Source organism: Camelus ferus, chromosome 13, assembly GCF_009834535.1.
Source record: "Camelus ferus isolate YT-003-E chromosome 13, BCGSAC_Cfer_1.0, whole genome shotgun sequence".
NCBI lineage: Eukaryota > Metazoa > Chordata > Mammalia > Artiodactyla > Camelidae > Camelus > Camelus ferus.
The window spans coordinates 7489315-7774688 of record NC_045708.1 but is presented as its reverse complement, the minus strand read 5'-3'; the positions used below and the strand labels follow the sequence as shown (position 1 = coordinate 7774688).

General features: G+C 48.0%; 4 protein-coding genes and 1 non-coding gene across 8 annotated transcripts; 3 read left to right on the top strand and 2 right to left on the bottom strand.

Moving 5' to 3' along the window:
• Positions 1-124084: 124084 nt before the first annotated feature.
• UBIAD1 (UbiA prenyltransferase domain containing 1) lies at positions 124085-133620 on the bottom strand. The gene is made up of 2 exons (XM_006179913.3): positions 132770-133620; positions 124085-126549 (listed from the first exon to the last, which is right to left on the bottom strand). Exons 1-2 carry the CDS (start codon positions 133296-133298, stop codon positions 126062-126064), a joined length of 1017 nt encoding a protein of 338 aa, XP_006179975.1. The 5' UTR covers positions 133299-133620; the 3' UTR covers positions 124085-126061.
• A 4043-nt stretch (positions 133621-137663) lies between these two features.
• Positions 137664-253359, top strand: MTOR (mechanistic target of rapamycin kinase). Of its 4 annotated transcripts, none has more exons than XM_006179912.3 (58): positions 137664-137802; positions 139714-139889; positions 140492-140600; positions 141283-141515; positions 142830-143030; positions 143789-143923; positions 147369-147644; positions 147731-147839; positions 150595-150781; positions 151714-151842; positions 152487-152731; positions 153808-154023; positions 154367-154572; positions 157312-157434; positions 158086-158175; positions 158276-158368; positions 159069-159203; positions 159447-159576; positions 160936-161186; positions 170725-170811; positions 173368-173535; positions 174061-174173; positions 174486-174648; positions 175753-175845; positions 176540-176686; positions 180603-180745; positions 183993-184155; positions 184292-184437; positions 211216-211291; positions 214323-214462; positions 220901-221001; positions 223628-223743; positions 224938-225015; positions 225203-225310; positions 227955-228080; positions 228172-228303; positions 231921-232036; positions 232785-232902; positions 235328-235579; positions 236237-236337; positions 236966-237062; positions 237677-237775; positions 238096-238218; positions 238413-238595; positions 238990-239124; positions 239345-239519; positions 240806-240941; positions 241560-241707; positions 242334-242456; positions 244134-244216; positions 245219-245291; positions 245621-245695; positions 246084-246219; positions 246886-246951; positions 248872-248952; positions 249230-249310; positions 251594-251699; positions 252390-253352. In XM_006179912.3, exons 2-58 carry the CDS (start codon positions 139728-139730, stop codon positions 252403-252405), a joined length of 7653 nt encoding a protein of 2550 aa, XP_006179974.1. In that variant the 5' UTR covers positions 137664-137802; positions 139714-139727; the 3' UTR covers positions 252406-253352. The 4 variants fall into 4 exon arrangements, with proteins under 4 accessions (XP_006179974.1, XP_032351070.1, XP_014410735.1 ...); XM_014555249.2 differs by having other exon boundaries at positions 137688-137802; positions 139722-139889; positions 252390-253359; XM_032495179.1 differs by lacking the exon at positions 249230-249310 and having other exon boundaries at positions 252390-253359.
• ANGPTL7 (angiopoietin like 7) lies at positions 188954-195220 on the bottom strand. Its single transcript, XM_014555250.2, has 5 exons — positions 194428-195220; positions 191902-192002; positions 191144-191338; positions 190269-190467; positions 188954-190045 (listed from the first exon to the last, which is right to left on the bottom strand). Exons 1-5 carry the CDS (start codon positions 194795-194797, stop codon positions 189876-189878), a joined length of 1035 nt encoding a protein of 344 aa, XP_014410736.1. The 5' UTR covers positions 194798-195220; the 3' UTR covers positions 188954-189875.
• On the top strand, positions 234515-234586 carry TRNAA-GGC. Its single transcript has one exon. It is a non-coding gene; the product is annotated as a tRNA-Ala (tRNA).
• A 2734-nt stretch (positions 253360-256093) lies between the features above and the next one.
• EXOSC10 (exosome component 10) lies at positions 256094-276244 on the top strand. Its single transcript, XM_032495176.1, has 25 exons — positions 256094-256251; positions 258490-258626; positions 259321-259444; positions 260708-260812; positions 261126-261291; positions 261439-261553; positions 262612-262687; positions 263133-263243; positions 263469-263612; positions 264117-264307; positions 265265-265421; positions 265581-265729; positions 265902-265952; positions 266604-266715; positions 268107-268157; positions 268322-268400; positions 268494-268603; positions 270301-270396; positions 270743-270817; positions 271972-272059; positions 273202-273275; positions 273752-273920; positions 274713-274774; positions 275437-275513; positions 276107-276244. Exons 1-25 carry the CDS (start codon positions 256135-256137, stop codon positions 276135-276137), a joined length of 2667 nt encoding a protein of 888 aa, XP_032351067.1. The 5' UTR covers positions 256094-256134; the 3' UTR covers positions 276138-276244.
• Positions 276245-285374: the final 9130 nt, after the last annotated feature.

The window sequence follows — 285374 nt, the reverse complement described above, 5'->3', positions numbered from 1 at the left end:
TACAGCAGCTGTAGAAACTAATGCAGGAGCCAAACGACGTAGGGCCCCCAGGGTGGAGGGGGTTCACACCACAGTGCCTGGCCATCGCTACTTCTCTGCGCCCCGCTTGGTGCCTGGTGCTCAGCAGCACCTCACAGGGACCTGGGGCTCTGCTGTCTGCCCGATGCGCCCACATCACCCTTGCCTTCACTCCCAGTGCCACTTCCTGTTCGGTCCCCGCCTCTGTGCCCGCAACCAGCCAGGGCTGGAGCCACAGCAACTCATCACTGAGATATACAGCTGGCCTTGGGCAGGGTGACGGGGCCTGGCTGGGCTGGCATGAATCATGTTTATCGCCAACAGGAAACAAAGGGAAAAAGAAAACAAAGCCCTGCAAGGGGAAGATGGGCAGGAGGGGGGGAGGCACCCAGCCGGGGGGCAGGGGGCCTGGCCGAGAGGCGATGGCCACAGAAAGACCCATTAATTTCCTGATGTTTTCTCCAGGCTCCTTACCAAACAGCCCGGCTCTCTGTTGAGGTTTATCTGTGCGCCTCAGCTGTGAAGCGTGCTGTGTGCCAGCTTCTCGGGTGCTTCAGAGATTTGCCAGGCCTGAGAGGGGGCGGGAGGCATCAGTAGCAGCTTCCGGCCCCTCCATTACCCCAGCAAAGGCCCGGCTTTCAGCGCTGTCCATGGGTGAAATTGCGTTACATTCTGTCTGATAATGAGGTGTTGCCGGCCTCGGCGTGGGGCCAGGAGCCGCTCTGGACGCCTGCCCTGGCCTGAGTCTCCCCCAGCCCAGAATGGCCTGGCCTGAGAAGCGGGAGAGGGAGGGTGTGGGGGATGCCAGGAGAGGAGGGGTAGACGGTAAAAGCAGAGGGTCAGCGCCAAGGAGGCCCAAGGGGGCCGGAGTTACGGAGAACCACTGTGTAACCAGACCCACGTTGAGTTTTACTGCATCATGATAATAGAGTTTCCGTCCCCTATTGCTGCTGTAACAGATCAACTGGGTGCCTTAAGGCAACAGAAATTCATTCTCTGACCAATTTGGAGGCCAGAAGTCCCAAATCAAGATTTTAGAAGAAATGGGTCCTGCTGGAGGCTCTGAGGGAGATTCTGTTCCACGCCTCTCTCCTAGCTCCTGGCGATGGCCGGCCATCCTTGGTGTTCCCTGGCTTGTAGATGCCTTGCTCCCCAAATGGCCCCACTTACACAAACAGGGAGGACAGAAGGGAGGGACAGGCTCAGGGCAGGAACAGGCGGAAGACAAGGACCTTGGAGCTGACTTCAGAGGAAGGAACTGAGAATAGGCCCCTCCCTCTCAATGACACCCATCATTTGGCTTCCCAGTTGCACTCCCCCCAGCCCCTGCCAGTATCCCCAGTCCTGCTTCCACTCTGCCCCAGGTCCTCCTTCAGACGTGCGGCCATCTGCAGGAGCCTGTTTGGCTCATTTTCCAGGACTCATCTTGGTCACTCCTCTACTACGAGAACTCCCTGGCCTTTCTCCTTCCCCCCAATCCTGCTTCATCCAAGACTCTGTGCGTCTCCTTTCACTGGCCAGCCTCCAGGATACGAGCTCCTGCAAAGCAGCACTGGACTTTTCTTTCTGATCCCCAGGCCCAGAATGGGAAACATTTCTTAATGATCTCAATTAATGACATGAGTCAATGAATGAACGTGTGGGAAAGAAGACAAATGACAGTCACCATCCCTGGTAGCCCCAGCATGAGGCCCCTCACCCTCTCTCTCTGGCCACTCCTGCTTCCTGTTTCCCCCAGCCCACACCCTACAGGCGAGGGAGCCCCACAGGGGTGAATTCAGTAGCCACTCTCCCCAACACCCCTGGGGAGAGAGACCGTGGTCCAGAGTGCCAGCTCCAGCAGGCACCAAGAGTCACCAGAACACTGCCATCTGCATCCCACCTCTTCTTGCAGCCTCAGCCGTAGGGAGACCTGACAGTTGAGGGGAAGACGGAGGAGCCATGTGCATGGTTGGTGATGGGGAGAGGTGGTCCTAACCTGGGGAAGGAGCAGCAGTATCCCCACCCCAGATTCTCCGGTGTCCTCCCCCACTGGGCGGGCTCTCCATCTGCCAGGGTCCCTGATATTTAAGGAAATTAAGGTCAGGTCTAGATGCTAAATATGCGTCTAAGCTGAATAGAAAATGATACCAGAGAAGAAGGCCTTCAATTTTATGAGCAAATAAATCATAGGAGGGATGGTGGGCTGGGGAGAGGGAGGTGGGGCAGCACACTCAATTATTCACAGCAGAAAGTGCTTCCCAGAGTCGGGGAGGGGGCTGGCCACATCCCCCCTTTTTCAAAGTATGGCTTCTTCATCCGGCTCTACGGACCAAGACATGGGGCCAGATGTCTTGGAGGATCTTGTACTCCTTGCCTAGACCCACAGCAGGTGATTCCAGGGTACCCCTCCCCGGATGGTGGCACATCGTGACCCCCTGCAGCAGAGCAGGGGAGAGTTTGACCTTCATGAAGTGAGGCACAGAATGTAAAATCCGTGGTGCCTGGTCCATGAGGATGTGCCTGTGGTTGGCAGAATAATGGCCTCCAAAGCTGTCCATGTTCTAACCCCCACAACCTGTGAATGTGGTACCTCATGTGGCCAGAGGGGGTCAAGTTTGCAGATGAAGTGAAGGTTGCCAAACAGTTGACTTTGAGATGGGGAGATTAAGCTGGATTATCCAGGTGGGCCTGAGGTCCTCACAAGAGTCCTTAGAAGTGAAGAGGGAGGCAGGCGAGTCAAGGTCAAAGTGATGCTGCATGAGGATGATTCAGTTAACCATTGCTGGCTTTGAACATGGAAGGCCAAGGAATGCAGGCAGCCTCTAGAAGCCAGAAAAGACACAAAGAAGGATGTTCCCCTAGAGCCTCCATGATGGAACCCAGCCTGGCCGACTGACACCTTGGTTTTAGCCCATGAGACCCATTTCAGACTTCTGACCTCCAGAACCGCAGGGTAATAAATCTGTGTTGTTTTCAGCCACTAAGCTGTAGTGATTTGTTACAGCAGTCCTAGGAACCCAGTGCAGGGCCCACTGGACAGTCAGTACTACCACCACTTCTTGGCCCCCAAGGAAAGTATGTCAAGTCAATGAATGAGAAGAACCCTGGCCTGGGCATCGGGAGTCTTGGATTCTAGTTCCGGTCCTGCCTCTGACTGGCTGTACGATTTGAGGCAACTCCCCTCTGCTCTCAGGACCCAGTTCTTTATCCATAAACTGAAGGATCTGGATTACAAATGGCCTTCAAGTTCCCTGCCTTTCACTTCTAAGCATTTTCTTGGTGTAATTGTCCCTTAAAAGGTTCTGGTGCCCCTGTCCCTCCTTTCCACCTGCAATCTGCTCCCTGCTCCAGGGCAGGGTCCAGGCTGGGCCTGGCAGAGTCAGCGGGCCCTGGAGGAGACAGTTAATAAAGGCGGGCGGAGGGGAAAAATGTGCCCCGACATCCCTATGACAGATCGGCGAGAGCGACAGATTTAATATCCTGCGGTTTTCCTTCCTCAGCCCAGGGCTGGAATTGATTAAATAAATTAAAGCCGGCAGCCCCGGATGCTCTGGGTAAGGTCGTCTGGTCCTTCCGCCTGGCTGCACGGCTCACCCCTTGCTGGAGCTTGTACCACCGGGCGGTCCTGGGTCACCGGCCAGGGATGGAGTCCTGCAAAGCGCGGCACTTCATCCTCTGCTTGGACTACACAGGGATGCACACGGACCCTGGTTCAGGTGGGAAGTGAGGGATAGGATGGGATGGGGGGGGGAGGAGAGAGGGAGCACCAGAAGCAGAGGTGGACTGGGACCCGACTGAGAGCTGGGCGCAGGAGTTGCAGCAGTGAGCAAGTTGGGTGCATGCAGGCTCCGGCTGGGTACGTGCCCAGGTTGGGCGGAGCAGGGGGAGCAGGCTCAGGACAGCAGACAGGGGACGGGGCTTGCCCGAGGGAAGGTGGGGCCAAACGAGCTGAGCCCACATCCCTCCTTCCCGGCCCACTGAGCCCCCTCCCAGTGCCCCGCGTCAGCCGGTATTGAGCTCCGCAGCCTGCTTTGTTTCCGGTTCTTCCCCTGACTGCTCGGGGAAGGCAGCCTCATCTGAACAGCCTCCTGAGCCTGCAGGATTAGGGGGTAACTCAAGTGTTAACAATGACAGAGGAATGCATCCTCTGGTTCAGCCAGAATGATGGGCTGTCTGGGGACAGTTGGTCCGTGTGCCAGCTCCCATCCCTGGCTGTGGAGTAAGAGCTACCTGTAAGGCCACAGAGTCTTCCTCCCCTCCCCTCCCACAACCCACAACCTCTGCTTTGAGTCTCTCGGCTCCTTATGATGGTGGTCAGTTTCCTTCCTGAATTGCTGAGTTCAGTCCACCCAGTTGAGTCAAGGGCAGATCCCATTTCACAGATGAGGAAACTGAGGCCAAAAAAAAGGAAGCAGCTTACCCAAGGTCACAGCTGCAGCCTGGACTGAAGACTGGGATGCCTGGCTGTGTTCCAGGGGCCAGAGGGGCCAGAGGGGCCAGAGGCCAGTCAGAGGCTGGGACAAGGCAGGGGTGACAGTTGGGCAAGGGCATGCTGGGGACAATGAATTTGGCTCTAGACTCAAGAGCAGGATCTCTGAAATGGGACACAGGAATCCACCCCCTCTTTCTGTGCTCTGCCAAAGATGTCAGCAGCTTCCTTTAGACCACATTGACCAGGCAGTGCGTGGGTGAACGGAACAGCCTCTGGAGTCAGATCAATGAGGGTTCAAGTCTCAGCTTTCCTGCTGACCATGGGCCCTCGGACAAGCCATCAACTTCTCGGAGCCTCAGTTTCCCTGTCTGTAAAATGGCGATGAGCAGAGCACCAACTCCATGAGAAGTGACCTGCTCAGGGTAAATGACAGAGTTGATGTTTGAACTCAGGTCTGCCCAGAGCTTGCCGGAGTCTGCCGCGCCCCCTAGGCTCAGGGAAGGTTATTCTCACGGAACTGCCCCCCTCCCCGGGTGGGTGAGACCCACAGCACGTGCTCAGAATGGTTCATCACGTACAAACCTGAGCATGAGGATGACACACCGTCCCCCCAGCTATTTTCTGAGATTCAATTCAATTCATGAATTCATTTAGCAGAGTTTGAGGTGTTCATGGTGCCAGCAGTTCACAGCTCAATGCTTTTCTTTTTCAAGAGAAGTTTGGTTGGCGTCCCTCAAAACACACAGTCCCCAACCACCGAGATCAGATCTCCAAGGGAGGGACTCGTGGTTAAGGGTTTGGGCCTCGTGCCAGAGTTTGCATCCTTCCTTCACCCCACACGACTGTGGTTCTGTCTCTCGGCCTTGAGCCAGTCCTCCGGTCTCTTGAGACCCCGGTTTTCGCTCTCTTGTGGTGGAGGTGGGATACACAGAGGTGAAAGGACTCACGGAGTCCCAAGCACAACGTCCACTCTCAGCCGTCAGCCTGTCTGCTGGCTCCATCCATCTCTAACTGCAGCCCACGGGGCACCATCTCTCTCTCAAAATTAATTCCTGCTCCAATTTGAATCCCTCCTGGGGAATGTTGAGCAGGTGCCCTGCAAATGGATGGATCCCGGGAAGGAGGGCAAATTGGAACATGCAGAAAGCAGGGCAGGGGGCTGGGAAGACCAAGGGAGGGCACCCAAGGAGGATGCGGGTCCTTGTGTCCCATTTCTCAGATTCTGCTCGAGTCCAGAGTCAGATCCCCCATCCTCCTCCCAGCCCACCCTTGCCCTGCCATCACCCTTACCTTGTTCCTTCCCCTTCTTAGCTTTTCCCACCTGGGCTTCCCTTTTCTCCAAGTGCACCTCCAAAAGGCAGCCTTCCAGGTGCTCAGGCTGAAACCACCCGCCGTCTCAGGTAACAATAACGACAACAGTAATCATAACAGCTCCCACCCCCAAGCCCCCCGGTGATGAGCAGGCTCCATCCCAGGTGCTTTACACGATCATCCTGGTTCATTTTCATAGCCCCCTAGGTGATGGGTGTGAGTTTATAGCCAGTTTACAGAGGAGGAGACCGAGGCCCAGATGGGAGTGGCGACTTTGAGGCAGAGCTGGGATTCGCACCCAGGCCCACCAGGCCCCAGAGCTGGCCCCTCACCACCTCGGTGGGCGCTTTTCTTGGTGCCTCCAACTCTCACCTCCTCCCTAGTCTAGGTGATGAGTCTTTCCCATCTTCCTTCCCCCACAACCCCCTTCCCCCTCCCCATTCCAGGCCCAGGGTCTCGGCTTCTCCTGGGAGAAAGGCCATGACTGCCCTGTCATCGAGCTTCCTCACTCTCCCCATTCAATCACCGCTCAGCAGAATCGGGCCCTGCGGGAGTGGAAGCCAGCTTTCCCAGGGGCTGAGAGCCCAGACCCTGATCAGTGCCACAGAGCTGGGCCACCCAGGACAGACGGTTCCATCTCTGAGCCGTAGTTGCCCCATCTACACAGGGAGACAAACTCACACCCCAGCAACACCTGGTCCGTGGAAAGGTCATCTGTCTCTATTTCACTGAAATTGCTGTGTGTGCTGGTGGTGGCCTTGCCCTGCCCTGAGGAGCCAATGGAAGGCTAGAAATGGAGGTTGGAAGGCAGAGGGCTCATTTCCTCTTTTGCAGGGGCAGGGGACAGGTGGAGCTTGGCACTTAGATGGACGGCTCTCAGATGGAAGGCAACAGCCAGCTCACTGTGATGAAGCCATCTCCACCAGGTGCTTTGGTCCATCTCCTCCTGCTCAGAGCATCCACCCGAGGGCCACCACCAGCCTCAACATGCAAGGGCAGCTCATCCAGCGCTGCCAAGGATGCTCTTCCTGGCCAAGCTGCCTGGGTTCAGCCTCCTCTTTGCACAGATGAGGCCCAGAGAGGCCCAGAGATTCCCTCGGTCTCCTCTAGCTCACACAGCAAGTGTTGCCCAAGCTGGAATCGTTAGCCTTGTGCCAAACCCACCACTGCAAAGCTGACCTCTACTATCCACAGCCCTGGGTGGAGGGTGCTGAGTGTGGCCAGTGTGGGCAGAAGAGGGATCTTTGTGGAATAACTGTTTTTTTCAGTAATACATTTTGTAATACCTGTATGCAATTTTTTAAGAGTCAAGCAGCGTGAAAGAGTACAGACAGTGAAAAGTAAGACCCCCTCAACCGTACCCTGCTTCCTGGATTCCTCCTTTTTCTTTTTAATGGTGAACTGTCTATAAACATACAATTTACCATTTCAACTATTTTTAAGTGTACATTTCAGTGGCATTAAGTGCATTCACATTGTTGTGGAGCCATGACCACCATCCATCTCCAGAACTTCTTCATCTTCCCAAACTGAAACTCTGTCCCCACTGAACACTAACTCCCCATGCCCCCTCCCCCCAGGCCCCAGAACCCAGCATTCTACTTTGTCTCCATGGATTTGATTCCTCTAGGAGCCTCAGATAAGTGGGATCATACAGTCTTTGTCCTTTGGTGACTCTGTCTCGCCTCTTAGGCACCCGCTCTTCTGAGCTCCTTGTGTCTCCATCCTCAGTACATCAGCACAAGGTCTTGGCAACAATCCCCAACCCACACCTTAGCCCTGCCTCCCTCCTTGGCGACAATCCCCAACCCGCACCTTAGCTCTGCCTCCCTCCTTCTCAAACTTCACTTGGATGCTGTGTGAGGCACCATTTCTCCATTCAGCCCCTTATTAATGGCCATGGTGTGGTTTCCCGTCCCTCTGCTCTTTGAAGACACGGTGACTCCTTCTGTAGGGTGCATTTCTTGGACTAGAATTGCTGGATCAAAGGATTTGTGCATTTTTAATCCTGAGGGATGCCTCTAATCACCCTCCAAAGAGGTGGCTTCCCCACGGCGGATGCCGCTTTGAGGGCAGGTTGGTGCCACCTTTCGGGGTAAGGGACGACGGCTAAGGGATGGAGACAGGCTCAGCTTCTCCCCAGACTCCTGCACCTTCTCCACGACTCTGAGAGGAACGAGTGGTGACTCCCCCTCCACTGTCCTTGCTGACACAGATGCCTCCAGAAGATCTCTGACTCTTGTCCCCAAGCCGGAAAACCAGACTTAGGGGGAGGCTCAGCCCCCTTCTCTAGTTAACCCCTGGGCTTCTCAGCCTCCACCACCCTTGGCCGACAGTGGGGCCACGTCCTCCCCGTGCCAGGGAGGCCTTGGCTGAGTTACAGCCCCATTTGTTCCTTGCGCACATTCATCCAAAGGTATTTATCTTGGGCTTTTCTTTCCCCCAAATAAACTGAGAAAATTCACAGCCTTCCATTGTCTGGAGCAAGCTAGGAGGAGGGAGGCATGGAGAGGCCACCAAGGCAATGTCAGGAGCAGCTGTGGGTTCGGGCCTGGGTGGGGGTGTCCCATGATGAGGCCCAGGGACCAACAGGAAGGGACCCTGATCCATTTGCTCTGCTCCCAGGAAAGTGTCCTCAGCAGAGCATGTGGGACCCTCGGGAGTGACCACAATCAATGAAATAAGATTAGCAGCTGCTGCTCATCAAACCCTCCCAGCCTACCCCTATCTGTAATCATACTGTCCCTCCCTCAAGCCACACCCTATGATCCCATTTTATAGAGGGGAAAACCAAGTCTAGCAAGGCTAACTGACCAGAATGACATAGTAGTTGGGCCAAGGGGACTGTTGTGAACTTCCCAGAGTATGGGGCTTAGATGCCCCAGTCCTCGTGGGGGAAGGATTAGGGGCAAGCTCCCTAGTGATAGTCAGGGGATAGTCAGGAGGACACAGGAGCCACTTACCTGCTCCTAGGCCTCTCTGACAGCCCACACGACCAGTGGGCATCATGCCTGGCCCTCAGGCCACCCCCCATCCATATACTTCAGCCCCATAATCCGCAGGCCCCAGGGGTCTGCCTAACTCCTCTTCCCCAGCCCTAATCCTACAGTCTTACAGGATTCATTGCTGACAATAATTAGGTCTCACAAGGATAAAACTTAAGCAAGTCCAAAGCCTTTGGGGATGGTATTAGCGCACTAACTCTGTTTGTGGTTTAAATATTAATGTCAGAGTGTAATTACTACCCCTGCTGTCGAAGGCAGCGATTTGGAAACAGTTTCAGCTCAGCAAATGGGATCCATCCATCCTGGATGTCAGTGTGCATCCGGGTGAGTTTAACATTCTGGAGCATTTAGAACTCAGGGCATTTAGAACAGTAGTTACAAATTGACAGCCTTGGAGCCACATCAGGTCTGTATACCTCTTTTAAAATGTTGGCCTGCACCAGGTGTAAACAAAAAGAATAATCCAGATTTATAATTTCTCTTGAAACTTGCAGAAATGTGGCTGTGCTGGACCACAATCCCACAAGGTAACAGTGGGTTGGACTGAGTGACAGAAGTCCCCTGGAGACATGCATTCACCTCTGGTTAACCACAGTCCCCACCACTCCCTATTGTACCATGCCCATTTGCTTCACTTTGTCTGAGCCTTGTAGGCATTGAGTTTGCAGCTCCTGATTTAGAATTTGGAAAGTTTAGGGATGAAGAAGGTTGGAATTGCAAAGCTAAGAATGAGGAGCCAGAAGCCCAGAAGGGGACTAGCTCTTGATCTAGGAGAAGGGGATGCCTGAGTAAGGGGTACCTCTTACCTTCCCCTGTCCTGCCCACATACAGACCTCTTTGGTGGGGAAGACCCAACCCTTCACGCTTTAGCTGACTCCAAAAGCACACTTGTTCCAGAAATTAAGCCATAGCACCAGAAGCTTCCATGAGCAGGGGTGGGGGAGTCTTGGGTCTTGCTAGACATTTTCACAGGTAATTCAGCTCCTGACTGGCCACCACCACCATCATCCCCAGCCGTCCCACCTCCAGCCTGGAGTGAGAGCCAGGAGCCATGGCCCCTGGATGGAGCAGCTGCTGGGTGACCTTGGACACGTCCTGAACATCTGCCCATCTGGACAGATGCACCCCCTCGGCCCCATGCCCCTCCCTCCACCCAGGGCTGAGGCAGCTGCGTGAGGTAGCTCAGATCAGGTGGAGGGGGGTCACCTACTGCTCTCCTAATAAAAGGGCCCTGCGGCGCCCAGCACGGTGAGCCATCTATAGTAGGGACTTGAGTACAGGGAGAAGCGCTGGAGATGGAGTGAGAAAACGAAGCAAACCCGCTTCTCTTACCAGCTGCCTGCGCTTGGGCAAGTTACATAACCTTTCTGAACCCGTTTTCCTATTCTGCAAATGAGACACATGATGCCAACTTCACAGGGATGATGGAAGGAATAAATTAAGCCCCAGGCCTAGCATACTCTGCACAGTCCAGATGCTCACTAAGTGCTGGACCAGACCTGTTGAAATGAATTGAGAAGAATAGAGGTTTTGCATGAACCCGAGAGTTCCCGGGGAGGAGGGGGAGACGGCTGAGGCTGCGGTGGGGGTGGGGGAGGCAGGAGTGAGAGGAGGGGCTACAGAGGGGCAGCGGGACCGAAGGCAGCCGCCCAGGGGCCCTGGGAGCAAGAGCTTTGCTGTGTTCCCCGTACCAGCCCGAAGGAATCAAGTTCACATCAAGACCTCTACTCATGCCGACCTGTGCCAGAGGGAGGATTTATTGTACAGGCTTAAAGGTGCCTCCGGGTGTCCAAGGGCAGGAGGTTTGGGGGTGGAGGCTGAATGGTAGGATTCGAGGGGGCAGCCCCCGTATTCTCTCTGGTTCCCACCTTTCCTCCCCTCCCTGACATCCTGCCTGGGAAGGGAGGTGCCTGGCCGTCTCCAGGAGCCCCCAGGAGCCCCATTTTCCCCCTTAGAGTAACGCAGGAAGGGGGATAGGTTACACTCGTTCTAGCTCTGAGGGCCTCATCCCATCTGGGTATATATTGACCTGTCTCTCTTGGTCCCTTTTACTGTCCTTCATTGCTCTGTCTTTCAGTCTCTATGTCTGTCTGTCTTTGCTCCTGTCTGTCTTTTTTCCTCTGTGTGTGTGTGTCTCTCTGCTCCCTGGACTCTTTCTCCCAAATGCCACTCTGTCTCTGTCCCTCTCTGTTTTCTTCTGTCTGTCTGTCTGTCTCGTGCTTTCCTGGCCCGCCATCAGCTTGCAGGACAAGGTCTTGCAGGTCCCCTCGGTTCTTCTCCTGCTCTCTGCAGACCAGCTCTCTCTTTGTCCCATGCAGAGGCTCAGATGTGGCCACCAAGGCCACACCATATCCAGTGCAAGTGTCTGCCCATCAGAGACTGAGCATGATCACCTGGGGCCCAACTCCAAACCTCTGCAAGGGGGTTACTTGGGGCCCAGCCTGGGCCAGTATCCACACCCCAGATCTGCCCCAAAACCCTGGGTAGCTGGGTGGCATGTGACACAAGGGTGAGCTCTCATGTGTCAGTGCATTTCTCAAATAGGGGCTGGGCTGGACTGATCCCAAGACATATCCACTCCAAGGCCTTGTGAGGCTGTGGATGGGGTCAGAGATAGCCCCTAACAGAGGGGTTAGCACTGGAAGTGACCCTGATACTTGGGGGTCAATGACCTTGACACTTAAGGGGTGCCCTAGAGCCAGCTGTCCAGCCACGACCACCTGAGCTGGATGGGAGGAGGCAGTCAGAGCTAGAAAGAGTGCAGCCTACCCCGCTCCCAGGTTACTCCAAGGGAGTAGACAGGGCGTAAAATCCCGAGGGCTCCTGGAGACGGCCGGGCACCTCGCCGCCCAGGCAGGACAGCAGGGAGGAAAGGAAGGTGCGGGAGGGGAGTACAGGGCACATTGTCTGGCATGTAGCCGGTGCTCAATGAATGTCTGCACAAATGAGTGGGTAAGAGGGGGCTAGAGCCACAGATTTTAACAGCAGGAAGAGAGAGAAAGCAAGTAACCAGGAAGCAGAGCTTCAGACAGCATGAGCAGAAGAGAAAACTGGACAGGAGAGATGGCGGGGAGGCCGAGGGGCTGGTGGGGAAATGGTGAGGAGGAAAAGGTGGGAGGGGGCAGAGAGACAGGGAGGGAGAGACTGTAATTCATTTCACTTCATCTCTGTTCATTTTGGACAAATAGAGCAGAAACTGCAGACCAAGGAAGGAGGAAACAGGGCATGAAATTGTGCTGTGCCTTGTAATAGCTCTGCCAGCCGGCCGCCAGGGGCTCATACCCCACAGGGTCAGCAGCCCTGAACCGCCCAGGCGCTGTGGGGCGGGCAGCCCCGGCCCCGCACCGCCCGGCGGGACCCTGCGCAGGAGTGCTGCGTGAGGGGTGGCCACGGCTGCCTGGTTCCTGCCTGAGAAGCTTCTCTCAAGTTCACCTACCTCCTGTGCCCTGAGGGGCCCCAGGATGCTCCAAGGCGCTGGGGAAGGGACCTCCATTAGACATCAGAGAAAATCCCTGCGAGTTTAAGGGATACGATAAATTAACACAACCTGGATTTGGATGATTAAAAGCATTTCTGGAGGCAGCCATAGAGAAGACATTGGAAGCGTCTGGATGGAAGCAGGCTGCAGGAAGACTTCCTTTACCTCTGCAGGAGCCTGGTGGGATGGAGGGTGGACATGGGGTTGGGCCAGTTCAGGGCTCCAGGGGGCAGAAAGATCTACAGACCTGGAGCCTGCTTCCTGCTCCCCTGCCTGGGCCAGCTTGTGGGGGCTGTGCCCGTGAGCAAAAGGTTCAAACACGAGGGCTAAGAATAGGAACAGGTTCCCTGCTGACAAATTCTGGGGTGCCCAGCTTCCCGAATGGGTCCTCCTCTGAGGCAGGACGGAGGGATGGGATTGCGGGAGGGTCTCCAAGCTTCCATCGGAAGACCCGGCTACCAGATCTGGGTCTGGACAAATGGCCAACTGAGTGCCCAGCTCCAGATTCTGCCTCCTCTGATCCCACTTATATCTCCCTGCAGGTTAACCTTTCTGCAGCTCAGCTCGACCCCAACGCTCCCCTGCCTAGTGGGGAGGCGTTAACATCAACCTAAGGACTAACTGCCGCCATGTACAGAAGGCTTGTTAAATCCCAGCGCTGGGCCAAGCCTTTGATGTGCCTTTGCCCAAGGTGATATCAACTCTTCACAACGACCCACATAAAATCTTTGAAAGAACCCTGGCCATCTGCTCCAGAGTTTATGATCTTTGCCTGGGCTGCTAGGTTGGGTAGTGGGTGCGTAACTTGGTTCATGATAGTAAAATGGATTGAACTGTGGGTTGGGAGGGTGGGTGATGAGTTGATGGATTTGGGGTGGGGTAGATTGGTGGCTTGGATGAGTCGATTAGTCTGGTGGATGGAGTGGTGTGTGGAGAGGTGGTTGATGATGGGCTGCGTGTTGCTTTGGTAGGCTGGATGGGTGGGTTAGGGCTCAACAGTTGGGTGGTTAGATAGGATGGATGGCAGACTCACTGACCCTAGAGCACGGCATGAATTTTCCGATCTCCAAATCTTGGCTTTGCCATTCTTCCCACGAAGAACTCCCTCCCTCCCCTTCTCCCCTCCTTTTATTCCTTCCGCCTTCAAGGCTCGGTCACCCCAGCAAAAAGCAAGTTCATCTCCGCAGACAGCCTAGGATGCTCCCATTGCTGCCACTCACCTTACACCTCACTGTCTGCTGTCTCTGGCCTCGGTTACTTCCACCTGCCAAATGAGACCAGAAGCTCTTTGAGGGCAGACACTGTGCCACGTCCATCTCAGTATGAGTGACAGTAACTCCACGGTGCCAGGTACACCGGGAGCTGGACGTGAATATCTGGCCAAGAGAGGGACATGCCAGAGGCTCCTAGCCAATGACTCTCAGCCATCTGCCTGACCTTCAGAGATCAATCCCTAAGACACAGTAGTGCCCGCACTCTGGGGCCACAGCCTCAAAACCACCCTGATGGCTCATTGTAGATCCCTCCTCTGCAGGGCATCATCAGCTGTGTGGCTCTGAGCCACAGAAAATGAGTTTTTGATGGTGTGAGGATACCCAGGCTGCAAAGATTGCACAGGTCAGTCCACAGCCCAGACATACGTGGGACAGAGACCAGCTGCCCCAGGGGACTGGTTCAAGAAGCTCCTAGCAGACGCTGAGGCCCCTGAACAAGGTGGAGGCTGGTGCAGGGAGGTGTGGCCAGAGTTCCTGGCAGTCTCTCACAAACTCAGCAGTCACCTGTGGCTCCCTTCTTCTCTCCTGGTGACTTTCAAGTGCTGCCCTCCTCCAGGCAGCCAGCCTCTGTGCCCCTCCTGTTTGTTTACCCTCTGCTGGAAGCGGTGGGGGCGAGTGGAGGGGGAAGTCATTGGAAGGAGAACCAGCCTCCCCCTATCAAGGCAAATACTTTCTCTGCTAATTGGTATTTGCATGGCAAATCCCGGGTAAAGATGGGATCATTTGCATGTTCTAGGGGTAATGATATTTGATGTTGTCAACTTATTACAACCTTAATCACCACTCAATTTCCTGCTTTTCAAGCTCCCAATCATGCTGCCACCCAAAATAACCACCTTTTTGAGACTCCAGCAGGGCCCCACTGGGAGGGAGCCATGTGGGGATCCCCTAGCTGAGGGGGGCTGAGCGACATTCTGACCCAGCAATGGAGCCCCTCCTCCTCCCTCCCCTCCCCTTCCTTCTCCTCCCTCCTTTCACTTCTTTCCCCTTCTTCTCTTCTTCCTCCCCTTCCTCCTTTCCGCCTCCTCCTTGCTGCCCTCTCCTGCCCAAGGGCAGCCCAGCTCAGGGGGCCCTCATGTTGCTAAATCCACTGGTTCCCTGTGGGTTGTGGGAAGCCAGACAAAGGAGCAGGTCTCCATTGTAGAGACAGGAACAGAAGCTGCCTTGCAATGGAGCGAGTGTCTAATTAGGTTGTTTCCAGGAACAAGGGAAAGCTCATCTCCAAGGCTGCACTAGGACCCTACTCAGACCCATTGCCAAAAAAGATAATTATTTTAAAGGAGTAACAAAGAATAACTTCTGTTTAGCAAGTACCGCCTGTGCCAAGCCCTATACTCAGTGTTTCACCTAGGTTTCTCACTGGCCTCCCACGCCACTCAGAGGAAAGCCAGCATCCTTCCAAAGACCCCTGTGATGCCACCTGGTCTGCCCTCTTCCCCCATGACGCCCACCCCCACCACTGCCTCTGCTCCCTCAACGCTGACCTCTTCGCCCTTCCTCCATCACCAAGCATGCTCCTTCCCACATTGTGCTTCCCGCGCCTTCTGGCCCCAGCACTCCTTCCCTGGACATCTGTTTGGCCCACTTTGCTCCATCCCCATATCCATGCATCCTGCCCTGATCCCTCAGCCCCATTTAATCCCTCAGCCTGCTGCTCCGGGGTGCTCAAAGCTTGTGCTTGCACGTGTGCCTGCATGCATACACACATATGCACACACACACACGCCCTGCCTCCCACCCTCAGGAGGCGTCTTGTCCTGCTCATTTTTCTCTTGTCCCTTAAACATACCATAGCATTAACTCACTCGGTACGTGTGTTGTCTGTCTCCCATCAAGGCAGGAATCATATTAGGTTCTCCGTGAATATTTGTTGTCTCAGTAAAGGAATTTTCACAATAACCTGTTATTATCTCAACTTCACCGACAAGGAAACTGAGGCAGAAGGAGGTTCTGGGGGAGGGTACAGCTCAGTGGTAGAGCGCGTGCTCAGCATGCATGAGGTCCTGGGCTCAATCTCCAGTACTTACTCTAAATGTAAATAAATAAACCTAATTGCCTCTCCCCCCTCCACACCAAACAAAAAGAAAACAGGGGAGGAAAATTTAATATAAATTTTAAAAAAGAGAAGAAGGAGGTTCAATATCTCACCCAGGGCCACATCGGCATTAGGTGACCCTGGAGCTGAGCTCTTATGCAGCCCATTGCCCAGGAATGACAAGCCTGGGTCCCACCCTGTGTGGCTGGAGTTGATGCAAAGCTGTCCTGCGGGGTCTGATGGAGCAATCCCCATTAGCGTTGTGGGTAGGGCACCAGACAGGCCCGGTGCAAACCCAGACTTACTTCCTAATGCTGAGTCAGTGTGAGCGGTTACATGTTCTCAACTTGTCTTGGTCTAGTCATCCATGAAATGGCACCTACTTCCTAGAGCCGGGTGAGGATTCAGTGAGTTAGTGCTTCTAGCCGATACAACGCCTGTGTGTGCCAAGTCTTCAGTAAGTGATCCCTTCTAAGAAGTCTAATAAACATTCCCTGTGTTCTGAAGGTGGCAGGGCCACCCTGCTAGGCTATCTGCTGGGTGGACTAGCCAGCCAGTGGGTAGATCTGACTGGGGAGCCCATGTGTGACCATGGGGCCATGTGCCAACTCCCCTGATTCAGTGGGTCCCAGCCCCAGGTGGAAGCCCCTGTTGTGTCTTGGTCCTTGGCGAGGTGTGGCCAGGGGAGTCTGCTCCCGGTACCCTAAAGTTTCCAGGTTTGCCCAACATCTGCTTCTTGTTATAAATTTGGTTGGCATTCTGACGTTCCCACATTCTGTTGTGCTTCCCTGGGTGGAAGAGAAAGACAAATTGGACAGAACCCTGGGACACAACCGTGGAAGGGGTAGTGCTTGGGGGCCCCCCTCCCACCATGACCCCAGGGGGCTTGGGGAGGGGACAAAGGAGGAGAGGACTGAACCAGGCCACACACATCTGTCCCCTTCTCAAGCCTAACAGGCAGGAAGAAAAGGGGCTCACTTCTCCCAGGCCTGGGAGGGTTCGTATACATCCAACCACCAAGCTTAAAGGGGATCTTGCAAGTGCTCAGAAAATTGGGGTGGGGTGGGGGCATCAACACAGGTGCAGATGAGCAGGCAAGCCCATCTCTGGGGACTGGAGAGAGCTGGTGAGTTGGAAGTTCCCACCTAACATAGTCACCCCTACACGGGTCCCATGCGGCCCAGGTGGAGGTGAGCCAGCAGTCAGACCCTGGGCGACAGGGCTCTTCTGTCCTACCGACCATGGCCATGAAGAGGATAATTGTCCCTCAGATGCTGCTTCCCAAGTCCCTCGCGGAGACAGCCTCGTGCCAGCAGCACCTCCCCGACACACATACACCTTGAGGAACCACGGCCTCTAGTCAGCATCCACTGAGTAATCAATATCCTCACTTTTTGCCTCTAAACGGCCAAGGAAGATGACCATTACATACTCATAATTCAACAAATCACAGCCTTTAAACCATTTCAAAGAGGAGAACCTGGGCTCGCACCCAGCCTCGATCACTCCTTACGGATTTCTTGAGCTGAATAACAAATCTCCTTCAGCAGGCGGAGGAGCGCAGTGGAAAAGGCGGCGTGGTGGTGGCAGCGGTGGAGGCTCCATCTCTGCGGAGAAGCAGGGAAGCAGCCCTCGTGCCAGGAGGTTTCCCAGGAAAGCGCTTTGAAGGAAGGAGGTGTTGGGGGAAACGGGGTGGGGGACAAGCTCTGAATCTATGCATTAAACATTTGCTGAGCTCTTTCTAAGCAGCTGCTACCAAAGAGGGGAAATGCTTTAATTAATAAAGCACAGTGAGGGAGAGGGGGCTGTTTTCTGACACTGCGCCCCAGGGCTCCAAAGGCGAGATAAACAAAGCAGAAGCCAGCCAGCCACCTGGTGCTGACGCCGGGAGGCGCGACGCTCCTCTCTCAGGGTCTGGGCCAGGCTGGCTGCTCAGGGGTCCATTCTGCCCCACAGAGGTGGGGAATGAATGTCTTTTCCTGGCCTCAAGGCCAGCCCAGAGCCAAGGGCACCTGCCCCAAGGGAGAACCTGGAGATGTAGCAGAAAGAGCACTGAACTGGGAGTCCTCAGACCGGTCCTCCATTGTTGGCTCTAAGTTGCTGTGTGGCCTTGGGTAAGTCACTTCCTCTCTCCGGACCTTGGTTTTCTCATCCAGGGTTCTCAGACTGGGTTCTGGGGAACCATTAGGTTCTTGAAAATTGCCTCAGGGCTGCCTCTGGTAGTAGAGGTGCAGGTAGGTGGGGCTCTGAGTCCCAAACCCAGCTTCAGCCAGAGCAGCTTGGCTTTTGTCTGCTAACATATTAACAGGCTTCATGTAAGATGTCCTTTGAAGAGAACACTGCAGGTTTAAAAAAAAAAAAAAAGAAAAGAAAACCATTGGCTTAGATGTTTTCGCCTATCTCTTCGGGAGCCTGCGCCTCAAAGCTGAACAATTCCCAGTTGGCTGGCCGGCCAACATCAGTCATGACCAAGCACCTAGCATGTGCCAGGTGCTGGGAGGGCTGCAAAAGAGAATAAGGAGGCCCTACATTCTTCCAAGGGGGATTCTAGTCAAACCCAGATGTGGCTGATACGTGGCACACCTACCACTACTTCTGCCATTAGGCCCGTGGCAGACATTACTAATCAATCACAGCTCTCTCTCTCCCACAGAGGTCAAATGTGACCTCAAACTTTTTCTCAACCCAGTGCTTTAGGCAGCTGCTACCAATCAGTTGGCCCCAGTACATGAAATGAGACCGTTCCTGACCCTCTCTGGTCAGTTCTAACAAACAGAAGTTTTCCAAGATGTAATGGGCTGCTTTGCTGAGGAGTAAGAATCCCATTCCTGTGTGTTCATTCAGTCAACAGGTATTCACTGAGCTCCTACTATATGCCAGGCCACAGTTTTAAGGAGAGAGCAGTCCTTGCAGCTCTTGTGGTAGGAAGAGGGGATAGATGGTAAAGATATAAACAAATTAAAAAGGAAAAATATCTCACATAGTGAAAAGTGATGTAGACAATTAAAGTAGAGTGGTGGGAGAGAAAGGGATTGGCTGGCTACTCTACTTTGGGTGGACAGAGCAGGCTTCTTTGAGGTGGTGACATGTAAGGAGAAATATAAATAATGGGAAGTAGACAGTCAAGCAAAGGTCTGGGGGGAAGTGCATCCTCCGCAGAGGGAACAGTCAGTGCAAAGGCCCTGAGGCAGGATAGAGACTGGTGTGTTGGAGGAACAACAGGAGGCCCCTGGAGCTAGGGCCTAGGGGAGGAGAAAGAGATATAGGATGAAGGCAGATGGGGGCCAGATCTCGTGGGTCTTTCTGGATCATTGTCAGGAATTTATCTGAGTCTAAGAGCAGTAGAAGGGAAGTGACAGGGTCTGATTTATGTTTTAGAAAGATCTTTCAGCAGCAGCTGAACAATTCACTGTTGAGGCTGTGAAAGAAGGTTTTTTTCCTAGGAACATGTTGATATTGGTGAGCCCAGCTTTATAATTCAGTGTTCTTGCTGGTTCCTGGTCAAATATTGAAGAAGGCTGGATCTGGGTGTCTTTACACCTCTACTTCTGGAGACTTCCACCTGGGGAGCCTCCTCCTTTCGCTTCAAAGCTTCTCCCACTGTAGTGCCCTCTCTGAGCCCCATCCCAGCTGACACTCCTCAGTTTCTGTGCCCCACCTCCTTTCCAACACTCTCACTCATCAAAACTGGCATTTCCTGCGTGCCGCCTCCTCAATATCCAGCCAACGAATTCAGCAATTCATCTCTGCTGATGTTGAAGTGGGTGGATTTCAAGTGGGTTTGTGGGTTCCCTGCCCGGGTCATTCATGGGATGGGGAGAGTGGGGGTGGAGGGAGGTCCAGAGACACCACCTTAACCTAAGGAAGTGAATATACCTAAGGGGAGAGGAGATTTAAAAGCAAATACAGTAAATTTCAAATTATATCTTAAGTGGCTCAGTCTACGTGTGGGACGTGCCATAGGTCCAAACCCATCCCTCTGTGGAACTCCAGTACAGGGCACTCTCACTGGCTCCTCCCAACCCAAGCCAGCCACAGACCCTAAGGGCCACAGATTGATTACAAGAGTCCCCGACACACACACACATTCACAAATTGCCAGCAGATTAAATAATATAGTTTCACCCATCTATGCAAGAGCGTTTTCAAGGGTATGAAGATGTTGTTCTGATTCATTAAGGGTAAATTCATGTATGTGTCTTGACGGGATTCATAGTCACTTACTGTCACATGGAACGTTCTCAGTCAGCGAGTGGGAATGCAGAGCCAGTGTCGATGGGGACCCTGTGACTGGACAGACGTTGAATCAAGGGGCGTCACAGAATGTGTTCATGATATTCTATTAGGTTGGGGTCGGTGGGGCGCAGTTCACAAAGAAACATGTACAGTAGGAGACCCTGTTCGTAAACACAAACAGAGACAGGACCAGAAAGCCACAGCACACATAAAGACTGATAGGATTTATAGGCTATTTTAATTTTTCTCTTTGTGCTCATCTTTTTTCTCAATATTCTACCATGAAGATGCGTCACTTAAACCAAATTATATAAAAGGAAAGGGAGCTCAAGGTGGAGAAGAGTCAGAACCACAGGATACCAGTGGAGAATTCCACCCCCACCCTCCTCCCTTATATCCTGATTGGGGTGGGGGCAGCAGGAAGCGGCGGGGGGGCCTGGGTCTGCCTGGCCCCTCCCCGCTAGTTCTGGAGCTGGGTGGGAGGGGTGGACAAAAGGTACAGCCCAGGCAGTGGGGGGAATGGGAGGCCCTGGGCCACAGGATGGCTCTGAGGGGGACTGGAGGAAGCTCTCCCCAACATCAATCTCTCTTGCCCCCAAATTGGCCTTCTTGGGGCAAAAAGGCTTTGGCTCAGATGAAAAAAACAAAATCCTATATTCTCATTCTGATCTGGGGAATGAAAGTCTATATAAAACAGCTTCTTATAGGCAGCTCCGACTTTATACTTTCGAGGCTCTTTATTTCACTCTGCTGGCAAATTTCTCCCGACAATTACTGTCTTTGAGGAGCCCGCCAGGCTGTGGCGGCGGGTAGCTTCACATCCTGCCTGTAGGAGACACAGAGCCAGGTCCCCTTCGAGGGCAGGACAGATGGTGGGCGATGGCAGTGGGAGAGCTGCGGGTGATGCCCAGGCCCCTCCTTGCTGCCGGGAGCAAGGCCACCTGCTGCTGAGAAGCCAGGTGGGGACAGGGACTCTGCGTGTGAGACAGACTCTGAGCCTGAGGGTGTGTGGGAAGAAAGCACGGCCGGGAGCCCCTGCCCAGTTGTCCCTACAGAGTGGGGCTGAGGTCTGGCTCAGGACTTCCAGGCCCAGTGCTTCAGGTCACTTCAGGGGCTGCCTCGGTCTTCTCCGGCATCAGTGTTGGAGGTGGGCTTGGGCAAGGATGGAGGCAGCAGCCGGAAGCACCATGGCACTGTCCCAGCCATCTCCTCTGTTCCCCACTGGGGTCTGAAACAGGCTCCCAACGCCTGCCTCCCTGAGCTGCAGGAGAAAGTCCCTGGGGAGCAGGTGCAGCCGGCAGCTGCAGGTGGTAGAGGCAGTGGCAGCTGACGCTGGTGAATTTGTGTGTTCCTGGGTGAGAGATTGGGCCCTTACTGGATGCCCATGCCCTCCAGTCTGCTGCTTCTGGCCCAGCGGCCAGGCAGTTATTAGCGGAGCATCCTCCCCTGCGCAGAGGTGTTCCAAAGCTGCCAGGTGGGCCTCTTGGCAGGGGCAGTCCAGGCCAGCCAGCCATTGCAATGTGGACAGCCACCTCCATGGTGGCATAGGCAAGTGGCCCAGGGGTCAGTGAAAGTTGAGGACCTGGGCTGGTCAAGGGCCAGCCCCACCCCCCGTGGGAACATCAGCTGGGTCTCAGGGGGATTCGCTGCTGAGACACATCAGCTGAGTCTCTGTATATATCCCACTGTCCATCCTCCACCTCGGGCAGAGGGCTTGCCGGGGACCCAGGACCCACTGCCCTGGGACCCATTCCCTGGGCACACCGGTTTTACAGACAAAGGGCTTCGGTTCTGGGCTAATCCGCAACCCCCTCTTGATTAGCTCCATCAAATTGTCTCAGGTCAGGGCAGAAATGAGTCATCCATCCACTTAGCAAGTCTCTGCTAAGAACCTACGAGGTTCTGGGCACGAGGACACAGCCGGGAGCAAGACAGGGCAGCTGCCCTCCTGGGTCACGTCTTATTACCTGTGAAGACCTGGCTCCAGCTCCAGGGCCTGGCGATAGGAGGTTCCCCCGACACTCCTGCTAAAGAAAACGAAAACCTTCTCTACAACCCTGGCCCGTGTATCGCCTTCACAGTCTTTCTCCTGGGGAGAGTGGAGCAGAGCAAACATCAATGGAGAGGATGCCCCTCCCCAGATGGCGAGCTCCCAGGGCAGGGGGCGGGGGGTGCTCATTCCTGTCCCCTGGCGTTCCCAGCCCAGCGCCTCACACTGTCATTCATTCACTCCCCTAAATGGCCTCTGAACACCTATGCTGTGTTCGGTACTGTTTTAGACACTGAAAATACATCAACAAACAAAACAAAGTCCCTGCCCTCGTGGAGGTCCGTTCTCCTGGGGTGGGGGGGGGGGGAAGCAATGATAAACAACTAAATAAGTAAAACACTGCATGCTAAAGGCAATAAGTGCTCTGGGGCAAAATAAAGCCTGAAAGCAGGCGGGAGTTGCAATAGGACTTAAATAGGGTGGCCAGGGCCGTCCTCCAGGAAAGGGAGACATCCAAGCAAAGACTAGAAAGAAATGAGGGTGTGAGCTGTGAGGATGTATGAAAGCAAAGTTACCCTGAGGCAGGAATGTCACAGGGGCAGCACACTGCAGGCGTGGCCGGAGCAAGTGAGGGACGGGGAGGGGAGGAAGGGAGGGGGGGAGTCTCTATCAGGCTGTAGTGGGTTCAGAGGTGGCCCCCCAAAGACATGCCTATATCCTAATCCCCAGAACCTGACCTTACTAGGAAAAAGGGTCTTCACACATAATTAAATCAAGGATCTTGAAATAAGGAGATCATTCTGGATGATCTGGGTGGGCTCTAAATCCAATGACAAGTGTCCTTATGCAAGACAGGCAGACAGAACTGGAGAGGACACAGAGACAGAAGAAGAAGGTAAAGTGAAGGCGGAGGGAGAGGCTGCCACGAGCCAAGGAATGTCAACGGCCACCAGGAGCCGGAAGAGGTGAGGAAGGACTCCCCCCATGGAGAGAGTGTGGCCCTGTTGACACCTTGATTTTGGGCCCCTGGGCTCCAAACTTATGAGAGAATACATCTCTGTTGTTCAAAGCCACCGCGTGTGTGATCATTTGTAACTGTAGCCACAGGAAACACATACGGAGACCACAATAAGGGCTCCAGCCGTTGCTACGGAGAGGGAACCCATGGAGAGCTGTGAACAGCAGGGAGATGTGTGTAGTGTCTAGTTCACTGAACACAGGTGATGGGAGGCCACAGCAGTAATCCAAGAGGGCCCTTGGGAAACAAGCGTTGAGTGTTGAGGGTGGGGCACAGGGGTAAGGGGTTGTGGGGGACCCAAGATGCCCCCAGGACTTGGCGCCTGCCCTCTCAGGGCTCATCACCCATGACCCAGTAGGGAGAGCGAACTAGAGACCAGTCACCTGTGTGGAGGACTCACACATGGTCAAACTAATACAAGAGGGACAAATAGCATAATGATGCATTTACTGAACACTTGCCACGAGCCAGGCCCCTTGCTAAGCTCTTTTCATATGTGGTCTCGTTTCAGCCTCATAAGACTTAGAGAAGGCAGGTACTGTTGTCCCCATTTCACAGATGAAGAAACTGAGGCTTGCTCAAACGCATAGAGCTGGTGAGGGTCAGAGCTAGAATCTGAACCAGCTCGGTCTGGGGTCAAAGCTGAGATCCTCTTGTGTCTGGAGCAGTGGAGGGAGAATCACGGGAAAGGAAGGAAAGGAACTTAGCCAAGGTCATGCAGGAAATAGGGGCAGAGTCAGGACTCGAACTCAGGACCTCCATGGTTCACAAAATATGATTCGTGTGTATATGAGGTGCTGGAACAGCAGATACCCGTCAGAGCAGCAGGAACTATGAGGAATTCAGAAGCAGGGAAACTGGCCAAGGGAGAGTGGAGGATGTCTTCTCCAAGCACATGGGACTCAGCCCTTGGGGAGCCAAGAGGGCATCGGGCGTGTGGACCCAGATGGGAGAGGTGAGCCCTCCAGTCCTGCCTGCCCTGCGCTGACCACCAGGGTCCCTGACAGCTGGCCCAGGCCATCCCTACCTCCACCAAGCCCGGGCCCCAGGCCAGTGAGACGACGAGAGGCCCTCGGATAGAGACCAGCAGCCAAAGCCAGGAGCCACCTGGGTCCTGATGATTTACATTGGCTCCGCCTCCCACCTTCTCCCCTTCCTCTGGATTAATATTATCCTCACGGCCTGAGCAAAATTAGCCACATGCTGACAGCTTATTTTTAATTGTTTCCAAATACGCATCCTAATTATTATGCAGTTCTAAATAGGCAGTGATGGCTGGAGCGGAGAGTTTGTGTCGGTGACACGAGGAATGAGGGATGACACGTTCCCAGCAGCTGCCGCCAGGACCCTGGGCCCCGCCTTCTCGCCTGGCGTTTTGTCTCTTCTTGTAGCTGTTACTAATAACTACATCAGGCCAGAAAGTGGAGCCGGGAGCTGACACCTTCCATAAAACAACCGTGGAGATCGGGCCCTGGGGAGGCCTGGCTGATGGGCAGAAGAGAAATGGATCATGGCGTGGAAGTGGCGCTGAGGGCAGCCCTGGCCCAGGGAGCACATGCGTGTGCCTAGCCGGGCCCTGCGCTGTCCACGGGCTGCTGACATGGGAGGGCGTGTTAACAGGGAACCTGGGGGGCAGGACAGGAAAATGCAGAGAGCAGGTGCCTGGCCCCGCCCCTCCATCTCAGCTCTCTCTCTCTCACACACACACACACACACACACACACACCCCTCCTTACTTCACGAAGCTCACCTCCACCCCCGTCCTCATGAATAACCATCCAATTAATGTCACATAGAACAGTGAGTCTTAGTTTGTAGGGTCAGGGCAAAGTTTAGGCTCTTTTAAGAATCTGATAAAAAAAAAAACCAACCATAGACTCCCTCCCCTGAAACACATGCATGCAATTTCAGAGGGGCCCAGCCCCCCGAAGCCCATCCGGGTCCCCCTGAGGAACTTTGAATCCCTGAGATGATGCCATGGTGAGGAGCACGGGTTTGAGGGTGATTCACCCAGGCTGGAAGGTTGATCCATCGCTTTCTGACTATGAAGGATCTGAAGGCCAGTTCGGTAGCTTCTCCAGGCCTCAGGTAGTGCACCTGTAAGTGGGGACGAGATGATCAAATTAATACTTTTCTTAAAGGGCTTGTCAACAGGCTAGACGAGAGCAGGTGTCCCAGTGCTTAGTACAGGGCCAGACAGATAAAAATGTACAGGGAAGATTGTGTATCATCAAAATGAGAGGAAGGGACTCTAAAGAGAAGCATTTCAGTCCTGCTTCTGCCGCTAACCTGCTGTGTGACCTCAGGCAAATTCCTGCCCCTCTCTGACCTTCAGTCTGTCCCTCCATCTAGGACATTCTTTGCTTTTCCAATTTGTTGAAGTCAGAGGACTTGGGCTGCTGCTTCTGGGGAGAAAGGGAACAAGTGACCTGGGTTCCACCCTCCAGGAACCGTCCCCCCTGCCGTCTCTAGCCCATTGCCCAACAGTGTGGTAGAGACACCAGGAGGGAGAATTGTGAGCTGGCCAGTCAAAGAGAATTTCTGGAGGATGGGGGATTTGAAACACAGGAAGAGTTTGAGTCCAGAGAGACAAGGAGAGACCGTGGAAACAGGATCAGGTCCAGTGGGTCCTAATGCCCCTCCCAGCTCACACAGCCCTGCTTTCTGCCAGGGATGAGTGTGGGAGAAGGAGGGCCGTGCCTGGATTACTGCTGCATTCTCGGCATCCTGCCTTGTGTGTGCACATCGTGTACATGGTAGGTGTTCAAAAAATGTTTGCAAACACCCCTGCGTTGCCAAGACCCCAGCCTAGCCTCCCCCAGGTGGCTGGGGCAGGCTCTCCACTCCCAGCTCCTCCCAAGCAAAAGGGAGTCAACCAGCTGTGAGTGTAAAGGGTTAAGCTGAGAGTTCTGACTTAAGGGTCCGTTAAGGTAACTGGGGCTGATTTAATTAATTCTGTATTATACTCAGCACAAATGCTGCGGGGTTGTGGGGCCAGGGACCTGGAAGCTGAATGAAAAAACATTTGTTCCACCCGGTCCCCAGCTCGTGCTTCTGGAAGATGAGGCCTCCCTCAGATACTAAGTCCCCAGGACAAAAGGTCTGAAGTTAGGTCGTGGGCCCCGGGCACCAGGAATGGGGGCCAAATACCTGGAAAAACATTATCTTTGTTCCAGCTGGAGGGTAAATCTGGACAAGCTCTGAGTCACCCACACAGTGGCCGGGCAGGGTGGCACAGGGCAGGGAGAGTCTCTTACATGAGTTCCACACCAGAGGTACAGAGTAGGGAGGGAACTAGTCGCTTGGCCTTCGACCAAGTCTCAGAGCCTCAATGTTCCCATCTCTAAAATGGAGATGTCATTATGAGGACTAGAGAGCATGTTTGGAGCCTGGCAGATAATAGCTGGTATTCTTGTCTCCTATGGGAGAGCCTGGGGGCAGTGAGTGATTTATTCTAAATCCCGCTGGATGGGTGAGGGCGGGGCACTATTGAAGCCTCACAACAACCCTAAGAAGGCCTGGCTGTAGGCTTGTATTAAGAGTCCTAACAGCCTCTTAGTTCTTTATCTCGGACCACGTAGCACTTTAGGAAAAGCACATGAGTCCCAATCAAAGCTAGCTTGAGATGCTTACGGGGTCTCCTGGTGGATCAGCTTATAAAAAGCAGGAAGAGGGGGAGGGTACAGCTCAGTGGCAGAGCATGTGCTTAGCATGCAGGAGGTCCTGGGTTCAGTCCCCAGTACTGCCATTTAAAAAAACAAAACAAAACCAGGGGGGTAAGTTGATCCAAATGGATTCACTGTTCCTGAGTGTGTGACCTCTTAAAGGCTGTGAACTAGCCCTTGATCAGTGGGGTGACCAACTCGGGCTGGTTTTCCCAGGACTGAAAGGCCCAAGCAAGCCAGGACAGTCAGTCATCTTACTTACGGACCACCGGCTATGGTCACCCAGTGGTTACAGGAGGACAAAACCACCTTTCTTATTCTGAAATGAACAGGCACCTGTAACTTGGGCTGAAATTTCAGTGACAACAACACACAAAGATTCCAAAGGTGCCAAATCCCAGACTCCCCAGATGGAAGCAAAGTCTGTATTCTGAAACCCCTGGAATCGGAGCTCTGGTAGCTCCCTAGTCCTGACGGGGAGGGTGGGCGGCCCTGGCGAGGATCTGGAGTGAACTAATTTTATGAAATGCCCTGAGTGGAAAAATCCACACTTCTGAATTAGCACACCTTATTTTAGATACGTGCTTCTAAATGATGTTTTAATTAAACCTTAGAAGTAGATATTTAATCACTTCTTCCAATGGCATAGGAGAATGTAAATTCAAGTTGGCCCCACAAACTTTTAATGTTCTCCTCGAGAAAGTGGACAATCTTCTTATACTCAGGGCCCATTTGCTGTCTTGGGCTACTTCTCAGCAGATCCCACCCCACCACCCCGGGTGACACGGACACTGTGGGTAATTGGATCTATTCCTACTGGACAAGAGAGGGGAATTCATTCACTCATTCATTAAATATTTATCAAGCACTCTGTGCCAGAGACTTGGGGATACAGCATTGTTTTTAAAAAGCACCAAAGTCCCTGTGTAGCTGACATCCAGTGGGAGATACAATCAACACACAAAATGCGTATCGGGTTAGTGATGAGAGCTAAGGAGAAAAAGTAGAACATGGAAAAGGGATGAGAGTGAATGATGGGGGCTGACATTTCAAGAGACCAGGGAAGGCTTCACCCAAGAAGATCATTTAGTAAAAACACTGAAGGGAGAAAACAAGACTTTTGGATTTCTGGGAAAGAGAACAGCAGGCATGGGAGTGGCAAGTGCAAAGGCCCTGGGGCAGGAATCTGCCTCGGGTGTTTGAGGAACAGAAGGAAGCAAGCGGGTGTTGAGCAAACAAGGGTCAAGTGGGAGGAGACATGGTCAGAGAAGAAAGAGAGGGTCAGATCATGTGAAGCTTCACAGGTCATAATAAAGCTTTGGCTTTTATTCTGGGTTTTAGAAGTTACATGATTTGATTTAAGTTTTAACAGGATCCCTCTGGCTGTTGGGTGGAGAAGACCGTGGAGGGGACCAAGGCAGGAGCAGAGAGACCAGTCAGGAAGCTACCGCAAACTAGGAGAAAGATTATGGTTGCTCAGAGGGTTGTAGCTGTGGAGGTAGTTAAAAGGGACCAGATCCTGGACATATTTTGGAAGTAGACATGATTTGCTGATGGATTGGATATAGAGGGTGAAGGAAAAAGAAGGAGTTAAGAGTGACTCCAAAACTTTTGGCCTGGGTAACTGCAAGGATGCCTGTCCGTTGACATCACCCGGGGTGGAGAAGGAGGTGCAGCAGGTCTGGGGGAAAGAGCAGAAGCTCAGTTTTGTATATGTTAACATTTCAGGTGTCTTTTAGCCACCAGGTGAAGATACTATGTGGGCAGCTGGATATATGAATGTGGAGTTCAGGGGACATATTGGGGCTGAAAATAGGCATCTGGGCATCATCAGCACTTACATTGATGCTAGGAGCTTGGATGAGAACATCTAGGCCGTGCGTGTAAACAGAGAAATCTGCAGACTGAATGCTGGGGCATTCAGGTCAGGCTAATGAGGAGGGACCAGCAAAAGAGCCAAGAGGGAGCAACCAGGGGTAAATAGGAGGAGAGCTGCTGGGACAGGAGGTGTCCCAGAAGCCAAGAGAACAGGTTCACAGAGGAGGGAACGGCTGGGCTCAAAGGCAGGGGCTAGCACAAGTACAAAGAGAATTAAGAAGTGACCATTGAATTTAGCAATGAGGAGGTCATTGGTGACCTTGAGTAGAGTAGTTTTGATGGTGTGATGGGGGTGACAGCCTGATGGATTAGGTTCAGGAGGCACTGGAGGAAAGTAATTGGAGACAGCCAGACAACTCTTACAAGGAGTTCTGCTATAAAGGGAAAGAGAAATAGGGAGGCAGGGTAGAGAAAAGCGTGGGGTAGAGAAGATTCTTTTCTTAAGATGGGAAAAATAACAGCATGCTTTATGGTGTTGGGAATGACCCAAAAGAGAGGGGAAATAGATGCAGGAGAGAGCCGGAGGTGAGAGTCACAGGAGCGCTGTCCTTGAGCGGGGAGAGAGGATGGGACACCAGGGCATTGTGTAAATAGCTACCTTCCCCCAGGAATGAAGGGAAACATGGAGCTACTGGGCTTGGCCCCTCAGCCTGTCTTCTATTTTTTTAATTGAAGTATAGACGATTTACAATGTTGTGTTAATTTCTGGTATACGGCATAGTGATTCAGTTGTACCGATCCACCTGTCTGCTGATGTTCCTGAGCACCCGGCACAATGCCCAGCTTCCACTCGGTGGGTGAATAAATGGTTACCAGTCGGGCTCAACGTACATCTTGCAAGAATTTTTAAAAAGCAAGTTCTGGATTCGGACAAACCTAGGTTTAAATCCTTGCTCCGCCACCCAGCTGAGTGACCTTGAGCATGTTTCTCAACTTCTCCGAGCTTCAGTTTTCCTTTCTAAAATAAGGAGAATAATAGAACCTACTTTATAGGCTTGAGGGAGGATTAAGAAGATAATAATGCACGTAGAGTTCTGAACGCAGGATCTGGGACATGGGAAAGTGCTCCGGAGGGGTTAACTACCCTCATTATAAGCAGTCCAATAATTCCCCCGTCCGAGCTCATCCAGAGTTTAATGGAATCCAGCATGTAAAAGAAAATGGATGTAGCTATAAAATCACAATGCACACGCCTCGCGACCACTCACAATTGCCCTGACCATTTATGACCCTCAGGCTGCCACGCTGATGAGACAGCCCTGGGGGACACGTTGCTCCCAGATATAATGCCTCTGCTCTCTTCCCTGCAAGGTAGCACATGGGATGACTGACAGCAACCTTATTAGAGAGGTAACATTCAATCTACTCTGATTTTTTTTTAAAGCAAATTACTCACAGGGGTTGGTACTTCAGTGGTTGTTAGTGACACGTGGCTTGAGTGTACTCAGAACCGATCTGCATACCAGCGTGGTGAACTGACTGTGGTGCTAGTTAGGGAAAACAAATCCAAACCAAAAAAACCTGAGATGAGCTTGGGCAGTCAAGGAGGGCTTCCTGGAGGAGGCAGCCCCTCAGGTGACCCTTGAAGACAGGAAGGCTCTGGAGAGGTAAAGAGGAAGGACCATGTGATTCTGCTTGTTTCTTAGCAAATACCAGAGCAGATGGATTTGATTGAATTTGTCCTGCTTTATCACCTGCTAAGCGAGCCAGAACCACCTTCTTCCTCCCCAGGAACATAGCTGCTTCATGACCTCACACTGCCAGCAGTTCCAGAGAGTTCTGACCTTCACCCTCCCACCAAACCATCACAGACTCTGTCACTGTCCCCTGCCCTATTGAGCCACCCAGAGGAAGGGACTTGGGGCAGAGAAAGAATTCATTTAATCCACAGCTACCACTTTGGAAACATTTAATAAGTCGGCTCCAGCAACCTGCTCAAAGCTCTCTTCAGGTAACCTATGGGGCACCCACCAGAAGGGGAAAAGGGCATAAAAGAGGTACCAGTGGTGGTTGTAGGAACAGCAGCGACATATAGTGAGTCTTGCACGTGTGCAGGCTCTGGGCTGGCTCTGATGGGAGTGCTTTGCATTACCTAATCTCATGTAACCCTCACAACAACATCTTCTGGGGGGTACGATGATTGCCATTTCACAGATCAGAATATTGAGATCAGAGAGGTTAGGTGACTTGTTCAATGTCACGATAAAAAGAGGCAGAGCCAGCCAGGCTTGAACTCTGGCTGTGCCGTACTTAATATCTAAGTCCAAGAGCTGGGTGTGGGCAGGGGTAGAGAGAGCCAAGGAGCCTGGAAGGAGCAGAGAGTCTTTGTTCTTTTGCATAAGATGAACTAAAAGTAAGGTTCCACCTCCTTTTAGGGTGGGTTTCTGAACTGTAGAAGCCATTCAACCTAAATTGTATTTTCAGACTCCCTTGCAGCTAGGGGTCTGGGTACAAATTAGGTTCTGCCCATCACATGACTGATACTCAGACCATGTGACCCACCGACAAGGCCCTCATTGGGCCAGCTCACCAGTCTCCAGAAGCAGGGGGGAGGGTCACACCTGTTTCCCAGGGGGCAGTTAACAGACCTGAGAAGATAGTTTCAGCCTGGTGGGTCTCAGAGAGTAAGGGAGAAAGCAGGGACATTTAGGGGTGGAGCCAGAGGGAGGTTACGTGGTCAACACAGAGTAGGCCAGTGAAGATTACACACACAGACTGGGTAGACACACAACCTGGACTTTAATCCTGGCTCCGCCACTCCCTACTTGTGTGACCTTGGGTAAATTACTTAACGGCTCTGTGATTCAGTCTTATTATCTGTAAAATGAGGATAAGAATATCCACTTTGGTGGGGGTGTATAGCTCAGTGGTAGAGCTTAGCATTAGCATGCATGAGGTCCTGGGCTCAATCCCCAGGACCTCCGTTTAAAAAATAAGTATGTGAGAACGAGTATATGTACATATATTCATGACTAGGACATTGCTATATACCAGAAATTGACACAAAGTAATTGGCTGTACTTCAGTTAAAAAGTTAATTTTTTAAAAAGTAAAATTTAAAATAAATAAACCTAATTCCCCCCCCAAAAAAAAACCAAAAAAATTTTTTAAATATCTACTTTACTGTATCCTCATAAGAATGGAATGAAATAATGGATGCCAAACAGAACACAGCCTGGCACAAGTAAGCACTTAATAAATGTGAGAAATTATCATCATCACATCATAACATCTGTTGGTTAAGCTCCGACTCTGCACAGGGTACCCCAGGCACATCATATATCATCCTTACAGCCTTCCTGCAAGGTAGGTGGTGTCACTTCTCCCCTGTACAAAGTGAAGCTCCAAGGGGTGCAGCTGGCAAGTGTTGCGGGCATAGGAGAGGGTCCCAGAGTCCATGGTCCCACGTTGCCTCTCCGTGGGGCACATGGGGATCTCGGAGAGCCTGTGCAGAGGCAAGGGCCCCTCAGGCACCGGAGGCCCCGTGGCCCCGCCTGTGCCCAAGGCAACAGCCAAGGGGGTTGGTTCCCTGTCCTCTCTGCCTCCCTCTCCACAAATCCCCAGCTTAGAGTCAGGGCCTTGCCCCCCAGGAGCTGGGTGAGCGTGGGCGGGTTATTTCACTTCTCCCAGTCCAGTCCAGCCTCCCTCCAGTGCACTGAGCAGGCCCTGCCGTCTTGCGTCTCCTCAGTCTGGGAGCCAGGCTGCCCTCCTCCTGGGCCCTGCCCACGAGACCTCAGGAAACCAATTACATTTGCATCTCATTTGGAGTTGAGACTGCTGCCGGGGGCTAACGACACACCAATTGATTACAAAAAACATATGTGTGGAAGAGAAATCCTTCATTAGGCAGGAGCTGCAGCTCTGTTCATCTAACTCAGATATCCAAGCAGCTGTCGGCAGTTCCGCCCCCATTCCTGGCCTGCTGGAGTTGGGGAAGCTACCAGGACATCTTTTCTTGGGAAAACGAGTCTCTAGGGTGACTGTGTCCCTGGCTCTCCCTCTCTCCTCAACCTCACTTTCCTCTTCTGTAAATGAGGAGAATAGAACATATCTCACAGGACCAGAAAAGGTCACAGTCAGTTGACAAACACTCAGTGAGCACCCACTCTGGGCAAGACACTGTATCTGAAGATACAGAAAGGAATGACACAGCCCTCCCAGCCATCTCAGGGCCTTCTGCAGACCTGGGTGAGCGCTACAGATGCCGTGGGTCCAGGGAGCCACGGGAGCTCAGAGGAGGAGACTGCATAGGGGGTTGGGGAGGGTCTGAGGTCTGAGAAGGCTTCCAGGAGGAGGTGACATTTGAGCTGACTCCTAAAGAGTCAGAAGGAGTTGTCCAGGAGATGAAGGGCATCCCAAGTAGCGAGGCCAGCATGGACAAAGGCTTAGAGGCAGAACAGCTCTGGGACATTTGGGAAATGGAAAGTGACTCACTGGGGATAGAGCATGGGAAGCAAGTGAGTTACCGAAACTGAGGGGTCAGCAGGGACCAGACCGTGAAGAGTGTCATGGACCAAGCTGGAGCTCTGTCCCGTGGACTGCCGCAGACTACTGGGTCTCTCAGGAGATGCACCTGCCAGGCAGTGAGGACGGCAGGACTGGACAGAGAGAAAAGCTGACCTGTGGTGCAGTTGGCAGCTGACACCTGGGCTCACCCTGTGGGGAGATCTGGGCCTGATCTAGTCCTTAGAGTGGTCCCAAATGCAGGCAAGGGGACAGACTTCTGTATCTCCACATCAGAACGTCACTGGCAGGGAGTGTCACCCTGATCGAGGCAGTTCCCTGTGGCCAAGGGCAATGCCCTGTCAGGGACACAGGTGTGAGCCGTCAGAGCTCATAATCCTGTCACTTCGGGGTGAGTACCTGCCCCGGAAAAGGGGGTCTGGCCAGACAGTACCCACTGCACCTGTGTCATCTTGGAGAATTGTCCTCTCCTCTCTGGATCTCAGGGTTTCCCGTCTGGAAAATAAAGTCTGGGACCTGAGATAGGCAGAATCATGGTCCCCCAAAGATGTCATGTCCTAGTTCCCGGCACCTGTGAATATATTACCTTATATGGGAAAACGGTCTTTGTAAATGCGATTAAGTTAAGAATCTTGAGACAAAGAGATTATCACGGGCTATCTGGGTGGGCCCAAGGTAATCACACAAGTCCTTAAAAAAGAAGAACCTTTCCTAGCAGGGATGAGAGAGAGACATGTTGTTGGCTTTGAAGATGCAAGATGGAAAGGAGGGTACCATCCACCAAGGAAGGCGGGCAGCCTCTAAAAGCTGGAAAAGGAAAAAAAAAAGATCCCCATCACCACCACCTCCCCAGCTCCCCGAGCCTCCACAAAAGTACACAGTCATGTCAACACCTTGATTTCAGCCCAGTGAGATCCACATCAGACTCCTGGCCCCTAGAACCATAAGATAAAAATATGTGCTGTTTAAAGCCACTAAGTTTGTAGTCATCTGTTAGAGCAGCAAATAGAACCTAATAAAGGGCCAAATCAGAGATATTCAACACCAAGTCTCGGGGCAGCTTGTGATATTTGATGGGGTTCTAGCACGCGTGAGGACCCCAGCCCTGCCCCATTCAGTAGAACTTTCTACAATGATGTAAAAGTGTTATCTGTGTTGTCCATTATGCCCGCCACCTGCCATGTGGGGTGGTTGAGCCCTGGAAATGTGGCTGATGCAGCTGAGGAACTGAATTGTTAATTTTCTATTATTTGAATTAATTTAAATTTAAATAGCCTCATATGGCTGGTGGCTACTGTCTTGGATGATGTGAGACAGGACATTTCCATCGTTACAGAAAGTTCTGTTAACAGCAGCTGCTTAGAGACTTTGAACTACAGCTCAGGGGGCAGTGGACCAGCAGCAGAGGGTCGTGGGGTCCTCGTCATCTGTTCCACTTTGAAGAAACCAGATAGGTCTCTGTGAAAAGGTTTCCCTCAACCCCCTCCAGGTCTGGCTGATTCCATGTGGACGGCCCTGTGTCCTTGTGGCCCCCAAAGGCCAGGACAGGGCCCCACTGCCCTCTGCTGTGTAAGCACAGGCACTCTGCCCTCTTCAAGAGCGGACGCAAGTCTGGGCTGCAGGGAGGCTGTGCTGGTCAGAGGAGCTGTTGGCCGCAAACATCTCAAAGATGAGACCCCGGCAGTGCTGCCCAGGACCAGGGCTCTCTGTGGTCTGGAAAAATCCAGGTGATCGCTTCTCTTGGAGACGAGCTTCAGAGGGCAACCAGCGCCCAGCAGAGCCTCTTGACTTCTCAGAGACAAAGAAGGTGCCAAGTAACTGACGAAGCAGCAGCCTTGTCTGAGTAATCTGGGGCTCGGGGGAGGCAGGGTAGCTGCAGGAAGGGAAGAATCTCAGGACCTAACACCCTGCATTGTCAGTAAGATGCTCTAGGGATATTTTCAGTGGCTTTCATCAGATTTTCAAAGGGGTCTGTGACCCACCCCCCCATAAAAAGGTTAAGAAATTACTCTGCTTTCTCATGGACTTGAGACCTCTCTCTCCTCCCCTCTCCCAGCCTCTTATAAATATCAACCCAGACCTGTGCCCCACTGGGACCATCTTTCTGTTCCTCCCCTCTCCTCCCCCCTCCTCCTCCCCCTGGACGTTGTGCTCCGCACCCCCGCCCCCAGGAGTCATCAATTCCGAAGGAAAAAGCCAGGCATCTGATGTACTTCTTGGGGGAGACAAAGCGGGGTAAGAGGGGGGAGCGTGTACAAACAGACTGATCTCCAGAAGAGAGGAATTACGCGAATTACAATTGATTTTCCACCGTTAATGAAGCATGAACCCGTGTGATTGCATCTTGAAAAGATTTATAATTATTCATTGAATCTTGGAAGATAATTAAACTTCATTAAATGCAGACATGACAAGCCTTCGGAGCAAGCCGAGACCTCCACGCAGGGTTCCAGATCAGAGCAGGTGATGCGAGGCTGAGACTCTGTTGGGGTGAAGGGTGGGCGGGCTGATGAGGAGAAGGGGAAGGGGGAAGAGGGGAGATTTCAGGGGAGAGGTTTCCGTTGAAAATGCAGGCACGCTTAAATCTTCTGATTTCTGTCCCTCCCCTTTGGGGACCCCTCCAGGGGGCCCCTCCCACACTTCGCAGCCTCTCCTGCCCGCTTCCCCTTCCTCTTGGCAGAAGAGGAATGCTGGGAATAGGACCAGCACCTGCCGTCCTGCTTAGAGTCCCTGCTGAGCCCAGGGCTTGGAGGGGTTTGGGGGCAGATGATCTAGTGACAGGAGGAGGCATGAATGGGGGTTCCTTCCAGATTTTGGGGTGCCTAAGCAAAGGTGGAGGGTGGACAGGACACTAGTCAGTGTGTGTGTGTGTGTGTGTGAGAGAGAGAGAGAGAGAGAGCAGAAATTCATGCATTCTGGAAAAGCACCTGGCAGGAGACACCAAATTGCTACCAGCAGTTACCTCTGTGAGGAGAAGGGAAGGGGGTGAGATAGATAAAGGAGGGATTTCACTTTTTCTCCACATCCTGCTTCTTTAGTGCTTGAATCACGCAGTGAGCATTATTCATATATAATACATGTAATTTTCAAGAATTTTTAAATGCCGATCACCATGATCCGTTCAGCAGTTATTTATAGTTGGGAGCCAGGCTATTAGCTAAGTGTGCTGGGGACAAAGCCGTGACTCAGGAAGCTGGGTCCTCCCTTAGGGTGCACACGGTTGTGTGTGTGTGTGACATGCGCACGTAGAGCACAGGACTGGGCAGGCTGGTCAACCAGAACATTTCCCACCTCACTTCCATGAGCCCAAAGGAGTCAGCCCCGGCTGGGAGGAGGCTCTGTTTCTGACCTGGGGGTGAGTGCTCAGTCCCCCTACCCTTCATCTATTCCAGGCCATCCCTCCCCATCCTTTGGAGACCCCTTCCTGAGGAACTTTCCCATCCCTCCACCCAGCCTGACCCCTCTGCTAGGATAAATAAGCCCAAAGACCCTTCTTGTTGCCAGGTTCACAGGCCCCCTCCCCCAGTATCTCACTGCTCCCTGCCAAAGTGACAGAAGGAAAGAATATTCATGAGGCTGCCCTCACCGCATCCTTTTTGGAGAGCTGCTTCTTGGCGAGGAGAAGGTCTTTCTAAGGACTGCCTGGGAGGGAGTCACGCCCCAGCACATATCTGGCCCAGATTTCATGGCAGGGCTAGGAAGTCACTGATGGGCCAGGTGGTTGAGGCTGGGAGGTAAGGATTGGGGAAGAGGGTGTCTAGAAGGCAGGAGGGTAGAAAGATAGGGACCATCCCTTAGCACAAAGGTTAAGATCCACTTCCTAATCCAGACAACCTGATTGCCGAAGTATGGCTCTGCTATCTTGCAGCTATGTGACCTCAGGAAAGTTAATTAACCTCTCTGAGCCTCAGTTTTCCCCATCAGCGGGTTAATAATACTACCTTCCCTATGGGGTTGTCAAGAGCAGTCAATGAAATGATACATGTGGAGTACTTGGCAACGTGCCTGGCCAGCCAAGGGGCTCAATAAATAGCAGGAGTTGTTATTTGTATAATTTGAATTATTTCTCCAAACACCATCCATTTACCTTTTCAAGGGCCTTTACTTCATGCTGAGCTCCCAAGAGCAGGAAATGTGTCTCATTGATCTCTGTATCTCCTTTGCCTAACCCAGGACCTGGTCCCTAGTAGGTGTTCAAGGAAATGTTTGTTGCATGAAGAAGTGAATAAATGAAGAATAAATAAAACTGGGCCATGTGGCTGACTTCTAATCTCAAGAAATCTTCCCAATACAGGACACCGAAAGTTACTGGATGAACTACCTAAAATATTTTTAATGCATGGATGGACTTATGTGAAAGTAAAAAAAACTTTCAGGGTTCAGATAGGACAAGAAACACAATTCCAGAGAAGTGTGTTTTCCTAGGGGCATCTGGTCAACCCAAAGCCTGGCCATTGATGCACCACGTGCAGAAGGGGGACAGAAAACAAAGTCTGAGCCTGGAGCAAGGTGGGAATTCAAGCTTTCCACCCCTGCATAAAGTGGAATCTTCCCGATATGAACTAAGAAAAGCTTGCCTTGGCTCTGTGGGAATAAGAAAACAGAGGGGAACAAATCTCCCTCTGTGATAATTCTTACCCACAGGCTCACCCTCATTTGGGCTTGGGTCCAGAGTTCATTCTACTCATGAAGCCAAAAAAAAACATAAGCAGAAAATTGAGCCACCGTTGGTAGTGCCACCCTAGCAGAAGCATACACAAATCTTCTCTGAAGAAATACCCTCTAAACCCAGGCCTCTAAGAATTCCTATAAAAAACAAGTTCCAAGAAATGTGGGTACATAATTTTTTTTAAGGTCAAAATACAAAAGGAGGCAGGCCACCATGACGAAGAGTCAACAAAAACAGCTACAGATCAGACCTGCAAAGACTGCAGATGTTGAAGTGATCAGATATACAATACAAAATAAATGTGCAATCTGTTTAAAATCTAGACGGAAATGCTGAAAGTATGACAAAGGAAAATGAGATTATGAAAACTACTAGGCAGATCTGAAAAAGAATCGAGTGAAATATCTAGAAATGAGAAGTATCATAATTGAAATTAGAAACTTGATCAATGGGCAAAACAGAAGATGAGACACAGCTGAAAAGAGAATTGGTAAACTGGAAAAATGAGACTACCTTTCCCAGAAGGCAACAGACAGAGACAAAGAACTGGGAAGTATTCGTTTGAAAGAAGAGATTAAGAAACGTGGGGGATAAAACAAGAAGATCTAACACATGTCTAATCAGAGTTCCAGAAGGAGATGTTAGAGAGAGCAACAGAGAGTCAAATTCAGGAAGAACTAGCTCAGAGTTCTCCAGAACCGCGAAAGACTCCAATTCTCAGATTCAGACAGCTCAGTGAACCCGGAGCAGGATAAATAAAAAGATATCTTCACCTAAACACACCATAGAGAAACTACAGAATATCATAGACTAAGAGAAAAAATCTTAAAAGCAGCCAGAGATGAAAGAGATTACCTAAAAAGGAACATCAAATAGACTGATGGCGAGGTTCTCAAAGAATCTCTGGAAGCCGGAAGACAGGAGAGTAGCACCTTCCAAAAGCAGAGAGAAGATAACTGTCATCGGAGAATTCTATAACCTCGGAAACTATTCTTCAAGACTGAGAACAAAATAAAGACATTTTCAGACAAACAAAAACTGTCAGAGTTTGCAACCGAGGCCCTCACTAAGGGAAGTTCTAAAGAATAAAATTCAGGAACAAAGAGAAATGAGCCCAGCAGGAAGCTCTGAGATGCCAGAAAGAAGAGGGGGCCGAAAAAGAACGGCAAACATCTCGGGAAATGTAAACGAACGAACATCGACGACTTCAGAGGTTTAATTTGTGGGGTTAAGACAAACAAACAAGAGAGAATCAAAATACAGGGCAACCAGGGTTAAAGCGTTTTAAGGTCCTGGAATTGTGTGGGAGGAGGGTGCAGACGGAAAGTCATGGGTGACAATTCAAACTGAAATACGCATTTAAACTTTTCTAAGGTAATTCTAAGAGAATAGAATTAGCAATGTATTATAGCTTCCAAATTCATCGGGGAAAAATGGAATGGGGGGGTTGGAAATAAATCAATTTAACTGAAAGAAGGCAGAAGGAGGAGGAAGGAAGGGGGAGGTAAATTTTGGGACCAGAGAATGAGTGACCTGCTCCAGGTCACACAGCAAGTTAGCAGTAAAGGGACGACTAGGGTGCTGTTTCCCCAAATCTGCAGCCGCTCTCAGTCTACATGCAGATAATCAGAGCGGGAATCTAAACCCTACCTTCCTTCCCAACTACAATGGAACCACACTGCCACTGTGCTGGAAAAGTGGGACAAGGAACGCTTTGATCACAGACACAAAGACTAATCATGATGATCTCTGTGACAAAAATCACTAACATATGCACAGTGACTTACATATCAGCCCCCTCTGTGTGTGATTTAGTTGATGCTTACAATAACCCTGTGCGGTGGATGATAGTAATACGCTCATTCTGCAGATGCGGCAGCCCAGGCCAAGGAAACTGAAGCAACTTTCCAAGGTCACACATCTGGGAAGCAATGTTGCAGGGACTTAAACCCAGACAGTGCGGCCACCCAGGCTCAGGCCCCACGGCTGGACCCTAGGCCAGGCCTACAAACATCGGTGTGCAGGGATTGGACTGTGGGAGTGGGCAGTATAGTGAGATGATCTTAATTAGATCCTGGATCTAAAACAATAAATAAAATAGCTATAAAGGAGATTTGGGGTGATTGGGGAAATCTGAATACGGGCTGTGTGTTAGATGATCTTATTGTAGCACGATTAAGTGCCTCGGTGTGATCGTGGGTGGATGGTTATGCAGGAGGGTGGCCTTGTTCTTGGGACACAGATGCTAAAGTACGTAGGGTGAAAGTGTCATGATGTCTGCAACTTTCAAATGTTTCCAGGAAAGAAGTATAGAAAGAGCAATAAGGCAAATATAGCAAAATGCTAATAATAGGTAAATCTAGGTAAAGGAGAAATGTTGATGTTTGTATATGTGGTTTGTGTTAACAGACCATCCACAAACTTAAAACGTTAGCTATTTCTGATTTCTCGCAAGCCCACGGGTCATTGACCAGGCAACTCCACAGACCCGGCTGGGCGTGCTGGGGAGTCTCGTCGGCTGGTGTGTGGCCTGCAGCCTGGCTGGTCTGCAGTTTGCACAACTCGGCTCTCCTCCACAAGTCTCTTATATCCTGCAGGCAGGCTGGCCCAGGGAGGTCCTCATGGCAGTGGCAGGAGTCCAAGAGAGGATGAGGAAAAGACACACACGCTTCCAAGCTATTGCTCACATCAGTGGTACTGCTGGCCCATTGGTCAAAGAAAGAGACATGGCCAAACCCAGAGTCAGCACTGGAAGACCATTCCAAAGGGGGTGACATGGGGAGGCAAGCGTTGTTAATGCAATCAATTTACCACAACTGTATTACCATTGTAACTTTTCAATAAATATGAAATCTTTCAAAATGAAAAGGTAGAGGGATGTATTAGGGCACTCTGGGGCAATAGAACCTATATATAGAATATAAGGAAGTGGCTCTCATGATTAGAGAGGCTTGAGAAGTCCCAAGATCTGTAGTCAGTACCTGGATACCCAGGAAAGCAAATGGTATTGTTTCAGTCGAGAAGCTGGAAGCCTGCAGACCCAGGAGGAGCTAATGATTCAGTTCGAATCCAAAGGCAGGAAAGAACCAATGTCCCAACTCAAGGGAGTCAGGTAGGAGGAGTTTCGCTTACTCACAGGAGGCTTAGTGGTTTTTCTTCTATTCAGGCCTTCACCTGATTGGATGAGGCCCACCACACTGGAAAGAGCAATCTACTTTATTCAGTCTTCTGACTCAAATGTTCATTTCACCCAAAACACCCTCACAGACATACTCAGAATTGTATTTAACCAAATATCTGGGCACCCTGTGATCCAGTCACATAAAATTAACCATCACAAGGGCAAAACAAAAAAGAAGCCAATCTAGTCATGTCACCCTTCTGCCCCGAACTCTCCCCTACATCCTCTGAAAGGCCTGTACAAGAATGTTCACTGCAGCTTTACTAGTCAAAGCCCCAAACCTGAAACAACCATGATGTCCATCAAGATCACCACTAGGAATAACTTGTGATATATTCCTAATACGGAATGATAAATAGTGTTTTTAAAAAATGAGCAGCCTACATGCAATAACATGGATGAATCTCACTGGTGAGTGAAAGAGGGAAAACTCAAAAGCATGCCTGCTATATGTCTCCAATTATATGACATTCAAGAAAAGAGGAAACTCATATACAGTGGTTATCTTGGGGAGCATTTACTGGGCAGAGGCATGAGGGAACCTCCTGGAGTGCTATGAACATTCTCCATCTTGATCTGGGTGGTGATTGCATGAATATGTCCGTGTGAAAAAAAATTATTAAATTCTACACTCAAGACGAGCGCTTTATAAATTAGATGTCCGAAAAGTGTAAAAAAACACACACGAACTCTTAAAACTTGGTTTCTCAGTGCCCCCTGTGTAAGATCCAAATTCCTTAACTGTCAATTCAATTGAATTTAATTGAGTCCATGTTTATTTTTCTCTCTCCAAAGTGCTGGGTACAGCAAGCAGAGTGACTTTCTTACCTCACGCTGCCCAGCAGACGCTTGATGAATGTGCGCTGAACCCACATGGATCCTCAAGGGATGGGGACCTCGAGGGCACTCAGGCGCCAGGCGGGCAATGAGTGGCTTCCTTGGTCCCCGGGGCCCTTCCAGACCCGTTCTGGTGACTAGACAATTGCTCCATCTTGCAGGGGTGACTCCCGCCCCCTCCTCCCCCCAGGCTCCTGGCTGCCGATCCCACCTCTCCCCAGCTGATGCGCACTTTACAGCCATTGTCAAACATAATGATTCTTACCCTGGAGAGAAATTGGGTTCCATTTTCTGTTTTACTGCCTCAAAAAGGACATTTTTTTACCTTCCCAGAGTCCGCAGCCAGCAGGAACAGGACGATAAATCTCAGCAAAGGTTTCTACTGAGATAGATGGTCCGGTAAGGAGACCACTGTGTTCAGGCAGAGGGAATAAACAAGTAGTTGTATGGTTTCACCACCCTACACTGGTGCCCTGTCTCCAACACCACCTGACAGCCTTGGAGCTGAACACGGAATGGGGGAGGGGCTGACGCTCCAGACCCCAAAGGGAGAGCCATGCGGCAGGGAAGAAAGGCCTGAGCACCGAACTTGTCTATCGTCCAGCCTCCCCATCTTCACACAGAGAAAGCCTTCTTGCCCTGAGAGAGACGCAGATGGTGTGTCAGGCTACTGTGTGTTGGTCACATGCTTTGCTGCATTGCATTTTCAGCTTCCCCCTGTTGTACATGTGTGTTATTCCCATTTCACAGAGGAGGCAACTGAGGTTCGTGGAGGTCAGGCATGCAGCTGCTAAGGAGGGAGCTGGAATTTGAACATGGGTCTATTTCAGGTGCCTCAGGTAAGTGGGATCAGACAGTATTTGTCTTTTTTGTGACTGCCATTTCATTTAGCATAACGTCCTCAAAGTTTATCCCCATTATAACATAGGTCAGAATGTCCTTCCTTTGTCAGGCCAAATAATATTCCATTGCATGCACAGACCACATTTTTTTGTGTCTCCATCCATCCGTCGAAGGACACGTGGGTTGCTTCCATGTTTTAGCTCTAGTGAGTAATGCTGCTGTGAACGTGGGTGTACAAATATCTCTTCAAGACCCTGTGTCTTTCTTTTCTTATCCATCATTCTACCTCACTGATGGTCTCCCAAATATTTGCTATCATTCCTCTCAAATACATTTGAAAACGTGTTCAACCATTGGTTATTTAATCATAAGATCCTGGAGTTGTAAAATCTAGCACACACAAAATAAACCAGTCACACAATACCACGTATTACATGATTCTGTTTATATGAAACGTCCAGAAAGGCAAACCCAGAGACACAGAAAGCAGATTAATTGTTGCATGGGCAGTGGCTGCTAAAGGATGCTTTTTTTTTTTTTGGAGTTGGGGGGCGGGGGATGAAAATATTCTAAAATTGATCAAGGTGTGGATTGCTCAATCTGAGAATATACTAAAAAAAATTGATAGTGATCACTTTAAATGTGAAGAATTTATGTTACATGAATTATATCCCAATAAAGCTTTTAAAAATTCTGTCAGCTTCTCTTAGCCCATTCCTCACCTATAAACTAGTGATTGTGGGAACGACTTCATGTGACTACTGATGAACTTGAGTTAATATTTGAAAACCTTGCAGCCAAATGCCCAGCACATAGGAGAAACCCCCCGCTCTCCTTCAAGGATGAGGTTCATAATGCACCATTTACTCATGAATTCATTCAACAAACATTCACTAAGCGTCTATTGTGTTCTAAGCCAGCACTGCCCAATAGAACTTTCTATGACCCAGGAAATGTTCTACCTCTGTACTATCCAACATGTAGCCACGAGCCCCCGTGTGGTTACTGAGCACTTGGAATGTAGCTAGTGTGATTGGGAAACTGAATTTTTTATTTGATTTAATTTATATTTAATTAGCCACATGTGGTTAACAGCTACCATGGTTGGACTATGTATTTCTAAGTAATGGAAATGAAGCAACAAACAAAACAATGTCCCTGTTGTCATGAAGCTGGCATTATGACAGACAACAGGCGTTTCTAAGATACAAGGCTGGACAGAGCTGTGTGGACACCTACGTCAGAGTGAGAGGGTTGAAAGGGATGGGGTGGGGACTACTTACACAGGGTAGTGGAGAAAATCCTGTCTGAAGAGGGAGTGTTGGAGCAGAGACCTGAAGGAAGGTGTTAGCCCCACATCCATCTAGAGGAAGAGCATTCCAGGCTGAGGGTGCAGCAAGAGCAAAGGACCCTGAGGCAGGAGTGTGTTTGTGGTATTCCAAGACAAGCCAAGAGGCCAATGTGATAGAGGGTGAAGGCATGGGATGAGGGGAGAAGATGAGTTTAGAGAGAAGGAGGGAGCAGATCGTGTGGGGCCATGGGCGAGGATAAGGGACTTGGCAGGGCTGTGAGCAGGGCCTGGCTATAACCAACTAAGGTTTTACAGGATCGCTGGCTGCTGGGTAAACAATGGACCCAAGAGGGAAAAGGTGGCATCAGGGAGACCAGTTGGGAGGCCATGGCCAGTCCTCTGGGCAAGACTCGACCCACCAGGGCAGGGCAGTGGTGATGGAAAGAAGGTGCCCGATTCTGGTTATTCTTTGAAGGTAGAGCCGACAGGATGTCTCGAGCAGTGGCATGTGCAGGGGGAGACAGGCATCAAGGACAAGTCCAAGGCTTTGGAGCTGAGCACCTGAGCAGCTGGGGCATCATTCACTAAGGCAGGTGAGAGTAGGGTGAGGTGATGGAGCATGGTTTGGATCTGTTCAGTTTGGGAAGCCTGTTGGGAGCTTTCAGCGTGGGCACAGGAAGTTGCAAAGTGCCAGGGTCCCTGGCCCACACTCCCAGGATGTTGGAGGGCCTGGGCCTGACCAGCAAAAACACTCCCTGAAGATGGAAAATGGACCACGGCAAACAGAGGAACCATCTGTCCTTCCCCCGATGGGGAGGAAGCCGCGTGGCCTTGCTCGGAGGGAAGGTTCGGATGACTGTGATTAGGGGGCCTGAGCAAGGCCTGGTCATACCCAACCCGGCTGCTGGGCCTCTCCGGAGAACTTCTGAGAGACTCCAGAAAGGCAGTGAGGCTGGGACAGAGACCCCTGCTGGGCAGATGAACTCAGACAAAGGCTTCACAGGAGCAGCACCTGGAGCTGGCGCTGACATCTAGTCTACCCGGGGGGGGGGGGGGTGCCCAGCACACACCCCTCCCAGGATGCCCTACCTGCCAAGCCAAGAAAAAGATCTCAGGAGGCTGCTTGCTTGGTCCCAGGTGGGGCTGGAGGGAGCAGAGGCCAGTCTGTGTCCGTCCAGGGTGGCATCTGTGGGTGGATGGCATCCTGTGCAGCTGCTTGTTTCCTTCAACGTCCTCCAGCTTCTCTCTTCCAAACAGCCACCCGGCCTCAGTACCGCAGGCTGAACCTTAAAAATGCCAAATTCTACATTTTATATACAAGATGGGAGAGGTGGTCTTGGCTGACATCCTTCACACTTCCCGCCTGGACACAGCGCCCAAGCTGAGGCTGATGGTTTAGTGAGGAGTTCCCACTTCCCCAGGGAGCCGTCACAGGCTGACATCTGGTCACTCCAGGCTGACCTGCCCCAGGCCATGCTCACTCCCAAGGGGAATGAACAGGCTGAGAGGAAAGCCTGAAAGTTTCCTTCTGCCTTTCTGGAGGACAGACAGGATTTTCACTCATCAGGAAACCTTGCAGCCCCCAGCCAGCGCACCTGGCCAGGTCCCACCCAGTGGCCATCATTAACTCATCCAGGCAGGGGCAAAGTCACTCACAGGAGCTCCGAAGCCCCCAAGCCTCCCTGAAGCTCTCTGCCAAGTACAAAGGTCTGGTTTGATGTGGCTGCTGCCCTGGGGTCTCCAGAGGCCCCACTGCCCCTAGTAGGGTCCCTACCTCCACACCCTACGTGCACAACCCAGCACTTCCCCAGGCAGAAAGCAGGGAGCTGATGGAGAAGGGCGGGGGACTGGGGGCAATTTCAACTATCAGACACCTTAATGCACTGGGGTGCTCCTGTGATCGGGTCCCTGTGGCCTGGGGAGAGGCCAGGGAGCAGACTCAGGGGGACCAGGAAGAGAGGAGACTCAGAGAGGGGCCCAGGCTGCTGGCTCCTCTGATGTTTCCACCACCTGCACAAGCTCTGGTCAGCTGGAGGACTTCGCGTGGGCGGTGTGCTGGGCCCTGGGAGGTGAGCTGTGTCCCTGGGGAACTGGAAACAAAGAGCATCGTGGCAACCGCATTCCTGCTGTTGGAGAGGAGAGGCCTGGAGGAGGCACTCACATCACTACGCTGAGTCTGAGCAGGAGGCCCAGGGGCTGGAGGGAGATGGAGAGGGCGGTGGACAGGTCATCTGCAGCAAAGGAGAGCCTGTCCTCTAAGGCAACAGGGACACACGAGGGAGACAGGACATTGCCCTCCCCCAAAGCGTGACAGCCTGGTGGATCTTCTCTGCCCCATTTTCTATTAAATGCGGGTAATAGTAAACCCTTCCCAGAGTTTGTAAGGATTCAACTAGTTTATGTATGTGAAGTTCATAGAACGGTGCCTGGCAGTGTAAATGCCCAATTAACATCAGCTATTATCATGGTTAATATAACAAAGTTCTGGATGTATTGCCAGGATGCGCTGGTGGTGTGACACTGTCTATGGGGGGGGGTGCCTTGTACTTGGGTTGCACATCGTGTCTGTCTGTATGTATGCTGCATAGTGCGGGCGGCAGGGCTGTGGCGTGCTTGGGTTTAGTGAATGTAGAGTACGGGGTTGACTATGGTGTGGTTTGCTATAGTGTGGGTTGGGAGGTTGTGGGTTGTGTAGGGTGCCTCCACGCTCTGCCCTTTTACTAGTTCAGGTTACAGGAAACCAGCCTCCAGGGCCCCCTCTGCTCAGGACATGGGTCAGACCCAACATCTGGGTAAGTTCTGAGCATGTCCGCCCTTTTCTGCAGGGGCTCCTTGTCAGTTCAAACGGCCAATTCAGTGGGGCCAACCCGGGGGACCAAGGACTTCCAGTGGCCAGTGTCCCAAGGGAGTTGTCCCCCTACCCCTCAGGGAAAAGCAGCAGGAAAAGGAGAGGAGGGAGCTGAGGGACTCTGGCTGCACCCAGCCTGCCTGGTAGAGCTGCTCCTGCACCCCCCACACTCCTTCCAGCCCTCCTGGACCTCCCGACCCGGGGCAGGCCACTCCCAGGCCTTCAGGACTGGAGCCCGCCCCAGAGACCTGAGAGAAAACATCACTGTCTTCACTGGAGGGATAATAAACAGGGAAGGAGGCTGACTGTGATGGCCAGAATGAGCAGAGCAGCCCTGCCGGCTTCGTCAAAGGCCGGGGCCTGAGCAGGTTAGGAGTGGAGAGGAGGGGTGAGCTGAGTTATGGGCAGGGGAGCCGCATGTGCCCCTGCTGCTTCTTCCTGCGGGACAGGCCAGGAGGAGGGTGCTCTACGACTTTTGGGTAGTTTGAGGGATAAGCGAGGCCTGGAGCCAAGATGGGGCCAGCGGCCAGAAATCTCCCGGAGAAGGGCTATGGATAAGCCTCTCACCTCCTCTCCGCCTCCCTGGGCAAATCAAAAGCACATGAGACTCGGCAGAGGGACGGTGCCATGAGCATCTTAGATAGATCAGACCCCGCCCACCTCTCCCTCATGGCTTCCCGTGCCCTCCTGCACCTTCTCCACCCCACCAACCACACCGACCACACAAAGAACACTCTGTGCTCTGGCCTCGGGCCCTGGCGCATGTGTCCCGCCCCTCCTCCTACCCCCACCACCAGCTCCGGCTCATCCTTCAGGTCTCAGCTGAAAACAACAGCCTGGGTTGGAAGTTTTTCAAGACCCCCCGGCGCCCAGCTTGGGTAGCTGCCCCTCCTGCGCGCCCCCGGACCCCTGTCTTTTCTCCTCTTCTAGCAATTATAACCGCATGTTGTAATTGCCCGGGTAACCCTGGGCTCCTTGAGAAAAGGAGCCATCTCTTATTTATTTCTTTATCTCCAATGCCTGGCAGGGTGCCCGGAACATGGAGCCCTCGATATGTGTTGGCTCAGTGAATGGATGGGGTTTTGGTGCACAGAAGGCTGGGTGAGTAGGTAAAGTCCTGAGTGATTGCAGGGTGGAAAGTACACTTTCAACTTGCACTGACGGCCTCTCTTTGGCTGCTTATATCATTCCAAAGGTGATGTTACCAAAATATAACACTGAAGCCCTCTTCCCCACACGCACCAGAGAAAGCGAGAGTCAAAAAGGCAGAGGGGGGGACTGGCACTTCGGAGCTGGGAGATTTGCAAGTCACAACTCAATGCCTTGAGCTTTGGGGAGGAGAAGTCAGAGTAGAAAAGGGTGCCGTGCCATGAAGCCTAAACCAGCCAGTCCACCCTGACAGGGCCCAATGAGCGGGAGATTCCACCAGGGAGCGGCCTACCCGGCCCACCCCAACCTGCAGACCTGGGATCTAAGACCAGGACATGTTACTCTTCAAAGTCAGCAGGATTAACATCTAACAGCTGAGAACTTCAGAGGTGGTGGGGCAGTGGTGCAGGAAAGAAAGGAGGCCAGGTGACTCCTGCATCTAATTGGAATTCAGAGTAGCTCTTAAGCAAAGGGACACATCTGAAATTTTCTCTGCGAGTTTGCTGAGTCAAGTCTAACCAGCCGTGCTATGTCCTGCCTGTCCTATGCAGACTGTCCATCTGTGCTGTCCGGGAGAGAAGGAGGGACACTGCCTGACAGCATGAGCGTCCTGGTTGCTTGGGAGAGAGGTGGGCCCCACAATGGGCAGGGAGTGTACCCCAGGCTCATCCTTGCCCAGAATCAGACACCCCCCAGGACATGACTCTGCTAGCTCAGCCAAAACCTCTGGGGAACACTCATTCCAGGTGACCTAGATGGTGGGTGGACAGGAGTCAGGGTCATTAGAAGGGCTGTTATTCTCTGTAAATTGACCACTTGGTGTATCAGGTAGAAATAACATTCAGCTACAAGTACCAGATCACTACAAACTAGTGGCTCAAATGCACGAAGGTTTAAACTCTCATGCACAGAAATTCAGATGTAGGCAGTACAAGGCTGGTGGGATCTTTCCATGAAGTCATCAGAGACCCAGGCTCTTTCTCTGTTTATTCAAGGCCACCTCTTAGTTCAAGATGGCTGCTGGTGCTCCATCAACCACAACTACATTCCAGGCAACAGGAAGAAGGAAGGGAGAAGAGAGACCAAAGGGACAGCCCCTGTCTTTTAAAGAGACTTCCTAGAAGTCTGATATATCACTTATGCTTAGTTTTCATTGTCTAGAACTTAGTATATGAACACATCCATCTCTGGGACTTTGGTTGGTGGAAGTTCCCTTGAGAACCTTAGGTGAACTGAGAACATGGCACTCTTGAACTTGCAAGTCTAATAGCAGATTCTAGGCCCCAGGGAGTCCTGGCTTCAGCCATCAGTGAGCCTCCATCTTTGCCATAATTACCCAGCTAATAAATGAAAAAGTCAAGATTTAAAACCAGCACCTCCTGTCTTTACAGCTCATGCCCTGAGATGCTCTCCCACACTGTTTCCTTGAGTTCCACTTCTGGTTTCACCTCCTTGCTAGCCATGTGACCCTAAGCAAGTCCTCTGAGCCTCAATTCCCATACCTATAAAATAGGCGTAATAATAACACCCACTCAAGTGGCTGATTTGTGGAGCCAGACCAGATAGTGTATGCAAATAAAAGATCGAGATCATGCATTGTACAATGGAATACTACTCAGCCATAAAAAAGATGAAATAATGCCATTGCAGCCACAGGGATGGACTTAGAGATTATCATACTAAGTGAACTAAGTCAGGCAGAGAAAGACATATATCATATGATATCACTTATATGTAGAATCTAAAAAGAAATGACACAAATGAACTCATTTACAAAACAGAAACAGACTCAGACATAGAAAACAAACTTATGGTTACCAAGGGGAAAAGACAGGGTGGGGGATAAATTAGGAGCTTAGGATTTGCAGATACTAACTACTATATATAACATAGATAAACAACAAGGTCCTACTGTATATCACAGGGAACTATATTCAGCATCTTATAACTACCTATAATGATACAGAGTATGAAAAGACTACATATATTTATGTACAACTGAATCAATATGCTATACACTGGAAACTAAATCAATGATACTTCAATTTAAAAAAATCAAGAAATTGTAGCAGATCAAGAAATCAAAGATCTCTATCTGTTTAATCAAGGATCTGCTTGAGTTGAATTCACTAGGAAGGTGTCAGACCCTTTCTGATAGAATAGTCCATTCTGCAGCAAGTGGGGAGAGAGTGCCAGGGGCCCCTGGAAAAGTCCATTCTGTAGGACAGTGAGGGCAGTGTTGCCCAAAGTTCTCGTCTCCAAGATATCCATGGAGGGTCTGATGCTTCTCTCCTCCAAGATATCCGTAGAGGGTCTGATGGAGCACCCCTCCCGTCCTCCGTCTCTGGCCCAAAGCCCTCGGCCTTATGACTGTCAGCTGGCCCAGAGAAAAGAGGCCTGCAGAAGGAGGTTGCCCATTGCCATGGAAACCAAGGCCAGAGCCCAGCACTCTGCAGCGGATGTGCTGCCTCTGGGTTCCAAGTCCCCAGACACCCCTCCCACCCAGCACACATGCACACACACTTGCACAAACACACACACAGACATTCCCAGCAACTGGCTGGCTGACCCAGTGGACTAGCAGACCCTGGGCTGTCCCTGGGGACCAAGTTTCTCTAACTGATGGAAGACGAGCTCTCTGGTCAGAGAAGCTAGTCTCTGTGGGCAAGGACAGCGAAAAACAAGGCTCATGAAAAGGGGCTGAGACAGGCCAGTGAGGACAATCTTGGGCTGTCACACTCAGAAAGACACCACCAGGGCCAGGGCATGAATGTAGCTCACGTGACCATGCGTATAAGCCACATGCCAGCAGGAGCTTTGGCCCTTTAAGAAGCAAATGAATCTTACAACTCCAGGGTCTTTTCCAGGCAAGGATCACCAGTGGATGCAGTAGTATATTCATTCACGCAGTCTCCCAATATCTCCATATATTATTTATTCATCATAAAGGAAAAAGATATGTTTTCAGTGGAAAATCTATCAGATACCACCTTAATCAAGTGATCAAATGTTGCACCAAAAATGGAAAAAAACTGACATTAAGTGCCTTTTTTAATGATGCAGTAATAGGTGTCTCCTATGTGGGATTCTCACCAAAAATGTTTGAACTGAATCAAATCAGAAGGGGAAAAAAAAACAAGCATATTCAGATCATGGGACATTTTACAAGACATCTGATACGAAACTGTTCAAAAATGTCAATTACAAGAAAGACCAAAAGACTTGATTAAAGGAGCTGAAAGGGATGTGACAATTAAATGCAACGCATGATCCTTAGTGAATCCTGAATGAGGGGGAAAACAGCTATAACAGACATTTTTGGAACAACTGGGGAACCTGAGTATGAACAGCATATGAGATAACATTATTGGATCGGTGTGAAAAGTCCTTGGGTAAGATGACTACATCACTGTGATTTTGCAGGAGAAGGTCCTTGTTCAAAGAAGATATGCACTGATGTATTTAGGCATAAAGAGTTGTGATGGCTGTAATTTACTCTCAAATGATCAGAGGGAACTAGAGACAGTAAAAGCAGCCAGCGCTAGGAGCTGGTGAGCCCACGTGAAGGGTGTATAGACTTCCGATGGATTGCTCTTTCAACGTTTCTGTGGGTCTGAAATTCTCAAAATCTTAAAAATAAACACTTAAAAGGAAAGACTCTTTAAAAAGGAATCAAATGATTCCAGATCCTTCTCAATTTTTCTGGGCATTTCTGTGACAGGGGGATGGGAGCTTTTTCCATTTGGTTATAATCACCTTGGCCTCCGAGCTCCGTCTTCGCGCAAATTAGTTCAATTTGTAGACCATCTGGCCATCCTACATGGCTTTTCCTGTTTTGTGCTGGGTCCCCTGCCTGGATTTCAATAGGGCAAAGTGAAACTCTCCCATGGTACCTTATGGGGAACTTTAGTGAGGTCTTGGCGGGTAGAGGAGGTGGACATGGCAGGAAATTTAGTATTTGGCATCCTTTTCTTAGAAACCTCTCTGGTTCTCATACTCACTCATGCGCTGTCCTCCACTATGCAGCCTGTCTCCTTGATTCCCTCCCCATCGCCTCTCCTCTCATCCCTTCTCCTTTTCTCCTGTCACTTTCTTCTGTTCTGTGGTTTCACGATCTCTTTGAAGTCTCCTCTGGCCTGTGTTCCGAGGACCAGCCCAAACAAGGTTAAACAAAGAATCCTCCTTCATAACTTTGGTACCTGAATTCCTCTTTGTGAAGCCAGGTGTAGTCTTCCGTACTCTGAACTCGGCTCTCTAAGGAAAGTCAAAGCGCCCACTCCAACGTTAGTGATAATAATAACAGCTAGCACTCTGAGCACAGACCGCGTGCCGGACCCTGAACCAGGCGCTTTGAATACATCATCTTGAACCTTCCCGAGAGCCCCATGAGGAGGGCACTAAGGAATATGAGATTCAGGAAAGTAGATGAACCAGCTCCCACGTGGAGATGCTGCCCAGTCTGGGCCTTTTAAGATGCCCTCCAACCCAGTCAAAGAGCATTTCATAAGCAGAGGCCATGTGACTTGTCAAAGGTCACACAACTACTCAGATTCACAGAGTGGGGCTGAGGACTCATTCCTACTCCCAGGCCTATGTTCTCCTTCACTGGCCCAAACTGGACACCATCCCTCCTGGAGAAGGAGTTCCCACTGTGGCCGATCATAGCTAGAGAGAAGGTCATGTGGGAGAAATCAAGGCAGGCTCAAGTCTGGGGAGTCAGGAGTGGGGACTGACAGATGGTCACCCCATTTCCTCCACTGATCTCAGCATGGGGTGAGGGAGACTGTCCAGGGTGAGCTGGACGGGCCCAGCCTTATGCGGCAAGATGTGTTTTTCGGTACCAGGACTGAGGTAGAACAAGTAGGTGAAGTTGGAAAAGGAACTAACAGGTTGGGATAGTTGGGCGCAGGCAGAAGTTGGAGAAGGAAGGTTCACGATGATGTCAGCACAGTGCCCCCACCCCGGGTGGATACCAGGCATCAGAAAGGTACAGGGTACTTCCCCCCAAAGTGGGAATGGCTGCTCTCCCCGGCCTCCCCTATCATCTCCTGACTCTCCAGCCATCTCCAGAGAGTCAGCCACCTCTGCTCCCCACTGGCAAGCCAGGACTCCCAGGGAAAATGAACTTAAAAAGAGACTGGAAGTTTAATCAAAAGTAGCAACAATGGACTGTGTGCTGGAAACCAGGAGGCAACTGAGTTGCAGGCAACTGGCAAACAGCAGCAGAGGGTTGAGGCCTGGGAGATGGAAGGAGAGCAGGGGACGGGCAGAGGGGAGGCCAGGAAGGGGAGAGGGGCTGGCGCGAGGCATTTCTTCTGAAATGCGAATGAAGATCCCTTCAGTCTGGGGACATCGGAGGAATGTGCTGGAGAACCAGGGAGGCAGGAATACAGGGAGAAGACAGAGATGGCGGCAGAACCAACATTTTTCGAACACTCATGATTTCACGTGACCTCTAATTTCATCCAGGCATCTCCAGAGGAAGATATTATAGTGTCCATTTTGCAGGTAAGAAAACCGAGCTCAAAGCGGCGGCATTATCTGCCAAAGGCACGTAGGGAACTGAGCCACCGACCCCAAGCCCCTGGGGCCGGGCCGACGTGGGCGCCCATTTTGAACTTCTTATCGGGTTGGGATCTCGTCAAGCTCTTGCCACCAAGGCAGGGGCAGCTGAAGTGGCCGACAGGGGGCTTCCTGAGACCATATCCTGAGTCCAACAGACAGGGCAGAGCGAGTGCAAGCGCCGGGCGGTGGGGGGCAGGTAGACCCAGAGGCAGGGCAGCAGGACCGGGGAGGCAGAAGGAAGCAGGGGGACCAGGGCCTCATCGGGAGGTCTAGTTCGTGGCCCTTCCACCAGCGCCATGATCTAGACTTTGGGCAGGACCAGCGCACGCCTGGAAGATGACATGAGATGGATACGGCAGTAAAGGGGGCTCAGAAAGGCCACGCCCTCCTGTGTGAGGTCCCCGACACAGCAGGGCTCCCTCACTACCGCTGCACCTTCCGCTGGCGGCAGCAGACTTGAGTTTGACACCCGATTTTACCGCTGAGTGTATGATTGTGATCCTTCACTCAACCTCTCCGAGCCTCAGTTTCCCCTCGTATAAGGTGGAGACTGTGATAGGTCCATCCTCATAGGCTTCCTGGGGGCCTTCATCAAGAGAATGGTGCCTGAAAACTATACCATCCATTAACCCACAACTATTATTTTATTATTCAAATGTGTATTGAATGCACATGAAGCATCTTCTGTGAGTGAGTCCTGGGTTGATTCCTTTTCTAAACAAAATGAGCCTCCCCAGGTACCTGCTTTGTGAGCTTGCGTGCTCATATTTGGGTGTAAGTCTGTGTGCTACGACCTCGTCATCCTTAACCTTCCCACCGGCCCCTTTGTGCGGCACTTTTCATCTTTGGCTCTTCTGCCTCCTCCCTCTTCGTGCCACAGAATTCTGTGACTGTTTCCGAATCCGCGAAGGGAACACAGGTGGTGGGAAACCCCAGAGCTGCCTGTTGGCCTCTCTGGGCCTGGTGTGGAGGAGGGAGCAGCACCATGGCTTAGCTCAGCACTGGGTGGCTTCCCTGGTGCTCAACTACTGGGCCAGGAGCAAAAGCAACCCCGGACCTCATCACTGCCATGTCTGAAGCAAACTCGGAGGCAGAGACTTGCATGCAGGAGCTTTGCTGGGGAGAACCCTCTATAACAGTGATTCTGAGAGGGTGAGGGAAGCAGGATTTGGCAGAGGGAGACCTTGGAGTGCGATGTGGCAGCAAAGGCCTCAGCCGAGCCCACAGGGAGATCCGGTGTCAGGCTGGCCTTTAGAAGCTGTCCCACATCAAAGCAAGGGGGCCAAAAGTATGCACCTCTGAACTGATCAGCATGGAATCGAGCTGCTCTTGGAGAAGGGACATAAAAAGGGGGAGACAACTCCCTTTGGCAGAGGGCAATTCTGAGGAAAGGACCATCGCCTGCCAACATTCCCAGCTCAGGGATGAGTGCTTTGGTTCTCAGTGGGAGGTCTGTGTGGGTCACTACAGCAGCCACTACAGTCCGCTCCTCGTTCTGGGGGACCACTTGCCCCATACAGGGAGTCTGCGCACCCAAGGACAGTTCTTTAAGATTCCCTGTAAAAAATTAAGAGAAGTTAGTGGGTTGAACTACAGCTTCTGTGGCACTGCAGCTGGTCCTGATGCTGTAGCTGATACCCAGCCTCTTCCTCCTCTACTGCCCACTTTGGATTCCCCTCAAACTCAGCTAGCGCTTCTGCTGGTCTCGAGAGTTCGTCTGGTGGAACGACTCAGGTTTGTCTCTAACCAGCCTGAGTCCCTGACCCCCACACCATTCTCAGTTCGTGATTCCTGAACTTGTCCTTTTACTGTCAAAAATGGACCAGGGAGTACCAAGAGACAGCCTCGTGGATCACTTGGGTACCAGAATTGATCCTCTCCCTGCCCTCCCTGCATCTCAGCAGTCCGACCTTCTGCCAGGCGATCGGGGTCAGTTATTCCTGCCAGCTTGGTGGCTCCTTTCCTTGCCTGTTGGCCTTTCAGAACAAAGAATATGAAGTGACCAGGTGGTACACACGGGCTGGAGTTTAATAGAAGGCTTACCCTGCACCTGGGTGAATGTGTTCCCCGTCTGGCAACCAGAACAGACCTTTAGACCCACAGAGCTTAACGCTGTAGGGACAGGACGCAGAAGTTTCCAGAGTGTCGGTATGTGAAGCCACTCCTGCTTTCACTCCTTAGACTCCAGACTCGTGTATTCTACCTACTGGGGACATCATTAAACAGTCATTGATTTGGGATGTGGACTGTGTTCTGGAGGATGAGTCTCCATGCTCCTAGGGGGTCATCTAAGCGGTCTCCATCAGGCTTTTCAGATGCTCCAGCTCTACTGGCCCAGAAGCACACTGAAGCTCTTTTTCGAACAGTGGATGACTTTCCACTGCAGATGGCGTGGCCTGATTCCAGAACGCTAGGGACCTGTGTTGCTATTCTCCTGCTGGGGCTTGCCATCGTGCCTTTCCCCGCCACGGACAGATACGTCTGTTACCAGATTCTGCCGGGCCACACGACGAGTGGGGCTGCTTTTATGATGGCCTGGAGCTGCTGCAGACCCTCCCCTGCCTTGAGACCTCCCAGAGCTGGCCACCTTCCATGCCACTTGGTGACATGGGTTGGAGCAATACTTGCCAAGCGCGGAATGTGCTGCTCAAAGAACCTAAAAAGGCCTGTCAGGTGTTGTGTTTCCTTCTGATGTGTGGGAGGTGCAAGAGACAATCGTTTGTCCTCTCCTTTGGCGGGGATGTCCTGGCACCAAAACCACGGTCCCCCTGAAAAGTTCACAGATACACAGTCCCCACCTTCTGAAGTGCGTCTGTCTAATCAAGGCCTCCAAAGGACTTGCCACTTCTTGTTCATGTGGTCCAATTAACATGATGTCACTGATACAATGAACAGTGTCATAGTCTATGGTATGATGGGGTGGACCAGATCTCTTTAGTCCAAGCTTTCTCAGCCTTGGCACTATTCGCATTTTGGACCCAATAATTCTTTTTTATATATAATTATTTATTATTATTATGACTGCCTTGGGGAGGAAGTAATTAGCCTTGTTTGTTTGTTTGTTTACTTATAATGGCGGTACTGGGGATTGAACCCAGGACCTTGTGCATGCTAAGCACACGCTCCACTACTGAGCTATACCCTCCCCGCCCTGATGTTTCTTTGTTGTGGGGGCTGTCCTGTGCACTGTAGGATGTTTAGCAGCATCCCTGACGTCTACTCACTAGATACTAGTAGTGTCCCTCACCTCTACCCTCCCCACCTCCAGTTTTGACAACCAGAAACACCTCCAGGCATTGCCAAATGTCTCAGCTGAGACCCCCTGTTTTACACTGTATTCTGATGGTGGGGAGGCGGAGTTAGCATATGCCCAAGGCAGAACTGTCCGTGTATACTGTTGTCCATCCCCCATAAATGCAAACTGCTTCTGATCGCCCTTCCCAATAGAAATGGAAAAAGAATGCATTTGCCAGATCGGTGGCTGCAGACCACGTCGCCGAGGCCATGTCGATCTGCCCTCGCAGAGACGCGACATGCAGCACAGCAGCTGCCATCAAGGCCACTGCTTGGTTGCATTTATGGAAGCCCAGTGTCATCTTCTAGAATTCATCTGTTGTTTTGGGGGGGTTTGTTTTTGCAGGGGCCAAACTATTGAATTGAATAAAGTTAAGAGGAGGACTACCACCCAGACATCTTAGGTCTTTAAAGACAACCCTCATCTCTGCCATTCCCCCTGGGGGTGTGATATTAGGTTGGTTGTTCTGTTTTATTTTTCTCTTGGCCAGGATGGGGGGGCTCCTTTGGAGGCTTTCATCTGGTCTTGGCCACTACAGTAGCTTTCAGCCTTCAGGCCAAGGAACAAATGGAAATCTGTCAACTATGTGTGTCCGTTTGAAATATACATTCAGGAAGCAGGGAACTAGTGGGTTCAGGGACGCAGTGGCTCCACTAAGGCCAAAGCTCGAACTAGGATTCTGTTTATTTCCTGGCTCCCATCTGCCCTTATTCTAATAGGAGATTGTGATGTTGCCTCAGATCCCTGTGTGTCAACGTCATCTTGGACCCTGTATCCTATAGTCTTAGAAATATCTGGTGAGTCCCTTTTTCCCCAAGCATATGGCTGTCCGTCCCTTTGCAGAAGGACTAGGGTAGTTGTTCACATGTACACGTGCCATGTGTTACAGGCTCCTTCTCAGGGGTCCAGCCTCTCCTTCACAGAATGGGTTCCAGGTCTGAGCAAGGGATCATGGCCTTCTATTGCGGCAGCTGCTTCAGCCTTCTGGTTTTCCGTCCTTGAATTCTTTCGGCTGTATGGAAATTACATAACCCTCTTTTTAGCTGCCACCTATCTTGCCCCTGGGACACCGTGTCATGTTATTAACCATCTTCCTAGCTCCCCACGGGCCAGGCTCCCTGCTTGCCACTCTGACCCTGATGCTCATCACAGTCATTTTACCCCCCATTACTTATGGCATTCAAGTTCCACCTGTGTTATTTCAGGATTCAAACATCCCCCTTGCTATCATGGAGCCCAGTTTCATTACAGCATCCCCTACTCTCAGCCTTGGCTTATAGAGGACAGCCACCATTGGGGCTTTTCACTGTGGCACCAGCCCTCTCACCAGTTCATCCCTTATCATTCTGGTACATGGACTGTCCTCTGGGCCTTTCCGCAGAACACAATTAGCAGGTGGACTTTCTGGCTTCATGTCATAGATCTACTCCAGCTTGCTCACTTCTCTGAGCCTTTTGACACTTTTCCTTCACCATCTGCCACAGCAGTTCAGGTATTTCCAGTCCACTTAGTGAGAGCCTTTGCTTTTTCCAAGAGCCATCCTAACATCGGGTTAGCAGTATCTCCTGGGGTCCTTGCCAGGCTGTTAGATCCTGTATCCTGGGAGTGTTCCCACATTGATGAAGTCTCCCCATCCATCTCCATATTCCATTGCCCCCCATCCTAGCTCCTCCTGATCTAACCCATAGATACTCTCCTGATTTCTGCCAGTACCTGTTGGCTGGATCCTGCAGGCGCTTTGACATACGGTCCCTTTCTTCCCTTAGCATCGCTGGATTATATTTGTAATTTGACTCTTGTTATGAAGGTTTAGCGGCCAGAATGGGAGGTAGAGGTACTTATTGCTTTGCAAAGTCAGAGGTCTCTGTATCATCTCAAGCAAGCAGGGAGTGCCTGCCTTTGACAAAGATGATCGGGCAGGTTCTGCATCCTAGAGGGTTTAGAATTTACACATGTCATATATCAGCGTCCTACTCTTTGCAGTCAGAACTCTGACCTTGGAGTGGCAGGCTTGCCAGAGTTGAGAATTCAGTCTTCTCTGTAGCTCCCCTTATGATTAAGTGAGCCTGATCCTTAGCTTTTGCTGTCCCCAAGCTGCAGGAGATGAGAGTCTCTTGATATATGCTGCCAAGGAGGCTCTCTGGATTTCACACTTCACTTAGATTTGTGATTAATCACCCTCAGCCTTTCATAGACTTTTCCCAAAGCATTGGTGGCACCCCTAGCAGCAGTTATCTGACTCCATACTCCTTATAATTATTACTTCCTCCAAACCTCTCAAATTCCTGAGGTATTGTCCCTTCCACAGATTCTCCATCCCGGTTCCCCACTGGTGACCATTTCAGCAACCACACTGCTGCAGCTGACAGACACCATCAGTCCCCCACCTACCGCCAGAGATGGGGTTCTCATCACCAGCTGGCCGGCAAGTAATGCAGCTCAGAGCTCCTACTTTAGAGCCTGCGTCCTATGACCTCTTCCAACACTGCCTTCAGCCGGGTCTCAGAGGAAGGGATTTCAGTCAAGGAGAACAGAACTGGGCGCAGAGAGCAGTCGAGCTGTGATGCAGTGACACAGAGGCCCCCACCAGTACTGCAGGGGGCCCTGGTGCCCGCACGGCCCTTCAGAGTTGTCTCAGATCAAAGACTCTCCTTCAAGCTTACAAGAGAAGCACCATCATTATCGCCTATTTATAGATGTCGAAACTGAGCTCAGAGAGGTAAGTACCTTGCCCAAGATCACACAGCTTTCAGTGCAGGGCTGGGATTTCTACTCAGAAAAATCTCAGTTTGACAGCTCCTTCCAGCACGTTCCCCACCATCTCCTAGGGCCTTGGATTGCTCTATTGGATTGTCCACATCTCATCATCAGAAGAGAAGAGAGAGAAAGGAATTGTATGGGAGGTTCACAGGCCAGGTCTGGGGGTGGCATCACCACTGCTACCCATATTCCAGTGGCCAGAACTCTGTTACGTGGCCCAGCCCCCCCCACCCCCTCCCCAATCACACAGGAGGCTGGGGAATGTGGTCTAGCTGTGTGCTGGGAGCAAAGAAGAAATTGTTTAGGACCATTTCGGCCACAGTGAGGAAGCTGGGTCCCTGCTCTCAATAGGGAGCCTTGCTGAGGGCCTGCAGCAGACAGAGCAGAGCCAGTTTCCTTTATTTGCTGTTTGTTCTCAGGGTGGGAGGCTGAGGGGTGCCCGCAAATGAAGTCCAGGAGTTCTCTTGAATGGCAGCAATGGGGAGTGAGCTGGGTGGTTTCAGAGAGTTCTGGTCCATCCGGCCCTGCCCCAGAGCATCTAAGGAGCAGCTGCCTCAGAGGAAACCATGTCTGGAATCCAGGTGTGCAGGTGTACAGAGAGACCTACAAGGTGGAGTTCCCTCCAGCACAAAGTGAGAAGTGAGGCCAAGGGGGTGGGTCAGTGTGATTCACCTGCACCTATGTGAGCCACAGAGCCCTCAAACAGCTCAGGAAAGGCAGACGCTCACTGGTATCAGCCTGCCATGTTGCAAGGGGTTCCTCAACCCCTCACCTCACTGTGGGCTGCATTCAGGTTGGGGACGGAGTCTTGGAGAGCAAGCCAGCCCATGCTCCCCTGGTGGTCTGGAGTCTTCCATGTGCTGAAGTGGGGACAAGGTACTAATTTTCTTCCAGCCAGAGCCTCCAGGGCTCCATGAAGGGATAAGATGCTGTTGGTTAAAGGCTATGAAAAGTCCTGCAGACAAGACACTGGTTTCTCTGAGTTTAACTAGCATTTCCCAGCCTCATTTCAAGTTTCCAAAATTGGAAAATATTGTTACAGTTAAAAGGAAAAACCAAGCTATGAGTCTAAATGCTAACCCAAATACTTGCAAGCTATGGCCCCTTTGCCAATGTGAGCCTCCAGGAAATGGAGATGCTGTTGAGAAACTTCCTGGCACAGGGGACAAGTTGATGAATTACACAGGATGTCTGTGTCTGCTGCTTAGCTGCTGGTTAGCAAATGTAGCTCCTCTGCCTCCTCCCCAAGGCTCCACACCTCCCAGGGAAGGTCCCCAGCTCACACCCACGTGATGTCATTAAGGACTTTGCAACCTGCTCCCTTTTCTGGATCAGGAGGTTCAACCTGGCCATTTTTGCTGACAGCGAGAACCACCCAGAGCTCAGGGTCAAAGCTGGAGCGTCTCTTGTCCCTCATTATCCAGAAGCCAGAAGCACAGCTGTCACTCGGCCCCCAGCCCCAAGCCCTGTTAACCTGTTCCCATTTCTGGTCTCTCACCCACCACCAATGGTGCGGGCAGGAAAGCTTGGTTTCCATGGGTGATCTGGCTCCTGCGCCCTGAAGATGGCCTGCTGACAGTTTGATTACCAGCGACCTTCGGAGCCAGCTTGGTTAGAACTATGATTTACAATCAAATTACAGAGAATTCTACTGCAGGAAGCCTGGAGGGCAGCAGCAGCCACCCTCCTCCAAGACCATCCCCAGCCCATCCTTAGCTGGCTTCCCCAGCAGGGAGAGGGGAAAATTGAGGGAATTGAAAGAGTCCAGGCTGCCTAGGCTTAAATCTGAGCTCTGGCTCTTACTGGCTGTGTGATCTTGGACAAAGGCCCTAACTCCTCTGGGCTCAGCTTACCCATCTATAAAATGGGAAGAATAACAATAGTACTGCCTCAGAGGCTTGCGTGGGGATTAAATGAAATAGTACATATACAAGGCTTGGCACAGTGACTGGCACAGAGCAAAGTGGCACTGATTTACTCAATCAATGGGAGTCATTACTATTAGTAAGAGAAGCAGAGTTCAGCTGCCCCGGGGCCAGAGTTCCCCGGGGCTCAGGCCTGCTCCCCCTTGTTCTTCTGCAGGTCATTATTTATGGGCCCCTGGGTGGTAGTTGGGGGGGACATAAAAGGTGGGCTATTCATCAAGCATGGAACCCATTCTGAGTGGTCAGTACCAGGCCAAATTGTTTGTAAAGTCTTTTCAATATCAGCGCTGTCCTGACCCTGGGGGACAATGAGGTTTGCAAACCCTGCAGGTAGTCCAGCCGCCTGTGGGGAAGGTCTCTCCACCCTTCACAGAGCGGGACTTGTGCCCCTCATCCTGGGCAGGTCTGGAGTTCAAGCTTCTGTCCAGGGTTAACAGGGAACACACCTGGGCAGGTGCTGAAACGGGCAGGAGCACCGTGACCCCAAGTACTTCCTAGACAGGGATAAAAAGTCTTCTTGAGGAAGGGCAGTGGCAGCCCCAGGAGCTGAACAGGAAGGTGATCTCACCTGGTCCTGAGAGCACCCTCATGAATGGAACCCAATTAGGGGCCTTAAGGGCACCCCATCTGGGAATAGGCTGGGGTAGCAGAGGAGGCAGAGAACACGAGAGGAGGAGATGCAATGCATCGGGGCAGCTGCTGGGGCATCTTACGGCAGCCAAGGTGCTGCCTGGAGCAGCCCAAGCTGTTTGCTGGGAAGGCAGGTGGGGTGGGGGTGCCAGGCACTCACAGAAACACACAGATACACACACACACACACACACACACACACACACACACACACAAACAGGAGAGGCACTGATTGGCCAACGATATGTTAAAAATGTAATCAAGTCATTTTGGATTGGTTTGAGGATCAATTGAAATAACACTGGTCAGTTGCAGCTCAATAAATAATATTTACTATTAAACATTAACTAAAGGGCCTTATCACATTCTACCTCCTTACAGTCTTTTCCCAGATCCAAAAAGTGTGCTGTTCATTATCTAATACCCAAATCTGTCCTCTTTAAATTTTATACAGAACCAGGTAGTTTCTATATGTAGAAATAAAGTAATACACACATTCATCACAAATGTCGCTTTCCCTTGGAAGTATCATTTCTGGGCTATGAGTTCAATGGTGAAAGGCTGGCTTTGCAGTCCTTGTAAATCTCCAACTTGACCCTGGTACACCCAACAGCTGTTGCAGCCTCCTTGCCAGCCCCAAGCCTGCCCTCACAGGCAGTCAGTGACCTCCATTCCTGCCGCACGATTCCTGCTTCCCGAAGGATGAGACCTCTGGCTCTGGCCCCAAATTTTATGCTGAGCCCAACCTCATCTCATCAAATCAAATTAACAACCTCGTTATGAACATTCCTTTGGGTCAGGCTATTATTTCCCTCTCTACCATCCTCTTCCTAGCCTTCCTCCTGATCCCAGAGAAGATGTTCTTCCTCCTTCCACCGCTCTCCTCGCCTGTTTCCTTTGCTAGCTCTTCTTTTGTCACCAATCCTCCCCCCGTAACTGGAGGCTTCCCACCAAGGCTGACCATGTGGTCCTCCACACACACTCTTCTTTTTTATCTTTCAGTGAGTCAGACATCCCCATGGCTTTTTAAGCTTTGCAAAAAATATTTTACAACCCTACATTTTAAAGATATCAGGAAATAAATAATTTCAAAGAGTGGAAGTGACTTAACCAAAGGCACGGCAAAGTGTACAACAATTCCACTCCCAGGTATAGACCCAAAAGAAAACAGGGACTCAAAGAGATACTTGGATAGTCACAGCTGCATTATTCACAATAGCTGAAAGGGGGAAACAATCCAGTGTCTATCAACAGACAAACAGATAAACAAAATGTGGCATCATCATACAACGGAATATTATTTGGCCATGAAAAAGAATGATGTTCTGATACCTGCTACACAATGAATAAACCTTGAAAACGTGAAGGCAAGTGAAATAAGCCAGACACCTAGGCACAAAATAACAGATATAGTGCTATTCCACTTATCTGAATTATCTAGACTAGGCAAATCCATAGAGACAAAGTAGAATAGAGGTCACCAGGGTCTGGGGAAAGAATGAATGAGTAGTTACAGCTTAATGGGTACAGAGTTTCTGTTGGGGGGGATGAAAAAGTTCTGGAAATGAACAGTGATGATGGTTGCACAACAATAGGAATGCACTTAATGCTACTAAATTGTCCCCTTAAGAATGATTACAATGCTAAATTTTATGTTATGTATATTTTACCATAATAAAGTTAAAAAATATATATAGACAACCTGGATGCAGTTACTGCTCTGCCATTAATTAGATCACAGGTCATCTGCTTCCCTGTCTGAAGTGCGTAAGAACTGCCAGTCACTGGCTATTGATTCTTGTATCCTCATGTCCAGACCTCAGCAGCCACATTGCCCTTGAATCACCAGTAACTCCCAGGCTCAGCTCAAAGGGTATTATGTTTAATCCTCGTTCCTCTTGGAACTCAACTTCCCTTCTGCTCTTTCAGTAGGTTCATGTCACCATTCTTTTAAATACTTGTCCTATTGGCCCCTTTCCTCTCATTGTTGCCTCCCCCTACCCCAGCTCACATAACTTCTGCTACGGCCACCCAGCTGTTTCTCCACCCCCGTCTACCCCTGCTGTGGGCACCACGGTCAGCCCAATCAGCAAATCTCAGAGTTGGATAGAATCTTTTCTTTGTTAACCTAAAACAATAAAATAACCAGTAACTTTATCAGCAAAATGGGTTTATCCAGGAGAGCAAAGAATTGCAATTTGGGGCAAGTAGCTGTGATGAGGCACATGCAAATCCATTGGTGGTAATTGGGAGTTCGAAGTATAGTGCCTTTTCATTGGTTGAGTTGTGGCAGTCTCTCATTGGCTAGCTGTTGCCAGGCAAGGGGAAATTTTTTTCTTCCTTCTGCTGGTAGTAGTAGAGTCACTTCCTGCTGGAGGTGCAAAGTACTTCTCTTCCTGTTGGGATCTGTATTGACATTGAATGCTACCTGCGTGAGAGCTCCCCCTGCTGGCCTCCTGACTGCATTTTAGTGAGACCTCCCTTCATTAATTTTCGTATTTCCCCCTTTTGATCAAGATATTTCTCCAAAAGCGTTGATGATCAAGAGCCGGAGTTTTTGTTTTGTTTTGTTACTAGAAGTCAGTGGTCTTTGTCCCTTGATGACAGGAAAGACCTTTCCTAGGTGTTAAGTCACACACTGGAGGGAAAGTGGGATTAAAAACCTATTATGGTCACGTCTGAGTAACAAGGAGGGGTAGGAAGGAGATCGCTCAGGCATTTCCCATCTAAAGTCTGTATCTTAGACTAGTGAATACAGCAAGGGCACACTCAAAACTGAAGGAATTAAACAGTATTGTTATCACAAAAAACTGTTTAGAACCAAATTTTGTATTAATATTTGCAAATTCAGAGACGGTGAATTTGGAAAGAAATCCAGAGTTAGATTATAGTCTAGATGAAATAGAAAGACTTCTATAAATTCTAAACACTCTGACCGGCCTGGTCTAGACATCTTGGGAAACTATCTCATCAGATATTGTTTGCTTCAATTCCTGGAATCCTTTACCTTCAGGTCGCCAGATGGTGTACAGGTCCAGTCAGGGTTTTCTTTAGATGTGTCACATGAATCCAAGCATCTATTCCTCGTAGTTTGGTGGCACAAGAGTAGGTTAGTAGTATCTGATGGGACCATCCCTGCAAGCTTAAAGAGATCCCTTCTGGAGATGTCTTTTCCAATAGATGAATTCTCCAGTTTGCAAGGTATGATGCTTAAGGTCCTTCTCTCTTGAGAGCACACTCTGAAAAGATTGCTTCATCAGAGCATGGTTATTTTTAATAGAAGCAAATAAGCCTTTACAATATTAAAGTATATCTCCTCTTATCCACTGCAGATCAAAAGCGGCAGGGGCCAGGAGCATTGGGTGTCCTGTGACTATCTCAAAAGGTGAGTTTATGAGTTCCAAAGGGGGTGGATCTGAGACTGCGAAGGAATGACAGCAACACTTTGGGCCAGGGTGTTTGAAGGATCTCTGCAATTTTGCCAATTGGGTCTTAACAGTGTCATTACTATGCTTGGCTAACTCTGAATATTGAGAATAGTAAGCACAATGAAAATGTCAGACCGACCAAACAGCGCAGACTTGCCAAAGCACCTGACCAGTAAAATGGGTTCCTTGATCACTATCAAGTTCAAGAGGGTTTTCCCAGGCAGGGATAATCTTTCTAACAAAATTGTAGCCACAGAAGCAGCAGTGGCCTGTCTGCAAGGGAAGGCTTCAGTCCAGCGAGAAAACATATAGACCATGACTAAAGTATATTTATATCCATGAGATGGGGGCAGCTATATGAAATCCATCTGCCAAACCTCGAATGGCCCATTAAGCAATTCTAAATGTCTGGGAGGAGTACAAATAGGTTTTCCTGGATTATATTTTGGACAGGTGGGAAAAGAAGGTAGGCACTCTTTGCAGGCTTATTAACGCTTCCCCATCGATACTGCCATCATTTGCATCATTTCATGAATACCATCATTTTGTCAGTGTCAGGCAGTCATGAGGGGTTTCATGAGTGAAGGAGGGGAGAAGAGCAGCAGGGTGGAGGTTAGTAACTGTGAAAGAGTTTTGGGAAGAGCAGTTAGCAAAAGGCTTTCATAAGAGGTGTAGCAACTGAAAAGTATTGCGTGGATGAGAATTTAGGAGGGCTTCCACTGTGTGGGAGACTCGGATGGTTAAAGGCGATCCCATGATTATCTATTAGGTGGCTTTAATCAGAAGGGCAGTGGCAGGGATGGCTCTGTGCCACAGGGCCCAGCTATTGGCTACAATACCTACGGGTCCATGATGGTCCCCATGTTTTGGGGTGACTACTCCAAGGGCATTCCCTTCCTTCTCACATACAAAGAGGGAAAAGGGAAGCTGGTAATTAGGCTATCCAAGGGCAGGTGGTCTCATGAAGTTTTTCTTTAAATCTTCATAGACTATATCATCTTCATCCCCCCCGTTAATTGGGTCAAGTTTGCTAGGTTTTAATGAGGCATATGGGGGTGACAATAAGAGTAAAATTTGGAATCTGATTTCAATAGTAGCCAGATAGCCCAAGAAGAACTTTGTGATTGGCTCTTAGTTTTAGATTTTGGGACGCTCAGGATGCATGACGCCTATCAGAATCCAAATGTCATCCCTGTTCTGACACCAGGCATTCTAAATATTGAACCTGAGTTTGAGCACATTGCAATTTTTCTTTGGAGAGTTTATGTCCCTTTAAGAGCGAAAGTTTTAGCAGATGGATGCTGTCTTCCTGTGAGGAAGTTTGAGAAGGAGAGCATGGGAGCAAGTCATCTATATATTGTAATAAAGTAGACCCTGCAGAAAACTTCATATCATCCAAATTAGCTTTCAAGATTTGTGAAAAGTAAGAAGGACTTTCGGTGAAATCCTGGGGCATGACTGTCCAGTTGTACTGCTGTCCTTCTCAGGTAAAGGCAAAAAGATATTGGCTAGTCTTATCAACTGGAATACTGAAAAACGCACTGCATAGATCAACCAGAGTGAAAAATCTGCTTCCAGGGGGAACAGATGTCAGTAGCGTGTGGAGGTTAGGAACAACAGGGTGTCGAGGGATATCAATGTTGTTTATTGCTCAGAGGTCCTGGACAAACCTCCATCCTCAGCCCTTGGGTTTTCTCACAGGTAAAATAGGGGTATTACAGGGACTAGGGCAAGGCATACTGTGGCCCTGAGCCTTGAAATCTTCTATTATGGGCTTTATACCTTGAAGGGCTTCTTTACTTACAGGGAATTGATTAATTCTGGGGAGAAGTTTGAAAGATCTATTTGAATCTTGATGGGAGGTGCACTGTGGATTTTGCCAATGTCAGTTGGAGATTTTGCCCATAAGGAGGGTAGCAGCTGATTCCATACTGACAAATAATGAGTGTTTCTAGGATCAGCTCCAGTAATATTGGAAACAGAACAAATGAAAGATGTTGAAGGATTATTTAATTTATTTGGTTGGCTATTTTGATGGCTATTGTCAAAATCTAGAGTTATATTTCCCTCTTTGGGAGAAAGAAATCTGGACTTGATATTCTTCCAAGAAGTCTTGGCCTAGCAAATGAATAGAGGTGGAGGACCTAAGGAGAAAATGTGTGTATCTCTCAAAGGGTCTAAACGAAAGGGAAAATGTTCAAGACATAACAAGACTATCTCAATTCATTGGTTATTAGTCAGTTATGGCTGCATAACAAACAATCTCAAAGTGTCAGTGGCTTGCAACCTCTAAATTCATATTCTTTCTCATATTCATATTCTCTCTTTTTTGAGTCAGCCGAGGTTGTGCTGAGTTTGGTCGTGATCAGCAGGTCTTAGATCCAGGCCATGGTTTGGGTTCAGGTCGGCTTGTGTATTTTCCTCATTCTCCATGGGCCAGCAGCTTCCAGGTCTGTCTCTCTTACAGAGAATCACATAGGAGAATAAGCCAACCCCACCAAGCACAATAAAAACACACTAAGAGGCACACTGCTAACATATCATTGGCCAAGGCCAGTCACATGGTCAAGCCCACTCTCAGTAAGGCGGTGTATGAGTCTGCTTGGGCTGCGATAACAAAACACCACAGAATGGATGGCTTAAACAGCAGAAACATTCTGGAGGCTGGAAGTCCAAGATCAAGGTGCTGGCAGGGTTGGTTTCTGATGATTCTCCTTAAAGGCCCTCTCTCCAAGCCCAGTCACATCGGAGGTCAGGGCTTCAACATATGGATTCAGACAGACACAATTCAGTCCATAACAGGTGGGAAATATACTCCCCTTATTCTAGAAGGAGTTCCTGCCACATCACACGGCCAACAATGTAGGGGCCTAATTCTATACCAGAGAATGAAGAAACGGCAGCTGTAATCCAGTCTTAATTTAATAATTTAACCCCAAATTATTACAAGGGTTAAATGTGTTCGTTCATGTAAAGTGTTTAAGACAATATTTGGCATTTAATAATCTCTAAATAAGTTTGGCTATTTGTTACTTTATGATACAGCTAAAATACCTACCATGGTTTCAGAGTGTACACATACATCAGGCTTGTCAAAGAGCGTATTCCACATGCATGCAATTCACTGCATGTCAATTATGCCTCAATAAAGCTCGTTTATTAATAGATAGATGTATTTATTTATTAAAAATCAAGGATTTTATCTTGGAACAGAAAACAGACACTAGTGGAAAAAAAAAAAACAGAAGAAATCTGAATAAAGTCTGAAGATTAGTTAACAGATTGTACCAAGGTTCATTTGTTACTTTTAATAAATGTCCTGTAATTACATAAGATTACTATTACAGGAAACTGGGTGAAGTGTGTACAGGAACTCTCTGTTTCATCTTTGTAATTTTTCTGCAAATCTAAAATTACTTCCCCCTGAAAAGTTAAAAACAAACATCACCCCCCCAAGAACTCCCTTCTGCCTACAGAGGGGGGAGGAATTTCTGGCTTTGGGACCTTGCCTTCACTTTTTTGGGCCCGTGAGTTAACTGCCAAGATCTGATCACAGATCCAAAGTAGGGAACACTGATAGCATTTTAGTGCAAATGAGAAGCTGAGCTGAAATGAAAAGATCAAAATCACCCAGACCTATGCAGGCAGCAGGCTGCTTCCCTGCGCCAGTTGGGGACCTTGAGCTGCACTGCCCAGCACCGAGGCCACCAGCTACACATGACTGCCGAGCACCTGAAATGTGGCCGGTCCAGGCAGATGTGTCCTATAGGAGGAAAAGACTTGGTACAAAATTAGAATGTAAAATATCCCATTAATAATTTTCACATCAATTACTTGTTGAAATAATATTTTGGATATATTGGATTAAATAAAATATATTTAAATTAATCCATTTCCTTTTACATTTTTTTTTAATACGACTGTTAGAAAATTTGAAGTTGCCTATGTGGCTTATATTACGTTGCTACTGGCCAGCCCTGGTCTAGAGGGAGGGAGGTGCTGTAAGGCCAGAGGAGGGTCGTGCTGTGAAGTCTGGAGAGCAGGGCAGGGTTCAGGCTCAGGACCAAGGGAGGAGAGGAGTCCAGGCAGCTGGACACCCTGTGTTTCAAACAGGCTCCAACTTGTGACATCAGAGGCGAGGAATGGTAGCAGAAAGGCAGTAGGATTTACACAGGCCTCTTCATGCAAATCTAACCTTTGTACCTGCAAAGCAGTCAGACTTTGTTTGTGATGGCCAGGCTGCCTAAATTAGAACAGGCAGCCAATCGCAATGCGTATTGAAAAGGCCAGAGGAGGCTGCCCCAATGGGGTCTCCCCACAGGAGGTCAGGGCCCCACTGTGGTTCATCCAGAAATGACGAACCACCAGACACCAGGGGCTTGTTCCCCCATTCACCCTCAATCTGGGTGGCTACCTCATCTGGGAAGAGCAACCACTGAACCTCAGGAATCCCCCTTCCATTCCAAAATCTTCTCTTTCTCCAAGTGTCCACGTGTACAGTCCCAGGGAAGGATTCTGATTGGCTCAACTGGAGTCATATGTCCATTCCTGACCCAATCACTGGGGCTGGGGCTGGATCACATGGTCATAGGATAACATGATTGGCAGCCCCTCAGAGTGAGGAAGGAGGGAGGAGGGAGCAATTCTCCAAAAAGAGGGGGGCATTGTCAGAATAAGGGGAGAAGCAGGACAGAAAAGAAAAAATGCAGTCAACTCCCCTACACTTTCAGTGGCGCCTAGGCCCTTACAACCCCAACTCAGCTTCGGCTGCATTATCCCTGTGGGTCAAGGTAAACTGAGCATTAGCCCTTCAAGAGATCATTATCCCAGAGCCAGAGGTGGGATCCAGGAGCCACAGCCCCAGGGGTCTTTCTGGGCATCCCTGTACTTGCCCTTGTAGATGAGCAGGGAAGAACTATTCTAGATCAAGGCACTGCACACATCCTGACCCCTGCCCCACCAATGATTTGGTTTTCTCCACAACATATACTTCCTGAACACCATCCTGGGCTCTGGGCAGGACGCTGGGAACCTATAAATGTAAAGTCATGTTTCCTGTTCTCGGGAGCTCACTGATTATGGGAGTAGAGTAGGCAGAGGAGAAAGGTGTCAGTGAGACTGTCAGTGAGACTCCCTGGCATCAATCCAGGGAGTCCTGGACCCCAGGCCTCCAAGGCTGCCCTCCTAGCACCACTTGAGAAGCAGGGCACAGCACTGTGTATGCCACGTGTCTCCGGTACCCAGGGCTGCATCCCCAGAGCCCACCTCTGCTGGTAGCTGCAGCCGCAACGAATGGTTCCGTGAGGACTCAGATGACTTGGGCTGGCAGCCTCCCAGCTCGATGCGCTGCAGATGGAAGACCTTCTCAGGCAAATGCTGCCCGGAATTCAGGGGAGTTGACACCCCCAGGGCAGCCCTCAGCCAATGGGGAAGGGAGCCAGTGGATGAATGCTGGGACATCCTGTCCCTCCGGTGGGCGTTCTGGGAGAACTTCTGCCCTCCCCTGACATCCTGTGGAATCCGCATCTGTTACCCACAGCAGCAACCTCCACACGGCACCTCATGTGGCTCATCCTCCCTCCCTGACTCTCTCTCCTCGCCCCACACACCTGCTCTCCAATTAAACTACCTGCACCCCAATTCTTGTCTCAGGCTCTGCTTCCAGTGGGGGCCTACCCCAGCTAAGACATCCAGGTACTCACCGGCACCGTGGGGAAGCAGAGATGAAATGGGCCATCAGCCCTGCTCTTGGACACAGCTCAGTGTGATAACCTACAGAAGACCCCCATGGCACGGGCAGCCAAGACCACTTCAGGGGGCTTCCACAGAGAGGCCAGGAACAGCCCTCAGCCCCCCAAGCCCTAAGCCCCCGCACTAGAGTGACTCCCTAGCCAGGGCCACACCACCTGGACCCCAGCACAAACCTGCTGAAGCCCTGGGGACTGGCAGCATCTCAGTGGCCAAAGCCAAACACACAGAGAGAAAGTAATTTCGCGTTCTCAGCTAATTGCTTTTCTCAGTCTGGTCCATCCCTCCCTCGGCCCCTCCTCCTCCTCCTCCCCTTCTCCTTTCTCCACCACCCAAGGACAAGGACACAGAGATACAGCCCTCCTGGGCCCAGCTTGTTTCTTTCAAAATGAGTTTCTGAAATGTAATCCCAGAGGTGGCAGGTAGACACTGGCGGGGGAGGGATGGCTCTGTGCGGCTGCCAGGGACCTGGGGACTGTGGCCTGGCCTGGCCTGAGAGGGCTCCTTGGCTGGGGAACAAGTGCTCACGCACGCCCTCCTCTCACCCTTTTGTTCCTTCACTGCCCACTTCATTCACTTCTTCACTCAGATGTTCTTTCCCTCCCTCCCTCCCCTCAGTCACTGTGGCAGATGTGTTTGTAGGGCCCACCAAAAACGCACCTTCTCTTCCACATTTTCCACCCCTCTTGTAGTCAGGAAGGGCCATGTGACTTGTTCTGGCCAAAAGGCTGTAAAAGAAAGTAACATGATTTCCTTCTAGGCTGAAACATTGAGGAGTCCATGTGTGAACTTCACTTCTCTCAACTACCACTGTGGCAAACATGGACACCCCATTTCCAGATGTTGCAACCCCAAGATGATGGCACCTCCATCAGCCTGAGTCCTTGAGTGACTATGCTGGACAGAGCATTCCCCAATCCCCTCTAAACCACACTGGACATATAATCTTTAAGCCTAAAGTTGGGGGGTTGATTTGTTATGCAGCATAACCCATACTACACTGACTGATACACTCATTTACTCACACATTCTCCTGTTCTTCTCTCTCCTCTCTATTCCTTCCCCCTGTACAAACCAGGGAGTGAAAGCCAAAAGTCCATCCCCTAAATGTTCTGGGTGGCCACAGTGGGCTGATTGATGCAAATTGTTTCTGGAATACCTACCAGATATGCAGAGACTGAGGGCAGTAGCTGGACCACAAGTGCAAACAGGGTAGCCTTCCTGCAGGTAGATGAATTTATTAAAAGAAACTGTTGCTGATCCAGTGGTTGTTTCCAAGTAAAAATTTCCGAGGATATCGTTGGTGGCCAGGGAATAAAATCAGGACAAGTCTAGCAGATAAGCTGACATTATATGGGGGTGGAGGGGACTGCCACAGAGGGTCCTATTTCAAAGAGACTCAGGAGTCACGAAATGCCCCACCCGGTCTCACAGGTGAGGAAACTCTGGCTCAGAGAGGTCTGTGGACTTAGCCAAGCTCCCATGGTTAGGACCCAGAGCTCCTGATTCCCAAAAGAACACTTGTTTCCCGGGGCATCCTGAGGACGTTTTTGAGAAGTGTGAACACCAAAGACACACTTTCTGGAAACCCAAGTAGAGCTCTCCCCACCCCCACCATCGCAACCAAAGTCACATTTATTAAGCTCTTCCTATGTGCAGAGTCTGAATAAACTGTTTTCATAAAAATAGAAGGAATAGAAGGCCCAGACACTGCTCAACCAGCCAGCTGGAGGGAACTGAGGATAAATACCTCTAAATAAGGGACAGAGATAAAATAGCCACTTTTTGTCATAACAGGTGTAGAGGGTCAAATCTAGCACATGGTACAAAGTAGGTGCCTTGTGGTGGCGTTTCCTTTCCTTGCCTCCTCCTGGCCTTGTCACCTCCTTGCTGAAGCCCAGGGAAGTTGCCCCACCCGCTTTATGTGACACAGGGCTCTGGGCTCCCCATCCACCCTCCTGCCTTCACTTCCGCCTGCTCTCAGGAGCATTTCCATGATACTCACACCCCAGAGTGGCAGCTGAGAAAACCATGTGCCATGGACACCTTACTGCCCCTTTACCCCGGCTTCCCTTGGACTGAAACACCCTCTGTCACCCACCCCCTCTGCTAAGCTGGCTCCTACTCAAGCTTCAACACCCAGCTGAGGGGACACCTCCTTCAGGAAGCCTGCCTTGGCTTCCCCTCTCCTCAAGGCTGGCCCCCAACAGTGCCTGGTGGCTGTCAACAATGTTCTAGCGCAGGTCTCCCTCAGGCCCTGCCGTGTTTTGTTTGCCTGTTTGTGAGTCTTCTTTCTCCAGCCAGGAGTGAGCTTTGTGATGCTGAGCTGGGACTGGGTTTTGTTCATTTCTAATCCCCTGTGCCTGGCCCAGGGCTTGGCACTTTCGAGGCGCTCAGTGGGTGTTGGCTGGAAGCATTCCTGTACACGAATGGGGGTTTAAGTGTGTGACAAAGGAATGAGTCTCTGATGGAGAAATTCCAGGTTTCAGGGGATAAGTGGGGAGTGTGTGTGTTGTAGCTGTTGCCGCTTCTGGGGACCATGTCCTTCAGTCCCTGGAGCCGCACCACACATGTACAGCCCTCCACCTGCGTGTTTACCATTTGCATAGCAATTCCGATATTCCGTCTTATTGCCAAATCACACGCTAGACCACGTGTTCTGGTTTGGGGTTCATGAACTCCAGTCCCGGCTCTTGTAGGTAATTGAGCCTGCTCGTGGCAATGGACCAAAGCGTTCAAAGCCTTTCAGAAGCCAGGACATAATGCAAGTAGTGGAGAGAAGAGAGCAGTCTTTGGGAGACCCCTGACTCTCCTCATCAATCTTGAACTAAGAAGGCACCAGGAGGCTTCTGGTGCTCTGCCGCATGCCCACTGCCGCCGTGCGAGGCCACACCGCCCTGCAGACGGCGGCAGAAGGGGACATCAGCTGTTTGCATAATAACCTTTGTTTTCCAAGGGTCTTCTTGGAACAGGTGGAGTAGGAACGCCGAGGAGGCAAAGGGGCTTGGCCACACACTTCCAAGAAGGGAAGGCTTCCCAGCTCAGAGGAACTGCCCAGCCCTCACTTTTGAGATCAGCTCTCCAGCCCCTGACCCTCCTCTGTAAATAGAATTGGCTCTTCCCTCCTTGGGCCACCCCTCCCTTGTCGCAGGCTCTGCTCAAACCTCACTCCCAGTCCGGCACGTTGGATCATGGATCTGTGTGTCTGTTGCCCTCACTAGCTTGCAAAGCTCCTTGTTGCAGGAACCATTCCTTAATCACTAGTGTAGCAGGTGTTTGCCAATCAAATTTTGATGGATTGATGGATGGGTGGATGGATGGTTGGAAAGAGATCTGCCCAGGAGACACTCTAGGACAACAGCTACCCTTTGTGAGCTCTTACTTTGTGTCAACTGCTGTGCTAAGTCCCTTGGACATGCATTTTTCCCATTTAATTCTCACAGCAATCATAAGTTCATTACTTACAAGAAGACAAGAAGGCTGAGGTCGGGACTGTGAGCTCAATGCCAGAAAGTATCACACTAAGCAGAGTAAATGACTCTGGGTTCCATCCTCTTAACCACTCTGGCTTACAACCTCCTCGTCGATACACTGTTCTTTCCTCGGAGCCTTGGTTTATCCATCCATAAAATGGGGGTGACAGTACCCACCTGGCAGGCTGCACACGGAAGGGCCAGGCTGGGTCCATTGTAGCTTCCAGGTTCCTGGGGATTTGGGGTTCCAGGATACTCTTGCTTATGCCCTTGGGGACCCCTGTCCAAAAAGTCACTTTCCTTGTCACTCCCCTCCCCCACAGTGGCTTCTTCACTTTGTCCCCCATCGCCCCAGTCTTCTGCAATGACGCAGATTAAGTGTATATTGTATTTTGTTTTCTTTTGCTGGGGGGGGGGGGGCGCCATCCCCTCACCTCCCTGGGATGAAACCTTCCTGTATTTTCAGGGAACTGGTCAAAATGTTGTGTTAAATCCTGCTCACCAAGCTTGCCAGGGACAGCTGGGGTCCCTTTCAGCATCCCCTCTCCGACTGCCTTTTCTCTGCTCCCCACTTGTCTCCCTTTAATTCAACAGGTCATAAATGTGGGACATACCAGTCTCACTTTCCTGTGAGCAGCAGTAGACACTTCTCACCCACCATGGAAGCGTCCCAATGGCTCCACTCAGCCACTTGGGTGCTCACAGGATCTGTAAGAGATCCAGGTTCAATGCAAACCCCAAAGCCACCAGCACTGAAGCCCTAATTCTGCATGTCTGAAGATTTTGGGTGGATAGGTGAATTCTTCCAGCTTTTCTGGATAACAAACATTGAGGAAGTTGCTTCCTAGACACTGGGTTGACCCAAAAACAAGTGAAAATTCTTAGCTGGCTTAACTCAGTGCTATCAGGGTGGGCTTCCCGGAAGAGGAGGGATTCAAACTAACACAGAAATGAGGGTGAGGCCAGTGAAGTCGAGGTGGGAGAGAAGTGGAGAAAATGAGCAATTCTATTGGAAGTGAAAGAAGATGGTTAAGAAAGCAGGAGAGAAACCAGGTGTATCTGGTCTGCTGTGGAAAGGGGAGGGGCCTGCAGGGGTGGCCTGGATACCAATGAGGCACAACAGGGACCAAAGGCAGGGATGGTAGGAGCCAGGGTGCGGGTGGGGGAAGGAACCTCAGGCAGCTGAAGGTGGGGTCAGCCTCAGGCCTGGAATGGCACTCTCCAAAACCAAACTGCCAAGACCTGGGGAATGAATGGCCTTGCTAATTGGCCATTTTGTTTTTTATGCGTTTTCATTAGCAAGATAAAATAACAACTAATCATGTAACTGCCTCCTCGTCTGGGAAATAAATGCTCATTAACCACCTGAGTGTTCTCACTGCTGAAGGAGCCACAACTCCTCAGCCCAGGGCTCAGTGGGTGACAGGGGAGCAGGGGGCAAGAAGGTCACCGGCCAATTTCCTGACTCGTACCCAAGACAAATGCCTCGAGTGACACTTCTAGAAGAACCAAGATGTGAACAGTCACCATAGGTCCACCTTCTTTGGCCAGAAGAGTGTCTGTTATTTCTCTCCTTACCTAGTAGACCCCTCAATCCCAGCTGAAGGAGGATCTTACCCAGAGACCCCCCCTCCCAACAGCCATCTTGAGACAGGTGCTTTGGAAAGAGGGCAGACAGAGGAAAGCCAGGTCTCCATGGTGACCCTGTCCACTCATCCTCCCATCACCAATTGTGGTGAGGGCTGAGGAGGCTTGGTTGGTGGGGAAGTGGGGGCCAGGAGTTTGGTTACCCAGGCAACTCCCTGGCGGTCCCAGCCAAGGGCTCCACTCCCACAGGTGGGGGCTGGCGTTGTCATGGAGACTCCCTGGCTGCATTGCCAAGGCTAGGGGCCTGGTTCCCCTCACAGTCTTGGGGGCACAGGGCACAGGAGGTGAAGGAATCAGGAAACTCTTAGAATAATATGACTGTCAGAGTGTCAGATTGCCAGAGAAAAAGTTCCAGAAGACAGTGTGCTCTCCTCTTTGCCTCTCCCTACCAGAATTTCACACACACACACATACACACACACATGCACACACACGCTGCCCCTGTTCTCGACCTGCCTCTAGAAATCTGCTGGCACCCAGCTCTCACCCTGTATTTAGCGTGTTGTCCTGTCTCTCCATCTCTCGGCCCTTCTTTTTCAGTGATGCTGATCATTTCAGGCAGATAGCCTACCCAAGGGTCGCCATGACGACTAACCAAGACTTTAGTCTCCATGGTGACAAGCCCTCAAAGTTATTTTTATTTATTTTGGGGGAATTTCAAAGGATTTTCCACTCCCTTGCCCAGGCCTGGAATTTGGGAGACTAGAGTGGACCATCATTCTCCCCTGGACCTAGAAAAGGAGAATAAGATCGAGGAATGTTGGGATTGACTGCTGAAAGGTGGCCAAAAAACGCCTCCTTGAAGCTGTAGAGGAAGAAGCCTCGTGGGCTCTGCCTCAGTCTGCCAGATGCCTGGGGAGGCTCTCAAGAGCCGCTTAGCAGCCACTATCCTCAGGGAGGTTCCAAGTGCAGCTTCAGGGGATTGACGGCTGCTTGAGACACATCCTGCTTCACACTAAAGAACAACTGAAGGGATTTACAGAAATATACAGAGCCCAACAGAATCAAAACAGATGGATGAGTAACTGTAAGTTTGTTTTGTATGTCTGAGCCTGTTTCTGATGGCCATAGCAAAGAGGAAAGTGAAATTTAGAGCAGGAAAGATAAGGGTTCCAGAGGAGTGCTGGATACTGGGAGAATAATATGGGGATATATCCCCAGACCACCCGACATCCTCCCCATTAGCATCTGACCCCATGCCTTCCCTCTTCCTGCTTACTGACCTGGCCATGCTAGTCTTCTCTTTTTTCAATACAGCCTATTCCTTAACCACGCCAGGTGATGTTGTGTAGTTTATCACAAACCTGGCGCGCGACCAGGAAACCCAGATGGGACCCACCTACAGGATACTTAGAGACCAGGAAGGGCTCCCCCTTGCACAGCAGCTTATCACCATCTAATATCATAGCCATTGGGATGGTTTTGGTTGCAAATAACAGCAGACCTCACGCAAAATGTCTTCACCAAATCGGGGATTTATCATTTCAAAGAACATTCTGAGGTGGGGTGTCTCCACTGGTGAATTCTGAGCTTTGACGGCATCGTCCAGGACCCTGATGCCTTTCACCTATGAGCGGGGCCATCTTCAGGGTGTCTGTCAGCCTCCTCCGTGTGGCCACCAGGGATCCAGCCGTTGACCAATAGGGGAGGTGAATTCTCTTCTGCGTCTCATTTTAAGAAAATCATTTCTAAATATTTGCAAGTGATGCGACTGACAAGGATTTAATTTCCAGGATATACAAATAGCTCATACAACTTAATAACAAAAAAAACTCAAACAACCCAATCCAAAAATGGGCAGAAGACCTAAACAAGCAACTCTCTAGTGAAGGCATACAAATGGCCAATAGGCACATGAAAAAAAGCTCAATATCACTAATTATCAGAGAAATGCAAATCAAAACTATAAGGAGGTATCACCTCACACCAGTCAGAAGGGCCATCATTAAAAAGTCCACAAACAATAGATGCTGGAGAGGGTGTGGAGAAAAGGGAACCCTCCTACACTGTTGGTGGGAATGTAGTTTGGTGCAGCCATTATGGAAAACAGTATGGAGATTCCTCAAAAACCTAAAAATAGACTTACCATATGATGCAGCAATCCCACTCCTGGGTACATATCTGGAGGGAATTCTGCAAGATACATGCACCCCAGTGTTCATAGCAGCACTATATACAATAGCTACGACGTGGAAGCAATCTAAATGTCCATCGACAGATGACTGGATAAAGAAGTTGTGGTATACTTATACAATGAAATATTACTCAGCTATAAAAAATAATAAAATAATGCCATTTGCAGCAACATGGATGGACCCACAAACATAGAAAACAAACTTACGGTTACCAGGGGGGAAAGGAGGTAAGAAGGGATAAACTGGGAGTTCGAGGTTTGCAGATACTAACTATTACATATAAAATAGATAAACAGGAATTATCTTCTGTATAGCATGGGGAACTATACTCAGTATCTTGTAGTAACCTTCAATGAAAAAGAATATGAAAACAAATATATGTATGCATATGGAAGACTGAAACATTATGCTATACACCAGAAATTGACACATTATAAACTGACTATACTCCAAATTTTTTTTTAAGTGGGAAAGAAAAGAAAACCATTTCTAGAAGCCCCCAAGGGATAGTCCATTGTGCTTCCTTGACCATATCTGGGTCACCTGCTCCCTGTTAACCCAGCCCAGAGCAAGGGAGAAAAAGTGAGCCCTCCTGGTCAGACTAACCAGTATTCATACTGACTCACGCGGAGGGAGTAAAAGACCCAGAAACAAAACTGAGGACCGGCTCCACTGAGGAAGGAAGGGTTACGGGCAGGTGTCTTAAGTGAGGCCCCAGAAGCAAGCCTTGAGGTGAAGCTTTGTGTGCTGGTGATTTAAGGAAGTGTTCCTAGAAGAAGCTGATTGGAGATCTGGAGAGCAGGACAGAGAAGCTCTTCGGGGAGCCTGGAGCAGAAATTACATCTCAAGGGTTGAACCAACTCATGACAAGGGAGCAGGACTTTCATTCTCCAACTCTCATCAGTTGATGGCTAAGGGCTGCCTCTGGGGAAACTGTGGGTTCTCTGCACACGCAGGCACACCAGCTCAGGTAGCCCAGGGGCAGACTTCTGCAGAGAGTCTCAGGGGGAGGTCAGCATCAGAGGCAAACCATGCAGAAGCTGAGGGATGTGCTCGCACAAGCGGTAGCAGGGATTCCCAGGACATCTGGTCAACCAACGGTGTCCACCACAGAAATGACCTCTTCCCTAGAGGGAAGGCCAGCACCATGAGGACAGAGAGCTGGTCTGTCTTGTTTGCTATTTCCTCAGCCTCAGCACAATGCTTGCAGATGCTGCACTCTGTAAATAGGTCTTAAGTAAATGAATGGATGCCCCAAGGTCTGGGGCTTAGAGGGAGCTGCAGCTGGTCCTTGGGGCCTTACCAGCTGATGAGCCACTAGGAGAGCTCCGTGCTCACCCTCCTCATGCCTCTTTCCAGCCCAAAGCCCCTCCTGCCAGGAGGCAGCCCCCACCCCCTCCCCACACTGGCATTTTCTGGGGTAATGGTTCTGTCTTCACAGAGCTGGGGGCAGCCCCTTGGAGAGCTCCCAGCAAGCCAAGCCCATTAAGTTGAGCCTTGATCCAGCAGCGCAGACGGTAGGGGCCCACACTCAGGAACAGAATGTACCCGTCAGAAACAACTCTGATGAGTTGTTATTATTTTTTTTAAGTGTAAATGAATTCATAGCAAAGGCTTCTACAGACATTACCTCATGCATCTCTCACAAACACCCTGTGTGTCGGCTTTATTGTACCACCATCATCACCCACCCCGCAAAGAAAGGAGGAAGAAACTGAGACTCAGAGAAAGGAATTACCTTGTCCACAATCAAAAAGTCTCAAAGTGTCACCCCTTGATGTCAGACCCAACATCACGCTGTCTCCTGTGAGTTCCAAGAAGACGTCTTTCCTGGCACTGAGCCCCCTGCGTCACCACTGACTGTGCGTCAGCCTCTTCCCCCTGCCTCTTGCACTGGACCATGAGTTCATGAAGAAAAAAGACCATATTCCTTTCTTGGTTACCTTCCAGGCCTGATGCAGCCCCTGTGAGACAGTCATCAGGTGTGTTTGCAAATATTCCTTGTCTGTCCCCTGCAGGGCACGTGGCAAAGTGGCACTTTCCTTCCACTTGAGGTTCGAAGAGCCTATGTGACTTACTTTGGCCCATGAAACAGGAGGAGAAGCCACATGTGTTATTTCTGAGTGGAAGCTTTAAGAGGAGGTATGTGTGTCAGCAATGTTCAGGAGGATGGCTGCTCCACCATCCTGATTCCCAAAATGAGGGTCCCATTTAGCAGAACCCAGGGATGGCCTATGACAACAAGTAACCTGAGAGAGAAATACGCTCAGTGCTCTTACGCCACTGAAATTAGGGGGATGTCTGTTACTGCACTATAACCTACGATATCCTGACTGATAGGGCACATATTAGTAGAGACTTAATAAATGTTTCTAGAAAGAAACAAGGGAGGGAGGGAGTGAGAGGGGGAAGGAAGAAAGGAAGGTAGGAGGGATGTGAACAAGGACCTGTGGTCCCCTCTGAGCAGTGAGAAAGATGGACACTTCCAGACTGCAGCAGTGTCCTCCAGGAGCAGATCAGGTAGGTGGGGTCCTGCAGCTCAGACACCCCCCCCCCGCCCCACCTCCACTCACCCCACGCTCCAGGGTTCTGAAGTCCAGAGGTTGCCAAGGGGAACCTGGATCTTCCAGGCCCAGGATTCCCTCCCGAGTTATGGGGAGGATATCCCAAAGCCAGAGGGTAGGGGGGCTATTTCCCCCTCCAGCTAAAGACTTCTTCAGTCAAATGAATAATTCACTGTAAATGACTTTGAGATGAGTAGTCTCCAAGTTGCCACCTGATTATATGTACCATAAAAGGCAATGACAGTAATTTATCTCCTCTCTCTCGAGGGGTGGGCCATGAAGATGGGGAGGAAATACTCGGCGCCTGTGTGGGGTTATGAATCATTTCTCTAGCAGTTAAGCTGCAAGCTGCTGACGGCTTTACTGATTTGGCATTAAATAATTCCAGCCTTGGTCCAGAAACAGAGAGAGGGTCCGACTTCCCTTCCTGAGGGGGAGTCTAGGGGAGTGAGAGAAGTAGGGAAAGGGGCCATCATGTGGGGAGGAGGGGAGGGGCAGAGGGAGGAGGTGGTGTGCAGTTTGGCCTCATTAGTCCACCCTGAAGTTGTCTTTTCTCCATGATACAGGGACACAGGCTGGGGCCTGGGCTGCCCATGACAAGCGCACATCAGAACAGTTTCCACTGTGTGGGTTACAGAGTGGCCAGACAGCGGGGACCAGCTGCCCCCGGACTCTCCCAGCCTTTCCAACTCACAGGCAGCTAAGAGCCAAAAGCTCATCACCCTCCTTCAGGTGAACCCAAGTCTCTGTGCTGAAGGAATCCCAAGAATTTCATAGCCACAATTGCTTTTTTCTATCTTAGGTAGATACAGGAGTGAAATACGGCTCCCATTTTGCAGATGCAGAAACTGAGTCCACAGGGAGGCCATAATGAGAGAAAAAGTATAGTAGGAAGAGAGAGTGTAGGACACACATCCTCCAAAATCCAGACCAGAACATTCTCCCCAAACCCAAATTCCCTATTCTATTCATACGCAAAAGAAGCGAGAAGTAATCCCAGAGAAATATGGAGGTGCACTTATAGTGTATATAATCTTTATTTGGACAAAAATACTTTTGTTTCACACGTTAGGGGCATGGTGAAGAGCCTATGAAAACCAAACTCTATTCCCATAGCAATACATTCATGCCCCGCATCAGTGACGGCACAGTTTCACACAATCCCAGGCCCTACCCTAGACCAACCCTCATCTGAGTCAGAACCTCCAAGAGAGGGATCTGCTTGGCTGAGTTTTTTTTTTTTTAAGCTCCCCAATAGCACCTTTATTTGTAATATTCTCAAACTGGAAACCACCCAGACATCTTCAGTGGTTGAATAGTTTAAAAAAAAACAAAAACAAAAACAAAAACCTGTGGTCCATCCATACCATGAAACATTGCCCAGCAAGAAAAAGAAATAAACTAGTGACACAGGAAACAAGTTGGATGAATTTTCAGGAACTCATGCTAAGTGAAAAAGGTATATCCCAAAAGATTACACACTGTACGATTTGTTTATATAGCATTCTCAAATTTAACATTTATTCAAAATTATAGAGCTGGAGAAGAGATTGGTAGTGGCCAGGGGTCAGAGATGGGGTTGGGGTGTGGAGGGAACGGGGTTAGGGTGGATGTGGTTATAAACGGGCAACACGAGGGATCGTTGTGCTGATGGACCTGTTCTGTACCTGGAGGTAGACATGCAAACCTGCACATGTGATAAAACTGCATAAATACACACGCACAAACTAGTATGTATAAAACTGATGAAATCTGATTAAGATTGGTGGATTATACTAATGTCAATTTCCTGGTATGCTATACTACAGTTTTGAAAGATGTTAACACTTTAGGAAAAACTGAACGAGGGATACACAAGGATGTCAAAATTATGTCAAAATCTACAATTATGTCAAAAGCTTAATTTAAAAATTTTTTGAAAACTCCCCCTAGTGATTGATTGTTTTTAACTGAGGATGAGAACACTTGTCCTATTTAGCTTTTTTTATTTGATTTTTATTTTATATGAATAATTCAATGTCCCAATCAATATAATCCACACACTGCTGCCTTTCAGCAGCCAGGGAGAAAGCATGCACCCCTTGAAGATGTGCCTGTCCACGCCGGGCCCAGCACTAGGCAGACAACAGATAATTCTTTATTTAAGAAGCAGTGGAAGCAGCACTATGTACAATAGCCAAGACATGGAAACAACCTAAATGTCCATCAAAAGATGACTGGTTAAAGAAGTTGTGGTATATTTATACAATGGAATACTACTCAGCCATAAAAAAGAATAAAATCATGCCATTTGCAGCAACATGGATGGAACCAGATATTGCCATTCTAAGTGAAATAAGACAAAAGAAAAAAAAATACCATATGATATCACTCATATGTGGAATCTATAAAAAAAAAAAAAGACACTATGAACTCATCTACAAAGCAGACTCACAGACATAGTATACAATCTTATGGTTACCGGAGAAAGAGGGTGAGAGGGGATAAATTTGGGACTTTGAGATTCATAAACGTTAGCCACTATATACAAAAATAGATTTTTTAAAAAATTTCTTTTGTATAGCACAGGGAACTCTGTTCAATATCTTGTAATAACCTTTAATGAAAAAAATATGAAAACCAATATATTCATGACTGGGACATTGTGCTGTGCACCAGAAATTGACACATTGTAACTGACTGTACTTCAGGAAAAAAATTAATAAATACTTTTTTTGAAAAAAGAAGCAATGGAAAGAGGGGAACTTTGGAGGACCAGGCTCTCCTCACAGCTCTGCAACTTTGGGCAAATTATTTAACCTCATGAAGCATCTCTACAAAGTGGCACACTAATGACACCTGCTTTAAAAGGTGGCTAGAAGGTTGGAGATAGGGCAGTAAAAAGTCTGGAAAACAGAAGACGGTTGGTGATAGACGCTGTTGGCAAATGTTTGGTGAGCGGTGAGGAACTGGGTACGGGTCTTTGCTTCAACCCCGGGGCCTCCCCTCGGCGCGGGCGCACCTGCCACACCTCCACCCCCAAAGACTTGGAAGCAGCCTGCATGGTACGGAACTTAGGGGCCAAGGCTGCTGGGAGGATTTCTCGGTCTCTGTAAGAGCTGCTGTGTATCGAGGAGTAAGTCAGAGAAGAACTTCATAAAACGGCTTCCCCTCCTGAATCAGACACTGGTACACTGGCCCGACAGCCCCACAGGTGAGGCTGGAGCTGCATTTAACCAGGCTATGTCTGATGTTCTCCCAGCTCATGTTTAATATAGTACAAGGTTTTTCTCTCTGTCTGCTGGAGACTTCCTGTAGAGTCTGCAGTGTAAACAACCCCAGCTGCCCAGCCCTGTGTGTGCAGATCCCTCCCGGGGTGCCCAGGTGAGTACACACATACACACATGTCCACACGCACGCCTCCTTTCTATGAAGGACTTGGATTCTGATGTGGGATGGGGAGTTTGGGAACACCGAGGCCACCACTCCCCACGTGAATGCCAGTATCTTGCAGAGCCCACCCCTCACCTGGCCAGGCGGAGGGAAGTGGAGGATGCAGCTGGGATGCAGGCACTTTTATTATTTATGAAGCTTTCGTTGTTTCACGTATAAATAATCGATGACTGCAAAGTGCGGCAGGCACCAACGTGGAATATTCATGAGCCTCGTTTGCCTGGATTTCAGCTGCTGCCGCCTCGGCCCCAGATGTGCACACACTCACACACACACGCACACGAACCCCCAAATAAAAATCATCATAATAAAGATTTCATCTGTCAGGTTGGGGTCTCGCCTCTGGGAGAGAGGCAGCCTGTGCTTTCTGGCACTCGGAGGGTTTGCCTGCCTGGCATGGCTGGAGCCAAGCGCAGAGGAAGGAGGTGTCGCCTGGCCACCTGGGAATCCTAACACTCCACGGACTGATCCACTTCTGACCCCAGCCATGCATAATGAGGACTCCTACTCAAAGATCGATCATTTTCTCTTTGTGAGTCTGCTGAGACCCCTGCCTGCCGACCCTCAAAGGCGCTAGCGCAGCAGACTCGGAACCCTGTGCAACAGGGAGCAGTCCCATCCGTGAGTTTCCTCTCTGCGTGGTCCTGAGAGCAGGAAGATCTGACCTCCCATCCTGGGACTCAACCAAGGGGGCGGGACTGGATGAGCCAGAGAAACATAATGGCCCCCAGGCCCTCAGAGGCTGGCCCTTACTCACGTCTCTGGCCCCACTGTGCTTCCCATTCCAGGCTGCAACTCTTTCCTGTCTTCCTGACTTTTAATGCTCTCTCTGTCCTCCAGGCCTTTGCACCTGCTATTTATGCTGTTGCCTTTGCTTGAGATGCTTTCCCCCTCCCCACCAACAACTGGCTAGTGCCTACTCACCCATCAAGTCTCCAGTAGATGCCACCTCCTCTGAGTCACCTTCTTCAAACCCCTTAGCTGTGTTAGGCCCTTCCTCTGGGCTTCGGGGCTCTCATTTCACCCATTATAATCATCTCTTTGTGAATGTCCCCTCCCCCATGCACACACACTAGACAGTAAACCACGTGAGGGTGGCAGGCTCTGGCACCCAACAGACCTCAGTCTGAATCCAAGCTCTGCCACTTACTAGCTGTGTGTTCTTAGGCAAGTTATTCAACCTCTCTGTGCCTGGATTTCTTCTTCTGTAAAGTTGAAATAATAAAAATAGAACCAACCTCATAGGACTCTTATGAGGATTTAATATATTAATTGAGTGAAAGCCTTTGGCCCAATGCCTGTGCAGAGCTCAGTAAATGGACAGTACCCCATCCCAGCTCCACAATTCCAACCTCCCCAGGGCTCTGAGAAGCAAAAAGCTTTTTAAAACTCATTTGGCAGCAAAACCTGAACTGAACTGACCTTAGAGGTACTTACGGTCTTTATTTATCCCACTTGCCGGAACTATTCATATGTATTTTGCTACAGAAATTTGAATATATTTGAATGTTCCATAACTTACAGAACATTCCATTTCTGAAATCTGGAAAAAATTTCAGACTCGGACATACATCTAGCCCCGAAGGTTTCTATGAAGAACCATGAGTCAACAGCATCCTGTTACTTTTTATGATCAATAGTATAGTAACAGTAAGCACCCGACTGCCAGCGCCATGCCCGTCTCATCCAGCACCGTGCCTGGCACCGAGCAGCCCTGCGGAAACACTGAGTGGTGGCCGGGAAAGGGACTGGAGTTAGCCCTGCTTCCCTGACCCGCTGGGAGACTGTGTCCTGCCACTCATGCCCTCAGAGCCCCCAAGCCCGCACCCTGACTTCCCCGAAGTCACTTCTTGCTATTGGTGACAGAAGCCGGATTAAATTAAAAACATCCCCTGGCCTCTCGGAGCATTGGTTTTGCACAGGGAGTGAATTGCTTGTTCCAAATCATAGCCGAGGAGCAGGGAGCTGCCCCATCGTGATACATGGCCCCATTCTTCCAGGAAGGCAGAGGAGTGTCCCCAGCCCCTCCCCAGCCGCTCCCCACAAGGGCACCAGAGGGAGAGCCTGGAAGGGAAGGACCCATCAAATGAAAACTGACTGAGTTCCAACCTGTGCTGGGTCCTAAGGTATACAGATGGTACAGATGCCAGGGGTAAAGACGGCGGTAGAGGATGTGGATGTAAATGTAGATACAGACGCAGACAGCTATAGACCATACCATCACTTCCTCCATCCTCACACCAAGCTCATGGAGTGGCTACTATTAAGGTTTAATGGATCCTAATAAATAGACTTACTGTCTTGCCACCCAAGGTCAGATCCAACTGAGACAGAGACACTGGAACTCCGCAAACAAAGGTTAAATGCCAGGTTTAGCATTTGCCAAAAGCTCAGTTGCAGAATGTGACAGGGTAGGGAAAGCCTGAGAGCATTACATCTCGCCTCATGAAAATATGAAGCCCACTTTTCAGATGAGGAAACTGAGGCAAGTAAGTGGAGGACAAGGATTTGAACCCAAGTGTCTATCTCCCCACATTATTCTGCTTGGCTTGTTGCTCTCAATGCCAGAAACAAGGGCTCAGGACCCCCAAGAGTATATGATAAAATAAATCCAAGACCTTAGGGGTTGGAGAGGCTGCAGCAGAGCACTGAGATCTGGCCAAAGGCTGCTCCACAATTTCTCTTCTGCTCCCCTCCCCTCCCCTCCCCTCCTCCCTCCACTCTCCCCTCATCCTCATTCTTCTCTGTCAGATCACCATCGCTCATTTCCCTCTGGTTACCATGTTTGGTGAGACAGCTCTCTTGGTTTCGTATCTGATCCGCACCTGAACCAAGGAAAGGACTTGATTTCAGAAGCTACTTCCATCTCCAGCTCATGTAGCAGCAGGTGTACTTGTCTGGGTTCACCAGTCACAAGCCTGATCCATTGCTGGCAGCTGGAACAAATCCCATGAAGAATTTAAACAACCCCAGTCACTCTGAACACCTGTAGGGAGGGTAGGGGACTCAGCGGTTGGAAAGCCAGATATCAGGGCAGCACCCTCTGAGGCTGCCCCGGTTCTGTCTCATATACTAGAGTTGTGGTCAGTTTATAAATCAGGCAGAGAAAGTGCCCAAGACCAGAGATTAACTCATGCTGTTCCCCACCCCATAGGACAGACTGCATCCTACAGCAGAAATGGCAAAATATGTTTCCTTTTATGAACCAACCCCTTGCGGGCTTTCCAGAATTCAGAGGCTGCATCTGAGCTCAGCATGAAGGAGCCCTGTGATTGATTAGGGATGTCTGCCTTGGTGGCAGCCTGGGAGATGGTGGTACTCAGGCCATGTGTTCACTTTCTCAGAATTTATGATACTTTCGGCAATAGATGGCCTTTGAGGAAGGATCCTGTGATCGTGTCACTCTGGGCTTGGGGGCTCTCTGTGTGTATGCGTGTCTGTAATTTTGAAAGATATACATTTACAAAGCTGCTCATAAGTCAGTGGTCAATGAAATCCCTTTCTTCCACACCACATGGCCTGTATGACCTCTGGCAAGCACAGAACCTTCTGGAGCCTCATTGCCACATTTACAAAACAAAGATGAAGCTGCCAGTTGGGACAAGACTGAATGCATTGAAGTCCTTCCACCACTTACTGCAATAAAGGGTTTGGAGTTTTTTTAATCGTTATTAAAAAGCCATACATTCTACAGACCAATAACAGAAATGTAAGCAAGGGATGGGGCCTCAGACTTGCTGGTCTCCAGGTCCTGAAAAGGCAGGAGCAGCAGGAAGTTCAGCTCCTCTGGGACATTGAAACCAAAGGACCTCCCGGTAAGGGTGAATTCCACTATCAAAATCCTGTAAGAGCATCGCTTTTCCTCGGGGCAATAGATGAAACTATATTTCCTCCTCAACAGCCTCTCCTATGCATTCTCCCCTTCTTCCCTCCACTCCTTCCATACTCACCTCCTGCCTGTTCCTCCAACTCAAGTGTACTCCTGCCCCAGGAACTTTGCACTTGCTAGTCCCACTGCCTACGTGCTCCTACCCCAGATATCTTTGCAGCTCCCTCTCTCGCTTCCAGCAGGTCTCTGTTTCAAATGTTACCTTATCAGAGCCGCCTGTCCCGATCAATCACCTTATATAAAATAGCCTCTCCCACCCCATCACTCTCTATCACCCTTATCCTTTCATTTTCTCATAGTACATATATTTATTTCTTGTCTGTTGCCCCTGCCCCCAATTAGAATGTGAGCTCCATGAGGTTAGGAAGCCTGTCTGTTGTGTGACCTGCTGTATTTCCACTGCTGAGAACAGGGCCTGGCACACAGCAGGGTGCTGAATGGGTGAGTAAGGGCTCAGCATTTGATTTTACAGATGAAGAAACTGAGGCTTAGAAATGTGGAGTGACTTGCCCGATAATTATAGCTGTGCTTCCTGGAGAGGACTCTGTGCCAAGCATTGTGGACACCCATCATCCTTTAAACCTCACGGCAACTCTATGAAGTGGGACTATCCCCACGTTACAGATGGAGGCTGGCTGGGTCGAGAGACTTGCTCAAGTGCACGGCGGGTCAGAGGGGCAGTTGGACCTGATGCCAAGTTGCCTGACTCCTGGGTCCCCACTGGTTACTTCTTGGCTGCGTGGCCTCCCAGAGCCTGGAATCAAGGTCTTCTGACCTTCAGTGTCCCTTCAAACAAAGCGCAAGCTCTGTGTTGAGTGGATCATTTAGGCCATTCCTCTGTCACCCGGCAGCACTAAATCTAAACCACCAGACAGAATCTATCCAGATTTTATAAACTCCTTGCCAGGGGATTTCACCACCTCCCAAGCCTTCCCTTTCTAATGATAATCCTCATCACAGTAAGTTCTTCCCTCAGTCTAACCTAAATCCGCCTTGCTTTATATTCGACCTATTTCTTCTCGTCCCATCTTCCATGGAGCTGATTCAAGGCCCAGCTTCCAATACAGGCACCAAATGGCTTCGTTGAACTGAAAAAAGAGAGAAGCCATGGACCCTGCACCCCAGCAGTTCACAGTAAACCTGAGAACCCCAACTCCCAAGGCTGGTGCTGTGTCAGCACTTTGCCGCATGCTCCCCTCCCTGGCCCCACCTGCCACGGTGATTTATGGGCCCTGTCAGCTTGCAGGCTGAGCCTTGGAGACAGTGGAAGAAGCAGGGATCAGGAACAGCCATCCAGCAGGCCCAGGAGGGGATGGGGCGGGGATGGGGCGGGAAGGGGGGCGCAGAGAGGGGCTGAGTTCCATCAGGAGCGTGAGGGTGGGGCTGGAGGTGAGAGGGCAAGGAGGTGAGAGAGAGAACAAAACACTCCAGATGACAGTGCGACAAAGATCTGGGCGGAGACCCCAGCACGCCCAGCTCAGAGGGGCCAATGCCCAGGCCAGGAGCTGGGGACAAAGACAGAGCAAGAATGAAGAAGAAAGAGGGCAGGAGAGAGGGAGAGCGAGCAAGAAGTCAGCTGCGTGGAAACCCACCTCAGGAGTTTCTAATTCTCTTTATTCTGAAGACAAAAGCGAAATGAAGATGACAGACAGTAAGAGATGTTTAGCAAGGGTTTGTTTTTCTGCAGGTCTGGGGGACCTGGTTGAAACCACAAACACCCACGCCTCCCACAAGCTCCAGGCAGAAGCCCCAGGCAGGGACCAGCATCACCCGACCCGCCCAGCCAAGCTGGAGGCAGCCCTGTCCCCCTCTCAGCCTTCTCAGCCCGGTTTATACCTCTTCGTCCCTGCAGCGTTTCTGGCCTCTTGCTTGTGACCAGCCCATCTCTGCCGGTCTTACTCCCCCAGAGTCACTCTCAGCCAGCCTCTCTGCTCCTCTGTCCCATCTGCCGGCGACGCCCAGCACCTTCCACCCCTGCACGACGTCTCTCCCTACTTGCCTCCCGCCTGGTGTGTCCTCCTGGATCTCCCTTTCATGCTGTCCTTGGTCCCCCATCTTTCAACTGCCAACTGGCCTCAGTTTCTAGTGTCCATCGGCCGCAGGTGCCCCTGCCCCGCCCTGGGCTGTGGGTCCAGGTGAGCTGCAGAGTGCGAAAGCGGGGTCTCTCGGGCAGGAGTTGCTGTGGGGGGAGGGAGCCCCAACACCCCTCCTAGCTGCAGGCAGCTTGGCACAAAGGCACAGTAGCAGCCAGCTGCTCCCTTTTATCAGGAGTGAATTTGATATTCCAGGCCAGGGCCTGCTGAATGCCAGGCACCCGCGCGAGCACGCGCGCACACACACACACAGCACAGTAGACATGCACTGAGCAGCCTCAGATGGCCTCACAACCACTCCTGAAAATTCAGTCCCTCCACCAGCGTCCAGGAACCAGAGACCCCCAACTCTAACGCCAAACCACCCCAGCACAGAGAAGTCCCCCAGCCCCCAGTGCACCAGGAACCGGTGGGGGCAGGGCGGAGTGGGTGTTGGGGAAGGTACTTCTAGGCACATTCACTGCCCATGGGAGGACAGGCAGCCCCTAGACCTAAATCCACCTGCACCAGAGGATGCCAGTTTCTCCCCCAGCAATGAGGGCAGCAGTTGGAAGAAGGAAAAGAAGGTCCGTTCCCAGCACACCGCGTCGGCCCGGCTGCCCCTCCTCTGGGGCAGGAGCTCAGGGCCGCGCAAGCCCAACTGTTTGCCTGCTTCCCCATCCCTTTGTTCCCTCTTTCTTTGTATCCCCCTTGATTTATGAAACTAGGGGAGATGATCCCTTCTTATTTAACTTCCTTTGAAGCTGATTCAAGTTTCAATAACAAATGAGCCTACATAAAAAGCAAAGTTTCCACCTGCTTCCGTGGGGTCGGTTGGTGGGTGGTTGAGCCCCTGATGGTGCCTGCAGGGAGGGCGGTGCGCCCCCTGGGGGCCAGTGTGGAGATGGCAGTGTCTTTCCCAGGGAAACCAAGCCCGGGGAGCATACCCACTGAGCTCTACGTGTGCACGAATAGTGTATACACACTGCGTATGCACTACATGCACACTGTGTACAGTATAGATGCCCTATTTATACACTAGGTACTACATACTCACAATACACGCACTATCTATACACTGTACACTGTATGCTATAGACTGAAAGTGTCCCTCTAAAGTTCTGATGTTGAAACTAACCCTCAACGTGACAGTGCTAGGAGGTGGGGCCTTTGGGAGGTGATCAGGTTGTGAGGGAGGAGAGTCTGGCCCCACAGGCTGCTCCAGATGCAGCTTCTCTGTCTGCACCCCTCACCCAGGCTCTGCTACCTAGAATTGCCCACACAGGGTCAGATGGGGGCAACTTGAGCCCCAGGGACCTAGGCCAGAGCCACCCAGAGCTACATCCCAATCACATCTCTGCCAGTGTTTAGCCCTCTGACCTTAGGCAAGTGTCTTGACAGCTCTAAATCTTTGTTTCCCACAAAGTGGGATCTACCATTATCCCCTTCAACGGCCCAGGATGATAACAATGTCAGTTCCCACCCAGTGAGTCACAAGGATTCTTCCAGGGTTGAGTGGAGGCATGAGAGCTAGTGGAGGGGCTCCGAGCAGAAATCTCAACTAATGGGAGGGGCCTGAGAACTAAAAATGATACTCAAGGCCACGCAGGGACGCCCCCCAGACATATGCACCCCAACCCAGCAGAGGGAGGTGACAGAGAGAGGTGGTGGGAAGGAGCTGGAGGGCTGGGACATTTCACAGGTACGTGTGGGGTCCAGGTGCCACCCCCAGGAGCGAGGTGTAAGGAGTGTGACATTTCTCTGGTGCGGGGCACAGGCTGTGCCCGCAGCTGGGGAAGCGTGGCCCAGTTAGGAACCTGCTAATGACGTTCTCTGTCAGCTCAGGACTGAGTGAGCCTTCAGGCCTCCCTGCCAACTTCAGGCTGCACCCAAGTGTGGGAGGTCATGGCAACTGGTGGGGGGGTGGTGCTTATCTGGGCCACAGGACTCAAGATGGGGGATCAGGGCTCAGAGAGGGGTCAGGGTTGGGCGACACTGGGGCCCAGTGAGAGGGAGGTGCTGGGTGTGAAGACAGAGACCAAGCTAGGGTGGCCCACTGAGGAGGGAAGTGGGTGGGCAAGAGAGGCATTGGGCGGGGGGGCTCCAGAGAGGCCATGGACAGGGAAACCAGGACAGCCACAGAGCTGGCCCCTGAGGGTCCTGTTGAGTCATCTGGGTCAGGGGGAGAGGCTGGAGCCTCCACGTGGAGGCAGAGCCATCCGCAGCATCTCCACTTGGCAGCTACTGAGAGCCACTGTCTGCTGGGGACAGAAGATCTTTCAGGAGGGGACAGGGTGCTGTGTTTCCCCTAAAAATAACAGTGACAGGGATTCTTCTCTTGTCGGGAGAGAGAACAGCTCAACTCTGTTTCTGTCAGCAGCTCTGCTGGCTGCTCGAAGCCCCCCACCCACTCCAGCGCTGGGGCTGAGCTGGGTGTCAGGTGGGGTCTGACTCAGGCCTTCCTGCCCCCGGCCCTACTGCAGCCTGCACCCTTTCTGTCTCTCCCTCTCCTTCTTCTCCCTCCCACTCAGCTTTATTTTTGTCCCTCAATTCCCACCTCCCACCAAGGCAGAAGTCCAAAGGAGTTTGGGCAAAATTGACCCTCCCCCATTCTGGGGACCAGACTCTTCCCCCCTCACCCGTGCCCTCTGTAGGGGCAGAGCCAGCCAAGGGCAGAGATGGGACAGGGACAGCCCTCCGCCTCTCCCTGGCTGGCTTGCAGGGTCCACCCAGCTAGGGCAGAACTCTCCATGGGAGGGCCGTCCCCAGGGAGCGCCCAGGATCAGCCACAAACCCACTTAAAAGCCAGTCCTAGTAAAAAGCAATACTCTTGTCTTCTAGAAAATATAGTGCCATTTCCCCATTTGTATCTGGCTTATCTTGGTGGGAAAGAGGGGGTGTGAAGCAGAGTTTTCCATCCCCGGTACAGCCACCTCCCGCCCCACCACATCGAGGCACGTGCTACTGCCGTTATGAAGAAGGAGTTGCTTCTCCAGGCAGCCGTCCACTGCAGGAGCATCCAGCTCACGCTCACTCAGAGCGCTCAGCACCCACAGGGGCATCACTCAGGCTCCAAGCCCACCCCCACTTCCCTTCCTCGCCTCCCCTACTTCCCAGTATTGGCATAGCAAGGCCTGGGGGCAGGAGGGTGCTGAGTTACCCCGCAGGAATGCCCCCAGGGAGCCTCCCTCCAGAGGTGAGAGGTTCATTCATTCATTCAACAAACATGGAGCATCACTGGTCCAGGCCCCAGTTTCAGAGCAGCTGACATGGAGCGAGGGAGGGGCAGACAGGCATGAAATGAATAAGCTACAAATGAACGAGGCAATGTTAGATTTTAGACTCGCCCTGTTAAACAAGCTGCAGCGATGAAGCAGGAAGAGCAGCTAGGGGAGGCCTGGGATCAGGAGAGACCTTTCCGGGGAGGTGACATTTGTGCTGAGACCTGCATGATGAGGCAGGTCTGCCTGGAGAAGATCTGAGGAAGGAGCGAGCCGGGCAAAGAGAATGGCGAGGGCAAATGTGCGGAGCGGGACCGAGCTCCGATCTCCGGCAGGCCAGGGGCAGAAGGGCCAGCATGGTGGGTGGGTGAGGGTGGGGTCACGGGAGTGAGGAAGCTGGACAAGGAAGAAGGGGCTAGACCAGGTGCAGGGCACAAAGAGGACCTGGGATTTTCATGTAAGTTGCACGGAAGCCATTGGAAGTTTCAAGCCCGTGTGTCTTCTAAGATCACTCTGGCTCCTGAGTGGAGAGCAGCCTGCAGGGGTCAGGCAGGAGGAGGAGGCTCGTTGGGTTGTCCGGGGGGAGTGATGGGGAACTGAACAGCGGGGAGGGGGAACAGAAGCCCATCAGATGCAGGTTGATTTTACAGGTTGAGCTGCAGCACTGGCCGATGTGCTTGGCCTCCCCTCTCCTGCTGCCTCTGCTCCCTGCAGGGGTGAGGACTGTGGCCTTCATTTCCATAGCCACCCATCTGGGAGCTGTGTCCTTTGCTGTCCCTCCTCCTCCCAGCCTGAGGTTTGTTCTGACCCCCAGCCAGGTTGTAAATTTGTGTCTTCTGTTACTGTTACCTGGAGGGAAGAAGAGAGAGAACTCGGACCAGAAAGATCGCCCAGCAGCCAGGCTCCAGCTGTAGGGAGAATCTGACTCTGCTCCTGGGACCCCTGAGAAGCTCGTTTTGCAGGGCGGAATGTGACAGCACTAAGGTTCAGGTTATTCTTAGCTTCTCTGTTGGGCCCAGGACTCAGCCCTCCCAGCAGCTACGGGGGAGCAGGTAAGGGCAGGTAAGAGAGAACAGACTGTGTCATCTGCAACCTGGGTGAGAATTCCAGATCCACCAGATCCAGCTGTGTGACCCTGGGGAAAATGACTGACCTCTCTGAGCCTATTCACTTGATTAAGTCCTTCCTTTATTCCACAAATATTTCATAAGCACTACTATGTTCCAGGCCTTATCATGGATGTTGAGGTTGCTACAACAAATGAGAGGAGTTCACAGCCTCAGAGGGAAGACAGACGACAAGCGAACAATTAATACTATGACTTGCTATCATTGCCAGGAAGCGGGGACCAGGGATGCGAAGGGAGATGATAATTAGAAGAAGGAGGCCTATTTAGACAGAGTGGTTGTGAGGATGAAGTGAGATCACACGTGCGAATCCCTCAACACAGAGCCAGGCTCACAGTAAGTGCCAGTGTCCAGGAGCCACTGTTGCTAGGGACACGGCTTGTGGGGGCGGGGCAGGGATGGGCTAGAGCATCAGAACTGGCCTTCAACTCCAAGCCCAGGTCGGCCAAGGGGGAGGCAGGGGCAGCCGGGGCCTACTTTCTCCCCTCCCACAGGTTGGAACTCAGACCTGGATCCTCTCCTGAGGAGGCAGGAAAAGCCCAATAGGTGACTCCGGAGTGGAGGAGGGTGGTACTCCCTGGCCCCTCCTCCGGTGACCTGCTCCCCGGGCCCACATGGTGGGACACCAGCGACAGCAGGTCCTCACAGTGCTGCCCGTTGGGGATCTATCTTTCTAGGCTCCAGATAGAATTTTCAAAACCTCTGCTGCCCCGGTCTGGGGCACTGGCTGGAAACCCTCTGAGACCCTCCCCGGGCACAGCTGGAGGAAGACACAGGCCCCTCCCACAGGGGGCTTCAGCCCTGCCTCCCGCCCCTCTCCCCTGCCTCCAGCTGTGCTCCTGCTGCAGTCATTAAAGATGGTTTATACCCATCCTGGTGGGGAGAAAGTTCACAGAGATCCCGAGCCGGCTGCTCTGACCTTCTCTCAGACCAGAAGGCGGGAGCTGGCATCTTCCAGGGGTTCAAAGTTGGTGCAAAAAGGGACAGCTGGTTATCAGTCTGAAATGGTTCTCTCTGTGGGCATCTCTGCCCACAGCCCAAGGAACAGACCAAAGAGATGGGTCTAGAATCCCTTGAGAAATCCCCTCCTGTTCCCCAGGGACTACCAGCCCCAGCCCCACTCCTACCCTCGTCAGCTCTCCCTCCCCTCTCCCTCCTGGGGCAGGAGAGAGGCACACCGGCCCCTTTAAGGTTATCCCAGACTTCCAGGGGGACCCATGATCTTTTCTAAGCATCTCTATTTCCTGAGATCTCCTTTGACTTTTTTTTTTAAAAAAATAGTGGGCTGGGTATAGCTCAAGTGGTAGAGCACATGCTGAGCATGCACAAGGTCCTGGGTTCAGTCCCCAGCACCTCCTCTAAAAATAAATAAGTAAATCTAATTACCTCCCCCCCAAATTTTTTTTTTAAATAATAGACTTTATTTTGGAGAGCAGTTTGGGGTTTATGGAAACACTGAGGAGAAAGTACAGAGAGTTCCCATATACTCCCTTCCCCCTGAACAGTTTTCCCTGTTATGAACAACTTGCATTAACCCCAACTTTGAGCACCAGTGTCCTGCTCTGGCTCTGCTTCTCCCTCCCTGCTGTCATATCTAGGGCTCACCATATGACTGACACATCCGTTAACCAATGCGCCAAGTGACCAATGTACTAGTTAACTAATGTACTAGGCAACAGACGTGCCAGGTGACTGATGTGGGTGCTGTCCCTCCTGGCACTTGCCCCTGCTCCCCGTCCCCTCCCCGAACCGCCCCCCCACCCCCACCCCCGTGCCCAGCTCACATCACTGGGTCTCCCAGGCTCTACCCACCTAGAAAGATTGACAGATGAGAGGGAGGGAGGGGCACTGGGTTGGGACAACATTCTTGATCTCCAAGGCCCCCAGCCAGGACCTCAGCCAGGGGAGAGACAGTGCTGGGACTGGGTGGGACAGAACACAGGGAAGCCCTGGCCTCCCTCTGGTCCCTCTGACTTCTCGTCAGAAGTTAATAAAATCGCAAGCAAGGATGACCCAGAGGACATGATTTACTCAAGCTGGGGAAAAGCTTTCAATAAGGTCCCTCCATAAAAGGCCATTAAGGGAGTGGAATAACCACAGACTAAGGGGCAAGTGTTTTGGATTCCAGAGTGGTTTAAGCAAAGGAATTAAAGAGGCGTTCGGAGCCGAGGGATGTTATTAATAACCGCACTGGGCACTTGCAAAGGCTTTCCATCTCAGCGAGCTCTGCGGGCACTAGCTCCCAGTGCCCAGGTCTCTGGCGGAGACGGGAGGAACAAGCACATGAGGGGACAGTCTTATCCCACTTTTAAACTGGAGTTGTGGATGGGGTGGGTTGGGGTCTTAGAGCTCATGGGTCCCTGGAAGAGCCTGGGTGACACAATTTCTGGTGCAGACAGACTAGCCTGTAAGGAAAGGCCTGCTCTGCAGGGGAGGGCCGTTCCAGCCTCCAATCTGACGGCTGGGGAGGGCTGCGGGGGCGTGACATTCGCAGCACATGGGAGCAGAGAATCCACGTTTCCCCTCCAGAGGCTCCAGGAGAGGGACTGCTCCCCAAGGAAGAAGTGGTTACTCCCCAGCCTCCTTCGAGCAGCTCATGAGGACCCTTCTGGAGCCTGGACATGGGCCTGAGGAAGCCTGGGTCTCACCTCACATGTGGGCATCCCATCCCCCCTGGATCTCCTGCATCAGAAGTCCAGCATCCATAAGGTTCCACCCCTTCCTCCCAACCCACCTTTCAAGACTCAGTCCAAGTGGCATCTCCTCCATGAAGCCCTCTCAGCCTCACCCTGACTTTGCCCCACTGAGCTGCACCCCTTCCACTCCCTAGTCTCCATAGTACAGACAAGGACCCCCACTTCCACAAGGCTCCAGCCCAGCCAGGCTCCACCCTCGGCCCAGGGTCACTCCATCCACCCATTCTCTGCTTTGGGTGTCCCTGGAGGCCTGTGCTCCCGGAGACAGGTGAGCCCAGAGAGGCCCTCAGAGAACCTCCCTGTGGGGCTGAATTTCGAGCAGGCCCCCCGGCATCTCCACCCCAGCCCTACCGCAGCTCAGTCCTTCTCTGAAAGTTCTCCTTCCCGGAATTTATCTCTCCTGCTAAAATTAGCATTCCTTTGAAATATTTTTGCACTCCCAAATCATTCCTTAAATGTGCATATTAACTGGGAAAATGACTCTCCGAAGCCACTTCACCTGGCTTCACATTAATCTCCACACAACCCCATCACACGTAACACACCTGGTCCCCTCAGCTCAGCCGCATAAACTCAGGGCAACTCCAGGCCAGTCCCCTGTGCCCAGGGCTTGAAGCTGCAGGGGGCCAGATACCACCTGGAGGGCACAGCCCTGGTGACCTTGAGGCCGTGATGTGCAGGCAGACACCCCGTTCCCTTCTGGGTTCCCTGCAGCATCAGCAGCCTCACCGGGGGAGGCGACTTCCGCATTTTACAGGACAGGGAGCGGAGTGTGTGAGAAGTCAAGTCACTTGCCCCAGGTGAAGAAGGCTTTGAACTCTGGGTACCTGGGCTCCAACCCTTGGCTGCTACACAGCACTCCCCAGGAAGTGGCTTTCGGAAAGAAGGTGATGGGCAGGGAGTGGTCATGTGACATGGCTTTGGCCACCTACTGACTGAGGTCAGGGCAATTAGGAGATAAGAGGAGGTTTTGATTTATAGCTCTTCATGTGTAATAATACATTTAATCCTATCACAATCCTATGAGGTAGATACTATTACAACTCTTATCACCGTTAGATAAGAATTTTGATGCACAGAGAGGTTAAGTAACTTGCCAAAGGACAAACAGCTAATACATAGCAGAGCCAGGACTCAAAGCTGAGGAGTCTAGCTCCTTAACCTCCATGTTGTATTGCCCCCTAGTAATGGTAGGGGAAGCCCACATTTACTCCACTCTTCCAGGTGGCCTCCCAACCATTAACAACTAGAAACTTCTTGTCCTGAGTCCAGTGTAACTTTCAGATCAGACTGCATCTTTGGAGGTGGTACAACCTCTCATTTGGCCCAAGTAAAGATGTCAGAGGTCAGGGCCCCTACCCCACCCACCCAGCTAGCTACTACTTGGTGACAGCCCCACAGGGTGATGGCCATCTAGCACCTGAGTGTATGTGACATCATCCTGATAATTCCTCACTAGAATTCTTTGGGCTTTTCCACCAAGACTGGAACTCCCCATTGGCAAGTTAGGCCATCCTCTCTGATTCAGCCTATGTCTAGAAGGGTCAAGCATGTCCCAGTGCCCTGGGACACCGTCTCTACTGGGAAGATGCCAACAGGACAGGTGAGCCAGAAATACCCCTTCCCCTGGGCACTTCTGCTGCTGGGCAAATGTTCTGAAGACCCCACCATCAGGCTAGACTGTGAGAGTGCCCAGGACAGAGATGCATCCTCCAGAATCTGTAGACTATTCCACCCTCTGCCCCTAAAGAGTGTCCTCAGACCAGTTTCAGATAGCAGGGACATCAGATTCCCAAGTTTGCTTCAGCCTCGGAGGGCAGGAGAGAGGTGGGCCGGCCAGTGTATTACCAGGTCAGGAACAGGGTCCTTGCCCCCTCGCTGGGACCCCGCAGTCCCGGAGCCCTCCCTGATGTGATTTACCAGACAATGACAACCTTTAATGTCCGCTCTGCTATAATCTCCTTTATCTTAATACAATCTTTTCCTGTTGAACTCTCCAGAGCCCCAACCGCTATTTTCAATGGAGGGATTTTTTTTTTATTACGCCTTGATACTGTGATTACTGTTGAACTCTCAGTCTTTGTGGAGGGAAAATTAATAAGTTTTTCTTAAGCACTCTGCACGGGCCCTGCATACTGATTAGGCCGGCTGGCTTCCCCACGGCTGGAGTCAATTATCAAGCTGGCCTCTCGCCTGCTGAGACCTGGCAGCTCTCAGGTCTGCAGGGGCCTGGTCATTAGGTGCCAGCATCTCCAGGAAGGGCCGGACACCCCACGAGGGGTCAGGGGTCCACCCTGCCCCGTTCCTGGATGTGTCTTGGGGCAGGAATTATAGATGGGGGATCCCAGAACTACAAGCAACCTCACTTTTCAGCTCACACAGGCCTCCCCCTGCTACCTTACAGATGGAGGAAGCGGGGCCAAGCGAGATATGACCTGCTCTGACCTGTCACAGACAGCTAGCAGTTAGGTGGAGCTGTCCCTCCCAGGATGACATCCTGGTTCTCTCTCCCACTTCCCTTCCAGGAGGATAGATGTGTTTTCTCCCTTCTTTCAGTCTGGCTGCAGTCCCTCCTGCTGCATCGTTGCCTTTGTCATGTTCTAATTGGGATGAAGGATTGACAGGTGAGGCTTCTTGTCCCTGCCGGGAGGCGAAATGGAAACCCAGCCCTATGCGCACTGAACCCCCTCTCCTCCTAGCACCAGTCATGCTTGGCTTGGTCAAGGGAAGGGCTCCCTCAGGTGTCCTGCCAGCCAGCTGCTTACTCAGGCAAGTGTGGCAGTGAACGAACAAAACAAACAGCACCCCCTTCTCCTCTGACTGAGGCCATCCACTCAGCCATGCTTGTCACAGCTGCTCTGGGGTGGTGGCGGGGAGGGGAGGGACCAGGCTGATGCCACGGCTCAAGACTAGGGCAGGCTTGGCAACAAGACATTCCCAGTGTCGGGAGGAACCAGGGGACCCTCCTGGTCTTAGGATTGGCCTGGGAAGTGGAAGAAAGCTCTTAGATTGCCCCCAAGAAGACAACCCGACCCTAGCCCCCCTACCCAACTATGCTGACAAAGAGTCGTATTGGGTGCATAGGGTGGGAGTCAGGTTAGACAGCGGGAGAAGACTGCCCATCACAAGGAGGTTTTGCCCCTCCCTGGGAGCAACAGAAAACTGATCGCAGTCAAAGGAAACTCTGGTTGGAGGCTTAAGCCCATCCCGCAGAAATGGAGACGCTGGTCTTGGTGTCATTGCTCCAATCAGATCATCAGGCCTTGGCTTCTGTTCGGTCTCTGTGCTCCGTGATCTTGCATTTCTCAGGTTGCAGAATGGAGACATGGGACCACCTGTCACCTACAGACATCATCTGGGAGGAGAGTTGAGAAGGGATTTGGGAAGAAAAGGATGACTTTGGACCAGATCCAAAGACATTTTGTAATAAGGACTGAGACAAGCAGTGGGAGTGAGACTCATTCATTCATTCATTCATTCAACAAACAGAGCACCTGAGAAGGTCCCTGTCCTCAAGGGTGCTCGTGCTCTGGATCTGGAAGGTGATCATGAAACAGGAAACCACATAAAATGACCTGAGCTAGGGTGACTGCTACACAGGGACAAGGTAGAGCTGGGGGAGCTGGGAACAACTAGAGATCAGGGGGCTCTCTCTGCCCTGTGCAGAGGTGACGTGGAGGGATGGGAAGATCCCCCTTCCCCAACTAGCTATGGCCCCTCAGCCCTCTACAGAGGCAACAGGGAAGAATTCTCCACCCCTTGCCACCACGGGGTCAGCAGACAGGTCCCAAGCAGACATGGTGATGGGCAGGCAGGTGCCTGGACTCAAGCGAGCCTGGACCACCAGCGGAGAGGCTGCAAGAACCCAGGTGGGCACCTCTTGAGGGAGAGAGGAGGGAGCGGACCCTGGGGCTGAGCTCTGACAACAGAGTGACAGCACATGACACTTACTAGGTAAATTAAACCCATTAATCACTGTAATTAGCAGAACTGCTTGGCCTGGCTATTAATACATTGGCACAGGCTGCCCCTGCGGACTGAGTGACCTCCCCACGGCTGACTGGTGCAGGAGGGCTTGGGGGCTGGCTGCCAGGCTTGGCAGGAGAGGAATGGAGAACGGGGGCCAGGGGACTCTGAGCAGGGGAGAGGCGACTGTCCCTTCCACATGTCTCCCTGTGTCATCAAGATTTCTTTGGATTAAGTGAATGGCCACGTTCCACTAGCATGAAAGTGCCATGAGGTAGGGATACTGTTTGCCTGGCTCACTGCTGCAGCCAGCCCCAGCATCTAAAAGTCAGCTAGGCACATAGTAGATGCTGGAAAACTATTTGTTGAATGAATGGATGAATTAATTAATTAATTAATTAATTAATTAATGCTCTCTCACTTCTGGGCATTTGTGCAAACCAATCACTCTGCTTGGAACACTTTTCATCTTACCAAGGTAGCTCCTCAGATCCTTCAGGTCTCAGCTAAGGTGTCCTCCCGCCCCTGAGAAGACTCCCAGGTAGGAGTGACGTACCTCCTTTTGTACCTCGATTCTCCTGCACTTACCCCTGGGGTGGAACTTAACCCCCAGCCTGACAGTTCCTTGCTTACGCATCGCTCTCTCCCTACAAGACTGAACACTCCAGGACAGCGGGGGTCGTCATGGTATCTCCAGGACTTCGCCCAGAGCTTGTACATAGTACGTACTCACTAAATAGTTGTTGAATGAAGGAGTCAGTGAATCAATGAAAGAGGAATGGAAAACCAGCTGGTGGGCTGCTCTGAGTCGCACCCACTCTTCTCTGATTTTGAGTGGGTGTGAGCGGCAGGCGTGGACAGGGGTGGGAAGGCAGAGCCTGAGCCCACATGCCTGGATGCTGGGGCTCCTCTTCCAGCCACTGGCATCTTCCCAGACCTGCACTTTAATAATAGAGATGCTCAGCCATAAGAAAAGAATGAAATCATGCCATTTGCAGCAACATGGATGGACCTAGAGGTTATCAACTAAGTGAAGTCAGTCAGTCAGCCAGAGACAAACAAATATCATATGATATCACTTATACATGAAATCTAAAAAAAAGAAAAAATGACACAAATGAGCTGATTTACAAAACAGAGACAGACTCACAGACATGGAAAACAAACTTCTGGTTACCAGTGGCAGGTGAGGGATAAATTAGGAGCATAGGATTGACAGAGACACACTACCACGTATGAGATGGATAGACAACAAGGATTTGCCATGCAGCACAGAGAACTATGTTCGGTATCTTGTAATAACCTATAATGAAAAAGAATCAGAAAAAAGTATATGTGTGTATATGTATATGTATAACTATATATATATAAAACCAAATCACTTTGCTATACACCTGAAGCTAACACAATATTATAGGACAGCTATATTTCAATAAAAAAATAAATAAGTAAATAAAATAATAATGGAAATGCTGATCTCACAGACCAGAGCCTCCTGGGCTCCAGGGGGGGTCATCCTGTCAGGACATCCTTGTCTCCAGAAGACACTTGGCAAGGCATCCCCAGGGCAGTCAGCTCTACCCGGGCCCCGTCCCTCAGCATCCTGTTATGGCAGAAGGCCACGCTGAGAGCTTCCTCCTAGTGGCAGACAGGCCCCTTGGCTCAGCTGGAGCTTAACCTTCCTCCTGGGATGGGCAGGCAGGTGTCCTGGGACGATGAGGTGGCCTCAGGAAACAGATTCATCCTTTGATGGTGAGAACATAGGAAAGTGCTCAGGAACTCAGAAGATGCCACCCCAGTGTGAGTGGGAGCGAGGGAAATAGTGCGAAGTGAGGCTGCAGGAGGGTTTCCTGGGTCTCTAGGGGTGGGTGGGCTGGAAAAGGGGGCGGGATGGGATGGGGAGAGGAAATAGGGTCCACACGAGGTTCCTCACTGAGCATGGGAGAGGTGGCACTCTCTGCTTGGCTCATGCCTCTGTGGCCTCAGAGCCCTGTAGGCTGGATGGAGCTGGGCGGCCTTTGGAGTCAGCACACCTGAGTGAGCATATTTCTCTGACCGACTCCCTCTGAGGAGGATAACACCTACCTGGCAGGGATGCAGCTTAAATAAGACAAAGCAGGTGAAGCTCCTAGAACCTAGTACTCAGTGTTTATGACCCACAATGAGCCCCCCACCATCAGAGGGAGCCCCACTCAGTAACCACTCCCTGACATGGGCCCCCCGACACTCCACTACGCCCCAACATTTCCTTCTTCCTCAAACTGAAAGTCACGATTGTGCTGATGTTGGGTATACAGTCTTGACTCCTGACCCCTCTAGACAGGACTAGAGGGAGTTTTCACTTGTGATGAGCCAATGGCTGAGCACTCAGGGACTCCCTGACCCACTCCTCTCAGAGTACTGGAGCCCAGGCATCTCCTGCTGCAGATGGGAAGGTTAATGACCAAGGAAGAGAAGGACTACGATTTTCCCAGGATCCCACAGTTTAGCAGTCACTTATTTTTAGCAGCCTAGTCCTCCTACTTCCTCTGAGAAACCACCCCTATTCCAGGTGGTCCTGGTGAGGAGGCTGTCAGTCTGCTTCCTCAAAGGGATGGGCGTCTGGCCCGACTTGGCCAATCACAGAATACACCCATTCCCGTAGGCAACGGTGATTGGTCCAAGCGTGGCCACATGACCCAAGCTAAGCCAACTGGAACCCTTACCAGAATGTCAGCTGCAAGAAGGGCAGGGAAGTACCTGTCTTGTGGTTGGGTTTCAATAAATATTCACTGAGTAAAGGGGAGGGTATAGCTCAGTGGTAGAGTGTGTGCTTAGCATGCACAAGGTCCTGGGTTTAATCCTAAGTACCTCTATTAAAATAAACCTAATTAACTCCTCCCCCCAAGAAATAAAAATAAATATTCACTGAGTGGGTGAATCTAATGGAGTTGCCAAGTGTGGGGAAGAGGGTGCCGGTATGAGGCTGACCTCGGGCACTAGGAGGAGGGGTTGGGGTGACCTGTTGCCTATAAAGCGTCTTAGAAGTATTAGGAATCGGTGAGTCTTCCCGGCAGGTGAATTAGGAAGATTGCCCCTCTGGGCCAACACTGCCTTTACCAGGGCACAGAGCTTGGCAAGCAGAGCTTTGGATGGGTTTCAGCTCCCACCAGGCCCCTCTTTGAGCAGTGCCCAACCTGCCAATGGATGTAGCCCCACCCTCCCTTGCCCTGAGGACAGAGGAGAGAACTTCTGGTGAATGAGGTCAAGAAAGAGTCAGCGAGTCAGGCAAACAGAGCCCTGATCACATCATTTGATCCCTAGAGCCACCCTTGGAGTCCCCTTTCACTCAAGCCAATAGACCCCCTTTATTTTAAGTTACTCAAGTTGGGTTTCCATAGCTTGCTACTGAAATGTGCTGTTCACTACACACAGCCACATGTGGGCCGTACAGTTCCTGGGATCCTTAGATACCTGGGACCCCACCCCTCCAAACCCCATCCCTCCCATGGGTGTGAAGGGCGTCAAGGCAAGAATAACTGCGGCTTTTATGAATTGGGTGTGAACTGAAGAACTGGATCTCATTTCTAGCTCTGCCACATGGTCCCGGGTACCAGCTGGCCTGGATTTGGACGCCAGCTCCATTACCTTCAACTCCTGTAACCTGGGGCAGTTACTTAACCCCACTGGGCCTCAGTTTCCTCAGCTGCAAAATGGGCATAATAGCAGTATCTACTTCATAGGGTTGTTGGGAGAATTAAGTGAGTTAATACAGGTAGAGTTCACTGAGTAGACGTGATCCATGGCCAGTAAATGCAGTAAGGAAATGTCAGCTGGTAGTGCTACTAGTAATGGTGGACTCAACTTCCCCATCTGTAGAATGGGAATAAGAATCCCAAACTGGGAAAGTTGTAGGAGGGCTAAATGGGGTGGAGTGGGCAAAGCTGTGGGCCCAGGGATTCCTACTCAGCAGGTACTTAGCCAGTGCTTGATGAATCTGAATCTTCAGCTGCTTCGCTGAAATCTGTGAGCCGAGTTCTCCTCCTGTCGGAACCTAGCGGAAACAAGCCAGTGCTTCAGCAAGGAGGAAATAAATACTCATGCAGATTATTCCTGAGTAAAAGTTCTCCTGGGACACTGCTTGCTAGGAGCCTTCTCATTCCAGAGCCAGACGCAGCAAACACTGCAGCAGCTCACCTCGGGCTTGGCGCTCACTGGCTCATCCTCCAGCAGCAAGACAAGGCGAGAGGGAAGGAAACTGAGAAGTCTTTGATTCGTCAGAGCCAGCCAGCACCAGACGAACATCACTGGGTCCTGAGGCCTAATCCCCAAATCACCGGTTCTCAGCCAGTGCATCTCTGCTATTTCTTGTAATTAGTCTGTCTGAGCATTCAGGGCAGCCCAGGGGTGGGAAGTGGAGGCAGGGGCGCCTGAGGCTGGAGCTACAGAGCAAAGCAGAAGGGAAGCAGCTGAGAGGACCCCTGCCCAGAAGAAAGAAAAAGCAGCGGGGACCCATGCCCTGACATCCTGGCTGGAAACCCAGCCTTCCAAAGAGTCCGTCTGTGCTGGCTAAGCCGTCTGCTGGCCTGTGGCACCACAGTAGAAGCCAGGACCTGCTTCCAGGCTGTCTAGGCGCTTACTGGCTGTGTGATTGGACCTGGAGGGTATGGGGGAGGGAGGGAAAGGGCAGGGCTGAATTTCCTCATCTGTAAAATGGGAATGAGCAACATGAGCCACGTCTCCCTGAGACAGCACGAAGAGCCCATGAGATCAAAGGTGTGGACATCTTCCTGAAAGGGACAGCTTCCCTGCCTTGTGAGGAAGTTTTGTCTTCCCCCAGGGCTCCGGGCTTTGTGCTCCCAGGCTGGCTCGCCTCCCACTTCCTGTCTAGGGCACAGGGCAGGCAGAAGTTGGTTCTCTATTTTAGAAAGGAAGAAACTGTGACTAAGAGAGGGGAAGGTGACCTTGTCAAAGTCAAGCCCAAGAGAGGCTGTCCCCTCCACTCCCGGGATAAGGAGCAGCCGTGTAGGGTAGGGTCAGGCCCCAGCACTGCCACTTTAAGCTGCATCATCTTCAGCAAGTCACTTAACCTCTCTAGGACTCGATTTTCTTATCTGTAAATTGGGAGGGTAGCAATAGTAAATCATTGATAAAGTACCTAGCATGGAAGTTATGTCCAAAATAATAGCTAGCACAGACTGAGGACTGTCTCCACCGCAGGCACTGTTCTAAGCACTGTTGTCATCACGACTGTCCTCGTTAGCAAGCCAAAGGGTCCATCTTCTTTTCTCATTTCTGGTGAGAGCTAGATTTTAAAGCTCCTCTCTGCTCTCCTGCTGCTGCTTCGGGTTCTTCCAGAGAGCTGTTTCCCTGAGCCCTCTGCAGGTACCTACACAACCCAAATACAAGACTTACAGTCTGCAGGCTTGGCGGCACCCCAGGAAAGGGGAGAGCCCTCTGGTGCCCTTTCTAATCCTTCTCGGAGCCTCAGACTGCATTTTCCATCCAAGGACACGTGGCCAGAATCCAACAGCAGGTCAGAAAGGAAGCAAGAAAGCAAAACTCCCCCAGGGAGCTGCTGGGAAATCCTATAAAAGGCTCCTTCCATTTCCCTAATTTTCAGAGAAGGTGATTTATGGAGACATCGTCTTCCAGCCTAAATCTACTTCCTAGGACTTGAGCCGTCATTGATGTAAAACTAATGAAAGGTTTATGAGTTCCTGAGCTCCAGGTACTATTGATAAACGCCCTTTCATGCCATTGTTACAGCTTGTCATCTGCACAGCAGCTCTGGGCCCTTGAAGCAGAGAGCAAAGCTCAAAGGTGGATCATTTAATTCCCACTCTGAAGAGGAAAACCCATTTGCACTGTCGCTCGTCTCACCACCCACCACCACCCACCAGCGGAAGGGAGGGGTCCAGGCTGGCAGGAGAACGGGGAGCTGGCAGAGACCTCAAGATGACATGAAAAAGTTCTAGACGTGGCTGGTGAGGATGGTCACACAACTTGTGAATGTCTTGAATGCCACTAACTGCGCTCTTAAAAATGGCCGCAAGTTGTGGCCTGGAGAGCCTTCCATCTTTCTTGCCAGGCTGTGAACCCCTATCTCTGTCTGATGAACTGGGGTTCCCTTATAGAAAGGGAATATTGCCTCACACCACAGAGACAATAAATAAATAGTAAGCAGAATGGGCTCTGGAGACAGATCCTAGCTCTGCCACTTAAGGGCTGTGTGGCTTCGGGCAAGGTTCTTAACCTCTCTGTGCCTCAGTTTCCTCATCTATAAAATAGAGTCAAGGGTACCTACTCCATCGAAAGGCTGTAAGAAGTTAGCACTTTTACCATGCTTGATACAAACCTCACACTTAATAAGTACTCCATAAAGATGGGCTGTTACTGTTCCCAGCTTGCCCTATGCTCCAATCACGGCTGAGAGCATTTTCTTTGGATATGAAAGGTGTAGCAGTTTGGGGTTGGGGGTGCAGCAAGCAATTTGGGAGTGGCCGTACAACGAGGGTCTGCCTTCCCAGACGGCAGCTGCTCACGTCATGGTTTCTGAAAAGGAGTCATGGGTACGCTGATGTCACAGCATTTAGCGGATGGCCACTCTGGAGGCAGCCGCAGCCGCCAGGGACCTCTGGCAGCCATGCTCTCAGCAGCCGTTGTCTGGAATGTAGGGGAAGCTGGAAATGATAACTGCCAGCCTTTAGGACTGTTTGTGACTTCTGAGATCGGTTCATAAAAAAATCCCAACAGCTCCTGCCTTGTTCTCTCTCGTATCACTCACTCTGGGGAAGCCACCACCATGTGGGGAGGAACTGAGGCCCCCCGCCAACAACCAGCAGCCTGGGAATGAACCATCTTGGAAGTAGGTCCTCCAGCACCAGCCAAGCCTTCAGATGACCACAGCCCTGGTTGACATCTTGACTGCAACCTCAAGAGAGACCTTGAGCAAGCTTGCTCCCAAACTCCTGACCCATACAAACTGGGAGAGAGAATGGATGTAGATGTTTGTTATTGCTTTAAGCTGTTACATTTTGAGGTCATGTGTTATGCAGCAATGGACGACTAACAGAGATGGGGAGGGAGATGGGCGGGCAGGGCCAAGGGTATCATCTCACCCGGGGTGTGGAGCTGATGGCAGACATTCCCGGGTCTCTTCCCTTTACGTCCGCCCTGATTTTCATGCAGGTGAAATCTACTTCTGTGTCTTGCTGTTTCCCAAGCACACCCTGCCTTTCCCACCTCTGTGCCTGAATATGCTGCTTTCTCTGCCTAGAATGTCCTTCCTTCTCCCTCTCCTGCTTCTTCCTCTTTTTCTTTCTCCTCCTGAGATGATCTCCTACTCAGCCTTCAAGACACAGCTCAAATGTGCTCTCCTCTGGAAAGGCCCTCTCAGTCTCTCTTGGGCAATTTTTGTCACTTTCCTTGGCACCCCCATGATACTCTGTTTTTTTCATGGATACCTGAGGGAGTTGAGCTGCAATGACTGGTTCCATGAGCTCTGGCTGGAGTTTAGAATTTGAATTTCATTCATCACCTCTGCCCTCCCTCTCTGTTCACTGGCACCCAGGGGATGCTCAGTGTAAGGATGTTGAATGAATACATGAATGAATGAGCAAGCATCAAGAGGCACTGTGGGGAGGAAGGAAGGATCCACATGCATCCGCACGGCGCGGAGGAGGGCAGAGCTTGACCTGTATGAGTGGAAGAGGTGCGGGGCTGGTTATCGGTCTGTGTCTGTAAGTTTCGGGTCTGCTCATCCTAACACCAGTGACCTCCTAACACAAGCCCTTCTCTCCTGCCGCCCCCAGATCTTCCCGGGGTCAGGGGAAAGGGCATCACTTGGGAGGCCCCTGTGTTTACGTTTCCCCATCACACCCCTTTCCTGATCCCTGCCCTTCCTCACTCACGTTTTCCCTGCCCAATGGGCAGCCCTCCAGAGTCCCTTCCCTTCATCCAAACCTGGAGGGCAGGTGAGTGGCAGCCAGACAAATCTGATTTCTAAAACAGGTTTAAAGGTCTTTTCCCAGAGCCCCCAAGCTCATTTCTCCGTCCTCTGTCTCTGAGGTGCCAAGGCAGCAATTTGGATCTCAAATGCCCAAGCAGGGGTGCGGCCAAATTCTTTACTGCAAGGAATTAATTTGTTATGTGGAGATTCTTTGGCCTGAAGGATTGTTTAATGTCCTTATGTTACACAGTGTCCCAACCCGGCTGGTGCTCAGAGGCAGGAGGATTGCCTCGCTTGCTGGTTGCCAGCCCTCAGAGGAGGGCTGAGTGGGGCTGAGGTTGGGGAGGGGTCACCAGCGGACTCTAGTCCTACAGCTGGCCACTCCTGTTACTGAGTCCCCAGCAAAATCAAGTCCCAAAGAAAGAAGTCATTTGTCAGAGGTCCCAAGGCAGGATGTGAAACAGCTGAGATTTGCTCCCAGGCACTTCAAAGACCCCTGCTCCAGACCGCTAGCCGCACTGCCTCGGCTGCTCCTGGGGTCGCTCGGCATCCGCACTTCCCCAGCTCCCAGCCCATCCAGGGGCCTTGTGTGGTTTCAGTAGGACTGAGCCAGAGGCCGAAGGAAATGACAGTCTGTGGTGGAGTCTCCTGGGTCCCTGACACCCAGGGTCTCCTCCAGCTCGTAGAAGGCAATCAGAGATTCTGTGGTCTCCTGCTTGGCTAAATTTTATCCCTGCTGGAGCAGAGGAGGGTAGTTTGCCATGTCTGGTTGTGGGGCTTATCTTTTGATACTGCAGTGCGTGTGGAAACCTGTGAACCAAAAAAGGCAAGAGAAAGATTAAAGAGGGGAAGGATTAACATCTACAGGGCTCCCCATGCTCTGCAGAGCCTCTCCCGCCCGCAGCGCTGAGATCTCTCTATTACAAAGCCTGCTGGCTGCCAGCTCTGCTGGTGGGAAGGACTGAGCCCCCAACTCCAGCCTTAAATCACCGAAAAAGCAGCATATTCAGGCACAGAGGTGGGAAAGGCAGGGTGTGCTTGGGAAACAGCAAGACACAGAAGTAGATTTCACCTGCATGAAAATCAGGGTGGACGTAAAGGGAAGAGACCCGGGAATGTCTGCCATCAGCTCCACACCCCGGGTGAGATGATACCCTTGGCCCTGCCCGCCCATCTCCCTCCCCATCTCTGTTAGTCGTCCATTGCTGCATAACACATGACCTCAAAATGTAACAGCTTAAAGCAATAACAAACATCTACATCCATTCTCTCTCCCAGTTTGTATGGGTCAGGAGTTTGGGAGCAAGCTTGCTCAAGGTCTCTCTTGAGGTTGCAGTCAAGATGTCAACCAGGGCTGTGGTCATCTGAAGGCTTGGCTGGTGCTGGAGGACCTACTTCCAAGATGGTTCACTCCCAGGCTACTGGTTGTTGGCAGGAGGCCTCAGTTCCTCCCCACATGGTGGTGGCTTCCCCAGAGTGAATGACACAAGAGAGGACAAGACAGGAGCTGCCTTTTTATATATATATATGAACTGGCCTCAGAAGTCACCATAATTGCTGTAATATCTTATTGGACCCTCAGATCAGCCCTTTTCAGTATGGAAGAAGACCATGCAAGGGTGTGAACACCAGGGGTTGGGGGTTCTTGGGGGTGCCTCGCTGGTAGCCCTAGTCAAGCCCTGGTCTACAGATTTTCAGGGAAGGAAGCACTCAGACTCCGAGGTAGGCTCTTCCATCAATTTCCATGACATTTTTCAAGGCACCTTCCAGTAGCAACTAGTCAGAGTATGTGGTGCAGGGCAGGCTGCTGACCTTCCCTGGGGGAAAGGGGCCCAGGGGTCAAGAGGACCATCTGTGTCTTCCAAATCATGCCAACACGTAAGACTGAACCCGTCCCTGGCCACTGCCCAACTGCCCACATGGCTTCCGGAACGGTCATCCTCAAAGTTGGCCCATAAATGTGCCCTCCAGCACATCCCCGAGGCACTGCCAGTTGGATGGCCCACGCTGGGCAGGGGCCAGTGATGCCAGCGAGACCCATGTCGGGGCCTGGGACCTATCCAGAGGCCAGTGTGCTAGGTGGGGGATCTCAGTAAGTCTCTATAAGCCCGGCCCGGGTCCCGGACAGCTCAGACCAGCCTGGCCCCTGAGGCGGTGCATGCCTTATATAATTGGAATGCCAGGCAGCACCTGAGGACAATTTTATCACACTCTGTATAATGTGTAAATACCATTAAGTTAGACAGATTTTCTCATTAATTCTTGGTCCTAGTGACAGACCAGGAATTAACACAATTGATTTTCCAGTCCCTACTCATTATCAATCATCCCCCAGAACTTAGTCACATTTCATCTGTTCCACCTGGGCCCCGGCATCTGTTTGGAGGCTTCAACATATATTAAACTAACAAAGAGCAATGGGCACCACCATGTCTGCCCTGGGAGCTGGTGGGGCTGCGCGAAGAAACAAATCTTGGGCAAAAAGTTGCTTCTGGGGCTTATGGAAGCGCATTTGAGGGCACAGTCCTGTCCCCTGGGAGCTGCATTGGCCAGTGGGTGCTCAGGCCAGTTGTCAGCAGCAGCATGTTATGAATTGCTGTGTGATAAACCGCCCCAAAACGTAGCAGCCTCCAGTATCAACTAAGGCGTTTTTGCTCATAATTCTGTGGGGGGACAACTTGAGCCAGTCTTTCCTGGGCTCATTTGGGTGCTGTCAGCTGCTGGCTGGAATGTCCAGAGGGTCTAAAACTGGCCTCAAGAACATGTCTGGTGGTGGGTGCTGGCTGTCGGCGGGGGGTCTAGGGAGCTCAGCTGGGATAGCTCATCTCTGCTTCATGGGCCTTCTCACCCATCCGGAGGCTGGACCGGACTCCTTCACCTGGTGGTCTTAGGACTGTCCCAAGTGGAGCAGAGCAGCGGCCAGGCCCTGGGCTGAGAAGTCACACAGCATGACTTCCATCATATGCTATTGGTCAAAGTAAGTCAAAGACCAACCCAGACTCAAAGGGTTGGGAAGGAGATTCTGCCTCTTGACAAGAAGAGTGGGGTGAAGGCACACTGCAAAGCAGATGTGTCATGGGGAGGTGAGTGCTTGTTGCAGACACCATCCAACCAGTCACCAAGCTGGGATGGGGCTCTCAGGCCTTCCTCCAATGGGCAGTTTTTTTCCAATCCTTCATACCAAGAGGCGATGGCTCTCATTCAAGACCTGAATTTGGTACCTATCCAAGCAGGAGAGAAATGTGTATTGCAGTGACTGAACAGTGACCACATCCACCACTGAGGGAAGGGCCCCCAGGTGCAGGGAGGAGACCACCATGTCAAGGTCTAAATCCCGCCACCATCTGACTTCGCTGCCACCCAGAAGGTTTCTGGACTGTCTCACCCTCAAGGCTGAGTAGTATGTGTTCAGAAATTGCCAATAAGTTTTAATACCAGCAAGAGCATGCACACTTACAGAAGTAAATCCTTTGCAAACAAGTACATGTTGTGTGTAATGCACTCATTCTAAGTCCAAGTCAAAAGTAACTGTGGATCATCCACTGCTTTCTATTACCTGTTCCATCCCACCCTAACAGAGATTATTTCATTTTAATGACATAATTATGGATGTATTAACAACCTCTACTTGACAAAGGGCTTTTGATGGTACATTTCTTATTAAGGTGTAACGTACATTCAGAAGAAGTCACAAATTATAAGCGTATGTATCATTCAATGAATCTTCCCAAAGTGAATGCACCCATGGAATCTGTGCCATGAAGCGCCCCTCTAACCCACCCCCCTCCCAATAAAGGGCAACCACTCCCCTGAATTTTGACACCATAGATTAGTTTTGAAACGTTGTATATTCATCGAGAACATACTTTAAGAAGACCCATCTGCCCAGCCCAGGTCCCAGACCTGGGACATGACTGAGGCGTCATCACTGCCTTCAGGGCTGGTGGATCAGGAGTCCCTGCTTGGGGCAAGGAGATGCTTCTCCTACTTCTCAGGGGTCCTCTCCATCCTAAGTTCTTGAGTGCCATCCTTAGGGCAGAGCCCTTTGCTCTAGAGAACACTGCTTTTGCAAAACCAGATCCGAGCATGGGAGCAGGGTTGGTGAGAGTAGGGGTGTGGGCAGAAGAGAGAGTGGAGGGAGGAAGGGGTGACCAGAGGTATGCACGCCTTTGAGGGCTCCGGCCAGTTTCCTTCCATTTTCTCCTGGACAAAGTTCCTCCTCCGACCCCTTGTCACTGGGGAGCGCAGGGCAAGCTGCCGGGACGGTGTATTCATGCTGACGTGGCAGGCAGGTTGCTGCAGGGACGGAGTGAGGAGGGGAGAGCGGGCGGGCTTTAGGGGACATTCAGCAGACCCTTCCTGAGTGCTTCCTGGAGCAGGACAACGTGGTGGGGGCCGGGGGGGAGCCCTCCCTCAGCCCTGGTACTCAGGAAGTCCTGTGTGCTCACCTAGAATCATCACCAGGCAATAACAACTGTCTTTATGGAAACCATTTCGGGTGAATTCTAATGTGCTTTATTATGTGACTTTTTTTAGAAGTTCTGCTACAGGGAGGTGAGACAGGTTCTGAATATTAAGCAGTAAGAGGTTACAAAGGGCATCTCTGCCTGGTGGGACTCCTCCCCCGTTTCTTAGCTCCCTAACACCACCAGGCAGAGGCAGGGATGGCAGACAGGGAATCCCCCTACCTCCACTCAAGGATTAGGTTCTCTCCTCTTTCATCAAAGTTGTCCGGGTGCCCCTGGCTGGGAGCCTGAGCTCACCTGTAATGAGCCCCTGGGCCCCCGCGGGGGGAGGAGACAGGCATAGAGCAGGGCTCAAGGTAAGGTGGCAGGGGTGCAGGAGATGGATGAGATGCTGGGGCCTCCATCCACTCCATCTCTGCCCTTTTACTCCACTGAGATATGGGGGAGGCATATGGGGACAGAGGCAGCCCCATGTCCAGGCCTCCAGAGTTTGAGGGTCAGCAGAGCATTAAGTTTTCCCTCTCCTCCAGACGGGGGCAGAAGGGCCGGGACAGTCCTTTCATCTCACACTGTCCGTCTCAAAGCAGAATGGGAGAACCAGTGATGCCTGGAACCAGTCCCTCTCAGAACTGCCCCCACCCACCCACCCACCACATCCCTAACTCTCTCATCCAGCCGCTCAGGCCCTTCTTCCCAGGGCAGCAGCCCATGTGCTGGACATTTCTCATCTCTCTCCCATCAAAACTTACCCATCTTGAAGGGGGAGGTCACAACAGAGTGACGAAGCACTTGGCTAGAAATGCCGGCAAGCAAAGGAAGCAGTGGTAGTGGTCAGTCTTTAAAATTCAACCAACATTCAATAGACACTTACCCAGTGCTGGGGGGAAAAAAACTTGTCCATCTTGCATAGCGTTCATTTTGGGCCCCATTTTCTGTTTGCAGTGGTGACGGGCAGATTTTTTTTTCCCTCTACAAGCCCTCCTCAATTATGCACTTATATTTTAGCAAGGGCCTTTGAGAAATATAATGCCTTATTCACAGGACTGACTGATGATGGAATTTCAGGCACCAGGCAGGTTGCTGCAGAGCTATTCGGGTGCAGGAGAGCCTCTGAGCTCCCATTAACTCATGGCCACGGTGACCTGATGTAAGAGGATGTACCGTTCTTCCCATGAAAAGTTTTCACCTGCCAACCAGCATGAGGCTGTCAAGTGCAGAGTTCAGCCTTTCAGAATGTGCTCAGCAGCAGATCATTGAAGAATGAATGAATGAATGAATGAATTCCAAACAAAAATGGAACCTAAGACTTCAATCTCATCAGCCCTTGACCTCATTCAAACTCCCAAATTCTGGGCGTCAAGGCAGAAGGCCAGAGGTCCCCATCATCCCTTCTAATATCAGTCTTGGGATCTCCAGGGGTTGGACCTAGGAGAGAAGGAAGGCACCTGCTCCCAGAACCAGTCCTCAGCACCCACTGGCCTGGAGGAGGGACCACCAGGGCAGCTCTTCCCCAAGGCTGGCCCAGGAACACTCGGGCCAAGGGAGGAGGTCCTTCCCTGCACCCATTCTATCCCAAACCCCAAGTCCCACAGAAGAGCAACCTTCTGGAAAGAGACTGAAATAGACACACAATTCTGTCTTGGTTTCTCCGTTCCCCCCCACCCCCATCCGCACTTAAGTGCCTATTAGGGACAAAGGGGCGGGAACAGAGGACAATAACATCTGTTTTTCCAACAACCAGTGACAATGCGGATCTGGAGGCGGAGCTCATGTCAGCATCGGGCCCCAGATGCAGCCCCACAGCTGCAGAAACAACCAGCACTCCATCATCTCTCAAAGATTATCTCCCAGTCGGAGGGCCCTGCTTGTTTGCTTTATCCTCACCCAGAGAGCTATCACTGCTCTCCGCAGGATCCGACCTGCCTCTCTGCTGGCGTTTTATCTCTGTCATGGGCTGGGCCCTGCTTCAGGAGGAAGCTGGAAGCCACAAGTCCTCCAGTCTCCGTGCTGCCTTCTTATGGCTGAGACCAAGGTGGAGATGCTGGCCCACACCATAGAGCCTGGTGGGGAGGAGTCAAAGGACCTGGCTTCTAATCCCAGCTTGGCCACTGGCTCTGTGAACTTGGGAGGCTGAATGTGTCTGGGGACACTGAGAGCCAAGTGCTTAAATTCACTGCAGGAGCCTCAGTTTCCTCATCTGTAAAATGGACACTCTCATAACGCCATCCTTGAATTGCTGTGAATCTCAAGGGTGATAAACCTGTATGTGAACATGATGCAGGTCAGACAGTAGAACTGAGGACAAGGGTGGTGAGACACTGGAGAGTGGGTTTCTGTAGGCAGTTTTGTCTGGGGCTGTTCGCACCTAAAGATGATACCTACTAGGGGGTGGGGAGGGTATAGCTCAGTAGTGGAGTGTGTGCTTAGCATGCATGAGGTCCTGGATTCAATCCCCAGTACCTCCATTTAAAAATAAATAAATAAACCTCATTACCCCCCCATCAAAAAATAAAGTGCATTTTTTTAAAAAAGATGATGTCTACCAAATTTGCAGGAGCCACGCTTCTGCTCCAGATGGGAAGGATGACTGAGATGACCCCCGGGGTCAGACTGCACAAAGCAAACGGAATCATCCATCCCCCTTTCACACAGTGGGAACCCCAAGACTCTTTCTCTGATGGGCCCTTCAACCCTGTTCCTCCCACATCGGGGCAACCAGCAGGAGAAGCCCCCACTTGCAGGGGGAGCTGGGGGAGCGGGGAGAAGGGTTAGAGAGGGAAGGAGGAGGAGAGGCAGGAAAGAGAATGGGAGAGGGAGACAATGACAAGAGAGGCAGCTGCAGTTCTTTCAATATTTTTAAGGAGATTTAAATTGAAAACAAGATTTATATATTAAAAAAAACACCAACAACAACTCGTCACCCTTTTCCCCCCTCCAAAAGAAAGGAGAAGCATTGAAAATGAAAAAGATTTTTAACCAAGTGAGTGCTGGGTTTAGAGTCAGAGAAAAGCTGATGGAGGCTGAGGATTCTGTGGCCGTGGGACCTCAAGCAGAAACAAGCCGAGCAGGCCCCTCTCGGGGCGGGGACGAGACTGGGCGGAGATGTGCGTGGAGAGGGCGTGAGGAACCCTGAGGATGGAGACTTTCACTGTGAGCCTGGTCTGGCGGTGAGGACGGACTGTGCCCTTCCCACAGCTTAGAAGCCAGGGGTGAATGTGAGGATGCCCTGCTCTTAGTAGCCCAGGTCACCTCCACGAGTGGCTACTCAGGCCAGGTCACCAGCCCCTCCAGGGGGAACTAGAGAACCAGTACCACCGATCTCCCGGGGGTGAGGGGGTGGGGCCGTGGGGTTCCCGGGGCGTGGCCTGGCCTCTCCCAGGAGCCCGGGCCCCACCTGGAGAAGCAGGTCTTCTCCCCGTTGTCAGGGAAAGCTTAGCTGCAGCCACTCGATGGCCCGGGCACGGATTACGCAGCACTCTTCCCCACCTGACTAACTCGGTTATCTTCGCTTGTCACCGTCCCCTCGCTGTCCCTTCTTGGAAAAGGGATGGCTCCTCTCCGGTGAGCAGCCCGCCCGCGTGCCCCACCTCTGTTCTGAGCTGGCAGGATAACGAACAGCTCCATCTCCCTGCCTCTGCCCGAGCGGCTCCGGGCTATCATTTGCTCACAGCCCCCCTGGTTTCTTTTTATCCTCTCTGGAATTGCACGGAGATTGGTTATCTGGTAATTGAGATTGTTTTACAAGGTGTCGCTCATTGCATTGAGTTCCATTAATTTTTGGCTCTTCCTGAATAGCCAGAGCAATAACTGCCCTGCTGGTGAGGGAGCAGGGGAGCCAGGATCCCCACAAGTACACAAGTGCACGCACACATGCACACACAGGCGTGTGGGCAATTTTTTTTTAATAGAATGACAACCTCAGAAAAACAGACTTCAGACGTTTTCTGGATGTCCTTCTCTGGTTGAACTTCGACAGGAGCCCAAGAAGATGGTGTTTCCTCTCCCCATGGCGCATCTGGGAAATTGGATCCCCAAAAATTCCTTTAACCTGAAGATTCTTGAAGCCTCTCTGAATTACATGCCATTCACAACCATATATAAGATCATCTGTCTCCCCATCCAACACTCTCTTAGCACCTGCTCAACGCTCAGGCTCCCAGGGCTGTAGGACATTCAAATAGGAAGCCACCTTGACAGTCTCTGGCCCCAAGGTCAGAACCTCAGGGGTCCCAGGCTCTGGTGGACAGAGGGGCAACCTTCTGGGATTCCAGTCTCCCTGAGAGAAAGGCTCAAATGGGTCATCCCTTGGTTTCCTCATAGAACCTTGTGTGGGTGCCAGAGCAGAGCTCCCCAGGAAACCACTAAAGGGACTCCCCACACACACGCACACATAGAGTTTCACAAGAATTGTTTTTCTTTTCTGTCTCCCTTACTATTTTATAAGCTCCATAAGGGCAGGGACCTGGTCTTGTTCCCCTTCTATTTTTAGTTTTTATCACAGTGCCTGATATTTATCAGGTGCTCGATGAATGTTTGTTGAGTGAATGAATGACCGTATCAGGCATTGTGCTGACACTTGAAGAACACCATCATGTCAGCCCTGGGTCCTCTGCCCCTTAGTAGGGAATTCTGAGATTATACAGAAACAACCACATTCTAAAATATTCATCAATAAGAAAGGAAAGGGGACTCACTTTGTGAGGCGCCTGCTACATCCCAGGCACCATGCTAAGTACTCTGAACAATGTTTCACTTAAACTCAAAACTACCCCACAAGGCAAAAACTATCATCCTCCTTTGGAAAGAAGGAACTGGAAGTTCACAGAGGTTACATAACTTGGCTGAGCACTTCCATAGGGCGAATTATACAGACTGGACTTAATTAAACCCAGTACTGTCAGACTCCGTGTTTTACCAGTCAAGCTCCATGAGTGATGTAAGGAGTGCCTGTCTGTCTTTCCTCTGAGATTGTAAGATTCCTGAGGATAGGGACCAAGTAGCACTCGTTATACCCCAGAGCCTGGCCAAGTGCTGTAGGGTTAATACTTGCTCAATTAACTGGGAGTGACTGCCTGGTCTCAGAGTCGCCAGCAGATGGCGCCAGAAAGGCTCAGAGGTGAGAAAAAGGGCTGTGTCATAGGGAGTGAATTGATCAGGGTCCGCAACAGTGGGGAGCAGGGAAATTAATCTCTGCTGCCCTCCTTCTCCCACAGCCCTGTGCCTCTGTTAATGACACTTGAGATGGCATCAGAGTAACGTATGCTTGTGAACTCTCCCACCAGCTCACTACCAGCCCTTAAAAGGCAACGGCATGCCTCATTTATCTTGAGTCCTGGGACAGAGCTGGCCCAGAGCGGGCTCTCAGTGGTTTCTGGCCAGGAGAAGTGTTAGCTAGAAGGCCCATGTTGGTGACGTGACAGTGGTGGCCTCTGACCCCCTCTGCATCTTCCCTGAATCTGGGCTCCTTGTCACCTGGCATTTGCTGGCCTCCGTGCAGCCAGAGCGAGGCAGTCTTCCCACTTCCCCAACTCGATGCCTTCCCTGGGCCTGGGCCTCATCTCTCAAGGCCATTCATCTTGATCAGATATTGGCAGCCTTGGCCTGGTTAAAACCCCACCATCCCCTCCTGTTTGTTTCTCAGCGAGGAGGTGTCAGGGCTTTTCATTCTTCAGGCTTTGACCTTGGCAGTGGTACGATGGCCCTTTAGCATACCTACCTCAATGCTGCAGCCGTCTGGCTGTGCTGCCAAAGAGGTTGATTAAGGGAAACTTCGCCCACATTCTCAAGCAGCAATCAAGGGACTTTCTCCAACTCGGCAAACTGGGGACAGCTGTCCATCAGCACCTGAGCCTCCCAGGACACCATTACCCTCATGGCCACCTCTTCCTGGAAGCCTTGATCATGAATCATCATTGCCTCCTTCTGGAAGCCGTCCTGATTAGCTCTGTCCAGCATCCTCCATCTCTACCCTCAATGCTTTGTGATCGTCGGGGTTAAGTCGATAGTTGACATGCATCTGCCTCCTTTCACTGAATCCAAAGAGTAAGTCTTCTGTGTTTCAAACACATGTCACTCTCAGCTCCCCATGCTGCTCACCCGGAAGGTAGTGGAGGGCTCTTTCCGTCTCCCCCAGCCACATTCTCAGGAGCAGAGTCCCCTGGTGAGGCTGGGTGAGGACTGCAGGAAAGAGAGAAAATGAAGATAGGCAGATGGGGGAACAGGAGTTTCACTTTAACCTGAGAACGGACCTTCCTGTGTCGTCGCGAGTGGGCATCACCCAAGGATGGGCAGATCTGACCCAAAACGTTAGTCCACCCAGCCAGAGCAGGTTAGGCAAGTGGGATTAATTATTATCTCCTCAGAGCTGGCCTCTGGAGGGTGTTGGAGGGCAGAGGGCAGAGGGTTTGAGGGGGCCTCACCTGGAAGAGCAGAGGGCAGCAGGCCAGTGCCAAGGCCAAGGGCAGTGCCCAGCCCATGGCACCTCCACTACCTCCAACTGCTTGTCTCTTGTGCTGGGTCACAAGTTCTCTGCTTCCCAGGTTAGAGCTCCTCTAGCAAGAAGGCGGCTACCCCGTCATGACGGGAACCACTTCCCCCAGCCCTGAGCCACCCAGTCACTCACATACTCTTGGGAGCAACCCCAGGAGCCCCTGCCTAAGAGCACTGTTGGGGCCAGAGAAATTGTGAAGGCTGTGTTGCCCCTTGATGCTTCTGAAGCCCACTTCTCAGGCACCCACCACCAGCAGCCTGGTTTCCCCTCCCTCACCCTGCCTCACTCCTGAGGGCAGACCAATTGACTGAGTCCCCAGCGTACGAGGTGCTGCAGGACACACAAAGACAGAGATGAGGAACAGAACTTGCACTGAAATAGTTCAAGGGCAGAATCACGGCTCCATCACTTACTAGGGGTGACCCTGGGCAAATGTAATAATCTCCTTGCACCTCAGTTTCCTCTCTCACAAAAAAAACACCTTAATACCCCACTCATGAGGTTGATACAAGGCTTAAAAGAATGCATTTAAGCTTTAAGCACCACGCCTGGCACACAGTGGTAGCTTTCATTCACTCAGTCATTTAGCAAACATTTATTTATTTAGAGGCTTCCATGTAGCAGGAGGATGAGCCAGATCTTAAAAGATCCTAAGTGTCACCGCCCTGTTTCCCCTCCTCTCCCAACCCCTTCCTGCCCAGGGGCAGCACATACAATGCAGCGGTCCGAACTCTCACACCTGTCGGTCAGCCCTACGACCAGTCTCCCAGGGGTGACTCAGTCCTCAACACCAGTGACTGAGCACCTGCTCTGAATCCCAAGCCCCATGCACGTGCTGACTTAGGACAGTAAATAAAGCTCTTTAGTCCTACCGCCTACTGGGGGCGGTTGACAACAGACATGTTCACAAACTAACAGATGTGTGACACTGTGTTGTGGCCTTCCCTGTTAAACCCACTGTGACCCTAGTGGGGACAATTCTAAGGGAGGCTGGGGGAGAGAGGGACAAGGATATGGCAGGAGTGCAGAAGTGTGGGCTTGGGGGGCCCGAGAGCCACAGCAAGCAGACGGCTGCCTCTCTGGATGTATCAGGCCCATCATAGAAGGGCCCCAGATCAACCTCCTTTTACCCCCAAAGTCCGGTTGAGAGCATGGGAGCAAAATCTTCACTGCCCCTCTCGAGACGCCCAGGACCCTCCCAGAGCCCCCACATCTTGAGGGGGGTCAGGGGCACTGAAGGGGGCTTTGCCCTGTAATTATAGCCTTTCCCCCATCCCAGGAATCTGTCTGCAGGCCCACCTGAAGAGCTTTGTTACTCCTTCAGGCAGGGGACCTGACTTGGCTGATACTGCTGTTTGGCATCCTGGCCTAGTCACTCACGGTGGGAGGCCTGTCCCGATTTGAAAAAGGGCAAATCACAAATGTCAGTTGGCTGAGACCCAAGTGCCAGGTTTTTGCCAGAGGCACCACTCTCTACACGACACCAGCCTGCAGCCTGGAGCCCCTCATGAAAGAAGCTGACAGTCCATTAGCAGCCGAGTGGTCCAGGGGCTCAGAGGAGAGGAGCTGTCATCTGCCTCATGCCAAGGGCTTTCAAGGGGGAAATCAACTCATGTGTGTGCGCGCATGTATGCGTGTGTATAATCTTATTAAAAAAAAGTAGTATCAATCACAGCCGTGCCTGTTAAAATGGGCAGACAACCATCTGACATCATGGAGAACTGTCAATGTGTTTCTTGTGCTCTGTCCTCCCAACCCCTGGGGGCAGGTCTGAGAGACGATCCCATAACAGAACCACCGTATCACAGGAAGGGAAGACATTTAAGGTCTTCTTCTACACCCCCTCTCTGATGTCCGACTCTTCACTTCAGTGTTCCTGACAAGGAATCATCCTTTCACTTGAATGCCTCTAGTCACAGGGAACTCACTGCCCACTGGGGCGTTTCAAATACCTCACTTGCAGATCCCTCTAACAGCTAGAAAGTCCTTCCTGACCTGAGAGCTCAAACTTGGGGCCCTATAATGTCTACTCATTGGTCCTGGCTTTGCTGTTGAGGTCACATACACACACACACACGCACACGCACACACACACAGCCCAATCCCTTTCCCCTAAGACAGCCCTCTCGAGTCTCCTTTCCATGCTGACATGGTTTTAAGTGCCTAGTCTGCCTACTGCTTTCTGGACAAGATCCAGTTTGTTAATAACATCTTCAGAATGTGGTTCCCACACTGAGACACATAAAGCCTCTGCCGCAGCCATTACCGGTGTGAAAACAAACACGTGTGTGCGAGTAGAAGTGAAGTTCCTCTAGCTGCTTTTTCACGCTTTCCACAATTCATCTCGTACTGTCAAACGCTTTGCTGAAATCCAAGTGCATTATGTCCATGGCATGCTCTTAAGCTACCACAATTGCTCTATAAGAAACAAGGAACTGGGGTTGGGGAGCGCATGCTTAGCATGCACGACGTCCTGGGTTCAATCCCCAGTACCTTCATTTTAAAAATAGAAAGAAACTAGAAACTAAGAAGGAAAGATGCCCAGGAATGGGCCAGCCCACCACGTGTGATCTCGACACCACAGGGTGGGCAGGACCCATGCCTTCCTTGTTCTGGACACTATTAATTCCACCTCAGATCATATTAACCGTCATGAAAGCCAAAACTCATCACTGATTCAAACTGAGCTTTGGGCCAGGTTATAGGCTAAGATTTTGGTTTTAATAAAGGAGTAACAGAAGAGCTGGTAAGATAACATTATGATGTTCCCCAGAAAAGGCCAGCACTGAGCTTCTAAAGGCCCCCTGGGTGGGATTTTGTGCAGAGGTCCTACAAGGGGTGGGCAAGGAGGGAAATGCTTTGAGTAGGTGAGGTGGATGAGGTTGTTCATGGAGGAAATGGGAGCTTCCCCAAGACTGGGCAAAAATGGGGAGGGGTGGCAGGGACGAGTGCCCTCCAGGCCCATGGAACTCAGCAAGGAGGGCCGCTGTCAGGGCACTTTGAACACTTCTAGAGCAGAGTTATCTAAGAAACAAGGGTGGATTCCCAGGCCGGGCCCCAGCATGAAGGAGCTGGGACACAACCTCACAGATAGTGAGCAGATGGAGCAAGGACCCAGCCAACACCCCCGACTTCTGGCCCCACGGAGGCCCAGGGGTCCTAGGTGGTCCTAGGGAGATGGAAGCAGGCCCAAGAGGTGGCTGCGGCTTAATTTCCAGCCACCTCCACTGGGGAGCAGAATAAATCTGACTCACAGAAATCAAGGCCCGTGATGCTGGACCTCAGAGTCATCGATAAAATTCACACCCACATCTACTGCGGTCGCTCCGTGGACCTTCCTTCTGATGTTACTGAGTTGGCTTTGGACACCCGAGAATGGTGCTTTTTTCATGCTGCATTTTTCCTTTGACACATCAAAGCAGCCTTTTGATTTCCTTTATAAGCTCTTCCTCCAAGGTTTACAAAACCTGCGATTTGGGCTGCCTAATTCCAATCATTAACGACAAGGGTTCAGTGGGCAGGCTCACACATGCAGCTAAAGGCTTCCTTCCCAGCTGACCCCGACACGCTGGTCAGCCAGCCCTCTCCCACAGCTTGCTCAGTCTCCCAAAACTTACCTAATTAGACTGCTATCCACTCTGCATACCTCTGCTTTGTTCATAAGGATATATCATCAGATGCCTAGCAGAAAAGCAAATGCACTCTGTCTGCTGAATGTTCTCAATCTACCAGCACAGTGACTCCATCAAAAAAAAATGAAAGTAGGAAAGGACAAAAGGAAGCAAGGTTAATCCGGCCTTACTGGCTCTTGGCAAAGCCATACTGACTTGGAGGGGTCCCTAATGCCCCTTCCAAGAGCTCATCAAATCTGATCAAATTCTGCACCAAAGATCAGGAACCCCACCCCCTACTCCCACCGAAAGTCTCTGTGCTGGTCTCCTGAGGTTTATGAATCAGACTTCACAATCAGACAACAGGACAAGAAGTAGGAGGAAAGCAAAGAAAAACTGGAAGCCAGACCAGTGATAAAAATATCCTTTTTTTAATTTTTAATTTTCTTTTAATTAACCAGCCTAAAGAAAACCTTCATTGAATCAGGGGATGTATTACAAATTATAGTGACCTGAATATAAAACCTGGCACCAAATTTGGCCTTTTAGAAAGATCTATATATAAAAATATGCATTAAAACCTGCACTGGAACACAGCAGAGGTTAACCGGCACCCCCGAGGGGAGTGCTTACCAAGGTGGCCTGGCCTGTGGACGCAGGGGCTCCTGGTCCTACAACCTCAGAGGTGGGCTTTAAGTGACAATGGCTTGCTCTGAAGAGGAGCCCAAAAAGCTTGTCTTTGAAGGCAGGACTCCTGTGAGCACCAAAATGCCACCAGCCTGGCATAAAACAAAAGTGGTACTGGGGACAAAGGCAGGAGAGGGGCTGTCCTCCTTTCCCTTACAGGCTCTGACCACGATTCGAGGCTTCTGGAACTCTGCAGACAAACCACCTTTAACTTAGGAGGAACTCTTGCAATTTCCAAATACGTTTTTCTCAAGTAAGCTGCCCAATTCTAACTCAAGGAGCCAAACCGTAATTGGCCTGATTTTAAGGATTAAGAGCTAGCTCTCACGTCATTTTCTGCAGGCCAAGACCCCAAAATACCTACCAAAGTGGCCATCACCACAGCAGAAAAGCATAATGGCAGTGCCCGCAGCCTGTTCAGGCTTGGACTCAATGCAACTAAACGATTCTAGCCCAGAAGTCATACTGCCCAGGCAATGAAATGAAAAGCAGCTTCGATCAACGTTGGAATCCTACCCCCCAGGTGCAAACTCTCTGCACAAGGCGACTGAAGCCTTGGGGAGGAAGAGGGTCATTATTGCACATCTGCCTTCAAGGAAGAAGATGCAGCTCCTTCACTGGCAGGCCCATCATTGTGGCTGAACAGGGTCAGGACCGTCTGACCACTGGCTTGTTCACTCACGGAGGAGCTGGTGTCCCTGGTCTGCTCGTCCTGTGGTTCTGCTGAAAGAGGCAACCGTCCCTGATTCGGTTGCTAAGCAGCTGCCCAAACAACAGGGCTCCACGGGTGGGAGACACACAGGTGGGAACCTGGGAGAAGCGGAGGGCAGGCGGAGGGGAGCGCGAGGAAAGGCGAAGGGGCAGGACTTGAAGCAGCCTTGCGGGCTTTAAGCAGCCTGAAAAGACAGCCGGGCCTCTGCAACTTCAGAGCTCTGCGAGTTACTGAAAGGCCTGGGAGTCTTCTTGTTATTCCAGTGGGTTCGACAAAGTCAAGACAGCTGCCCGACCACTTTCTGTCCAAAAGTGGAGCGGATTTTCTCAGCTGCCTCCAGGGTGGGTTTTTTCCCTCCTTCCCAGGCCCAGGCCTCGCTGTTTTGCTGCGGGGTGACCTGGCGCTTTTCCTCAACTGTGGCAATAAGTGAAGTGAAGGACAAAAGTGTCTGAATCACAATTTAGGCAAAAAGCCAGGAGCCAAGTTCGGCTATTAATGAGGGGCTTTCTCTCTCTAGCAGTGGTATTTCAGGACTGCAGTGCTCAGTGTTGGACACCTACTCCTTGTCACCGGGGACCATTACCACATCCTGCCAAACCAAGACAAGAGGGGACACTTCGCTCCATTACTATGGCTCTTTTAGGACAGAAGCCCAAGTCCAGTGGCTCCTTCACAGCCTTAGGGCACCTGAGTCCACTTAAAAATGACCTGACAACACCCTCTAGTGGAAATTATAAATAAAACAAGGGTTATGCATCCAATTTACCTTCATCTGATAGCAGAGTAGTTTCAAGAGTCCCCATAGAACAGAATAAAACAACAAAAACAAAACATTCTAAGAATGTGATAATTAAAAAAAAAAAAAAAGATAAGAGTTCACAAGCCGTCCGTAGGCCCCTCACTCCCAAATCACTTCCCTCCTCAGATACTCTGCCTTCAACACATTCTAAGAAAGGGGGACATGTTGTCAGGGGAGCTACTGGTCCCTCTAGAGTTTGGGCAGACTGCCTGCTGGTGCCAGAATGATGCCAAAGACGTAGAAGAGTCCCAGCAGAAGGTTGAGTTTGGCAGTCCTCTGGGGTAGTTTGTTGAAAGTCTGGCTTCGGAACTGTCTCTCGAGGGAGAAGGCCATGGGAATGGTGAGCAGGGGGAGCGCCAGGCTGATGCTGCAGTGCGTGGCCAGGATGCTGAAGATCAGGTAGGGCAGGAAGAGCAGCGTGTTGTAGAGCACGTAGGAGAGAGTGGGGCCGATAAGGATGGCAAGCGTGACGATGCCAGCCTCCCGGTCGGACTCCATGTCCCTGGTGTTGTTGGAATGGAGAATGGCCTCGGTGCTAAGGGCAAGGGGGATGGCGTAGACCAGCGGGAAGACCGCCAGGGACCCCACCTGGACGGCGTAGGCGAACATCACAGCCAGCGGGCCGAAAGTGATGAGGATGACGAGGTCTCCCAGGGCCACGTACTTGAATCCAATTCCTACGGCCAGAAAACCCAGAGAGTCTGTGTGAGATCAAGGGCTGGAAACTGAGGGACTGTCCTTCAGTCAAAAGGCAGGCCCCCCTGGGCTGGGAAGGGTGCATTCTGAGGCTGTGAGGCTGGGCAGCGATTGATTTCCCTCCCCTTCCAGAACAAAATCTGATTTCTTCTCCAATGACCCAGAGGGACAGAAAACACTAATTGTTCAGCAACCCAGTCCAGTCTCGGCATCATCCCCGAGTTTTCCTTCCTGCTGTCCCCCAACAAAGAGCAGGGGGTTCCCAGTCATGCACAGTTCAATGGGGGAGCCGGGAAGGGTCTCACAGGCCTTACGATCCAGAGCTTGGGTTTCTCCTACCCTTCACCGACCCCCCTGCAGGACACCGCTTCTGTTGGTGACACAGAACAGTCCCCTGCAGAAGACCCAGCCCAGCCTCTCACTTCTCTGTATCCTTCCTCCACAACCTCTGGAAGCATCTCCTGGTTTTGAAAAACCCCAGCTAATCTCAGTGAAATTTCAGGGATTCCAAACTCCACATAGAGAAGCTAACCCACATAATGAGTAAAACAGCCAAGACAGGGACAGCTTAACACTGCTTCCCCTCTCTGGTTCCCACAAAGTTAAAACACTAAATTGTCCCTCATTTTCCCTCCTGTGCTGCTAATCTACTTCAAATCTTGTCTAATCCACGTCTTTCAAACCTGCCCAGTTTCTCTACCCCAATGCCATGCTCCATCCCGCCTCCCTCCACCCCCAAACCCAGGTCATGGTCATCTCAGGCCTGGAATACTGCTGACACCCTCGCAATTGGTCTCTTCCATTCTCATAAACAGCCCCCTCTCCCCCTCCCTAATCTAATCTCCACACTGCAGCCAGAGTGATCCTCTAAAAATACTAAGATGGCCATGCCCCTCCTCCAACATACACCTGAAAACCCATATCAACAAGCTGTCTTCAGGATAAAAGCCACAGATCTTTCATCTGGCCCGGCCCTGCCTCCCTCCTGCCCCACTTTGAGCTTTCCTCCCCTCCCCACACATACTTCCTTCAGCGCCTCAGGACCTTCAGAAACCCCTCACCCAGCCCCTTGCCTGGCTAACCCCTAATCATCCTTTAAGTCTTTAAACACCATTCCTCAGGGCAGCCATCATCAGCCCTAGGCCACATTCGGTCTCCTTGCAGTATGCTTCACAGCACTCTGACTTCCACTTTTTCGAGCTCCATCACACCTCCTGATTACTTAATCTCCGTCTTTCCTACTTATCTGTAAGTTTCATGAGGAAAGAGCCTTGTGCCTGGCTTGTTCATAGCTGGCTCCCCAATGCTTGGCACCAAGGCTGAACTGAACACAGAGCTACAGTAACAAGCACCTGGAATTTGGGACCAAAGTCAGGAAAAATGTCTCACTTGGACGGAAACAGCAAAGCAGCAATGGGAAAGGTCAGAGGCATCCTCTCAAAGAGATGGTCCACCCACTTACTGCTAGAGAAGCTTGGGAAACCTCTGATCTAATCAAGCTACTAAGGCATGGCCTCAAGATCAAAAAATTTTAAAAAAACAAAACTGTAAGGTCATCGATTGCACTTGAACAGCCTAAAATGATAAGGGACAATGGTCCGTAGAGGATCTAAAGGCATGGCAGTCAAAGAACAAGATTCAGCCCAAGTTCACCTCCACACAAGTGGCTGAGATTCTTTGGTGCTAAATGACCACCCTTGGCTCTTTGGAATGAGGTGACCCCAAGAAAGGATATAACAAGCATGGTCCCTAACACCCACTAACACATGGCAAACTAATTCTGTACTCCCCAAGCAGTGTTTTGATAAATAATTTGGTTATCTAAGGACACGCCCTCTAGGGGAAAGGTCTCTGAAGCAGCACATAGCTAGGCTCCAGTTTCAAATTAGGAAATTGATGTTTCTTGCAATATCTCACACATTTAGGTGCCTGCCACCCCAAAGGAAGATGCCAGGTAGGAATGCTCCCAGCACAGATCTAGCAGGTTTTCCCACCAGTGCCTGCTCTTCTTTTGCTTATTTTCTCAGCTGTCCAAGCAGGCTTCAGGGCTCTGGCTATGGAAGAAGACACAACAGCTCTATAGCCTTGACCTCTGCCTAGAGTACCCAAGAACACCTCCATAGACTGCCTGGCCAAAAACCACGTGAGCAAAGTTGAACAGAAACTTGTACCTGCAAGGATAAGTCCCTGCCCCTCCGTCAACAGACCCAGCACAAAAATCAACCACAAACCTACTCTAGGGATGAGAAAGCTCTGGCAACCTTCTTGAGGTTATCTGAGGCCAGAAAATGACAGAGCCCTTGGGGAGAAAGCCCTGTTTCTGAGTGTCCAACACATGGCCCAAGGCTCCTATGCTCCACCTGATTCAGAGATGTGTCTCACCTGAGAGCTTCTTTTTAGGCACACCCCCTCTCCCAAGACCATCTTCCAAAGGAGCCAGCACAGTGAAACACTGGGCCAGTTCTCCACACAGCAGCCAGGATAAATTCATTAAAACATAAGTCAAAATGTTGGCAAGAATAGGAAGTAACTGGAACTCTCAGGCCTTGCTGGTGGGAACGCAAAAACAGCAAAACCACTTTAGAAAACACTTTGGCAGCTTCTCATAAAGTTAAACATCAATTATCCTGTAACCCAGTAATTCGACACCTAAGCATTTACCCAAGAAAAATGAAAACAAATACACACAAAAATACTTGAACATGAATGTTCAGTCATAATAAGCAAAACATGGAAACAATCCAAAAGTCGCTGAACAGGAGAATGGAGACACAAATTGTGGTACGTCCATACAATGGCAACTGCTCAGCAATACAAAGGAAGTCCTGATACACATCACAACGCAATGAATCTCAAAAACCATTTACAAGATCTAGGCCAGGCAAAATGAACCTATGTGAAAGAAATCAGAGTAGTCGTTGCCTCTAGACAGGGGTGGGGACAGTGGGGGTGAAGGAGAAGTAGAACAAGGAAGCTTCTGGGGGTGGTGGAAATGTTCTGTACTAGAAGGGTATGGTTAGACAGCCATATGCATTTGTCAACATTCATCAGACTATATAGCACTTAAGTTCCACGCACTTCACCGTATGTCAATTAAATATCAATAAAAGTCAACGTTTAAAAAATCATAAATCAGTACATCATTACTCTGCTCAACACATTTCAATGTCTCCCCATTTGTTCAATCAATAAATACTAAGTACTGACTCCATGCCACACGCTATTCTGGTCACCAAGGGTTAAGGAGAGAACAAAGAAACCAAATTCTCCACCACCAGGGGGTTTACAGTCCAAGGGGAAGATAATTAAGTACTTTACATGGTTAGAATATGTGCTATGAAGAAAATTCAGAGATGGGCAATAGGAAAGATACTATAGAGGAAACATGGGGCAGGCGGTGGGGTGGGAGGGGTTATTTGATTTTTTTTTCAGCTGCTGCAGAAAGCTTTATTGTTTTGTCATTTTAAACAGAGTAGAAAGCAAGTCCTTACTAAGCAGCTGACATCTGAGCAAATGGGTGGAGGTTAGAAAGCAAATCATACACACAGATGTGGGAAGAGCATCCTCAACAGCCAGAAGGGTTGTTGGCTGGAGCACGGTGAGGAGGAGGGCAGGCCAGAGAGTTGGGGGAGGGGGTGTGCAGATAATGCCAGGCTCTAGGGGTCATTATAAAGACTCTGGCCCACTCTGAATGAGATGGGAGCCACTGGAGAGTTTGGAGCAGAGGACTGACGTAGCTACAGGACCACTCTGGCTGTGGATTTGGGAACACCCTGAAAGGGACAAGGGTGGATGCACAGGGGTCCTTAAAGAACCAGCTGCAATAATCGAGGGAGATGACAGTGGTAGCGGTGCGAGGTGATGAGGAGTGGTCAGGTCCCAGGTGCATTTTAGTAGAGTCAACAGGACTTGCTGACGGTCTGGATGTGAGAGGTGAGAAAGCAGAGTCAAGGAGGATGCCCGTGATTTTCAGGCTGAAGAACCAGAAGCATGAAGTCGCCATGAAGTGAGATGCAGAAAGCAGAGGGTAGAGCAGATTTCTTTGTGGAGAAGAACAGGAATTTGGTCCAGACATGTTAAACTTGAGAAGCCTGTGAGACCTCTAAGAGAGGCTGTGAGTAAAAGGTTGGATATGGGTTTGGAGTGTAGTGGTCCGGAGGTAGAAACCTGAGAGCCACCAGCTTAACCGACGGCAACAGAAGCCATGAAACTAGCTAAAATTCCCAAGGGAGTAGATGGAGCTAGAAGAGGTCCAAGGACCAGGCTTGGAAGCTGGGAGTGAGGAGGAATCAGCAGGAGACTGAGGCCCTGTAAGACCAGCATGGTCCAGCCCCTGCCTCCCTCGACAGCTGCATCTTGTCCTCCCTCTTGATCACATTGGCCTTTCGGCAGATCCTAAAAGATGCCAAGCCCCCTCCCCACATCCCTCACTGTTCCATCAGCTCTGGAAGATGCGGCACCCAAAGGAGACTCCAATTCTGCCCCACGGCTGGCTCCTCATCCTTCAAGTTTTAGTTTAAGTGTCACCTCCACCATCACCTTACACATTCTATTTCAGCACCCTGTCGATTTCCTCCATTGAACGTTTTACAACTGGCAGCCAGGACACTGTCGTCTCTTGGTTTTTTCCTTTCTCCTCTAGATGCTCCATCACAGTTCCCTTCATCTTCCTTCTCCTCTCCCCACCTTGTATGGCTGGAGTGGCCCAGGGCTCGGTCCCCATCCCACTCACGTCTCTCAACACTCCCTCCTCAGGGATCTCATTCAGGTGTACAACCTTATCTATGTGTCATGACTCCCAAACATCTCTGCCTCCAGCTCAGACCTCTCCTCTAAACTCAGGACTCATATCCAACTACCAATTTGACATCTCCACTTGCAGATCCACTACATTAAGATGTCCAAAGTCAATTTCCCAATTTTTCCTCCACAAACCTATCTTCATCCTTCTCTCAGTTGACATCAACTCCCATTATCCCAGCTGCTCAGGCCAAAACCTGGGAGTTATGTGTCATTCTTCTGTTTCTCTCCTGCCTCACATTCCATCTACCAGCAAATCCTGTCTACCTGCAAAATATATTTGGAATCTGACTACTTCAAAGTGTCCCTCCCCACTACTCCCACTCTGATCCAAGCCGTCAGACATCTCTCGCCCGGTTTGCTCAACGGCCTCCTCCAGAGTGTTCCTGCTGCTACCCTTGCCCCCTTTATCCATTCTCAGTACCGAAGCCAGAGTGATTCTTTTAAAACACTAAGGCCTAAATAATCTTTGTGCCACCCTGCCCTCCCCAAGCATACTTCTCTTACTTTACCTCCTATTACTCTCTTATTCATACCCTGGACTCTGTGCTGTTTCCCAAACTTTACATGGACACTCCTGCCTTAAGGCCTTTGGTGACTGCCATTCCAAGATGCTCTTTCTCCAGACAGCTGCTTAGCCAGTCTCACCCGTCACCTCCTACACTCTGATCAAACATTAACCTTTTTGATGAGACCTACGCTAATCAAACTAGTTAATGTACTCAGCTCTGTCCTCCTCCTTGCTCTACTTACTTTCTGTTCATACATTGTAATCGGAGTACAAACTTCTCCTGGCTCACCAGGAGATCTCCCAGTTTCCAAAACTCCCACATCTTGGGAACACCCTCAGTGCTGAGCAAACCAGGATGCTGATCATCCTAACTATAATTTACTATTTTTATTTTCTGTCTCTCCTCACAATATATAAAATAACTTTCACAAGGGCAGGGACTTGACTGCTGTGCCGACGTAGAACAGAGCCTGGCACGTAAAAAGTGCCCAGTCAGTGGGGCTTAACCACCTGCCCATCACTACCTTAAATTAGCCTACTGCAAGGAGTCTCCTAGCAGACTGGCTGAAAGTAATTAGGTGTATAATTTGAGCTTTTCAAATTTAATTCCACTAAAATTTGAAACTGTGGTATTATAAGGTATGACCAACAAGTGGAAACAAGACACAAAAAATTTCCATGCATATGAATTATCCCTAACATCCATAAGGCAAGCCGGGATGTTTTGCAAAAAATCCACACGACCCACACATTACAGATTTCACATAGAGTGGCCTAATTCAGAAAATAATCTTTGACACCTCTCTACTAGCCCTAGAACTCCTATGCAAACCGCAATTTCCAGTACATACAACTAAGACCTGCAGCACAGGGAACATGCAAACACTTACCTCCTGTGTAGAGAAAGGAGCCAGACAGGCCTCCGAAGTAGATGAGAGCTAAGTGCTCCAGTTTCAGAGTGGACAGGTAGTAGAGGCAAGCAGCACAGACACAGCCCAAGGTGTAGAGGAAGACTCCAAACCGGACAACATCCTGGGGCTCCAAGATTCGGTCCACCAAGGTCCTGTCATCGCTCTTTTTGTGGTCAATGCCCTTGGAAAAGTCATAGTAAGTGTTGACCAAATTGCCAGCCCCGTGCACGGCGAGGACAGCTACGGCACAACCCACCAACAGCCTGGGATCCAGGACGCCCTGGGATCTGTAGGCCAGGGCACTGCCCAGCGCCACCGGGGTGAGTGAGGCACTGAAGCTCCAGGGCCGAAGGGCCAGAACGTAGGAGGCGCACTTCTGCCTCCAGGAGCGCTGGGGGGATCTGTCCTGCTCCGGACAGCCGTTCCCCAGCAGGTCCCTGTCCCCGACCTTGGCCGTCTCTCCTGCGTGGATGTTAATCTTCTCCCCCGGGACCTGCGAGGCCGCCATGAAGGCTGCACGTGGGTGAAGTCAGTGTTAACAGTGAGCCACCCACTGAACAGCGTCGGCGCCGGGACGAGGTGGGACGGGGCGGGGCGGCGGACCTGACCTTCGGTTCCACCCGGGGTCAGGGATGGGGAGGCGGCGGAGCTCGGGGATTGCAGCGAGAGGACCTGCCACCCCACGGGGTCCCGCGGCACCGCCCCGACCTTCTGTCGCCTGGGCGAGGCCAGTCTCCAGACCCCAGCCCCACCCTAGAGCCGCAGGACGAGCCGCGGCCGCCCTCCCGAGGCTGCCGGGGCCGCCATCTTGTGCGCCCTCCTCTGGAGGCCCGCCGGGAAACAAGGGCCGGCCGCACGCGCCGGAGCTGGGGCGGGGGGCGGGGGCGGGGCGGGGCAGAGGGCTAGGGGGCGGGGCCTACGCAGGCGCGGAGGTTAACCAGAGGGCCAGTCCTTCGCTCGCCGGTGGTCCGCGTCCTGCCGTTGCTCCCGGACTCACTGAAAACACTCTCACTTAGCATCTTAAGAACCGTCACGAATGCGTGTCGCTTTACGACTTACCAAGAGTTTTCACTCACCGAAATAGGACTCATTCATTTTTTTCATGCAACAAGCATTTATTGAGCGCCTACTGTGTGCAACAAGATTTACTGAACACTTGATATTGCACCCAGCATTAAACAAAATGGACAAAAATCAGGGAGTTCACTGAGGGTAATAAGAAAGGTATAATTACACTCCTTCCTTTTTAAATGGGAAAACTGAAACTCTGAAATGGGAAATGATATCTGAGAAATTGTTAGCTTTAATAATAATCACAACAACAACAACTCGTGCTTTTTGTTGTACAATTACTATACGCCATATACTGTCCTGGCTTTTTATCCATCTGGTAGTTTTTTACTTATTCATACACAGAACTGCCCTCCTTCTCACCCACCAGGTGGCCAGCTTTGTGTCTCCATTGCCCAACTACTGGGAGCGCATGATCCATATTTGAGCTCATTCAGGCTGGAGAGAGCCAACTGTTAAATTTTTAGGAATTTTGTGAGCGGTCACTAAACAAAGCCATTATTAAAAATTAAAGTATACAAATTTACAATTAGATCAATTATATTATAAACCAAAGTACCAAATATTCAAAACTCATTACTTTCTAATTATTTCACTACATTTTACCGTTTATGCTCTTCAGGTAGTTTGTGCCTATCTTATCTGCATTGTGGAAATACTACAAATGATGTGCTACTGCTCATTTCTTTCTCTTCGTTGTTCATTCAGTGACATCCTTTGGTGGTTTGAAATCTGCCATGATGAGAGTATTCATACCACACAAATCAGCAAATGCTTGGAATTAAGAATGTGATGGAGGAAAGTTAACAATGCAGTTTAAATTTAAAAGTGTGTCAACTCTGTGGCTGTGACGTTGTGAGTAGCAGCAGAAATTTGAGGACATGTTCTTCCACTATTAGAAAATTATCCAGTTCAGCAAAGAAGCCACTCATGTCATTGACAAACTAGTGAAGTTCCAACATATCTCTTGATTGTTTCGCTTTCTACATAGTCATTAACATAAAGGAAAATACCAACCAACATTCATGTTGGAACTACACTCATTGGTCGATACAACCATAGGAAGGCTACACGATATCAAAGAAGGCATACTGTTAGAATCAATTCACTATATGGAATTTACAATAAAGAGTATTGTGTGTTTTATTGTTATTTGTAAGTTTTATGCTACACATCCTTTATATCAGCAAAAGTTATAATACACATATAACACATGTGTACACAGGGCTGACTACTTAATTTTGTTGCCCTGTGCAAAATAAAAATGTGGGAACCCTTGTTCAAAAATTATTAAGAATTTCAAGACAGAGCATTCCAACCTCCAACAGGTCACACAATATTAAGCCAGCCTTGTATATGCATACATGCCCCCCTCCCTTCCCAGCTGGTTGTTAGACATTTACAGCTTCATCGCCCAGCACATACTTGCAATGCTGGCCAAACCTGAATATCCTATGCTGCTAAATCAGACAAGAGGAAGTAGATATATTAAAATCCTGGCTCCATCACTTATCACTCTGTGACCCAATCCTCCCAGACATCAGATTACTCATATACAAAGTGAGAACAATATGACCTAACTCATAGAAATGTTCAGGAATAACAGTAACGATATTTATTGACTCTTCGTATGTGTCACACAGTGTTTTGGGTACTTTGCATGTATTAGCACTTAACCCCTACAACACCGCCTACCGAAGTAGGTACATTATAATCCTTCTAGTTTTATAAATAAGGAAATAGGTACCTAGAGATTGAGTGCTTGCTCATATAGTTAGTAAATGTTGTTGGAGATAAGTTTCAGATTCAGTTAGTTTGACTCCAAGATACTTGTAACTACTACTCTGTGATGTCCACCAAGATGCCTGATACTGTGTACATGCTCAATTAATACTAGTTATTATTTTAACATAATGGATAAGAAAGCGCTTTGTAAACTGAAAAGAGACCTACAAATGTACTGATTACTGTCGCTATAAAATCATCTTTGATTGTTAATTAGAAAACAGGACCATATCACGTTTTAGAGAGACAAAAACCTCATATATTGATGATGGAAATGAAAATTGGTACCTCCCTTACAGAGATGAATTTGACAATATCCATCAAATTACACACGCATTTACCCTCTGACCTTGTAATTCCATTTCTGGGACTTATTTTGTATAACTGCCATATACATATACAAAGGCATTCACTGCAGCATCATTACTAATAGCAAGAATTTGAAAATAACACAGTGTCCATCAATAAAGGACTGGAAATATAAATTATAATATGTCCAAGTAATAGAATACTATTCAGCCATAACAATAACAAAAGAACAAGGAAGCTTTCCATACACTAAGATAGAAAGATCTCCAAGATAGCCTAAAATTTTTAAAAGTGCAGAACACTGTATATAGTGAAACAAAGGGGGAAATAAATAAGAATATATATCTGTTTTGTATTTACATAAAAAGAAACTCATGGGATACAGGAGAGCTAAGAAGTAGTGAAGGGGCAGGGGTGAGCAAGACTTTTCATGATAAATACAGTTTTTATTTATTTTGATATTTGAATAGTGGGATATATTACACATTCAAAAATGTTTAATGATTAAATGTAGAGATACTGAACAAAAATGAAAAATGTGAAATTTAGAGGAACATTTCACAGAAGAATCAATGCAATGAAAAGATTCTAAACGTAAAGTAGTAATCATAACTTTATTTTCTTTTAAATCTGCCAAAGCATTTTGTTGGCCACAGAATGTTAACAAACTTTTTTTTTTTTTTTTTTGGCAATTTAGGACTTTTGGAAACTTACACTTTTTCAACATTTTAAAAAATTACACAAGTAATTGATGGTAATATATAAAGAAAAAGTATGCCTTCCCCAAACCCCTTATATCTTGGTGGTGTGTATCTTCCCCATGTGAACATAGACATGTAAGAAACATACAAATTTTTTAAAGGTTATATTATACTTATATTGTTGTATAACTTGAACTTTTTAACCAAACTGTAAACTCTTTTCTTTCTTAGCAAATATTCATCTACATTATTATTAACGGCGACATTCGTTTTTCTTAATATGAACGCCTATTTTATTTAATCGGATTCCTATTGTGAGATGTTTAGGCAATGTTTATTATAACAGACAGTGCTTTTTAAAAAATGAGATGTCAAATTCCATTTTTGCTATTGATTTTACAAAGGATGCCTTTAAAATGATGCTGCTTTGAAATTACTTATTTACAAGTAGCTCACTTAATTACAACTTAGCCATGGTTTCTCGCGTATGATCCTGTGAGCTAGACAATTTTGGAAAGTGGGGAATTCTAAAAGCGCTTTCAAATGCATATTAAATGTAACAAAAACGAAATCATGGGTGCACAAACAGCACTGTTCGAAATTTTCACGTCTTTTGCTCCAGTTATTACAGCGCGCCAGCGTCGTTCACACGCTGGTCTTGAAGGTTAAGCCGGGTGGGGTCGCGAACCTCCGCCTACTGCCTCGTGGTCCCATCCCGCGGTACCCAGACAGCGGACTTGGAACGGCCGCTGCCCAGATGCAGAGGGGAATTATAGTAGTGATGCACCGGATGTGTGCGTGGAAGTGACTGAAGTCAACTCACAATCGATTGGTTCTCCCGAGAGGACCTAAGCCTCCTTTCGCCTGCCACTGGCCACCGGGTTTGTCTATTTGAATAGTCCCCGCCCTCCGGAGAAGCCGGGTCCCAAAGTCTCACTTCTCCTTAATTACTATTGGTCTGTGTTCCAGTCCATCTTCTTCTTACGCCTGTCGACTGGTCCTTAGGGGTGGGAGCCCGCCCTCCCTCCCGCCCTCCCTCCCGCCCGGCTTAGAGGACAGCGGGGAAGGCGGGTGGTGGGGCCGGGGGCTTGAAGCGGCGGTACCGGCGCTGGCGGCGGCAGCTGAGGCCTTGGCCGAAGCCGCGCGGTGAGTCTGGGGCCTGGCACCGACCCCTCCGAGGCGGCGGAACGTCCAGACTCACGGGCAACCTGGTCCGTGGGGGGACCCCGGGAAGTTGTCCGTCTGGGACGTGGGGTCCGCTCAATTCTGGCCCCACAGACTTGGGCCCCGCCTGCGCTCTTGACCCTCACCCCGCGAGGCAACGCCCACCTTCTCCCGGACCCCCAGGAAACCCTCGGACCCTTTAGCCTGCCGTGCGCAGAGACTGGCGCTAGGAAGGCCGGCCCATCACTGTATTGCTGCTGCGCCTTTGGGTCTCTTTGCCCATCAGTCACCTCTTCTTCTGAGCCACCTACAAATCTACCTCTGAGAGGGCTAACGTCAGTATCAGCCCCTTACACTCCACCCTGGAGACCTCTCAAGGACCCATTCCCCGGAGCTGAGCTCGGCTCCATCCCTGAGTTTCATCCTCTCGGCTTCCCCTGTCCCCATCCCTAGTTTCAGCCACCCAAGTTGAACTTCTGTAAACCTTTGTCAAGACCCTTAAGATATTTAACTTATAGTAGTTTAGTTGAATTCTGCCTGGGGCAGAAGGCCTGTGGGCCTTCCTAGTAAAGATATGCTGGTTCCTTCCTGAGACTGGAAATTCCTTGCCATCCTCTCGGCCTCCTCACAGACAAGCCCACACTCATGTAGTAGTAGTTTCCTCATCAGGAATCCTTGGGCTTCCTCTGCCCTGAAAGGTGACATTTCCTTCTGGCACTGGAGTATTTAAAAGTTTTTCAGAATCAATTCTTCGCAGTTTTTTCCTCTGCATTTCACAGATTCTTTAAAAAACATAAAGAATTTTGAAATTTTGATTTTCTAGTATAATCTGGACATACCTGGGATGGGTATCTATGTTACTGCATAGCATTCTGGGCTGAGCTGTTTTATGGCCACTTTATTGTGGCTGCCTGATTGTTTGCATTCCCCCTCCCCCCAGACTGTAAACTTATTGAGGGAAGGGACAGTACATAATTTGAGGAATGAATGAATGATCTCAGGAACTAATCATTCTCTTTTAGCTCGTATTCCAAGCACTGTCCAATACAATAACCATCAGCCACGTGTGGCTTAGAGCACCTGAAATGTGACTAGTCCAAACTGAGATTGCTGTTAAGTGTAAAACGCATACTAGATTTTGGACTCAGTGCCAAAAGAAAAAGAATGGAAAAATATATCAATAATTTTTTTATATTAGTAAGATGTTGAAATGACATTTGGTATATATTGGGTTAAATACAATTGTTAATTTTGCTTCTTTCTTTTTACCTATTTCAACATGGCTACTAGGAAATTTAAAGTGACATTTGTGACTTGTACTTCTATTGGGCTGTGCTGCCACAGAAATTTCCCTGTTCAAATTGAACTCCTTGAGGAAAGGGGCAATCTTAGGCATGCTTTATTCTACCTCCTCACCTCTAGGACCTGGCACTGTGCTGTGTATATTGTAGTAATAATGATAATAATAGCTATTAAGAACTCACTGTGTGCCTGGCACTGTTTTAAGCACTTTTTAACGTGTGTTAACTCAGTTAATCCTCACATTTAAACCCTGTGAGTCAGGTACTGTTACCCTCCTATTACAGTTGAGGAAACCAAGACATTTTAAGTATCTTCCTCAAGGTGTATAATTTTGGATTGGATTCAAACCCAGGTAGTCTGGCTGTGCACAGCCCATAATGTGACCCTCTCTGCAATGCTGCCTGTTTTAAACCTCAGTCACTGTTGAATGAATCGAGCCTCTGAATATTTTTCGGTGAGGTCTCCCTGCCTTTTTAGGATCCCCAGCCTGACATGGATAGGGTGAGGATCTGTGTTGAGGAGCTGGGGCCCTGCATGAATTGATCGCCATAGTTTGTTATCCAGAATGTTAAACGAAGCTTCTCTCCTAAGAACCTCAGGGCAAGATGCTTGGAACCGGACCTGCCGCCGCCACCACAGCTACCACCACGTCCAGCAACGTGAGCGTTCTGCAGCAGTTCGCCAGTGGCCTGAAGAGCCGGAATGAGGAGACCAGGGCCAAAGCAGCCAAGGAGCTCCAGCACTATGTCACCATGGAGCTGCGCGAGGTTAGGGCCATTCATCGCGGAGTATTTGGGCTGCATGTATTCTTTCTGGTTTAGATTCTTCTGACAGCTAAGTGAGGGTTCAGAGAATGCAAAGTTTCTAGTTTAGAAAGGCACCCAATTTCTCATGTCTGTAGAATGTGCAGGTTCCTTTGCTGCAGTTACACATTTCTGTGGCATTTCCTGTGTTGTGATATTTTAGGTATCAGTGCAGAGTTGGCTGTTTCTTTTTATTTTTTTCTTTTTCATACCACATTCCAGACCTTCGATTCTTTCTGCGTGATAAGAGTAGTTGAGATGGGTTTGAAGAGCTGGTTGCTTTCTAAATAGAGACCAGACTTAAGGGCAGAGACAGCGTCTTGTTTGTTCTTATACCCCTGGTGCTAGTTCGAATCTAGGAGGGAACGTGGCCTTGTTAAATCAACAGATGAATTGCTGTTCCATTTAAAACTACAGAAATGGGCAGTTGCCATGTCATCTTTGGTTTGAATGGTACCTGCCGGCTCCCTCTCAGGGCCTAGTCTTTGGAAGCTACCCCACCACCTTCAGGGAGATACTGGTTTGAATTCAGTTAGAAATTGTTCTGAATACATCTTGTTTTGCAGATGAGTCAAGAGGAGTCTACTCGCTTCTATGATCAACTGAACCATCACATTTTTGAACTAGTTTCCAGCTCAGATGCCAATGAGAGGAAAGGTGGCATCTTGGCCATAGGTAAGGACAGAGTCTCTGGCGCAGTAACAGCTGGGAATCATGGACTGGTCACCTTTGTGTCCATTTCACCCCATGTTTGCTTCTTACTGGATACTTAGTTCATATTTGTTTAATGAATTTTATGAAGCCTTGTGGCTTTTAGGGTGCTTATTCAAATTCTAGCAGCAGTCTTGGGACTTACATGCGGAGCCTCAGAACTGTTAAGTGACTTTTCTAGGGTCAGACGTCATGCCAGAGCTGAGACTGGAAGCCAGCTTTCTTTCCACTACCAAAGTTTTGTGTAAGCTCTGGTTTCTTTGTAGAGCAAAATTTGGCATAGCAGGGCTCACGAATAGGAAAGTAAAGTTGGGGTACAGTGAATAAAAGGCAGGTAATTTTCAACTCCCAGGGACTGGCCATCCATCCTGTGAATTATTATTCAGTCCCAGTCTATTTTTCTTTTCTTCTTGGGAAAACAAATTATATATACTAAAATGAGGTCGTTCTGCTTTATGTAAGTAGTTTGTGGCACAAATATCAAATCTGTTGGTGAAAAGGAAAATTATTTGCATCCTTGCTGTCTGGAAAATGCAGTCTGTGCTTGCAGTAAAAGGCAGGGCTCCCTCACTCACTTTCCTTTGAAGGCAGCGTACTTTCCTGGGCAGCACATGCCCTCCTCACCTCTTGCCTTCCTCTTTCCCAGCCAGCCTCATAGGAGTGGAAGGCGGAAATGCCACCCGAATCGGAAGATTTGCTAACTATCTTCGGAACCTCCTCCCCTCCAATGACCCAGTTGTCATGGAAATGGCGTCCAAAGCCATCGGCCGCCTTGCCATGGCGGGGGACAATTTTACCGCTGAGTATGTGGAGTTTGAGGTGAAACGAGCACTGGAATGGCTGGGTGCTGACCGCAACGAGGGCCGGAGACATGCAGCTGTGAGTGCCTGTGGGGAGGAGACAGCCAGCCTGGGGAGCGGTGGCACCATGCTGATGTGCCCAGGGCCCAGAAAGACACAGAATGAGAGGGGATGCTCCAGGCAAAGGCACTGTGCTCCTCGGTGGCCTTAGGTTCTGTGCTGAATCCCTTTCTATCTTCACTCTGTGCTCCGTACCTGAAAAAGAAACTTAACTTTCTCTTTTGTTGCTTGAGTGGCAGCCCTCTGTGGAGTGCTTATCCTGACCTCCAATTTTCCAGAATCACCAATGTCTCCCAAGAGGTATTGGTGGTACAGTGCTGAGCATAGCTGCCTTCCCAAAATGCCTCCCAAGTAGAAGACACCCCCCAGGCATAGGCAAGAGAAGAAGCTACGAGCTGAAAGGCTTGCAGAGCCCCAGACACCTATGCTGTCTGCATGTGTGGTTTCTTTGTTAGGGTCCCTCCATGTGCCGTGGGAATATGGAAGCTCTGGGCTGAAGGGCAGGGGAAGTAGATACTCACTGCCCCTGGTGAGAGAGTTGGTCTGCCTTCTCCCAAACCTTTCCTATTTATTTTTACTCATTTGTGGATTGGTTGGTGCACAGTCCAGACTTCCTCTTTCCCTTTGGCCGTTCTGCATTTGAGGAACTCCTCGTCTGGATACACATCCTCACTGTCCTCCAAGGCTCATCCCTGAAAAAGGATGGTTCAGTGGGCTAGGAATCCAGGCTGTGAGATGCAGGAGAATCTGTCCTTAGGAGAGAGAACTTAAGAATGAATGTGGTGGGAATCAGAAGCTTCAGTCGAATGCTTCCCAGTCAGTTCCCTCTTTAGGGGGCAGCACCATGAGGAGGGAGCCTGCTTGGCTGAGGGGCCCTCACTTGGACCCCCGTGCTGCTCCCTAACTCTAACCTAGGGCAACCTCTGACCTTCAGTTTCTCCATGGCTACATGAAAATAATAGTGAGATTAAATATTAAACAGGATTATTCATTCATTCAGTAAGTGTTTATTGAATACTTGCTGTATTCCAGGCACGTCCTAGGTGGCCAGGAGCGCAGCGTACAAAGCATTAAGCATGTCTGCCCTTTCAGAGCTTGTGTTCTAACAGTACCAGCCTTCCGTGTTTCCAAACACCCAGGGATAATGAACACTGAGATGCTTGGTCAATTTGACCCCCCCACCTCAGCCACCCAGGTCCCCAGAATTTTCGAGCTGGAAGACGGGCAGGTGTGCTCTTTCCTGACGTGTATGGGCTCCAGGAGGAGAGGAGGCTGTACTCCTGGAGAACAAAACCGATGCAGGTGAAAGTCCTCCATGTGCCTTTCCTCCCAGGTCCTGGTTCTCCGTGAGCTGGCCATCAGCGTCCCCACCTTCTTCTTCCAGCAAGTGCAGCCCTTCTTTGACAATATTTTTGTGGCTGTGTGGGACCCCAAACAGGCCATCCGCGAGGGAGCTGTTGCCGCCCTTCGTGCCTGTCTGATCCTCACCACCCAGCGTGAGCCAAAGGAGATGCAGAAGCCGCAGTGGTACCGGGTGAGGTGGCAGTTCCCTTCCAGCCCCCAGCGAAGCACTTTTGTGTAGGGTATCACCTGCCCTAAAGGGCAGCACGGGCCCCTTGCCACAGAGCAAGTGTCAGGTCTGTTTTGGTCTCAAATGATTTTTTAAGCTCAGCATGAATCAGTAGTTATTTTACTGTGCTTCATGAAGGCACAGGCCCATCGATAGCCGCGCCGTGATTTTATGTACCACTAAGAGTGAAAGTACGATGTCAGTTAAACTGTGACTCACTACCTTCTTAACAACAACTATAAGACCCCTCTTTGCAGAGATGTTCAAGTGCAGGAAAATGGGTGTCTCTGCAGCAGCGAAATGCAGTGGATACTGAGGGAGAAAGTGCCGCGCTCTCTCCTCCAGTAGCATGAGTCCTGTGCCAACCGCTGCTGCCGACAGAGCTTACTCAGGAGCCTGGCACTGCGAAGAGAGCCCTGAGCATGGGATTGGAGACCTGGGTTCCAGTCTTGAGTGCTCTGTGACCTTGGACAGGTCAATTAGTTTCTTTGAGCCTCTGTTTTTTGTCTAGTTAGCAGAGGTGGTAATGGTATCTGCTTTCATGCTATTGTCATGATGGTTGAAGCTAAATTAAACTAGAGAGCTTGATGAGTTAGTACTGTTGAGACTGGCACAAGGCACTAAACAGGCATGGAAACACATCAGAGCCCCCGTATAGATGGGTGAGTCTGCTTTCTAATTCTGGACATTGGGTAATTAAGGCACTCTCTACCTCTATGTAGCACACGTTTGAAGAAGCAGAGAAAGGGTTTGATGAGACCTTGGCCAAGGAGAAGGGCATGAACCGGGATGATCGGATCCATGGAGCCCTGCTGATCCTCAACGAGCTGGTCCGAATCAGCAGCATGGAGGGAGAGGTGAGAGGCCATGTCCGGGGAGGCCAGGTTTCTCACGTGCCATTCTGTGAGCAAGACAAGGCCAGATCCCTGTCCTGCCAGAGCTGACGTTTTGTAGAGGAAACAGGCAGTAAACAAGTAAATAGGATCATTTCCAAAAAAGTAAATAAGATCATTTCAGATGGCAGCAAGTTCTATGAATGGGGTCAAGGGTAACAGAGGAGGGGGTGGCTCACTCCCTGAGGTGGTGCTACATGCCGTGAAGGAGCCAGCCTTGCAGCGGGCAGGGAGATTGTGTTCTAGGTGGAAACTTCTCGGTGGCAGAAAGAAGGGCAGTGTGGCTGGTGCACAACGAGCAAGGGCAGGTGGGGGGGTGGCGCACTGGCAGGCCTCATGGTTCGTGGTCGGCACTGGCTCCTATTCCCGTCACAGGGGCGAACGTCAGAGATGTGTGCACAGGGGCTGCTGTGATGGCACCGTTTTTAACAGTCATTGGCTGCCTGTGGGGAAGAGCTTGTGGAGAGGCAGGAAGGAGAACAGGGGGACAAGTTAGGAGGTGTGTTAGCTCGAAAAGCAAACATGGGTTTAAAAGTGCAAGGATTGTATTAGGGAAATAGCCTGCGAGAGAAAATGGGGAGGGAGCTGGGAGAGGCTGGGAGAACCGTCAGACTTCAGTACATGTCTGACCCTGAGTGAACAAGAGAGGGAAGAAGAGCTGGGTGGCGGCATTCTAGTCTACCATGCTGAGCCATCACGGGGTCCTCAGGCCAGAGCTGGCCCTCAGAAAAGTCTCGCCTTAGCATTCCTACCATGTTCTGTCATCAGCTAGAAGCAGCCCGTGGAAAGTGTGACCTTGGCCCAAACATGGCCATGTTTCAGAGTGGCAGCTGGGGCCCTTGGTCAGTTACACTCCCTGCAGTTGGAGGTCCCGTTCTCACAGCTGCCACAGGAGGACTCATCATCTGGGTGAGCAACGGTAGCGGCTTCCACTAGCCTTCATAGTGCAGACACTGGGAAGTTGATTTCAGTGTCAGTCCACTGACACTGCATTCAGCGTCTATTTGGGAAGTCGAGCTCCGTCTGTGAGTCTTCCTGTGGGGAGCTAGTTGGTGTGGAAGCTCACCCCAGGGCTTCCTGCTTTAATAGACCCAGTGATCATTTGGTAATGGCTGTGCCCTAGATGTGGGGGCCAGCATGTGCTGCAGTTTGTGGAGAAGCACAGGAATCCGGCTTTGGACCCCCACTCCTCTCTGTACTGTGTGACTTGGGTAAGTTACTTTGCCTGCTCATTTTCCTCAGTTTTAATGGGGATCTTATTTACCTTATTGGGCTAGTGTGAGGTTTCCAAATACATGTGAAGTACTCAGCACAACACCTGATACCTATAGGACATTCCATAAATCATCCTCAGAGATTTTTTTCACCCAAATATAACGTGGTGCTTTCCACTGTACCCCAGACGGCTCTGGGATCTTCGTTTTCTCTCAGTAAAACAGGACAGTATCGCCTAATGCATAGGTTTAAATGAAATAGCACTTGTAACAGTGCTTTGTAAGTTATAAAGAACTATCCAAATGTAAGGTATTATAATTTCATAATTTTTCCATTCATTCAACAAATACTAATTGAGCACCTACTGTGGGCCAGCTATACCGTGTCCTAAGAGCTAGAATAATGCAGCAGGAAATGAAACATTACATTCTAGCAAGGGGAGACAGACAATACACAAATAAGTAAAAATATATAGTACAGCATATGGTGATAAATGCTCTGGAGTAAAGTAGGGCAGGGAAAGTGGGTAGGGGACGCTAGCATGGATCAAGGATTACATTTTAAAATATGACATTTAAGCACAGTCATGAAGGAGGTGAGAAAAAAGCCATTCATATATCTGAGATGAGTGTTCCAGACAGCTGCTTCCGTAGCCCCAAGGCCCCGCGGCAGGAGCCTGCTGCTTTTTGAGGGTAGCAGGATTGCCGTCGTGACTGAGCTAAGAGGAGAGAGGAGTTGGGAGGTGGGGTCGGAGGAGGGCCTGGGCCAGGGTGGGGGCTCTTCACGTGGGGTCTCAGAAGCCCCTGCACAGATTGTGCATGTGAAGTGGGAAGCTATTACTGGGTTTCGAGCAGCAGAATGATATTTGACTCATGTTTCCAAAGGATCTCCGCCACATTGAAAATGGATTACTGGAGAGGCCAGGGCTGAAGCCAGGAGTGTGGTTAGGAGGAAACAGCGGCGGTCTCAGCAGAGCGCTTCTGGGTCTTGGACCGTATTGGGAGCTGTGGAGGCGCAAGGAGTGGCTGAGTTCTGAGTTTGATATTTGGAGGTCGATGGGAGAGAAAGGAAGGTCAGAGTTTTGGGCCTAAGCAACAGGGAGGATAGAGTCACCATCTACTGAGATGGGAGGAACGGGTTTGGGGTAGAATGTCGGATTTGCTTTGAACATGTGAAGTTTAAGATGCCAGTTGGATGTCTAAATGGAGATACTGAGTGAGAGACATCGATTTGTGAGTCGTTGGCATAGAGATGTTATTTCAAGTCGCGAGACTGGCTGAGAACCCGGGAGAACTAATACAGTTGGAGGAGAGATGGAGGCTGACAACCTGAGATGGGAGGTGAGGACCCAAGAGAGACCGGGAAGGAGCAGGCTGGGGGCTGGGGGCTGGGGGCTGCGGTGCCAGGAAAGCTCAGAGTCCAAGGGGCCAAGTGAAGACAAGTTTCAAGGAGGAGGAAATATTAAGTTGGATCAGGTGCTGCAGATAAGTCAGGTGAGGCGGGGACTGAGAATCGGCCGTTAGATTTAGCAGCTTAGGAGTATGGGTGATCTTGACAGGAGTCGTGGACAAGGCTTTCTGAAAAATGAAAACATCTGTGTCGAGAAAAGTTTGGAAGTTTGGAAATAAACTGTTTTATATCTTTCTCAACTTGGACTGTTGGAGGATGAGTTATCAACTAGCCCTTTGAATAGGTAATAGGTGTGAGTTCTCAGCCAGTCAACTTATTCCACGCCTCTTACAGAATTCCTAGGATTCTGAGAAAACCACTTGCCTAAGTTGTTTCTCCCTGGGTTTCTGGTGAGAGGAGGGAGAGCAGAATGTCCTTAACAGGATGCTGGCCTGGGGCTGCCTGTCACCCCTGCAGGAGGCTCCATGGCTCTCATCTCAGGTCTGTTGTCACAGCCATCTGCAAGTCAGCTTGCCCAAACCAAGGCTGGGGTCAGGGTCCTTGGGAGCCAGCCCCCTGCTGCTGCTTCATTGTTCAGTAGGTGGTGCTCTTCTGCCTAAATTAGAACAGAATCAGGCCCCCTGCAAGGTTCTGGGGAAATCCAAATCCTAAAGATGAAGAGTGACCACCATCCACTTTGGGAAGAGTTCATCTCAGGGGTGGGCGTGCGTTGCCCCGGAGACTCCACGGTGCCTACAGATGCTGCTTGTAAGTAAAGGTGATTTTTTTCCCCCAACGTATGTAGCGCCTGAGAGAAGAAATGGAGGAAATCACACAGCAGCAGTTGGTACATGACAAGTACTGCAAAGATCTCATGGGCTTTGGAACGAAACCTCGTCACATCACCCCCTTCACCAGTTTCCAGGCCGTGCAGCCCCAGCAGTCAAACGCCTTGGTGGGGCTGCTGGGGTACAGCTCTCACCAAGGCCTCATGGGATTTGGGGCTTCCCCCAGCCCAGCGAAGTCCACCCTGGTGGAGAGTCGCTGTTGCCGAGACTTGATGGAGGAGAAATTTGATCAGGTAGGTGGCAAGAGAGGCCCACTCCCTCTGCTCCCGGACGCCACATCTCCCTTTCCTTCACCAGCCCTGTCTCCTTCCTGTCTCAGGTGTGCCAGTGGGTGCTGAAATGCAGGAATAGCAAGAACTCACTGATCCAAATGACGATCCTTAATTTGTTGCCCCGCTTGGCTGCCTTCCGACCTTCTGCCTTCACAGGTGAGGTTTCAATGGACGTGTCATGTCGTCACCTGTTTAAGGATAATTAAACAGAGAAGTGATTCCAAAAAGTTGTGTCTGCTTCTCATTTGAAGCAGTGCCCGCTGAGGGGCTAGTCTCTGGTCTCTGCCTCGTGTCCAGTTTCACCGCTGTCTAGTTCAGGTTTTCGTCCAGTGTCTGAAGCAGAGAATCCAGATGTGTAGGCAGAGAGGTGGTTCTAGAGCCAAGTAAGTTCTCATGTATGGAAGCAGCAAGTTCATGAATGAACTTAAAGGAGACCAAAGGAAGAGCAGTTTCGGTTTAGATACTGTGCAGCCACCACTGGGGGGCAGAGGGGATCCGGTGACTGTCCTGTGTCTGCCCCTGAGGTGGGCCCCAGGCTGCGTCCCCCTCACAGAGAGGAAGGACTGGATGTTTCAGGGGCTGGTTTTATGGGTGGTAGAAGGCAGGTTCCCACATTCCTGCCCTGTTCTCCCCCGGCAGTGTGAAATCCTGGCTGCTGCGGCTGGCCCATCTCAGACACTGGCTTCTCCCCGAGGCCTTCCTGGGTGGGTTACCCCAGCTGGAAATGTGCTTTTCCTCTTCCCATCATACCCCTCGGCTGTGGAAAGGCTTTGACATCAGACCTGGAGTGAATCTTGCCTCTATGCTTAATTGTGAGGTTTCAGGACAGATTACTTGACCTTCCCGGTCCTCACTTCCTGATTGATAAAATTAGAATAACCATCCCTGCCTCACAGGTTGTACTGCTTTAACGCCTAAGCACACCTCTGAGCACAAGCTCTGAGAAATAAAAACCATTATTGCATTATTGCTGCCTCCCTTAGCTACTCCAAATCCATTTTAAAAATAAGGAAAAGGTAAAAATTATAATAAAACACCAGTTGCTTGTTCCTACTTAATGTCCTCGTCTCACCTCCATCCTTGCCGAGTGTGGACACCCTGTCCCCAACGTCTCTTTCCTCTTCACTGTGCTGCACGTTGTCCGTGCTTCATAAGCACTCAGGACCCTGTGAGAGCCAGGACCCACGGAAAGGCCAGCCCGACCCTCAGCAGGTGCCGTTCCCTAGTGCAGACTTATTTCACACCACCCAGCCCAGATGAAACAGCCGGAGAAATAGAGCCGGCGAGGTGTTAAATGTGCCGGGTGTGAGAATAGAACGTGTTGAATGAGGACTAGACAATTAGCCACATAAAATCACTGAACCAGAGAGAAATGATACAATGAAAATCACCTATATTTTTTCAGTTTTCCATTCTTCTCACCTGGTACCCAGCAGCTTTTCTCTTTTTTAATGACCAGACATGCCCCTGTTCAGTAGAGCTTTAAATGATCTTGGTTTGAAAGTCTGTGGTTCTTTTGAAGGTAATAACTAGGCCAAATTTGATCAAAGTCTGGCATATTGTGGGAGCAGTTACCCCAGTAAGTTCAAAAGACTGCCTAGCAGCAGGCTACGAAGGTTCGGAGGCCCCTAGGTTTGTTCTTTTGATGTGGGTTTTTGTTGTTTTATTAAATAATACACTAAAATATGTCATTGAAATTCAGCCTGGGCAGCCTCCATACGTACAGCCTCAGTGGGAAAGTGCCACTTTTTTTAAAGCTTGCAGTTTGGAAGTCACTACTTGAACTTCCTGATGATGCCAACTCTGGGAATACTGAAATGCTCCCCCAGGGACTGGGCTGCAATCTCTAGCAACGTCAGACTCCTGATCTCTTAGGGTATTAAATCTGGAAAAGGAAATTACCCTTCTGGTTTAAATTCATTTCCTGCTAAAATGCCATCCCGCACTCTGCAAATGCCCAGTTTTCCTCATCAGGGCACTCTGATTTGAGGGTTGTATCACCTTGGTCCTCTGTTTTCAGCCCCAACATGCTTCAGCGGCATTAGACCAGGAGCTGAGGCGAGACGTTTCTCTTTAGAGTAAAGGCAGTGATGTGTATGTGCTGTTTGGGAGTCTAGTTCACTGTCTCCTAATGTTGTCCTGGGGGCACTCAGCATCCCTGACTTTCTTCTGGGTGTGTGGTCTAGCCTTGTCTGCTGCTGTGCACGTGCTGCTGGTGCACAGACTTGAGGCCAGCAAGATGGAAGAGAAAAAGAAGAGAGACAAGAATCAGGAAGTTCCAGCCTTCTGAGGAATAATAACACTTTAGCTTAAATTGCCCAAGAATTGCCTGCCCATGCACATTGCCTTATGTAAACTTAATGAAAATGCACATGTGGCTTTCCAAATTACAGACTAAATCTTATTCTATTAAATATAACTGTAACAGAAGTCTCTAGGTAATAGCAAAGTGATTTCTAGGCCTAAGCCGATTGGAATGGCCTGTTTATTGCAAACAGTTTTCAATATTACTTTAAATTTCAGTGTAATTTTAAATAGTTTAGATGATCCTCTCTTTGTTTCTAATGAAGATTTACTACATATTTCTTAAATAAGAGCATGTGATCTTTCCCTCAAAAGATAACACTAATGGGGACAATTATTGCAATATTGCAGTTTTGGAGACCCTTTTAAGTTTTTTTTAATTAAAGAAAAAAACATCTTATACTTCTAATAATTCTAAAAGCTGTATCAGAGGAGTGATTATCAGGCATAAGACTTTGGTTAGTACATCTCCTAAAGTCTTCTTAATATCTTTCCAACAGGCTTTTAAAATTTATTCTAAAATTTAAGTGTTTTATAGGAACGCTGACCTTTGGTATATCGACCAACCCTCACCTTGAGCCATACACTTTGTTGTTTCTGTGCTCAGATACCCAGTACCTCCAAGATACGATGAACCATGTCCTAAGCTGTGTCAAGAAGGAGAAGGAACGTACAGCAGCCTTTCAGGCCCTGGGGCTACTCTCTGTGGCCGTGAGGTCTGAGTTTAAGGTCTATTTACCTCGTGTGCTGGACATCATCCGAGCAGCCCTGCCCCCTAAGGATTTTGCCCACAAGTAAGCATCTCTGTTTATGATTTCTCTCCCACTCCGTTTGCTTGGAGAGGAAGGATGCTCCATCCCGATTTCCGTGGAGCTTAAGTCCATTCTTCGCATCACTAACCCCCAGGGTACAGCAGATCGTTTAATGAGTAGCCCTTCCTCAGTTGAATTCCAGCCTTTTCCAAATGAAATGACATAGATAGAAGTATCTGGGGAGGTTGAATACCTGTGAACGTGTTAAAAACCAATGCTTACTTACTGGGAATATCCTAGTCTTCCTCTTTTCTCTGGCTTTCAAAGGTCTCTTATTTTGATATACGTCTAAAGTGAGGATTCCTAGACTGGAACTGAGGGGACCTAATGGTCACCTTTTTCCTTATCACTAAAGTTGGATACATTATTCTACCTCTTGAAACCTCCCAGTGAATAAAATATGAGAAAGACCTTCACACCCTGTAAGGTGATGAGGCTAGGGTCTCTTCTCTAAGTCTAGGGGGTGAGTGTTAATTAGAATTGTCTTTATAGCTCCCTGTGTTAGTAGCAAGAATTGCTGTAGTGAATTAATAAGCCTCGCCTATTTCAAGCCCAGCATTCTCATCATAGGGAGAATTTCTTTCCATATGACGACTGTGCCCTGCACTCTTGGTCCCTGGTGTGCACGTTGTTCAGTTTGCTTCCTAAATAGGTACCTTGGCTAGCTCCACACTAACCTTTGTGGTGCTTTTTATGCAAATTCTGAAAAGGGGCCCCTTCCACAAGACACTTTACTGCCATCTGCTGGGCATTTGTTTTAAGTATACAAATCTACAGTGGCTGCAGTTTGGTGGGCCCCCTAGAACTGTGCAGTAGAGAACCTGTACATCCACTTGTCGTTGCCCCAGGGTGATTTTGAGGTAGGGCATCACAAACTGTCACTATGCTAAACTAGCCCCTCTGATTCTCTGCAGGAGACAGAAAGCGATGCAGGTGGATGCCACTGTGTTCACCTGCATCAGCATGCTGGCCCGAGCAATGGGGCCAGGCATCCAGCAGGACATCAAGGAGCTGCTGGAGCCCATGCTGGCAGTGGGACTGAGGTGAGTGTCAGGAACCTGAGCTTTCCCCGCCTCAAGTAGCATGAGGCCTGAGCCCCAGAAGTGGGACTGTGTTGAAAGAGCGAGGCACGGCTACTCGCACATTCAACTGGATAGGTCGGATAGCTCACACTAAACACATAGGCTAGTTTCCAATCCAAGTTTCATCACTAGCCAGCTGTGTGATCTGAAAAGTGGGTACAGTCGCAGCTCCTTTGGTCTGGGTTTGTCATGGGGATCAAGTGACAGAGTTGACGAAATAGCCACTCAGTACAGCGCCTTGTATAGAAGTGCTGTTAGTATTTGTGGCTGTTGTTTATATTATTAGGTGTATTGCTTAAGCTCCCTACGCTTCAGCTCTCTTCATCTATAAAATAAGGACAGTGCTCTCAATCTGCTTCCCAGATTGTTTATTGAGAGTTGGTCTTCTGTAGTGGCTGAATTATATTAAGCAAGTTCTCCCACGACAAAACCCAGAAAATCATAGACTGTTTTGAAATCTGGGACCAGGCCGAGAGAGTTTAGGATGTATATTTTATTTTATAATATCCTTTCTGCTTTGAAGATGAGGCAGTGATGGGGCCCGATTTCCTTGCTGGACTGAGCGAACGTCTTATATCATGTGTGACTGGTTTCCTTCCCCTCAGCCCTGCCCTCACAGCTGTGCTGTACGACCTGAGCCGTCAGATTCCACAGCTGAAAAAGGACATCCAGGATGGGCTCCTGAAGATGCTGTCCCTGGTCCTAATGCACAAACCCCTCCGGCACCCAGGCATGCCCAAGGGCCTGGCGCATCAGCTGGCCTCCCCTGGCCTCACAACCCTCCCTGAGGCCAGCGACGTGGGCAGCATTACTCTTGCCCTCCGAACTCTTGGCAGTTTTGAATTTGAAGGTAAGAAATTGCAGTGACTCTCGCCAAGATAGTCAGTGATGCTGGGAACCTTGAGGAAAGAATGAGGGTGCCTAGAATTCCTGGATCTTGTCTGGGTTCCTGGAGACAGGGTAGCTGATTCTGCAGCAGCTCATCCTTCCTATATTTTTTCCATATATTGTTAATTCCCACTGTTTGTTTCTTTGCCCCATACCAAGACAAAAGAGAAAGAAGTAGGGCAGATAGTGTTAAGGAAAAGTATGCACTGATCCAGGAAACTAATCCTGCAGAGATAGTTGCCCCTCACCTTCTCACCACCTGTAGCCGAGGTGGTAGTTAATGCTTTAAAATGTTTAAGCAGGGGTTTGGGGGTATTTTCATTCCTATAATGGTATGATTTCCAAGAGTGTTGTACTGTGTAGTTCAGTTTGGAATTCTAAGCTGCAGATAAACCCACGTTAATGCCCTAAGGAGATGTATTTCAGGAGAGAAAAATGGATACTTTTGAAATTTAGGATTGAGTGGGTGGTACTGGCAAAGACTACAGGGAAACAAACAAGTACAAAAAGCCTAAACGTGCTGTCTGAATACTTACAGCGTCTGTGGTTTCACTTGCAGCTCCTCCACATACATTGATTAACACCCAAGATAATTTATTTCTAATGAATAGAAAGTAGCTATGTTTAAACCCAGCCTACATCAAACTCTTTTTGGTATTTAAATCTGGGAACTAAAATAGACAAGGTAAATTTAATCAAAAATTAGTTTCCTCTCTGGGAATATAAAGGATTGGGTCAGAGTAAAACAAAATAATTTATTCTTTGAAGGAAATAGAGAAAGGACTAGTATGGAGGCAGGGAGGGGAAGCCTTCTTTATGTCTCCCACCTCCTCCTCCACCTCCCTTCTGCCTTCCTGCTGATTGGAAACTCATTTGTTACCTTTTTAAGAGAAGAATTCTGGGTCAGAATCTTGCTGATCAGTATCTTGTTGAAAATTGAATCTTTAGCCATGAAATGTAAAATGCAGCTGGTGAGTTGCAGACCTGCTATCCAAAGCAGCAGCGTTGATTCTGTTTTCTCTTTGCCTCTGTATCCAGGCCACTCTCTGACCCAGTTTGTCCGCCACTGTGCGGATCATTTCCTGAACAGCGAGCACAAGGAGATCCGCATGGAAGCCGCCCGCACCTGCTCCCGCCTGCTCACGCCCTCCGTGCACCTCATCAGCGGCCATGCCCACGTGGTTAGCCAGACTGCAGTGCAAGTGGTGGCAGATGTGCTCAGCAAACTGCTCGTGGTGGGGATAACAGATCCTGGTAAAGTTTGAGATGGTGAAGTTTGAGGCTGGGGAAGTTCAGGTGCTTGGGGCAGTTGAAAGTAGCCGGTTTCATTGCAGGGCCTCCAGAGACCTTCAGCCTCAACAGGCTGATGTCCAGCTCTTTTTCTCAAGGCGTTAGGCTTGGCTTCGCCAGCCTATTGGTGTAAAACAATCGGCCTTAAATTCTATTACATTTGCTCCTGTGAGTAGAGAAAAGAATGACAGTTTAGGCGAGAGAAGGGTATCTGGCATCCTCTCCCCAGGCTGATGGCAGAAACTGGGAAAGGGCTGGAGGGATGAGAGCAGTGAGGAGGTGTTTAGAGGCTCAGTTGCTCTTGCAGACCCTGACATCCGCTACTGTGTCTTGGCATCCCTGGATGAGCGCTTTGATGCACACCTGGCCCAGGCAGAGAATTTGCAGGCCCTGTTTGTGGCCCTGAATGACCAGGTGTTTGAGATCCGGGAGCTGGCCATCTGCACCGTGGGCCGGCTCAGCAGCATGAACCCAGCCTTCGTCATGCCCTTCCTACGCAAGATGCTCATCCAGGTAAGGATGTGACTGTCACACCCAGAGGCAGCAGGGAAGGGATCTCCTCGTGAGCACTGTTTGGGGAAAGAGAGTTGAGGGCGAGGAAGGGGGAGAAGGATTGAGATACCTGGTAAAAGCCACATTTGCCTCCAAGTGTCCACCTGTTTCCCCAGCTTGTTAATTGCAGTTCTCGTGCTTGTCCCCTCATCAGCCTCTTGTCGGTGTGACTCCAGGGTGCCTCTTAGTCCCAGGCTGGCCTCTCACGCAGCTCTTCCTTCTTCCTGGCAAGTCAGCAGCGATTCCATTTCTTGTCCCCTTCACTGTGTCTGTTGTAGATGGTGTCAGTTTCCCAGCATCTCTCTGTCCTTCCACTCTACTAATTTTTTTTTTTAAGCAGAGAAAGGTTTATGGCAGGGCCAAGCAAGGAGAACAGGTGGCTCATGCCCAAAAAAACCCTGGAACTCTCTGAAGGGTTTCAGCTGAGCCTTTTTAAAGGCTACGTGAAGGAGAGGTGTCCCGGGGTGTGTGATCATCTGTGCACATTCTCAGATTGGTTGCTAGTGATCAGTCCTTAGGCACCAGAAGGTCTGGAGCGGGTGGGGTACATGCTCATGATCAAGTGGTTAATTTCTTCCATTTGGTGGTGGTTTTTAGCTTCTGAAAAACTCAGGAAGTATGCATGAGGTACTGTTATCTCAGTACTTCAGAAAGGAGTTTCCTGCTGATGCCAGGTCAAGCACAGAGACCAAGTATGGGAATGGTTCCAACATGGTTTCTCATCAGCATTGCCCCTGGTCTGTAGTCCCTGGCTTTCGTTCTTAATGTGAGATGCCAAGCCAAGTCCCTTGGACTAGAGCCTCAGGTAGATGCATTGCTGCTAGATCTAGTAGGATTTCCAGTTCCTGCTGAAACCTGCCTCCCAGTTTCTATCTTCACCCACCCAGGGAAGTTCTCTAGCCTTCTTGTGAGCAATCAGTTCTTGCATCGAGTTATTTTCATCCACCTCTTCTGGGTCTCCGTGTGCCTCACCCAGTCACTTCCTGTCCCCCCGCTCCACCCGTTCCCACCTTGCCCTCTGTTTCATGACACTCCCCATGGTTTCTTTTGAAATAAACACTTTTCACAACATATAAAGAACTTAAATATAGAAAATTACTATATGTAACTTTCACCTTAGAGAAAATGTCATTTATTCACAGTCCATCCTAATTAAAGTGACTGTAAATTGTACCATCAACAAATTAGAAGATTATACTTATGTTGGCACTTGTGTTTTTAGCCTAATGATTTGTTCTTTAATGGCTGGCCTGTGTTAGGAATGCCTATCTTTAAGTCTTTTTTAAATAATTAGGGTTTTGGAGGGTGGGTATAGCTCAGTGGTAGAACACATGCTTAACATGCACAGAGTCCTGGGTTCAAGCCCCAGTACCTCCATTAATAAGTAAGTAAAAAATTTTTTAAATAAAAATAAATAAATAAGGTTTTAGGAAGGAAAAGGAATCAGGCCATCTCATTTTTCTGATATTCGAAAATGTGAAGCATCATTGAATGAATTTACCACATACTGAGCTTAGCCCTTGAAACTCCAAAATTTTACATAATTTTTCTTGTTCTTAAACTTTGATACAGATTTCCCCAAGTTGAATTGTACATTTTCATGCCTTGGTCAGCACAGTACCTAAATGTGCTTTGGCCTTTTCTCAGTGTCTTGATCATCAGGGTGGGCACTGGGTGTTGTTCTTAGGGTGCAGCAGTGCTCTTTGATCTGGACTGAATTTGGGGTTCTTTAATTTGGCCCTACAAGGTCCCAGAGAATTGTGCTCTCCTCACTGGTACCCATTTCCTCCCAGACAGCCATCTCTTATTGCAGTTATTGGTCTGTGCTTAGCATCGTTCTCCATCCCCTCTTGCTGCTGTCTGCTGTGACCAGAGGAAAACAGGCTGCCAAGGGGATTCAGGAAATCAGAATTATTAAATCAGTAACCTAAAACAAAATATAACATTAAATTAGAGACTACTCCTCTGGGTAGCTGAGTTAACATGAGCGTTGTTTCTCACTTCCTAACCATTCAGAGATTTCCTTCTGGCACCTTCAGCTCCTCAGAAGTCTATGTCAAGTTGTTTATGTCTGTGTCACCAGGAGCATAACATGCTGATTTGCTGGTGTTTTAAGCATGTTGGTTAGATCAAACAGGTTATCTCTGTTCATTAAGGTCCAAGGAGATTCTATTGATATGATTACTAACTCTTTGGATTTATCTGGAGGTGTCTGAAACCACTATTGAGTGTTAATATTTCTTTCAACATCATAGCTGTTCTGACTGTCCTTTGATTCCTTTGTCATTATTTATAGGCACTCATAGTGATTTGCTTTCTGGACAAAGATTTTTCTTGCAGGGAGCCCTTCCTTCATTCTTTATCTTTGCAAAACCCTGCTTATAGTGAGCCCTGTTGGTTTTCTGTCTTCCATGATGGTCTACACTGTTAAAAGCTATGCTTTGCAGAGGACTGTGGTTCCTTGGAGTGCTGTGACAGAAGGAGAAAGGGCTGGTTTTGAACAGTTTTTCTTCCCATCACTGCTGTATCCAAGATGGCCCTGTGAGCTGCAGAGATGGCCTTTGCTTGTGGAGTATCTCACAGCTACTCAATCTACAGTGGCGTTCTGGTTCCTTCCCCTAGTTCCCTGCCACATTCTCCCTTTAGAAACACATTTGCTCTCGAATTTCCTCCGCCATAGTGAGCCTTTCTTCCCTACAGATTCTGACAGAGCTGGAGCATAGCGGCATTGGAAGAATCAAGGAACAGAGCGCCCGCATGCTGGGGCACCTGGTCTCCAATGCCCCCCGACTCATCCGCCCCTACATGGAGCCTATTCTGAAGGTAATTTGTGACAGACAGAGACTAGTGCTTTCTCTCCAGGTTGTCTTATGTCAGCTCATTTGGGATGGTGGGAGTATGTCAGTGCTCACTGGTAAGCTAAATAAAGTAGATAATTTCTTTGGTCCCAGACTCAGGGACAAGGGCCACATCAAGCATCCTCAGTTAAAGAGGACGAGGAATCTCACCAACTGCAGGAAAGGGCTCTCCTTACGAGAGATATGATATTTCAAGCACATCATCAAATGTACTTGGAAAGGAGAAGTAAGCCGAGAGCAGCATAAAAGAGTTCCACCCAAATGAAGAAAAAAATGAGCTTTAAAATCGGAAACAACCTCCAAATCTAAATATGTCAGAGTCATGTGAAGTCTTTCATAACTTACGTAAATCTGAATGAGAGAGCACACAGATACAGCGTGGAGAAGGTGGGGGAAGTGTTGGTAAATCATGGCACTTCCCAGCTCTCATATGTCAGGCTTGTGTGCAGTATGGAGAGGGGTTTGAGAATCCACATTCCAAAGGAGTCCTGGATTCATAAAGCCTGGAAGGAATTTATCTGTGACTAAGATGGTCTCTTGGGTATATTTTATTTATGTGAAAAAAGGTTTCTGGTAGACTAACCAGCATTCATTTTCTCATGCCTTCTTCCCGTAGGCTTTAATTTTGAAACTGAAAGATCCAGATCCTGATCCAAACCCAGGTGTGATCAATAATGTCTTGGCTACAATAGGAGAGTTGGCTCAGGTAAGGGGACAGCTTTTCCATAGGACCTCTGAGGAAGGCAGAATACTTCTTAATGCCAGAATTTCCAATCTTATCTGCCACCCTCTTTTTCATCTTGTAGGTTAGTGGCCTAGAAATGAGGAAATGGGTTGATGAACTTTTTATTATCATCATGGACATGCTCCAGGACTCCTCTCTGTTGGCCAAAAGACAGGTGGGTACCACTGCTTCCTGACTAAGCAGGACAAGCCCCAAGCAGCCAGGGACCTTGTCTCTCTCAGTCACCTCAGTGCCAATACTGCCCAGCACATAGTAGGTGCTCAGAAATATTTGTTGACCGAGTGAAAAGAAGAAAGCTTTGGACAAAGTTTGCCTGTCACCCTGACCCAGAGTCACTTTCAGTCTCAGGGCTGGCCAGCGCCGTTTCCTCTGGACAAAAAGAACTGCAGATCATCTGTCAGAGCCCCAGCTCCTGAAGGGAAAAAGAAAGCCTTGGCCTCTGGCTGTGGAGGCAGGTGGAGCTTCAGCTCACGCCCGCCTTCCCCCAGCCCTGGCTTCACTTTGATCATGGAGGGCAGTCATTAGGTGACTAGACCAAAGTAAGAACAGGCGTAATTCCCTTTTCGGTCAGACTTTTCCTGTCGGTCATCCAGGGTGTAGAAGGGCTGTATGCCCCCCCTGAGGAAGGTGGGACTGTTCTTTGCCTTTGATCCAGTAATTGCTGTATTGGTTTGTAGCCTTGATTTTGTGTCCCAGCTCTCAGAATCTCTGTTTACGGTTAGTGCTTTTACTGGAAATTCTTTTCTTGTAATAGCCTCTAACACTTCATTACAACCATTTACTGAAGAGTACAAAGTATGCTTTCCTTTCTCTCTCCCTGGCTCTACAAACTAAGTGAGCTTTTGCCTGTCCAGGTGGCTCTGTGGACCCTGGGACAGCTGGTGGCCAGCACTGGCTATGTGGTGGAGCCCTACAGGAAGTACCCCACGTTGCTTGAGGTGCTACTGAACTTCCTGAAGACTGAGCAGAACCAGGGGACACGGCGAGAGGTGGGGAACATGCAGACTTGATCTTTAAAGCCTTTGCTGGGAGAACGGGGCGGGTGGGGGAGACGTTTGAGGCGTTAACATGCTCAGTATTGATGAGGCTTCCTGTCCCTCTCCATTTTGGTCACGTGGCTGGTTGTGGCATAAGAATTGGGCGTTACGGAACACGAGAGGAATATCCCTGAAAGCTGTTGTAGTCAGGTGCTGTGGTGAATGTTTTCTTTTCCCCTCCACTTTCCCACCCAGGCGATCCGTGTGTTAGGGCTTTTGGGGGCCCTGGATCCCTATAAGCACAAAGTCAACATCGGCATGATCGACCAGTCCCGGGACGCTTCTGCTGTCAGCCTGTCAGAATCCAAGTCAAGTCAGGATTCCTGTAAGTCCAGGGGAACCGCGAGAGGCTTGCCAAGTTCCTGCCCCATGGAGCCCTCACCAGCCGTGTTCAGAGAGAGCCTTGGGCTGGATGACTGTGAAGTTAGCGCACATGGGCTCACCCCAGAACGTCTGAATGGAGCATCAGTGGTTTCCTCTTGAGTCACAGCAGGGGCTGCTTCGAGGTGTATCCAGAGTCTTCCCGTCTGTCTGGGTTCTTTGTTAAGGGTCAGCAGGCTGTGTCTCTACTCACTTCCTGTGCTTTTGAGGGAGATGGGAATTATCACCCCATCACCTTTGTTCATCTGATCTTTTGTTAGGGCTTCTTTGATGTTTTCTATTCCCACGGCACCCAAGGAGGAAGAGGGTAGAATTATTCTCCCTATTTTAATTGATAGGGAAATCTCACACAAGGCTCAGAGGGCAGAGAAAAACTAGTAGCAGTCAGAATCCTGGGCTTTTTTTCCCTCTAGTGGTCTGGCCCTGGAGTCCCTGTGCCTTAGATGAGAACCAGAGAGACTGGGCAGGGCATGGGATGCAGGCGGGTTGTCCATCAGGGCAGGCTTATGTCTGAAAGTATAGAAGTTCAACAGCGGCTCTCCCAGCTAGTCCAGCAAAGTGTTATTTTGCCAAAATAAAATAATTTGTTTCTAAATGCTGGATGGGATCATACTGCCTCTAGTTTGTCCTTCTGTATATTAGAGAAGTGTGCCTGTGATGTCCTGCCAGAACCACTGCTGTCAAAAGCAGAGCCTGAGCCGTGTCCCTCAGGTGTTCCTCCGTCCTCAGCGGTGCCAATCATCCAGTCTCTTGGATGTTCTAGTTCTTAGCCTCCTTATCACACCATTTAACCTCCCCCCACCCTCCCCCATTCTCCCCAACCTCCCTCCCCTCCCCCACCCCCAGTCCTTGAGATCCTTGTTGTTCAGGTCACGTAGCATTTGTTACTAACATGTCTGAATTCCCTAGGGGACCAAGCAGCTGCTGAACAGATGTTTGCCTAATTTAATCCCCTTTATTTTCATTTGGGGGAGTAATTATTTTTATCGATGGTTTTAGCTACGAAGTTGTGAACTGGAATAGTAAGAAGCTAAAGTAAACATAACAATTTAAAGAAAGCCCCTCATGCACTGTTTTATGCTTTTGTAGTTTGGATGATAGACAAGCCGAAAACTGTCCTTGATGATGAGAGCCTATTCACTGGCTCCTAATATACCCTGTATTCCCAGTGTGATTAGGATGTAGCGGGGAGAAAGAGATGAATGCTAATGATTGTCGGGAGGCTTTTGGTATGTTGTTAACATGCTCTGTATAAAGTCAGAGTCACGTATAGCTCACGGTCCTCACCGTTGTTTGGTCCTAGCTGACTACAGCACCAGTGAAATGCTGGTCAACATGGGGAACCTGCCTCTGGACGAGTTTTACCCGGCCGTGTCCATGGTGGCCCTGATGCGGATCTTCCGAGACCAGTCCCTCTCTCACCATCACACCATGGTCGTCCAGGCCATCACCTTCATCTTCAAGTCCCTGGGGCTCAAGTGTGTGCAGTTTTTGCCCCAGGTCATGCCCACGTTCCTGAATGTCATTCGCGTTTGTGACGGGGCCATCCGGGAAGTAAGTGGCTACAACCCCAACCCTGGCCCCTTCCTCCTCTGTGCCACACGTGCACCAAAGAGCTATCTCTGCCTCGACTTCCTAATGATGTGCTCTGCTTGCAGTTAAACACTTTGATCTCCCACTGTGGATTGGGTGCCTCTGAGGAAACACAACTCTCACCCAGATTTGGGTGATGTGGCAATCAACGTGTTAAGCATAATGCCTTTCCTCCCCCTGAGCTTCTAACACCTAAGTGTTCAGGTTTAATTAGCTCGGCCCAATTTCCTGTTTTATCCTTCAAAATGGATAAAAGATGAGTGGCCTGGGGGAGGGACAGCACTGTTATTCTCAGTAATCTTGAGTTCAGTCCAGTTCTCTGGTGGAATGTCCCACAGTGGATTTCTGGTTGCTTCTTCATGCTTAAAGTCAAACATTTATGGTGGGAATACTACAGAAGTGAAGTTGCATACTTCTTATGGGATCTCATATCAGTTTGTCCCATTATTGTTGGTCCTAAGTTTGAGCACGTGGTTAGGTTGGCATCTGTCAGCTCTCTCCATTGTAAAGTTACCTTTTTTCCTTAGTCATTAAGTAATCTGTGGAGTGATACTTTGAGACTGTGTGACTGTCCTATTCCCCAGCTACCTTTTACCTGATGGTTTCAGCCTCCATGGATGATTCTTGCCTGAATCAGGTATCACACTGATAGCAAAGACCTTCCAGTTCTGTCATTCCTTCTACTTTTAATAGCTGGCATCTTTCTGTAAAGAAAAATTTCCCCCTTTCCCACCCTCTTTTTCTCTCTTGCTCTCTTTTTTTAATTTCTCTAAACCACAGAACAGGCAAAGTGGTTCTGTGATGACCACACCTGTACCACTGCCAACTACCAGCGACCCTACTGAATAGAGTTCAAGCAGGCTTTGCAGGTCCTGCTGCCCTTAGCATATATTCCACAAGGGTGTGCAGTCAGCATTTAAAAGATACTTGAATTAATTGTTTTTCCCTTTATGATTGTATATTCAATTTGAAGTACCTTTAGAGAAGATGGTATCTGTTTTAGAAAGTATGTGTTCTAGCTGTGCACCTGCAGTATAGAAGTGCAATTTATTTTTACAATATCAACCTTATTGAATTCCTACTAATTCTGATAATTTGCCTGTCAATTTTCCCAGGTTTTCACTCTAGATAATCATAGTCTTCATAAAGAAAAAAACAATTTTGGCTTTTTTGTCTTAGTCTGTAAAACAGTTGTTACTTTTCCTTACTGCATTCCTAGGACTTTCACTACAGTATTAATTAGACTCTGTGATGGTGGAAACCTTTAATCTTGTTCCTGATTGTAATGGGACTGCTGTTAAGATTTCATTACTAAGTATGATGTTTGCTGTAGATTTTTGATAGATAGCTTTTTAAAGGTTATAAATTTCCCTTATGGTCTTAATTTGCTTAAGAGTTTCTATCATGAATGGGTATTAGATTTATCAAATGCCTTTTCTTTATCTCTTATAAGGATCATTTGGTTTTTCTTTTAATATGTTGACATATTGAATTACAGTGATATATGTTCTAATGTTGAAACATCCTTGAATTCTTGTGTTAAAACCATCTTGTTATGTTGCATTTTTTTAAGTACGTTGATTTTTATATCTAAAATTTAATTTAGAATTTTTACATCTGTGTTCCTGAGTGGAATTGGCCTGTAATGTTCTTTTAACTTCAGGTTCAAAGATCTTCTGTTTCTCGAGAGTTTTAGTCACATTTTTCTAAGAAAGTATTCTTTTTATCTAAATAGTATAATCTATTGGCATGACCTTGTTCACTATTCTTTTATATTTTCATTTCTTGCTGGAGATCTGTCATAGTACTTTTCTTTTTCAAAGAAGCAGCCTTACCACTGTTGATCTTCTCTCTTGTATCTTTGTTTCCTGTTTTATAAATCTGCTCCTTATTAGAACTTTCTTCCAGTTTTTTTCTTTTTTTCTGCTTCTTAAAACAATTCTTATTTGAATATTGGCTCATTGATTGTCAATCTTTCTTCTTGTCTAAATGTAATCTGTTAAGGCTGTAAATTTAACCCCAAGTATAGTTTAGCTGCATTCCAAAGCTTTTTAAAACTTTTTTGAGATGAAATTTACATGCCATAAAATTTACCCTTTGTAAGTGTAAAACCCAGTGATTTTTAGTATATTTATAGAGTTGTACAACCATCGCTACAGTCTAACTTGAGAAAATTCTCATCACCCCAGAAAGAAATCTCCTGCCTGTCTGCAGTTGTTTCCTAGGCAACCACTAATCTACTTTCTGTCTCGAGAGGTTTACCCTTTCTGGACATTTTGTGGAATTGGAAGTATACATGGTTTAATGTGTCTGGCTCCTTTCACTTAATATAATACTTTTGAGGTTCATCCATGCTTGTAACATGCGTCAATATGTTCATTTTTATTGCTGAATAATTAGTACTTTCATTACTGTTTAGAAATATGTGTTTTTTAATGTTTGTTATGATTACTTCTTTCATCATTGAGTTATTTAGAATTGGTATTTTAATTTGCAAACATGGAATTTGGAATTTCTTTTTTGGATACATGTTTCTAACTTAATTACCTTGGGTTTACGACTCTGATAATCTGCTGAAACTGCCTTAATAGTCTAATGCTTGATCTATTTTGGGAAATATTTCCTCTGTGCTAGGGAGTAAGGTGTATTTGCTAAAGATATGCACAGAGTTTTACATATGTCATTATATTTGAATTTATTATTGTTTTCAAATCTTTTGTATCTTTGTTAATTTTTGTTTGCTTACAATCTGTCAATTATTGAGAGAAGTGAGATAAAAATCCCCTTTTACAATGATGGGTTTATTAACGTCTCATAGTTTAGTCAGTTCTGCTTTCTATATTTTGGGGGTTATTAGATGCATACACATTTTAAATCATCATATCTTCCTGGTAAACTGAATCTTTTGTCATTTTATAATGACCCTTTTTATCTTTAATAATTCCTTAAAATTTATTTTGCTTAATGTTAATACAGTTTCACCAGCTTTTTTTGGAGATGTATGTCTTTTCTTATCCTTTTACTTTTGACTATCTTGTGACTTTCTGCTTTAGATAGGTATCTCATAGCAATACATATAATAATATAGCTGGATTGTCTTTTAGTGTTAATTTGAAAATCTTTGTCTTTTAATCAGTGCATTCAGTTCAATTACGTTTATTGTGATTGCTGATATATTGAGGTTTATTTCCACCATCTTACTTTGTGCTTTATTTTTGTCCTACTTAATCTGTTTATTTTCTTTCATTTCTGTCTTTTTTGGGCTTGATTGGGCTTTCATTTTATCTTTTGCCCTCTACTCATTGGCCACCTTTAATTTCATTAAACATTTTGTAATGAAATCATAAAAAGTAGACAACTTATATTAAAGTCTCATACTCATCAACAACTGTAAGTATTTTATCAGTTTGATTTCGTCTTATTACCTCCCCCACCCAAACACACACACATGCACATGCGCACACACACACTTTTTTTCTGGGACATTTTAAAGCAAATTCCAGATAACATTATTTCACCATTGAATACTTTTTTCCCCATATAACCACAGTTATGACACCTACAGAATTAACGATAATTCTTTAATATAATCTAATACCAGTCCTTCTTCAAATATCCTTGTGTGTCTTAAAAATTTATTTTGGTTTATTCAAATCAGAATCCAGATAAAATGGCAGTTGGTTGATATGTTTAATTCTCTTTCTCTTCTTTTCCTTTTTCCTCTACTTTTTTTCTTTTCATGCCATGTATTTGTGGAAGAAACCAGGTCATTTGTTTATAGAATTTTCCTTTCTGGGTTTGACTGATAGTATTTTCAAGATGTCTTTTAACCTTTTGTAAACCGATTAGATTTAGAGGAGTGATTAGATTGAGGTTTTATTTTTTTAGGCAAGAAACACTCCAGAAGTGGTACCACATACTTCCTATTTTGACATTTAGTAAGCAAATAGTTTCTAAATGATCCACTTCTAGTGATGTGAAGGTTAACCAAAGGGTTCAGGTGTTGTGATTCTGTGTTCCCCAGCAGCCTTTCTCCCAGTCATTCAGTGTTTGTTGGTGATTGTTTCCTAGAACCATTATTTGATTAGCAACCAGAAAATGGTGGTTTTGTAATTCTATTACTGCTCTGGATTTATTAGCTAGAAATCATCTGTAAATAACTTTGTGTCATCAATTATTTAGTTAATTTAAAGGGTAGTTCATGCAGGAAATGCATGATTTTTACCCTTTATCAGTTTTTCGGAATAATGAATCAAGTCCCTTGCAGCCTCTCAAAGGTGACCCAGGCACCCCTTCTCCCCTCAAACCCCTGCCATAATTTGGAGTATCATTACCAACTCATGGAGATAGATATATATATGTATATAGTGTTTCTGTTCATTGAAGACACTGTTTTTAACAATTTAATTATCTCAGTGGCTTTTGTATTCTTTTTCCATTGCCTGGTAGTCTTAGTCTTTGATCACTTTTTTCTGGCCAAAAAAAATATTTCAAACTTATCAAGTACATTTCACTCAAGTGTAGGCATAGCCACTTCCAAGAAGCTATGGTTTCTTCAAGTGAGAGGTGGAACTTACAGACTGCAGTTTGTGTGCTGGGGTGTTTATTGTTAATGGTGTATCATTGTTTCCATGCCTTTTCAGTGAACAGAGCTAGAAATACATATTTTTTAGAAAATAAAAATAAGTCATTAATACTGATATTTTTAATTCAAATTTAAGATTAAAGAGTTTTTACTTCTTTGATTTTATAGTTGTATCTCTTTCCTGTTACACTGAAAAACTTGATTCCTTGATTCTGACATCTCCATAATTACTTGCTCTGTCTTGCAGAGTATATATATTTTGTATACATATAAACAGTAAAGAACCAGTATTAGTATTAAAAACATGATTACTGAATTCAGTTCAAGGCCTTTTGTAATTTTTTATTGTTTTTAGGATATGACCTATTGGGGATATACACCAAAATGTGTTCAAATGTGTTCAAAGTCACTTGAGGTTCTTCTTTGATCAAAGATTGTGCAACCAACTTGGTTTATAGTTAAATCATCCGTTCCTATTTATTTTCAATATTTAGAAATTTCTTGTGAGTTTTTCTAATTTAACTTTTATTTTAGTTATGTAAGACATTAGCATAGTTCTACAACTATAAAACTATGGTTCAAAACCGTGAGATAAGATATCTTCAGTGAAAACTAGTTTCTCTCCTCATTCTTACACCTTGTTTCTTCCTTCCTCTATCATTTACTATTGCTGCAATGACAAATCACCACCCATTTAGCAACTTGAAACAACACACATTTATTATGTTACAGTTCTGTAGATCATATGTCTGACACAGATCATACTGAACTACAGCCAGGATGCTATTAAGGCAGTGTTCCTTTCTGGAGGCTCGGGGGGAACTCCTTTTCTTGCTTTTCCTATCTTCTAGAGGCTGCCTGGATTACTTGGCCTTTTTGCTCTGTCTTCAAAATCAGCAACATTGTATCTCTTTGACCCTTCTGCCCTCAGGTCCTCTCTGACCAGTCAGGAAAGGTTCTCTGCTTATAAGGACGCCTGTGATTAGATTGGGCCCGCCTTGATAATCTCCCCATCTCAAGATCCTGACCCCGAATCCCACCTTTAAAAGTCCTCTTTATGACAGCATGTAAAGAAATTTATTCACAGGTTCTAGGGATTAGGGCATGGACTGCCTACCGCAGTTCCCCCAAAGGTAGCCAGTTTTATCAGTTTTAAAATTTATCTTTTCACTGTTTATTTTTGAAAACATAAGGAAGTATATATCCCCCACCTTCCTTTATAAGGATGGTTCTGAACCCAGCAGTGTATCCTGGAGTTCATGCCATAGCAGTAGATTGAGGATTTCTTCATTCCTTTAGGGTTACATGGTGCTTCACTGTATGAACCACCATAGCTGTTTCACCAGTCTCTATTGATAAATGTTTGGGTTTTTTCCAGTCTTCTGATATTTAAAATAATTTGCAGTGAAAAGCTTTGTGTCTACATCATTTTCACCTCTATTTCTTCTTGTATTTTATTGGCCTCATTTTTTATATTTAGATCTTTGTGCTCTTTGGAATATGTCCCAGTGTAGACTATGAAGAATGGATCCAGTCTTCTTTTCAACTTTAAAATTTGACTTGCATACCTTATTTAACAAGGTTTAAAATTAATCAGTGTCTCCATCCTTCCCCTGAACAATATACAAAACTGAGAATGATTGCTCAAACTATCTCCCTTCCCTCATTTGTTACTTATCTAGTATCACTTTTTTTTTTTTTTTTAACAGAGGTACTGGGGATTGAACCCAGGACTTCTCACATGCCAAGCATGCACTCTACCACTGAGCTATACCCTCCCCCCAAGTATCACTTTTTTTTAACACCAAATTAAACATTACTATTATTTTATGCAGACAGTGTTTGTTTCTGTTTATCCAAACTTGCCACTGCATTCCTGTCTTCCATCTCAGAGCTTCCTCCTAGGGTCATTTTCCTCCTCTGTAAGGCAGATTCCTCTGGCAGCATCCTTCGAAGTAAATGCTGTTTTTGTTTATCTGAAAAAAATCTTTATTTCACCCTCTTTTAAAATCTTTACTTAGCTGAGAATATGACTCTGGGTTCTCCTTCAGCTGTAGATGTTATCCCACTGTTTTCTGACTTCTTTTGTTGCTGTTGAGAAATTGATTCCTTTTTACTTAATATCCCCTTTCTCTGGTTGTTTCAGATCTTCCCATTGTTTTTGTTGTCCTGAAGTTTCACTATGGCATATCTAAATATGCATTTCTTTTTCTTACCCTGTTGGGGATTTGTGGGCTTTCTGAACCTGAGGAGTTCACCCTTCTATTTTTCCTTCCAGAATTGGCTTCAGCATGTAGAGCTTCTCACTCTGTACTTAATGTCTGTTAGTTTATTATCCATATTTTTCATCTTTGTCTCTCAGAGTTGCATTCTGGATATGTCTTCACATCAGTTTTCTGTTCACTAATTCTTCAGCTATGTCTTTTTGACCTATCATTGAGTTTTTATTTCCAACTACATTTTTTTTTCTAAAGTTATTCTAGGTTCTTTCAAACACACCTAGTATTTTTTATGGTATCTTGTTCCTTATATATATTTTTTATTCTCACTTCTATTTCTTTAAGCATTTTAAACAGATTTATTTTACATTTTCTATCCAATAATTCCAATATATATAAAAATGTTGATGGGTTTAATACTGTTCTTTATTGTTTCTACTGAGTCATACCTGCAGTGTGTCTTACAATTTTGGATCCTGTATCATATTCAGCTGGACTTTCTGTGGAGCAATAGTAATACTGGAAAATCTGCTCTTAAGTTGCATCTCTCCAGAGGGATTTGCATTTGCTGCTGCCAGGTGGCCCAGGACAATTTTAAGTTAGTTTCCTGGCTTAGACTTTCTCAGGCCTCACAGAGAGTTAAAATAACCCCCTAAAGTCATTTGAGAGTGGCTTGAAATCACAAACTCTTCTGGAAGGCTTTTTTTTTTCCTACCTAGACCTCACATCAAGACTGACAAATTTCTGTCTCCTTTTGTCAGTGGACAGATTTGGGGGGGGGGCGGATTTCACCATTTTTCTTGCTTTGAAGGTCTGGCTTTATGTGAAAGGTTTCAGTTCTGATAATCTAACAACATTTGTTATCTTTTATGTATTAACTTTTAGGCTTTTCAAAGCGGGGATTTGGGAGAGGATCTAAGCTACCATATTTTCAGGAACAAAACTATGTGTTCTTTAAAAATACTAATGTTCAGGAGGAAAAAGAGAAAAAAAGCTTGGAAAAGAATCTAAGGGAGAAGAAATAAGGTGGCTGCTCTGGCTCCTTACCTACAAAGGAGGCATCCTCTGTGTATCGCTGTCGGGCCACTCCTTATGACTCCGCCACCAGAGAGACTCTCCAGTGGGCCCCTCATGAAATGACAGCAAGGATCACGAGGCATTTGTCCTTTCTGCCTTGTGGTTTTCCCTGACCGCCCTGCCATCCCCAGCGTCCGGCTTTTCCTCCAGCCTAGATTTTCTACCTTCTTTCAGGTTCTGCATGACAAAAGTTTTAACTCAAGAACCAATATATTTAGAGTCTCAGGTCCCTTGGTCTCTGTAACGTACAGTTGTAGGGACCATTTTGCAAAAACTGTCAGCAGTGATTCTGTGAGTAGGCGCCTAGGAGATGGTGCTTCTAAGTCGAACCTGTGTGCCATGTGGGACCAGGTTCTGGCCACCCTACAACTCATTGTCGTGAGAGCGTTCATCCAGACTCTCTTTGAGCCTAGTCCTGTATGTTTTGTCAGTCTCACCTCTTCAGGTAATGACTTCTGTAAGTCCATTACTCACTGTTTGAAACACTTTTTATTTACCCCCACCTTACGCAAGTTTTAAAATGTGAATAAGAGTTGAAAATATATGCACGAAATTATCTTTGTTAATGGAGGGCAGCAAAGGCAGAGAGAGCTATATAAATTTGGGGGTGGTTTAGAATATGATTTACTGCTTAATGACAGGTAGCACTGTCTGAGGATCATAACAAAATGACAACTATACCCCGAAGACACCTTTTTTTTTTTTAAATGGAGGTACTGGGGATTGAACCTAGGACCCATGTGTGCTGAACACACACTCTGCCACTGAGCTATACCCACCCACCTCCCCACCCCACTGAAGACATCTTTACCTTGGAAAATAGTTGGAATTTCCCTCACTATTCCCAGTTTTGTTTAGTGAATGGCATCTCTTAACAATTACAAGATACCGACCTGCATAGAGCCTCCTTATCCCATCCCTCCCTCAGCTTGCTTGCTGTTTTGGCTCCCCATTCCTTAGAGAGACAATTAACCAATTATTTAAGACCTAATTAGTTGAGTTAATTACTATAAATGAAGCATGATACCCATAATAGTTAGCTGTATTTATTTTAGAAAGTAAGTGGTAGTGAATTAGGGCTGAACAAACAAAGGGTACATTTACACCTAATTAAAACTTTCATGTCCGATTTTAAGTCTTCAGTGATTCCGGAAACCCTTCAATGGTAGAAGATGTGCATTGAGCACGTAACAGTATTTGCGCCCCTGTTCCAGTGCTTTCCAGATATTATCTCATTTAACTCTTACAACAAGCCTATGGGACAAGAACTATCATCTCCTGTTTTCTCACTGAAGGGACTGAGTGCAGAGAGGTTAAATGAAGGTCACAAAGCTAGTATGTAACAGAAATGGCTCAGAACAGCTAGTCTGGCCCCACAGCCCCTGCTGTGCAGAAATAGGTTCATCTGGTGAGTAAAGCCAGTGACATTTGTTTTTAGTCCCCTCTTCCCCCACCATTACCACCAGTGGTTTTAAATCTCGTTCTTTGAAACTTAGACAATACGGTGGTGCAGAAACCAATTCCATGGTTGTCTTTATTCGTTCACATGGACATAGGGTAAGCCTGGGAGTGCTACATCCTTCGTGGTGCCAGCTTGCTGACCTCTCCTCCGTTTCAGTTTCTGTTCCAGCAGCTGGGAATGTTGGTGTCCTTTGTGAAGAGCCACATCAGACCTTATATGGATGAAATAGTCACCCTCATGAGAGTGAGTAGAAATTAGTGCTTTGGCCTGTTCATCAGTGTTTGGGTCCAGGAACACTTAGCAGCAAGTTTGGATAATGTGGACATTTGTTTCTTGGGTTATTGTAGAGATGTTACAACCTGAGTCTGAGAAGTGGAGCAAGGTGTCCCACTGGATCAGGAAAGGGGTCTCCAGGCTCTCAGATACAAGAGGACAAGGTGTGAAGTTGCAGGAGAAATCCTGAAGTAATTGTCCTCCCACAAATAGACTCGAGATCTTTGCTTCACACGCAGCAAAGCAATTTCACTTTAATATCACAATAGTGTTTTACTGTTCTCACAAAAGCATTCTTCCTTACTGCCTGTAATGGCCTTACGAGAGGGCTGGGGATTGGGTTTTCCTGGGGCTATTAAATACGGTGGACTGCTGTCAGGCTCTGCTGTCAGGCTCGGAGGAAGAGGGTGATGCTTTACCCTGCTACCTTCAAAAGCTTTGTAAATGCTACCTTCCGACTGCAGTAGCATATGAAAAAAGGGTCACATCCCAGCTTTTGTAACATGCTTTAAGCAGGTGCAAAGTGCTCCCCATTGATGGCAGTGTCAGTTTTTCTGTTCGGGAGTGGAGAGGCTGCTTCCTGCTGTTTATGGGTTGTTTTGCAGAGATAGCTGAGTCCTCAGAGAATTAGAAGACAATCTTCCAACAATTTTAATTCTTCTACACCAGACCTTTGTAGTTAGCTTGGGGAAGGAAGCAGCAGGGCTAAAATCAAAGCGGCTGGCTTCAAAAATGGAACTTCTCTGACACTAAGTCTCAAAACTAAAACACTCCTATATATATAAATAAATAAAAGCTGCTGTGTTCCACGACTCCTGCCTCAGAGGCCTCTGTACAAGGAGGAGCTGGGTAGGATGCTAAAGGGCCTGATGGATGGGAGTGGGGAGTGCAGGGAGGGGATCGGAGGAGTGCAGGGAGCGGGGACCCCGGAGGTTGGAGAGGGGCCAAGGGAGGAAGCAGTGTGCTCGTGGGTTGAAGCTGAAGTAGTCTGTGACTTATTCCTCAAAAAAGACTTACAACCAAAGCATAGGGGTTTGACACCTGCCAAATACAGCTTTCATTTCCTCTAAGATAGAGAAGGTTCATCAGGGGCTTTTCCTTTGGCGGTTGATCCTGGGCATTTTAATGAGCTCCCCTGAGCCCAGGAAGAGCTCGGGCTTTGTGAACAGTGATTTAATCGGCATCCCTGGGGAGGCTGCCTAGCTCCTTTGAGGCAGAGCAGTCCCTTGTGAGGAGCCCCGATAGTTATTCAGTGAAGAGGCAGGTGGGCTTTCTCTACAGGAGGTGGAGTGCGGCCCAAGTGAGTGAACCTCAGACAAACCATGGAGACCGTGTTCCTTTGTCAAAGCTCTTTATCTTTTTGAGAGAGAATACTTCTCTCACCAAGCAGAAAATTTTGCCAGCAGCTTTTAATATTTTTTAATGTTTTTACTCTCTAAACCATTATGATTTAAACAAAAATTTTTTAATAAAAATACCTTATGCTTCCATACAGTTTTTCATATGAGGAGTTATCTTTTTTCTTCATTGATTTCTATTATGAACTATAGGAGAGCTCAAGAGTATTAATATGTATGTGTTGCCATCATTGGTAGAGTTTCTATTATCATTAAGTCTCCTACTCTGGAGGTTTTAAAGAAGGCAGTAGGTGACTGTCTTTTTGAGTTGATTTGAAATGACAGCTTTTCCTGGAGTGGAAGACTTGGACCAGTTTGCTTCGCAGTGCAAGACAGGATCTGGAGCCAATTGGCCAAGTTTTTATTTTAGTCACTTGTGTGGAATATAATTAGATGAATGTAGAAAAGTGCTTCTTTTGTGGCACAGTCTAGGTCTGAAAATGGTTTGGGACACGTGTCAGATGCTGTCAAGCAAAGTCTAAATCCAGAAAGGGCAGGAAATCTTGTAAATACTGGAGTTGTTCTCTGGCAGAGCCCAGGCGGTACCCAGAGTAAAGAACCACCCTGGACAGCTGGAGAGCTCAAGTGACATAGACCGTCATTCATTTGTTCTGTAGGCGTGTTTGGGTGGCTGGAATATACCAGGCACTCTACTAGATTTGGGGAGACAGAGATGAATCAGAGGGTTTCTTACCTTCAGCTAGCCTACAGTCAAGTAGAGGGAGGGCGGCAAAGAAAATTAAGTATTACAGGTGCTAGAAGAGAGGAGGACGGAGGGACCCACAGTGGATAATGGAAGGAGACAGGAAAGCCTTGTTAGGAGAAGTGAGGCTTGAGCCAGTTCTAGAAAGACAGACAGGGCTTATCTGAGCAAGAGTTGGGATCTGGGCAAAGAGCAGCATGAGCAAAGCAGAGGGGCAAAGTGGCCTGTGCATTCGGGGAAATGCAGTTTAGTTGTTCACCATGACTGTGACAGAGATACAGGGAGGCCCGGGGAGAGGATAAGGAAAGAGTCCCTTGGGACAGATGCTCACAACATTTTTACTTCTTTTGAGCTGTCTCAGTTCCTTGGTTCATATTTCAGCAGAAGGGCTCCTGACTTTGCTCCTCTGTCTCTCCCTCTCTATAGGAATTCTGGGTCATGAACACCTCCATCCAGAGCACCATCATTCTTCTCATTGAGCAAATTGTGGTAGCTCTTGGCGGTGAATTTAAACTCTACCTGCCCCAGCTGATCCCGCACATGCTACGAGTCTTCATGCATGACAACAGTCCAGGCCGCATCGTCTCCATCAAGGTGAGTAGCCCAGGGCATTCTCTAGAGAGATTTCCAGCATCCATCAGAGTCCCTGGATGATCAGCTAAGAAACGAGACCCTGTTCTGAGTGATGGGGTGATGCTCGGTCCATAAGACCAAATCCGAAGAATGCTGTAGTACCTGATGTGTGCAGTTTACAGAATGTTTATAATTCTCCCTTGATTATCCTTATGTTTTGTCTCCTTTAATGGGTTATTCTTGGTAAATGTTTTATTGCAGACTGGTTTTCTCTATTATCCAACAACTGATTTCTTACCAACTGAAATAAGCTCAGAGAAAGCAAAGTAACAAATAAGCTCAGAGAAAGCAAAGTAACAGATAAGCAAAATAAAATGAGGGGAAAAAGTGCTACCAAGAGAATGTAGTTCAGAGCCACTTAATAAAGGCTTCTCAGAATCCCTGAAGAATTCTGAATTATCCGTATCCCTGCTCCTCTTCATGTAACTTAGGTACTTGATGCCAGACTGTGTTTGTTCATTGTCATGCCCTCGCTCGTTTTTGCAGTTGCTGGCTGCAATCCAGCTGTTTGGCGCCAACCTGGATGACTACTTGCATTTGTTACTGCCCCCTATCGTGAAGTTGTTTGATGCCCCTGAAGTTCCACTGCCATCTCGAAAGTGAGCACCTTTAGCACTAACAATTATCAAGCTTCTAATGTTTCGTTGGGAATGTCCTTTTCTTAAGTCCCCAGGCCATCCTTCTATTTTTCTGTTCTTTCAACTCCCTTTAAGTTTAGTCCAGAAATGTACCAGATCTGTGGAAATCTTAACTGTTCCCAACCCACTGAAATATATGTTGGATCTATGTACGCAAAACACATCAGAAGCCACTCCGTCCCATTCAGTGCTGATTGTTAAGGTAACCCCCAGCCAGGTCTCTCACTCTGGGCCTGTATGTTAGCAGTTACTGTATATTAGCGATTGTTGTAGGGCAGCATTAGAGACAGTGGACCGCCTGACGGAGTCCCTGGATTTCACTGACTATGCCTCTCGGATCATTCACCCGATTGTTCGAACACTGGACCAGAGCCCAGAGCTTCGTTCCACAGCCATGGACACATTGTCTTCACTCGTTTTTCAACTGGGGAAGAAGGTGAGCCAGGAGCCCCAAACCAATGTGCTCTTCCGCCTGCCTTTGGGAAGAAGACTTTTTGAATTGCTCCATTTGTTAGTCTCTAGGCCTCAACCACTGCCAGAGAACTAGGAATCATTTGTGCTCTTTTTTGTTCTTCATTCAGCAAGTATTTATTTAGCCATCTACATGGGCTGAGTGCTGTTCTGGGGATAATGTAGTAAACAGATTGCTGTCCTTGTTCTCACAGAGCTTACGTTCCAGCAAAACAAAGCTAATAGGCACAGTTTATCTCATAAGAGTGATGGGTAGGGGTGGGGAGAGATGCTGTTTCTTTAGGGTAGATGGGGAAGACCTTTCTGATAAGATGACATATCAGCAGAGACCTAAATGAAGGAAAGGCCCAAGCCCAGGAAGCTGGGTGCAGGCAGAAGGGTTCTGGGAGCAGCAGGAGAGCAGTGTGACCTCAGGGGAGGGAGCAGGGTGAACGTGCTTGGAAGAGGTCATAGGGAGAACCTTGCAAAGGCTGGGCTGGCAGTGGGTGTGGAAACTAGGCACTGTAGGTCAGAACGTGGTCCGCAGACAAGCAGCGTCAGTCCTGCAGAGCTGGGAACGCGGTAGAACCCAGGCAGATTCTCATGCCTCACCACAGACCTACCGAGCCAGCAGCTCTGGCTGTGGAGCCCGGCAGCCTCTGGTTTTGTGTGCCTTCCAGGTGATTCTGATGCCCACTAAAATGTGCACATCACTGTTGTAGGCCGTTGTAAGTACTTTGGCTCTTACTCTGAGCAAAACCTGAAGTCTTTAGAGATTTTGAGCATAGAAATACTGTAATCTGACCCATCACTTAATTTTTAAGTGATTACTCTCCGTGCTGTGTGGAAGAATAGACTGGGCCAAGAGCGGAAGCAGAGAGACCATTGAAAGGCTGTTGCAGGAACCCAGATGGAAGGTGATGGGGACTAGGATCAGAGCCCAGGGGGCTAAAAAGTGCTTCTTCTGAACACCGCATCACTGGTCCAGAACCCAGAAGTGATAGCTGTAATCTGGGAGCGGTGATATTCTTTTCTCTGTTTTCCACTCTCCAAAGTCATGGTTTCTGTTCTGCTTCCTTTCTTGTTCCAGTACCAAATTTTCATTCCAATGGTGAATAAAGTTCTGGTGCGACACCGAATCAACCATCAGCGCTATGATGTCCTCATCTGCAGAATTGTCAAGGTGAATGGAGCTTTTTTCCTAAGTCCCCCATTGTCTTTCTTAATTGGTATTCTTGTAATCTTAGCTGTGGGAGTACATCTAGCTTTTTAGCTTTGAGCTAGGAATTGGCGAACTTTTTCTGTAAAGATAATGAGTTTTTTCAGCATTGCAGGCTGGGTAGTCTCTGATGAAACCACTCAGCTCTGCTGCTGCAGCCTGTAGGCAGTCGTGTGCACACATGAACAAATGAGCCTGACTGCATTCCAGTGAAGCTTTGTTTATGAACACCAAAACATGATTCTCTAATAACTTTCACATGTTTCAGAATATAAATCTTTTGATTTTTTTTTTTTTCAATCATTTAGAAATGTAAAAACCATCCTTGGCTCTCAGGCCATGTACTGAAACAGGCAGTTGCTCTTTGCCGCCCCAGCTCTTCCATCACATTCATGGCTCACAGTTGTCTCACAGTTGCCAGTTGCGTGCTCATACTACTAAGTCAGTGTTTGTCAGTGACCAGGAGTGGCCAGCACGGACTGGTGTACAGTGGGGAATACAGCCCCCTACCCACGTGATTCATTTTGTCCACACATGGAACCTTACCTAATCCTGGCTCTTCCAGAAGATGTGACCCCTCCACCAAGGTTTAAGGATGTTTTCTAAACTTGGAGCATCTGCTGAAGTTGCATGTTGTTCTGTGAATCTCTGGTTGCAGGGATACACCCTTGCTGATGAAGAAGAGGACCCTTTGATTTACCAGCATCGAATGCTGAGGAGTGGCCAAGGGGATGCATTGGCTAGTGGCCCAGTAGAAACGGGACCCATGAAGAAATTGCATGTCAGCACCATCAACCTCCAAAAGGTAGGTCCATCATTTCCGGGGCAGGGGCAGCTTGGAAAGGATAGCCCTGCTCTTTGCTCTGCTTAAGACAACCAAAAACCAGCCCAAGCATTTTTCTGAAAATCTAGATAGCATGAACTTAGGTCATTTTGTCTTTCTCCAGGTTTCTGAATTGTACAATTTTTTTTAGTAGAAGGAAAATAAAGAACAAAGTGTCCTTTTGTGTTCCCTTTTTGCTTTGACAGTGGAACGCTTTATTACAAATAGCATTCTCATTTTTAACGTGAACGGAACACTGTTCCTAGTTAGCACTGAGACTGATGCAGGCTTTTTAAAGCCCTGCTTCTCAAACTTCTCAGACTCACTGGACTTACCAAATGCTTGGGAGCGTGTTGCTAAAATGCTTGTTCTAATTCAAGCGGTCCAGATTCAGGCCTTGGTAGTTTGCATTTCCAACCAGATCCCAGGTAATGCCGATGCCAGTGGTCCATGGACCACACTTTGAGTAGCGAGGTTTTAGGTCTTTGCAGATAAGTACTGAATTCTCCAAGCTGACCAATGCCTAGGATATAACCAGCTTCTCTCTATGTGTGTCACCAGCCATCCACTTAAAAACAGACAGTTTCAAAGCATCTCTAATAGATACAAGCAGAATAATCATCTACTTCACTGACTTTTAAATACAGCAGGTTGCTAATTTTCCCCATTTTGTCGTCAGTCGTTAGTACTTCTGGTGACAGTGAGCAGCTCCGAGTTTGGACCTCAGTGCAGTGCTGTTCTCCTTTATTAGCAGCTGACCCAAGGCAGCTGCACTTGTAACAGCAGATAGAGGTAAAAGAACTGGGCAGGGCTGGGTCCCAGCTGACTTGCTCTCTTCCTTTGGCCCGACCTCTGAGCATGTGTGTGTGCTCACACACGGCTTTGGAACACTGGCGTTTACTCCTGATGCCAGTCTTTCCCCGCACAGACGGCTGTAAAGGGACCACTACTGAGGGACGTTTGATGATTTAAGATGGAAGTAAAATAGCCCTGGGTCAGGAGTGACACTGCTCTCGCTCTGTGTTCTGTAACTGCTAGTCCAAGGCTTTTGGTGGAAAAAGGCCATCAATGACCGGGCGTTCCCAGGCAGTTGTTGAGGCCACCGTGCTGACACCTCACACTTGAGGGAGGGGCTGGACAAGAAGGCCAGATGCATGCTTCCTCCCAGATGTTTTCGGCCTGCCTAGGTTCAGAATGTCCTTCCAACCAGGCAGCTGTCCGCCCTGCTTTAGGTCTTTGTTCTCTCTATTTTAGGAAATTCTCCAGTGGTCTAGTTTGCTTCCAGGAAGTTTTGCTTTCTACCCAGGACTTGGAAAAATAAACATAACTTTTGCCAAACAGAAAAAAAGAATCCCAGTCTGTCTCACCTGAGAGATCAGGTCAAGTTGAAAAACCCTAAGCAAAGTTCTCCACAGCTGACTCTCGGATCCATTTCATTGGAAAGTAAATTGTGCTTCCACATATTCATAAGATGCTAATTAGGGATTGCTGTATTTGTCAATTCTAAACAGCTTTCAGAATAGTTTTTGGCCACCTTGATCACCTTTCTATCAGCTGTGCTAATAGAGGATGCTCATGGTACAGAAAACATGAAGCCCATCTATGTGCACGTCTAGGATGCCTTCCAGGAGTCTCAGCAGCGTCACTGTCTTGTGATCATCTATTTGGGTGGACCTCCTAAATGAAGAAGCTGGCATTCCATCAGCATGCACCCGTGTCACCAGATGAGGCAGTCAGCAGTGGGCGGGTGGCAAGAGGAAACTGGCTGGCATTTAAACAGTAGCTGTGAGACCCAGAGAATTTGGAGTTGCTTATGTTTTAAATTACAGAGCAGTAGGGAAAGACCCATGTGAGGGACATAGCCTGCTTGATAGATTGTATACTTATTGGTTACGCTGAACTTTTTTGAAGACCTATTTGCTACCATTTATCACATTGTAACGATGACAGTGACAGCAGTAACAACCACCACCATTTGTTGAGTTCTTCCCACGTGTCAGGCACTGTTGTGAGAACTTCACATGTATTGACTCATTTAATCTTCCCAGTAACCCCACAAGTTAGGTGCTGTCATTACCATCCCTATTTTATGAATGTGGACATTGAGAAACTGAAAGGTTAAGTAATTTTCCCAATGTCAATTTGTAGATGGTGGAGCCAGGATATGACCTGGGTAGTGTGACTCCAGAGTCTCTTATCCACTGTGCTGAATGCCTTCACCTTACGCAGGCTTGGCCTCATGGCCTTAGAGGGTAGAAGACATTAGTAGTACTTCCTTGTTTATGTCCAACTTTCAAATCCTTATAATATAGTGTCGCTGTCCAGGGACCTGCTGTGTAGGGAGGAAACCAGAAATCTGTGGATCAAAAAGGACTTGATGTTTCCATTTCTTTCAACAGAACAAGGTCTAAAAGGCAAGTCTTTGGTATCTAGTGTCACTCTTCTTTCTAGTTCAGGAGTGCTCATTGTAGGGTCAGTGAGAATCCTTCACATAAACTTTTAATTTGTCTCTTGTATCTTGTACTATCTCTACTTCAGTTTTTGACGTAAAATAATCGTTTATGTAATGTCACTCACTGGTAACTCACTAAAAGCTACAGCAGATCTCCATTTTATCCCAGGGAGGTGATGGGTTGAGTCGTTGATGGCGAAGTGGTGTAGCCCATGGGGTCTCTTTCACTCCCTGGACCACTTCACATGAGAACTTCTGCTCTAACTTATGTAAGTTCCCTAGTTTAGGGAGGATCGACATACCTGTTCTGCTGGAAAAATCATCCAAGAATATATTTTAAAGGTTAAAGATTTAGTAGTTAGGGCTGGGCCAATTCAAAGAGATGTCATTTTGATAATAATAGCAACCATTTTTGCTCATCTGTTCCAGCAAGGCCCTTCAGGTGCATTATCCTTAGACGAGGAGGACTGAGAATCAGATGCAGCCTACAAGTAATTTGCCCAGAGTGCTATCACAGCTGCGGCAGAGCCGGGGTTCCAACCAGGCGTCTCTGACTTCAGAGTAATAGGCACTCACGCATAGAGTGCTAACTTTGTGCCAAGCATTGTTATAAATCTGTTACACATATTAACTTAGTTCCCATCTCATAGGGTGTTTTGAGGATTAACTGTTATCCACATTTTACAAATGAGGAAACTGAGGCACAGAGAAGTTAAATAACTTTCCCAAGATCAGACACCCAGAAGGTTACATAACTGGGATTTGAACTCAAGCCTCTGAGCCCCACAGGGTGTGGCTGTTCCACTGCACTGCCCTGTGCATCTCCAGAGCCTGGGTCTTCCATCCACCTCCCTAAGCTGCCCCTGCTAGTAACTCCTGATGCTTGGAGAACTCAGAGTTTTAAGGAACGTTGGAGGGGATAAACTAAAAAGTAAGAATTCAATCTGTTCAACTCTTTCTGTCTCATTTCACAATAGTGTCTGGTGCTCTGGGCTCACTACCCACCTCATTGTCAAACGGTTAATGATGGTGTGAACCTGAGCCTTTCCACTCTCCCTCTGGGACTGCTGTAAGATACGCCAGTGCCCCAGTGCAGAGTGTCCAGGGCCCTTCACACGCTGCTGGGGGCCATTCGGCATTGTGGGATGCATTCTGAGTGTGTCAGTCCCCATCCATTCTGGGTCTGTAGAGCTCTCTGCTTTGCAGATAGAGTCCAGCACAAATGAGGTGTAAAACAAGCTTTCACTGTATTGTGGAATAGTCCAGAGGTTGCTGTTTTTGCTTTATGGCTTTAATTAAATATTACTTTTGTATTTGTACTCGGGGAATTTTATCATGAGAGATATAATGTTATAAATCAAAGAAGAAGAAGAATCATTAGGTGAGGGCTCTTTACAACTGCCCCTTAGAACTGATGGTTTTCCATTGTCACCTGTGGCATTACAGGCCTGGGGAGCTGCCAGAAGGGTCTCCAAGGACGACTGGTTGGAGTGGCTGAGGCGGCTGAGCCTGGAGCTGCTGAAGGACTCCTCGTCACCCTCCCTGCGCTCGTGCTGGGCCTTAGCTCAGGCCTACAACCCCATGGCCAGGTACGCTGTGTCAGGGCTCCCTTCTTCTGAGCCTCAGACTGAGATCAGGGGATCAGCATATAAAAAATGATACATAGAATTAGTTTTTAAACTAAAAATAGACTTACCATATGATCCAACAATCCCATTCCTGGACACATCCAGAAAAAACTCTTAACTTGAAAAGATAACATGCACCCCAGTGTTCATAGCAGCACTATATACAATAGCCAAGACACGGAAGCAACTTAAATGTCCATCAACAGATGACTGGATAAAGAAGTTGTGGTGTATTTATACAATGGAATACTACTCAGCCATAAAAAAGGATGAAATAGTGCCATTTGCAGCAACATGGATAGACCTAGAGATTATCATAAGTGAAGTAAGCCAGAAAGAGAAAGAAAAATACCATATGATATCACTTATATATGGAATCTAAAAAAAAGGACACAAATGAACTTATTTACAAAACAGAGATAGACTCACAGATGTAGAAAACACACTTATGGTTATGGGGGTGGGGGCAAAGAGGTAGGGAGGGATAAATCTGGAGTTTGGCATTTGCATGTACTAACTACTATATGTAAGAAAGATAAACAATAAGATCATACTGTATGCCACAGGGAACTATATTCAGTATCTTGTAATAACCTATACTGAAAAAGAATATGAAAAGGAATATATATATATGTATAACTGAATCACTGTGCTGTACACCAGAAACTAACACAATGTTGTAAATGGACTATACTTCAATTAAAAAATAAATTTAAAAAAAGAATTAGATTTTGTTAGCAGTAAAAGGGTATTTTTAATTTTGCTAACCTCTGGGGGCAAAGATAAAAGGCCAAATTTAACAAGTTCTTATTACAGGAAAAGCATCCATCTTAACCTTGCTAGTAGACCTTTCCTTAGTAGATTTAGGTCCAAATTTTTAATTACAAAGTCATTTATAACTCTGAAAACAACTATGTAATAGTTTAATATAACCTGTTTCCAATAATAATGATATTCTGATTATTTATTGCTACAATTGCAAATACCCCAAGACTTAGTGGTCTAAAACAACAGCAGTCTAAAATTATTTGTTTTGCTTGTGGATCTGCAGTTTGGGTAGGACTTGTAGGAACAGCTTGTCTCTGCTCCACATGGTGTCAGCAGGAGTATTTGTCCTGGGGCTGCAGGATCCACTTTCAAGATGGCTCATTCATCCTCTCAGCAAGGGAGGTTGACTATCGACTGGAAATTCAGCCCTGGCCAGGGGCCTTGGTTCCTCTCCACATGGATTGCTCTGTGGGTTGCTCAGGCTTCATCACAGGATACTGGCTAGGTTCAAGAGCGAGTGTCCCCAGGGGAATGAGGCAGAAGTTCATGGTGTTTGTATGACCCAGCCTTGGAGGTCACATCGCATCACTTCTGCCCGATCTGTTGTTGAAGCCAGTCACAGAGGCCCACTCCAGTTCGAGGGGAGGAGATGTGGATGCCACCTTTTTATACGGGAGTAGAAAGATTCTGGAAGAGCATGTGGAGCAGGAGATAGTGCTGCAGCCATCCTTGGAAAATAGAATTTGCCATAAAAAAATAATGTAAACCTTAAACAGGGAATCTTAAATAGCCATTAAACATTTGGTTTAGAAAAAGTTTTAATGCGTGTAAAAGATTTATAGCATAAGGTAAGTGAATTAAATGGAATACAAAATGGTGTAAATGTGATTTCAGCTATTAAAAATATATGTTCACAGGAGAAAGGTTAGAACATAACACAGCAGTGATTATCTCTAAGTAGGAGTGTTTAAGGAGCAATTATTTTCTTTATTCTTTTCCCTATTTTCTAAATTTTTCTGCAGTGGACAATTCTTATTTAAAATGAGGCATAAATGGTAATTAACGATTCTTCTCACTAACAAGAAGCAAAAAAAGTGAGGTATTCCACTCCATTTCACTTTTATCAGCACAGCTGGTTTGCTATTTCAAGTGTATTTAGCAAGAACAGCGATGGTCCCTGAGACTGTTGCTGGGATGCCGTGATTTGGTTCATCTAATTTCTTTCAAATATTTTTTAATGCTTTAGAAATAGTTCTAAGAACTTCTCTGTTTCCATAGTATTCAAATTCCATGTGCTCAGCTGATGTAGCATACCTCTCTCCTGCTCTGAGTCACTTCTGAGCACACTGTCATCCAAAAGAGGCTTGTGATAAATATACACACATGTGTCTATCCCTTTAGTGCCAAATATGTTCATTTGGGACCCAGCATGGTCTTGGACCTAGATCAGAAACCTTATTTCTTAATTTACACAGGACTTCTTTTGGCCTTCATGTTACCCTTTGAATTTCAAATTCTGTTTTTCCCATCAGGTTCCAAAATTATATATACGTCAATCTGACAACCTTTTTAAATAGGTAATGAAAAGTAGATGTATAGGCATCAAATGCTTAAACTCATACATTATATAGGCATATCCTGTAGTTTCCAACCCTCCTCTCCACACATTCACCAGAAGAGAGAGGGGAGGAGAGTTCAGATGTCACAGGTAGCAAATATGTCCGGCCAGGCGACGCGGCAGTGATTCTAGGTAGTTGCCGCAGCCCTACCAGGTCTTCCTAAGGCCGCAGCTGTTGCAGGTTTGGCTTAGAGGATCTTTTACGACTTACGGATTTGGATTCTGTTTTCTAATGCTGCTAGTTTCTTATGTTTATGACCATCCAGCCAAGGGTTCTGGTTATGTTTTGAAAAACAATAGCAGATGCTGCCTCTGGCACTTCTGATCTTAGGACTTTGGACATGGCCTGAGAAGCATCATTTGAAGATTATTTTCTGAATCTGTTATGTCAGCTTCTATGTTAGAAGCCCCCTTTCTGTTCACCCGCTCCAATGAAGAAAAATGATGTGAAAAATGTGGACACAAGTTTTTTTCTCTGTTCTTTTTTCCCCTTCTACCCCCCCACCCACAGGTCCCTGTACCTGCGCTCTAAAATACAGTAGTCACTAGCCATGTGTGGTTATTTTAATTTAATTAAAATTAACTAAAACTTAAAATTCAGTTCCTCAGTTACACTTATCACAGTTCAAGTGCTCAGTGACCAATGGCTACCATATGGACAGGGAAGATACAGACCATTCCAGCAAGTTCTGTTGGACAGCGCCAGCCTGGATAGCCATAAGCAATGATGCCAGGAATAGGCTGATAGGTGCCACTCCATGGCACCAGGCAGAGGCAGCAGAGTCATCTCCAACGCTTGTCTCCACTCCTCTCTGCCTTCAGGGATCTCTTCAACGCTGCGTTCGTGTCCTGCTGGTCGGAGCTGAATGAAGACCAGCAGGATGAGCTCATCAGAAGCATCGAGTTGGCCCTCACCTCACAGGACATCGCTGAAGTCACACAGACTCTCTTAAACTTGGCTGAATTCATGGAACACAGTGACAAGGTGAGACTTGGCCCCCTTGTCCAGCTGGAGCCTGACAGGGCACCAGCTGGTGGGAGGGGAGAAGCTCCCGCACAGCCCAGTCTTGCCTGGGCCCCGTCCGCCACTTTCCTGTGCCGTGACTTCCACTTTCCTCTAGGGCCCGCTGCCACTGAGAGATGACAATGGCATTGTTCTGCTGGGTGAGAGGGCTGCCAAGTGCCGAGCATATGCCAAAGCGCTACACTACAAAGAACTGGAGTTCCAGAAAGGCCCCACCCCCGCCATCCTAGAGTCTCTCATCAGGTAGGCTGTAAACCCTTTTTAATTGCTGCCTTCACCTGAAGTGGCCTCTCTTCTCCCACTGCCTGGTGCCAGTCCAGTGGAGTCACTTAGAGACTTCTGCTCTGTGAACTCTGCCATCGGGTCTGGCCAGCACGTTTAAGTGAGATGTGGTTGCGGGTGGCTTTCCCCAGTATTCTAACCATAATTGTCATTTCTGTTGACCCTGAGCACCTGGACTCCTGCTGTTTTCTAACCTGTGTGTGCTTGTCCCAATGAAATCAGCCTAGAAGCAATTCTGTGGCCAGAGCAGCCTAGGAAAGATAGATTTTAGGAAAATCTAGGAAAGATAGATTTTATGTCTGGGTTAGATAGCGCTCTCTGGCTCAGCAGTCAGAACTGGTTTCTGTGCCTCAAAGACCACCCGAAGGCAGGGTGAGGTTTTACTGAGTAAGTATGTTGGTGCCTGAGTCTTCCCCGTTGGAGTCCTGAGTATGAAAGGCAGAGCCAGTTCTGAGATTCAGTGGTCTTTTCCTCTGATTTGATTATGTTCTCTCCTAAAATGGTTTTGAGTCTTCTGGGTATGGAAAAAATATGTTGTTTAATAAATTCTTTGCTGTTTTGAAATTACAAGCAACCTTAAATGTTAGCTCCATAGCTCTTAGAGAGCTGTTCACTTTCCCTAATGATTGTCAGAGAATATTAACTCCAGGATCTAATTATCCTCAAATGCTACTAACATGGTTGATTATTTCACTACAGATAGTTTAGGAAAAATCACCCAGCTAATAAGTACCTCTTCTGTGGCTGAAACAATCTGCTGTGTGCAGTGCTTCCTTCATTTGAAAGGATAATCAAATAACCAAATTCTCTGCTAGCTCTGCTTTTGAGTAGATGCTAAAAAGTGTTCCTTGAAATTCTTTAAAAAGTGACCGAGAAGATAGAAATAGAATCATGTTTTTGCCCAAATAAATTAGACTTGGAGAGAACATTGATTTCTAAAATACCGCGTAGGATCAGTTATACACCTGCCATCCCGTGGGGTAGGCGTCAGTTTTAAATTAGGAACTGCAGAAGTGAAAACTGTCATTTCTTCCTCCCATCTGTGGCCTGGGTGGTACACTCTTGCTTCATAAGCTAATGGAAAACCCGGTGACTGAATATCGTAGCCTCAACATTAAATAGCTAGTTTTGCACATTAATTTCCTTGCTAACCTTTTTCTGTTTGATACCTCTCTGAAACCTTCCTCATCCCACCCCCCATATTTTTTCCCCATATTTGAGACGGTCACAGAAGCATTAATGTTTATGCGGATTTGTAGTAGAAAGATACCACCAAAGGCCTGGAAAAGTATTCAAGAAGGTCATGTAACTTCTTAAAGCCAATATATTTGAAAATAAGTCCTCAGCATTCCTTGCAGGTTGACCTTGGCTTTTAAGAAAACAAACAAACAAAAACCTCTGGCCCCAGGTAGAGGCAGGGCCTCTAAGCTCTGAGGTTGATTCCTAGTCTGATTCCTCTGGGCTTGGGGTTTTGCCTCCCTTCGGTTGGTTTCCTGTCTCTTCCCAACATCCATCTCTTTTGTTTCCATTTGGAGCTTTTCCCACTGACTTTGTAAAACTACTTTTTCTAAGCGCCATTGCACTGTTCTACCATCATTTTCACTGAAGACAGTTTTGAGAAACAGCCTTAGGCAAAGCTGCTTATTACCGAAGTGGCTCTCAGCACTACCCCAGTCGTCTGGGTGAGCCTCGTGGACATTCCTCCCACGGCCCGTCCCTGGGCCGCTACGGTGATTTGGTCTTGGGGGCATTGCTGTTCAGTGAGAAATTGGGTTCCCTTCCTCACAGCGGCCACTGGAGAGCTCACAGTTCAATTCCTGGCCCACCTGTAACAAATTACAGACATTTTACCTGCTTTGTCTACTGCCCTCCACCCTCCAATTTTATTTTTCCTATTCGTCTTTTTTCTTCACCATTTGTCTATGTTTTTAAATTTAAATATATACATTTGAGTCAACTGCGTTAAATCTTTTTGAAACAATCCAGTTAACCATACACAGAAACATCTTTGCACCGCTGATTCTTAGTTTTTATTTTTGTTGTAAAAAACTGTGCTGTGCTGACAACACTGTTCTCTTGCTGCTGGATCAGTCTGTCTTCCTACCTGTTGGCACTTTTATCTACCTGCTCCAGGACAAATCAGATCCATAGGTAATCCCCAAGCAGAGCTTACACTGAGACAATTTAAACTATGCCCATCTCCTCAAGGTTCATATATCAGTAAGTAGTAACTGGGGAACTGAGAATTAAATGGGTATTCGATTATTTGGAAACACACATGCTCCTGTAGACACACACACACACACACACACACACGTTTTACTTGCTGCAATAGCATTAGGGTAAGTTCTGGTGGCCTGCTAACTTAGTCCATTTGGGACACAGTAACAAATTATCATAGACTGGGTGGCTTGAACAAGAAACGTTTATTTCTCAGAGCTGGGAGAAGGATCTAGATGCTGAGAAGTCCAAGATCAGGGTGCTAGCATGGTTGGGTTCTGGTGAGACTCTGTCTGTGTTGCTAATTGCCAGCTTCTCTCTGTGTCTCCACATGGTGGATTGTAGAGAACAAGTTCTACGGGGTCTCTTTTATAAAGGCACTAATCCCATTCGCAAGGGTTCCACCCTCATACCCAAAGGCTCTACCTCCAGATACCATCACACTGGGGATTAGGCTTCAACGTATGAATTTGGGGTGGGTTGGGGGTGGGCGGGTGGTGAGGGAGGGACACATTCTGTCCATAGCACCTGCTTTTCTTTCTCTGCCCTAAGTAGAACAGAGGGTCTGGTCAAACTGGATGCTTTCACTGCGTAACCACTGACATCGCATTGTAAGAAAATTTTCTGAATGAGACATCTGCAAAATTGAAAATAAAAACTGGAGCCAGTACTTACTAGGTGGACGTGCAGCTCTAACAGCTGCCCTATCGGGCCTGTTCTTTTTCACACCTTCCCTGCCTCCTTCTTTCACATCTCTTGGAGGATATGGTCAGAACACAGTGTTCTTTTACCTTCAGGAGCCACACTGGGCTCTCCCTTTGGTTCCTGGTGGTTCTGTCCTCCGTAAGGTAGAGGCTTTGCTGTGCTCACCTCTGAACCCGTGGGATCCATCATCAGCCTGCCCCAAAAGAGATGCTGTAAAGGTGGTAGTTATGTGAGAATCTGCACCTCTGTAGGTGACGTGACTGGGATGTTCTGAGCTTCCTTTACACCTGCTCTCCCCCTCCCTCTGCCCTTCTCTCCGAGACGTTTTCCCAAAAGGGTAAAGTAAACCACAGATGCCAAATTAGAGCCTTAGTTTTTTTGTTTTTGTTTTTTTATGCCCATTTTTGAATTGTATTATTTGCTTTTTTGCTATCAATTGTATAAGTTCTTGATATATTTTGGGTATCAACCCCTGATCAGGGATTATGGCTTGCAGATATTTTTCTCCCATTCTGTGGGTTGCCTTTTCAGTTTATTGATGGTTTCCTTTGCTGTGCAGCTTCTTGGTTTGAGGCCATCCCACTTGTTTATTTGTGCTTTTGTTGCCTAGAGCCGCAGTTTTCAGTTGTGGGGCATGTAGCTGAGGAGAGAGAATGAGGAGCGACTTCTGCCGTAGGCATCTCATGCTCTTCCCTCCCCTCATCTCTTCCTAACCCCCCATCTTTTTCTCCCCTCTCTGAGCAGTGCTGTGCCCGCCGCTGAGCACTCAGGTCCCCTGCTGCCTTAGGATGTTTCTGTCTGACGGCCTGTCCCACAGGAAGCCCTTCTCCGGTCTGCTTCTTCTCTACTCACTTTATTTCTTTCACATTCTTCACATTTTCTTTATCCATTCATCTTTCAAAGGACATTTAGGTTGTTTCCATATCTCGGCTGTGGTGAATAATGCTGCAGTGAACAGGGAAGTGCAGATATCTCTTTGAGATAGTGGTTTTGTTTCCTTTGAATACATACCCAGAAGTGGAGCTGCTGGATCATGTGGTGGTTCTGTTTTCAGTTTCTTCAGGAACCGCCGGACTGATACAGTAGCTCTGCCAATTTATATTCCCCCTAGTAGTGCACACGGTTTCCTTTTCTCCACTTCTTCACCAACACTTGTTATCTCTTATCTTTTCAATAATTGCCATCCTGCCAGTGTCTGATGGTATCTCATGTTTTGATTTGATAGCATTTCCCTGATAATTAGTGATGTTTGCAAAGTATTTTGAAGCCAAGTGGTGGCACTGGCCACTGTGGGGGCTGGGTGGATAGTCCAGGATCTGACCTCTGCCAGTGGCTGCCGTGGCCCTTTTTGTCCCTCACTTTCTCGTTTTTGACTTCCTGTCCCTCTCTTGGTTTCCCTGAAGACTGCTAACACACTTAGAGTCTCTTTCTCACTGCTTACTCTCTGATTTTTCACTTAAAGCTTTTCACCATGCTCTGAGTGGTAATAGGAACATTTTTAAAGGAACAAGTTTTAAAAGTTTGTTGTAGAAGGAAAAAGAAACTTTGCACATTTAAAACAAACTACAGTATTTTATTTTCACAAAGCAGGATGCTTATGTACAGCATGAATTATTAACCATAGTGCCATTTACTTTCCTGTTTCAGCCATTTTTTGTAGCCAAGATAAAAGAGGAAGCTCTTTGAGCCCTTTTCTTACAAAGTAAATAAAAATAGATATATCTATATTGACTAAATATTTTAAGGCAGTTTTGTGCAAGCGTCCACAAGGGAGTTATCTTCACCGTCCGTTGGAGCTGCTGCCTCCACTAGACCCACTTCCTGCCGCTCAGCGCTGCACCCTATTGAGGCCGAGGAGTTGGGGGGGGGGGTGGCGCTCAGAGCCCAATTGCAAGGCCTAGTGCCGGAGAGTTTCCTCCAGTCACTTCCAACCTGGGTCCGTTTACCTCCAGCAGAATAGTTTTTGTCTTTAAAAAAAGTATAGACTGAAGGCAATTTCATTGGCTTTAAAAATAGAATCTCCCTTTCTCCACCACCCTCTTCCACTCCTTTCTCTCATATCCAAGGGAATCGAAATAATATGGTTCTTTTTAGCAAAGGGATGTTTTTCTGCCCTCAAATAACCTAGGCCCTAGAGAAAATGGGTAAAGTGATCTCACAAGTATTTTTCTTTCACAGAAAAAGCCTGTGGGAAAGAGAGGCTGCTGCTGTGCAGGGATCACAGGCAGAAAGCCCACTCAGCCAGCCCCTGAGAGGATGTGTCTGGACCCACTGTGTTTAAATACTTCCTCCCACTTCCTGAAACATCCTTAGCGCATCATTTTTTTGTCCTCCTGAGAGACTTGCTCTCTGATGGAGATGATAGGCCATTTTCCGTCCCTCCCCTTTCTCGACTCCCTTCCTCTCCTTCCCTGCCCTTTCCCAGCCTCCGTTTGTCTCCATTCCTCCAGCCCTGCTCCACAGCAGGCTTCTTTTTACGGCTGGAAGTCTTCTGGACGGATTTTCATCTCCACCCGTTTGAGGGAGTAGCTGGCCCCATGCCAGCCGTACCAGGTGATGCCATCCAGGTGCTTGTTGTGCTGTCCGAGGCGGTAGTAAACTCCATTGAGGTTGGAGTCTGTGCAGCAGTTGTACCAGTACCCACCTAGCACAAGAAACAGATCAGTGCTAGCATGGCCTCGGGAACAGAGAGACTAGGCAGCAGGGATTTGTGCTGTTTTTTGAGCAGAACCTAAGCCAGTAGAGCCAGTATCAAAAAGGAGTACCAGAGGCAGAATACCAGCTGTGCAATTATAAATTCACACTGTCTCCTCAAGTGGGGCTGTGGTCCTGCACCCAAACCCCCTGCTCCCAACCCCAGATCTCACCTTTCCTGAGCTGGGCACACTTGTCTAAGCAGTTGTCATTGTCCTTGTCCTTGGTGCTGAAGGCTGTGTTGTTATGATAGATGAGGGCGTCATTCCCCACGTTGCCACTGTAGTTCCCCAGGAAGAGGCGGTAACTGTTCAGCTCGTTGCCCAAAACGAAGTGGCTGTACTCGGCGTAGCGCTTGTTGCCCTCCCAGTCCTGTCAGGGGAGGCAGAGCCTTAGAAAAACTGCAGCAGGGCCTTGTTTCATCCCATCCTGCAGCACGTCTCTCTCTCCAGCTGCAGCCATTCATCTTTTAACTGCTGGGAATCTAGTAAGACTTTATTACTTGTTTACCTCTAGTTTAACACACTAACCTGGGAATCAGAAAACAAGGGTCCTAAATCAGACTTCTTTCCTGAGTCACCATATGGCCTGATTAGTCTCTCGTTCTCTTCCCCTTCACATCCCTGTCTGTAATGTGTAGGTGTGTGTTTTGCTGTATCCCACCCTGAGATGTCCTAGGAGGAACTTGAGGATATAGTGATGCTTCAGGGCCTTTGATGAGGGTCACCAACTGGGATCAGTAAGGTTTGTACATAGAGAGCCTCATCCCCCAGGCCAGGGCAGGGACCACGGTGTCTCAGCCCAGCTGACTGTTAGATTCCTCAGCTCTGGTCTGAGTCTGGCCTCTTCTTGTGTACCTATGCCTCACTTTTGTGAAAAATAGGAAAAAACCTCGTTTTCTTCAGCTGTAACTACAACCTGCAGGAGAACCATCACAATAAATATACCAGCCTCTGGTAAATAAGAGTAGGAGTGACACCCCCAGAATTGTGCGCTATTGTGCGTGGCGGCCCTGGTCCTGTCACGGGGACCCAGGCCTCATGCTTACCTCCATCTCCACACGTAGCCGGGTTGGCCGCCTGGAAAGCCGGTGAATGTGTTCATTCCCCAACCAGAAGTCCCCACGGATGCTGCCAAAGCCCTGCTTATACTGCTTCCAGTCCCGGTAGAAGGAGACAAGGCCACTCTTTCGTCTCTGAATGGTGGTCCAGCCGCCACCTGAAGTCTCCATGTCACAGAACACCTGGAGCAGAGAGGATGCTCTGGTCAAGACCTGCCGAGGCTGGCAGCATGAGCGGGAGGGCGCCTGCCCACCTTCCTTCTGTCCCTACGGAGCCAGTGGACGTGCACACTCTGCGGTCACGCTGGCTTACGGGCAGGCTGGGGGTGTCCCGAGGAAGATCCAAACTGAGGATGAGAGCGAGTGCACATCGAGTTTGAAGGGAAATAATTCAGGTACTTCTGATCTACTCCTTCCATGTTCCCTCTTTTCTCCTCCCATAAAGAGTAACTGCTGTAGGACCTGGCAAGGGATTTCAGCTAGTTAGGAGGTGGTGATCGCATATCTAACTGTGCTGGAAGGTTTGGTGTTTGGTTGAAAGTGATTTGAAGGGGCAAAACAGATGCCTAGATTTTTTTTCCCCTGTAAATTGAGTGTCTGTTTACCAGCTCTCTGGTATTTGGTGTGTGTGCTTCTCTGTCTTGAGTTTCCCTCTCTTTAGCCTGTGACTAGCCCTGTTGTACCCCGCCTTTGAGGGTGTGGAAGACAGATGACAGAACATGGGCAAGGGGCTGTGAGGACCTCACCTCCAGCTCAGGGCTGCCCAGGAAGTCATCGGGAGGAAGCTTATACACTCCAGAGATGCGGTAGTTCTTCTGGTACAGGGACGAGCAGTCATAGATGGCATCTACAAAAGGAGCAAACCACGGGGGTGAGCGCCCAAACCCAGGGGCTCCACAGCTGGCCAGCATCCCTGCTACACCTAAGTTGAAAGTTTAAAGACAGAGGCTTCATTTCTACTGTGAAATTTATGTGAGTGTTCATTACCAGGCAGTGTCTGGATTTGGGAGAGGTGGGCATCAGGAGACCAAGAAGGGGTATGTTTTGGCTTCACTGGTGGTGGGGCTGAGAGGTAGGGAAGCCCTTCACCTGGTTAGCACAACAGTACAATCAAACAGGTGGTTTCAGGTTTGCTCTGAAATAAATTATCCTGCTGTAGTTCTAGGACATGAATTCTGGAAACGTTACAGTGTGTGAGGGCCACTAACAGATGCTCCTGTTTAATGGATTCAACTTCTGGGACAGCCAGCCTTTGTTCCCAGATAAGTCATGGGTTCTCATAGGGCTGGTTTTATTGTCATTTCTCGGTTGGTTGGTTTGTTTTTCAGAGGTAATGGCTGTTGTCTACTAGGACCCTAATTAACCGAGATCTCTAATTTTCTCTTTTCCCCCTTAATCTAATACTGCCAGACAAATGAAAAGGCAAACACCCTGAGTAACCCATGGAGGCCTTCCCCTGGCACTGTTATTAAAACAGGGAAATGAGAGCTTTGGGCAGGCTGGCTTTCACTCTGGGGTTGATTTTAATGTTTCCTCAGCTGCCCTGGGGGCTAGTGCTTCATGGCAGATTTTGTCTCCCTGTTCTAAATATCAGAGCGTTCCTGGTGGGGAAGGGGGCAGCCTTTTCTGATAGGATTCTGAGGGCAGGAACTCTCACGTTTCCAGGAAATGCCTCCTGCCCTCTGTGTCTTGGGATTCTTTTCTTGGTGACTACTGCTCTGGTCGAGAAGGGCACACAGTTGGCAGATGGTACACTTCCACTATGGGAATTGTTCAAGGCAGAGCACATTGGGGAGGGCAAAATGAGACCCTTGTCTTGGCCCTCAGAGTTCTTCACTTCCTGTGACTGAGGAAAGTATCAACTTCCTGCTTTCTCCAAGGGGCTGGCTACTTCCAGAGTATAAATGTGACCCAACATCTAGTAATAGAGAAGAAAATGGGGAATGATGACCTTGGCGTGAGGAGTCAGAGGCCCAGCCGGAGAGCTGCGTTTGACTCCACAAACCTGCCTGCTGGGAGATGAGAACATCTGTTTGCAGGACCAGAGGTGGCACAGGTCACATTCCTCTGTCTGGCCTGGTCCTCTGCATATCTGGTTTCATCTCTCAGACCAAATCCAGACTTACTTGTCTGGCAAATGGCCTGAGAATACCTTTCTAATCCCAAACTGAGGGTCAGGCAGTACATGCTTAGAGAGTAATTTACACACATATTGGTTTAGATAACAAAATTTTTAAGGTTCATTTTTTATGTTAAAACTTTTTCTTCATTTGAACTGAGGATGACCAGTGATTTACTCTCTTCTTTGTTCTTGGCTTGGTTTATAATATGACCAAAAAGTTGGAGGTTTCTTTAAGTTTTTATATCAGCAATAAATGACACATCTATGGAATATGCTCCTTTCAACTAATAATTTCCTAATAATTTCAGAAAGCCAGATTTCCCTCTGAGCAATAAATTCACCTTGGTCTGTTCAAGCCAGGCTAATTAGAAACTGGAAGTTGTTTTGTAAAAGAAAACATTAAATGTATCTTATTTTTGGTCTACTAAAAATCCAAATTCCAGCATTGTATTTTCTTATTTCCTGAATTATAGGGGAGAGTTTTATCTGAGATCATGGGGAAAAATAGAAATATCAGAATTGGGGAACCTTGAGGAGCCAGTCCTTTTCTGAACATGAAGGAATTCTTCAGATGGCTCTGGGCGGTGTCTGGGCACTTAATTTTGAGCCAGTGAGAAGAGTTAGATTTAGAGAGAGGACACAGAATTCCATTAATGCCCATTCCATTAAATCACAGGGACCCAAGAGAACTGTTTGTGGGGAAAACTTTGCTTCTAGAGATGTTACAATTTTGGTGTTCATTCCTGTTTCCTTAGTACTGAAGGTACAGCCTGTCGGCTCTGGATAAGGAAGTGAACTAATCAGGAAGACTTGAACCCTCTTTCTAAGACTTACTGCGTGACTTTGAGCAAACCACATGATCTCTCTGTGCTCCAAGATGGTAATTCATACCTTCAATACGATGAAACATTGTAGGAATGAAAGAGACCTGGGTAAATTCACAGAACATTAGAAATCAACAGAAATACTTTGTAAGCTTTTGCTAAAGAGAAAATAGAGCTGGTGGCATGTACCCGAGAAAGTAAACCCTACAAGAACCGCCAGTGATTGTTCTGACAACCATGTAACCTAGAAGCACCACTGCAGGCAGGAGACTCTCAGCTGCTGGAGGGGGAGGATGGTGAGCAGTGTGAGGACACGTCCTCCTTACCTGCCGAGGTCTGAGTGACAGTCTGCGCTGCCTGCAGCTGCATGATGTCGATCTGGTTGTTCATCTCAGAGAACTTGCTCTCGGCATCTGTGAGCCGCGACTCCATGCGCTTGGAAGTGCTCTCCAGCTCCATCACCTGCATGACCACGCTGACCCAGTCCCTCTCCTGCTTCTTGCCCAGGTCGCTCAGCAGACTGCTTAGGTTGGCAATTTGGGCCTTGAGCTCCTTCACCTCTTCACAGCAGGAGGCCAGTGTGAGCTCTGCAGGTGTCTTGCGCTTAGGGGGCTTCTGTGGCCACACTGGGTGGCTGACAAAGGCCACGATGAAAATGCAGAGCCAGGCCACGGCTGAGAGAGTCTTTTTCAGCATCTTTCGTGGCCCTGGGTGAGGAAGGATCTTCCTTTGGGGGAATCTGGATATGCCCGGCTGAGGCTTGCAGAGCTGCCGCAGATTCTAACCTACCACTTTCACTCTTGGTGGACTTCCCACTTTGTTGTTTTCTCTCTCTCCTTGCTCTCTCTTAGCCTTTCTCAAAACTTGAGTTTCTGAAAGTGCAGCTTAATTGGGCATCCCATGGCTTTCCTTCCCAAGTCTGAATGCTCTGCAAACTCAGCATCTTAAATATTGTTTGCTGCCTGCACCTCCACCCCCACCATGGTCGTGCATGGTGCCTTAGCCCCTCCCAGCTCATCTGGGAGGGTCAGGTGCCTGTTGGGTGAAGTCAGCGTAAACTTAGGCCAGAGGAGGGGAGGAGAGAGACGGGGGCGAGTCTTTCTTTCCTTGCCTGCACAGTCTCTGGGCTGAGACAAGAGGATTGAATTTGTGTTTCCAGTTTCGCCTATTAGATTGTGCCCCTGCCAGCCACTGGCTCAGCTCTATCAGCAAGCAGGGCAGGGCCAGAAGAATTTCCACATTCCATTCTGAAGGTTATATAACCATGGGGTGAGCATAAGGTAGGCAAAGAGAGTTGGGAATGAGAGTCGCCACTCACCCAGGGAGACCTGTTAATGCAATCCATGCTGTTTATGCGAGGAGCTAGTATGTTTTGGCATCCTTCTGCGTATGCTTTTAACAAGGCTGGTTATTCCTTTCTCTGATCATCATTCAGTGTTTTACAAAACCCTCTTTCAGCCTGGATCTAACGCCGTCTTATATTTGAAAATTTCCAACTTATCAAAGCTTTAGAATTGAAAGGATAGAGTAAATCTCATAGGAAGCAAAAAAAGACTTTGCAGTTTGTACCCACAGGATTTGCCCAGTTGTTTTTCTTTTTACATACTTTCTCCTTTGGTAAAGAGTAAGCCAGTACTAGCCTCTCACACTTGACATTTGGCAAGGGGGTGTCAGTGATGGCAGCAGGGGAAAATGCAGGTCTTGGTCCTGGAATGAGTGCCCACACGGCCATCGGTCCTCAGGCAGAACAAAGAACAGGCCCAGCCGTGGCCCATGGTTCTAAACTTGGGAAGTATGGTAAAACATAGAGGAAAGAATTCCCGTTGCCTGATAAGCCTTATCTAGAGTCTCATTTCCTTTTCTCAATGGAATACGGTTTGTAAATTTAAAATTATTCTCTAGGGGGAGAGTATAGCTCAAGTGGTAGAGTTCCTGCTTAGCATGCACAAGGTCCTGGATTCAATCCCCAGTACCTCCATTAAAAAAATAAGTAAGTAAGTAAACCTGAGTACCTACCTCCCTTTCCCCAAAACAAACAAGCAAAAAACTAAAAAACTAAAATTATTCTCTATACATGATATGTATCCCTGAAAATAGGCATGTTGTGATTTTTCATGTACTGTATTTAAAGGACATTCTTCCTTTGAAAAGAAATGTGGGAAAAAACTTGGTTTTCAGCAAACCTTAAATCCTTAAAATGAGCTTTTCACTAAGAATGTAAGCACAGGCCCTCTGTCCTTACACAGTAACTGTCTTTGGAACATACCCTTGCCATTCCCCTGTTGTGGAGTCTCTGAGGCAGCTCAGGAACGTTGCTGTTCGCTGTCGGTCCTCCACACACAAGCCTGATGCCTGGCAGCCCTCCTTCTCGCCGTGACCCCAGGCCCTTTTCCAGCCCGAGCTTCTGCTTCTCACAGTCATTTCTGTTCAGGCAGCTGGAGTCACCAAACACTGTCTTTTTCTGTAAATCGAAAAGCAGTAGTAGATCAGGTAAATCAAAGTTTGTTCTCTCACCTCCTCATCTTCTTTGCCTCCTTAGGAGTGAGGATGTTGCTGGCAACCTGTACCAACTTGTCATTCTGCTCCAGAGTCTATTTAGGACAGGCACTATCAGTCGGTCCCCGCTCTCTCTTTGCAACTATCGAGTCCAGCTGGGCACTGCAGTCTGAGCTTGCAGGGTCCACGTCACTCACGTGAACCTTGCCCCGATTGGCCACATCCTACAGGGGGCATTTAGCAGGGCCTTTAAATTCCACATGGATCTTCAAGATGATCTCCTCGCCATCAAATGACACTGAGCTTAAACGTGTGCCACAGAAGTGCCATGTGACACTGTCACATATAGTGTGACACATGAACCGCGCTGCCTTGGAGCTCCACGGAGCAGCATGGTAGAGGACGTCATGGAACATGGCGCTCTGTGAACTCCCAGCTGGCTTTCTGTTTGTTCTCCCCAGGAGCCACTTTCCCTGCCCGAACAGAAAAATGTTATGAATAGGATTTCATAACTGGGCAGAAAATGAATCAGTCATTCATATTTGCAACCCGTGTAGCAGTCCTTTCCAGGAAAGGTAGGAAGGGGTTCCTAAGTTTGGACCAGATGCATCTAGCTTTTAGCACAAGTACCTACTCTCTGGCATTTGTTTTCTGGAAACTTATATCTAACATAAGGCTTAAGTCGGAGACAGAAACTTTTCATTTGAAGATTTTCTCAAATTGCCTCAGCTGTCCAAATCTCAATACCCACTCCCCAATCTTGAGAAAAACAGCTAATTAAGAGTACAGCTCATGCCAGATTATCTACCCTCCAAAATATCCACAACCCGAGGTATGTCCTAGATTCTGAATTTCTAAAAGTTGGAAAAATAAGCCCTTGTTTTGAGTACAGCTAAGCCAGTAGAGAAAACCAGGACGAATGTGGAGGCCTAGAGCGGTGTTCCCTTCTCTGAGAGCCTTCTAATCCCTTGTCTGCCCTTCAGTGAACAAAGTGCCCATAACAATGGGAATTAATTGAGAAAATATGGAAAACCTGGGTTGGACACCTTACAGTTTTTCCTTTCCTCCATTTTGCTGGTGGTGAAAGAGGGTCAGCTTGGTGCTCCTGGGAAAGACGCTTCTGAAAAGACAGCGTATGTTCTTAATGAGAAAAGCCAGTGAGCTTTTGCTTCACAGTCTGGGCTGCTCTGCTGTGGGCTGGCACCAAGGATTGGAGGCATCCAAGCATCCTGGGGGCTCCAGAGCAGAGAAGGTCTCTTCTACCCCAGTGGGGGCGTCATGTCTCATTTTCTTGAAAATGCCCCTATCGGAGAGATTCCTCATTTTCCAGTGTATTCCTGCCCCTGCCTACCCTTACTTCATGCTCTCAGGACTGGGGAGGGAGAGACAGCTGCCCTCAGTGACAGGCTCTCAGTTTGTGGAATGAATACATCTCAGAACCTGCCTTGTTATTAGTTTAATTGTGTGCTTCATGGTCATATTTTACTTCTTCTGAAGTCTTCTAATGTGTCACGGCTGGCCTTCCTATATATGGACATTTACTCCCTGACCCTTCTACTGCTCAGCCCTATTTCTATCTCTGCTGCAAGCCCAAGTCCATCACAGCAGGCATTTCCACCTCTTCCACAAGCCTTCTAGTTCACCACCTCTGCCAAAGAGTGTGTCCTGGGCTTATTAGAAACCTCCTTTCAGAGTCTATGGTTTAATTATAGCACCTGGCAAAACACTCTGTCCCTGATCCCTCTTAGGAACCTGTAGCATCGTCTGCTCTGCTAGCCACCATGCAAATTGCAGAGCAGTGGCAATGCCAGCCCCGCCTCCAGTGCCTGCAGTCTAGTGGCGAGACAGACAGCTGACCTCAGGGTGGTGTGACCGACTGGGGTGGGGGACACTGCAGAGGAGCAGTGCCCAGCCCAGCTGAGGTTCTAGAAGGCCCCCCAAGTGATAGCCAGGTTTTTTGTTTGTTTGTTTTGTTTTGTTTTAATGAGGAAGTAGCCAAAGTGGAAGGGGGCATTCTGAGCAAAGGTGCAGGTGTATGAAAAACCTGGGCTTATAAAACGTAAGTAGCAAGTGAGCACAGGAGTCAAGAAGGAGGTGAAGGGGCAGCAGGAACTAAAGCTGGAGGAGTGGCGGGGAGCTGGGCCTAAGGGACCTTACGAATCCGGATTACTCAAGAGACAGAGCCTGGGGGGAAGGAATCCAAGAAGCTTTTACCTCTTGCTTTATTTTCTTGAGTCTTACCAGGAAGATGGCTCTTCATATTGCCAAACAAGATTTTTAACTGGAAGTGGGTGGCTTAGAACATTAGAATTTCTTAAAATTGTACTGCATTCATATTAAATACTCTGAAGGGGTCATCTGGCTTGAGATTAAGGAGGCAGTATATGAAGGACTTTACTTAGGTCTAGAATCAGAGAAATCTGGGTTCCAGGCACTTCCCATCACTTGATATTTATATCACCCTGAGCAAATTAATTAACTTTTCTGAGTTTACCAATCTGTGAAATGGGGATAAAAATCATACTACTTCACTTAATAGGATTTTTGTGAGGGTTAAATTAAATATAGCAAAAGATTGAAAATAACTAAGGCATTTTTGAATAAGAAAAACAAATTTGGAGAAACTACCCTACTAGAAATCAAGATTTATCCCAAAGCTAAAGTAAGTAAGGCCATGCAGTATTAGCACAAGGACAGCAAATGGAGCAGGACGCAGTGTCCAGAGACAGACCCACGCGTTCATGGACACTTGATCATGACAAGGTAGCACCACAGAACAATGAGGAAAAGACAGTCGTTACAGTAAGTTCTGCGGGGTCAGCTAGGTAGCCTTATGGCAGGTAAAGCTCTTGACCCTTACCTCATACCACACACAAAACCTCAAGTCCAGGAGATTTAAATTCTAAACCTGAAAACAATAAGGCTTCTAGAAGACATATAGGAGATTATCTCCAGCATCTTGGGATAAGCAAAGATTTCTTAAACAAGATTCAAAAACCGCTGACCGTAAAGGAAAACACTACCAAATGCAATAAAAGGAGTCATTTCTTTTCGTTGGAAAATACCATGAAGAGAGTGAGAAGGCAAGAAGACATCTCCAATACATAGCTCTGTGTATACTGTATCAGGGTATATATAGAACTCTTACCAAACAAACAGAAAAAATAGCTGATTAAAAGACTGGCAAGAGATGTGAACAGGCACTTATTTCACAAAAGACTATAACCAAAAGGCCAATCAATACATGAAAAACTGCTCAAGCTCAGTAGTCATTTATGGAAACAGATTTAAACTGTAAGATGTACCTTACACACCAACTAAAATGGAGGACTGAAATGGAAAACACTGAAAATACCAAGTGTTGACAAAGATGGGGAGCAAAAACATAAAAAATTAAAAAAACATGTGGAGCAACTGGGATTTTCCTGCCCTTCTGATAAAGATGTAAATTGGTAAAAAAACAAACAAACAAACAAACAAAAACACCTTGGAGGGCTGTTTGTCAGTATCTCCTGAAGCTGAATGTGCCCTGTAACCCAGCAATTCTGCGTCTAGGTTTGCTCCCAACAGAAACGCAAGCTCACGTGCACCGGAGACACACACAGGGATGTTTGTGGCGACACTACTTATCGTAGCCCCAAACTGAAAACAACCTAAAACCCCCATCAACGGCAAGACAGATAAAGTGTGGTATGTTCACACAGTGACATACGATTCAGCAATAAAAAGAGAAAACTACCGTGGCGTGCCGTAATGTGGAGTGTCTCACACAAACATAATGCTGCGTGGTTCTGTAGAGCTCAAACCCTGGTGAGACTAGTCAGTTGTGTCAGAAGTCAGATGGTTGGTACCTCCGGGGATGAGGAAGGAGGCCGTGACCGAGAGGAGACTTGGGCGCTCCTGGGATGCTGGCAGTGCGTCACGCTCTGATTCTTGGTCTGGGTGGTAGTTGCAAGGGTATCTTCACTTTGTGATAATTTATCAAGCTGAGCACTTAGGTGTATACTTCCCTGTGTGTGTGTATATATGTTACACTTCAACCAAGAAGTTTTTTTAAAACTAGGTAATGTGCATAAAACACTTTGAATTGTGTCTGACACTTAGTCCGTATCCAGCAAATACTCAGTAGTCGTATTTTGGTATGCCATTATCATTTCATCAGAAAAACCTTCCCTGCCCACTCGAATCTAAAATAAGTCCCGTTTGCTATTCTCCATCTCAGTGCTCTGTTTTCTTTGTGGTGTTGACCTCCACAGCGCTTATTTCCATCTATTTTTTGTGTATCTACTTCGCTGACCTGTAAGCTCTGCGAAAGCAAAGACCTTGCCTGTCTCTTCCACCATAGCAGTTCTGGCATCCAGAGTTCCGCACAAAGCCTGAGACAAAAGAGGTGCTGTGTTGGAACTTGTCAAATGAAAGAATGAATTCCCAACAGAAGGTTCTCTGCCCCTAAATAAGCATGTGTCATGAAGACGTAGGGTCTCTCCCTGTGGTCGTTGCCAGTGTTCTATCTTGGGAAGTTCTTCGTTGTAGGGCACTGCCTTGTCTCCTGCTTCGGCATTTTCCTCCGTAGACCTTTGTTATAGAGTCAAAGAAAGTGGAAACTGGAAGAGTTGAGATCATTTGGTTCAAACTTCTTTATTTTTCTTTTAATTTATTTTTTTTTTGTTTTTTGGGTTTTTTCTGAGGGGGAGGTAATTAGGTTTATTTCTTTCTTTCTTTCTAGTGGAGGTACTGGGGATCGAACCCAGGACCTTGTGCATGCTAGGCATGCACTCTACCACTTGAGCTATACCCTCCCCCTAAACTTCTTTATTTTTAACGACTTGAGGTAGCATCCTTGTTGTATAATCACTCTGTATCTCTGAAAACCATCGATTTACATCTCACCCCTCTTTACATATGAAGAAGATCAGTAAGAGGGCCACAGAGCATTTGGGGTAGGGTTCTGTCCCCCTGCTGTTTATTCTGGAGGCCTGTGTGAATGGTATGTCCAGTGACTTCAACCCACATTGGCCTGTCAGTGGACCCTCATCACAGCCCAAGTGGCCACATGCAGCAGCTGATGTTGAAAACAGAACAAAAGTAACATCGTATCTCTGAGCAGCAGTGTTCCCCATAATTAATCCAGGAACCTAGCAAATCTTGTCTGTCTCCAAAGGGGAGTCAAATGCCCATCACATTGCAGTTGCAGAAAATCTCTCTTAGCCAGAGATGAGACCCTGCTGGGCACAGGGCAAGATCACAAGTCTGCACCCAGTCGTCCTGGGGCTGCGGGGCCTCCCTTCAGCCTGGGCCTTTGCTGCCCTGACTTAGGCAGCACTAGCAGGAAAGGGACTGTAATTGTTTGAGAGTGTTAAAGAAATCGAGCCAGTTTGCCTGAGCAACCAAATAATGGTGAGGGTGACTGGGCTTTACAGTCTACAGGCAAGGGGCTAGATGGACGAACAAACCCACTCTGTGTCTTAATTCTAAACACATGTTCCCAAGGTATCACTGTTGCGTTGCTTGGAAATCTAAAGCCAGCTTCTACAGTTCTTCCTGGCTTCCAGAAAAGGTACAGTCTTGTTCTTTTCCCACATCTCTGCCTGAAGAAAAAACACTCCATCCAGAGGGGTGAGGATTTGCTCAAAGCTCCTCACTTCTTGGTAAAAACACATTCCAAACCTCTGGGCTCATGGTCTCTTCAAAAGTGCTAGTGTGCCTCTAGGAACCTGTATCCCTTGTAGAAAAGCTCTAAGCAGCAAAGAGTGGGCGGGTGGAGGAAAACCCTGTGTAGCCAGAGTACAAGCACAGATTGTGTCTTTCTTTCTAGCCCTGTCTTTTTCTTTAACACCTTTTTACATCCAGCCATGCCCAAGAGGCAAGTCTCTCACCAGTCACCAGTAGAGTGTAAATTTATTTCTGGCCACTCTGAAGGCTTCTTACAGGTCCACTTTACAACAGCTTGCCTCTGTACAGCCGCCAAGGAAAGCTGCTTTTTAGTGCAGGAAGCTAGCCATCACTGAGGAGCTGTACAATGGGAAGAGTCCTGAGGTTTCTCCCAAAGCTGACCAAAAGGACACAGGGCCTTTCATTGCAGCCCAAGACCATTCTGAAGGGTGCAGCTTGCTGTAGGTCAGTAGTACACCTCTGCTCTTGCACTGTGTCTAGCTCATTGTGGATGACTGGAGATTTAATGGGACCACTCGGATGGTGGGTTAGTGAAGCTGCTTCTGATTTTTATCTACCAATATGGTGAGGGGGTGGACTGCTGGCAATCAAACGGTGTCGTGGTGCTCTGAAACTTTGAATCGTAAGCTGTATCTGATTTCAGACATGTTAAAGTGTGAAGAAAGTGAGCATCTTAGAACTGATGAAATACAGTAGGTGTCCCATGGCCATCTCTGACACAGTCTGTCCCAGTGACAATGAAGTTATCAGCGCTGGCACCATTAGTCTCTCAGAATTCTTTTGGACATCTCATTGGCATGAATCTTAATAATTCAGTTGTAGTGTGTCATGGTCCTCTTCTGTCAGCTTTTCCTTACCGAGAAGGAAGGCATATTGTTTCCTTCTCCTCATCCCAGGACAGGCATCAGTATTTCTACAATGTGGCCTAACTCCTTACTGGAATAGAAGGCCTGCTCACATCTGCTCACACAATTATAAGTTGTAGAGAGTTCAAAGCTGCCAAGTCGCTGGATGCCAGCTTATTTAATTTTTGTTTCCCAACTTCATCCGTATAATAGACTGAGTCAGAGTTCTTGGACGCTGCCAAAGCTAGGAAATCAGGATTTTTCCCAAAATATCAACTCTACTTTGAGTCAGGGTAGTTGAAAATCAGCTCTGGATTCAATCTGTCAGCCTTCCGCGCTTTGTTCCTTCCCGCCTTCCTTTCCCTGACAGCTGCTGCTTCCTGATCGTCTCTCCCAGAGATCTTCATTTCACTCTGGATATGAAGGTGCAGAATGGAGGAGAAAAACCTCCAGGCATCACCAGAAAAGGAGCAGTGCTCATTGTTGTAGAAGAAAAAGATAATGGCCAATTTGTCAAGAAGTGTTGACAAGAAAGATAAAGTTGGAAGTAATTAACTGGCTGACATGCTGGGAGTGATGCACCCGCCAGTGGCTCCCTAAATCAGCCAGAGCCTTGGAAGTGTGACAGCCATTCATCATTTTTACAGCACGCCTCTGACAGGCCCGTGGGTTGGAAACCCGGCCAGCACAAACCGTGCGCTTTGACGCTCCGGGGCTGTGCAGCCTCTCAGCCTTACAAGGCTGGCGTTGCTGGGGCGCCCAGGCCCCGCATCCAGCCAGGAGGTGCCTGGGGCTGATGTGTGAAATGGGGCAGCTTGCCTGGTCATTGCTGAGCACTGTGTTCGTGCTCAGAGAGGGCACCCTGACTCCCAGAGCTGACCCTGCAGGCTTCTGCAGGACAGATCACTTACTGAGCACGAGTGGGCGCTCCTGCCACACTCCCAGTGCCCCGGACTGAACTGGTGCTGCTCTCCCCCGGCCACCAGGGTGCGCCCGCGAGACTGGTTACATAAACGTGGGGTCCGGCAGCTGTATGACAGTCTTTTGCAGCTGATAAAAGTTAATTATGAAGATTCTGGATCAAGTGGGAAATGCCTATGATATGTGAAAAAACAGAATACAAAATTAAGTGATCACTCTGGCTCGCCCTATGTATGCCATAAGTATTTATATAGAATATGCATAGGCAGAAGTAGTATTTTGGGAAGGTGATTATATTGTAGTGAACTTCCCTCCCCCAAATTTTTCTTAATTAAAAAAAAAGCTATGCCTCCCCCATCAGTTATGAAAAGATAGGATTTTTTTTTTTTGTCTCTCCTTTCCCTAATCTATACAGATGTTAGCATTCTGGCTTTTTTATTCTCAAGCTCCTAAAGCAAGAAAGGAAAGTCTGACCTGCCTGACCCCGGGGTACTGTTTCATCACTTGACTCTGGCTTTAAGTGGGGAACTCCAAGGCCTGCCAGGCCCCTTTGCTTTCTCTACTATCTGTGTTTAAATCATCCCTCACCGCCTTTCTCCGCCTCATAGTTCAGATGTTCTCACATTGCCTTCTGTCTTCACTGCCGTCCTGTCACTTTTAAGTCACCCTACTCAAAAACAGACTCTCACATCCTCGAGCTCCCCGGTCCATCCTGCACCCAGAGTCCCAGGGTAACTGCCTGATGAAAACATCAGGCCCCCCAGCCCCAGATCTTCCTGGCGCTGACGGGAATCACGCTGTCTTGCTTTTAGTCATATGTTAGGCACAGTGCTAAGTCTTGGTGCCAGAAGAGGTGCCGGGGATGATCTGAAGCAGTTACCACTCTGTGAGAGAAATAAGAAACACTGCTTGATCCAGTGGTGAGGACCCGAAGCAGTGTCTACTTGGCCTCAGCTTAGCTGGTCAGGAGCTCTTCAGCCAGACCTGCCGAGGTCCCTGTCAGCTGCATTGCATGTGTCACCAGCCCAGCAGCAAGGGAATTCAGAGAATTTCTACTTGACAGGGAACCAAATAAAATGCAGACCATGGCCTGCACTAGAAATAGACAGGAGAAAAGGCCCAGAGCCATTTGGGAAGCAAGTGCATAATGTTCTCCTAAATTCCTGCTGGGAGCACTAGGAAAGCCTGAGTGGTCCCCCAGATTGCCCGCAGATGCTCCTCGTTTGCCTGGCCTCCTGACTCGGGCTCGGGCTCGTGTTGGGTAATCCTGCCTCGCTTCGCTCTTAAGAGCTGAAGGTCACCAGAGTGCCAAGGCTAAGGGATGAGGTCGATAGCCAGATGACCTTGGACTTGCTGCCTGTCCAGAAGCCTGCGGAGCAATGACTTAGGAAACAACAGAGTTCAGGTTTCTCTTCAGGTGGTAGGGGTGGCATCTGGATGCCAAGCCAGACACTCTCCTGTTGGTTTGCTAAGGGGTCAGCAAACCTTGAGCAATTAGTCACTCATTCTTTCTTCAGTCTCATCCTCAGTGACACTGGTCACCACCTGCCTGTGAAAAGCACTGAGGAGAAACTCGAAGGGGAAAGTTGTGGGAAGGAAGCAGGCCCCGCTCCCAGCACCAGCTTCTCGGCCGTCACTCCTGGCAAGGAGACGCCCAGGCAATGGGAACCTCCTTCACATCTGGGTCCTTACTCAGCCTCCCCCTTTTCCCTACATCTGGGAAGAGATTTTTGGATAGTGGAGAAAAGATGCTTGGTGTAGGCTGTTTGGTAGAGAAGGCACTGAGGCAATTTCTTATTCTTATTTGTTAATTCTGCTCAACTCTAGAAAGCATCTCCCTCAATTGTCCAGAATTTTCCCAGTTTCAAGCTCTTCAAGACAGCTTCCTTTAATAAAAATTAAATCTTAGGATGGAGGAGGGGAGGCGGGGAACGAATGAGTGACGATGTCTGAATAATTGCCTCTTCCTCTCTTGATATCCTAAGTCATTGTGTTTTCCTGTCTGGCTCTCTTCATTGTATTTCTAACACCAGGTTTATCTGTGGGCTCTGCGTTTTATTCTGTGGATAGAGAGCATCTGTTTGCTCTGTAGATTCACACTCCACAAGATCTCAACTGAGTGTTCTCACTGGAAAATGGAGTAGGGTACAAATACATCCCACACCCACGTTAAGACAGCAGCAGGATGGGGTCCACTAGCTTAGAAAGTCCTCGCACTGCAGCTGTCTTTTCCTCCTGGCCTCAGTGAGCAGAGAGAGGAGAGAGGAGCTCTGGTCCACCTGTCATTTCTGCACACTGTTGTCATGGGCACGTTAGTACCTATGCCTCCATCTCCCTAAACTCGTTTATTAGCCGTCCCAGCGACAGTGAAGTCTGGTTTGGATCATTAAGCACTCCCCTGCTGTTGGGCTGGGGCTTTGAACAGTTTGCTCTTTATAAGCCTCCAGCATTAATAGGGAAAGACTCTGGGGCACACAAGGGAGCGTTTACAGAACGGGCTGTAGAAAACTCCCAGCTGCCCTATAAAACAAGGGCTCCTCATTAAGGGGGCCTGTGAGCAGAGGTGATTTCTGCACATGAGCCACACGTACAGCCTGAATTTAAAAGGGGGAATGTTTCACAGGACAGACCTGTGTCACCCAAGTAAGCAGGAGACTGGGGACTTAGTGACTGGGAACTGCTAAGTTTCCATGGAGGCTTATTTGCCCCCCAGTTTTCAGTCTGGGCGCTGTCCCTAAGCCTGGCAGCCCCCAACAAGCTGCCTTGGAAGAGCCCACTGCGGCCACGTGCAGACTGTCAAGCTGGGAGGCATGGAACATAGCAATAGCTTCTGAAAAGAAATAAAGAATAGGGAATGGGAGCTTAGGGGGCAGAGCGGAGTGTTAGCCACAGCATCGGTGAGACAGTTAAATGAAGGTGCAGTAGAGTTCTTTTGGGCTTCTCTCTCCTGTAAGGCAAGTTATATACAGAGTTAGCTAATTGAAACATCCCATCCCAGGCCTTCATTCACTTATTTTACAAGTATTTACTGGGTGCCTACTGATGCCAAGAGTAGAGAGCTAACACACTTCTCTCCCACTGCAGAGCTGTACCCTTAGTTATTACTTCAGATCTTTTTTTTTTTCTTTTTCTTTTTTGTATATATAGATGTATTTTTTTTAATTGAAGTATAGTCAGTTTACAATGTTTTGTCAATTTCTGGTGTACAGCATAATGCTTCAGTCATACATGAACATACATGTATTTGTTTTCATATTCTTTTTCACCATAAGTTGCTGCAAGATATTGCATATAGTTCCCTGTGCTATACAGTATGAACTTGTTGTTTATCTATTTTATATATATATTAGTGTCTGCAAATCTCAAACTCCCAATTTATCCCTTACCACCCTCTTCTCCGCTGGTAACCATAAGTTTGTTTTCTGTGTCTGTGAGTATGTTTCTCTTTTGTAAATAAGTTTGTTTGTCTTTTTTTTTTTTAAGATTCCACATTTAAGTGCTATCATACAGTACTTTGCTTTCTCTTTCTGGCTTACTTCACGTAGAATGGTAATCTCCAGGTCCATCCATGTTGCTGCAAATGGCATTATTTTGTATTCTTTATGGCTGAGTAGTATTCCATTGTATAAATATAAATAAATACTTCAGATCCTTTTAATGGTACAGTTTTTAAGGGAAAGGATGCCCTGCTGGGCCAGTTTCTTTATATGTAAAATGGGAATATTAACTACAGTATCTACTTCAAAGTTTAAGATAACATGAATTAGCAGTAATAAGCATGGTGCCTGGCACACACAGTGAGTGCTCAGTAAATTTAGGTTACCTTTTTGTTGTTATAATCCACTATCTCTCATAATGAAGTGTGCCAGAGCCGTGGAGGAATCGGGAAAAGCTAAGATCCCAAACAAGATAACAGACTCACTGAGCAGCAGGAGGACCTCCAGAACCTCCACCCCGAGATTACTTTCTCCAGTGGCCTTGGAGACATGTGTGGGGGACTCCATGGAAGGAAAGGAGAGAGAAATATATTTAGGGAGAAAGTTGTAGAGGAAAGTAAAATGAAATCAGAGGGGAGGAGAGAATAAGCAAGATGTAATTTTTCAGTGACTGTCCTTACTGTTGGACAAGAGCTTTTCATGCATCTGAAGGTACAGCCCCAGGTTTCCCGGCCATTGACTGAGCCCTGGTCAGCAGTTCCTCAATGCATCCAGCCCCTCTCTTTCCTTCCCACCAGGTTCTGTCTGCATCCTCGCCTGCCTCTGCCCATATTCAAGCAGGAAGTACCATGCAGATGACTTATTTGGACTTTCTCTTAAAAGGAGCTGGGGCCATGTGACAGGTTTTCTTTTTAAATTTGCAAAGCTCTGTTGGTCTGTCCTTAGGGGAGGTATATCAGAGCCATAGCAATGTTAAGGTAAAATCTGTGTTTCTCCTCTGAGGTCTCTAGTCAAGATGTCCTGACTTTGATCAGTTTCTTGTAAAATTGTCCTCTTTATAACAAGTAGGAGAGTGGAGTGGGAAGAGGCTTCGGTTGCTTTTGGGCTTGTGTTGCTTTATCCCCTGAGTGAGGCAAGTTTTGGTAATAAAATTGGAAGACAGTTGTTAGAACTCCTGGATTTTTATGTCTAATTCTTAGAGTTAACTTCTTTTGGTTCAGGCAAAGAATACTTTCCTTATCTTCCTTATCAGAACAGCTTATATTCCTACCAGAGCCATCCCAATAGTCCACACTAGGAATAAAAATAATGTATTGAATAGGTAATTATATATAGTTATATATGATATATTACACATTTGATTATAATATAATATATAGAATATATCCTGGCTTTCTTTTTTCATGTCTTGTATACTTCCAAAATCTTTATTTGGGCTCAAGGAACTAGATAATCGCAATCTATACCCAGTAATATTAATTATTAACACAGTTCAGCCAGCCCTGTGTGAGTGAGCAGTAGAGTTGAGAACCTGGCTTACGAGGCCAAGAGGAATGGGAAACAATGAACATGGAGTGCAGTTAGTCCCTTTGGACTTGGCTTTTCATTTTCAGCTTAGAAAAAAATCTTACCCAGCTTCCTAAGGAAAACCATGATGTTACCGCTTCACTTTGAAATTAAAAACACTTTCAAATCCTGCAGCGGAAGAACGGAGAATGGAGAATTCTGGCTCATTGCTGTGCTTAGGACCCACACAAAAGTCCACCCCATAGATCCCACGCGAGGTTGCCTGTGGGCAGAGGAGAGGACGTCTGTGCAGTTCCTTTTGCCTCTGGTTGCAGAGCCTGGAGCCTAGAGCTTGGACACGCAACTCAAGTAGCCGTGTTCAAGATGAATTTGGGATGGATGACTTCCTAGTGCTGGCTCAGGCCTCAGCCTCAGACCTGTGTTTTTTCTGCACACAAACATATAACTAAGCTTCTAGAAACTTGTATCCTTGGACAAAAACAGTTAAAGGAAGAAGTATTTATAAGGGTCTGCTTAGCAATTTCGCATCCATATTTCACTTAATTCCCTGAAGAAACCTGTGAAGGAGGTAGTGTTAGCCCCATTTTATAAATGAGAAATTTAAAACTCATGAATGTGCCTTACTTACAGCCACACGGCTTATGAGTAGCAGAACTGGACCTTCAGAAATTGAAATCCAAGTCTTCTGACTGAACCCAAAGCTGTTCCACCCACTGCCTCCCCTTAACAAAAAAGAGACATAAGATTGCTTCAGATCATATGGGGACTGTCCCCATTTATTGTGGGCCTTGGGGAACATCACTGCCCTCACAGGCCTTGGCCTCCCCAGAAGTAAAACAGGACTAATGACGCCTTTCCCTTTCCAGTCTCTTAGGGATGTGTGAGGTCAAAGGAGCGATACGGTGAAGAGATTATTTGAAATGTGCTTTGCAAACATGAGGCATTAGATTATTACTTTCACAAATGTTAACTTCTCCAGTTCATCAGATTTCTGGGCAGTTCCCTCCTGGTTTTATTGGAAGAAATGTGGTGGAATTTGAATTTTAAAAATAATATTTTATAACAGCAATCTCTTGCCATATTACCACATTGAACCCAAATCCTGGAATTTCCCAAAACCGCTTAAAAATTAAATTCTAGTCAAGTAGACAGTTTGTACTTAGGGCAATAATCTGAATCCTAGCTCGTTAAACCAGTCTAGACTCCCAAGTTGGTCTGTCACATTTTGCTCCCTCCGTATGAACAGAGATGGTTGTTGTTGTCCTGTAACTTTCTCAAGCCTGCTCCCTCCCTCTTTTCCTTCCTTCCATAACTCAAGCTTACATTTAGCCGTTTAGCCACTGGGTTAGGTGCTGTTACCCTCTTACATAAGTTCCTATTGGAACAAGGGTCTGAGCCTTGTAGCTCCCCTACTCTCGGGACCTCTTTGCAAGCCTTCCAGCCTTCCTGCCTAGTTGCCCCAGTATAGTTGCAGTCCTCCAGCCCCAACTGGCCATATACTGCCCACAAATGACATCAGCAAACTTGTGTGTTGTTATGAAAAGCACCTCTCCACCAGAGACCAGGCAAGTGACTTGGGATGTGGTCCCTTCACAGCCTGCTGCAGAGGTAGGGCATGGTCCTTGAGGATAGACTAAGGAGGCACCTAAATTTGAAAGAGGTGGGCTCCACCAGGGGAGCAGTCAACACAGCTGCGTCCCCGGGGTTCTCTGTCATTGACGTGGATGACCCAGCCTCAGTGCCACTTCTGTGTCACCCACAGAACCTGATGATTTTCATTCATTTCAGGTTTTCTTATTACTGAAGACAACTGATGAGAAGAAGTGGAAGTTAAAAGTTCAAGGTCCCTCATCTGGTTGTGTTCTACCACAGGGATGGTTCTGGAGCCAGGGTTTTCAATTAAAAAGCAGACGTGTGCTGCCTGATGCATAATACCCAAGAGGAAACCAGCCTGCTAGTTGGACGAGGGGCCTGGGCCCCAGAGCAGGCAAGGCTTCCTGTCCACCAAATGTTACCCTGACAAAATTAGAAAGATGGGATCAAGATGAAACCACGCAGGCTGAGCTTTCTGGGTGGTAATAGATAATTGATGCTCTTTCTGTGTCTGTAAGACATCGTCCCCAACAGGCTGTTGAGTCATCTACCCACAAATGAACCTGCGCCTCCCACCCTCCAACATATTGAGAGTAATCACCTCTTCTTTTTGTTTTCCCAGCATTAATAATAAGCTACAGCAGCCAGAGGCAGCTGCCGGGGTATTGGAATATGCCATGAAACACTTTGGAGAGCTGGTAAGTGCCTCATTCCTTTTAGAAAAGCAAGAGGCAGCCACCTGGCTAGGGAGGCACTAGGCCGTGAACTTGAGAAAGTCACTTTCCTTTTCTGGTTTTTTCCCAGTTGTTAACGGTCTGCTGCTGACTTCCCTGTATGTTGAGGTTAAAGGGGACAGTGGCTGTATGGAGTGTATTCAAACTGAACAGAGATCATAAGGACAGAATCTAATTAACAGTAATAACTTATTTTTATCAGAGTCTCAGCGTGCACCTAGCCCTTTGCTATGTGCTTTATATGCTTCGTCTAATTCAGTCCTCACAGCAACCCTATGAATAGGTACTCATTTTACAGATGAGACTGGTCCCAACACGATGACAGCCTTACCTGAGCTGACAGAGTGAATGAATGGAAGAACCAGGACTTGAACCCAGGCAGTCTGGTGTCAGAACCCAGGTGTTTAACCCTGACCCGAGTTATCTTTGTGTTGTCCATGACAGCCAGCATTGCCACTGCCCATAGTTAAGGCTCAGTACATACTTCAGAAAAGGCCATGGCTCATTCTCCAAAAAACATATGCTATAATTTATACCTGATATTGAGGGATTGTTCCATTTCATTATTGCTTACATAGCTGCTTCTCCCCGGCCATCTTTGCCCTACTAATATTAAAACGTTTCCGTTACTCTCTGTGGTCCTGGGAGAGTGCTTTGGTAACTTCCTAGCCATATATAAAGCATCGACTTAATCAACTTAGCATTGACTTCCTGGAAGGTCAAGAAAGTTCTGGGTCCATATATTTGATGAGGAACATTTTATTAGTCGTGTAGGTCACTACTCTGGTTTGCCTTAATCAAGAGCCTAGTGTGTTAGAGCAGAGAAAACTGACTACTTCACAGGCTTTTGCCTCACACAAGAGCTGATGAATTGGACTGAAACTCTAAGGGAATATTCTGCCATTTTGAACGCGTATCTGTAACTAGACTAAGAAGGCACCTCCAAGATGACAAAACAGAAAGGACTGTGTCTCATCCATCTTTGCCACAATGCTTATTTGCAGAAGGAAACAAGTCAAGCAGAGAGGGCACTTAATGTAGTCTTCCCAGACAGAGATGTCCTCTCCTTTGATAGCCTTAGAGCTTAGACCACAGTAATTGAAACAAGGATTCCATAAACATCTGGTGTTCAGGTGATTTTATACCCCACTGGCTCAGAGTGCCAACCTTATATGAAAAGCTCCCCCGTCTCCAGGTTCCAAAGGCGGCCATTAGCTCTAGGATTATTGCTAAGCCCATGGTGGATTTTCCGTTATATTTAGGTAGCTGAATCATATTAAGCTTGACAATGGTTTGCTTTTTCTTGGCAGAGCCTGCACTTTCTCAGCACAATTTATGTAACAGCAATCTCATTAGAATTTCGTGTGATTCATTGCTTAAGCCTTATAGTTTCTGCAATCTATTGCAATTCAAAATATCCTGCCCCCTACCTGACCTGCTCCATATGCCATTCCCTCTATTCTCTGCTTCTTCATTCTGAGTGGATGCCCTATATTAGTCATTAGCCTTTTTTTTTCCACCCAGTATAGAAATTCAAAATGGGAAATTTACCAGTGTTGCTTTTTAACATAAGAGGTTTTGACTTTACAGTCTGCAGTCACTCTTTCATCTCTAAGTTTTCTCTTGTATATTTAGGCGTAGTAGAGAGACGTAATTCTAAACAAGCTTGGGCAATAAAGCTTAGGGGTTTCACTCTCCACAGAGCCCGTTTTGGCAAACTCAGCTGTGCACAGACATCGGGGAAAGGGCTGTTACGGCAGCAGAATTGGGACAAGGGCAACAGAGAGGACTGGCCCTGCTGCAGCCAACAAGGGGAAGTAGGCACAAGTCAACTCCCTAAAATAGGGATGGCCTCCTCACAGGGGTCCAAGGAGAAAAGCGCCTTTCAGGGGGCATGGCAGCGTGGCTGTCAGTGCCTGTGCTGCTCAAATGACGTTTTTATTCAGAAAGGAGAGGCGGGTAATGGGGGAAACCAGTGTGCGTCCTACATTATATCATACAAATTTCACTGCAGAAGCATGTTGTTGTTAAAGAAATCCCTGGAGAGCCACTCACCTGGCCTGGTAGAGAAACAGTCGTTTACTAAGCTGGTGATAAGGAAGCCCAGGAGACAGACTGAGGCTGGGGGCAGATGGAGGGCAGACAGAGACATAAAGTGATCCCCAGGCCGTTTTGAGAGCCGTAGTCTGCAGCTTCTACACCGCAGCACCCCCTGTTCACGTGGCCGACACTGAATTTCAGCGTGGCACGCCATCTGCTGGGTAATGGAATCCGTCCTTTTGGCCCCTGCCACTGGTAAAGCTGCCAGGTGCTAAGCAGGAGGGAACATTGGCTGGGAGACTCTAGAAGAAGGGAGGAAGGTTTTTCCAAAGAATTTTAAGTGGTAGTGTTATATTGTGTTTTAAATTATTATTTCCTGAAAGTTTTAAAATGCATTAAGAAATACAGGGAATCAAGAGCTTTTAAGAAGTGAGCTGTTTTCCTCCAGCAAATATGCAGATGTGGCCTGGTCTTTCTGGCCTCATCAGGAAGGCAGCTGCCATCCCTGCCATGTGGCCCGCCGTCAGCATTCCAGCAGATCCCGGCCTTGGCATCCTTACAGGAGCCCTGGTCGGGGCTTCCTGCTGTCCCAAATGATTTCCCCTCTCCTTGTGTCCCTGCATGCTGGAGTTCTGGTGACTCCTGTGTCTGGGCAGGAAGCGATGGGGGGAGGCCTGGCCTGACATCTGCTCTCACATTATCCCGGGCTCATTCCATTGCATTATCCTGAGCTCATTCCATTCCATCACTGTGCCAAGGAACCAGCATTTCCACCAGCACCAGACATCCCTCCAGATTGCTGAAGTTCTTCTCTGTCAAAGCCAAGGTGTGCTGTGATAGGTGAAGTGTCACGCATACAACACAGCACACTCCGGAAAGAAAGTGTGTGGATTAAAAAAAGCACCCCTATGTTCCCTGTGCCTCACGACAGTCCTCTTTCTTTTCCGCTTGGCAGGAGATCCAGGCTACCTGGTATGAGAAACTGCATGAGTGGGAGGATGCTCTTGTGGCCTACGACAAGAAGATGGACACCAACAAGGATGACCCAGAGCTGATGCTGGGCCGCATGCGCTGCCTCGAGGCCTTGGGGGAATGGTGAGCTGCAGCAGGATGATGGCTGAGTGGCTGCTGGGGCCTCATCTCTGATCTTTGCATTTGAAAGGCTTCTCCTGAACTGAGTTCTCACCCAAGACTGTCATTTTTGTTTCACTTGGTATTTTCCCAGGAATCATCTATCACTTCGGTGTTTTTTACTTTCTCTGTTCTGTCTCAGTGCTAAATAGAAAGGCTCTTTTTTCTTTTTTCTTTTTTTAACTTAAACTTTGTAATGCTCTAGGACAGGACAGGTGTGGGTGTGCTCCTTGGATCGACACCTAGTCCTTCTCTCTGCCCCTTGACCTTGACTGACTGACAATCAAGACCTCATTCACTCTACCACCTTGATTTTTTTCTTTCCTTTATTACCTCTTGCTAATGATTTTAGGAAAGAAGAAAAAAATGACTGCTCTCTTCAGGTGCTTCACCTTTATTGAATGCATACCACGTGCTCAGCACTCTGCCAGGCTCCTGAGATAAAAAAGACACAGAAAACAAGACCTCCTCCTTTGTGAGGCTGAGACAAGCAGGGATTAAAGCCTGAGAGCACAGGGTCAATGGGCTGAGCAGACAACTTTGAAAGACCCAAGAAGGGAGGGGATGGTCTTACAGTTCTCCCCGGAGGAAGGACTAAGATTGGGAGACAGGTGAAAGAGAGTGGGGAGAGGGAAAAAGGTACTCCAGGTCGGAGCAACAGTGATGCTTAACTGAGAACACTTGCCTGGATCTGGGTCTGGGGAGTTGTTGGGGGACATTGAAGGAAAAGTGGTCCCCATTCTGTTTTCCAGCATCAAGTGCAGTTTTTTTGAAATAACTAAAACAAAATGCCATACTACAGTCATTAAGTAGTTTAACTACAGTTCTAAACAGTTAAATGCCAGCCTTCCTCCCCACAAGCAGATTATCTCTACTTACTCTTGCATTTGAGACTGAGGTACCCCTTTACTCATTGGGCCAGTCCTTATTGAGCACTTACTCATTGCCAGTGTCTGTGCTGGGCCCTGAGGACACAGCCCCTGCCATCCCAGAGCTTTCAGGGCCAACAACCAGGCTGCTGTGGTACAGGGTGAATGCAGTTATAAAGGGGAAGCCCAGGGGGCTGTGGGATATAAGAAGGGGCCCTGAATCTGGCTTGGAAGTTTCTGGAAGGCTCCTAGGAAGAAGTGGTTTCTAACTCAGACCTGGACAGTGAGGAGGAGTGTGCACATTATTATGTTAAGGGTTCTGAAAGTTCATTATGGCTAGAGGGTCCGGTCTGATGTGGAAAAGAGTTAAAAGCTGGGGCAGGGGACGTAGGCAGGGGCCAGATCAAGTGGGGCTTACAGACCAAGTTAGGAGTTTGAACTTTAACCTAAAGGAGCAAATTAGAGTGTCTTGAAGGGAGACCAGAGGGAAGATGGCAAGACCAGTTCAGAGGTCACCGAAGTGGGGAGATGGTGGCACAGAGGGACGAGTGGGGACAGTGGGGTGCAGATAAGAGGCTGGACCCAGAGATGTTTAGGAGGTGACATTGACAGGACTTGGAGACTTATTAGATGTGGAAGTGAGAGGGGACAAGGAATCCAGTCTGAGCTTCCAGAATGAAGGTGAGGCTGGAACACCCAGAGCTCCTCAGAGGCCGGATCAAGGTTCCCCTGAAACCAGGCCTCCGAGGCGCCATCTAGGGGAGGCAGAATTCCGCAGGCCTCTGCCCTCCCAGGTGGACCTGCATAAGGGCCCTGTGTCCCTGAAGGCTTTTTTTTTTTTTTAATCTGCATTCTGGTATTCATGTTTTTATTTTTAAAGCATTTGGACTGTAAAAACCAAGTCTTCTCTATGTCCCCCAGCCACCCAGACTTGCAGGCGCCAAGGTCAGGTCCTCGTGTAGACTTACAGGGCTGGCCCACGAATGTGCATGTGTGTTCATTATGATGGTGTACTCTGTGCACTGTTTCGTGCCTTTTTTTTTTTCTTTTTTCAATTAACTAGTGTGGGCCACTGTTCCATATCAGTACCTGTAGGTGCTGCTTTTGTTTTTAATGGCTGTATAACATTCCATTGTAGCAGTAAGCCTCAGTCTATTTAGTATACGGAAATTTTTATTTGTTGAGAAGTTTTGTACCTTGGAAAGTTTAAAAAATATTATTGGAAAAAATTAGAGTAAAGCTTCTAAAAAGAATGATCTCTCACTACGTATATTCTTTCTGTACCTAATTATAGACATTATTTTAGTAAATGATTGCTATTTTTATTTCTTAATATAAAGGGCAGATGAAAAAATTAATGGTCATCTAAGAAAGCAATGGAAAATTTTATTCTAGCCAACCTGAGGAGTGTAAGCTTTGAGGACTATTGCATCTCAAAGCCCAGTTTTTGAGACAAGGAGTTATACATCAGATGACGTATTGACAGTTTACACAGTCCGGATCTTCATAGACACAGCAACTTGTGACCCTTTACCAGACTGAGAAGAAATGTTATCTCCTAGGGAGGTCTGGTGAATGCAGGTCACAATACAGACTACAGAGGAGGGAGAAGGCTCAAATGGGCAGAGAAAAATTTTATGTTTAAATTTTTGTCTTGCCATAAAGTAAGTATTTTATTTCATCAAAAATTATTACTGTTTTCCTAAGATAGAAGATGCTGTAATTATATTGCATGAAAATTTAATGTCAGTGAATTTACTTTTAGGTATTGGATCACATATATACAGATAATAGTCTAAAATTACTTGAAATCGGTTTGTCTGATTTAAGCATTATTAGGGAGATTCAGGTGATATTATTTATTTCTATAATTAGCATTGCATATTTATTCATCTCAATAAATTGAGGACATTCTATCAAATCTGCTTCATTAGTTTGTGCACCTAAAGCTTTTTTTTTTAATGCCCAGTAAGTATCTAGAACTGCATTGTCCAATATAGAAGCCACTAGCCATGTGTGGCTCTTTTTAAATTTAATAGAATTAATGATGGACTCACACTCACCACATTTCAAGTATACAGTGCCACGCGTGGCTAGTGGCTGCCACGTTGAAGAGTGCGGGTGTAGAAGATTCCCATCACTGTAGCAACCTCCGTTGGACTGTACCAATCTAAAGCAAAAGGACAGAATGCTAAGAATTGGCCACATTATTTAAAAAACAGGTTTTTTTTTCCATTTTCAGGTTGGCTGTCATACAACTATATGTTATTAAGAGAAAGATTTAAAAAGCAAGGCATAAATATTCTTGAAATTAAATTCTAATCCCTAAAATGCCTTAGTGTCTCCCTATGGCCCTTGGATTTATATGTAAATATTACAGCCTAGCGTCTTTCGTGTTGTAACTCCAGCCCACTTCCTCGGCCCATTTCTCTGTGAACTCTACCTCATAATCTGAGCTCTGGTCAAATGATTCACTCTTCTCCAAACCTACAGAGTCTTTTTTCTCTGCATTCTTTCATTCAGTGCCCTCAACTACCCACTTCCTCTTCTGCTCCTTTTTCTACTTTCTGAGACTCTCCCTATCCTTCAATGTCCATCTAAACTGTTTCTTCCTCCTTGAAACCTTTCCTATCACCCCCACCCCTTTACATAATTAGAGACAACCACTGTCCTTCGGTGGGTTAAGTAGGGACGGCTTGGATGTGTTAGGAGAGACTTTGATGTGATTTTGTCTAATCCCGTTGTGTGGCAGTTGGGAAACTTAGGCTCATGGAAGTTACAGAGCCTGCCTCAGGTCCCCCAAGAACAGGGTGAGCCAGGTCTCCTGACGTTGCAATACCCAGTGCCATCTACCTCTGAGCTCTTGGATTCGATCCAGTTTTATAATTACCTATAAAGTATAAGTGGCTAGTGATGCTGACCAAGCAGTTTAAGAATGCAGCAGACTAAAAGAGATTTTGAAAAGAGATGAAAGAAGCAGAATTCTTTTCCTGATCATATGCAGGTTTTTTATATGGTTTATTCAGTCAGTTCTATTTAGAGTGCAATTTTTAAATTGCTTTTGCTTTGAGTATATATCCTGAACATGCCTGAGGCAGGTGTTCACCAGAGGCAGCCTCAGGAATGATTCGGGGTTACCAGTGAGCTAAGACCCTCCCCCTTCCCGCACGCTCATCTTCCTCTGGGGGGAAGCTAACTAAAGAGACAGCCACCCCTCCACCACCAGCCTCCCAGCCCCTCAGCCCCCGGGCGCAGACACTCACACCTGCAGCCGAAGTGAACCTAAGTAAACCCGCTCCGCACACTGTCCTTATGTGGCCTCTGGGTCCTTGAGAACAGATTCCTCGGGAGTGAGATTGTAGACAAGCAAGACTTAGGTGTTCCACATCAAAGAACACTCCCTAAGCTTTTTGCCGCTGCAATAGGTGGGAAAGTCAGAATCTTGGAGGGCGGGCCTTTTACCCAGTCCTCCCTGGTGTCAGTGAGAGGGGTCAGAAAACATCGTAGTGTTTGCCCCACAGACAGTCTCTTATTTTTTATTTATTTGATTTTGTTCTTCACCTTGCCTTAGAGAGTTAGGACTCAGTATATTCTTCATCCTTACTCGTAGTAAATGTTTGTGGAAGAGGAGCCCCCCTCTGTGTCTACTGACCAGGGTCTGACAGCCATGACACGGCCACAGCTTGAGGGTGGTGCCTGTGTCCGCCGCGGAGGGGGGCCTCTCCAGGATGCTGCTCTGGCACTGCTCCCGCTTTGTCACTTGGAGTAACAGTTTGTGGTGTTTCACACTGAACTTGCTCCCTGCCTCGAGATGAAAAGCAAAACTAAATCCCCAGACCCATGACACAGAAATGGGTGGTCCTGACAGAATACCAGAGGGATACTAAACTGCCTGTGGTTACCTGCTATAAAAACTTGAATTCCAGGGTTGGAAGGACCATTCAGAGATCATGTTACTTCCTCCCCTACCTCCAGGCAGGACCCCAACAAAAATCTGTTGCCCAGATGAGTTATTCAATGCTCTCAGCCAGTGGTTGTCGAACTGTGGCCCCAGGACCACAGCATCAGCATCACCTAGGAACTTGTTAGAAATGCATGTTCTCAAGCCCCAGTTCAGATCTCCTGAATCAGAAACTCAAGGGACGGCACCCAATGATCTAGTGAAGGAGCCTCCAGGGGATTATGAGGCACATGACAACTCGAGAACTACTACTCTAGGATAACCTCTAGCGAGACCTGGAGCCTGACGGTTTCCAGGTTTACATGGCAGAAAACCAACACTGCGGTTCATCCAGCTTCCATCCCTGAGCCTTAGTAAGTGCATAGGGCAGGATGGCTGCCCACTTCCTCTTCCTCTTTTCTCTTTCTTATCTTGGCTGTGTATTGAGCTAGAATGCTGATGTCCCTGGCTGTCTTGATCATGTGCCAGAGAGACAGTGAAAGTTAATGACTGCCATGCCACAATGTTGGAAAATGGCCCTGAGAAGTTCTCTGAGATGTGGTCACCAGTCAGCTTCTGGGAGCTCAGCCCAGATCCCTTCAGCATGGACTGACTTTAGCATCTTCATCTCCCCTTCCCCGCCCCACCATGTCACCTGATAGTGCAGTGCAACTCATGTCCCACGAGGCTTCTGAGCTGGGCCACTTGGAACTTGAACCTTTTCTCTTGACTCCTCTCCCAATACTGGGTTAAAACAGCCTGCAGCATCTCTTTCAAGAAGCAGGAAAGATTAAAGAGTCTCCTAGCTGAGTCTTGAAGCCCACACAGAAGCAGGGGCTCATATTTGCACAGTAGCACAGTTTTGTTTCCTTTCATTCAGAAATGCCACATGAGAGGGCAGCAGTTTTAACAGTCACCAGGACGTCTCTTCTTGAGGGCTTCCGCTCTCTTTGTGCATTGGAGTCTGTTGAGCACCATTCATATCTCAGTGTCTCATAGTCCTACCCACACTCGTGGTAGTTGTGCAAAATTCTGAGAGGAAGCAGCATCTGGATTTCTGCTGGATGTGACCATCGTAGAGCCTTCTTCCTTCTGCGCAGATTGATTTCATTTGAGTTTCATTTCAGACTGCCACCATTTGTATAATACTTTGAAGAGCCAGCTCTCTCTATAGCTTCAAGCCCAAAATAAATGTCCAGATGTGTCTCTTCCGATTGCTTTCTCTGTAGGCCTGCCAAAGGGAAAGAGCCCAGAGTTCATTGGCACAGGAGAGAAGTTATTTAATATTTATAAAGGGGGCCAGATGTTCAGGACATTTCACATCACAGAGAATTAGACATGCTCCCTACCTTTGATAAACTAATTCTCAGACAAATTATGAGCCACCAGGCCAAGAAACAGCAAATCACCATTCACTTCTCAATTATGTCACTCAATCGAAAGTGTTTTTTCTTCAAAGGCTCCCGGTTCGAGTCAGGCCCCTGTCATCCAGGTCCTGGGCAGCCCCCAGCTAACCCAAGGGGCCAGAGAGAAAGGTGGTCAGGTCATGGAGACGATTTCAGTTAACCCAACTGTGTAATTCTCTTCTGTCAGGGGGCAGCTCCACCAGCAGTGCTGTGAAAAGTGGACCCTGGTTAATGATGAGACCCAAGCCAAGATGGCCCGGATGGCTGCTGCAGCTGCATGGGGTTTAGGTAAGGTCTCCCTCCCAGGCACCCCAGCCCAGGTGAAGACAGTGAGGCTGGCGACTCACATCTGAAAAGTAAGGCACTGTGGCTGCAGGTAGAGATGTCAGGTCTGTAGAAGTATAAGACAGTTGGTACCCACTTCCCCTCTTCTATCTGTCCATTCTGCCTTGTGGTTTTGACTTAACTTGTTAGACATAGGTGAAAATGGCTCTTCACAGGGCAGCCAAGGAAAACAATGAGCACACATGAAAACTGAGGTGTTTAGTCAAGTTTATCTGTATTCTGCCCCCATCACCATTAGCCTTTTTCTATATTTCTGCTTTTGCATGGGGCTTCCACCTCACGATTCGTTATGATTGCAGGAGCTCCACCAACATGTCCTTATCCCAAGCTGGAGTAAAGAGAGAAGACAGCTATCTATCTCCTTGTATGTCTTAACTTTTATTATAGAATTTTCCCAATAAATATAAAAGTGAAGAGAATAGTATAATGAACCCCCATATGCCCTCCACCTTCTCCAGCAACATCCTGACAGTTTTCTCTGTTCTCCTTGCTGCCCAACACTCACCCACCTTCCTCTCACTCCCTGAGTGTTTTAAATCTGAGATTTCCTACAGATGGCCAATAAGCACAAGAAGAGATGGTCAGTATTGTTAATTGTTAGAGGAATGCAAATCAGAACAATGATGAGGAATCACCTCACACCAGCCAGAATGGCCATCATTAAAAAGTCTACAAATAATAAATGCTAGAGAGGGTGTGGAGAAAAAGGGAACCCTCCTACACTGTTGGTAGGAATGTAGTTTGGTGCAGTCATTGTGGAGGACAGTATGGAGGTTTCTTAAAAAACTAAAAATGATCCAGCAATCCCACTCCTGATTGTATATCCAGAGAAAACTCTAACTCGAAAAGATACATGTAACTCAATGTTCATAGCAACTGTGTACAATAGCCAAGACATGGAAGCAACCTAAATGTCCATAAACAGATGGCTGGATAAAGAAGAATATATATATATTTTTATATATATATATAATGGATATATATTATCCATATATCCATTATATATATATATATAAATATATTATATATATCCATTTTATATATATATATATATATCCATTTTATATATACATAATGGAATACTACTCAGCAATAAAAAAAGAATGAAATAATGCCATTGACAGCAGCATGGATGGACCTAGAGATTATCATACTAAGTGAAGTAAGTCAAACAGAGAAACAGAGAAAACAGAAAGACGAATATCATATAATAACACTTATATGCGGTATCTAAAAAATGATACAAATGAACTTATTTAACAAAGCGGAAATAGACTCACAGACATAGAAAACAAACTATGGTTACCAAAAAGGGGAAAAGGTTGAGGAGGAGGGATAAAGTAGGAGTTTGGGATTAACAGATACACACTACTATATATGAAACATAAACAACAGGGTCCTGCTGTATAGCACAGGGAACTATATTCAATATCTTGTAATAACCTATAATGGAAAAGAATCTGAAAAACAATATATATTGTTTCCTTTAATCAAAAAAACCCAGAGATTTCCTTTTACTCCACAGACAAGTTTAGATTTCTGACTTCAGGCCCCAGCAGAGAGGATTACCATTGTTTGTTCCAGAGATGTTCTCAGTAAGAGGGGAAAGGGTCCATTGGATGTCCCAGGTGAAAGCTGCCCCTGTGGAGCCCGCAGGAAGGTTACATAACCTTCCACGTCCCATCGGACCTTCTCGAGTCACAGAGCTTATACTCTTTCCTTTCAAGAGCTCTGAGCTGGATCCAGAACGTTTTTCAAAAACAAATTGCTTCCTGAGGAGTCTCCTTTATTTGCTTTTGCCCAGAGGCATAGAAAATGGATGAACCAGTGGTCTGGAGTGAAAGGCAGGAAGAAACCCTGCAGTTTGCAGCAAATGAAGCTGGTATCTTTTCTGCCGATGGCCTTGGAAATCCTGGCATTTTATACGTGCTTAGCCCACTAGGGGGAGTGAGTATCTCTGCCCGAATGCTGCCGTTGCCCAGTCTGCCATGATGCGAGCCAGCTGTACCTTGACCTAGCCCATCCTTCTGTTATAACAGAGCCTCTTAAAATATTTATCTCCTGCCTCCTGAGGCAAAGGTATTGCCAAGAGTGAGACGAACAAACTGTCTAATCCTGTCCCCTGTCTGGATAATGGCCATTATCAGTTGTTTAGACAGAATGTAACTTCCAAGATAGCACTGAACTGGGAGATGCTCCGCTGGTAGGGAAGAGAGCTCTTCCATCTCACCTGAATGAGTTCTCCAGGTTCGTGAGGTGCTGCATTAACCCTCCTGACGTGTAGGCTTGTACTCCTGCAGCTTCTTCCATCTTTCGTGGACCTCCCTGGGGCGTCAGTGGGGCCCAGTGTTGGGAAGACAGATGTGGCTTTGTTAAATTGGCTTACTCAACCTCACCGAGTATAGAGGGTCCCTGAAGGATTGTGATCCATCAGGCTTAAGTTTGTCTCATTTGAACCCAAGCTGAGTGCAAGTACCAATGACAAGGCCTGTTTGAGATGCTGCCTTTAGCCCAGCACACTGACCACCCTGAGGCTTTTCTTTCTGCCTGTCTGTCCGTGTGTGTGTAGGTCAGTGGGACAGCATGGAAGAGTACACCTGTATGATCCCTCGGGACACCCACGATGGGGCATTTTATAGAGCCGTGCTGGCGCTGCATCAGGACCTCTTCTCCTTGGCACAACAGGTACAAACCTTCCTGTACCCAGACCAGCAAAGAAAAGGTAATCATGCGAGCCCTGTCCGCCCCTTGGCGCAGGGTGCCTGGGTGATAGGCTGCTATGCTTCAGCCCTCGTGTTTGGCTCTGTGAGCTCATTAGAATGGCTTTGGAGCGTAAGACTCCGTAAGAGGAGGACTCCCAGCACATCAGCCAGGGCCACTTTCTGCTCTGAGAGGGACACGTGTTCTGGAAGTTACCACTTAGATTGTTTTCGGAGTTGGCTCCTTGGGTCATCACTGCATCCTTTTTTGCCGTCTTGCTTTACTTAGCATTCCCTGTAGTAGAGAGAAACTGTTTCACCAAAAGAGAATTCAGAGAGCAGCAGGCCCCACTCTGCCGCAGAAATTGGTCATAAGGTTCCGGCTGCGCAGGCGTGTCACACACTGATTACCTTCTAGGAAAGCTGGCACTTGATTTGGAAATCCTGTGCTGACTTGCACAATGAAATAATGAGGTAATCACATCCGCCCTGTCAGGCACCAGACTGTCTTGGAAGAGGTGCTTGGGAAATGACCTGATCGCTACTGAACAGGGACATAGTAATTAACCTTAAGCATTCAAAAAGGAAAAAGCTCCACATTCAGAGTTTTTAACGGATGAAACAGAAGACTCAGACTGCAGTCCTGTGACCTCCCCTGGGCTCTGCTTTGCATGATAAGGACTGAGAGTTGGGCCATTCATGTCACAGGCGCAGAAACTCCCATGTACCTGAAGAGGATTGGGTGTCCCTCTGCCAATTTCAGAGGCACTCACTCCCTCATGAGGACAGGGTACTCAAAAGCCAGAGACAGCCAGCAGGGCCATTTGAGTGTTTGCACAGCCTGTCTGCACCAACATGCCCAGCAAGGAAAGGCTGAAGGAAGGTAGATCCCTAGGTTGTCCTCTTGAGATGCAAGAACACAGTGATTCTAAGCACACATTTCCCTTCCTTTGTAACCCAAGATTTAAGATGTTAAGCTTTTGGCTGCCATACATTTCTGTCTTTTCTGAGAAATTGGATAAATGCTCTTCTCTAGCCTGTCAAATCTGGTGAAAGGTCTCTTCTTTGATGAACTCTCCTCTTCACAGGGATGTAAGTGAGATATGCAGCTAGTTGGGAAGCCTGAAAGTAGCAGCCTGAGTCCACAGCTCAGTGCCAGGAGTTCTCTGTTTCTTTCTAGTGCATCGACAAAGCCCGGGACCTGCTGGACGCTGAGTTAACTGCGATGGCTGGAGAGAGCTACAGTCGGGCGTACGGGGTGCGTGTGGAACATGTGCAGGATGTCGGGTTTGAGGCTTATTTCAGTCTGTTTTTTGGGGTGGGCTCATGAGGACACACAGGCTGCTGAGAGCGTGCCTGTGGGACCAGAAGGAATGATTGAAATGAAGCCTGGCTTTTGGATCATTCGGGCTGTATTAAGTTGGAATGTGGTTTGCCTCTGTCAGGCCATGGTTTCTTGCCATATGCTGTCTGAGCTGGAAGAGGTTATCCAGTACAAACTTGTCCCCGAGCGACGAGAGATCATCCGCCAGATCTGGTGGGAGAGACTACAGGTGAGCCTGGTAGAGAGCCCGTCAGCCCACCCGCCCGGCTCCCTCCCCTGCTCAACATGGCTTCCTGCCTCCTCGAAGAGGCTTGGTTTGCATTCAAAGCAAAACACCCAAAGGCTTTTCACCCAAGCCTTTGGCTCCGAGAGACTGACCAGTTTTCTAGCCTCCTTTTACCCTTCTTGGAATAAAAGAAAATGTCTTTAATAAGTGACACTTACAGCCAGGTAGTTGAGAGTCTTAGAATCAGTGGTTCTCAGCTTTAGCGACACAACAGAATGACCTGGAGAGCTTTCGAAAATATGGATCCCCAGGCCACTTCCCAGACCAGATAAACAAAATTTCTGGGGAGAGACCCAGAATCAATATGTTTTCAGCCTTCCCAGACAATTCCAGGATGTGGCCGCTGCCGAGAGCCGCTGCTCTGAATCCCCCCGCCGGCCTCCTGCAGCCGTCTCCTTAGGGGGGGTGTACTCACTCCTGCCGTTCACAGCTCCGCTGGTCCTAGTCATTCCGTAGTCTCTACGCAGACTTCTTTCTACTGAAGTTGCCCCTCATCGAGGACCTTTTTCAAGTCCTCCATCAGTATTTTCATCATACATTCTGCTCATTTTATCCCGAAGAGCTGTCGATTCCAGATCCACGAGTCCAGAGTCTTATGTGTTCTTGGAAAGGACAGTTCTTTCCCTGAGTAGGCAGGAGGGGAAGCTCATCAGCAAAGCCTTTGCTGCTCCAGAAGCCACTGGTCCCCTGCTTGTCATAATCAGCCTCGTCAGTTTTAAGCTGTTTCCTCTTGCCCCTAACCACACTTAATTCCAGATTCTGTCCCCAGAATCAGGGTTTATGCTTCCAGCTTTTCAGTAGGCTGTGGCAAAGCCTTTTGACTCCAAGTTGCATTCCTGTCTACGAAGTTCCGGGCACATTCCACTGGAAAGGAAAGCGGAGGGCACAGGATCGTCTATGAACACACTCGTTTATGCTCTGAAATGAGCACATGCAGTTCTTTTACATGTTTTATTAGCAATTATGAAGTGCCCAGTGAATGTTTTGATGGAAAATTGTCTGTTTGGACACCAGCAAAGAATTCCATAAACCCAGCATTTCCCACTTGCCTGTGCACACCCTGGTTTTTTTTAAGTGCCTATAATAGGGTGAACAGTTTCCAAATCAGAGATCTGCCATTCTAACAGATGGGACTTTATCCAAATAGAGACTTAGAAGGGGTAGGAGGAAATGGATTAAATGAGTCTTGGAGAGGAGAGACCCATGTTCGACTTTACTGTGTCCAAGATACCATCATCATCTTAAGCCTTCATGACTTTCCCACCTTAAGACAAAGATGCTTCTTGGTTTACAGTGGGCCAAGTGATGTTAGCATCTGGGTGAAACTAGCAGATGATGAGAAGTCACCAAAACAGTCACCCAATGTGTTTTGTTCTGTTTTTCTAACTTTCCAAATCACTGTTGTGACATTTAATGGGATGGGGAAATATGGTCCAACGCTTAAAAATAAAGCTTTAAGTTTATGGTAGAAATTTGGCTCTTGTGGATGGCTTGCTGTCAAAACACTCAGTCAGCTGCCGAGGCTGAAGACTGCCATTTTGTGATCAATTAAAGTGAAATCCCCAGCCAGTGTCTCCCATGGGGCAGTTTGAGGGGTCAGGCTTACTTGTACTGGGTCTTTTCTTGCCTTGGGTTCTTTATTCTGGCTCAGATCGTGTCCTGGCACATTGAAAAACCTGCGGCCACTATTGCTAGACTTTTTAAACTCATCTCCATGCAGGGTAGCTCGTTTGGCTTCATGGAACTCACTGATCAAAGATCTCAGAAACCCATCTCACTTCCTTGGTGGTTTGTCTCTGGGTCTGGCTTCTTACCAGGAAGGTGGGCGAGAAGGGGCCTGCTCTACTCTCAGCAGTCCTTTGATATAAAATGATTCAATAATGATTAATTCACATTATTTTTTAAAATTTAAAAGAATTTATATGTGCAAGTGAATGAGACCCTTCCCCTTCCACGTGCATTTTTGATCTGAGACAAATAAAAATGAAGGAGAAAGAATCTGAGCAAGGCCAGGATCTTAGTGCAGGTTTAGGCTCTAGTAACTTCAGGAATTATAAACGCCAACTTACAAACAACATCATTTGAAAATTTAATTATTTAAGCTTTTTTTACACTTAATTAGTTTTTTAAATTTTGAATAATACATTCTAAATTTAATTTCTTTGTCACTGAAAGTCATCTTCAACCAGAGAGACTGAAGCAAAAAATTTTAAATAAAAATGCATTATTTACAATCCAGAAAAGAAATTTAAATAATTTAATTCATTTAAGCCTCACCCTAGCCCTGTGAAGTTGGTACCATTTTTATCTCATCTTACAGATCAGTCACAGAGAGGTTAAGTGAATTGTCCAAAGTCACAGATAGTAGGTGGCAGGGCCAGGATTCAGGCTCCAGAGTCCATGCTCTACTGCTTCATGAATTTTGAGAAGTTCCTAAGAGGTGTTTCACTCACAGGACCCTTCACTTGAGAAAGATGAGATTATAAATGAATCTCTTTTTTTTGTTTCAGGGTGGGTTTCATCGTTGCTTGTGAGGGGTTAAAATATAGCAGAGGACAGATCTAATCCTCGCTTCTAAATGTTCCAGGGCTGCCAGCGTATTGTGGAGGACTGGCAGAAAATCCTTATGGTGCGGTCGCTTGTGGTCAGCCCGCATGAGGACATGAGGACCTGGCTCAAGTACGCAAGCCTGTGTGGCAAGAGTGGCAGACTGGTGCGTATCCCCCCACGTGGGTGGGTAGGGGCTGAGGAGGGAACGGCGCTCCTGGCCCAGTTCTGTTTATAACTGACCTCTTGTTTTTAAGGCTCTTGCTCACAAAACCTTGGTGCTGCTCCTGGGAGTTGATCCGTCTCGGCAACTTGACCATCCTTTGCCAACAGTTCACCCTCAGGTGACCTACGCCTACATGAAAAATATGTGGAAGAGCGCTCGCAAGGTCTGTACCCACACCCGACAGTGGGCCACGTTTCTCCAGAACGCTCGCCCACTCGGCTTCTCGCCGTCTCCTCAAGGCCCAAAAGGAAACAGCGTCCAGACCACCATGTCAGGGAGTTTGCTCCTGTTAGGAGGCTATATGGCTTGATTTCAAAAAGTGAATCATACTCGAGGTGATGCATGTATACCATTGATCAAACCAGGGAGTGTAATCGCAGTGGTATTTATTAGAGCTAGAATATGCCGAAACATAGATGGAGCACAATTGCTTGGGGATTTTCCTAAGGGAAGGACCCAGAAAAGCAGCCTGTTTGCGAAAACACAGACTAGAACTTTCATAATACCAATTTGGTTTTTCAGACTTCTCGTCTCCTTCCCTATCATCAAATTGGGATTCAGAAGCAGCAACACCCAGAGTGTAATGCTGAAACCACTAGGGAAAGGCATTTTGAAGCCAATTTAGAATTCCTCTGACTATTTATGGACAGGTCCTTGGGAAATAGTTGTGCCTTCTGGTGGGGGTTTTTGTTTTTATTTTTTTAAACAATCTCCCTGGATGATGGTGATGATTAACAAAAAGTAGGAACTGGAGGCAAAGTCAGCACCTGCTTTGGCTCCCCCATCATCCTCTTACCACACAGAGGAGGCAGTCCCAGCTCTCCTCTCCCTGTTGTTGTCCCCACACTGTCCCTGAGATGAGAAGAGAACACCCAGCAGTCACTGGAGCCCCGGCTGTGAGATGTGATCACATAGCAGTCGTGTCTCTGCTGAAGGCAAGCTTGGGAGACCCTTGGACTATGTCTGGAAGTTGACTTCTTTTGTGGGTGGTGGCCTCTGTGACTGTGAATGCCACCCAGAGTGGAAGCGCAGCCCTGCACCCAGGCACTGGGTCTGTGACTGGGATGTGCTTCAAAGGTAGTGACTCAGGTGTCCTTCTCCAAATGTGCAGTTGGGGTTTTGTTTTCTTTTGTTGTTGTTTTATTTTGTTGAGTCTCTGTGAGCCTCCCAAGCCAGAGCTCTTCTGATTCAAAGCCTGACCTTCCTCCAGGCAAATGAGAAAAACAGAAGGTGCTGGAGCTGAATATAGTCTGGTTTCCTTCCTACGTATAGCCTCCAAGTCTTTGAATGTCTTGCCGAAGGCAGGCAGAAGGAGTGTTTTGGCTAATATCTGAACCAAGGAGTGGCTTCTTTCAACATAGGACCACAGCCCAGCTTCTCCATGGATTATGGCCTTTTCTCAGGAGCCCAAGTTCTGGAGGGAGACCGTAAAACCACATGCATCAAAAATTTAGAAACCTGTTTAAAATTAGATGCTTGAACTTCAAGCCCAGAACTAGAGATGCCACATCTTCATAAGAGTTCAGGAGCTACACCAAGAAAACTGACTGCTTAATAATAGCTGTGCTATTGAACAAGTCACTTTACCTCTCTGAGCTTTACTCTGTGTACTCTCTGCCTTGCCCAAGGCAGGTGAGAGTGGGGGAAAGCAGCCCCTGTTCTGCCAGGAGGCATCAGGTAGTAGGTGCGTGCACAATGTTTTCCTAACAAGAGACAGTTCAGAGAATCTAGAGACAGGCTGGTTCCTTCTGCGAAATTTCACTCAGCTGCGAACATCGTTTTTGTCCACTAACCACCCAGGCGGTCAAGAACCCAGAATACTCTCCCCAGCTTACACCCTGGACCTGAGAGAAGCCCCTTCCTCCAAGCAGCCGGTCCACCATCTGTAAGAGAGAAAGAATCATTTTCCCCCTCCACGCTTCCTGGGCATGGAGAAAAGGAGTTTTTGATAGAGCATTTCCAATTCCTTAGAAATAAGTTGCCTCCATGGCACAGAGTGGAAAGATACCAGAGTGTTCCTTGCTGGATAAGCTCAGTAAACCTAATACTGGGCTTCAAATCCAGACTAATATCCAGCCTCCCCAGTTTTGGCAATTTATTTTTTGTTCTTGTTGAGTCTTCCAAAGAGAGTTTAAACTTTGTGTCTGGACTTTCAGTGACACGTAGCTTATGGGCTCTGAAAAGCCCCTGACATCAGAATTTCTACTTCAGTTCTTACCTGCTTGATGTACACACCAACCACACTGAGTTATCATCCACCGTTTTCATGACTGATCATTTTAAGACTCCCTCCCTGTTCTGTTTTCTCTTCTTAATCAAATTTAAGTCTGGTCAGTGTAGTTCCCATGGAAGAAAAGCTAAAGGGACAGTTACCCTTTCCCAGGTGTGGGATGCTAATGTAGCTCCTCTTTCAAAGCCATGGTGAGTCATGGGACTCTGAGAGCAGATACTTGAGGGAGACAGGTGTCTTGTCAGCTGTTCGAACATCTGTGTGTCTACCCTGTCCTTGTGAACAGATCAGCCGCCTGGGAAACTGTCACGTCATTCTGCCTCTGGGTTAAGCCCTCTAGGTGCCACTTAACTAATTAACTCCTTATATAGCAAAAACATCTGAGGTTGATCCTGGCCCCCAAGCCAGGGAGTTTCATTTTCCTTCAAGGCCATCATCATGGCCTGACATGTTTCTGTTTAAAAAAAAAAAGAAAGACTTAGGTGGGTTCAATCCCCAGTACCTCCTCTAAATATAAATAAACAAATAAACCTAAGTACCTCCCCCCACCAAAAAAAAAAAAAAATGAGTATAAAAAAAAGAAAGGAGAAAAAGAGACTTAGATTTACTGTGAGAAGATCACTCTGGCCTTATTTATTTGAAATGTTAATCTTTTTCCTCCTTTTCTGCAGCAAAGAACACATTCTCTTTTTCACATTCTGTCACTGTTTCCCCTCCCTATTGTGATGGATTTAGATTTCACCATCTTTTCCATTTGAGCTTTTGATGTCCATGTGAAAGAGTGTGAACCCCATTTATCACCATGATTGTGTGTGTGGACACAGCGGACTCATACGGATGGCTTGTAACTCACTCCTGGACTCTGACTGTCTCTGCCCTTCCCTGGTTCCACCGCCTGTTACTAACCCGAATGCCTTCTGCTTACTTTGTATAAAAATCACACAGCGTAGAGATGTAACTGCTTGAGAACACTGAAGATTTTGCCCCTAAGCGACTCTGTCCAACTGAATGTTTGCTTGGCTCCCCGCATTCCACTTGGTTGTATGAGGAGCCTCATCCCATCTCTGTGCTCTTACTTGGGTACTGAGGGTTCTGTCAGATTTTCTAGCTGTAATTTTTGCTACGCTAGGGTATCCAAGGTACCATAGTGTTTTGAACAAATACTAAAGTTTTACTAGCCTGAAACAATTCCCCATAAACTTAATTTCCCCCAGGGCAATACATTGATAATGAAGTAAGCAGTTGTTTCAGATTACGTCATACAAGTTGTTATTTGGGGTAGTCAGGCAAGTAGCTTTCCTAAGATTTACTAAAGTAGTTAATAACAATTGGCCAAGGAAAGCGAAGACTGGAGTTGAGAAAATATGAATTTTCTTGGAAAGCCCAACCATCTCTCAGCTTCATGCCCTGGTCCTCTGTCCTCACTCTGTGTTCCAGGGCATTCTGTTGGGAGAGGGGTTGGCTTGTGGGCCTGTGAACAGTAGTTCCTTCCCCCTGAGGTTGGGCCGAGGGCCAAGGGCCTCCCTCCCTGTGCCTCTGTCCCACTACAGATCGATGCCTTCCAGCACATGCAGCACTTTGTTCAGACCATGCAGCAGCAAGCCCAGCACGCCATCGCTACCGAGGACCAGCAGCACAAGCAGGAGCTGCACAAGCTCATGGCCCGGTGAGGTCCCCGCTCCATCCCCACCACGTCAGCGCCTCTGCCGCAAAGGCAGTGTCCCCAGCTCCCTGGGCAGCCGATTGCTTACGTCTCTCACCTTTCCCAGTCGGGGTCCCAGGCAGCCAAAGTCTCTGCCACTTATTTTCTCAGGTTCCAGCAAGCCAAGAGCACCCATGCACCGGTCTCCTGGTGTCTGGCTTCGGAGTTAGGCTCCTTGTTTTCGAATGCCAGATATGCTGCTAACTTGATGTGTGAGTTTAGATAGGTTACTTCACCTCTCTGTGCCTCAGTTTTCCCATTATGTAAAAAGGGGATGCCGAGAGTCCCTTTTCCCTGGGGTGGTGTAAGATGGTGTGAGGGTTGGTGCAGTACCTGGAACAGAGTAGCAGTCAGTACACGTCAGCTGTTAAGGGGAAAGAAAGGGAAAAGCCGTGTAACAATCAATAAGAAAAATTGCTCTCAGCAGCTGCCACCCACCAAAGTGAATCTGGGGGAGCTAGTTCCATGCAGACCTCTCCGCTCCAGGTACCTGGTTTGTGGAAGCCCTGAAAGATGGGGCGAGAGGAAGAGCTCACACCTTACCCCCATGCCTTTTCTCCTCCGTGTGGCCGAGAATTCTGATGGTTCCATCATGTTGCTTCCTGAGAGTAAATGTCAGGAGGGCTTTTGTGCCCCGTCACGTAATTCGTTGCTCTCCTTGGGAGGGCTGTTTTGAGGAGGGAGCAACTGGAGGGCTCATTTCTGTTTGCAGATGTTTCCTGAAACTGGGGGAGTGGCAGCTGAACCTGCAGGGCATCAATGAGAGCACGATCCCCAAGGTCCTGCAGTACTACAGCGCCGCCACGGAGCATGACCGCAGCTGGTACAAGGTGAGCCCCAGGCGGACATGGGCTGGGCGACAGCGAAGCCTGGGTGGCGCTGGTCTGATAGCATGACTTTGCTTCTTTGAGTGCCGAGAGCCAGTCTGTCACAGGCCCTCTATAAGTCTGATCGATTCGGAAAGGCTGATAGGTTCTTTTACTTGGGAAAGATTGTTGCACCACGAGTGTGTGCGTGGCCCTGGGGATGCTGTTGTCCCATAGACTCTTAGCTGCCTGTTTTCCTAGAGCATCTGGACACATGGTTAGTCTCCGGAACTTTATCTTCCCTTGGGTCATCTGTTCCTTCCCAGCTTCTTTCTGATTGCCATCCCTGCCTGCTCCTCATCTAAGAACTGATCTTTCTCTGTTTTTATTGGAAAGCTCTAGGTAACATCCTATTATGTCATAGGAAATTTTTCAAGAAGATAAACAGAACTAGAAAATGTATAAAAGATGTGATTGACTCATAGAGGAGTGATTCTTGGAAGTATGCATCTTTGGTGAGAGCACATATTCTCGTTTTTTATATCTTTTCTGAGGGGCCTCCTGGTAGTAGCTGCTTGATATAGCAGAAGTCAACGATTTCTTCCCGGTGTCTCCTTAACATGCTAATGCTTTGTGAATTAATCCCTCTGGGATCAAAACCTGCACCTGAAGACCACAGAAGCATCTACAATAAAATTCTTATCCTGGTTTAAGCGTGCTTCAATCTGAAAAATGCTCATTTTGTGAAAGCAATAATTATTCTCTCTAGGACAGCTTCCGTCCGAGGCTGGAAAAATCTGTCCAGTGAACCATTGATTAGTTGGAACCTTTCTAATTAAGACTATGTCCTAACTGGATTATTTTTCCTCATTTAATTTTTTGGAAAGAAATCACAAGAAAAAAATTAGCGCCGGGAATTTTAGTCTCTGTTTTGTCCTGGCCTAGGCCCTTTGGGGTTTATGCTGCCTTCCAGCATCAGTGGTGTGCTGTAGCCCTGTGCGCGTGCAGGGACTCTTTCTGTCTTGTTCACCATGACCCCCAGCTCAGTGCCTGGCACAGAGTACATGTACAAGAGGTATTTGTCAAATAAACAAAGATATGGGAAAAATGAACCTGGATCATTATAGAATTCTTACTCAGCAAAGAGAGGTCAATTATGACCAATCCACTCTGCTTATGTGGGGAAATGGACACCTCTATGTTAAAGAAAGGTTTTTAGCAAAGGATGCAAAGGAATTTACTGATTATCCAGGAAATCCACCTACGAGTAGATTACTTAATGTCCTACTATGACTGCAAACCTACAAGCTCCCAAATCAAGCTCTTCCTCGTGCCCTGAACACCGGGCAGTGCTGCACCAGCGCGTCACTTTGGCCCAAAACCTCAGAGAAGTGAGTAGTTCCTCCTGGATCCAAGTTAGTACCAAAGGCCTCTTGTAGCAAACAGCCACTGAGCACTGGCTCTCTGACAGTCCCCAGGGCCAGGCATGAGGGATGGATGATGACCAGGGTTCACCCTCCATCATGGTCCTGTGCTTTCAGTGTGTCCCTTTGCCACTGTCACATGGCCTGGTTCAGACTTCCACCCTCACTCCCCTGAACCTCTTCTCTACCTTTAAAAGCTCTATTTCCGGGGGGAGGGTATAGCTCAGTGGTAGAGTGTATGCCTGGCACACATGAAGTCCTGGGTTCAATCCCCAGTACCTCCAATAAAAATTTTTTTTAAATAAATAAATAAAACCTAATTACGTCCACTCTCCACCGAAAAAGAAGATATTAAATACTCTGTTTCCTACGAAATGAAGTGGGCCCTCTGGCCTCATAGGCAGCCATCCATAACCTGAGCTTCCTTTTTGCTGGGCCCCCACCTTGCTCCTCACACTCCCTCAGCTTCGGTCATGGCTGCTCACGTGTGTCCTGTGAGCCATCCTGTGCTGGCCCGCACTGCGTCTTTGTCCCTGTTCTTCCTCTGCCAGGACGTCCTCACTGCTGCCTTCTCTGCCCTCTCTTGTCCCCTCCTTGCGCATCTAAGATTGCTTAAGACCTTCCCCCAAATCCCTCCTTTCTGTGAAGCTTTCCCAGCCTTGTCCCTGGCGTTCCCATTGTCTGTCTCTTGTGACCCCAGTCGCATTCTGCATGAGTTTTTGGGTGACGCCTCCCCTACTAGATGAAGAGGTCCCTGAGGCAGGGACCATCTCTTGCTCCTCTTCCCGTGCCCTCCCCTTCGCGCTCATCGCAGTCCTGATACAGGAGACACCCTGGAGGAAAGCGCCCCATTCCCGGGGTTTGGGTTGAAGTGAAGATTTGCTCTACTGACCACGGAGAAGAAAGGGCGGTCTATGCCCTCCCTCAGCTTTGGCCTCACACTCCTGGAGGCCCTCGATGCCCAAGCCTCCTGCCCCTGCTGTTGTCACAGCCCCGTGGTCTGTCCTTTCGCCCCTGCCCCCCAGGCCTGGCACGCGTGGGCAGTGATGAACTTCGAAGCTGTGCTGCACTACAAACATCAAAACCAGGCCCGTGACGAGAAGAAGAAGCTGCGGCACGCCAGCGGGGCCAATGTCACCAACACGGCCGCCGCCGCCACCACCGCATCCACCGCCACCGCCACGGCCACCAGCACAGAGGGCAGCAACAGCGAGAGCGAGGCCGAGAGCACTGAGAACAGCCCCACCCCATCTCCCCTGCAGAAGAAGGTCACCGAGGTACCTTCCTTCCTCCCGCTGTGGGGCTGGCCCGGGGCACGCGCTCTGAGGGGGTGGAGCGCTCGTGGGCTCTGCTCCCAAGTGCTAGACGAACTGAAAACCTAGCTGAGCTGCCATCCAGCCTGTTCCAGACGCACTTTTGTGTATACATTTGCATTTGGGGAACTGACGTAGCCCCCAGGCCAGAGAATGAGGTCCTTGTCACGCTTCCCACGTGAATGAGCTCATCCTGCTAAGCCCTGCACCTGTGCGGGGGCGGCCGTGCGCGTCTGCGAGGCCACTCTGAGCATGGAGCCCAGCAGAATCTGTCCTCTGTCTTTTTCTCCTCCCCTTCCGCCTCCCCTGGGGCTGCTGGTTCAGAGCCCGGGGCAGCTGACAGGCTGAGAGATCAGTGTGTTCAGGGCCTTAGCCCCACTTCCTCTGCCACCCTGTTCAGGAAGTCACCAGTAGCCCAAGATAATAGCAGTTGTGGCACTGTTGCCATTTACTGAGTGCTTGCTGTGTGCCAGATACTGATCTAAAGGCCGTTCATGCCTTAACCGATTTAATCCTCACAGCCACTCTTTGAGGTGGGCACCATGTAGTGTGCTGTTATGCCCATTTTATAGATGAGAAAGCTGAGGTAAGAGTCTCACTGATGCATGTGTGTTCCAACAGGATTTGTCCAAAACCCTCTTGATGTACACCGTCCCTGCCGTCCAGGGCTTCTTTCGTTCCATCTCTTTGTCACGAGGCAACAACCTCCAGGACACGCTCAGGTATCAGGGAAGGGAAGGGAAGCCCTGGCAGGCCGTGTGGATGGCAGGACACAGAAGTCACACATAACGTCCTCTTTCCCTCCCCACTCCAGTGAGTATGTCCTAGCATAGGAGGGAGAAGAAGGCTGCGGACTCTGCATGTGGCTCGTTGTGTAGGAAGCAGAAACCCAGCTGTTTCTCACAGTATCACTGACATCCCTTCAGCTCTTAGAGGCAGTTCTGAGAGGCACAGGCCTGGCAGGCCGGCCGTGGGTGACCAGTCCTCCTGCGTTTGGGTCTCTGCACCGGCTAAGTGCCAGGCTTCCGGGTTGCCGCTGTGCAGTCAGCGGCTCTTTACACACTTGCAGGTTACCCAGGGGCTCATCTGTTAGCTTTATGAGCTCTACCACGGCGACCCCCGGGATGATCTGGAATGAAATAGTCACTCACTTGGGATGACCCTCCTGCATTCAGTCGAGCACTGCCAGCCTCACCACCGCCTGCTCCCAAGTGCTCCCACCACCAAACACATCGGAGAGCCACTGATTTGGGACCCTGCCTGTTCTCTTCTCAAGAGTCTCAAAGATGAAAAAATAGACAAAAGCTGATGAATTGAATTTTCTGTGACTTCCTCATTTTTCTTTTCCAGAGTCCTCACCTTATGGTTTGATTACGGTCACTGGCCGGATGTAAATGAAGCCTTAGTGGAAGGGGTGAAAGCAATCCAGATTGACACTTGGTTACAGGTGAGGGTGGGCCAGGTCTCGTCCTCTGTCTCCTCTTGGAGTCAGGCCCTGCTGGGCGCAGCAAGGCAGCACGTGCTGTGCCGCGGCCCCAAGGTCAGGACTCCAGATTTTCTTCAGTTCCTTTCAGAGAACTGAAGGGAATGAACTGCTTCCAAGCCCAACAGCATCTACCAAACAAGTCACAGGGGCTGTTTGTTGGGGGTGGGTGTAGCTCAAGTGGTGAGTGCATGCTTAGCGTGCACAGGAACCTGGGTTCAGTCCCCAGTACCTCCTCTAAAAGTAAATTAGCCTAAACAAGAAGTTCATACTGTGCAGCACAGGGAACTATACTCAGTATCTTGTAGTAACTTACGGTGAAGAAGAATATGAAAACAAGTATGTGTATGTTCTTATAGGACTGAAGCACTGTGCTGCACACCAGAAACTGACACATTATAAACTGACTATACTTCAATAAAAATATATTTTAAAAATAAAATTAAATTTAAAAAAATAAATAAGCCTAATTACCTCCCCGCAAAAAACAAAAAACAAGAGCTATTTTGTTGCTCAGAAGAATAACTGGAGTCGTCTCCATGTCTCATGCTACATACTGTGTCTTTTCTGAATGTCAGGTTATACCTCAGCTCATTGCAAGAATCGATACGCCAAGGCCCTTGGTGGGACGTCTCATTCACCAGCTTCTCACAGACATTGGTCGGTACCACCCCCAGGTACGTGGAGACCCTGTGCAGTTTCTCATCTCACGGCTGGCCCTTTGGTTTGGCGGTCAGCCCTTCCTAAAGCTGCTCTAGAGACATGAGGGCCCCTGGGAGCGGCAGCCTGTCCTGCCCCAGGGGGGTCTGCCCAGCTGGTGGGCCAGGGACCCAGGGGCCTTCTCAAAAAGAAGGATTCCTCCCTGGGGTCATGTAGCCCCTGCCTGGTAGACTCAAATGAGTGTCAGTGTCACACTCCTCATTTCTCTTGGCATCCTCCCAAAGTGAGTGTCAGGCTCCTTTCATGTTTGCAAGTGGTCCTTCTGTGCTTACTTCAGGCCCTCATCTACCCCCTGACCGTGGCTTCCAAGTCCACCACCACAGCCCGTCACAACGCAGCCAATAAGATTCTGAAGAACATGTGTGAGCACAGTAACACCTTGGTGCAGCAGGCCATGATGGTGAGTCGGGGCCAGGGCGGGGCTCCTTGCCTCCAGTCCCCGAGCAGAGGCCCAGAGTGAGAGTGTTCTCCTTGCTCCTGGCAGGGCTGTGTGCTCCCTCTGGCTGCCAGAAAGAGTACCTCCTGCTTCTCCAACACGGGCCTTTCTGAGTTTAGCTTATCCTGGGGCTTCCCTCCATCCCCCTTCTGATGCAGGTGAGCGAGGAGCTGATCCGAGTGGCCATCCTCTGGCACGAGATGTGGCACGAAGGCCTGGAGGAAGCGTCTCGGCTGTACTTCGGGGAGAGGAACGTGAAGGGCATGTTCGAGGTGCTGGAGCCCCTGCACGCCATGATGGAGCGGGGGCCCCAGACTCTGAAGGAGACGTCCTTCAACCAGGTAAGGGCAGCACCCCAAAGCCTCCTGCAGACTCCTTCCCCCCCAGCCTTTCTACTGACTAGAATAAAACGCATTCTGACGGAGGTCAGAGGATATAAAACACCAGAAATGTAATCTTCATTAAGCTACAAGAACCCTCCTAAAATTATAACTGGAAAACCACAAGATTCCTCACCAGGTCCTCTCATCTCCCTTCAACCCTGCTTTCCCTAAGAAGCCATCCTGAGGTTTGAGCTTCAAGGTTGGGATGCTGGAGAGCTTTCCTTGCTAAGCCATCCGCCCCGGTGCCTTCCAGCCAGGGTGCGCTCCTGAGGAGTTCTGTCTGCTTGGAGATTGAGCCGTGGGGCTTCGTCGACACAAGTGACAACTTGCAAATCTCTGCATTCCCTCCCAGGCGTATGGTCGAGATTTAATGGAGGCCCAGGAGTGGTGCAGGAAGTACATGAAGTCAGGGAACGTAAAGGACCTCACCCAGGCCTGGGATCTCTACTACCATGTGTTCAGACGCATCTCTAAGCAGCTGCCTCAGGTAGGATCTTGAGGTTCTGGGAGAGTTAACTGTCCTCACAGTCCTTTCTGTTTCACTATCTGTGAACAGTCTAACACTAATGCCCAAGCACATGGTTGCGCTCCTACCTGGAGACTTTGGGACAAGTCATCGCTCTTAGCAATCCACTGAAGAATACTTAGATGGCATGTGAATTCCTCCCTGGAGGCAGAAGACTAACCCCTGCGGTAATTGTTCACAGCTCACGTCCTTAGAGCTGCAGTACGTGTCCCCAAAGCTTCTGATGTGCCGGGACCTTGAACTGGCTGTGCCAGGAACGTATGACCCCAACCAGCCCATCATCCGCATTCAGTCCATCGCACCTTCTTTGCAAGTCATCACATCCAAGCAGAGACCCCGGAAGTTGACACTTATGGGTAAGGATCACTGTCTGCTTCACCCCCTGCGTCTCCCTCGCACCCTGGCTGAACCCCTCCCCTCTTCTGAAACTGCTGCTTGCTATCCACACCAGTAACCTTTCGTATGTGCTCCATCTCCTGTGTATTGAGAGAAGAGTAGAGGACAAGTGCATTTCTCCTTATTACATCTTCCCTGGGACTCCTGCTTTATTCAAATAGCTGGACTTATTTAAGTGAAGCATAGTGGTCCTGCACAAGAACAGGCGGGAGGGAATTACCTCGCTTGCAATGTGGAGAGCTGGTCACAGGTGGGCAGCTGTGGGAGAACTGCTGAGGCCGGCAAAGAGACATCGGACGCAAGCACGGAAGGTGACAGGCTGCATCGAAGGAGGGGCTTCCGGGCTCTTGAATAATCTTGTTTATTCTCACATTCCCTCTTTGTGGAAAATGGCTGGGTAAAATGAACAACTGAAGTAGAAATGAATTCTAACGATGAGGAGTGTTGCATACTAGGATAGTTTCAGGAGGCCTGAGTGCTCTGATGGCTCGCTGAGGTCTCTCGCCCTCAGCAATGCTTATGTTTCTTAAATGCAGTGACTATTCACCAGCACCAGTGAATGGCGGTCCACGGGCGGCTGTCTCTCCATGGGCTGGCATCTTCTAACATTAAAACATGGTCAGGTTTTGACAGTGTTTAATTAAAAAGACTTTAATGAAGGAACTGTTTCCGGAGGGGTGAGCTGAGTTAAGAGAGCCAGTAGTGTGAACCTTTCAAGACCTGAGAGGGCAAGGAGCCATTGGGGACTGTAACCTGGAGAGAGAGTCCGTCCCCTAGAAGCTGTAGCCCAGACAGAGGGAGGTAGCGACTTCTAGAACCGTACCCTGGCAAATACCCTAACCTCTCCCTTGTCCCTCCCTCTGACCTCCTGCCAGTGTCCCCATTGGCCACACCCACCAGGGAGCCCAAGGGATGTGGTCTCTAGAGGTCAGGCTTCTCAGGTCAGAGCAAGAGAGAGAAGGGCAGAGAGCGGGTTGGGGAGGGGAACGTGTACAGTGACCATCTTTGTGCAGAACCAGCTTTTTAAATGTTTTCTTTGTTTTTAATTTGAATGCCGTCTCATTGAAGGACCGTCAAAAGAAGGGCCATTCTTTTCTTCCCTTCTAGGGAGTGCTTTGTGGGGGAGGTGTGACTGGGTAAGGTACATGTCTGTCGACTCTTGTGAATATGGTGGTGGTCCACCAGCTAACAGAATTGAGACCTTCTGACCTCTGACTGCCCCCCCCCCCAACCCCATTCCTTACAGGCAGCAACGGGCACGAGTTTGTTTTCCTCCTGAAGGGCCACGAAGACCTGCGGCAGGACGAACGAGTCATGCAGCTCTTCGGCCTGGTCAACACCCTTCTGGCCAACGACCCAACGTCTCTTCGTAAAAACCTCAGGTATTCAGGATGTCGTGCTGATTTAAGAAATCCTCTGGTTATTTCTTACACCTCTTCCAGGCAGCCATGTACCTTTACTAAATAAGTTATAAAATTATGTACCTGACAGGAAATCATCAACAGCCAAGGTACCAAACACAAAGAGAAAAATTCTCCATGTTTTTAGAGCACTCTTAATAACCTCCAAAGGATTCAGAAAGGAACAATTAGTGGCCATTAGACTGAAGGTTCCACAAATGTGATGTGTTCTACCCTATAGTGAGGGAAGACGACCTAGCCAAGCCCTTCCTGGCCCCAGTCTTCGCTTACTCCTCTTTCTATTAAGAACACGAATATTACGTGGGGAGGTTATTTTAGGCTTAGAAATAATCACGAGATTGTTCCCCCAAAGCAGTGAGTTTGTTCGACACGTTGGGAAGGTTGATGGTGCCCTCATACCATCGGCTCCCTGACCCTATGTGATGCTTTATCCTTACCCTGTGGGAAAGGTCCCTCATTACACACCTCACAACAGCCCTGTGCAGGTGGGTTCGTTAAAACCAGTGCACACGTACCATGAGTGGGTCCGAGGTCTGCTCTGCTTTCTGTACAATGACGCTGCTTTCCTGTGGGTGCCAGTATCCAGAGATATGCTGTCATTCCCTTATCAACCAACTCGGGGCTCATCGGCTGGGTTCCCCACTGTGACACGCTGCACGCCCTCATCCGGGACTACCGGGAGAAAAAGAAGATCCTTCTCAACATTGAGCATCGCATCATGCTGCGGGTATGTGATGTGCTGCCAGGCCCAGCCCTTTACTGTCCCGGGGGCAAAGCTCACAAGTCAGGGACTCCGTGCACAGCTGCGTCTCTGGCTCTCCTGTACGTGCCCATCGTTGACAGATCTGTTAGAGGGAATTAGCTATAGACAGAGGTTTTAACAATGCAAGTCCTAAAGCAAGTAACCTTTTCTGAGAAACAGAAGGACACTAAAGCCCAGAAATTAGGCTTTCATCGCCCTCCGTGAGACTGGGTAGTAGCGTTTATCAGGCAACATGTATCTGCTGAATGCCTGCCGTATACAGAGCGCTGGCCGTTTGGGGAAATAATGTTTAGTAGACGTGTAAGTTATAAGAACTAGAATTGTTTGTTCCCAAGATTCTGAACCCTCCAGCCCGCTCACTCACACCAGCAGGCCTGCACTGAGGCGAGGCCCAGTGTTTGCCCTCGTGCCTCAGCCCTCCCCAGTGGTCAGCGGGTTAGTGTGGCCGCTGCTCTTCCTCATTTCCCTCCCTCTGGCGGTGGTGGTGGAACTAGAGCCCAGCTCTGCCCGGCCCCCAGCGCCTTGCTTCTTCCTGGGTTGAAGCTGCTTGTCTCGGGCTGCGCTCTCAGAATGCTTGTGTCCTGATGCAGATGGCTCCGGACTACGACCACCTGACCCTGATGCAGAAGGTCGAGGTGTTCGAGCACGCCGTCAACAACACAGCCGGGGACGACCTGGCCAAGCTGCTGTGGCTGAAAAGCCCCAGCTCCGAGGTACGGCGCCCCGGCCCTTGGCACACCCACTCTTGTCAGGAGTGGCTTTCTTGTTTGTTTGCGTGCATCTTTGTGTGATTAGCTGTGCATTGTGTGCCGTCTTTTATAACAGAAACGAAATGGGTGAGCCATGGAACTCAGCAGAAGTAGTTTAACTTTCTCCCGTTACTTACCATAGTATTTGAGTGATTTATATATTAAGGTTGTTAAATCTTTTTCATATATACTATAAGTTTTCTATTTATCTTTTTTTTTTCCTTTTTTTTGGTGCTGGGCGGTGGTGGTTAGGTTTATTTATTTATTCATTTATAATGGAGTTACCGAGACTCGAACCCAGCACCTCATGCATGCTAATTAAGTGTGCACTCCACCACTGAGCTATAGCCTCCCCCTCCTGTTTATTTGGTTTTTAAATTTTGTTAATACTATGTTTCTTGGTTTGAAATTTTTGTTTTGTTTTTGGTGTACAACATTTTTTTTCCTGATCAAATAACAAAATTACTAAATCTTTAAAAATCCATACATTGTTTGCCTGGAGTAATAATGTTTGACTATATCATGTAAATGGTAAATGGTTAAATCGAATTCTTAATTAGCAACACACAAAATTGTCTTTAGTCTTCATATTAATTTTACAAATAGTTCTGATGTCCTTAATACTTGCATTTTCAAATGAATAATCAGCTAAACATTACTTAGTAGTTCCTTATAAAGTCTTACCCAGTCTAAGCCTATAATAACACTGGAACCTGATCATCTATGTTTTTAATTGAGTTTTCCTTGTAAGCCCCAATAAATTTCTCCTGAATTTCAGTCAGTTACATAAGTATCACCACATTTGTACAATTCAGGCCTTTTGGTGTACAACATTTTTAAATGTTAGAAGTTAAAAGGTTTTTAATCCTTTTCTTTAAAATTTCTACCTTTGGCTTATATCTAGAAAGGCTCTCTCCACCTCAAGATTACATCTTTTTACATATATTTTCTTGTACTAATTGTAAGATTTGTTTTTACTTTTAAATTCTTAACCCAATTTGGAATTTAAGGTTAGGGTATAAATTTTATTTTTTTAAGATGATTAGCCAATGTCACAGTATTACCCAATCCATCCTTTCCCCACTGTTTAAAAGAGTCCATTTTTATTATGTACTGAATTTTTATATGCCCTTGGATTTCTTTTTATAACTATATTTCATTGACCTTTCTGCCTGTTGCTTCTCGAGTACCATACTGTTAATACTGGTCTTTTCTCATTGGCTATTTTCACATTTTTTTTTCCAGGTAAATTTTGGGATCATTTTGTCAAGTTCTCCTAAAAACGTGCCACTGAATTTTTATTGAAAATATATTTAAAAAGAAAATATATTAAATATATTAAATAATCTGGGAGGATATTACATCTTTTCACTCTTAAGTGGATATCCTTAGACAGATATTGTCATTTACTCAAGTCTTTATATTTCTAAGGAAACTTTATTTAAAATATTCATCTAAGTTCTGCTCTTTTCTAATTAAGACAATTCTGAGCATAATTTATTATTTTTGTAATTATGAATGGGAGTTTTGTTCCATTGTATGTTCTAACTGGTTATTGATGGACTGTAAGCAAACAGCCAAATGGGGTATAATTATGATGAAACCAGTGAAAGTTCGTTCATGTGTGCTTCTGTGTTCTAGGTGTGGTTTGATCGAAGAACCAATTATACCCGTTCTTTAGCGGTCATGTCCATGGTTGGGTATATTTTGGGCCTGGGCGATAGGTGAGTGAATTTGTTTCTTTCAGTCTTCTTTCTCCCTTGTAGTTTTCTTGAATGCTTTCATTTTGTTTTCCAGTGAGACTTATGACCACTTGGTAAATGTTTGTATTTTGTACTTTAGGCATCTTTTGCAGCATCAGCCTAGTCCCCTATTTATATCCATGCCAACAGAACAGCATATCAGACTAAAGAGAATAAAAACCATAGTTCAGGGGTTCTACTTTCTCCATAGGTTGGTTTAACGTATTAGAAGCCATTTTAAATCCAGTTGATGTTATTGATTCAGTAAACATTTATCAATCACCACTATGCTAAGATAAGTAATCACTGTAATTAAAACCAACCAAAGTAGATTCTTCCAATACTTCTGCATAATAAATTTCATCCAAATGTTCTGACTGAAAAAGTGGTTTAGGAATGTTCAGAATTTTTTTTTTAAATACAACTAGTATTCTGATGTCTACTGTTTTTCTCCTAGGGCTGTGTCTCATGCAATTATTTGAGTAAAAACAAAAAAGTTATCCCACAAAAGTAATAAATTCTTATTTTAAAAAAAATTAGTAGAATGCCTGTTGACAAAAATCAGATGATCCAACCTGGACTGACTCAGGGGCTCAGGGAGTGGGTTCTAAGAAGTAAAGATGGAGCCTCGTGACCCTGAGATGCCAGCACTGCCAGAAACCATTTATGCTGTGACCGAAGGCCTCAGGTAGTTTGCCGTGGTATCATGGGACAGCTTGTGGCTCACACAGATACATTCTCGTTTGAGGCCTAGAGCAGGAAACTTTTTCTCCAAAGGTCCAGTTAATAAATATTTTAGGCTTTGCTGGCCATTCGATATCTGTCACAACTATTTTATTTACAAAGCAGGGGGCTGGGGGGCATGGTTAATCTGGCCTGAGCGCTGTGCGTTGCCAGCCCAGGGCCCAGAGTATCGCAGACCTGATCCTCTGTTCATCTGCGCTGCTCTCTTGACCCTCCTGGTCTCTCTTCTGTTCCTCAAAGGCACCCCTCCAATCTGATGCTGGACCGGCTGAGCGGGAAGATCCTGCACATTGACTTTGGGGACTGCTTTGAGGTGAACCCACATTCTAGAACACCACATAAAGCTCACCTTCCCAGATGACTGCTTTCCCCTCTGACTGTTTAGGCAGACTTAAGCCCAAAATGCAATATCTCACTCCTGTGTCACCACTGAGGTGACAGAGAATCAATCTAGCAAATGAAACCCATGCTTTCTGATACTACGAGTGGACCCAAAAATCAAAACCCTTAGTGGCAGAGGCCACGGTGTATACACCTTCTCTGAGTGGAGGAATCCCTCCTCCTTCACACAGCCTGTATCTAGCTTCAGCTAAAGAACGCAGTCTAACCGGTGGACTTAGTTTTTTTCTTTATTACCCTTAGGTTGCTATGACCAGAGAGAAATTCCCAGAGAAGATTCCATTTAGACTAACGAGAATGCTGACCAATGCTATGGAGGTGAGTGGATCTTGGAAACGAGCTGCTTTAGGAGGGGGCCCGTACAGTTACCGCCCTCCATGAGGACAGGCTGCCTCTTTAGGTCTCCAGTTCTTCAGATGCCCAGGTTATTCTGTAGTCGTTTCCAGGCATTTTCCATTGTGTTAGAAATGGTCAGTCTTTAAAAGTCTTAACCATTCTTTACAGTCAGACCATGTTTCATATGAATCATAGTTCTGACCTGACCCTTTGCTCCAAAGACATTCCCAGCCTGATACGTCGGTAACGGCCTCTGTCTTCTTCCTAAGTGGGGGTGACACACCCCCTTGACTGTCTGACTTTTGGCTGTAAGGCCTTCAAAGGCCAGTGTCAGTGACTTCTGTGGGGCGTGGCTCTGGCCCTTCTGCAGGTCACCGGTCTGGACGGCAACTACAGAATCACGTGCCACACGGTGATGGAAGTGCTTCGGGAGCACAAGGACAGTGTCATGGCCGTGCTGGAAGCCTTTGTCTATGACCCCTTGCTCAACTGGAGGCTGATGGACAGTGAGTGCGAGCAAGTGCTGGGGAACTGGAGCCCGCAGCCCTCCAAATTAGGGCTGTCTGACACGCCACGTTTCACTGACCTGCCCCCCTCAGCTGGAGCCTGAGGCACGTCACTGAGCGGCTGCATTACATTTCCACAAAGCAGCGCTGGTGGCTGGAGATGAATTTCAAGTGTTTTTATTAACTAAGACAGAACACTGCAATCATCAAGTTAGATGCTAATTAAAATATTTCTTAGGATAAATTAAGTACTCTAGTGATTTTCGTTTGGGTTTCATTTTAAGTAGCAGGATGGAATTTTGGTAGGAGATGCAGACAGTTTGATTTGCGTCAGCGATATCACAGGCTGCTCTTTTTTCCTGGCCCTTTAGAAGAAGTTTACTAAGAAGAGGCGTCTGATCCAATGTGATCATCAGACTTTCACCTTGTTGTCTGGTTTACGTTGTCTAAATTCAGCTCGACCATATACAGTGCCCCTCAGGATTGAATACCTGTGCTAACACCCACCCGTTTACCCCCGAACAGTACGAGTCTTTGGTTCTCTCTTAAGGGTTATAGCTTTGGGGGAAATTATATTTTTACAATTATAAGAAAATATATCAACCAAGTCTCTTTCAAGTCAAAGTCAGAAGCACTTTTTAATCCTCCCTTTATTTCTTCCCCTAGCAAATACCAAAGGCAACAAGCGATCTCGAACAAGGACAGATTCCTACTCTGCTGGCCAGTCAGTAGGTGGGTACGTCCCAGGAGGGACTGCAGACTCTGCCCCTTCTTGTCCAGACTGTTTCGAGAATAGGGTGAACTTCATTATTGCTATTAGGAGGCTTGCTTTAAAGTGGTAACAGATCCTGAGTATGAAGGAGAGAAACATGTTTTCCAGGAGTTCGTAACAGTGACAGTTTTGCAGAGATTCTATCCTCCTTTAATTTCAAAAAACCTGATCTAGAAATATTTACTGAGCACCAAGCACCTAATATATGTTTTTTATTTAATGCCTCTCAGGATGGAGTGGGTACCTAAAGCTCAGACATTTTGATCCAACTATCCAGTCTTAATCTGTCTATAAAAGCACAATTAAAAGTACGTCTGAACATTAGTCAACATGTAGCACGCTCTTTAATGGTGTCTGGATCAGGGTAATTACTGGCTCTGTTACCTTGTTGCTAACACTATGTTAGTAGCTCAGAAATGGGAGGACTGGAAACAGCAGAAGTGTTGCTGCCAGAAGGAGGCAGGAAACCATAGGAAACATTGTTTCCAAGAATGTGGTCCCAGCCGGGTTCCAAGAAGATAATGCTCTTCCAAGAACCAGAGCAGGTTTTGTGTATTAAATGCTCTCAGGGGTCTTAGAGTAAAGCTGTTCAGCTTTGTTTACCCTTCCCCTCGTGCCCTCCCCCCAGCCATGCCCTTTGACCCCCACATCTAACAACATCCTACATGGTTCCTGCTTTGGAAAATACTGTGGGAGTTTAAAAAAAAAAGTAAAATATTCTCTACAAGTACTTATGGAGCTAGTTAGTTAGCTGAGCCAAATGATGCTTTAGAGGTGCAAAAAGAATGTGACACACTGAGAATGCCCTGAAGGGGCCCAGAACCCCATGTGGAATTGACCAAAGACCATATGGAACAGTAAGAGGACAGCCCACTGCACACGCACTTGAGTACCGTGTGGTTCGGCAGGGACAGAGGGTGGTGGGACTTAGAGAAAGGGGTTAGCACTCTGAGCTGCAGTGGTTAAGGGAGCTTTTGGGTTGGTGACTTTTTAGCTGGGCCTGACTGGATGGGTGGAATCTGGAGAGGTACAAAGGAAATGGGTGGTCTGGGCAGGAAATAGGGATCCTGGGTGAGTGTCATCTCTGAGTAGCGTGGACTCTGCCCTGGCCACTGTGACAGGACTTAGGAATACCTGAACCACCCACAGTGTGTGCAGATGACCGGCCCCACCCGCAGTGCGTGATACGTACAGGTTCAGCTCTCCAGGTCTGCCTCATTACCACATTTTTGGGTGACTCCCACGTGCTGCCTGTGACGTGCAGAGGGGAGTTAGGACAGTCTGTTCTGGTGGCACCAGATGGTGGTGGACCTGGCTGTTTTTATGTGGCTTAATAGTTAAGTTCCAGGAAGTCATTAATAAAAGTATTACTATCACTAGCATCATCGTGAAGGCCTGTGGTGTACAGGGGCCATATGTAAATAGCTCCATCATTCTGATCCTAGACTCTTCTGAAGGTGACAGCCAGGGAAGGGTCACCTAAAGCCTGTGGACTTGTTCTCTCCAGAACTGATGTATAAAGTTCCTCCAAGGAATAATACTTCCATCTTGTGTGTGACCCACTGAAAGCTAGTTTCCTTTATGTTACTACCAGGTTTTGCCAAACAAACACGTTTTCTTACCAGATCTTTGACTCATGATTCTGTTCTGTATGTCAGAACATTTTATTAATGCTGTTTGTTTACAAATTCATGCTTGACAGAATTAAAAACTTTTCAATTCATGACGAGTAATGCAACACTTCCTCTCTCCTCTCCCCTTTGAGATGGGTGGAGCAAGTGTTAAAGGGAATACAGCCCATGAAGAATTAGAGCTAATGCCTTGGAACAGTGGCTTGGTGTTTGAATTTTCTGCTCCTTGATTTTTTTTTTTCCTCCCAGAAATTTTGGACGGTGTGGAACTTGGGGAACCAGCCCATAAGAAAACGGGGACCACAGTGCCAGAATCTATTCATTCTTTCAGTAAGTCCAACCTCTGAGGACTTGCACCCGTGAGTAGGTCATTAGGAAGACAGCAGCTGGGTGGACCGTGAGGGGGGTCAGTCAGAGGAAGCAACAAAACCGCCTTTGAGCAGGAGAAGTTCTGTGAACTTCTCATTATATTCTGAGGACAAAGATAGACAAAGAGGAAGAATTACTCAACATTTACAAAAATGAATATTTGAGAAAAACAGAGGCGTCCATTGAACCTGCTGTGATGGTCCAGGCTTACTGTTATTTCTGCTTTTGTGTGTTCCAGTTGGAGACGGTTTGGTGAAACCAGAGGCCCTAAATAAGAAAGCTATTCAGATTATTAACAGGGTTCGAGATAAGCTCACTGGTGAGTGTGTGTATGTGTTTACTTAAAAGGAGCATGAAATCTGAGCGGCTTCTCTCTCCTTGAGTGGGGGGTCAGCCCAGCGTCCAGTGGTGTTGGTGCCGAAACTCCCTGGGCTGCCAACTAGCATATCTCTGAGGCCGTCAATTAAAGACCCTCTCTGATTCTCTTTCTAATCCAATGATCAATAAATGTCCTTTAAATAATGCCGTTAATCTTGTTTTAACAATGGTAAGTAAAGTTCGGTTGGGTCCAAAGTCATGTAAATTCAAGAAAAAAATTACATCAACATGGCTTGGTATTAGAGCAAATATGACCGCTTGGTTCATCTCCCATCTCTACTCAGGTAGCTGTGATGGAGTGAGGAGCAGGGATGCGGAGAAATGTATACTTTTGAACAGGAAACATGTCACGTTGACCAGGCGGCATGACATGGGGGTGGAAGTCAGGGAAGCCACAGACCCCCTCTCCACCGCTTCTTTTGTGACCCCCAGCCCTCTGTCTCTTCGTCTGGGAGATGACAGGGACGCCTCCCTCAGAAGGCAGGATCAAGTGAGCTGTGGGGGGCCCAGCACTGAGCATTAACTAGGGCCTGACATGGCAGCTTTGTCATCAAGGCAGGTTGGTTTATTGGGTGCCTACAAGTGCTTGGTGCTGAAGAAACAGTGTTGGTAAAAACAGACAGGTTCCCTGCCTTTATGGGGCTTAGTATTTAAAGGGAGTACTGTCGTAACTAAAGAGAGAGACTGGAGCTCTGATGCCAGTAGGGGAGTTTAGGTTCAGGAATTCAGGTAAAGCTTCTCTAAGCAAACTACCTATGAGCTAAAATCTGAAGGAATTAATAGGGCAGATTGTTCTAGGTAAAGGAAACAGCCTGTGCAAAGGCCCTGTGGTAAGAGGGAGTATAGCAAGAAACAAGGTCAGAAAGCAGGCTGGTCTTAATTGCCCCAGAGAGAGCAAGGCGGGAGGAGCACAGTGCCCTGAGGGCCGGGGCCAGGTCATGCCGGATCTTACGTGTTTATCCTGTCTTATGGGCAGTGGGAAACCACCGAAGGGTTTTCAGTGGAGTGGGGAGCAGGGAGGAGGGCCTGGCTCTGGCTGCGTGTGGAGAATTGGGGGTGGGGGTGGGGGGAGCCGCTGCCACCATCATCTGTGCTGGACAGTTGACTAGACAGGGGTGGCAGCAGAGATGGATGCAAGAGATCTTTAGGAGATAAAATCCAAAGGGCATGAGGTGTGGGGAGGGATCAGGATGCCCCAAGTCACTGGGGACCTTCTGAGAGCTGTGGTTGGCCTGACAGCCAGGCTAGAGCAACTGAAGAGAATGGAGCGAGAAGCAGTGGAATGGAGACAAGTTCCCAAACTCAACAAGTGTGCTTTGCAGGGAGGAGAGAGGGTGTAGCTGCAGGGGCAGAGTCCTATGAGAGCCTTTTTCTCTTCAGTAAGAGAGTGCAACATGTTTACCAAAAAGTGAGAACGTGAGAGGGAGAGTTTGCAGACACGAGTGAGAGGCAGGATGGTCGACATTGTAAGGCTCTTAAGAAAGCAGGAGGCAGTGGGGTCAAAGTGCAGCTGAACTTGGCCTTAAACGGGAGGGGGGACAGCTCTTGGGTCCACCAGAAGGAAGAAGAGAGAGCCTGTGTTGAACAAATCAGCACCTCAAACACCGCCCGACACGCAGGGATCCAAACTTGTGTGTTTAGTGAGTCAGTTAACCTGTAAAGGGAGAGGTGAGGGCATCTGGTGAGGATGAGAAGCCAGGGGAGTGGTCTGGACATTAGAGGAGAGGAGAGGCCTGGAAATGGCCCTTGTGGAGATGGGCAGGCACATTGCCAAAGCAGCAGCATAAGCCGGCCAGGCAGCACGGGGTGCCTGTGTGAGGTGGGAGACTGTGAACACATGATGAAAGCAAGCTGCCTGGAACGGCTCAAAGTGGAGGCTAGTAGGATTGATGGGCAGGGTTCCTGACAACTTGCCCGACTAAGGATGATTCTGGAATAGAAGAAGGAATCTTTATAACTCCATCGGCCGGATCTCTGCCACTCCTGAACTCAGCCGACCGGGATTTTACCCTCTTTGAACCAAGTCCGTGTTAAAAGGAAACTGGGAAACTGCTGTTTACTCAAGTCACATGGAGGAGAATTTAAAATCCAGCTGTCGTGTAGCTTTCATATTCACATATGAGGCGGAACAGATTTGGGCTGCGTAGACAGGAAGCCAAATGGGGGACAAGGAGGGAGCTGATAACCAGGTGCCAATTGGATGCTTTTGTTTCTCATGTCCTAGGTCGGGACTTCTCTCACGATGAAACCTTGGATGTCCCAACACAAGTTGAGCTGCTGATCAAACAAGCAACATCCCATGAAAACCTCTGCCAGTGCTACATCGGCTGGTGAGCGGCCTGTCAAAGAATCTGTTCAAATAAGCAGTCGGGACCCCTCCCTGTGCCACCCTGTGCCCCAAACCCAGAGTTGCAAAAAAAGATTTGAGGGAGGGTATCCATAAAGGGAAATCATGTTTCAAATCTCTTTAAAAGTTTGTATTCCCTGTGTGTGCTTTTTGTTCCGAAAAGGGGAAACTGGAGAAATATGGATATGTATTTGGAAGGCAGACACCAAAACAAATCAAAATTACATTTAAAAATGGTTTAGAAGAACAGGTGAGGCCCGCTTATCTGAGGGGGAGGTGTTCCTTTTGGATTTTTACTGTCAATTCAGAGATAACAGGAAGGGCAAAGGAAGAGAAGCCAGCGCAGTGACAGAAAGAAGGAGATGAAAAGACAAATTTATCATCGGGGATCGTAACCTCGAGGACCACTCCGGGGTCTGCTTTGATTAATTGCCTGAGGCATGCTTGAAGGGAGAAACTTGAGAGCCAGGGCCGTGGGGATGTGTCCTTCTGGGACCGCAGCAGGCATCAGCCTTGACTGGAAATGAGGAGTGTGTCCTGCACAGTTAGCTGGGGGAGAGCTCAGGGAATGCGCCAGGGGTTGTCAGACCTTGGTCTTTCTGTTTTCAGTATACCAGCGTAAAGCTTTGAAGAAACCCGTTATTAAAGTATTCCTTTTCCTTTGTCTTCTTAGGTGTCCTTTCTGGTAACCAGAGGCCCAGACATGCCCACAGTATTTCTCTCGAGGCTTTTGTCCTCTGGTACACGCTTCCACTAAACTGAAACCATGGTCAGAAAGTTCAGCTCTGTTAATTATTTTGAAATGTAAATGAAAAGAACTACTGTATATTAAAAGTTGGTTTGAACCAACTTTCTAGCTGCTGTTGAAGAATATATTGTCAGAAACACAAGGCTTGATTTGGTTCCCAGGACGGTAAACACAGTAATACTACAGAAATCAAGCCATTGATTTGGGGGAACAGAAGATCCATAACTTTAGAAATACGGGTTTTGACTGAACTCACAGAAGAACTCATAAGCATCTGCTGACAGAAGGGCCTAGGCGATCCTCTCAACGTTGACACAGCAAACACAGCGCAGTCAGGAAGCCTCAGGTCATGGAGGACGCGAACCAGGATTCGGGACTACAAAGAAGCTGGGGAAGCTGGCTTCATCGCCTTCACCCATCTCATTACCTCACTGGTCCACGGACAGCAACAACAGCCTTTGCGAGCCGGGCCGAAATGGATGGGAGAGGTCTGTCCACTGCCTCACCCGCGCCGCTGCGACTACACACTTCAGTCCAAGAGCCCAGCCGCTGGGAGGGGGGGGTTTCTTCAGCTGGCCGGGCGGCCGCGGCTGAGCAGGTGCACAGAGGGGATCACAGCGCGGGGCAAGGCCCATGCTGGCCTTCGCCGGCACGGCTCTGGGATGCTTTCAGTGAGGTCTGATCGCTCTGTGTTTAGAGCCAGGGCTTGGAATTCGGGAATGGTGTCTTGGAGGTGCTGACACAGAGAGGAAAGATCTAGTACATGTTGGAAATTAGAAGCAAAAGAAGTATTAACTAAGTGCGCAAAGTATAAAGTGTAGCCATGTCTAGACACCATGTTGTATCTGAAAAATTTCTGTGCCAATAAATGACATCAGAATTTTAAAACCACGTATATGAGTGGCTTTTTATTGATAGTTATTAGTCAATTCATAAAAGAAGCAGTTATTCCTTCAACATTGACCAGTCACTAACACTGCACACTAGGGACCACGCACGACAAGGACCCACACAACGCGTCCCCGTCCTCAGGGTGTTCACAGGCCAGACCAGGTGGCGGCAGCACTGTGCAGGGACTGAAATCCACCCACCTGAGGGCTGAGAGGCCGTGTGCGGGGCGTGAGCCCCAGGTAGGGGCGCTGATTCCTCTGGGCCAGCCAGGAAGGACCTCACAGAAAGGGGGACACGTGCCTGGGGTGTTAAAGGAGGAGTGGGAGTTTGTCAGATGAGACAAGGGAGCACATTCTCAGCAGAAAAGAGGTGTAAAAGCACAATATCATACAGGAATGGCAAGTATTACTTCAACCATATTAGTTTTTTATATGCAAAACAGTAGTCTCACACAGTTGGACCTCGTAGTTCAGCATGTCTGGCTCAGTGGCCAGTGGGGAATAAAGGATATAATAGGAAAAAGAACAATAGGAACTCAAAGGAGCCTGGAAAGTAAAGCCGGGCCAGACCAGCCGGCCTCACGGTCCAACGGCACAGAGTTTGAACCTGTGAAGTTTTAACACAGTGAAGCAGAATTTGAGCAGTGCTTTAAAGAGAAACTGGTTCAAACAGGTGGAAAGACAATTAAAAGCTGCAAGGCCTAGGGAAAAGGCTGTTGCGATAATGGAGACGAGAGGACTGGAGTGGAGCTGGCTAGCACTACACAGAGATTCCTCTGCAGGGCATGCCTCAAGGGTTCTTCCAGAGAATATTGCTCTTAGTTGTCCAACTAAGTTTCTTTTTCTAAATTCTTGTACGCCACAGCTACCCAGTGAGAAATACTGAGTCATTATAACAGCTGTCCAAAGAACTTGTACTAGGGGGACCATGAGGATTCTAAGGCCAGAAACTATTATTTTACGGGAATTTGTATCCCCCAAATCCACCAGATCTGGCCCACACTGGTGCTCTGTAAACATTTGTTGGAGGACTCCTCTACTAAAGCCGAAGATGGATTTAAATGTCAATAGTGATGCAACAGTTTGAACCCTCACAGCTGGGAAGCCTCATACCTATCCATTTTAATCCTAAAATCAGCTATTTTGCTCCCCAAAATAGGATTGGGTTCTACCTGAAATAACCATCAACGATTCCAGCAATGTTACCACTCATGAAAGATAAAGGGCATGGCAATGAATGGACTCAGGAAAATGGGAGCCATCGGTGGTAAAGACATACTCCTTAGGACATAAGTGTCCTTGGAATTAAGATGCTCGCTGAACAGGGAACTATATTCAATATCTTGCAGTAACTTATGGTGAAAGAGAATATGAAAATGAATATATGTATGTTCCCTATATGACTGAAGTATTGTGCTGTACACCAGAAATTGACACATTGTAAACTGACTATACTTCAACAAAAATATATTTAAAAAAGAAAAATCAAAAAAAGATGTTCCCTGAATCCAATGGGTTTTAAGTTGCATCTAAGCAGAATCTTCTGACTTTGTTGAAATGACTTACCAGAGGAAGGTAAGGTGCTAATGGAAGCCTTTAAAGACAGTCTATTAACCTATCAATCCAGGGTGGTTTCCTGTGACCTGTGGGAAGGGAGGGCCTTAAATCTCCTCGAGGCATCATGTAAAGCAGTTTCAAACCTCAACTCCATCTCCTCGTACCTGCGTGTGTGACTTTAAACAAGTTATTTAATCTCTCTGTCTTGTTTTCTCCACTGTAAGTGTGGATAAGAGTCAGATCTATCCCGTAAGGTTGTTTTGAGGATGAGATAATCCACGTAAAGCACTCAGCAGAGCCTGACATGTGGTATTAGGTTGAAACATATGAAATAAGTACTCAAAATATGACTTGTTAAAATGAACTAAACTACTAGCCCTTTGTTCGGCCAGGTTACCTGTGTACCTGAGGTACACAAATTGCGGGGAGGGGAAAGAACAAGTATTCTGCTACAGGATATTCTAAATAAGATAAAAGCTAACATTAATTGAACACTTACTAAGCCAAACAAATGGTATTAAGGGTGTGTCACCCTGATCTTAGGGGAGAGGATACACCCTACAGAGCTCCCTGAATCCGCCCTTGAGCTGCCTAATGCTGCCTCCCTCCTAACTAGAGCTCTTCCAGGCATTTAACAAAGTTCACACCAAGTGCCTTAAGAGTAGTTCCAGCGGTGTGTATGGGGAGGAAGATCTGACCGGAGGAGTTCCAGAGCATTGGAGATAAGTACAGTGGGAACATATAGCCGCCTTTTCCAGTACTTCACCTATAAAGGGCAAGAGAAACGTGATGATGGCTGGAAAGAGGTGTGGGGTGGGCTGCTGTTTTTTGTTTTGCCATTTTTTGGTGGGGAGAGAGGCGAGCATACTTGTAGGCTGTTAGGGATGAACCAGCAGAGGGGGAAAAGACAGAGACGCCAGAGAGGGGATAACTGCAGGAGTCACCATCAAGTGAGTGAAAGGGACACAGAACCAGAGCCTGGGAGAAGCTGGCTTGAAATAGAATAATTGGATCCTCCAGTTTCCACCGTAAGTCACTGGGTTGTTGGCATAAGCGATTAGAGAAAAATGTAAATTCCCCTGGGTGGGGCTCCAAGAGCTGATGATACCCCAACTCACGCTCCCCAGCTCGTCCCCAGCGAAGACAGCCTTTACACATGCGCGCTGCACGCACGTCGCGTTGGCCGAGGCACTCTCGCGAGAAAAGCCGTGCAAGCCGGAAAAATGGCGCCCCCCAGTCCCCGAGAGTCCAAGGCCCAGTCGGCGACGAGCGCAGCCAACTGGGCAGCAGACGGGGAGATGGTGCTGCCGGGCTTCCCGGACGCAGATAGCTTCGTGAAGGTGAGTTCGCGAGGCCTCGGGGACACTGGGAGCTGCCCGTGGCTGGCCGGAAGCAGGCCCGCGCCCTCTCCGTGGCCGCCAGCCCGGCCGCGCGCTCGCCGCCGCGGAGCCCCTGGCAGGGGTCGAGGGGCCGCTGCCCTCTCCGGGCACAGTCTGTCGCTTCGCCCTCTGGGGATGGGGCCTCGCACTCGGACACTGAAAGATGCCCAACTTCCCAGGGTCTTTGATCTCCCGTTTGAGCCCATGCAGTACCAAGGGTGAAGAACCGTCTCCGCGTCGGAGGGCTTCCTTGTCACCCTGATGTCCCCAGCTCTTGCGACCTCTACCCTGCCCAGGCCTGAGCCACCCAGCCGACTCTCCAGAGAGGCCCGGCCGCTTTCCGCTTCCCGCACTTCCCATCATCCTCCCCTTTCGCAGCCGGGATGGCCCTACTTCCCTCTCCTGAGGTCCAGTCCTTCATAATACCAAATCCTGGGTTTAGTATCACCTGTTACAGCTACCACCGAGTATCCCTTCTGTATGTGCCATAGAACATTTGTGAACACCTCCTCGAAGGAAAACAGTTAATTTAGATCATTTGTCTCATGGTGCTTAAATATGAACAAACCAACCTGGGATGAAACACCTCATGCATAGCTCTTACAAGACCATGAAACTAAAATACTTTGTAAATTGACACTGCAAATTCCTCAAAACCTACTCGCATGATATCTAATTTATCATTAGCATATATTGTTATTAATTCATTTATTTGGCGCTGAATAGTTCCTTCCTGGACCACTAGCCATGGTCCTGATTGGGTGGCTCACTTGCTACCATGTTCTGGACCATGATTCAAGTTCCCACCTCTCTCTCTCTTTTTTTTTTTCCCTCAGAAAACATTTATTACACAACTCACAGTGATGTCATTTGGCTTTCATATGACCAGCTGTCATTTACCTATGACAGCCACTTCAGGTTTTTTTCTCATGTGTTGTGACCACACAATTAAAATAGACGCCTACTTGACACTAACTGAAGTCCATAAACAAGTCCAGTTGTGGACAGTAGCCATTATAAATTAGTCATCCAAAAGACCTAGAATATTTTTATATTGCTTTTAGATGCTCACCCAAATGAAAGCACAAAAATTAATTCCCCTAAAAAGCCCATGGATCTGAATTTGAGTGATAATAATAATAATAGCACTTATTTGCCAGGCACTATCCTGAGTGAGTTTATTAGCTCATTTAATCCTCACAGCATCCCCATGGGGTAGCCTACCCACTTTTACTGTGCCTGTTTTTCAAAGTCGGAAACTAAGGTTCAAATAAATGAAACAACTTGCCCAAGGTCACAGTCAGTAGGTAGTAGAGCCAAGTTTCAAACCCAGGCCATTTTTAATATTAGCCATATTATATATGTATCTGTTCTTCCCTTACTCTCAAGAACATAAGCTCCAAAACTTGGTTTCATGTTCACCGTTTTTTTTAACACCTTTATTGTGGTATGGTTCCTGTACAGTAAAGTACACATATTTCAAGAGTACACTTTGATGAATTTTGATAAATGTATACACCCATGAAACCACCACCACAATGAAGATAGCTAACATTTCCATCACTCTCTAAGAGGTGTAATTTTCAAATTCATAATTTATCCCTTCCCACCCCCTTTACCTCCTGGTAACCATAAGTTTGTTCTCTATGTCTGTGAATCTGTTTCTGTTTTGTAGATAAGTTTATTTGTGTCCTTTTTTTAAGGTTACACATATAAGCGATATTATATTGCATTTTCTTTCTCTTTCTGGCTTACTTCACTTAGATGACGATCTCCAGGTCCATCCATGTTGCTGCAAATGGCACTTTATTCTTTTTTATGACTGAGTAGTATTCCTTTGTGTGTGTGCGTGCGCGCGCACACACATACCACATCTTTATCCAGTCATCTGTCAATAGACATTTGGGTTGTTTCCATGTCTTGGCTGTTGTAAATAGCGCTGCTGTGAACATTGGGGTATCATGGTCACTGTTGTATCCTAAGGGATTGGGGTAAAATCAGCACTAAATGAATATTTGCTGGATGCATGAAGATTGTATATCTTCATCATCTGGCATAATTCATTATATATATATATATATATATATATATATATATATATATATATATATATATATATAGTAGATCTTGAAAAAAATGAGTTGCTGAATGAGTGGGGATCCACGTTTAAAACATGCTTGTTTTTCTGGTTTTTGACAGTTTGCTCTTGGGTCAGTGGTGGCAGTCACCAAGGCATCTGGGGGCCTACCACAGTTTGGTGATGAGTATGATTTTTACCGAAGTTTTCCTGGCTTCCAGGCATTTTGTGAAACACAGGGAGACAGGTTGCTTCAGTGGTAAGTACTGTATATTGTTTTCTCATGTTGAAAGAAATGAATATAAAGAAGTAGCTGATTTTTTCCTGAAATTCATTTTTTCTTACCATAATTTTCTGTTTGGAGCTAAAAAATGTAAAAATGAGACAATGGATTTTGAGTAGGGAAGTGTTACTTGGTAAATTTTGAGTTTAACTTTAAATATATATATAGACTATTGCAACTATAGACAATGAATCTTTCTGAATTAACATGGGACTTGAAAACCTAGATCCACGATTCTCTCACACAACTTGCAGAGTCACAAGTATTAGCTTTCTAATAAATGAATTAGGACAGACAATACACAAACATTGATTTTGTTTAACTGTTGCATGACAGAATTAGAGAATCTGTTTCAGAGTTCATGTTAAAACAATGCAGAGTACATTATTTATGTAGTGTTGTATATATTTTTTAGAATCTAGAGGAAGCATCAGGGTCATTTCTTCTACCTCTTCAAATAACGGATGAGGAAAATGAGTCTTAGTGACATTTAGTGAATTGCCCAAGGCCACACAGCTAGCAGTGTTTTTTGCTCTAAGGGTACAGGTTTTATTAGTTTGATCAAAAAGTATTGGGAATAGTCTGAGTCAAGCCTTGTGAGCTTTCTTCCAGACTGTAAACAGGTGAACAAAAGTATACAAACTAACATTGGTTTTCCTGTCCTTCCTAGCATGAGTAGGGTAATGCAGTACCATGGGTGTCGAAGTAACATTAAGGACCGGAGTAAAGTGACTGAGTTGGAGGACAAGTTTGATTTGCTAGTTGATACCAATGATGTTATTCTGGAAAGAGTGGTGAGTATTTCACCTTACTCTTAAGACAACTAACAAATGAAGAGCTTTTGAATTATTAAAATATGAAAAGAAACCCAAGCACCTCAGAAAATGAAAAGAAAGGAAATTGAAGTTTCCTGCACGTAACAACATTCCCTTCCTCTGATAATTGGCTTCTTTTTCCCAAAAATAACAGTTGTCTTCAAGTATATCACTTCAAAATATCACTGCTCAGGGGACACCTATTTTTCAAGTGCCTTATTAGAAATCTACCTTCCAGATTTGCAAATCCCAGTTTGTTGCAAGAGAAGAGGCCTCTGGTTACAGAACCCAACCAAAATGTAGTCTGTTTTTACTGTTGTCCACTGTCTGCTGAACACCCTGACTTGCATGATTGGAAGGATCATTCAATCTAGCTGACTATTCATGCCTAATTCTACAGCAGAACATCATTTAGAGACACACACAGAGATTGTCCGAAACAAATCTAACCTCAACCATCTGACAGTCCTGCAGATGTTTATGTGGTGCTCTCCTGACCCAGGAAGTCATCTCTCCCATAGTCCAAACACCCACAGGTCTTTCCGTGGTTTCTCATATTCTGTGATTTCAAGTCCTGCCATTCTGCCATTTGTCACCCGAGTGCACTTCTATTCATGGTGCCCAAACTGAGACTCCACGTCTGCTTCTGCAAAGTAGATCAGGACACCTTTCATTCTCACTCTAAATACCATCCCTCAATGTTTAATATATGCATCTAGGGTCTTGTTAGTTATTTTGGTGGGCCACATCATACTCTTAAGTCACTTTTTTTTTTAACTATTCGGTTTCTTTTTTAAAATATTTTATTTATTTTTATGATCACATTATTCTTTTCTTTCTTTTCTTTTTTTTTTTTTTTTTTGGTGAGGGGTGGAGGTAATTAGATTTATTTATTTTTAATGGAGGTACTGGAGATTGAACCCAGGACCTCGTGCATGCTAAGCACGTGCTCTACCACTGAGCTATATCCTACCCACTGTTAAGTCACTTCTGAATTTTCTGCCCAATTCAGGACTATAAAGAGTTGGTCAAGGGTTGGGAGTGTCTGATTGTTGCCCTGTCTTTCAGCAAACAATGCTCTAATTACTTGGGATGACTCTAATCACCTCTCCTGCAGCAAACTACTCTTACAAGTGTATATGCTCACACATAATTTCCTGAATGTATTTTGTACAAATTTTAGGTATTAGCTCTGTTAACCCTGAAAGAACAATACTAAACTAATACCTCTTCTGCTCTTAGGGTATCTTACTGGATGAAGCAGCCGGTGTGAATAAGAATCAACAGCCTGTCCTCCCTGCAGGATTACAGGCCCCCACAACAGTAGTGTCCAGCTGGAACCGGAAGGTGAGGGCTGCTTTTCAGATTAACTAGAACTTCCGATGTCAGCTTTGTGTAGGGCCTTTGCCTGTTCTAATTTGCATTTCTTCTAATTTATTGGACATAGAACTGGCCACTGCCTAACTTGTTCTCGTAAACAGACACGACCTAATCACATCACTCTTGTCTACTTTGCTCCCCCAAGTCTCAACACACACATACATTCGTTAAAGAATTGTCCTTGGAATGCTTTTGTCTTCTTGGAAGGCCTAAATTGGAATTTACTTTTCTAATTCATCAAGTTGCTGTGTTATAAAATATTTGTTCTTACTGGTCATAGGCAGGAGAATATAGCAAAAAAACAAAATCTGAAACTTTCCGGCTGCTTCATGCAAAAAACATCATCCGACCTCAGCTTAAATTCCGAGAAAAGATTGACAATTCCAACACGCCATTCCTTCCCAAAATCTTCATCAAGCCCAATGCTCAGAAACCCCTCCCTCAGGGTAAGTAGTGCCACCTCTGCCCAACAAAGACAAATGACAGGGGAAAGGTCTCCCTCCCACCTTCCTTCCTTCAAATTCAAAGGGAGTCAGTTAATGCTCCATTACTAGACAAGATGTGAATGTTTTTGTCACTGCTTGGGTCTCCAGCACTCTCTAAAGAAAGGCGGGAGCGCCCACAGGATCGCCCTGAGGACTTGGATGTGCCCCCTGCCCTGGCGGACTTCATCCATCAGCAGAGAACCCAGCAGGTGGAGCAGGACATGTGAGTGTTTGCCTGTCTGAGCTTTCTGCTATGAGTACTTAGTGCCACATTTTCACTCAGTTTCACTTTTGTAAAATGTGTAAATGAAAGCAGAATCTGAGGAGTGGGTGACTCTTCATCTCTTCCTGACACGGATCTCAAACCTGCTTGTGTTCACTGAGGGCCTCACACAAGCAGCATCTTCTGTCGCCCTCCCACAGTCCTGAGAGGTGGCAGTTGCTCTCGTCCCCCTTGTAGAGATGAGAAAACAAAGTTAGAGATTCTCACTTCCCACAGAACTACAACTTTAAACTCAAGTTTTCTTAAAATTGTCCTTCCTTTGTATCACTCTGCCCTTTCTTGTTAGGTAGGGACTCACACAGTAAGGTAAGGCTCATTAATAAATTCAGTTAAAAAAAAAGAAAAAAAGGCATTTTTTTCACTGGTAGTATAAACATCTGGGAAAAACTTTGCTTAAAACTGACAAAAGGACTTTGCCTTCAGTATAAAGAAAAAAGGTGATGAAAACTTGGTGGGTGTTGGAGCAGAGTCTGTCTGAGCATTCATGCTTTCAGCCCTGGCTTTGCACCTTGAGGCCACCAGCTAAGTGCTAGAGAAATAAAGGTAATGAAAGGTGGCCCTGCCCTCGAGGAACCCAGAGGCAGGATTTTTATGCAAATATCTGATAGAGGAACAGGAAGAAACACATCATTTGGTATATTACCAACTCAGGTATTTGCCCCGTGCGCTCTCACTCACGGATTTATTATTCCAAACCACAAAATATATATCCTATTTCTGTTTCATGCACAGCAGCAGCCATACACTCTTTTGCAAATTAGTGCTCAAGTCTTTATAAATGAGTAGACTTTGAATTACCATACTTTAAGGGTGAACAAGTTTCCCCTAACTTTTTTCTGATGCACTTGAATTGTCATTGAAATAATGATGCTTTTTAAAGAGAGAAAATATTTTCATAGTAGTCTTGTTTGTTTTTATAAATTGGATTAGAGCAGTTGTTTTTCTTGAATCATGGTATTGATCACAAAGATTTTGTTGTTGTTGTTTTATTTATTCAGGTTTGCACATCCTTATCAATACGAACTAGATCACTTCACTCCACCAGATTCAGTCCTTCAAAAGCCAGAGCCTCAGGTAAGTGCCCAGCCTTAGTTGACGGACGGTACCCGAGTAGCCCAGGAAAAATCGAATAAATAGATGAGTGGACGTAATAGTGACTTTCCTTAACATTTATAAAGTAGAAGGTTATGGCTTTGGATCTTTTTTTAAAGTTTTATTTTGGAGAGGAGAGAAGTAAGCATCTTTTTTTTTTAAATAGTGGTTCTGGGGGGTTGAACCCAGGACCTCATGCATGTTAAGCATGTGCTCTACCACTGAGCCATACTCTCCCCACTGAATCATTTCTTGAACTCATAATTCACTTTGTACTTCAGTGAAAGATGATTCTTAATATCCTTCTCTTTCTGCCTGTACTGTTTTTTTTTAATATATATAACCTCTTTTATTTGATCATATAGGTTTTTTAACATTGATGAAATGAAATAATTTTTAAAATTCTGCCTGTACTTTTGTGATCCAGTTATACAGACCTGTAGAAGAGACGCCTTGTCATTTTGTGTCCTCGCTGGATGAACTAGTGGAGCTGAATGAAAAGCTCTTGAATTGTCAAGAATTTGCTGTAGACTTGGAGGTAACTAGGAAATGACACTGAGTGAAATTTTTATGTTTTCTGTGAGTTCACCTACTCAAGAAGTATAAAATTTTTAAAAAGTATAAAATGAATACTAATTTAAATCTGTTTTTTGTTACAAATTAATCTCATCATTTTTCTTTCTAACTGACTTTTCAAAAGCAGTCAAGGTAAGCCTGGGAAAATCATTTTTTTCCTGTTCTCCCTTCTTTCTCTGTGTTTTAGCATCACTCTTACAGGAGCTTCCTGGGGCTGACCTGCCTGATGCAGATTTCCACCCGCACAGAAGACTTCATCGTTGACACCCTGGAGCTTCGAAGTGACATGTACATTCTCAATGAGAGCCTCACAGACCCAGCTATTGTTAAGGTCGGCCAGCCTTTTCCAGCTCTTGCATTTGCAGGATTCAAGTGCGTTTCAGTTTACTGTTTTCATTATTTCAACGTAGACCCAATAAAGCTGAGAGAAATAATTGTAATTTCCAGCACTAGGGTACCACAGGCTAAACTGCTTTTGTTTCTAAACCCCTGTTGGAACAGCTTAGACTTAGCTCTTTACCACCCAGAAAAATGTTAAATCACTTTAATGACTACTGCAGTGAGCTCGTGCTGTCAAGATTGTGTGTCCATAATGACTACCCTGGAAGCCAGCAGAGCAGCTTGCTTAGAATCTTCGGCTGTTAGCAGTTAAGAGTATGCAATTAGGAGAATAGAAGGCCGTGGCCCAAATTAAAAGAAGCATTTAAGACTGAACCCATTTTAATCTTTATACCGGATTCTAATTCCAGTGTTCTAATAACCTGGAGACAGAGTTCCTTTCAGAGCATGAGTGGCCTTGTGCCCTTGTACTGCATGACTGTGGCTTTGTTTTCAGGTCTTCCATGGTGCTGATTCAGACATAGAATGGCTGCAGAAGGACTTCGGGTTGTATGTGGTGAACATGTTTGATACCCATCAGGCAGCACGCCTTCTCAACCTGGGCAGGCACTCCCTCGATCACCTGCTGAAGCTCTACTGCAGTGTGGAGTCAAACAAGCAGTATCAGCTGGCTGATTGGAGAATACGGTCAGTTTGTTCCCGGCGAGGAAACAGGGTTGGCAGAAGAGAGCAGGGGCGTTCGTTAACCTCCATCCGTGGAGACCTGCGTTCAGGCTGTCACACCATTTGACTCTCGAGTTGGATGTCGTTGGGCTTTTCTCCAGGTGTCTTCAGTGGCATAAGCACAACTGGATGTTTTAGAATAACATGAAGTTTATGTTGGGCTGATTATATTGCATAGATTAAAAAATGCTTCATATTTGAAAAAGCTGGGAACTACTCTCTTAAACAAACAAACATTACATTATGCTTCGTGGAAACAGCAGTTGAAAGAGCCGTGCCGGCTCAGCATTTGTCCGTGCCAGCCTCTTGTGTGAGACTCAGATCTCCCCGGGAGGGATGCTTGGGTATGTGTGCAAGATGACCTCCCGTAGGAATGAGAGAATTCTAAGGTACAGAGCTGATTAAGCCATGTAACCACTGTCTCCTCCAGGCTCAGACTGTTGCAGAGTCTTGCTGCACTTTGGGGAGTTCTTGCTCAACTTGATCATTTTCGGGTGGCCAGCTTCCTCTGTGAGGTTGCAGCTGTCGTATGGAGAAGCCACTAAGCTTTTCTCCAGTCCTGCATACCAGGATTTCCAAAGAGAACCTAGTAAAGTCCAAATATAGGATGAAAATTGATAAAATCTAAAAACCACTGCCTGTTGTTTAACCCTTGCCACATGCCAAACCCCAGGCTAAGATTCAGACTCAGGACAACAAGGCTTATTGTTAACCACTTTGTTACCCTGCTGCCCTTTGCACCCAGCTGTGAAAAGAATGGCTTGTCACGTTAAGATGCAGGAAATGCTGACGGAACTGTGGTATTGGCTGTGAAAAAATCTTTGATATTAGAAGGAACAAAAAAGCCTTAGCACCCGCAGAGTAGACAAATCTCTGCCCTGCAGGAAACCAGTGAAACGGTGTTCTCTGTTGCCATTCCAGACCTCTGCCTGAGGAAATGCTCAACTACGCCCGGGATGACACTCATTACCTGCTTTACATTTACGATAAAATGAGGCTGGAACTGTGGGAGCGAGGCAATGAGCAGCCCGTCCAGCTGCAGGTGGTGTGGCAGCGGAGCAGGGACATCTGCCTCAAGGTAAAACCCGGCCCGAGCTGCGCAGACCCGGCGCTCTGGCTCTGATCAGGCCCTTGTCTTTGCTCTTCACATTTATGAAAAGAGCCCAGTGTCTTGAGAAGGAGCCCAGGGCACAATATTGATTCCCCTTGATCTTGACTGTTCCCTGGTATTTTCCAGAAATTCATCAAACCTATCTTCACGGATGAATCTTACCTTGAACTATACAGGAAGCAAAAGAAGCACCTCAACACGCAGCAGCTGACGGCCTTTCAGCTGCTGTTTGCCTGGAGGGACAAGACCGCTCGTCGGGAGGATGAAAGTTATGGGTGAGGAACTAGAAGTCCTTCTGCTGCTTGCTTCCAGACTGAACAGGTCTGCTAACAAGGAAATAATGGACTCTCTTTTCCATGAAAGTTGGTTGCATTTTCCCCGAGTTGTAGCGCTTAATGGAACTTGCTGGCTGACTTGAATGTGATCCTGTTGCCTGTTTTATTCCAGATATGTCCTGCCAAACCACATGATGCTAAAGATAGCTGAAGAGCTGCCTAAGTGAGTCTAAGAAACGATTAATATGTTCTGACTTTCTCAGTAGAGAAATGTTGTCCTTCAGAATCAAGCTTCTCTGACTGTTCTTACCTCAAGGCTGTTTACTTGGAGAAGATCAGTGCTCTAAGGAAGTTACAAGCCTGGGGAACGAGGGATGCGGAACCCCTGCCCTTGGGCTGGCATTTAGGAAGTAAAACTTCTGACCTGGAACTGTTTCAAAGTTTACACCTTATGTTAAGTCCCATGTAGGTCTCCGAGCCTTTCAAGGGAAGGAAAATGTCTCAGGCTCTCTCCTCTGTACCTTCTTCCAAATCAAGGTATCTCATGATTTTAGATGTTTTATGATGTGAATTGAAGTGCAAGCAAAAAATCAAAATTCGCAGTCTTCTGTTCACCCGGTTGCAGAACCGCAGGCCAGCAGAGTGCTAGCACTGGTCTCCAGCTTTCCTCGAGGCCGCTGGAGCGGGGCTGCTCAGAGCTCCGCGCGGCAGAGAGGGCGTGTGGGAGCTGCTGGCCCAGCTGCCCTGACACGAATGTGTTTCCTTAGTCTTCACCTTGGCTATAGCACTCTGCCTTTACCTGCTCATTGTTCTTTTCTGGAAGCGTTGGAGGGCTGTGTTCCTGAGTGATGAGTATGTTCTTTCTTGTCTTCAGGGAACCTCAGGGCATCATAGCTTGCTGTAACCCTGTACCACCCCTTGTACGGCAGCAGATCAATGAAATGCATCTTTTAATTCAGCAGGCCCGGGAGATGCCTCTGCTCAAGGTAAGAAGCTTTTCTGCTAAGGCTTCTCAGCTCTGTCTGCTAGCATCTTACTCCGTACAGTCTCCTTCATACACCTAATAGGATTTAGGAAATCCAATGAGTCTGTCTTGATGATAGGCAAAAGCTAAACTCATCCTTCTATTTTTATGACCTTATCTTTGATAAGCCAGTGGCAAGTGATGTCTAGTGACTGGGCTGGTTAGTTATTGTTCAGAGGCAGTTAACCTGGTGGGATAAAATGGAGTGGGGATCTCAGTGCAGGGAGCTCGTTTTGGAAGTCTGGCAGTGGTCCAGAATGCAGCGATAGTGCCCTGATGAGTGTGTTGGTCACAGAAATGGAAAGCAAAGGACAGGGTCAAGAACTGTCTTCATTTAAAATTATATTAGATTTTTTGATGCTTTTTTTTTTTTTTTAACTAATGGAGGGACTGGGGATTGAACCCAGGACCTTGTGCGTGCAAAGCACTTGCTCTGCCACTGAGCTGTACCCTCCCCTCAAGAACCATCTTCAAAGGAAAAGGTTGAGGAGACTTAACAGATGATGACAATGGCTGCTGCTGCTTTTTGGGCACCATGCCAAGTGCTGTAGAGGTGACCTCTGACTGGCAAGTGGATTTGAAGATAACGGAAGTGGAGTCAAGGACGACTCACTTCAGACAAAAAGTCTAGGTGACGGGAAACATGAGAACCTTGGATAGAAAAGGGGAGTTCAGAAGCAGCTAGCTGTGAAGGTGATGCTCGAGTGTAGACAGATTTAGATGAAAGCAGGACGCCTGGCCGACGATACAGTTACGTTTCTGTCTGTGTGAGGGTGTGTGACGCGCAGGTGCGAGTCCAGCAGCACGCGTCTCTGTGTGTGTCTGCTCTTGGGTAGATGATACAATATGTTCAAGCAGATTGGCATGTTTTCATTTGTGTTTTATTGGGACAGTTTTTAATGTGTTGCCTCAGTAGTAATATCAGTAGGTGGTAAATCATGTTTGTAATTGTTTGAAAGATTACTGAACCCAGAAAACTTAAAATCAGCCCTTTGAGGTGAAAGAGAGGAGAATCTGAGGATAAGCAGATTTACAGTCTTCACGTTAACACTTCTTTCTTAGCTCTGTGGTTTGTCCAAGTAAAGACAGAAACGCTGGTGACTAGAGGAGGATCTTTGCTGTCCTTCTATATTGTGCCTTGTCATGATAAAGGGTTTTATTCTTTCATCCAACAAATAATTATGAGCACTAAGTGATTACAGTGTCAGGCACAGGAGGGGATGAAGGGAAGAAGAAAATCTCTTGGCTCTTGGGAAGCACAGCCTAGTGAAGGGACACATCTGTGCTGAGGGAGAAACATGCGTCCCCAGGCTTAGGGAACTCCCTCACGTTCTCTTTGTTTTTACTCTTTAGTCTGAAGTCGCAGCTGGAGCGAGGAGGAGCGGGCCGCAGCCCACCCCTGAGGTAGAGTGGTTCATCTGTTGTCTCCTCTCTGGGGGAAGACGTCATCGGTAAAAGACAGCACAGAGTTAACCTCCCTGACAGACGCCAGTGCCCAACACCGGGGGCAGAAACCTGCCACGCGGCTGAGGTTTTCATGCAGACCTGTTGCTTGCTTTTTGATGCAGAGATTGGAGAACGTTCTCTTTGGCCCTCACGACTGCTCCCACGCCCCGTCAGATGGCTATCCTCTCGTCCCAGCCAGCGGTAGCGAAGGGCCCGCCAGGACACCCTGGGAGGCTGGGGCCGCCTTGTGTGCCCTCGCGCCAGCCTTGACTGCGCTGACTTCCATACCTGTAGGACCTGAGCCAGCACAGAAACAGGACGGCCTCCTCCCCGGCCGAGAAGACAGGGAGGCTCTGCTGGACACCAGATGCCTCATCGCCACCGCTGTCATCACGTTGTTTAACGTGAGTACCACCCTTAGCGAGGTGACGAAGATCCTGGGGGTTTGGGCTACCTTTGACTCGAAGTAAAAGCCAGTGGGGATAGGCCTGGGGGCAACCAGCAAGAGGGTGTTTGCAAGAAATCCTCAAGGAAGGTTGACATCTTGATACTCACTAATGCCTCGCAGGGAGGTGTGTGTGGCCTCCAGTGACGCATACACAGGACTTTTCCCCTGGATATCTGTTGTTGAGGGCTAGCTCACCTGGTTCCCCAGAGGGATGGAGCAAGCTCTCTGCTAAAATGTACAGTGTGTGCTGCAGACACCTTCCTGACTGCCGCCAGCACCATCTGTATGTGCTTTGGATGAAAAAAAACAAACTTCAAAAGCATTTCTCCACAGTCTAGCTCATTGGAAGGGGTGAGCAGCAGGGGATGCAGGCACCAGGAGGTGGGTAGGAACTGGTTCCCTATCCCTGAGGGAGGCTGAGTCCGGGCAGAGAGTCCGTCCGGTCAGGGGTCCTAGGTGGCCCCCTTGGGCCAGGGCTGTGTCTCTGGAATCCATGCTGGGACGTGACAGAGCTTATCCCTGCCGTCCCACCCAGCACGCGTCTCCTTGCTGCCGGTGACTTCAGCTGCAGGTTCTTTGCAAAAGGAAGACCTGGGTGCATCTGTCAGTCAGGGTGGATGAATACTGAAACGACCAGGGATAAAAGGAAAACCCACGATGAAACTCTAAATACTGCAAACAACAGATGTGGTAGAAAGGAAAAGCCAGAATTTCTAGAAAGAACTGACCAAGTGAAGCAAGAATACTCTTCATTTGGATAAAGACAAGCGGCAAACTTAACAAATGTTCGCAGGACAAGAAGCTGGGTGGCTGAGTGGGCTACGCAATTACCGGTCACAGCTCTCCCCTCAGGCTTGAATGCCAGGGCCAGGGAGGTGAGGTACCGCCAGGGAGTTCACACTCCTGTTCACTTCATTCCATGCATTTAGTCTTGCTCCTGTAATTCGTGAGACAAGGAGTCTAGGACCTTTAGTTGACCTCAGGGTTAACTGAGCCACTAGGGTGATTAGGCAGCTAAACAGTTTGAGCGAGGAAGGGGGGTGCCTGGTCTAAAGGGGGCTGCACCCCCATGCTCTATGGGGAGGGGGGGACCCAGCTACAGCGTAAGCAGAAGGACAGCTTGTATCCATGAACCCAGCTGGAATCAACATCCTATTGCATAATTTCATTGATTACCCATAAAGGTTTATGATTTTAAATTTCAGGTGAGTGTCAGGCTACAACCTCAAGTTGTAGAGCCAGCGGAGCTGGATTTAAGTCCATGTTCTGCTCCTGTTAGCTGTAAGGCTCTGGAAGACTTTCTTAGTCTCTCCAAGCCTGTTTCCTCATCTGCAGGATGGTGAGAATAATGCCGTAAACGTCACAGGTTGTAAGGACACCATGAGAATTCAGTGATTCAATAAATATGTATTAAACACCCTACTGCGTGCTCTTAGAGGCTATTACAGGGCCTTATACATAGAAGACTCCTTAAAAGTTAGTTGTTAATATTGTAAATTAACTATACTTCACTTTTAAAAATTTAAGTTAAAAATTTTTTTAAATAAGAAATAAACGTAAAAATCAGCTGTCATTATTACTGTTACTCTTTTGCTCGCATTTTAATGTCACAAGATGATTAGGGTTTTAAGTGGTCGTTTTCCGTCCCTGCAGGAACCTAGTGCTGAAGAAAACGGAAAGGGTCCATTAACAATAGCACAGAAGAAAGCCCAGAACATAATGGAGTCCTTTGAAAATCCATTTAGGATGGTAAGTAATGGCAGTGTGCGTTAAGGGCGGATAGAAGATGTGGAAATTTCTGCAGCTGTAGGTGCCTTTTGCCTGGAAAAGAAGCCACGAGTCCTCGGAGACCTGGAAGCTAAAGCCTTAGTACGGTGAAGCTTCCCCTGGCAGCCGGGCTGAGACTCGGAGTCGAGTCCTCTAGGACCAACAGGAAGACCTCGCTTGAGTGCCAGGCAGTCACGGCCAGGCTGACACTTTGAACTGAGGCCTCCTACGATGGAACCAGCCAGGAAACCCCCATCTCAGTGTCACTGACTCTGGGTCCAGATTCCGCTTCTCACCGCATTTAACACGACTGTTTCCATTTCTCCAGTTTCTGCCTTCACTAGAACACCGGGCTCATATTTCTCAGGCTGCAAAGTTTGATCCGTCATCAAAAATCTATGAAGTAAGTGGATTTGTCACCCTTTCTAAGAGTGACTTTCTAAGAAAAGGGGACTTCTTAATGTCTTAAACCTGGTTTCTGTTTTAAACAAGCCCATCTGTGAACCTCCCTGAAAACGAATTCAAGAGCCGCTCCGTAGTGTTTCTAGAGAGAGGAGCCAGGCTGTAATCAGATTCTCAAAAGCATTTGGAAACTTTGTAAGAGACAGGTCTTTGGTTTTTGTTTTTTTAAATTGAAGTTTAATTTACATGCTGTAAAGTACACAGATACTAAGTGTACAGCTTGATGCATTTTTATGTATGAATATTACTTGAAGGCTCTTCAGGGTGACAGCTTAAATTTTAAAACACCCTGTCTTATGTTGTGTGGTTTGTTTTTAACAGCGTTATGAATAAGCATAAACACATCTTCCCTGGGTCCCCATGAGATGTTCCTGGGAGCCCGTGTGCTCTTTGTTAGAAGCCTTCCTCCGTGCAGGAAGCACTGCTCTGAGCAGATGGGCGGCCCGGCTCCCTCTGCCCCCAGTACTGCTGTTTCACTAGGCAACAAGAATTGGGCCAGAACGGCGGGGGCCTCAGCCCTGTCGCTGGGGGTCAGCCTGCTGTTTTAGACATGGGGAGTCAGGTGGAGTTTCCGCCTCCTCTCCTCTTCCCCTCGCTGGTGTGGCACACCCCACAACCACAGGTCCCGTGCCAGGCTCATGCTTAATGTCACCTCGGTGTGTTCCAGTGCCACAGGTAGATGTGGTGTCATAAAGAAGCACATCAGACTCGCAGGAGTCCTGCCTTGAACACCATCTTTGCCATTTGTTAGCCACGTCCCACTAGACAAGTTATTTAGCTTCTCCAAGCCTGCTTCCTGTCTGTAAAGTGGGGGTGGGGTAATGATACCTTCGTCCCAGGATTATGGAAGGGATTGAATGAGGAAAGCAGCCAGCCCACTGCCTGGAGTACAGTTGTACTTTGTCCTTTTTAATAAGTATTTTATGAACAAAGCCAGCATGAAGTTTTCTATTGTGTGTCATTAGATGCGGAATTTGTGCCATAGAACGTGTGTAGTTATTAGGTGAGCACGCTCTGCCTCACCTCACTAAAAAATAAAGCATTCCGAGGTGGCTGAGTTCGGGAGTTTTTTTGTTTTGTTTGTTTTCATTGTAGATCAGCAACCGGTGGAAGCTGGCAAGCCAGGTACAGGTACAAAAAGAGTCTAAAGAACTTGCCAAGAAGAAGGCAGCTGAGCGAACAGGTAGCGTAGCACTCACTCCCTGCGGACTCGGTCGGCGTGTTTGTTTCAGAGCAGTCCTTGCACAGTGCTCTGTTGACTCAGTCATTGGCAGAGCGCCAGGTACAGCAAACAGGCCCAGGCCCTGCCCTCCGCAGCCTCCCTTCTGCTGAGGGACGGTGGGCAGGAAACCGTAATCGTGGGACCTGTCAGACAGCAGCCGGTACTTCCATAGAGGGAGGGGTAGGAAGTGCTTGGGGGTGGGCGTGAGGGAGCACGAGGGCTGCTTCTGTACTGCAGTCGGAGGAGGCGGTCCAGTGAACGTGGCATTGAGCAGAGACCTGCGGTGATCTGGGGAGCGTGTTCCAGACTGATGGCCCAGCAAGGCCAAGGCCCCAGCATGGCAGGTCGCTGTGCAGGCTCAGAGTGGTCGGGGGGCCAAGTGGATGAAGTGAGAAGGGGGAGGAGAGCAGGCAGGGTCCATTGTTCAGACTTTCATTCCAAGTGAATTGGGGAGCTCTGGAAGGTTCTGAGCAGAGGAGGGCTGTGAATTGACTTAGGTTGTAGCAGGCTCACCTGGCGACTGTGTTGAGAGTAGACTAGAGGACAAGGCGGGCAGACCAGTTAGGAGACAGGACGGGAATCCAGGTGAGCACCGATGCTGGCGTGGACGAGACGGCAGTAGAGGAGACGGTGAGAGGCTGTCAGAGCCTGGCTGTACCCTGTGCCAGCGCTGACAGCATCTGATGATGAGGTGAATGTAGGGCGTGGATGCAGGAGGTTTTAACCCTAGAGATGGAGCTGCCGTCAGGGAGGCTGCAGAGGGAGCCGGGGTGATGTAGAGAAGGCTTTATTCTGGTCCTTGACACGTTACAGTTGACATCCCTATGCGGTGTCCTCAGATAGTTGTCCAGAGTTGGATGAGTGGGTTGGGTTCTGGGAGAGGAGCAGGTAGGGATGTGGATCGAGAGGGCGGGCGAAGATGAGAAAAGTGTCAGGGTCCTCACCCCCAGGCAGCTGTCCTTCAGGGATTGGGGGAGATGGGGTGGGAGCAGCAAAGGGGGCTGAGGGGCAGAGAGGCCGAGCTCAGCTGGGGTAACGGGGTCAGGAGGATGGAGGCTGGGCTGCCGCCATCAGAGCCACAGAGATGCTTCTCTCTCCCGCAGCCGCCCGGGACCAGGCCGAGGAGGAGTATAAAGCAACAGCAGAGCAGGCCGTGTCTGTCCGCCAGCAGGCCGCCGTACGTCCTGGCTTTTCTGCTTTTTCTTCTGAGAAATGCGATGCCCCTGGTCGTGGTCTGGATTTTCCTCTACTATCAGGAGGGCTTACCCTCGGCTTCAGATTAAATGCTTGCTTCTTCCCAGTTCCTGTTGGCTTGTCAAGTAGGGCCTGCCTCCTTTCCCCTCAAAAAAGTTTTGTCGTAATTCCCCCAAGAGAGTTTCTCCCACTGTGTTTGTGCTAAATACCCTGCTTGCCTAGGGTAGGAGACAAGGCCTCAGGCCTGGGGAGTGTCTCCTTCCCCAGCACCCGGAGCACTCTGGAATGCTTACCCTGCCCTGCTTAGTGGCCCAATGTCGTTCTCCTCTCCCCGTCACTGCATCCATACAGCCCCGGAGGCGGTGCCCCCCTCGCAGTGTGCTCACAGGAGGCGCGCAGGGCAGCCCCCTCTCCTGGACAGTTTCGGGCTTCCTTCTTATGGGTCTGTTGGATCCACAGCTGGAGAACACTGCCAAGAAGAGAGAGCGGACGAGTGATCCAAGGACGACAGAACAGAAACAGGAGAAGAAACGACTGAAAACTTCCAAGAAGCCAAAAGACCCAGATCCACCAGAAAAAGAGTTTACCCCTTACGACTACAGCAAGTCGGATTTCAAGGCTTTTGCTGGTGAGACCTGAACTGGTGCCCTGTAGGGACCATCTGGCCACGTTAGGTGGGAGGGGGCGGTGCAGTCAAGAAAGAGCATGACTTCAGCAGAAATTAAGCCACACCAGAGGCGTGGGTGGAACCAAGAACCATGAGGGCAACACAGGGACACAGCGGTGACCGGACGGAAGCCCGCTGCCCTCGGCCCCTGGGGCTGACCTGCAGGGGCTGCTGACTTGCAGATGCTGTCCATTCTGATAGTGGCTCCACCCTTCCTCACAGCAGCTTGTGCCCAGAAACACATTTCCTCACAGACACACACACACAGTAAAGATTTTGTTTGTTGAGAAAACCTGATGCTTGTGAAATGAAGCTCTGTGGTTCCTCAGCCTGCGAGAGTCCGTCTGCTTTGAAGGGGCTGCAGGTGGCATTCCTGACTGGACGTAGCAGCGTCCTTGGCAGCACAACAGTCTTTTCGGCAGGAATGTCACCTCTGCTCCCAGTTTACCGACAGTGGCTTCATCCTGCACAGAAACCAGGTGGATTTCCTTGATGTAAAAGTGGGCAGTGCTTTAGCCTCCTGCCCCCTGACCTCCTGTGACTAGACTTGTGAGAAAGGAGCCTGCTCTCCGGGCTGCCCTTGCCTGTTAGGAACATGACCTGTGAACTTACATCAGCCATAAGTTTCTCACCGGAAAGAGGGTAGCAGACTGACAACCCACCCTTCCGAGTGTTGTGCGTCGGCCCAGTAGTCTGTTGTGTGCATCAGCTCATTTATACAGTCACCAGCCTCTTTCTTCCCTTACCTTTCAGGAAACAGCAAATCCAAACCATCTCCCCAGTTTGACCCAAATAAGCAGCCCCAGTCCGGCAAGGTAAGAGACAGGCAGAATTGTAGCATGCTTGAGGTGCTTTCGCCTTGTTTTGCTTGTTTGTTCGCTGGTGGAGGTGCTGGGGCTTGAACCCAGGATGCTGGGCATGCTGAGCATAGGCTCTACCACTGAGCTACACCCACCCCGGGAGGTGCTGAGTTTTTGACCTCTTCCATTGCTGAGAAGACAAGTCCATCTAGGAATCATTTTCCTTTGCAGATCTTGTCCCTCACCTCATTTCTTCCCAAGTACAGACAATACCCATCAACTTTTCCAGCAAGAGAAAAAAATTTTAGAGTCTATAAAAGCGGGTGTGTGGTTTTGAAGGGTGTTACTGTTTGCTGCCATGGGAATTATAGCCGCAGGCCGAAGACACTCCCTGCGGTGCCAGCACAAGCCTGCATTCACCCCGCTGCCAGCGGGTGGCTGTGGCTGCCAGTCGGCGTGGAGTGTGGCTGGATGTTTGGCATGTGGAAGGCGAGGGCTGTGCAGAGCCCTCCTGTTCCTGAAGCAGCTCACCTTGACAGCCTTGCCTTCAGAAATGCCCAGAAACATCCAGCTGCAAGAAAACCAGAGTCACAGCAGCGGTGCTGGAGTCTGATGGGCATTCTGAGCTCTTGTGGTCGTGGTGGTCACACGGCTTAAATGGCTCCTTGTCTTTTCAGAAATGCCTTGCAGCCAAAAAAATTAAACAGTCGATGGGAAACAAAAGCATGTCCTTTCCAACGGGAAAGTCAGACAGGTAGGTGCAAGACGGCCGGCCTGGCCGGGGAGCCCAGCGAGTGGCCCAGAGGCCTCATCTGGAAAGACTCTCAGGGAGCCTCTCCTGACCAAATCCCTCTCTTTGCTGTTCAGAAAAAAAAAAAAGTGAGCTGGGAGGCAGAGGTGACAGCTGGACGCCACTGCGTCCCAGAGCGCCACTTCCAGTCCTGCCTAGCTCTCTCCCCGAACCACACAGCTCCCCAGGGTCACGGCAGAGCTAATAGGTTTGAAGTTTGCCTAGATCAGCTTGTTTCTGAGGAATGAGAAAGAAATCAATAAGCAAGTGGGGGTTGTCGTTGTTCAAGAATATTTGAGTTAAAAGCAGGAACCCTAACCCCTCGAGCTGGCCCTGAGGGTGTGGCCTGATGGGGAAAGGCCTCTAGGGCTTGGTCAGCTCAGACCCGCCTCGCTGGGCCGCAGGGGCCGCCCGCTGCCTGGCCCAGCTCTCCGGGACCTCCAGGCGTTTCCCCTCAGTTCTGCATTATTAAGGCTCACATTTTATAAACTGGCCAAGAGCCAACATCCAGCCAAACTGGAAGAACTAACTCTCTTGTTTTCATACTGTCTCTACAGAGGTTTCAGGCACAATTGGCCAAAGAGATAGTGTTGGAAGAGACCCTTGGGACCCCCCAGTGGACTGGAAGCACCACACGGTGGTGCTGGTTTTGTACAGACTCATTTTTAAACCATTAAAAATAATTCTTACTGGAAGAAAGCTGGTTCCTGACTCTTCTTTTGCTGCCACCACAGCTCTAGCGGGAAAGAGCAGATATCCATCCAGACCGCCATCCTCAGCTGTCTGTGGGTAAGTGTGCCCTTGGAGAGATCGGAACCACCCACGAGAAGGAATGCAGGAGTCTCGTGTTGACTCAGGAGAGGGCGGCGGCTCAAGGCCCAAGCGCGCTCCCCAAGTCTCCACCGAAAAACGGTTCCGTGGGCCTTCAGATAATACGAGTGAAGCCAGATGGTGGAAAATACCTTCAGGAAAAGGAGCTCGGGTGCTTAGAGCGGCTTCTTGAGGACCTGGTCCCCCTCTATTCCTTTCTCTCTCCCCCTTTTTTCTTTAAACTTCATTTTTTCCCGATTATAAAAGTAATGACATGTTTATTATAGGGAATGAAGAAGACATAGAAAAATGCAAAAGAGAAAAATTAAATCATCGGTAATCCTACCGCAGGGAAATAACTGTTAGCATTTTGATAGAAAGACGTTTTACCATGTGTACATACATTTAACCTATAAACTTGGCTTTGTATTTCTGTAGTTTTTCACCTTTAAAGTTTATGAGACTTTCCTCATTCTAAAATTCATTTTAGCTAACCCCCATTATGGAACATTTAGGTTTCCTTTATGTACTTTTTTTAAAGAAAGAAATAGAAATCCAAATTTGAGGATTATAACCCAGGAAGAGCATCTGAGAAGGCTCTGAGAACTGTTCCGCCAGTTAGAAGTCAAGGCACAGTTAGATAAGTTTTTTGAGACAGGGCTGTACATCAAATGACGTATTATTGATGGTTTACATAATCCAGATGTAAGCGGCATCCTGGTGGGTCACGTGACCCCTTACAAGCTCCAGAAGGAGTGTTATCTTTTAAGGAGCTGTCTTAAAACTGGGAGGGTGCTGCTCTTTAAGGTTGAGCAGGTGTTCCTGCTGTTGGGGGAGGGTTGGTCAGTGCATAAAGCAGATACACAGCGCACAGTGTGGGGAGATGAGGTCAGAGGGCAGAGAATTTTTTATGTTTAAATTTTTTTTATCTTGCCAGAAAATTTTATTTTATTTCACAGTTTCCTCCTGTTGATCGTTAATCTTTCAATAGAAAGCACTAGGTGTCCAAATGTTTGGTCTCAAAGCTAGGGGCTGCTTGCCTGCCCCAGGGTCCATCCGGTCCACCAGGCCGGGTCCCGATAGCCTGGTTCTCTCATTTGGTGGTTGTATGAGTAGAATGTTCAGCGAGGAGTGACAGCCAGTTGTAGGTTGTCCAACAAGAGGCCTGAGTTAATTTTCCTCGCATGTGCATTGTGAATGCCCATTATTTTATAGAGAACTACAGAGGTGATGTATAGTTTCAAGTCACATAGACATCATTAATCTAGTACAAGAAGCGATCACCTTATAAGTTCCACAAACTATAATTTAAATTGGTAGTAGTAGCAACAATGTCTTTAGCAAAGATTTAAGCCAAAATCCTCCTTAACCAAACCATTTTCCTAGCATTTCCCCGAAACTGGTAGGATTGTTCAGAGCAGAAATTTGACTCTTCATGGGTCATAAGAGGAGTTAACAAATATCGTGGCCAAGTGATCATATCATTGGAAAACTGGTAGAAACCAGTGTGCCCTGCAGATTGACAGATTGGCAGGGGCTGTTTCCAAGGCTGCCTGTGACCTTGAGTCCAAAGGAAGGCAATTGTGCATCTCCCTAACCAGCCTGGGGAAAGCCAAGGTCATAACTTGTTCCCTAAACCCATTGGGTCCTGTTAAGAGCTACCCAATATTCAACATTAACGTAAATGACTCTTTATGGACAAAACAGGCATCACTAATTGGCCAGGCAGGTAAAAGGGGTCTCACGTGGTGATGCTGGTGGCAACATCCGCTTGCACAGTACTAGACTTCCTTTTTGTTTTTTTATTTTTTACATTTTTTATTTTTAGACTTTCTTTTAAAATAAAAATTTTAAAGACCACCCAGTAGAGCCTTGGAGAGGTGAACTCCGCCAAGGCAACCTGGGTGTGGTGGACAAAGGTAATTAGCCACAAACCCAGGAGTTGGATTGATTTTGAAACTTGCATGTGACTGAGCCCAAGAAATACATTTGGCTCACAAGCAAAGTGTGGGCAGTTGTCAGAGTGATCAGTACAGGCCTGGTCCTGGTCAGCATCTATCTCAGATGTTGTCTTCTTGAGCTGGCCTGGTAGTGCTGGTCTTAGATGGAATCAGATGTCAGTTCATTCAGGAGAGGCCTGATACGGTCCCTGCCAACGTGGCTGCCCACAAGTCCTTTATCTGATGCCTTTCCCAGTGTGAATAATCTTGTTGCAGGCCATGGCAGATCCAAAATCAGATTACTCTGATAAACTTCAGGAAAAAAACTTAGCCTTTTAATAACTAAACTTTACAAGGAGCTGTCTGGAAAGTCTTAGCTTAGATAAATACAAACCTCAGTTAATAGAACTAGAATTTTTCGGGGGGTCGGGGGGTGGTGATTAGATTTCTTTCTTTCTTTCTTTTTCAGAGGAGGTGCTGGGGATTAAACCCCAGACCCTGTGCTAAGCATGTGCTTTACCACTTGAGCTATACTGTCCCCACCTGGAACTTAATATTTACTGAAACATAATCTTTTTCTTTCTAAAATTATTGTCATTTCTGCCAAATATCAGATTAATTGTCCACATAGACTCTTTTAAATTGGCTGTGCTGGAACTTTTCATAAAGAATCTCAGATTGAAAAAAGTCAGGACAGTCATACCAAGGGCATGTCATAGATTCTGACGGTGATATCTATACATTTGTGTGATGGATTGGGGTGAATTCCTCTTCTCGAGGTCCCCAAAATACCATGAGATTCCTGTACCTGTTAGGAGGTGGCCTTCCTTATATGCCTCAGAAAGCTTCTGGGTACTATCCTTAAAGCAGGAATTCCCAAAACAGTTATTCCTAAAGAGTTTACCTAAAAGTCCTTCTCTTTTACTTCTGTTTTATTTACCTAAAAGTTTTGTCATTTCCTTATTTTTCTTGCTGACAAACTTTGTAACAGGAATATAAGGTCTTATTTGATGTAACCTAGGTACAGTAGAAGTATTATACTCATGTATACATAACAGACTCTAAAGACATGTCTGCATCAAACCAACAAGCTTAAGCTAACTTTGACACCAATCATTGATACTAATTCACTACTGAATATTTTTCAGATCACGTGAAACCTTTATATTTCTGAGTATTTATATAAGTGCTTAATTTCCTTTAAGCAATTAATAGAGCTTTTTTACAAATTAATTTTGGCAGTACCACACATCTACCACACACATAGATACATACAAACAAACACAGAGACCTCATAGTTCCTATCTAAGTTTCAGCCCTGAATCAGGTACAGTGCATAACCCATCAGTTGCAAAAGTTGGATTCTGATGGGGTTTCTGGCAGGTGGAACAAATCAAGGTCATCTGTCTAGATGGCTAAATCCTTTTTACTAATATTTATGGAGAAGACACTTAAAATTTCTATTTGTCCTTGACAAGTCCCAAATTACCTACCCACTTCTCTGAAATTTGCATTTTTAAAAAATGGTGGAAATAAGGATTCCTGGAGAAGACCAGGTAGCATATTTGCATCTCAAAGGCATAGGAGGAGAAAAGCAAATTCCTCTTGGGTTGACTTTGTTCCCTAAAGGCCCGGGGCGGGGGTGGGGGGGGGAGTTTTCTCATTTCTTAGCCTTTTAACATAAATAGGGGAGGTTTGGGGAGTGATAAAAGGATCTAGCGGGTTTTGGATTATTTCTGGAACTACACTTTTGATCCTGTAAATACTAGATTTGCAAAACAAGGAGGTTTTTCTGTTTGTTTATTTTTTCCTTCCAAGAATTGGGTGGCCACCTCAGTGATATCAAAGGACTAACATATTAACCTATGTTGGAATGTTTTGCTTTCCTTCATGTAACTTAGGGGAGAAGACCTCCCCCCAAAATTCCTGTCAGGCTCCGAATATCAGCTGTGGTCGGTTTAGTCAGACCAGTGGCCTCCCATTTTGGTAATTTATTTACAAACACTTTTGAGGATCTCCCCTGGGTTTAAGAAGTTCTCTATGGCCCTCATTTCAGTCCTTTGATCTGAAAAGGCTCAGCCTCACGTGGTCCCATTTCAGAGGTAACCATTTGATAGTACCTTCTGAGTAGAAAGGCAGTTCAGAAGATGACTAGAATGAGTGCTCAAATAAAGGACAGAGGGGAGCAGTAGTTAAATTTTCAGGTACCATTTATATCATTACTCTCATTAGCCTTCTACAACAAATCTTTCAATGAGGGTATCTGGGAATTTTGAAGCCTTTTGGAGGTTCCAATTAAAATAGATGTAATAGTTTAAGGTAAGAGCTCCCTAAAATTTTAAAAATTTAAAGATTTCTCCAATTCAAATGATCCATGGAACTAGCCCCACAAATATTTTTCCCTGCTAGTCTAATTTTAGAAAAGAAAAAAACACCTCTGTTGTTTACAGTAGACCCTGCAGGCACAGAAGACTGCCAGCTTTAACTGTGTCCTCAAAATCCAGTTTTGGAATGTCAAAAGAACCCCTCGACCATTTCAGGGGCCCAGTTCCCTTTAGCTCCCAGTTAAGTCCTTGCAAGCCTACGTAAACCCAACTGGTGTTCCCATAGATGGCTGTTTGCAAGGGAGCTGTCTGGCCTTCAAGGCACAGTTTCCAGTATTACTTTCATAGCCTAATTCAGATATGAGATATGATCTGAGCAACTCTCTGAGGACAGTCTGTGGATCACTGAGTCTAGCTTCCCAAGAGGTCATCCTCGGGTTGGTTTGACTTCTTTTATGTGGCTCGGTTTCTCCCTGTGATAGGCTAAAGCTGCCGCAGTGCCCAGAGCACTAGGTGGTCAGCCTCTGCCACGTCCCTGATAAGCAGTACTTCCCAGTGGCGGTGGCTTCCCCTCTGGGACAGATGCTTCCACGAGGTCCTCAGTCACCTTTTGGCCCGAAGAAGCAACGTCTCTTTATTCTTTGGAGCTGAATAATTCACTCTCTCATTTCACTAGCAAAAGTTTGTTCAGGCCGTATATCAAGTCATTTTTTTTCAATTTAAGCCAAATTTAACAAAAACCCAGCCACCTATGTTTCCCTGGTCCCCTCACCCTATGTTCCCTCACTAGGAAATTCACCAGTACCCCTTAAGACTCCAAGTTTGTTTTTCCCCTAATGTACTCAGTTTCACTGGTCTTTTTAAATTTTTTAAAATGGAGGTACTGGGTATTGAACCCAGGACCCTGTGCGTGCTAAGCGTGTGCTCTACCACTGAGCTGTACCCTCTCCCTTCCAACCAAGACTCCAAGTCTTAAATGAAAACCAGCTAGAATAAATCTTCAAGGATCATCACCCAAACAATGAGATCAGACTATCAGAAGAACTCGCTGGAACTCCTGAGGAGTATGGAGAAGCCCGTGGGGCTCAGGGGGCCCTTGCTGGTAATTAGCACTAGTTCTAGGTAGACCCCAGGTGCCCTCTGGTGCCTCTGATACCCTGCCTTGACTACACCAAGAGTATGCTGGCGAAAAATTAATCAGTTGATCTGAGAAAGAAATGGAAAATTTTATTCAAGCCAAATTTGGGGGAGAGCATCTCAGAAAGCTCTGAAAACTGTTCCCTTTTGTACTATTTTTAATGCAACACTGAACTTGTATAAATTTGTGGCCCAATCTCTGATTATTTCTTCAGAATTCCATTTGATTTTAATCCTGAGAGGGGCTATTAAATCAAGAAAGCATAGAATAATACCATTATTTTTGTCTTTACAAATACTTAAACAAGGAACCTATTTTCTTGGAACTTTTTCCCACAGATTGTTGCGAGGGCTGACCATGTCTGAGACCCTGTGCGGCTCCCAAGCCAGGTCAGAGGTGGCTCAGCCCTGGAGAGCAGCCATCCCCAGAATGGGCTGGGGCTTGTACAACACAGGACAGAAATGGTTGAAACTGACAGAAAAGCCAACCTACCAGGGTCTTAGTGAAACAGGTGTTTTACACAGGGCTCCCGCTTCATAGGCCTGGCACCTGCCCTAGTGCCACCTCTTACCCCCTCACTCTGTTCAGCTGGAGACCAGCACCCAACCTCCCTTCAAAAGGATTCTGCCCGTTTCACTTCCCCTTGGCCGGAACTCGGTCACACATCCACACCAAAGGATACTGGGAAAGTCATTATTTCAGTCGCCCAGCTGAAAATCCAGGGTTCTGTAATTCTATAATTAGAACTTGCAAAGAAAAGACATTGAGGCAGAGTGACCAGTCTGCCAAAAACTGGCAGAGTCTCAGCTATAAAAAATGGATAGATGAGAATTTTTTTTAAGTGGAAAATTATTTTCTACTGAGTATGGCCTGAGGAGGCTTCATGAAAGGTGCGTCTGGGTTGCACCTTGAAGAGTAAGGGAAGTTCCAAGAACCTTGTAGCTACTGCTACTCAAAGAGTGAGCCTTTGATAGAGACCAGATGCGAGCTTGTTAGAAAACCAGAACCCTAGGCTCCACCCCAGACCACATCTATCAGGATGGAAGGTTGGGCCTGGATGCCTGGTATTAACTCTCCAGGTGATTCTTATGTGTGCTTATGTTTGAGAACCACCTGCTGTAAGCAAGGCAGTGGGCCCCAGACCTTGCTAAGTGGGCTTACCACTGGTCAGGGGCGAAATGAATAATGGGGACAATGTATTAAGGTTTTCCTAGAGGTAGAATGATTCCTTGCCTTATATTTGAAAGTTATCCTTGCTCGTTTCATCTTTGTTTTTGTTTTTTAATAAGATGGAGACCACAGACCATAGGAGTAGAGATCAATTTGTCTTGCAAAAAACAAAGTTGGCAACCCGATGTCAGTTCCCAAATGTGTTTTTGAAGTTCTACTTGTCCATGGGACCCTTGTCCCAGACCACTGAGCCATGGGGTGGAGCCAAGAGCTTGAAGGAGGGGAGGCTGGAGAACAGCTGTAGCTCCGTTTCACTGAAGCTTCAGGTCATGGGGAGATCGCTTGGATCCCCAAGGGCCAGAGAGGTTTTGTGTGTGTGTGTTGTGTGTGTGTGTGTGTGTGTGTGTGGTGTGTGAAGGGACGCATGTCAGCCAGGAGCTGCTCGGTGATTCTGAACCGTGGGGCCTGTGCTCTGGGAGAATGGTCTGGCAGGGCCAGTGGGGTTGGAGGTAGAGAATTTATGAGCAGAAGGGGCTCTTTGCTCGAAGAGGTACACTGCTGTTTGTGGTCCTTAGAAAGCTTGCCATAAGCATTTTCAACCAAGTAACACCACGTACCAGCCAACTTCATTCCCACTCAGCCACAGCTGTCTGCCTGGCTAAACACAATGCTTAAAAAATGATTCCAAGTGCCAACCAATGACAGATACACATTCTTACCCTGTAGCAGCCCTATTTAATCCATTGCTTTGGACAGTGGCCATTCTCCCACCTCTTGTCCTTTTATAAAACATCTACCCTTTAGGAGGTTGGGACAGTTGACCTGCTGATCAGTAATGCTTTACAATGGAATTTTAAATGCACATTGGTCTGAATTTGGGGAAACGTTTCATACTTTACCTTGGTCTTCTCCATTCTGATTTTCCACATCAGCTGCACATTTAACTGGGCTGTGTAATGATGGCCACTGCTGGTTTTCCTCCTTGGGATCTGAAGTTGGATCACGTTTCTGAGCTCATGGTCCTGAACATCTGGGAACTTTTTTGCCTCAAATGTATTCAGGGCCTTCGTTTTCTTTGAACTTGGAAGGTTTGAGCTACTGCTATACACACTAGCCTAGAAGTCCCATTTGCTGTTGGTGCTTGAGGCCAAGACCATGGCTTTACTTCCTCTACAGGAGGGCAAAGGGTGTCATTTATTGTCCTCGTCAGAGGATGCACATGCTGAAGCAGTTCTGCTCAGCTTGCAGGAGGAAGGGAATAGACGTGTTCTTCCACTGTCCCCCCACCCCCACTCCATGCAGTGCCCCAGGAATGCCAGGGCCCCCATCTGGGCTCAGCTATGCAGCTCCTGGAAGAAAGCCAAGACAGCTGACTGCATGGGTGCCTGGACCAGCATCCTGGCCTCCCCTGTTCACTCAGCCTGTTAGCCAGTGCTGTCCACTACAGACACCATCCCTAATCTCATGGAACTTACCGACTGGCTCAGGGTACAGAGAAGTGAACAGGCTATCAGAGCTCGAAGGCATAAATACCTTGATGTGCAGGCTGTGATGTGAACCCTATGACCCAAGCACAGGGCTGAATCCAAACAGGTCTGTAGTAACTGGACATACCAGTTGACTGTCTTATCTGCTGTGTGATCCTGACCTCGAGCGAGTAACAACTGCATGGGCGCCATCTCCTAGCAATCCTTTTACTGCCTTGGCTCACCTCCCCTTTAAAAGGAGCTTAAACTCAATCAAGTTCCCTTGTTGCTGTAGGCTTGAGGCTTGCACTGAATAATAAACACTACCGTGGTTTTCATCTGAGGTTAAGACAGGGGACGCAGGCTTCCCACCTCCAAGTGGAGGTTGCAAAATGTCAGTCAAAAAGCATCCCTGTCATAATGTCACCAGTAGCTTATACCAGTTTCCTCTCCCTTCCTTGGCATGCGAAGAACTAGGCGTGCAGAGCAATTAGCATTTAATATTTGGTAATTAGCATGCTTAATGTGATTCAGAGAAGTTCCTTGACATTTTCGTAAAAACAGAAAGCACATTCCCGCCCACCCTTCAGGGAGCGAGGCCCAGTTTGTCAAAAAAAAAAAAAAAAAAAAAAAAAAAAAAAAACAGTGCCAGTCTTTTTTGGTGCTGAATATGCATGTGTTGGCCTCTTCCGGGACACGGTTGGTAAATTTAGAAACTCGTTTAGAAAAGAACTCTTTCTCATTCAGCAGCCATCCGCTCGTGGATCAGGGAATCTAATGGGAAATGGCTAGGAAATCTAGTTTAAGTCGTGGAGCTGTGTTGACCCTTCTCAAGTCAATAAAACCCTCGTTGTGCCCCCCGACAAACCACACACACTATTCAAGTCCAACAGGGAGCCAAATTTGAGGACGCGGTGAGAGATACATTCTACTCTATCGCTCCAGCGCAACAACGTAACTCTTAGCCCGACAATGTA

Excerpts from the sequence above, each read along its gene's own strand:
- UBIAD1 (XM_006179913.3), bottom strand. The coding sequence starts at position 133,298 with ATGGCGGCCTCGCAGGTCCCGGGGGAGAAGATTAACATCCACGCAGGA. Across the intron at positions 126,550-132,769 it reads CTCCTTTCTCTACACAGGAG|GAATTGGATTCAAGTACGTG; the intron begins GTAAGTGTTTGC and ends TTCTGGCCGTAG.
- EXOSC10 (XM_032495176.1), top strand. The coding sequence starts at position 256,135 with ATGGCGCCCCCCAGTCCCCGAGAGTCCAAGGCCCAGTCGGCGACGAGC. Across the intron at positions 260,813-261,125 it reads TGTCCAGCTGGAACCGGAAG|GCAGGAGAATATAGCAAAAA; the intron begins GTGAGGGCTGCT and ends TACTGGTCATAG. Across the intron at positions 261,554-262,611 it reads CAGCAGGTGGAGCAGGACAT|GTTTGCACATCCTTATCAAT; the intron begins GTGAGTGTTTGC and ends TTATTTATTCAG.
- MTOR (XM_014555249.2), top strand. The coding sequence starts at position 139,728 with ATGCTTGGAACCGGACCTGCCGCCGCCACCACAGCTACCACCACGTCC. Across the intron at positions 154,024-154,366 it reads GGTGGGGATAACAGATCCTG|ACCCTGACATCCGCTACTGT; the intron begins GTAAAGTTTGAG and ends TTGCTCTTGCAG. Across the intron at positions 242,457-244,133 it reads TGAAAAGCCCCAGCTCCGAG|GTGTGGTTTGATCGAAGAAC; the intron begins GTACGGCGCCCC and ends TCTGTGTTCTAG.
- ANGPTL7 (XM_014555250.2), bottom strand. The coding sequence starts at position 194,797 with ATGCTGAAAAAGACTCTCTCAGCCGTGGCCTGGCTCTGCATTTTCATC. Across the intron at positions 192,003-194,427 it reads TGTCACTCAGACCTCGGCAG|ATGCCATCTATGACTGCTCG; the intron begins GTAAGGAGGACG and ends CTCCTTTTGTAG. Across the intron at positions 190,468-191,143 it reads GGCTACGTGTGGAGATGGAG|GACTGGGAGGGCAACAAGCG; the intron begins GTAAGCATGAGG and ends CTCCCCTGACAG.